The sequence below is a fragment of the Callospermophilus lateralis genome, chromosome 16 (assembly GCF_048772815.1).
Source record: "Callospermophilus lateralis isolate mCalLat2 chromosome 16, mCalLat2.hap1, whole genome shotgun sequence".
Classification (NCBI taxonomy): domain Eukaryota; kingdom Metazoa; phylum Chordata; class Mammalia; order Rodentia; family Sciuridae; genus Callospermophilus; species Callospermophilus lateralis.
The window spans coordinates 80,520,035-80,763,827 of record NC_135320.1 but is presented as its reverse complement, the minus strand read 5'-3'; the positions used below and the strand labels follow the sequence as shown (position 1 = coordinate 80,763,827).

The window sequence follows — 243,793 nt, the reverse complement described above, 5'->3', positions numbered from 1 at the left end:
AGGGACTCCTCTGGAGTTGGAGCCCTGCCTTAAGGGTGGTGACCTTGCGGGCCATCTCTACGCCTAGCGGAGCTGGCGCTTCCTTCTCCAAAAAGGGAGGGCAATGAACCCCCACCCCCAGCGCGCCCCACGCAGCCTCTGGCCGGCCTGCTGTGACTTGCCCAAGGTCACCCAGCTCCGGCCCACGGCGCCCTGGCCAGGGAGGGCACCGACCAGTTGGGCGCTGCAGCCCCGCGGCAGGTTTTGGGGTGGGGGCCGGCGCGGGGCGGTCCCGGGGCGCGGCGCGCGCTGACGCCGGGCCCCCGCGATGCGGCGGGGACGGGGCGCGGGGGGAGGCGCGTCGCGAGCGTCCTCCTTTTGTGCGAGCGCCGGCGGCTCGGCTTCTCGAAGGTAAACAGCGCTTCCTCTTCCTCCTCGCTGCGTCTCTTCCTTTTATAGTTATTTTTCGCCTGGCACTCGCCGGGGCCGCTGCTGCTGCTGCTGCCGCCGCGGCGGGGGCCGCTCGCGAACCTGTGGCGGTGACGTGAGACCCGCCAACCCGGAAACGGCGGCGGCGGCGGCGGCACCGGAGGATCCGAGGCTGCTGCGCTCCCGCGCTCCCCTCTCGCGCCCGCCGGGGCCGCCAGGTACGTGCCGGGGCTCCGCCGGCCGGCGCGCGCCCTTGGAGCCGCCCTGCACCGGGCGAGGGCGCGGGAGCGGGGCGCGCGTGACGGGGGCGGGCAGGGTGGGGTGCGCTTCGGGCCGCGCGGGAGGAGGGCGCGCGCCGCGGCGGAGGGGGCGTCAGGCCGGGCTGGCTGGCGCGCGGGCACGCGGAGGGGGCGCTCGGGTGGGCTGGGGCCGCGGGGGCCGCGCGGGGAGCACGCCGCGGGACCGCCTCCCGGGTCCACCCAGCTGCGGGGAGCGCGCAGCGGCGTCCTGTGCAGCCGAGCCGTCGTGCGCCCCAAGGCTGGGGGCGCCCGGGTCGCGGTGGCAGCCCTCCCCCCGCCCCAGGCGGACCCTCCTGTGAGCCAGGTGAGGGCGCAGAGCTGCCCTCTGGCTAACTTCATTGGGGGCTGAAGGCCAGTCGTTTGGAATTGAGGAACTAGAGGGCTGAACAAAATCTCCATTGGTCTCCAGACTTCCTTCTGGGGTGGTCCCCCGCCTGTGTTTAACGAGCACTTCCTCTTTGCCCTTTATCTTTTCATCTTTTTTTTAAAAATGGAAGTTCAGTGTCAATGGGTGGATGCCCTTGCAGTATGCAGAGCCTTGGGGCTTGTATGCGGTGGGTCTGGAAGGAACCTGTGTGTCCTTTGAACGTATGTCCTGTGTTGGGGTGGGAAGAAAGAGGAACCCAGGAGAGGACTTCCTTTGCCGGAACCCTGGTGGGGTGTTTTTGATACCCACCTTGCAGCAAAAAATGGAGGGTTGGGGAGGAATTGAGTGGGAAGGAGGCACCTCTTGGACTTTGCACCTATGTTTAACTCCTGGCTCTGCCACCTATTAGTTTTGCGACCTTGGGTAAGTCGCTTACCCTGAGTCTTAGGCTCCTGGCTGTTAATGGGCTAGAGAAAATGAGCAAATCTGGCCTGCAGGGGCCGCAGTGATGGGAAGTGTTAGTCACCTTTCATTTCTGCAATCCTAAGGTCTAAGAGGGGGACCTGGAGCACAGGTCAGGCACTCTACAGATAGTTGTGAAATGAATGGGTGGATAGTGAATTTTGAGAAGTGAGCTGGTATGGTTCCTCATTTTGGCTTCCTTGGCCTGCAACATCCATCCCACAGTCCCCCAGAGAGCCATATTTTGCCACCTGGGCTCTGGAATCCATCCTTTCTTTGAGAAGGATTGTCTTGGGGAGATATTGAGTCCTTGTGAAAAAAGAGCTTCAACTCTGACTTTGAGACACTCCTATTCTTGGAAGATTGCATTTGGTGGTAATAAAGAGGAAGCATCGTTTTGATTGCCACTGCCAGATGACTGGCCGAGGTGGCTGCCAGGGCTGCCAGCTGGGATGATTTCCCAGGCCTGGGGCTTTCTGTAACTGTGGAGGAAGCTGGGGAAGAGGTGGGTTTTCTCCTGTGGTTGGGCATGCAGAAGTGGTCATATGGCTTGTGCTTTCTTCTGGGGAGGCACATTGTAATTTGCATTTTCTGGATCCTTGTTGGTCTTTGAGCAAGGGTCAGGCAGAGTCTTTGTGTGTGTGTGTGTGTGAGAGAGAGAGAGGGAGGGGGAAGAGAGCGATATGGAGTGAGAGAGGGATACTTGGAAATGCCTTAAGGCCTAGGATGTGATATGTCTCTGCACTTAGCTTTGGGACATTTTCAAGACATTTTGCTTTCTCTGCAGCCATTCCTTCTTCTTTCTCAGTTTCCAAAGGCTTCTGTTTCCCTCTTAGGATTCTTAGCCATGTCCTCCCTCTGCCTGTCCTCCCTCTGCCCCAGGAGGACAGGAGATGAGTCTGAGTGGTACTGTTATTTTAAGGGGCAAGAGCAGGTGACTCCATGCAGCCACAAGCTGCAGTCTGAGCATGTGCAGACTTGTTCTGAGCTCATGTTGTGGCCAAGGTTACCTGTGTTGGTAGAAGTCTTATCCTCATTTTGCCCAGGCTTGGAGAGAGTATAGGACTTACCCAGGACCCTGGGCCAGTGAGGAGCAGATTCCCTATACCCACTAAGTCTTGAGCTGCAAAGTCAAGGTTCTTTCTTGTAGGCCCTCCTGTGTTCTGAATGTTCTTTGTGTCTCTTGGCACCTTGCTGGTCACCTAGCAAATGCCGGAGACTCCATTCATGCTTTTTTGACAGAATGAATAGAGAGCAATGGTTTCCCCTTTGTTCTTTGTGAGGTACATTCTGTCTGCATTTCAGGGTCAGCATAGTGGCCTGTCGGTGACCTTGAACTTGTTTTCTGGTGGTTCCTCCCAATGTGCCAGTCCCTGACAACTCTTCCATCAGCATCCAGACACTGATGCAAAGGAAGGACTCCTGAGGGACACTGGTGCAGGAGGTTGTGGGCTCATGCTCAGCATTCCTGGTTTCTCTTGATTGACGAGACCACTATTCATGTGGCTTAGGCAGTTTAAGACTTGGATGTCTTTAGCGAAGCCATCTGAGGCAGCGCTGTGCAGGTAAAAACTCAGATTTAAAGACTGGGCTCTTTAGCTACATGCTGGCCATGCAGCCTGAAAACCTTCTTTTTCTACCAGAGTAAGAGAGCAAGATCCAAATTCACTCTTCTTTTCCTCTCACTGATGATGATGATGATGATGATGATGATGATTTGTGTGTGTGTCTGTCTTTCTGCCTAGAGCTCTGGAAATTCAGTTTCCCACTTGTAAAGTGGAGTAGAGGGCATGGGGTTGCTGGCAGTAGCAGAAGCAGAGCACTGAGCACAGCTCTCTCCCATGTCTAGTGAATGGGGTCATGCAGGATTACCACCATCAACCACAACAATAATGGCCGTTCCCTCAATAGGAGCACAGGTGTCTCTAAGGCAGGAGGTCTGTCTTCACTTGAATTGGAGCTTCCTGAGGGAAGTCCCTTGGGGTGGAGATGGGGCCCTTCTCTGGGGACACCTGAGAAAGGCCTGTTGAAGACAGAATCAGCTTGATCTTGTTTTTCATCCTTATCTCGGGGTAGAGGGTCTTTCCCTCTCTCTTTTTGTGTCTGTCTCTTGTACAGTTGGCTCTTTATGCCTGTGATACTTCCTTTTGTATTTTTGGCAACCCTCCTTCCTGCTTTCAGCCCAGACTGGATTTCCCAGGTTCTCACAGGGACAGAGCTCCTGTTGCTTTGGCGGAACTTAGGAATTGAGTCTTTGAAAGTCTTAAAAGAGTCATGGCCTCTGGGGTTGAAAGATAACTTTGTCGCCAAGGATGCAGGAGGCTAGCAATGACTTTTTTTTTTTTTCTCCCACTCTTTTGTAGTTCTGGAGACAGCAAGGGTATGGATTTGGGGCCCAGACTGCTGGGGTTCCCACCCTGGCTCTGCTTCCTATGAGCTCTGTGACCCTGGCCAAGGTCCTTCCTCTTTCTTTAGGCTTCATCTTTCAAATGAGGAGCAGTCAGGGCCACCTGAAGTGTCCTTGGACTCTCAGGTCGCGTGGAAAGCCTCCAAGGAGAGTGCAAGGCATACAGTAGGTGCTCAGCACATGTTTGCTCCTCTCACACCCCTGGCTCTTTCTGTCCCTACCCCAGCCCCATCGTCTTGCGGTTCCCCTTGGGAACGGCGCCCATGGCTGGCAGGTTATTCCTAGATTTAAGTTGGATCCTCCACGCTTTCTGAAGTCCAAGTGTGCTATTTTAAACCGATTGTTGACCGGCTGTTGTATGGCGCTGCCACTGAATGGGAGATGATTGCACCGTGTTTGTCAGGAAGAGTAAATGCGGGAGTCATCAAGTTTACATTCTGTCCCATTGATTTGTTTTTCCTCCTTTTCGAAGACTTACTAGCTGCCATCTGCTCCTTGAACATCATGTTCATAAATATATAAATAATCGAAGTTGACGAGGAGGTTTGCTTAAAGGAGTGTTGCTGAGAGTGAGTTTTATAAATATTTAAGATAATCTGAAACCATTAAAGGAATTTCAGGGCTTATTAAAAAAAAAGACTGAAAATGTGTTTTGGAAAGTTTCCTTTTCTTCCCAATTTGAATAAATGGCAAGAGTGAAAAATGAGAGGAAGGGGATAGGGATGTCACTCAGTGATAGAGTGCTCATCTAGCATGTGTGAGACCCTGGGTTCAGTCCCCAGCACAACCATAAAAACAAAAAGACCAAAAAAAAGAAAAAAGAAAGAAAAGAAAATGGGGCTGGGGGAGCATTTTCTTTTCTTTTTTAAAATTGTTGCTGGACCTTTATTTTATTCATTTATTCATATGCGATGCTGAGAATTGAACCCAGGGCCTCACACATGCTAGGCAAGTGCTCCACCCCTGAGCCACAACCCCAGTCCACGGGGGAGCATTTTCTGAGTACAAATACAGCAGGCAGCTGGTCTCATCATCTCTCCTGTTGGATGATGGCAAGCATGCAAGTCACCCATTTTATTTGTGGGGTGGAGATAGTGAAATCCAGGGGACCAGGACAGGCCTCACTGGTTTCTAGAGCTTCCTGAGCTTCCTTGAGATTCTGAGAGGACCACTGAGTAACATGTGCCTGGCACCCCTCTGGGACCTGCACATTTCAGATCTTGCTGCGATAGTCATGGCCGACTTCTAGAAAGTTCCTCAGATGAATCTCTTTTGGGTAACGATTGACTCTGTTTTAGTGAGTCCTGCTAAGGTCCACAATCTGGGAGGCTTCTAGGTGGTATATCGGGAGGAATGTTGTCCAGACTGGAGTGTTCTCACAGATCACTTGGGGCTTCCCCTGCAGATTCTGAGTCAGAGGTCTGGGACAGGCTGAGATTCCTCATTCGTAACCCTTTCCCAGGGTGTGATGCCTCTGGGTTGTGGGTTGCACTTGGAGATAGCTAGTCTGACCTCTCCTCCTCATTCACTCTAGATCTGGAATATGCAGAGGATGCAGATCCGAGTATGACCCTGGAGGTTCCCAAGGCAGCCCGGAGCTACGTTAGTGGAAGAGACAGACGCAGAAAACATATACAGTAAAAGCACGGAGGCCCAGGATGGACTTCTGTGCAGGCCAGGGTGGGAACACAAGTGCCAGTGGGAAAGAGAGATCTCCTCGTCTGCCAGCAGGCGAAGGAAGGCCCAGGGGCTGTGCACCAAGGAATGGAGATGGTACAGGGAGAGGAGGCAGGAGATAGCTATGGAAGGTTTGAGCAGGATTCTCATGCCCAGAGTTTCGGGCCTTGACTGTGCTCTACTCTCATACACATGATGAGGAAACTGGAACCCACAGGGGGAAGTGTCTTGCTCAAGAGGAAGAGTCAGGGCTGGGACTCAGACCTTCTGGCTCCCCAGCCCAGCTTTTCCCACCACCCTACAGCAACTGCCTGTCTGCGCCTTGAGGATGCCCCTGTGCTGCTGTGCTTTAGTGAGGAGGGCGTGCTGAGGGCTGCCACCCTTCCCAGCTCACAGTGTACCTCTTCCCTTGATGATCTGTGGGCAAGGGTCCAAGCCTCTAAGTCCACAGTGAAAAGGAAGGCCCAGCACGGACGAGCGGTGGCTTGGAAATCAACACATACCACCATAGAAGCGAAGGGCTGGCTCCCAGCGCCAGCATCGTGTGATTGGGAAGGGGAAGGTTTGAGCAGCAAAAGGAAGAAAAGAACCATCTCTGCTCATCTCCTAGGAGTCTTCTGTGATCTGCTCTGTTGGCCCCACCCCTCAGTGCCGTGTGACCTTGGGCAAATCACAAATACCTCTTAGGGATGTTTGGAGGACTAAGTGGGGTGGTGTGCATAAATGCATCTAGCACAACCCTTAGCAGAAGTGCTCCCTAGACACCTCCTCCCCAAAGGACATGGTCCTTAGTGGCCTAGAGCCATGATTTGTCCAGTGGTCATTTCAGGCCCAGGCTATGCTCCCAGCAGAGACAGGGTATGAATTGGATGGAAGGAGATATTTCTTCAAGGTGTTTTTATATTGCCAAGGGAGAAAACCAAAATATGCAAAACAATTCTCTACGGAGGCGGTTGGCACCTTTGAAAGGGGATAGTGGTGGGGTGAGAAGTGTGACCCTTGGAGCCGGGGTCTCAGTTCAGACCTGATTCCTTCACTGTGAAGTCTCGTGCACATTCATGCCCTGCCTGGCATTGCGGTGCTTGCCTTCCAGCTTGCTGTGGCTCTTCAGTCAGAAAATGCCCGCCTGTGCCTGGCGTGGGGTCTGGCATCTGACAAGCGCTCAGTGGTGGGAGTCTCTGGTTCACACAGCCCCAGATCTGGGACTCAGGGAGACAAGCGTAGGCCAGGGGACGTCTTTACTGCCAGTCTCTATGGCAGGCTCAGCTTTGCTCAAAACCAGAGTTGAAAAAGAATGTCAAAGACAATGTGGAAGCGAAACTTGGGCAATCACATCCTCAAATGTCTGATTTGCTCCCCTGAACTCTGGGTTTGGGTACTGCCCTGTGTGCCCGGGGCACCCAAGACCCATGGTGTGCATACAGATCAAACAGGCCTGCTGGAAGGGTGGCAGTGGAGGTTTCTGGGTATTCTGCAGGGTGATATTTCATCATCATCCCTGAACACACCTTCACAGCTCTCAGGTTTTCAGTTCATCATGGAGACGTGAGCTCCGTCCTGCTGTTCAACAATGATAATCAATTGTGTAGCCACTTGTGTGCTCGCCCTGTGATGCACATGTGTGGGGAGTAAATACCATATGTCCCATGGCCAGCCACGCCATGTCCAAGGGGCCTGAGCAGCGCAGAGAAGGACGAAGGGGCCTTAGGACTTGTTTCTTCTGGCTGACCCAAGCTCAGCCCTGCTAGGCCTGTTCCCCACTCAGGGCTGGATGGGCTGGTGGGGAGGGACACCGTGAAGGACAGACCAGCGGCTGACTGAAGGGGAGCAGGAGCCGGGGAGTGCGGTGACACTGCAGAGCCTTTGTGGAGGTACTCATAGCCCAGGAAAAGGCCACTCAAAACAAGGCTGCCATAAACACGTTGTGGGGTTTGTGATTGTGGTTTTGCTTGTTCTTGTCTGTGTTTTGTAGGAGTCAGTTTGCCACGGAGGTGGGATGGTGTGCCGTGCACTTTGTCTCCTCCCTTCCAGTAACTGGGCAGCAGGGCTCTCATCGCATCTCACATGTGAGGACACTAGGAAACGTGGTGGCTAACTGGAGTTCAATGTTTCATGCCACCGTCGATGCCCGCCTGCTGTTTTTACTGTCTCCTTTGGGTGACCTTAAACATAATTCAGAAAGTCCCTCAAATGGAGTCATCTATCAGGAATAGACACTGCTTCTATCTGTGGATCTTGCTAAGGGACGGTGGCATCTCACAGGACAGGCTTCACAGTAGCCATCGACATAATGAACTTGCCATAGTGAACTACCCACTGTGAACTTGCCAGTCCAGGGCTCAGAATTGAAACGAGGCTGTTGCCAGTAGATCGCTGGGCTCATTTGCTCAGTGAGGTTCTGGTAAGTTCAGTGTGAAACCGACTCATACCGATACCGCACATCTTGAGGTGTGTGGCGTTGGGATCATGGTGTTTTGCGTGGCCTGCATTAGCCTGCCCTAAGGCTGTGTGCAGCCCTCAGAAGGAAGATGGGTGACAAAAGGAGGGTCCTGAGCCCTTGTGCTTTGGGAGGTTGAATTTGAGAGGAAAATCTCAGGGTTTGGGCACCGGTCACTGTAGACTGAAGAACGTGGATCCGGGATGGGTATCTCTGCTTTCAATGTTTCCCCCACCTATATTCTGTATGTGAACTTGTCAGGATGTTCTGTGCGTGCGATCCTTCTTCCCCAGTATTTCCTTCATGTCATCATAACTGGAAGTGTTTAAGCTTGTGGGGAGGGTCAAGAATCCATATTTTTAAGGAGCACTCATGTTCATGAGCACTCTTGAGTGATTTCTGAGGTAGTGGTCACCATCACTCAATTAGAGAAACACCTGTTTAGAATAACCTTTGGTCCATGTGATGGCTTTTCCTAACTCTGAGTGTGTGTGTGTGTGTGTGTGTGTGTGTGTGTGTGTGTCACAGGTGGTGGCCAGTTGACAAGAGACAGAACATAGCGAGGTATGTTCTACTCCCCAGCCTTTCCCTGGCCGTGGCCCACATAGGAAGTAGAATTTGTCAGGCATGGGGTGGGGACCAGGCACTGAAAGAGGAAGCAACTTTGCTGGCAGTAACTGACTGGGGGGCCCCGCTGCCCGAGTGCTGAGGCCCACATCTCAGGACAGTGCCACCTCTTCTTAGACTCTCTGGTGGGCTCCCATTCTCCTTCAAGGTGGGCACCTGTTCAGATAGGCAACAGGGCCCAAGAGGCCATGTGAGTGGCCCAGGGTTGTGTAGCAGTTTGAAAACCCTCCTCTCTGCTCCTCATTTAAAGATTGGACGACCAGGCCAGGGAGGTGCCAACCCTGCCAGGACCACACAGCCAGCGCGTGGCCCCAGGGGGAGCGAGACTCTGGGCCAGACGGCCTGTCTTTGGAGGGGGGTTCTAAAGCCACAAGGCCCTGCCTGGTACCTCCCAGCCACTGAGTCCTGGCTTCCTGTTCTGATCTGAGGCGGCCTGTTTTTCTGCTGGTCCCTGAGTTTCAGACACCCCCCACGAGCTGAAAGCACCCGAGTGGAACCCTGAGCAGCCACAGTCACGTCCGTGTCTTCATTGTGACTTGGGAAGCCAGCCCGGCAGGCAGAGTTCATGGTGAGAACGAGTCGTGACAGGCCCTCAGCTGCCTGAAGGGTAGTTTTCCATTCACATGGTTGTGTGTAGGCAACGTCTCGCCAGCGCACAGACGCGTGGCATAAACGGCGGGGACAACGTACGAGAAGGTACAGTGCTCACTATAAAAAAGAAACATGAATATGATGCACAGGGTGAAATGCACATTCATGTTATTTAAAGTTTTTAAATTATAAAATTTTGTTTAAAGCTCACCCTCTGGGCCTAGTTGAATGAGACTCAGAAAGGAGGGCCTGCTGCAAGCCCACCGTAGGCTGTGACACACCGAGGACATCTTCAGAATCTGTGTGCAGTGGGCTGCATGTGTTTTATCCACACCTGTGCAGGTATTCCAGATGTTCTCTGCTCCAGGTGTTACCTTGGAGATATCCTGTGGGCATCTGTCCGTCAGGTATGGGAAACTCCGTGGATGCCTCTCTTGACCTGGCAAGGCCCAAGTTTGTTTTTCTGAATGAAATAGAGCCTCTGGTCAGAGCAGCACCTCGATTTAGGCCTTTTAGGTCTTTGTCTCGTCTGCGTGTCTTGCCTCTGTGTTGATGCCCCAACCTGGGGTTGATCTGAAAGGGCCTCTGCCTCCTGGGTCCAGGGGAACCTCAGCTTTTGGGCCCGAGGCTCTGCCTCCCACTGGACCTGTATCTCCCTCGTGGAGTTTCTCAAAGTTTCAATGGTGAAATGCAGGGGGAGTGAGGGAACATGCCTCCGTGTGCTTCTAGGGTTACCTCAGACCTGCCATTCTCAGAAGTGAAGGAGGAATGCACCAGGTATGACCCTCAAGTATCCCCTCACCCTGCTGGGTGCCGTGGCGCATGCCTGGAATCCCAGTGTCTGGGGAGACCGAGGCAGGAGGATTGTGAGTTCAAAGCCAGCCTCAGCAACTTAGTGAGACCCTGTCTCCAAAAAAAGGGTCGGGGGGGCTGGTGATGTTGTGACTCAGTGGTCGAATGTCCCAGGGTTCAATGCCAGGTATCAAAAAAAAGTCCCCTCCCTGCAGCTGCCGTGATGGTTGTGGTTAGACAAGGCCTCTCTCCAGGCGAACATGACTTCATGGCTTTTGTCTCCAAACCCTGGACACTGTAAAACGGAAAAGCAAGCAGCCTGGTCCCTTGTACTCCCTGAAAGCTTTGGAGGTGAAGGGAAAAGCTGATCTCACCTTCCAGCCTTTTCTGTGCTGTGCATGTCGAGCTCCGAGGCTGTGAGGCAGAGTTGGAGAGAGCCTGAGGTCTCACATGTGGACGTGCAGAGCCCAGAGGGGTCCCTAAGAGCTCCTGCAGAAAGAGACAGAGCCCGGCAGGCCCCGCCTCCACCTGCACTGCCTGGGAAAGGTGTCACCCCTGTGAAGCGCGGGCTTCTTCTTGCTGGTGGCTGACTGGGTCCTTGAGTGACCCCTCTGGGCAACCATGGTAACCCATGTTGAGGGCCAAGAAGATCTTCATGACCTTTGACCTGGCAAACCCACTCTTGGGAGTCTCTGCTCAGGATGCCACTCAAGGTATGGAAGGAATGTTGCCCAGAGACCCTCAGTGGTCACCATAACAGAGTGCAGATGGAAGGAGCCCATGTCTGACAGTAAGTCACTGGAAGTCAGGGCATCGGAGGAGGAAACAGAAGAGCAGTCCGTTTCTCATAGCCCCGAGACTGGAAGGGGTCAGGAGCTGAGTGGCGGGCAGGCGGGGCGGGGGCGAGTCTGGAGGGTCTTCTCTTCCTTTGTCTCTTGTCCTTTCCCTCTTGTGGGTTACCCCTCTCCTCCCCTTTTCCCCCCTTTTCCTTTCCACTCCCCTCCTCTCTCCTCTTTCTTCTCTTCTGTGAAACCTAGCACCTTCCTGTTTCCAGGGAAAGAAAGAAAACCAAATTTAGGTCACTTCATAAGTGAGATTCAACAAGACAGATCAATCCTTACAAAGGCCCAGGCATCCTTGAGATAGAACACCAGTGGGGCTGACAGTGGGAGCTTGAGAGACAGCCGGCAGTTCCTGAACGTCACCACCACTGCGCTGGACTCTCCAGTCCTCTGCAGAAGACCTGATTGTGGCCTGTTTATGAATCAGAGAGGTCGTGTGATTTTTTTCCAGAATCACACCGTTCCTTCCCTGTGAACAGTGGGTGGGATTAAGGGAATCTAGAGACACCCCATGCAGTAACTTTCTTGAAATCATACAAAACTGTTTTCAGGAAAGGGTCACATGAATGACAGCTATTGACAAACAGGAGCAAAGCGTTTTGTTTGGATGTCATTGCCTGTTGGTGTCAAATCAGAGAGGACTTGGGTGGGGTGGAGAGAGCTGCGGTAACCTGTAACCTGCATCACCAAACACCTCTCCCTGCAGCGGCACATCCAGGGGAGGGCGCACCTGACCTCCCAGGGGCAGGAACAGCCTTCCAGAACCCTCTGCCTGTGGTCTGAGGCGGGTGCAGGCAGCAAGGGGAGATGGATGCGTCTGCCATAGAGAAACCCGTAAAGAGCAGGCAGATGAAGACGCCCCAGCGGGTGGCAGAGCTGTAACCGTTTATGGGATTGCGAGTCTCTAGGCAGACTCGCTGGTATTTAAAATGCCATCCTCTCTGGAGTTCCGTGTCTGTTATGCTGCCCACTTGTCATCTCTGCCTGCGTCTCGGAGGTGATCGGATTCAACATTCCTTTTGAAAGGGAGGCACACAAGATTGAGGCTAGGGGGGCACACGCCTGTAATCCCAGCGACTGAGGCTGAGGCTGGGGGATTGTATACTGGAGGCCAGCCTGGGCAACTTAGTGAGACCCTGTCTCAAAATAAAAAAAAGAAAAAGGGCTGGGGATGTAGCTCAGTGTTTGAGCACTGCTAGGTTCAATCCCAGTTCCCCCTGAAATTAAAAAAAAAAAAAAAAAAGGTTCATAGGTATCAGATTTGTTTTGTTTGGTGAATGTGAATATATTCATTAATTTCCTGCTTCAGGTAGACAGTTGAAATTGGCATCTTTAAAAATACGTTATGTCCCGCCCCACAAGTTTCCCCCTTTTTGCGGTGTTGGGGTGGAACCCAGGGCCTCACACATGCAGATCTGCCATCTTATATGTGTACATACGTGTTTCTGAGAGTAGACACCAAGTGGGCATCTTAGCATGTCACATAGACATTGGTTGAGTGTCTAGAAAGTGCCTGGTTTTGCCTTTGTCTCCCGCGTCTGTCCCTGTGCCCGCGATCTTGTGTCCTGGCAGGGGGCTCCCCGCTCCTCAGTGCGGTCGCCTGTCTTGCTGTGGATGGGTGGTGAGGACAGGCACCTCCAGCTGCTTGCTGAGCGGGGCCTGGGCTTGCCTGGCTGAGGGATGCGTGTTTTTCATTCTTCGGGAGGAAAATGCTGACGGCAGAGGCCTCTCCTGGGCTCACAGCGTCTTGGTTGGGGCTGTCAGGTGCGAAGTGGCGCGGGAAAGCTCCCAGCTCATAGCGACTGCAGCGGCTCCAGGTTGCCCTTACCTGAAGGTCCATGTACCTGTCCTGGCTGTGCCTCTGCCTCCCAAAGCTCTGCTGTCTGTTTGCTCCGGGGCTGCACGTGTCCTGCCAACCTAGAGGACAGGGCGGAGTGTGGGGACCCCACAGGAGGCCCTGGTCATCAGCTCCACTGACATGCCTGACAGTGCTGTCACCTCCCCTGCCTGCAGGGCTGTGACTGCTCTCTGTGCCCCAGGTGGGGTCTTCTGTGCCTGCCCTCCCACTCTTCCCCCTCCCGTACTGTTCTCAGGCTGGGGACAGTTCCTGTTAGGGCAGATAATTGAGAGTCCGCTCTAGGGACAGACGTCTATGAATAGAGGTGCTGGGAGGACGCGTTTGGCCAAGTTCGAGCTGAGCCGAGTATTGTCAGCGCTGAATTCAAGATGAGCTTCCTGGCTCTCTCTTCCTCTTAGCGTTGACCAAGCACCAAGGCCTGCGTCTTTAAAAAAAAAGAGGAGAAAAGGAGGAAGAGAAAAAAAGAAAGGGGCTCGTATGATAGAAAATAAAGTGTGCTAACAACACCTGGCCTTGGGGAGCACTTGGCATTTAGTGCTTACACTGCCAACCACAGGGCTGCCCTCTTCTGTATTGGATCTACAGGCCAGGCTCAGAGTGGGCCTTGCTCCAGGAGTGTCTGTAAAGTGAGTGCATGATTGTTTTAGTTTTTTGGAAAATCAAAGGCCAGAGAAGTTGAGTGATTTGACTATAGCTGCACAGCGGGTCAGGGCCAGAGTGCAGACTTATTTTCTTAGCTCTGGCTTGAGTTATCCACTTGCTGGCAGATATGCACTTCAGGTGGAGAATTTAAAGGTCAAAAGACACGATTTGTGAAAGGCGCGTTTACTGAGGCCAAGTCCCCCCTTTATTCTGAAGTCTAGCGGTGCCCTTGTTACTCTCAGAACCCACCTGATCTCGTGGTGGCCGTGCAAACCACCTTCTCCCTCCCCACCCGCCCCTGTCTGTTTAAGCATTTTCTCCTTCGTGTGACACTCACTGGGACTGTATTGTTTAGTGAGTTGAAAGCCAGGGTGGGCCGGAGCTGAAGGAGAGAAGACATCGTCTTTGCTGAGAGGGGCCCTCCTGCTCTGTGCTGTGTGGCCCCCAGTGGGTCTTCTCAGGGGCAGCCAGATGGCCACCCGTCCTTTCCATTTTATCTATGGAGATGGTCACTCATCCATCAGAGTCTTGCAGAGCCCCTGCAGGGTGCTGGGTACCGTGTTGCAGGATCCTCACAGGAAATGCTACCACTTCCCTCCCGCCAACCCTGGTGGTCCCATGCTTGGGATTTGGCACCTTTAGACTCCTAGGATGGTAGGGGGCATTTTGAAGGTACAACACAGGTGGACTCACAACACAGAGAGCCTCTGCACCTCTGTCTCTTGTCCCTTCTCCTTTTGGGTCTTGTGGGTGAAACCTGCCCTTGGGCAGTCTCCTTTTCCCTTGTCACCAAGTTCTCATGCAGCATGAACTGCGTGCCAGGCTGTGGATTAGGTGCCAGGACACAGATGAAGAGGTGACAGATGCTGCACCCCAGAGGGTCCCAGACTGGACAGAGGTCATTGTTGTCATACGCAAAACTTTGAAAAATTAAAAACATGCAAAGCAATGCTGCATGCTGTTTGGGGGCACCATCTCATACAGCAAAGTTTAAAGAAATGCACAGAAATGATAAATGCCAAATTCAGGATAGTGTTTAGCTCTGGGGTTGAGAGAGTTACCATCAGCAGACCTGGAGACTTTGTAAACACTATTTCCTTCATTAAGCTGGGTGGAGGATATAGGAGGTAGTTTTATTATTATTTGTATTTTAAATACTTTAATTCTGTGCAGTAAAAGTTTTAAGATAGAGTTGCAAGCCAGGTGTTATTTGGATATTCTTGCCTGGTCACTTCTGTAGCCAGATATGGATGTTTCTCCTCCACCCTTCTAGCCAGGGGGAGGATTATGTCACTCAGGAACTATTGATCTGAACTCTGCCTAGAGGGAGGGACAGGCTTCTTAGAGAAGGTGACAGTTTGAACTGAGTTTCCAAGGCCAGGGTTGGGAGCAGCATTTTCAGATAGGTGCTAATGCGGGCAGGCAGGGGGCACTCTGGGAGTTTCAGGTGTGAAGGGGCAGGTTGATCCCAGCTTTGGAGTAGACCTCCACCTGCCTGGCTTCCTCCTGACCATTCATGCTCAGAATGGCTTAGATTCCAGGCTGGCTTAGGGCTGACCTGGGATGGACTCAAGTGTGGTGTTAAAACCCAAATAGTTGCCCGATAGCGCTTTAAGGTTTATCGGGCCTCACCATTGTGAAAGACGGGTTCCAGCCCCAGGAGACTGGCTTCATTGTCAGATGCAGAAAGCCACCGGTAAACCCAGGCTCCCATGAAGGGACTTGGACCAGGCCAGTGCAGAAGCTCGCGAGACAGCCTCAGCAACATAGTGAGACCCTGTCTCAAAATAAAAAGGGCTGGGGATGTATCTCAGGGTAAAGTGCCCCTGGGTTCCATCCCTGGTACAAAAAAGAAAGAAAGAAAAAAAACTGGTGAGAAAGAAATGAGCCTCTGAGACTCTCGAGGTTGTCATTGTGTGACATGAAAGACCATCTGGAAAACCGATGCCTTCCCCGGGGTTGGGAGGAGGCCGAGGACCAACTCCCTGCTTAGCAGCTTGGGGAATAATGTATATTCAAGATGGTTTTCTTTGAAAACACTGGAAAGGCGGGGAAGCTCCTGGGGGAGCCAGATGAAAGCACTGATGAGGAGTTTCATCAGCGCTTAATCAAAGACATGGATTGTTTTCTGGGCCCACTGGTTCTCCTATTGTTGTCTTTAATTGTGGAAACTTGTTCATTAGGGTTTCATTAGGGCAGGCCCTGGGAGCACCCCTGCTTGCCCCTTTGATCTCTGAGACACTGTCCACTTCCTTGGGGAGTCCCTAGGCCTCCCCAGCACCTCCACATCTTTGCCACTCATCCAGATTCAGGCTGGACTCTTCACACATATCTCAGAATGGAGGTACTCCTCTGCACCCCGGTTCCTGCACTGAGGGTGTGGGAAGCTGTCTTTGGAAGGGACCTGAGCTGGTACCTAGTACAGTGGCCAGCTGAGGAGACTGAGGCCCTCAGAGATGAGAAGACAGTGAATGTTCTCGAAGGGCATCCTCGGCTTCTGACACGAGCCTCTTCCCATCTGAGCACAGGTCTTCTGAAGGTGGTCCCTGTCCAGATGCAAATCCACGGGATTTTCAAGTGCGGTGTTGACATGTGGAACCCCATTAGCTGAATCGTGAGTCTCTGGCCCGGTCCAGAGGCCCTCAGCACGCGTCTCCTGCCAGGGGAGCAATGACTTCTGTAGGAAGTTATGGTTTACATTTTACCTTGGAAACTCCAGCACTGTGCACAAGTGCCTGGGCCCTCGGAGCATCCTCTTGCAAGTTGTGTTTCATCGCAGTCTTGATTGAAAACCTACAGCGCTTCCCTGCTTCTATTAGCTAGGCCTTATCCACATTTCATCTGCTTTTTTTAAACACTTTTTTTCGGGTCTGTGTTTATCGACCTTGAGTAAATGCAAATCCTTGACTTTAATTAGGAAGCCAGCAGTGTCTAGAAGAGGAGGCTCCTTCTGTTCTGTTGTGCCACGGATATTGGAAGAGGAGGAAACAAGACAAGGGGTCCCCCGGTGGATGATCCAGTAGTTTGGGGTTGCCCCCTACCCCCAGGACCATGTGCTGAACCAGCTTGAACACAGCTTGAATGAATCACTTCACATGTCCCTGTGTGTCAGTCATTCATTGAGCAAAAGGACGGTCTTCCCACCACATTCCATGATTGACCTTAGAGGCCGTGCTTTTTGCCAGTGTTCACTTCTGCATCTGTGTCTACAGTGTCACGGGGCTCAGGGAGCATCTGTGTAATGAATAAGGGGGTACAGGCGTTCCATCGGTAGGAGTTCATATATCTTTTTTAATCACAAGCTTTAGGGTATCTTTCAAAAATAACCCTGGAGGCTGGGTAACAGAATGCATTAGGTCCCCAATGAGTAGTTAGTCACAGGAAGGCAGATGGAACCCTAAAGTCCCCGGGGAGAGGGACTCTAAAAGCTGGCTGTGGTATGGAGTTGGTTTGGAAATCGGTATGGAGTTGGTTTGGAAATCGGTATGGAGTTGGTTTGGAAATCGGTATGGAGTTGGTTTGGAAATCGGTATGGAGTTAGTTGGTTTGGAAATCGGTCTGAAGAAAGAGAAGTTAGAGACCGAGCTGGTTTTACTAGTAGGCAAGTCAGTCAAGCTTTGAGGCAGATCTCTCCCCCTGTAAATGGGGGAGAGAAAGGTAATGCCAGGTTCTTCCCTGAAGAGTCCTCACCCTCCCGTCCCTACTTGGTTTCTGTTTCTCATGGTGCAGCTCTCTTCCCACGGTGTGCCCTGGGGATGGCAAGGCAGAGAAGCCATTTTTCGGTGGTGGTATGGTGACAGTACAGGGTGCTGTGGCGGAGGGAGGCCTGGGTTGCAGTGGGTCCATGGAGGGTGGGCACGAACCTGACCAGAGAAGTCAAGGAGGGCTTCCCAGGGGAAGCGCACCCAAGGGTAAGAGCTGTTTTTTCCTGAACTTGGATTCCTAGCTCTAAGCAAGTGCCTCACATATGAGTGGTCAGTAAGTGACCGATGACAGGTAACTATGTCAAAGTGTCTTATAAACTGGAAAGTGCAGTGCTGTGGTGGCGTGGGTGTTATTTGTGGAGGGTGGAGCTGGGTCACCTAAGACAAGCTGCATCTCCAGCTTCCCGAGCTCTAGCTGCTGCCGAGAGCTGGGATCTGCCCTGAAGCAAGAGAGGGACTCTAAAAGCTGGCTGTGGTATGGAGTCGGTTTGTGGGTGACAGGCCAGCCTCTGCCTCCGTTCCTCCCACTGGGGACACAGAGTTTTTGGTAACGAGCAGCGTTTCCTAAGAGGATCCAGATTTGGATACCTAGCCCTAGTCCTCTGGACCACAGTCTCAGGGCTGGTGACTGCTCAGGAAGTCACTCACTAGGGTGTGTGTGTAGAGACGTGGGGTGACATTCAGTAAAAACTCAAAAGGCCTGGAGCATAGATCACACCACTGACCTCTAACCACCCCCCAATACTGTTGCCATCCCCCAAAAGATGCTTCCTCTTTTATCGTCCTCTCCGTAGCCAGCAGAACTTTGGAGATCAGGGAGGGGGACAAATTTGTCACTGGCTTTGAACCAGGGGTGCTCTACCAAAGAACTACATCTCCCACCCTCTTCATTTAACTTTTTATTTTTTACCTTTATTTATATTGTGTGGTGCTGAGGATCAAACCTTGCCCCACACATTTGAGGCAAGCGCTCTAACCCTGAGCTACAGCCCCAGCCCTCTTCATTTTATTTTTTATTTTATCTTTTCAAATACGTTTTTAGTTATACATGGTCACAATGTCTTTATTTTATTTATTTGTTTTAATGTGGTGCTGAGGATCGAACCCAGGGCCTCACATGTGTGAGGCAAGTGCTCTAGCCCTGAGCTACAGCCCCAGCCCTTCATTTTATTTTGAGACAGGGTCTTGCCATGTTGCCTGAGCTGGCCTTGAGCCCTGGGTGAGGCTGGCTGATCCTGGACCGTGGGATTCGGGGCTCCAGAAGGACAGGACCTGATGACCTTCAGTGCAGCATCTCCAGCATTTCTCCAGAGCCAGGCACATATGAGGTACTCATTAAGTAGCTGGAGAATGGAGTGTGTTCATGACGGCAGAATCCTGGTCACCTGAGTGCTGTGCAGAGGGTTAGGAGGTGTTTCTTGTGCTCTGATAAGTGGGCAAGATGCAGAGGGGATACTTCCCCTCCTCAAGTTGGCTCTTGTGAGACTTTTCAGAAGTGACGGTCAGACCACCCCTCTGCATTAAACCCTCGACAGCTTCCTGTTGTCATTTAAAAACTAAACAAAATGCCAGGCCCTGAGGCTTCAGCCATCTTCCTCGGAGTCCCCTTCTCCTGTGCTCTTCTGAACAGGCTTCATTCTGTTCCCTGGAAAACATGCTGTTCCCTCTGCCCCACATTGTGTTCCTGGGTCTTTGCAAAGTGGCTCCTTCTTCCTCAGTTTGTCTCTCCTCTGACAGCCTTTCTTATAGGTCACACCTTTCTTCCTTCCACGCCCTCTTCCCCATCTGTGTGGTTTGCACGCCTGTTTGTTAGATCTCCCTATCACCCAAGGTAGGGGCCACGTTCCCTGCTCCTTCAGTGTAGCACCCAGAGCCTGGCACGAGGCCTGGCACTTGGTAAATATTTGCTCAGTAGCTGTTTGTTGTGTGAAACTAGGCTGGTGGTTCATCCTTTCGATCAAGAGATATCTATTGAGCACAGACTAAGTGCTAGGTGGTGCTAGGACCTAGGTATATAGTGTAGAACAAAGGGGTCACAACATCTGGAGTTTCCATTTCAACTTCTCAACCTGTTCTGCCTTTAAACTGTGTTGTCTTCTGTACCAATTCATGCATGCATACCTATTTCTATGTATCAGTCTATCTAAATGTTATACAGAACATTAACTGAACACTCACTATGTGCCATGGGTATATAAAGCATGCATTTTTGGAACACCAATTACATGCTTCACATAAGCACTTACATATAAAGCGCGCATATTCAGCACATGCAGTCTATACGACCAGGGTCTGTGAAACACCAGCTTGGTGCCCATACTGTGCTGGCAGTAGGAGAGCACAGTCCGGTGGAAAAGGTGGAGAAGGAAATGCAGTCAGCGTGGTGTGGGCAGTGCACTGAAATCCATTAGGATGAGGCTGAGAGCTGGTCCTTGCCTGCGACAGCATCACCACCTCCAAAAGACCTGGTGTGGGCTGAGAGGAGGCTCAGGCTTTCTGGGGAGAGCGCGTGAGTTCTGGTTGCTTGTTTCCGCTGCCTGGATCGGGAGTCTGGCACGGTGCCCTCCCACCCTGTCCCTGCCGAGGGAGCGAGGCGGGGTGGCTCCTTATGTATTGATTTAGGTGCTTGCCAAAATCAGATTGTCTAGGGACTCACTTAATTTGGGTTCTTTTAAAATAATCAATGAGATGGAAATTTCAGAACACCAGGAGACTTAGATCCGAGTAGACCTAAAATTCTCTTTTTCCTTAGAACTGACAATAGTGTGTGTGTGTGTGTGTGTGTGTGTGTGTGTGTGTGTGTTGGGGGGGTGTCAAGTCAGTGGCAACTGAAGGCATTTCTCCCACTCGGCTCTCCTCCCCTCCCTCACTTACCCCTGGATCTGTTCCCTAGCTCCCCTGCCAGGATTTGTCATTCTGGTCCCATTCTCCCCTTGGCTTATGAGCCAAAATGAGGAGGACCCTTCCAGGTCATTAGGCTGTGAATGGTTCACCAAGAGAGGCCCCAGGGGCTGTCTGAGTGGTGGGGATTCTAGACAAGACCCTGCAGGGCCCTCCGTGTGGGCTGCACCCTACACTGGCTCTTTGCTTTTATAACAGTCTTATGAAGATTGATGGCAGAGGGGATGATGGCCCCCCAAAGATGTCCATGCTCCAATCCCCAGAACCAGTGAATATGGTACACAGCAAAGGGACTTTGTAAAGAGGACTAAGTGTGTGTCTTGAGATGGGCTATCTGATAGGCCCTCTGCAGTCATTCGGTCCCTGGAGGAGGGAGGCGGAAGGGTTGGGACAGAGCAGACTGCGAGACACACAGAAGCTCGGGATGGAGCTGAGGCTGCTGACCTGTTGGCTTTGAATGTGGAGGAAGGAGCCACCAGCCGGGATGCTGGCTGCCACTAGAAGCTGGGCAAGGTAAGGGGTTGGGTGCTGCCTGGGCTCTGTGGCCCGCTGGAGCTTGGTCCTGACGTCATATCTCTGCGGCAGCTCATGAAGCCCATTCTGCTGACCTCTGAATTATAACGTGGACTGTTTTAAGCTGCTAAGTTTGTGATATTTAGCTGCAGAAGCAACATATGAAACTATTGCAAGATACATTTTGCATATCACAAAATCTGCCTGTTTCAAGTGTATAATTCAGTGATTTTTGGTTACCTTTTTTTTTTTTGGTGCCAAGGATTGAACCCAGGGGCGCTTAACCACTGAGTCACATATCCAGCCCTCCCTTTCATTTTTTTTATTTTGAAACAGGGTCTAGCTATAAGTTGCTTAGGGCCTTGCTAAGTTGCGGGGGCTAACTTTGAACTCCCGATGTAGCCTGATAATATATGGTTTTGGAATATTTTCATCACCCCAGTAGGACCCTCTATGTCCATGTATAGTTGATTCCTGTTCCTACCCCTCTCCCCCAGGTAACCACTAGTTGTCTTTTTGCTTCCATAAGTTTTTCCATGGCTTTGCCTTTGGGGCATTTCCTATGAATGGACTCACGATGTGTGCTCTCGGGCCTGGCTTCTTCTAACTCAGCACAGTATTTCTGTGGTTCCTGCGTATTGTACTTTGCTCCTTTTTATTGTTGCATCATGTTCCACTGTGTAGGAGTTCCTGGCTCTCCTGAGCCTTCGATTCCTTATCTTCAAAAATGGTGGTGACACCCTCCACTAGTTGGAGATATCCCCCAGGGCCCAGCTACTCACTGGTGCAGTGATGGCCACCGGCTCGCTGTCTTTCCATTCCTGCCGCGGGGTGAGCGAAGGAGCAGCCCCAAGTCCAAACTCCAAGCTGCTCCCAGAGCCTGCCTTGCAGGAGGCCTTTCCCTGGGTGACTGTGAGATAAAGCAACATGAGCAGGGAACGAGCATCCTCATGCCAACTCGCAGGGTCTGGCAGAGGGTAGACATTTCTCCAAAGACCCGCCACTGCCAGGTCCACCCGGGACGTGGAGACACTTTTCGTTACCCACCCGCTGCTGCTGACTGTGCTGCTGATGTTGGCAGTGCTTACCTCTGGTGCAGAGGGGCAAAGCCACCTGAGGTTAAGGCCTGGAAGGCCCCAGTCATCCTGCCAGTGACTACCCAGACCCCATCTTCAGAGACCCTGCAACACAGAGCCGGGTGGGAAGTGCATAGAGAGCTTGTCCGTGGCTTGCGTTTTTAAGTGAGTGTGTTAGGGTTGTGATTGAAAGGAGTGAAATGAAGACAGAGGTATTTGTAAAGGTTAGCCAGAAAGGCTGAGAACCTGCCAGCTGTCCTGGTCTCTCTGTCCCCAGCTGCAGGAGAGGGATTTCACTTCTTGGAATATCAGTTTCTACCTCTGTAAAATCGGAAGGTTTTACCAGAAGATCTCTGAGGCCTGTTTTTGGAAGTAACTCTCCACACATTGCATGTGTCAAAATATGCTCAGTGTCAAAAGAAGTTTTATTTGTGGACACTGGGTTGAATTTCACTTAAAACAGAATACCCCTCACTTTAATTGACGCAACAAGAGGCCGATTTAGCTCAGAGCCTCTGTCTGTGGGCGGTGGGTGTTGGAAAGGCCCTGAGAATCCTGGAGGGGCAGGAGCTGTTTCAGAGGTCCTTTCCCCCTTCACCCCTGCCGCAGTCCGGCTGCAGCAAATTAGCCGGGGGGGGGGGGGGGGGGGTGGTGACGAACAACTTGTGTAGATTGATACAGCAGGAATGGAAGTCGTTTATTGTAGGACTGGAGGTGTAGATATACATTCCACACAGCTGATCTAATTAACATAAACTAGATACAGCAGTCAGCCAATAAGGAATTTTCATATTTAATGGCTCGCTGGCCTTACTTCATAAATCATTCCCTCTGGCATTTTGCCAGGTGCCATCAAGACTTGTTTATAGACTCTTAACACATCCCGGCAAGGAGGAGCCAAGGAGTGGGGCTTTGACCCGTGTGGACCAGATGTAGAACGTGAGGGGGTCACTCTTGTCTCCAAAGCGCTCTTGGTGCTACCTGGGATGATGAAAACACTGCTCCTCTCTGGTGACGTGCATGTCCCCATGTCAGGAGATGGAAGGACCTCTGTGCTGTCAGGGAATGCTCATAGGTTCCTGCACCTGAACTAGAGGCTTTGTGAGAACACAGGCCCTCAGGGTGATATGTAAGCTGTGTTACAGGAACTTGCATCAGATCTGCAGCCCCTGTGGAGCCACTGGAGGACTTGTGTATTAGAAAAGGTGGCAGGTGGGAGATGGAGTCTGGGGTTCCACAACGGGAGAGGGATTGTTCAGGGCTTAAGGCCTGGACCCACCTCCGCGGTGCCATCTGAAAGGCACAAGCCAGATCTGAAATGTGGCCAGGGCAGGAAATGGGGCCTGGTGGCAACAGCAGCCTACCTGATCCACTGAGCTCTGTATTAGTCAGCTCTCTGAGTGGCAAGTGATGTAGGCAACTAAACTCCAGCCAGCCCAAGTTTAAAGAAATGGTTACTGTGTCAAGTACTTACCCCCAGGTGTGGCTGCTCCAGTTCCATCCTGGCTCAGTTTTGTCTCCCTTTGCCTCCTGGCTCAGCTTCCCCTCACCTGGCTGATCAGGTGGCCTCTCCCTTCCAGAAGGCAAGAGGCTGCTGGTAGCGTTGGCTCAGGCTCCTGTCCTCCCATCTTAGCGACCTTGGGTGTGGAATAAAAAGCACCCCTTTCCCAGGGTCTTCAGCCAGAGCACCAGAGAGAACGTTATTGTCCAGTCAGGGTCACAGGGCTGTTTTGAACTGTCCATTGGTTCTGGAAGATTCCACGCTTTAATTGTCCTCCCGCAGGTAATGTGCCCCTAGAGCACTTGGAGAGGAGGGTTGGGGATGCCTCTTAGGAAAACTGGGAGCGCTCCCAGGAGGGGCCTGGGGTTGAGGCAGTCCAGACGCAGCTGGGCACAGGGGGCACAGCCTTGTGTCTCACTGTGCCTGGCCCTGGAGGCTTCTGCCCTAGTGGTGACCTGCACTTGCTGGAGTGAGTGGCCTCAGGAAGGGAGATATGGCTGGCTCGGTGACTTGTCCTTGGGTCACTGCCACATGAGCCAGTTGTCCTCCACTGCTGTCTCCCTGCCTCTTCCTTCAGCATTTTTTTGGGGTGCTGTTCCACTCTGAACCATTCAGAATCTTGCCCTCTTCCTGCCCTTTACCTTACCCTGCCCAGGGCTGGAGTACTTAACGTTGGACCCAGAATACTTGCGGAAGGTGTCTCTGCTGTCTCTGACATTAGCTCTTTCCTCCCTGGATGCCAGGGTCTGGGAGCACAGGGGAGGGCCCCCAGGGACAGGGTCGCTCTGTCTGCAGCTCTTTCCAGCCTGTCTGGAGGTATTGCAGCATTTGATCGACTGTGCGGCCACGGCCACGCAGTGTGGGTGGCTGCAAGCCAGGAAGTGCTCAGCGGGGCTGGAGGACATGCCTCTCCTCTGCCCCTCCCCACTCCCATGCACCCTCAGAGCACTTCTGTGGGCCTTTTGCAGAGGATACATGCCATTGGCCCTCCTGGAGGTCGATGAGGAAGTGCGGGGTGGCTGCTTCTCTGGGCTCAGAGGTGTTCAGAGGTGTTCCTGAGAGGTGACAGTAGGCCACCTCGGTCACACTCATCTCTTTGCTCCCAAGTACCCCATCCCTTACCTGCTCTCCCGGGAGCAATTCAGGTTTGTGGGTCTTGGAAAGGGTGCAAATATTTGATTTTAATTAAAGAAGTCTGGAATGAGGAATAGAAAAAGGTTACTTCTCCTTCATTATTTACGGACGGTGGTGGGCGGGGATACAGAATGCCTCCAGCCACATGGTCAGCCGGCATTGCCACGAGGATGAGGACCAGGCGCCCAAGAGGAGGGGCCAGGTGAGGGCAGAGGGTCAGCTGGGTAGGGGGCAGGGGATGAGAACGGCAGGTGAGGCTTGCCTGGGCCTGAATCCCGAGTGTGGAGAAGACGGGAGAAGGAGGGCACCTCTCATCCGAATTCGCTCAGTGAAACCACAGATAAGGGATAACTGGAGTCTTGTTTCAGTTACCCTCAGTCAGCCATGGTCCAAATATATATGGAAGTGTGCAGAAATAAGCAATTCAAGTTTTAAATGGCACACAGCTCTGACGAGTGTGTTGGGATCTCTGACGTCCTCCCCTGTCCTGGCCAGGATGGGGACCGTTCCTTGGTCCCGTGTGTCCACACTGTGGGCTCTGCCTGCCCCTGGCAGTTGAGACAGAGAGAGGCACGCAGGCCACAGTCGCATGACTTTTATGACCGTGTATCATTACAAATGTTCTGTGTTATTATTAGTTATCATTGCTCATCTCTCACTGAGCCTGGGAAGGACCGTGTGGGAAAAGTGTAGTACACAGGGCTCGGTTCTGTCCACAGTTTCTGCAGGTGCTGGAGGGCAGGGAGCGTATCCCCTGTGACTGGGGACTCCTGTCATACTTGCCACCTGTGGGTTCTTGCTGCCACTGGCTCTAGTGTCCTTTCCCTTTACTGACCTTAGTCTTCCTCACCAAGCCTTTAGTGCTAAATATTCTAATTCCCATTTTATAGCCAAGCAACCTGAGCCCAGAGAGGTTAAGAAACTTGTTCCAGATCATCCAGCTTCTGCTGGTGAGGCGCCAAATCACTGCTGAAAACTATGGGCCCCGGGGGTGGGGGTGGGGGCTGGGGTTGTGGCTCAGTGCTTGTCGCTTGTGTGAGGCACTGGGTTTGCTTCTCAGCACTGCATATAAAGAAATCAAATAAAGGCTCATTTGAAATTAAAATATATTTTTAAAAAATCGCTCCTTAAGGCTTTGAGGGCCTGTTAGGGCAGCCCGCCCACTATTTGAGGATGACCAGTGGGGTCCTACCCAGGAGAGCCTGAGAATACAAAAAATAAGATTTTTTCCTGATGGGCAGAGACTGTCTTTTGACTGTAAAAGGGTGGAAAAGAGGTGTGGGGGATGGGAAGGTCAGTGGGCCGCATGGGGGCGTGTAAGAGGAAAGAGAATAAACCCAGGAGCCCAGGGTTCCTGTCCCAGTCCTGCCCCCAGCATCATGTGGCTTTGGGTGAGTCATACCATCTCTGGAGCTGCTTCCTTCTCAGTGAAATGAGGGTAGCAACCACAATAATGGCATTTATTGTGGGTTTCCTAAGTGCCAGGTGCACGGAATCGGCTCCTGCCGTGCTTTCTGGGTTTGGTGAGGACGAAGAGGTTGTCCCTGCCAGCTCTGCTCCGGAGACACTGGATGGGAAGATCCTGGGGAACCGGGAGGTGCTTTACCAATAGTGGGGGAGGGGGAAGCCACTTGTGCTCCTCTGGCTCAGAGCCCTGCAAGCCATCTGACTGTTGTCCCTACAGCCAGAGGGAGGGAGAGAATCATTAACCACAGGACTCCTTGCCACAGCCCTAAATAGTGCACCTCTCTGTCGGAGGTCCTGCCTGGCTTGGCTGCCAGCAGAGTCACTTCTGGAGCATTCTGTGGGAAAACAGAGTACCCAGCTGGGCGCACCGTCACCTGGGAGCTGTCTGCAAACCCTGATGCCCAATTCTGGGGCATAGCATTTTTAAAAAGCTCCCTGGGTGGTTCTGATTGGTGGTTGGCTTCTCTTGGGACCCACTGCCCCTTTTGGCCCAGGGATGTATTAATTAGGGCCTAAGGGGTACCATAGAGGATGGGGGTGCACAGCTGCTCTGGCTTGCAGACCCTGCCCCACACCTGGGGCTGGAGGGGCCAGGTGGCCGCCTCTGTACATGCACCGCAGCACCTCTTTGCCAACTGGGTGGAGAGTTGGCCTGAATGCTCTTTCCTCCCTGCCTGGATCCCTGCCCCTGGGGCTTTGTGGGGCCTGCTAAGGGTAACCTGGCACAGGAATTCCACCCAGGGCCCTGTGCTCTGTGGCACCTGCTTTTAAAAATTTATTTTGTTATTTTTGTTTGGCAGGGTATTTTAATGATTTTATTAAGATAAATATAATTGATATACAATCAGAAAAATTACATATACTTAATGTATGCATTTTGGCCAGTTTGGACATACGTATGTTCTTTACCTAGATGGTGGTGACCTGGGTACCTTCTGAAGGGACTTGGTGATAGCTGGCAGCAGGCTTGGGGACAGAAATCAAGGTGTGGCAAGCCTAGTGGGCAGCCATGAAAATTTAGAACTACAATTTAAAATGGACAGGGATTCTGGAGGTCTGTTCAGAAGGATGCTCATGCAGTCACTTATTTTTTTTAGTTCAGAATCAGATTTTTCTAGCGTTGTAACATAAATTTAGCTACTTGTAGGGAAGTCCTATTTCTGGAAGTTCTACTATTGGCCAGCTACTTTCTGAACATTCTTGACAAGTAAATTTCAAGGATTGCTGATGAAGAAATCAGCGTCCCTGAGAAGTCCCATGCCCCATTAGTAAACAACCAGGCCCAGACGTGGACCCAGGTCTGCCTGCCTCCCATGCTCATCCCCAGGGATTGGCCATCCAGGACTGAAATTCCACTCAGTAAACCAGAGCTGAGCAGTCCCACAGAGTAGCCACTAGCTACTTGGAGCATTTAAGTTTAAATTGGTTACAATAAAATAAAATAAAATAAAATATTTGGTTCTTCAGTACCACTAGCCAGACTTCCACTGCTCAGTAGCCACATGTGGGTCGCTGGTGCTGTGGTGATGGACAGTGGAGGTGTGGACCATCTGCATTAAGGCAGAAGGTTCTGTGGGACAGCACTGAGCATGATTGGCCTGTCAGGGCTGACTCTGTTGGTGTCCACCACTGAGGTGACCAGCGTGCTGGTTGGGACTGGCATTGCTATAGCTGGGAAACTCCTGGCAAATGGGGATAAGATGGACACCAACTTCATTACTCACAGTTTCCAAGTTCATGTCACTACTGTTTCTAGTGCCAGGACACAAAGAGGAATGTGTACCTACTGACTCCAAGTCCAACACCGTTGGAAGAATAGGTGATGGCCTCCTTCATGTTTATGTGAGCAATGCTGAGAGTGAGGGTCACTTGTCCTGGACCCCAAGCTCCCAGTTAACAGTCTTTCAATGTTCAAAAGGGTTACAATCTTAGAAAAGATAGCATGCGAATAATAGCAGCTCCACTAAGCTTTATCCTGTCAGCGGTTAGCACAGCTCAATTATTAAACTAACCCTGGTTATTTTTGAAAACATAAGACAGAGAATTTTTATAAACTTGTGATGGACCCTAGAATTAGTCATCCTATCTCAAAAGGATCCCGGAGTGTGCATGGGATTCACACATTGGTGGTGAACGTGCTTTGAAAGCCCAAGGTACCCTGTGTGGTTCTGGCATTGGGACTGTAGAAAGTTGTGTTTTAAAACCTGCACACACCTGCACAGAACCTTCGTATTAAACCCTTCACGCTTTAAGGACATTCTTGGGGATTAACTTTGGCTTTGCAGATATCAAGGACACTCCTCAAGTGTCATGCAGGATTGGGAGCTGCAAAGACAGCTAGCACGAGCTGTGATTGGGAAATGGAACAGTCTGGAGTGTGCCTCAGGGCCCTTTCCTAGCCCCATCCTTGGCAAATGATAGGAGTATACAGTGGGACATGGGATACTTCAGAATACCCCAGCGCAAGGTAGAGTCCCTCCAGACGTGTTTATTCCAGGGCTCATCCTTGGTTCTCTGGTCTCTAGGGGTCCTCTGGAGGTCTGTCACAGTAGGGTTTCAGATGGTGCAGTTTTTCCAACAACAAATCCGAATCAGCCAAGACAAATTAGGATCACTTGTGTGAGGGCTTTTCCATAACCATCTCACACTAGTAATTTAGTGCTTGGCTGACCAGAATATTAAATGAGACATGAGTTAGAAAGAGAAGGTCTAACATTCAGATAATGGAAGTGTCTAGCTATTTAACATTCCTAGAGGATCAAAACTAAAATTAATACCTCTAGAATACCGATACTGTGGGCCCACCTTGAAAGTACTTAGGATCTCATTGGAAGTGTCAAGGCAAAGGTGATAATAAAAAGTGGTCTGTCATTATCAAGCAGGGGAGTTGAGAAGAACCTATTAGGGCTGCCACTTCGATGCTGTCTTTGTGTGCCCTCGTCACCCTGTCTGAACCCAAGTCACCCTGTGTTGCGATAGCCAGTCTGCCTGCTCTCCTGGGTGAGACCCTTGAAGGTGGGGACCGTGTCCTCATCATGGTCTGGAACACAATGGTCAGTCATGGTATTCTTTATCAGGGTGCCAAGCCATTGTCCCATGTATGATGGTTTTTCTCTTATTAGGATGTAACATACAGAGACCTGTGAGCCATGCTTGTTTTGGGATATAAGGTTTTAAGTCCAGTTGGTTTACAACATGGAGTGGCTAGTTTGGAGAGGACTGTAGAAGATCTGCTGACCGTGAGCACCACCACGGGCAGCACATTTTCCCTTGTGCCCACTCCATGCCTGCTCTGCCTGGCACACACCAGGTCAGAGGGTGAGGCAGGAGTCCATTCCCTCGGCAGGGCAGGGAGACACCTGAAAATGTTCTTCAGTGAAACATTCTCATTGTGAATCAGGAATTGTCTTTCTTGTCGTGTCTGGTTTTCCTTCCTTCCTTCCTTCCTTCCTTCCTTCCTTCCTTCCTTCCTTCCTTCCTCCTTCCCTCCTTCCTTCCCTCCTTCCCTCCTTCCTTCCCTCCCTCCCTCCCAGGACTGAGGGGTGTCATGGACGTACATAAGACTGTCTTTCCCATTAAGCTCAGGGGGAAGTGGCAGTGAGAGACCCTTTGTGACTAAGGGCAGAGCTGGTGTTTTCAGGTAACTCTGGAACAGCTGAGTGCTAACCAGTAGCTGTCTCTGCCCCCCTCAAGTGGGCAGGTGAGTTACCTGTGTGTGTGGGGGGGGGGCGGGGGGGAGGGTTACTTGTGCTATTTTCCCATGAAAATGTGAAGAGGAACTGATTTGCATACAAGCCTGTCTCTGTGCCCAGGGGCACCATTCTCCTCATTTTGCATGTTCCTGCTGAGTCGTGTCCTCATAGGGTGAACAGAGTTTCGGTCCAGTTTAGAAAAATGACCATGAATTAAAACAATTCTGAATACTCATTATAAGTAGCTAATGTTTATGGCCTCTTTACTCTTTATTAGCCACTGTTCTGAGGGACAGTTTTATTAAATAAAATGATTCATGGTTGTTGGAAATATTAGAGTACTTGTAATTGAATGGGATTATGGGTGTACATTTGTAATTTTATTAACAGGGACAGAATGAATCACGGTAAAGAAAAAAATAACAAGTAGTAAACAAGCCAATAAAATTACGAGATGAATTCACCGAGGGGAAGGTGTAATTATTTGAATTATATTTTCTTGTTTAATTAACATTTATTGTCTTCTGGGGAACAGGCCCTATTGGGTACTTTCAGATCTGCTATTTTATTTAATTACAAAGAGTTTGCCACTTCCAGATAAGATTTCCCATGGGCTTCCTTTGACTAATGAGTTACCCAAGCCCGTGCTTCTTAGTCCTGGCTGCACAGGAGAATCACCTGGGGAGCTTCGGAGACATCTGCAGCTGGGGTGCATCCTCTGAGAGTCTGTTTGCCTGTGCAGGGTTGGTACCTTGTGAGAGTGTTTTAAAACTCGGCTCAAGCCAGAGATGTCATTTCACTTGCAGAAAAAAATATTGACTTAAACTTTTCAGCAATAGGCAATGGTTGTGAACTTGAATAGTGTTTGCTGTGCCTGGGGGAATAAGCAGGACACCTATTTTCCTTTGCTTGTGTCTTCTTTTTTTTTTAAGTATTTATTTTTTAGTTGTAGTTGGACACAATATATTTTATTTTTATGGGGTGCTCAGGATTCAACCCAGGGCCTCGCGCGTGCTAGGCGAGTGCTCTACCACTGAGCCACAACCCCAGTCCCCTGCCTGTATCTTCTTAAGTGGGAAGTGTCATAAGAATAGTGGAATGAAGCAGGCTACAAAGAGCTGCTCTAAAGGTTTCAAACCCAGAATTTTCAGGTGTGTTTAATTTGTGGCCTGGGTTTTGCTCTATGGTGTTTATCAGAAGCATTATGCTAGTGACTTGCCTCAAAAGAAGGTTATGGGTGTTTATTAGTTTTAAAGAAAAAGGACCTATTTAAGGACCTTCTGTACAAAAGGTGATTCCTTTTAATGGAATACATACATATGGACAGACTACAGGTATGTGAATAAAAAAGCTCAGGAGGATGCAGAATTGTAAGGAATTCTTTTTCTTTTGGTAGTGAGATCATGGGTAGAATGTCTTCTTTCAACTCCATTGTAGGGAAGTTGCTTCATAGTGAACTTGGAAAGAAAAAAACCAAGTAAGTGGTTCGGAAGGCTCAGCTTCTCTTTAAAAATCATCTGGCTTTGGATCACAGAGAATTAACTCTAAGAATGATTTATAATAAGAAATACATTCAGTTCTTTAAAAAAAAACCTCGGTCATCTTCATAAACAGATTTGATTCAGTGGGGACATTTAGTCCTTCCTGGAAAGCCTGAGGCTCGAGGTGTGGTGTGGCTGGGAACTAAAAATGGTGGTCAGTGTTCAGATCTCAAGGCTCAGTGTCCTAGGGAGCGCCAGGAGGTAGAGTGCTGGGCTGGTGATCCAGCCTCCTAGGAGCTGTCCCCATGTGCTCTGGGTGAGCGCTCACTGACAGAAAGGGACCTAGGTGCCGTTCTGCAGGCATTTTGAGGATCTGCTGTGTGTCAGGCATAGCGCAGGCAGAGGGGACAGACACTGGTTCCACCAAAACCCGCAGCAGCCTTCAGGTATCCTGACACAGATTCCAGCCTTCTTCAGCTGAAAGAGGGAGTGGCTGAGAGGCTGATTGTGTGAAGGAGCCCTGGGTGGTTCAAAGAATCAAATGATAATAGAGGATGCGCTCTCCTTTGAATTCCAAGAGGACAAGGAGGAGGAAGGACAAGGGCTGATATGGGATGGTTGGGACCCTCCACTTGGGCCCCAGAGCAGACTCCAGGCTTCAGCATGCCAGTGACGGGGTTCCAGGGGAAGAGGCCCCAGGTTATGGAGGACCACAGAATCGGCTCTGAGGGCTGGGAAGGGCCCTAGGGGGCCACCTGGTTCCCTTGACATGTCCACCCTCCTGCACATCCAGTCTTCTCTGTTTCCACCTCCAGTGCTTGACCAGGTGACAGTGACCTGTGCAGGTACCCCGAATGCTGCTTCGAATCCACTTGCCTCTGGCCAATTCTAATTTGTCTCTTCGTCACTTTCACCATGTCCCTGAGGCCGTCTGTCTTAAGTTCTCCGTCACTGTTCACCCCTGCTGAGCTCATGGGTTACCCCCTTCTGTGGTCACTGTGCACCTGTCCTCACCCTTCTGGTTGTTTTTTACCTTCTGGGTTGTAACTGCTGGTCCACCTGCGGTTGCTCCGGCTGATCTCTGAGAGCTCCTGGGTGGTGGGGAAGGCTCTGTGCCTGAAAGGACTCCAGGGCCACAGCTTGGCACACAGAGGGCACTCAGGAGCTCTGTGTGCGAGTGAACAGGAGTCCTTGCTCTGTAGCGAAGGACACTGGGGCTCAGAGAGGCTAGGGGACTTGCTAGGAGTCCAGCAGCTCTGGAGCCCACGGTAGGTGTCCGCAGAGGAGACAGGAGGTGGTTGCCAGGGCCACATCCAGGTTCTCTCTGCCCCTATTTGTAAGGGAAAGACAGGTGCCCTTGTTTTGAAATGCCCACCCTGCTTCTTCCAGAGCCACACTTTGTGTCATGGGTCTGTTTCCAAGTGGCACAGAAGCCAGCTTTCTCTCGGTGTTCCTAAAAACCAAGCAAGGCAGGAGTTCTGTGATTTGTGTGCTTTTTCTAATTTCTAGCACTTTGCTGAAGGCCCTAAAATTTTTCCCAAGTTAACTATTTGTCCCCATTTCCCATTTTGTCAGTCTAGTCCAAGTAGCAGAGAGAAGGAGAGCTCATCCTTACAGTGACAGGCGTGTGTCTGTAGCAAGAGGAATCAGGAGAACTGTCGTCCTGGGTTGGGGCATGTGTGTGTGTGTGTGTGTATGCGTGTAGCGTGACATACATGTGTGGCGTGTTTGTGGGTGTGCATGTATGTTCATGGTGGTCCATGTATGTGTGTGATGGGGTTTCTGGCATGTGTGGGATGTGTGCTACATATGAATGGCATGTGGTGTGTGACATGTGATGTACGTGTGCGGTATGTCCATGGCGTGTGCACCCATCTGAGGACACGGCTCGTGAGCATGGCAGGTGGCTCTTCTCTGGCCCCTGAGCCCCGGGGTCGGGTCGGGTGGCTGCTGTTTTAAGGGAGTGTTCAACCCCCAGGACAGCAACCGCAGAAGCACTGTGCTGGCAAAGCAGCAGAGGTGGCAGAAACCACCAGCAGACGGTGGCTCCCACGGCAGTGAGACCTGGCCCCCAACCTTTTGTGAATAGAATGCGCTGGTTAAGTGGCTTCCGGTAGCTTCAGCACCCAGTGAAAAGCAAAACGAAACTCCAGGGCCACCACACATTGAATCAGAATAGAGGCCAGGAAAAGGCCTGTGTTTCAGTCCTTCCGGTGACCGGGCTGTCCAGACTGCAGGCTTTGCCCCGCTTTCCTGGCTCAGTGTGGTGCGTGCATCCAGTGGGATGTTGTTTAACTCTGGCTTTTCTGAAAACTCTTCTTTAATTCATAAACGTTTGCTGCTGCAAGAGATTTGGGGGGTGACAAAGCTGGTGTCATGTACAGGTTTGCTCTCCTTTCTCTGCAAAGTAGAAAACTAAAGCAGGAAGTGATTCAGGGGCACAAAGGCTGAGCTTTCTGCTGGGACCAGGACATGCTGCTGCAGTCTCCAGTTCCAGTGTCTTTCCCTCAGAATTTGTAATCTCAAAGGACAGACGGACCCCCCCCCCCCCCCCCCCCCCCCGCCTCTGGGGCAGCACTGTCCTGCAGTGGTAGGAGTTTGGTTTGGGTCTCTGCTCTTGTTGTGCAACCTTTAGCAAGTTGCTTAACTTCTCTGAATCATCATTTCTTTATTTGTAATACCCATGATTGTTTTGAGTATTACATGAAAACTAGTGTGAAAGAACCCCGTTACAGTCTGTAAAATGCTACTTGGACTTGTTATTCCCAATGTATCTGGTTTAGGGAAAAGGAACAGTGACCAGAACTTACTGGGAGCCGTGTGCGTTGTAACTTGTTTAATCCTCTGTAACTCTTTTACAGGAGAAGGCACTGAGGCCCGGAGTTGGAGTCATTCGTTCAAGGTTACCACGTTGGTAAGTGTGTGACCGTGGCCTTGTGGCCTCCAAGCCTGGGCTCTTCATCACTTCACCGAGGAGGAGTTAAAGCCGTGGCTGTGGCCTGGGGGTGGGTGTGAGTTCAGCAGCAGCAAAAGCCTCTGCCTCTTCAAGTCAGAACACACACCTTCTTCCATTTGCTCTGTGGATCTCTCTTGTGATTATCAAATCCGATTTTTATTCTAAATAACTTTAATTTTGGAGGGAAGGTGACATTTCCAGCCTTCCTATTATCCATATTGAGAGTAGTAGGTAATACTTATGCATTTTTTCTGGATGTAGACTCTGTGCTAAGCACTATACAGGAACTGAGCCTAAGAGCAGCCCTACAAAGTTGAGGTTCGAAGAAGGAAAGTCCCTTGCCCAAGGTCAATGTGTTAGGACAGGGTGGAGCCTGTCTTCAACCACTGTGGCCTTGTCACACCATAGGCCCTTGTGGAAGACCACGAGGCTCTGTGAGCCTCTCTTGGAGCCTGGGTGCCCTCTGCCTGACGGGCACTTCTGGCCTGTCTCTTCTCTTCTGGCCTAGTCTCCTCACTGCCCTCCATTTGGCCTGCTGGCCTTGGGTGAGACTTAACCATGGAATGGAGACACTTGACTGAAAGCCTGGTGGCACTCTGCTAGGGCATGCGACTTGGATTTGAGTGGAGCTATACATCCTGTAGAACGCGCGAAACTTAATCACGCAGCTTGAGGAATTTTTAATATGTTGCAGCCCTCTAGCTACCCCTAAGCCAGGGTATTCTGTATGCCCAACCTTCCAGGAAGATCCCCCATGTCCCTTGGCAGTTAGTATTGCCTAAGAGATAACCATGATTCTGACTCTATCATCATAGATTCATGTTTCTAATTTATCAAGATCCAAACATACCTGCTGGACAAAAACGAAACCAAGTACAAGTAAAAACAACGCTTTGACAGTGTGGGTGACCCTGTCATTCTACCTGATGGGTGTCTCTCTTGGAGTGTGTGTGAATAGGGGCCACGGTCTGCTGTGGCCTCTGTTTATCTCTCTTCCCGCGGTTATTTGAGAGTGTGAGCATCTTGTGCCACTGAGTGTTTCTCATATTTATAGATGGTAATTATCCCACAACATGGCCCTAAATCTGAGCCAGCTCTTTCATATGGTGCTCAACCCAAGAAACCAAATTCTGCTGGAGGAAGAACTGGCAGTGGACCTCGTGAGAGATGGTTTGTCCGTCTCCAATGTAAGACCTTATTGTGGGACTTTCAGGAGGATTTTGGACTCTTTAATTTTCATATATAGACCCTAATCCTCGAACTAGATGCAGTTTTAATACAGACAAAACTCAAGTGTGGGTAAGTGTTTATATTGGAATTGGTGACTTAGAACCCTTCTGGGAAATGGGGGACCAAGCTGAGTTACATGAATCTTTCCTGGTACAAATGCAGAGTTGATGAAAATATAAGAATTCTATCCAGGGGAGCTTAAGAAAAAAGAAAATCCACTAGTGTCAAAAATGAAGAGAGAAATGGAAGCCCTGTGGTTGCATGTGGGCCAAAGCTGTGACCATTCCTGGGGCTTTTACATCCAGGTTGAGTCCCACAAGTCTGGAGGCTGAGGTCTTAATACGCAGTGGGTCTAGAAATGAGGTCTGGGCTCAAGGTATAATTAAATGCTCTGGAGCCCTGAAGGGCTGATCTCTTCATGATAAGACTCTAAAAAAATTCCACTGCCTAGAAATTTACCTTGAGTTGAAAAATGTCAGCAATGAGAAGTTAAAAACCTGGCACTGAACCATATGTGGTTGTAGAATATGTGTGGATATTTGTATATGGATGTGTGTGTGTGTGTGTGTGTGTGTGTGTGTGTGTGTATGTGTGTGTATGAACCTAGGAACTTACACTTGTACCTGCAAGGTGAGTACCCTCTGAACTAAATCTTCAGCCCTTTTATTTTATTTTATTTTGAGACAGAGCCTTGATATGTTCTCCAGGCTGACCTTGAACTTATGATTTTTTTGCCTCCTCCCAAGTCACTGAGATTACAGGTGTGCATCACCACACCTGGTGTGGAACCTATATCTTTATTACTTATAAGATATGAGATCCTTCTACCTGAGCAGTTAACCCTAGTAAGTGGTCTAATACTATAGAATCCCCTAAAACCAACACAAAATCACTCCATAGGTATATTTGAATAATCTATACCCAATGGAACTCCCACAGGAAAAACTAACTTTTCTGAAGATGAGTCTACAATTGAAAACTAAAAATTAGGAAACCAAGCATTCCAACTTGGAAATATTAGAACATTCTAAGAGAGACCATAAAGTAGTATATTTAAAATAATTAAGGAAAAACAGTGATCTGGGTGTGGTGGTGCATGCCTGTAATCCCTGCTTCTTGAGAAACGAAGGCAGGAGATCACAGTTTGGGGCCAGCCTTGGCATTTAGCAAGACTCTGTCTCAAAATTTAAAAAATAAAAAGGATTGGGATGTAGTTCAGTGGTAGAGCACTTGCCTTGCATACATGAGACCATGGGTTCGATCCCCAGCAATGCCAAAAAATAAAAAAGGAATAATGATACCAAAGAGATAAAGAGTTGTGAAAAAAAGAATATTAGAAAAGAAACCAAATTGAAGTGAGAAATAATATAATTAAAATCTAACCAAAGAGTTCAATGAAAGACTAGACATAGCTAAAGAGAGAATTAGTAAACTGGAAGGTAATATTAACAGTTAACTTTTATTAAGTATATAGTATGTGCCAGATTCCATTCTGCATACTTTACCCAATCCTCAGTACAAAATTATGAGGAGGCAGTGTCATTATCATCTGTTTTATAGATGAGGAAATTACGGCACTTGCCCAAGATAAGTGATAGAGCTGGACTGTTTAATGTAGCCTTGAGCCTGCGCTTGCAATCACTACACCACAAGAAATCAGCAGGAAATAAGCAGTAAATAATAAAGAGAGGAAAATATGAAAGGATAGAAAAGAAGCATAGATTCTCATAACTGCTTTATATTTTAAAAATTTATCTCAACTCCCCCAGTTGTCAACTCTTAGACTCCAGGTCACATCCATATATCAAAGGAAGAGGATCAGAGATAACAAAGCCAATGCTAAATACCATCTCTACCACAGCAACCCATCAACACACTTGGATGGCCCAAATACCCAGTTGTTTGGGAAAAGTACACCTACAGCCCAGACACAGAAAGAATCATCTATTAAGGACAATGCATAACTGAAATATGAAGGCACAGAAATGTCTGAAGTGAGGCACAGTGTTTTCATGTCTTCTCCATGCTTTCTTTAACTCTGTCCTTTGCCTTCTGTGAAAATCTGCTTTGTCTATACTATAGTCTTTTCCCCCTTTTCAGCTTTTGACCTCTTTATGGATACCAATGTTATTTCTAAGAAACTTGGCTTCTAGTCAGATTTCCTAGAAACACCTTCGTATTATTAATCAAATTGAATACAGTTAATAAGAATTAACAAAAAAAAAAAAAAAGAAAAGAAAAGAAGCATAGAAGATACTACTTAAGTCTATGTACAGAGACTAACGGAGAGGTAGTATAGAAAACATAGGGGTTAGATGGCCTTTGAGATTTCTTCCTGTCATTAGGTTTTAAGAATTTGTAACGAGGTGGGGGGCAGGGGGGGTTACTGGGATGATGACTCATTGATAGAGCACTTGCCTGGCACATGCGAGGCACTGGGTTTGATCTTCAGCACCACATAAAAATAAGTAAATAAAGGTATTGTGTCCATCTACAACTAAAAAATATTTTTTTAAAAAAAGGAATTTATAACCAGGTCAGCATCAAAGGCAGAACACTCAGTGAAGATGGTATAGCCTCATTTCCCCTGTAGTATGCATTGATATGCTGGTAAATATTCAAAGCAGGCTCTCTGGGGAAAAAGTCCTGATCAGTAGCAGTTGCTGATTCCTGTGGTGTCCATACTTCCACAAGAAGATGTTGCTGAACTTGGGGTTGGGAAGAAATGAGCAGGCAGGTCTCTTGAGCCAGTGTGAGCTCACACCACTGGCTCTCACAGCCACTGAATTTTAAGCTCTCATATGTGGTTCTCAGGGACTAAAAGAGACAATGGAACAAGAGAGGAGGAGCAGTGCTCTCCTTTCTTTCCTTGTATTTAAAAACAAAACAAAAAGCTGTCTTTTGAATGTGGGCAGAGCAACTGGCATATTTCTTATGCTATTGGTGAGGGTGAAAATCAGTACAACTTCTTTGAAGAGCAATTTGGCACAATCTGCCAACATGGTAAGTGCATGTACCCTCTGACCCTGCAGTTCTGTATCAAGGATTGTATGACCTTATATCTTATGATTTTTCTTAGTTATCATGTGTGTGAAGGTGTATGTGATGTTTATTCATCATCTGGAAGAGTGAGACTCTGGGAGCAACTTAAATAGACATCAGTAGAGAATTGACTAAATGTATATCATTAAAGTAGAATGCTGTGCTACTGTTCAAAGTACTTAGTGTCCTATATGTGAAGAACGAATGGTTTCCAGGATATGCACTTAAGCTAAAAAAAAAAAAAAAAAGTCAATGTATGGTTAATGTGGTGGCACACTCCTGTATTCCCAGTGACTTGGAAGGCTAAGGCAGGAGGATTGCAAGTGTGATGCCAGCCTCAGCAAATTAGCAAGGCCCTAAGCAACTTAGACTCTGACTCAAAATAAAAAAATAAAATGGGCTGGGAATATGGCTCAGTGGTAAAGTGCCTGTGGGTTCAATTCCCAGTTTAAAAAAAAAAAAAATTCAATGTGTAGAAAAGGATGTCTGGTATGCGGTCATATGTGCAAAAAGAGGGGTATAAGTGCTTTTACACACCTCACCCCACACAGATACAGACATATGGTTGATTATGCCTAGACTATAGATGGAAAGAGACTTCAAAAAGAAAGAAAGGTGTTTGGGGGACCTCATACTTCCTAGGGAAAGGTTAGGAGATTATGGACTGAGGTGGACAGAAGTCTTCTGACTATACATCTTTTTTTGGTGGGGGGAACATTTATTTTCCCAGTACTGGGGCTTGAACCCAAGGCTTGGCACATTTTATTTTGGAAGTTTTTTTTTTTTTTTTTGGTGTGTGTGTGTTTTAAAGCATATAGTAGTTTTTGCATTAAAACTAAATTGGTTAAAATTACTTGGTTGGGGGGTCTTTACCATGAAAACCCTTCTGTCTTTGGAGGGGGTTAGCAGGGCTTCTTGGTGGAGCCTCTAACCCACAATGGGAAACCAGCATTTAGTGAGCTGGGGCCAAGCCCCCGGCACATCCCTGTACTGTCTGGCTTAGTCTTCAGTCGCCCAAAGGGCTGTAGGTCTCTTCGTTGCCTGGCCGATGAGCAATAATGGTGAACTTCATTTTCAAGGAGTTGGGAAGAAAGTAGTTATGCAAGGTACTGGGATGTGAGCAGAGGAAGTGCAGTTCCAGAATGTCCTGGGGGAGTTTCAGAAGCAAAGGTGATGCAGCTGTGTTATAGGGGACGGGCAAGGCACCCAAGACAGCAGGAAACCGTTTTATTTGGCTTCAGCCAGGTTCAGAGGGCACAGCTTTCATTGTAATCAATCAATCCCCTGAACCCCAAGTTCACGTAGTTTCAGAACTTTATACCCAGCATGTAAGGAGAGGTGCTCAGAAGTTCACAGTCTGAAGAAGTTCACACAAAAGCAGCTTTTTCTTTCACTGTTCAGGGTAAGTTAACCCTTCAAGGGCAACACCTGAGAAGGGGGCAGCTGCTTCTCCCCTTTCTTTCCTCCCGGGCCAGCTGTTACCAGGGAGCCCAATTGGTAACTTCTTTTATCTTAAAAATGTAGACATCTCTGTGAAGCCCCAGCTCAAAGACAGAGGCCTTGTTAAAGGTTCTGACTTTTTTTTTTTTTAATCAATTTTTGCATTTGCAAACACACTTCTACAAACGACTATACTGGATAATGTTTGTGAAAATCAAGTGAAGAGGCGTCCAGCACCTGGAGTGCTGATTTCTTCCCAGCCAGTGGCCAAGTAATAGAGCCACAGGGAAAACAGGAAGTTTACCTGCATTGAACTCTTCTATAGAGACTCTTTTGCTGATAGTTCTAAAATCAGTTATGGTGAAGATTTCTGGAGAAGTTTGGTTAAGGTTTTCTGTGGGGGAGGGGGTGCCACTACAGCTGCTGTTAGCAATCTGAGGTATCCAGAAGGCATCTCAAGCCTCCCTACCTCCTGCCACTGGTCTTGGCACCTCCCCTGGAACCACATGCAAGGGATTCCGTCACTATTAATTCTTCCAACTGTAAGATTCTTTGCTCTGGAAAGTTGGAGCTCTTTCTGGAACAAATGAACCTCCAGTGTGTTTAGAAAACAAGAAGCAAGGAGAATCTGTCCTGCAGTGTCCCCCTTTTCTGACTGAGTTTTTATCTTCCCAGTTCTGTTGAGGATGCATCATCAAAGTTCCCAGAGACAATTAACTTCCATTCACTGAAAAAGAGTGACCTTTAGGACTTTTCCAGAGCAAATAGATGTTCCCAGAAGAGTTTGTATTGTTGCTGCTGTTGTCCACGGTAGGCCACATGCCCAGCCACCACCAAGTGTTTTCTAGAACACAGGTCTCCTCCTGCCCTCTCTCCTGTTGTCGTTTGGACATAAACTCAGGAAGTGGGTCATTCATCTTGAAGGGCTGTTTTTATGATGCTGCTCTAGTTTGATCACAATAGTCCAAGTGGGCAGGAAAATGGGAAAGATGAGAATCAGCCTCACACAGAAGCCGACGGGTCCGTTACTTGTGTTGTGTCATCTGTAACAATCCCATGAAGTTCTCCAAAGTGAGGGTCGTTTGATCTTAGCACTTTGCTGGTCTCCAGACAGTTATTCTGTGCTGAAGTTTCATTGCCCGCTCTGCCGCAGGGGATGCCGTGGTTTTAGTTTACTGGAAGGTGAATGTGAATCTGCAGTGGTATCTGACTCCCCCAGATTCTGTCTTCGGTGTCGGAGCAGCGGTGGAGAGTATGCCCTGGGAGGCCTTCCTCATGCCCCTTCCTGTGCTCCTGCTGCACTCTGTGGATTTTAATTAGAGTGATTACTCCACTGGCCTCCCATGCTGGCAGTGGTGTGTGGCTATCTCTATATCAGGCAGCCAGGGCCTGGGAGGCTGGTGGGGCTTATCTGGCCTCATCTGTGGGTAGCCAGCGTGGAGCATGTCACAGCCCTTCAGGTTTCATGAGTCAGGATTCTTTCCATCTCCAAACAGAATCCCAACCCGAACTGGTTTCTGTAGAAGAGGAATTTTGTTGGCTTATTTAATTGAAAAAAATCTAGAGATGGAATTTAAGGCATGGAAAACCCAAGGCTTAAACAGTTATTACTAAGTTTTACACAGTTTTTCACCATCTCTCAGTGCTGCCTAGATTTCATTTTTGGATTGTGGTATAAGATGGCTGTTAGCAATTCCAGCAGTTCCACTTTCCCAGTAGTTCAACCAAAGTCTCAGATTCGAGTGTCGCTGTTTTTGATTAGTCTTTTTTGGGTAACATGCACATCCCTGAACCAATCCCTGTGGTGAGATGGATGCAATTCTCTGACTGGCCTTCTTGGATCAATTGTCTACCCCTTGAAGAAGCTAGGCTGGGGTCTACACGTCCTGGGGCACAAGGACTGAGAAAGGAGAGCCGGGTGTAACCCAAGCCAGTCCAGGAACCATTTGTGAATGGTGGGTAGGCAAAAGAAAGGAGGTCCAATAGAGTAGGTTTTTAATCAGTGTTTACTCGATGAATGAATTAACAGATGAATGAGCAACCGGGAGCTTGCTGCCGATTCTGTGAGCTGGTTACACAATACTCCGAGTGGGGTTTTAACAGATGGAGCCTTTACAGAGAGGAGAGATAGAAGGGAGCCCTGAAATCAAGTCATTAAATTAGTGGAAATATTTAGCAAGAAGCAGGAGACGGATATGTGGTAGCTGATTCCAGATGTCTGAAGGGTATTCATGGAGAAGGAACGTTTGTCATTTTCCTACTTCATGGCAGAGGCGGTGGTTAGAAACTTTAATATTATCACCTCACTTTTATTTTTATATAGACAATCAATTCATGTTGAGTATAGAAAATCCAAAAATGCCCAAGAAAGAGAAAAATGAAAATTTTACCACCTAGGGCTAATTGCTATTAATATTTTGATATGTAGACTTCCAATCTTTCTTCTCTAGAGTTGCATTTTAAAACATTCTTATTTAATTGTGTGTGTGGTGCTGGGGATTGAACGCATGGCCTTGTGTACCAACTGAGCTATATCCCCAACCCTATTACTTCATTTTGATAATTGTGTTTGTCAGAGAAAAAAAACTGTGGCTCAGAGAATTTAGGAATTCGCCTGAGGTCCAAGACCTAGGCACTGATAGGGTTAGCATTCAGTCCCGTCTGCCTGAGGCTCAGAGGCCTTCTCCCTTTCTGGTCTGTGATTTAACTGCTGCACAGCCAGGAGGCTACTCAATATTAGGGTTTCCCTGAGTTCTATTCTGATAATCTTGATTTTATCACTGGTTGTATGTCCACTCACTCATCTTCATTCGTTTACTCAGGACTTTTCACTGGGTGCTTTCTGGGTGCCAGGTGACAGCCTCTTTTGCCTTTTGGTTTTGTTATCAGATGCCCTTCTTTTATGGCTTTATGGCAGCCCTACAGGAAAGAGCTACCATCTCTCCCCAGAGACACTGAGCAATATTTCTGAGCTTTGCTATGATTGGACCATCTCGGGGCATGTGTCTATCCCTCAACCAATGATGGTGAAAGATGGGTTGGCGCTGATTGGTTTAGATCATTCAGGATCTACCTCCAGAACAGGAGGTGAAGTTGTCCTGACTGAGGGATACTGGTTGATGTGGGGAGGGGAGTAGATGTTGACAGAGGCTGGGACAACCTCTCGGTGGTGGTTGGACGTGCTAGGACCAGCATACAAGGTAAGGCGTTTTCTCTTTTCATAGGACACTCATCTTCTTAGTACACGAACGTTACATTCCTGGAATGCTAGGCACTTTCATGTATTTGCACACTTAGTTCTTATAGCATCCCTGTTAAGTAGGTGGCTATTTCCATTTGACAGGGGAGGAAACAAGTTTAGAGAGGTTGGGCTGCTGCTGGCAGCCCCCCTCCTAGGAAGCTGGAGAGAGGTGTCTCTGGGATGGTTGTTGGGAAAATAGATTGTTAATAGAGATCCTGAAAAGATTTGTCTAATGACTTCCATGATAAGCAGGACCTTGGGGAAAGTTACTGCTTTTCATTTTAAGATTTTACTAGGGAAATCCTGCCTGCTCTTTTTCTTTAACCAACTATGGGTGGGAGGAAAACTCCTCTCTCAGGTTTAGGTAGGCAATGGGTAATTGAATGAGCTTCTAAGAAAAGCAGAACCATTGTTAACAAACAATGCTCACAAGAGATGGTTGCATCAGATACTTTTATAAAAATGGCTTCTCTCTCCTTTTGACTTTTCTGCCTGAGGCTGCCATTAGCTTTTAAGGCAGTAGAGTAACTATTATGTAATTATATATAACCTTTCTTTCCCTTGGGCCCAAGTTAGCTTGTGCCTTCGAAAAACAGATTACCTTTTTTTTTCCCCTTGAAAAGAGTTTACATAAAGCTAGTCTGATTCTTAAATTAAAATGCTAAAATGAGGACAAACAAGCTGGGTTTTCTGGTTTTCTCCAGACTCTGCAGAGACATAAAATCCCACAGGGCAGATAGATGATTTGCTGAAAGCTGTGTGCTGGTGGCAGAATGTGTTGCCACTGCGCCTGCATCCAGCACACGTGACCTGCACTTCCTCTGTCAGGTGAAAGGGTGCTCCTCTGTTCGCGGCCTCCTGACCTCACTGGCTTCTATCCCAGAAAACACAATTTCTCCCTGGAAGAAATTAAACAGAGATGGGGAAATCCAAATGATGGCTGGGACCAGTTGACAAATAAACTTTTCAGCTCAGATGCTGTGATTTTTGAGTTCTTCTGTTTTTCTTTTTCTTTTTTTTTTTTTTTTCAGATTATTACTAATGATAACTAATTTACCTATCCAAATTTTATTAAGTTGTCTACTATGCTTTGGGTCTTAGAGAGTTGGGCAAAGTGTAGTTTTCTTCAATAGTAGCCTCTAATTGCCCTCCTCTAACCAAATTTCACCCCTGTTTGTTCACATCAGTATAATTTTGGGGTTCTGATTTACTCTGGGCCTGGAAAACTTGTTCAACTGGACCTAGGAAAGGTATGAAGTAAAAAAGTAAATAGCTGGGCATGGAGGCACAGGCCTGTAATACCAGCTATCTGGGAGTCTGAGACAGGAGGATCACAAGTTGGAGGCCAGCCTCTGCAACTTAGTGAGACTGGGTCTCAACAAATAAAAAGGTCTGAGGGTGTAGCTCAGTGATACAGTATCCCTAATTTCAATCCCCAGTACCCCCTCCCCCCAAATAATACAAGAAAGGCCTGAGGGCTAAAATCTGGTTTTAAATGGCAGTTAAAGACTGGAAAGTTAGGGTTGCTGGGCTCATTGTGACCCTCGAGTATCACCACAGCAAAATCTTGCTTATCCTAACTGATGTAACTACTGCTGCCATAGAGGGAACAAGATTCGAGGAACCTAGGAGAGGACATTGGGTGTGTGTGGGGGGGTGGAGAATATGTTGCTTCATTTTCTATGACAGTAATTCCTAAATTGTCTGCAGATTAGAATCATCTAGTGATATTTAAAAATTCCCAAGACCACACACTAATGCATTAATTCACAAAATTCTGGGAATGGGGTGGAGACAAGCATTAGTTGTCTTTAAGCGTTTCAGCTGATTCACGATTCAGAAACCGCTGTCACATGAGAGACATGATAGTATCATTATTATCTGAAGAGGAGTGGGATAATGGTAGTGAGAGGGGCAGGAGCCACTACAGTGGCTGCTGTCTCTGTGCTATGAAGTGTCATGACTGTTTTACAAATAGTCTCAGTTCTAGTCTTTACTCTGCTTTGTAGGTAGATGGAGAGGAAAGGAAGGGGCTATACCTTTCAAATGTCAGCACGGAGTTGGCTGGCTCAGATTGTCAGGTAAAGACCAGAAAGAGGAGGTTGCTGGGCTTATCGTGTTGACCCTAGAGGGACCACTATGTTTATCCTTAGGCTGAGATTTAGGTGTCTTTGTTACCATAGCATAACCTGTCCCATCCTGATGGCTATAACCATCCATTTAAGAACCACAGCAGATTCAGGAGTCAGCATATTTTGTGAAGTTATAAATTGAGGGTGAGTTTATTTTGCTTTGTGGCTTGGAAAGAGAAAAGAGTGGATATAGTAAACCAGGCTATTAATCTTGGCTTGGTGGATTCAGCCATCAAAACCACTGTGCATGGGTCTCAAAGAATCAGTTTAAATGAGTTAATGAATTATTACCTGTGTTTTTGTAGCACTTTTTTCAATGGATACAGTGCTGTGCAAACCTCACAGCTTGGCTAGTATGGTGGGCACCCCAGGAGGATTGCAGAGGGTAAATGGAACTGCAGCAGTTACCATGAGGTGGAAAGAGAAACTAAGTTACGTTGAAATGCTTATTCAACAGCATAGAGGTCTCTGACCTGTAGCTCCATGTGTAGGTAGGGGCTTGGCAGAAAGCCAGGAGTGCTAGGGAAGGTGTTCCTAGCAGAGCAAACAGCTTGGGCAAAGACACATCAGCAGCAAGTTGTAGTTACAGGAACCCTGTAAGCAGTTAGTATCACTGCAGGTGACACCATTCCCTACTGCTGTGGGTGCCTGGGGGAACCTGGGTAATGTGCATGTCTACTTGTTTGTTTTCCCCTCCTGTAGCACACATAGCTTCTCACAATTTTTTTAGTGATGGGAGAGAGTTGTGTGTAATGAAGACTAAATAAGGGTCCTAATTGAGTTGTCCCCCTTTTACCCTGAAAAATAACACTGGCCATTCTGAATTTTGCACTTGCTTATTCGTAGAGTTTTCACAGGACTCCATTGATACCCCAGTGGCCCAGACTGACCTTTGGAAATGAATTCAGCAATTTTCTGACAGTGTTGTAGATGTGAACTCCTGTGAGCTTCCCTTTGGGCTCAGGGTCCAGGCCTGGGGATTGATTGTGCTCTTGCAAACTCCTCTGGGCTCTTGAAGAGGTTAAGCACTCTCTGGTTTTGTCTGGGTAAAAGATTGGATCGAAGGTGAATTCTGAGATTCCTTCCATTTGTAAAATTAGGTGATTCATTCAGAAATTCTGACACAGGCACTCAGATATACAAATGGCCTTTTGTATAAAAATGTTAAATAAATACTGAAATGGGCACCACAGACCTTCTCTGTAGTCCATGGGTTGAGCAATACAAGACCCTGGGAAAGGTGACCCTTTTCTTAAGCCTGTGCTTTGCCATGAAGTCACTCCAGGACTTTAGGGAGGATGCTACCTAAACCAGTTCAGCTTCTTGACTTGGTACATACTGCGGCGTCTACTGCCTTTTTGTTCAAACCTTATGCAATATCTTTCCTTTTCTTACTTCAAAAAGTCACTGTGAGAATCTAAGGTCTTTACACTTTCAGCTCATGTTGGACTTATCCCCATTGTTCTGTCTGAAGCTCTAAATATCAAATACTAGGTCACAGAACTAGCGACTTTATCATATAGACTACTTTTGAGGGGTTGTGGCTTATCTGATTCTCTGGTTGCAGGGCTGTAGCCTTATTGGAATTCAGAGTTGGGTTAAAACCCTAGGACTGGGCTAACTCAGGAGCAGTGGACAGATGCCATCTCCTTAACTGGCTGCAACTGTGTACTGAGTGCATGCCTCATGTCAGTTACTGTGCTAGGCTCAGTGCTTGCTCTGGGGAATAGAGACAAAACAGCATGGCCTTTGCCCTGGAGGAGCTCCCAGTGTTCAAGGGACTGCACAGATAACCATTAATGACCGTGGTGATCTGTGCTGTAAACAAGAAGCTCTGAGATACTCGTAGCAGGGCATCTGACCTGGTTTGCTCAAAGTGGCAATTGCTGGACATGATAAAGAGTCCAGGCATGCGGGTGGGGGCTGTTAAGAGCAGTATATGATCCCAAGTGCAGAGTGGGGACAGAGGAAAGGGTCAAGATTTAGCCCACAAACAGCATGAGTGTCCCTGTGATGTGGTGAAATGCAGGACAAGGTTTTCCTTGGATATCTTATTACTATCCAGTCTCCTCTTTCCTCCCAAAGTAGGAAGGAACATCCTACTTCCCCATGTGACAAAGGATAGAATGGTTGACTAATTGGGTAATGATGTTGGTGGCACATCAGTTAGCCTTAGTATGTGGCCAAGATGCATTTTTCTAGTATCTAGAGCAATAGAAGACTCTGGGCCCATGGCACATGCCTATAATCCCAGTAACTCTGGAGACTGAGGCTGGAGGATTACAGTTCTAGGCCAACCTCAGCAACTTAGTGAGACCCTCAACAACTTGAGACCCTGTCACACACAAAAAAATGAAAGGACTGGAGATGGAGCTCAGTGGTAAAGCAGCCCTGGGCTCAATCCCCAGGACACACACACACACACACACACACACACACACACACACACAGCTTTGGACTGGTGAGAACAGTAACATGTACCAGCCCGGAATGCCCCTTTGTTCTCAAACTCACCAAAGCTTCTATTGATTGAAGCAGCTAATGGGGAAATTTATATCCACCTGGGAATAGTTTAATAGCTATTAGCTTATAATTCAAAGTTCAAGGTAAACTGGCTTTTCCTTATTGACATGATATTACCTAGTCTTCTTTCTGCCCCTGTGATTCTGTTGACATTAATATAGTAACAGCCACCAGCCACGCTCTTCTTTCTTTGAGTACCTCCTGTCCTTCTTTATGTTCTTCATCTCCTTTGGCTACTTCTGATGCTTTTCTTCTTCTTGCTTTTTTTTTTTTTTTTTTTTTTTTTGGTATCAGGGATTCAACCCAAGGCACAACCCCAGCCTCATTTTTACTTTTTATTTTGAGACAGGGTCTCACTAAGTTGCTCAGGAGCTCGCTAAGGTGCTGAGTCTGGCCTTGAATTTGTGATCTCCCTACCCCAGCCTCCTGAGTTGCTGCATGGAGGTGTGCTTCACCACACCCAGTGCTTCTTGCCCTCTTTTCCTTTTCTCCTGTCTAAACTCTTCCCTTTCCAATCACCATTTTTTTGAACAACAAATTGCTCAAAACATTAGAAAAGAATATATTTCTTTTGTGCTTTCACCCTATTATCATTGAGTTTTAACTTCTCTGATCCTTTCTGCCGTTTCCCCATATGAATATGTATTGTATATGGATGCTACTCTGTTATACAGATGGTTTTTTACTTTGCTCTTTTAATGTAATATTCACACTTTTTCAATTGATAGATGTTAACTGGGCTCCTGCTATGCACCGGGCTTTGTTTTAGGGGTTAGGAACGCATCAGAGAACAAATCAGACTAAATCTCTGCTGTCGTGAACCTAGGTCTGGAGAGAGACGGTGAATAATATACGCTATGTTGAGAGGGGATAATTTATGGAAAAAGTCTTCTTTAGTCCAGAGTAGGATTAATGAAGATTAGTAATGTTAATTTATAAGAAATTACATTTTTTCATCTTTCTACCTTTTCCCTACATACTTACATGTTATCCTTAATGTCAATAATTATAATTTATTTAAAACCTTAGGACTATACCACTTTAAATCTGGAGAGAACTTCTGAGTTACTGAGCAGAAACCCTTCATTTCTGAGACAAGGAAACAGAACAGAGAAAAGAAATGACTTGCTTGGAATCTCATAGCCCCTTGATAGTAAGCAGGGTCTTTAAAATTAAAAATAGTCATGAAACAAAGTTTTTCAGAACACTACTATGCTATTTCCCCACTGTAGGAATTTTAATTTGTTTCTGGTTTCTATTGTAAATAATGCTGTAATGAACAACTTCATAAACACCATCTTAGTGAAAGTAGCAAATTATTTAATAAAAATAATAGAAAAGACTAATATTTATTGAGTACATTCATTTGCCAGGAACTATGCTAAGTGCTTTCCATGAAATAAATAACTTACTTCTGACAGTGAGGACCATTACTTTCATCTCTTTGCAGACCTGACTGAGCCTTCTGACTCAGCCCCTGTGATCTACAGCCTTCCAAGATTGAATATTGTTTTAGTCAGCTTTTTTTGCCACTGTGACCAAAAGACCTGACAAGAACAATGTAGAGGAGGAAAAGTTTATTTTGGCTCATGGTTTCAGAGATGTCAGTCCATACATAGCTCACTTTGTAGTTCTGTGCCCAAAGTAAGGCAGACCATCATGGTGGAAGGGCAGAGTGGAGGAGAGCAGCTCAGGACATTGTAGCAGAAAGCAGAGAGAGAGAGAGAGAGCACTCTGCTTACCAGAGATAAAATATGGACCCCAAGGAGTGACACTGACAAATTAAATTTTTTTAATTTGTAAGCATGTATGAACATGTAACAAAAGATCCCACCATTATGTACAACTATAATGCACTAATAAAAAATGTGGGAAAATATAAACCCCCAAAGGCACACCCCTGTGACCTACCTCCTCCAGCCACACCCTGCCTGCCTATAGTTACCACCCAGTTAATTCATATCAGTGGATTAATCCACTGATTAGGTTACAACTCTCATAATTTCATTTCATTTCACCTTTGAACGTTCTTGCATTGTTTTACCCGTGAGCTTTTGTGGGACACCACTATATAAACCATAAGAAATATTAAAATAGCAAATGTCAAGTCCCATCATAATCAGTAATATATGTTTATTTAAGAGTGTATCAAACATTTAAACTTTGCTGAGTTTTTACATGTTAGTTTTAACTGTATGTAATTGTATGTAATTGCTGTTTTTTTTTTTAATGCCTAATGACATTTTGAACATGGGAAGTTTCATATGTTCCTATTATTTCATTAATTTAATAACTATTATTAAGTGACTACTGTGTCAGTCTTAGAGATGAGTACTATAGCATTTTAAATGGAGCTTGGACACTGATAGGTTTAGTTAATATTTACTGAAAGACAGGAATAAAGAGGGAGGGAAAGCAAGGAAGGTGGAGTGGTTGATGCGGAGCCAGCACCTGCTGGGACCAGGGCTCAGCTCCTGCCTCTGCCTGCTAGAACCTTTGCCACCTTCGTCAAGATACTTGTGCTCTTTCCCACTCACTTTTCTCGTCTGGAAACAAGGGGTAATGATATATCTGTCATAATGTTGTAAGGCTTAAATGTCAATGGGTGGAGATCATTTTGTACAGTGCCAGCTGAAATGTAGCAATTGATAGGGATATTGGTGGCAATAATCTGTCATTATATTTCAACCAAATTCTTTCCTTCTAAGCAGATTTCTGTTGAGTATATAAAAGAATTTTTAGAATGGCATTAAAAAATTGATGACCCTGACTATGATGAGGGGTTCTTTTTCTCTTAGGTAAAGCTTTCATCAAACTCTGATGGTGTGATCTGTAAGGTGGATGGAGCAGCAGAGCTTAACCTCTGTTTGGCTTTGGGGTCACCGAAGGGTGAAGCTCAGAAATGAATGGCCCACTCAGACATTCTTCTTCTTTCTCTTCCTCTGGTGCCATCCCTGAATTTATGGCATCTTGTCCCCACCTTCAGGGGAACCCCCTCCTGGGACTGTTACCCTTGCTGGGGGAGGGGATGTCATTGTCAGAGCTGAAGATGCCAAGTGGGCAGTCTTTTGTGCTGCAGAACCTCCCAGTGGGCTGGAGGAGCTATTTGTGGAGAAGGGCAGCATATCCTGAGTGTGCCCGCTTGGATTTTTTGGCAGCCAGTGAGTCTGTAAAAGGAGCCATGGGCATGTTGTAAGCAAACTGCTTACAACATCAGTAACCTTTGGACCAGCCCCTTCCTCCTGGGAAAAACCTTGCCTTGGGGTTGGGCTTGGGACAGGGAAGTGAAGTCTGTGCAGAAGTCTCTTTTTCTTTTTCCAATTAAAATCTTGGCAAGAAAAAGACCTCGTCATTCTTGTCCCCTGTATCACCAGCAGATTTGAACTTTGAGGCATTGTCCTTGCTTTATCATACTTCAGCTTTTCCGCCTGCACACAATTTTATTTCCCTCATTGACAGGGCTTCTAGTAACTCCAGGTGGTGAATGGGCTGCAGGGGTACAGTTCTGTGGAAGGCGACACTGAAGCAGTACAAACACAGAGGGAAACAGGAGAAGCTCCACAAGGGGAAGTGCTGGAATGAAACATTTTACCTTTATTGGGTTGAAGAAACCTCCTCTTTAGCTTAACTCAGACTTGATTTGAGGGCATGTGTACCCAATGGGGCATTATATAGCCTTTAAAAATTATGTACCTAAAGTACCTTTCCTAAGGAAAAGTGACCAAGATATCCATGAGATGGGACACAGAAGATTACTATTCAGACATGGGAGCCATTTTTATAAAAATATATGGTATCTTTATATAGATACCTAAAAGACGTTTGGAAGGGTATCCACATGGTGTGGGTGGCTAGATCATGACTATTTATATTTTCTCCCTTTTGCTCATATTTCTTTTCAAATTTTGCTGCAGTCAACATGTATTACTCATACTGTCATGGTGAAAATGTACCTGAGGCTGGGACACCCCATTTACTGACACCCTGGGCACAGGCCCTTCTTTTATCACTCAGCATATTTATGTGCCTTCCTAGGAGCTGAGCACGTGGCAGGGACTATGGGGAGCATGATAGCCCAGTCTCTGCCTTCACAGAGCTGACATTTCCGAGCTTAAAAAAAAAATTGGGAAGGAAGGACAAGGTGCTGTGAAGGAGAAAACCAGCGTCATGGTAGGGAATGGGTGAAGGGAGGTGGGAGCACATCTGAGGGAAGGGGGATAGGGAGGAAAGTCCAAAGGCAGCTACCAGAAAGTGTGTTTGAAGTTCTGAGAAGGAACAGTCAATGTGAGGTGGTGGGATTTTGCCCCTTCTTGCCTATCTCTGGAAAGAACAACTTTATGGCTCCTTGGGGGTTGGTTAATGTTTTGGAAATAACAGGAAGGTGTGGGGTTTGATTTGTTGACTTCATTCTTGGGCTCTTTTTGAATAGCAGCTCTGATGTCATCTTTCAGTGAGGAATGAGCTTCTAGCTCTACCCAAGGGATTCCCAGGTCTCCCCTTCCCCCTCTTCTGCATTCATACAATATTCATTGGATCCTCAATCTTAATGCTACACTGAAGTCTTAGCCTTGAGCCCCTAGCTGTGATGGAGATGTTTGGAAGGTGTCTCTTTATTCAAGGATTTCTTGTTCATTCATCTAGAAAAGGAAGTGAGAAGCAGGTGATAGGCCCCCCAATGTTAGATCGAGGAGAAGATTGGATGCAGAGGTAACAAAAACTATTCTGTAGGTGCTGGCACATACTGAATGGTATATTTAGGTTGAGTGCTCTCTAAGGCTATTGGACAATACAAATCAAGAGCCATAAAAATGTTCAAATTCTTTGACCTAGTAATTTCAATTCTGGGAATTTATGCTAAGATCTTTTTTTTTTTAAAGAGGAGAAATGAAACAGATGTTTATTAAAGAAAATAAGTCAAAAATGACTGTTTTGGGGTTTAGAAAGTATTTTCCAATACAGTATTTATAAGAGCTTTATAGCATTCATAGGAAGTGGGTAGATTCTTATGCCCACTGCACAGATAGGAAATTGATGTTTAGAGAGATCAAGTGAGTGGCCCTGGTTCACTGGCAGATTCGGGCTCTGAACCCCGAATGCATGTGTCATTGCCTAGAAGGTTTGGTCAAAAGGTTGAGGTCCAGTGGCAAGAATCAAGAAAGCAGAATGAGAGAACAAAGACTGGAAATAATTATTGAACTTAGCCTATGCCTCGTTCAGTCTGCAGTATTTTGTAAATTTTATCTGGGTTAATACTTAAAATACATTGTGGGGAAAACCAGGCTCTAGAAGGTTAGATAACTTGTGTGAGTTGTAGAGCAGTTTTCAGATCCTGACCGGGTGAATCCAGAACTTACAGGTGGTGTTGGTTTTGCCCTCTTGCCACGTGCTTCACAAGAATGTATTGTGGAATGAGTGAATAAATGGATAAATGAACAATGGACTGGAAAGGGTTTGAAGGGTTAGGATGTGAGAACCAGTTCAATGCATAGTTAGACATCAGGATCCCCACGGATGACAGGTTCTTTCTCAGAGATCTACAGTTTCTACACATAAGACAGTTGCCCAAGCCTCTCCCAGGAGAGTTGCACCCTTATTGTCCCTTATGGCCACACTTTTCAAACACCCTTTTTTGCCTAAAGGCTGTCTTTCCTGGCTCAGCTCATTTCTTGCAAAATGCCCAGAGCTGAGTGAGTTTAGAGTAAGCCAGGCACTAGGGTGTGGACCTTTTGCAACTGAAGGAAACTGAGCCATTTCAACATGATGAGATATTCTGCAGCTATTAAAAAAATGATAAATGCAACTGTGTAGAAATATACAAAAGCATTGGGAAATAGTTGCACATATCTGAAGTTGCAGGCTAATGCAGTGTGCATACCAATGGATGAAGGTTCGAGGAGAACAGGATTGAAAATTGTGTAAAGACATTGGGATTGGATGGTGTCACCATGCATTTAGTCCGTTAAGCGAGGTAGCTTGGGATCATCCTCTGAGCTTCTGTTTCCTCTCACCCCAGATTTGACCAGTCATAGATTCCTATAGATCCTATATTAGTATCTTAATTCTGAGGCCTATTCTTCATCCCCACTATCAGTTTCCTAGACTAGGCTCTCTTTTCTTTCTGCAGAGCTGAGGATCGAACCCAGGGCCTCACATATCCTAGACGAGAGCACTACCACTGAGTTACATCTTCAGGCCATCCTTATCTGGACCCTTCCATAGCCTCACAGCTCCTCTCCATTCTGTCTTACTGTAGTCCATGTTGGACACTGCGGTCCACGTGATCTTATTAGAAAATAAATCTGATTCTGTTTCTCCTTTGCTTAGAGGCTTCTATTTACTTGTTATTGCTTTGAGGAGTTAAGCTGAAATGCCTTCGCATAACAGATGAGGTCCTTTACAGCCTCATCCCCTCAGTCTTTCCCCTAGCATGTCAGACTCTGCTCCCTCTGCCTCTGTACCTATTCTTTTTGTTGCTTCCCCTTTCTCTAAAAGATTAAGCCTTCATAGCTGTCTCGAGGAGAGTTGGTTCTTCTGCCCTAAGTTACCACAAATTATACTGTGCTGTAATTGTGAATTTACAGCCCTTCCTCTCATTTAACTCCAAGCCCCTCAAAGAACAGGACCACATGTCTCACTGTCTTCCACTCAGACCCTCAGCATGGTGCTTAGGACTTAGTAGAGGGGCAAAAACATGTGTTTTTGACAAACTATGGAGTTAACAGATTGGGTTCAGATCATGGGTCTATCACATACTGAGCCTTGGATTCCTCATTTATAAAACGGACATGAAAATAGTATTACATGGGATGACTATGAAAGACAAAGGAGAAAATGCAAGTCAAGGACTTAGAACAGAGCCTGGCACAGGGTGAGGACTCCAGAAATGCTAGCTAGCCCTGACAATTGCGTCACCACTGAGAGGCCAGTGCCTTCATGTGAACATCCTTTCTTGGTGTCCTTCTGCTTGTTTTTGCAGTCTAAAACTTTAAAAGCTTCAGCCTCAGCTGAAATGTGATTACACTGATGAAAGATGATGAGGGATCATGGAAGAATAAATTCAGCACTTCTTGTAGGGTCTTGTTTTCTGAGCCAGCTTCCCGTCAAAGGATAATGGCAGAGTTTACTCATGTATTCTCTCTCAGGCCAGGAATGGGGCTCCAGCTCATGAGGAGAGAGGTACCTCTGAGAGGGGTGCTCCAGACTCCACACAGGATTGTCCTCTTTACTGTTATCATGTATCAGTGAGCTCCTTGTGCTGGTATCATGTCTTTGTTGCTCCCTGGAGATAAAATTAGGACGGATGGATGAATGTTGGTGGGTACCAGATTGCTGCTCAGTGTTTAAAAAAGGTTCTTCACAAAGGAGGCTGTTAATTACAGTACCAAGTTCCCCACAATTGAGATATTCAAGCTAAATTGGAGGTCCAGTATGGGATACCAAGGAAGAGTTCTGCTTTTAGTGGGAGGTTGGTTAGAAGGGGTGTGTGGTTTCTCAGAGCTCTTATCTAAGGGATCAGGCAGATGTATGAACTGTTCTTCTGGTTCACATTAAGGACAGTGTGCACATATGGGGACTAATGGATGTAGATGTATCAGAAAAACAGACCAATGTTCTTGGACTGGATTGTGAGGACAGTTTCATCAGTATCAATATTGCACAAATACCAACTCTCCCATTTTAGTCAAAATGGATGGAAATTATAATAGGTACACTATGGAATCCCCAAGTCCTTAAGTGAGATAGTTAAGGTAAAGTTCTGAAGTCTGGGATTCTTGCTTAATGTGTGTTTTGAAAAAGCCACCTAGCCTCTCCATGGTTTCCTTAAACCTGTCTTTATGTACTGTGGTGCATATTATATACTGTCTGATCTCCATGTAACTCAAGAGGACAGGCGCTAGCTATAAGGTAAAGGCTACTCTTTAGTATTGGGGGCCAAAGAGTAATTCATTGGCCACATACAGTAAGACCAGTAGTTCCTAGAAGGATACCTATTTGACTAGAGAGGGCCTCATGATTAGGGCTTTAGAGATGGGCTTCCTGGGTCTGTAAGTTTTCAGAAATGTATGCATATTTGTGTACATTCATGCATTTTCCTGGGGAGGAAAGTCCATACTTTCATGGGGTTTTCATGTGGGCATTTGACCTTGTGTTCACAACCCTTTAGTTCCATGTTAGTGATCTGCCAGCAAATTTAAAATACTCGTGGGAGAGGTAAGCTTGCTTATCCTTTACACTTTAACAAATCTGGGCGTTTACAGCAGGATTTGGATGAGTTAGTTAGGTAAGATATTCTGTTTTTATGTTTCATTTCATCCAAGAGTGATGGGAAGAAGGGAAGTAATGAAATGGCTGTGCTCTCTGCTACATTCAGGTTCTTGGTCCACTGGACATTTCTGTGCAGTCCACTCCAGACAAGAGTTGGATTTATCTGAAAGTGCTGTGCGTGGCATGCCACGATCTCAAGTGGTGTCTGGTATCTTTTCTCAGACTGATCATTTAACACCTCCCAAGGGCGTCTGCTTGATACCATCGCTGGCGATAACGGTGCATCTCTTGGCTCTGGGGAGCCTGCCAAGCACATCTACTTGTAGGTACCTGGCCAGAGAAGGAAAGGCGTGCCAAGAGCCCAGCCATTCCAGGCGTGGAGTGCCGGAATGTGGCAGCTCCGCTGGGTTCAGCACCGAGCCTGAGTGTGCGAGTCGCGAGCTCCAGTTCTTGTCCTTTCCGAGCTCGCTGACCTGAGGCAGGTCGCCGCCACTTCTGAACCTCAGTCTCCCACTGGTACAAGGAGACTCCAACCCACCTAGAAGCTCTCTCGGCGCGAAGGTGCTGCCCCTTTAAGGAGGGCGGGGGCGCGGAGGGGTGGCCCGCCCCCTCGCTCTCCGCGCGGCGACCGCGCGACCACCTGTCTCCGGCCCTGCCACGCCCCTTTCCGGAGGGGCGGAGGACGAGGGGGCGGAGAAGAAGGGCTGAGGATTTACCTTGAGGGGCGGGCGCCTGGCGCATGCGCACGGCCGGACAGGTCCGCGGCGCCCTCACTTCCTGGCATTCCCCCCTCCCCCTCGTCGCCGTTACCCTGTACATCCGGGTCACTTGCCCTCCCCGCTCGGAGCCGCCGCTGCCGCCGCCGCCGCCGCCGCCTAGTTCGTCGCGGCGCCGCCACAGGGGCAGGTGCGGAGGGGCTCCCGGTCCGGCCGCCGCCGCTCCCCGCTCCGGGCCCGGGGCTCCCCCTAGCGCCGTTGAGGAGCCGCCGCCGCGGCTCGAGGAGGGCGGAGGAGCGGGGCTGAGAGCCTGGAGGCTCGAGGGAGGGTGAGTGAGTGGTTTTTACCATTTTCTCCTCTTCCTCACACCCTGGCTCTTCTGCCCAGCGACCCGGGTTTGGCGGATAGACGGTGCGGCGGGTCCCGCGCGGGGCTGCTCGTGCCCCGGTCGGTGGGCCCTCCCGGGCGCCCGGCCCCGACCCCGGCCTGCCCGGCGCTCATTCATTCGGAGCCTCTTTTCTTCTGCCTGGTGCTTGCACTTGCACCTCTTCGCGCGTGCTCGCCGCCCCCAATCCTGCCGCCGCCCGTGACCTCTGGCTCCCGGCGGCTCCGCGCGCGCCGACCTCGCCCCCGCCGCGGTTCCCCGCTCCCGGTCTCCGCGCAGTGCGGGCGCCCGGCTTCACACCCGGTGCCTGGGACTCCGCCGCGCAGCCCAGCCCAACCCTCCGGCCACTGGCGGGGAAGTTGTTTTTATTGCCCCCCAACACTTGGTCTTCCACCTGGGCGGCCAGACCTGTGCACGTGTTGACCTTTTAATTCCCAGCTTTTAAAGTCCAGATGCTCAGTCCTAGGGTGTGGTGTTAGTGTGTTTCCAAGTCTCTGAATTTCTACTGTAATTACCCAAATCTGTGACTGTCAAACTCTTGTGGAAGTGGCAGTTGCGCTGTGTGTGTGTGTGTGTGTGGGGGGGGGTGTTTCTAACTTCATGGCTATTCTGGGCCATACCGAATACCTTTTCTCTTGCTTCCTCCTCTAGAAGAGCATTTGATGAATTGATTTTTATCTGAGTATAAAATTCGGTTTATTATTATTATTATTATTATTATTATTATTTTATTTTATTCCTACTGGTTCCATGACCGACTTGCAAAGTTACCTGTTAGTATTGTTTTGTCTCATCATCAGCATTTATTGAGTTCCTCCTATATGCAGAAGAATTTGGACCAATACTTCTTAACCACAAAGTGCCATTCTGGATAAGGCCAAGATTTTTGAAATTTGTTTACATTCCCCACTTCCTGAACTTTTTTTAGCTTGGCATCTTTTAACTCTTTAAATACCGTGTCAGAAATGTTTATCAGTACATTTTGTTTTCTTTTTAGTCTTGCAGTTTGGCATGCTGACATTGCATACAAGTGTTCTGTGTAGCTGAAGGAATTTCATTCACACGGGTGTTTGGTGCCTTATTATTGCAAATCATTTTAGGCTAATGTACCTCAAGAGAAACACACTGATCCTTTTAATTCTTTAATTAAGTTTAATAATAGAAATAGAAGCTTTGTGTCTAGAATGACTTGATAATTGAAACCTATTTGATAGCCCATTTGTAAAGTGTTGTAGTTAACTGAAACTGCCTAAACAGTGTTCATAAAATGAAATGACAGCACCCCCCATTTTTGCTGTCCATAATAACAAATGCCAAGGGAGACTTTTAATAATAAAAGTCACCTACCTATATATCAGTATGAGAATGCTATTGCTATCAGTATTAATAGCAGCATTTTCTAACAGGCCTCTTTTTCTTGGGAGTTAGTTTTTAAAAGGGCATTGTTTGTTTGCATTTAGGTTTTGGATAGCTGCTTTAAATGGAAGATTTCTTAACTCAGGATTGCATTCTTTGTGACCAGCACAATGGTGCATACCTGTAATCCCAGCTGCTTAGGAAGCTAGTTGGAGGCAGGCCTGGGCAATTTGGTGGGACCCTGTCCCAAAATAAAGAGTGGGATTGTGCCTTAGTTGGTAGAGTGCTTGCCTAGCATATGTGAAGCCTGGAGTTCAACCCCTAAGATTACTTTCTTAGGTGTTACTTACTTTCTTGTTTTGTAAGGTAATTTTTAAATAAACTTTAAACTTTTCAATAGGTATAGTTGCCTCCAAGGAAACTCTTGCTTTGTAAAATGTTGTTGGATATATAGTATAGATTCTTGATTCTCTGTAACTGGGTAGAGACTAGATTTTTCTTTCCTAAGAAAATGATTGGTTGATCAAAGGAAGATGTGACTAGTGAGTTGATTCTTGTTGTGAAGGCAAAAATAGGATTTCAACTGTTGAGTAAAGCTAAGTGAGGGCAGTTTATTTTTGATAAATTACAGCTGATAATTTCTCTGGACTTTCCAAAAATAAATGGGCTTAAAATGCTACAGATTATGGTACCACTCTTGAGATTATTTGATATTTGACATGGTCATTTATCTTTACCTAGTAAATAGTAATTGGTGGAGTGATATAGAGAAATGCTCATTTTATTCCTATTCTCCTTGGGGGAAAATACTGGCTTACCACTGATGAGGTTACCTGCCTCTTATTAAGTATTGGTGCATTCAACCATAAAAGCTTATAATTTTCACTGTTTAAGGAAAACAAGACTATAATATTTGAAGATATTTAATTATGTTGTTGATGGCATGCCTCCTATTTTTGGTTTCTCCTTTTCTGTTCCTATTTTCAGACTTTAGGACGGTTTCTGTCTGGTGTATAGTGAATACTCTTATTGAACTGTTGAGTGAATGGCAAGGTCCAAGAGTCTTGGACTAGAACAACATTTTGTAATTATGTGGCAAAAGTTAGAAAGATGTTGATTGCTTTGAGCTTCAGTTTTCTCAGGTATCTTGCATATTTTGAAAATTGCCTGTAATGGGCTATTATTTTAGATTATTTTGTGAGTTTTAGGGGAGAAAGTACAATAGACACACCATTTGGTGTTACAATTTAGTTCATAGAATGGATTTGTTTACTTAGAAAGGGTATTCAGTACATGCATCTTGTCAGCATTCGTGAACAGTAGTCAATTCACAGAATTTTTTGTGCATTTAAAGTTTCTAAAAGTCAGCATAAAAGTTCTTGGATGTGTGAGTTCATCCTGTATTTTGATCAGTTCACTAAATTAGGTTTATTTTTCAAAGAATTTTTTTTTTTCATGTAGCAGAAATGGAAGGTATAATTAAAGAATACAATGGTAATTTACTGTTTCAGTGGTGGTGCTGATGATAATGTTAATAATAATTAACACTTGTATGTTGTCCACTACTAGCCAGGCAGTGTTCTAAGATATGGTTTAATCTTTACAACAACCTTGTTAAATAGGCATTAGTATTCCTGTCAGACATCTGAGAAAACAAGTAACAGCTAATAAGTGATAGGGCTGTGTCCTGACTCTTAATTATTGTGATGAAATATTGAACACTTACCTATACCCCAGATTGTTTATATATAGTAGGTAGGTTTCACAATATCCTTGCAAGATATAAGTTAATTTCTATTTATTTTCCAGTTAACTCTGGGAAAGTGCAGGTTAGAGAGCTTAGGTAATTTTTCCAAGTATACTTGGAAAAGTGGAATGTAGAAGGTTGGTATTTGAACCCAGGCCTGTATGACTGATAATCTTTATGAAAGTTTCATTTTGACATACTAATTTTAAGCTGTATATTTTATATTATTTGGAGTGTATACTTAAAACAGCAAATCTCAAAACTTTCAGCTACCACATAGGAGAAATAATGTCCCCTTGTTCTGTACTGTTCCTTTGAACATATACAGGATTATTATTTATTTCCTACTCACTAGCCATAGCTTCACTCCTTTTCCAGTCATGCAAATAAATGGAATGTAAATGAGTGATATTTGTAAAATTTTCAAAACAGGGAAATCATTCTTAGAATTTTGATTCTTTAATTATACACATTGTTGACATGTGTTCAGGTAATCTAGATTATACTGAATACCAGTTTAGGTCAAATATTTTTAGAAAATATTTATTAAAGAAAAAAATTATGACATTTCCCAGATTCTGTTATTCGGGGGTTATTTGTGCCATTTCTCTATTCTCAAAGTAATAGAGAATTGAATGCACTAAAGTTTAAATTAAAACTGAGATTTACTAGGTCTTGAAAGAGACTTTTCTGTGTGTGTGTGTGTGTGTGTTTTCAACCCAGGGCCGTGTACAAGTTAGGAATATATTCTACCACTGAGCTACACCCTTAGAAGACTTATGTAGTTTGTTGACTTATACTTTTAGAGATTCTTCTCATTGTAAAATTTTATTACCATATGTATGGGCAAAATATTGCATTTAATTGATAACATGAAGATCCTCAGATTATAAAGTGGGAATAACATTCTCTCTCTTTCATGTCTTAACATTGTTGTGGAATTTTTGTGTTTATTTTTATGTAACAAAATAGGGAAGGCAGGAAGACATAATTTCCTTGATACCTGGCACACAATATTTGGTATATGGATTTTTATTAATTGCTCAAATAGTTATTGAGAAACATATTATAATGAATAAAACATTCATGGTCCTTCCTTATGGTAGAAGATAGAGAAAAGTAGACACTGCAGTTGCACCGAGAATGTGTTACCAGAATACCCAATTTTAAGGAATCAAGATAAACCCTCTTCCACTTTGTATTAAATGCCACCTAAACTAAGACATGTATAGTAGACTGACCAATCCAGCAAAAGGGAGAATGAGGGGCTGGATTTGTAGCTCAGTGGTAGAGAGCTTTCCTAATATGGGTGAGGCACTGGGTTTGATTCACACAAATAAAATAAAGTTATTGTGTCCATCAATAACAACAACACACACACACACACACACACACTCTCTCTCTCTCTCTCTCTCTCTCTCTCTATATATATATATATATATATATATATATATATATATTGAGAGAGAGAATGAATGGCAGTATGAAGACCAAAAACCTTAAGATGAGAGGTCATGTTAGAAATTGATACTGGCTGTGTTTGACTGTAATGTGGAATGTAAAGTAGGAATGGGAAAGAAGAAATTAAAGAAGTAAACCTTAGGAGTGTATGCAGGAGTCATGTTAACAAACTTCAGTTCATTTTGGACTGAAGGCAGTGGGGAAATCATTCTAGGGTTTAACAGCAGAGAGTAAAATACTATTTTTGAAAGATTTTTCTGCTTTTAGGGAATTAGGTGAAATAAGATTGGATACAGAAAGAAAATTAAGAGGCAGTTTTCAGAGTTAAGGAAAGAATTGATAGTGATTTATACTTTTGATAAAAAGGGAATGGTGTTAAATTGATAAGATTTGATGATTTAATGGGTGTGGATAGTTTCACCCGAAGAGCTGGGAGGCACTTTTTTATGTAAAGTTGAGATGCTGCTGTGTGGGTGGAGGCTAAAATAGATGTTTTCAATTAAGTGTTTTCCCTTAACTTACTACATTGTTAGTCATTGATTATAAGCTGATCCACCCCAAAATAGGAATATCAGGCTGGAGACTCATGAGACCTCCATGAGTCATGTATTCAGTTTCCACAGAGCCCAGATGCAAGCTAATAACTACTTTTCAAAAGTACCTGATACCTGTTCAGGGAGGCAGAGTCTTAAAGTCTAAGGATCACCTCCAGGTTGAGACTCCCTCCATTTGCTATATGCTTCAGTCACTAAAATCCCGAGTCACTGAGACAGGTAGCTTAAAATGGTCATTAGGGTTGTGGGGCCCGAAATTAACACTTTTTTACATATGACCCATCCTGATTGGAAGAACCTTTCTGGCATTATAGACAGGAAGGCATAAGCATATAACATATCCATCAGTTCCTGCTACAAATTAAGATATAGAGATAATTACAGTACTTTAGACTGACCCAAAGAGCCCCACCCATACATCACTTTTGCTTCCTAAACCATTGGAAACCCTACCCAAATCCTACTAATTGAATCTGAATGTCTTCTCTTCCCTAAGATCAGGTAGACTACTGACCTGGATGCCTTATCCAAGAGAGCTGTAACATTTTGAGTCCTTCTTTAAGTTTCCTGGGCAACCTCAGATGGTTGTGGCTGGCTTTCAGTCAGTCCCTCCTATCCCTAATCATGTTTCTTCTTAAAGAGTTTGAGTGTCTGGAAGCAGAAAGAAATCAGAATATGGAGAGAAATCAACTCTGCCAGTAATCAAGGCTTTGCATTCACTTTCAGTCATTCCCTCTCAATTCAACCAAAGAAATTTCTAATGCCTTTGGTCACTAGAAGATATATAATTGGCAGTAAGGATAACATTACTTATACCTTTTATTTTGCTTGAGAGATTTCTTAACTTCGCAGTCCAGTTACCTTTTACCTGGTCCATGAGGCTAGTTTCATTGTGGATTCATCCTTTACTCCTCAAGTCCAAAAGAGAATGAACAGCCAAGCCACCATTTGGGTTGCCAGTTTCAATTTTACTTCTCTTACTGCTCAGTTTCTAAACATTATTACTTCAGATTCTGTAAATGAACAGGTAGATTTATTTATTTATTCCATTCATTTGGGTCAACGTACACGAGAATTGAGAGACTTGGAAATGTAAACTAATCTAGCTCTGGTGGAGCGACTTTTAAATTGCTAGTGGGTAAAAGTAGGTGCCTGGGTATGTACACATAAATAATAACAGATCCCACTGTTGTGTTTTATAATGCTCCAAGAAAAGGGGGGGAAAATGTGCCTGAGAATCAAGAACTGAAGCATTTTGGAAATAGTCTTCATGATAATCAAGACTTCCTATATTAAAATGTGAATGTAGTTAAATTAAAGCTTTTCCTTTTATTTATAGAACAGTTTGTTGAAGTAGTATTCAAAATACGTAGTCTGGGGTTGGCAGACCTTTGAAATGGGTGTGCCAAAGTTCACTGTGGTATGTGTGATGGTGACAACTGGCCAGTATTCTTTGGCATGTGGTGCTGATCCTTCCTAGTATTCTATTAACATGTATAATATTTGTCTTTTAAGAACTTTATTTTAGCTGATCAGTGTTCTTTTTAATCCACTTTTAAAAATAGTGCATGTTGTTTTGTTTTTATAGATTTTTAGTGAAATGAAATTTCTTAAAACCATTTTCAGTTTGCCTTGTTTAGATAGGGAGATAACCTGTGCTTTTAGATAATTTATTTTTATTTTTTGCTACTGGTGATTGAATCCAGAGCCTCACACATACTAGGCAAGTGCCCTGCCTCTGAGCTATATCCCCAGCCCTATTTAAATAACTGTTTTTTTAAAAAGATCCCTAAACACTTCAACATTCTTCCCAATTGAGGATGTTTTCATGAAGTCCTATTACTGTCTCCTGCTCTCAGATCTCTTCTTAGATCTTTGGGTCCTATAAGTAAGAGACAAGCAAATAGGTTTGTATAATTGGTTTCCAGTATTGCAGGAAACTATCCTGAGTCATGAAGAATAATTAAGCAAATTCCCTAAGACAGTTTATTTCATAAGTCTTTCCCCCATCAACGTTCCTTTGCTCATCAAGTCTTGTAGCTAATTTTTATATATGTCCTTTATCCTAATCCTCTTTAAAATGGGAACTATATGTAGATCACTTTTTTAAAAAATTTATGTTTTAGTTGTAGGTGGACACAATATCTTTTTTTCATTATTATGTGGTGCTGAGGATCAAACCCAGGGCCTCACAGGTGCTAGGCAAGTGTTCTACCATTGAGCCACAACCCCAGCCCCTGTACGTCACTTTTTAATGAGTAAATCGAAAATACTGGACTGCTAGGAAGGATTCACTCACTATTTGCCACTAACCTCTTCTCTTAATCTTCTGGATTTCTATCCCGAGAAGGTTCTGGAGTATGTTTGGGTAGTTCTCTTTTTTTAGTCTCTAGTATAGGCGTGCACAAAGGTGTAATACACATATCTGAGTGTATTTTTATTTCTGTATAGTTAAATTCATATTAAGATTATGTGTAGCTGGAGGATATAATGTAAAAGAAACAGGTGATTGTTTTAGTCTTTTTTAGTAAAGATCTGATGCTAGTAGTTAATCAGGTAAAAAAGATGTACTTAAAATTTTTCTGCTAAAATGTAGAAAGTAAAATCATGTGTAGTTTTGATAGTAGAGATAAATGGTATGTGTATGATTTTAGTATGCCATTTAAGTGGACATTTTCATTTAAAATAGTTATATCATTGATTTTTGGCTTTGGCATCTAGAAAAACTCAGTACTTCCTTCAATAAACATAGTTATGAACCAACTTTAAAATTGTCTTTTAAAAAACAGTTTTATTGAGGTATACTTTATATTTGTGCTGTTCATCTTATTGTGTTGTAAGAGTTGGCTCTGAGCTCTTTATCAGATATATTGTTTGCAGATATTTTTCTCTTTCTGTGACCTATCTTTTTATTATCTATCTATTTATTTATTTTGCTAGGCTGAGGATTGAACTCAGGGTCTCAAGCATGCTAGGCAGGCGTTCTCTCTCTGAGCTATATCCCTAGCCCTTTTTATCTTAATGATGTTTTTTGAGGTATGAGGGTTTGAATTTTGGTGCACTCCAATCTATTTATTTTTAAGAATGGTGCTTTCAGTGTCATATCTAAGAAATCTTTGCCTAACCAGAGGTTACTCCTGTGCTTTCTTCTAAAAGTTTTGTTTTTAGTTCTTATATTTAGAGCTATGATCCAGTTTTTTAGTTAGCTTTATAGTATTGAGGTAAGTTCCTAAGTCCAACCTTTTACATTGGATATCCAATTGTATCAGCACCATTTGTTGAAAAGACTGTCCTTTGTTGAATTGCCTTAACATCCTTGTTGACAGTCATTTGATTGCAGATGAATGGGTTTATTTATGGACTTTACTGTTTGTTTTGTCTATCTGTGTCTTTCCTTTTCCTACTATGACATGGCTTGATGATTGTAACTTTGTGGGGCAGGGGTAACAAGGGATTAAACCCAGGGGTGCTTAACTCCTGAGATACATCTCTGTCCCTTTTCATTTTTTATTTTGAGATGGGGGTCTCATTAAGTTGCTTAGGGCCTCACTAAGTTACTCAGGTTGGCTTTGAACTTGTGAACCTCCTGCTTCAGCCTCCCAAGTTGTAGGAATTACAGGAGTGTGCCACCACACCAGACTTGATGATTGTAACTTTTCAATCATATTTTAGTAATCAAAGTAATTTCTTGCAATTTCTTGTAATCAAAGTAATTTCTTGTAAAAGTATACGTTCATTCAAATAAAATAGAAATATTATAGGAAAGCAAAAATCACTGTCTAGGTAGTCACTTGATGACCATCTTTCCAGGCATCTTTACTCATGTATTCATATTATGTGAAAACACACATACACACACACACACACACACTCTTCTCTCTCTCTCTCTCTCTCTCTCTCTCTCTCTCTCCACATTTGAACATAAAGACGCATCAGTATTTGCCCACATTCATTGTTCTTGTGTACTTTTTCAGTGAATACACTTATTGTCAGCTCTAAGAGAGAACTGATTATTTTTCTTTCTTTAGGCACTTTTGTAATTCTCTGCATTTTACTGACATAAACTTCTGAGACAAGCCTCTTTGGACTAAGAACTATGAATGCCTTTTTCTTGGTAGCATGTTTAAATGGAATTTACTTCTCATTTCATCTTTGGAAAGAAGACTTTAAAATATTTTAAAATGTATGCTCTATTAATGAATAGCAAGTCATGTGAAACTTAACAAAATCCCCAAGTCCAGTTTTAAACGTTTAAAGTTTTCATAAATCTGCCCTAGAGTATTTAGATTAACTTTTTGGCAGTTGGTGACTGTGATAGTGAAGCTAGAAAATGTGTATGTGTGGTGATACTGAATGTTATTTGCAATACTGAGAACTAATCCCTGCTGCAAGCTTAGTTTTACCCTGCTAATAAAGGAACAACAACCTTTGCTTTTTTGCACTTTGTGAATTAATCCTGTAACCCTTGATGAAGCCTGAGATCCTTTCAGCAGCCATAGTGCGACGGGGGCTGAATTCTGACTGGATTGCTCATCAACCAGTGTAGGTCAAATCCTGTTATCAGAAACTTCCCTGACATTCACATTTTTCTTGTAGTAGGATTTTATAAAATGAATATGTGGTTTAAAATCACATTTAGAGATGTAATAGCTGTAAGAGACTGCGTAGGTTATGCTTAATGTTAAAAAAAGATTGAAGTTTAACCTCTGGCAGTGGGAAATGATTAAAGGTTGGAGGTTTAGGGAGTGGCAAAATGAGACAGATTTTGAGACAAATTTTAGAAAGACCACCCGCACCTTGATTTGGTAGAAATATGGTGTTTGAAAAAGGCATACTTAAATTATGTGGGAAACTGGATTACTCAATGGAATCATAAATGAAATATTTTTGTGCCAGGTTTTAAAAAGTTGAAATAAGAAATTTTTCAGATGACAGATTTATAAAAGTGAAGTATTAACAGTGGCTAACTCTGGTTGGATTATGGATTTTTATTTTCCTGCTTTTTATGGAAAATTCAGAAATACAAAATGTATAAGAAAATGTGAAAATGGAACTCTTATTCTGGGTTTGGTAAGTCAACAAATGCACATTTCTGAAATGAATTGCAAGACACCATACAGGCCTTGTAAAAGCCAGAAACTAGATCTTGTGACCTTTTTTTTTTTTTTTTTTTTTAAGAGAGAATTTTAATATTTATTTTTTAGTTTTCGGTGGACACAACATCTTTATTTGTATGTATTTGTATGTGGTGCTGAGGATTGAACCCAAGCCGCACGCATGCCAGGCGAGCGCGCTACCGCTTGAGCCACATCCCCAGCCCTGACTTTTTTTTTTTTTTTAATATTTATTTTTTAGTTGTAGTTGAACACAACACCTTTATTTCACTTGTTTTTATATTTGTATGTGGTGCTGAGGATCGAACCCAGGGTCTCGCATGTTCGAGGCAAGCGCTCTACCCCTGAGCCACAACCCCAGCCTGATCTTGTAACCTTTAATATAAACCTACACATCTATTGATATAAAAGCATTAAAAAGTTGGAATTTTAAAATGTTTTTGACCTGAGTTCTTGAAGATTGGCAATGTTTGGACCCAGTTGTGGTGTTCTAGCAGTCCCTCCTTCTTTACCCACCTCTGTGGGAGGGACAGGGAATGAAGAGTGTTCCTCTTTAGTAAAGATAGAAGGGGGTTGATGGTGACAATATGGGGAACTTAATATGGAAATTCTGCAGTTTAAGGAACGCAGTAGATTTTTGTCTAACTCATGTCTGGAAATTTTAAAGGATAAAAGAAAATAAAAATTGTGAGTTTAGAAATAGATCACTTTATATCTTCAAAAAATTCTTTTGTAGCATGAAAGTGAGCTTACTGTGTGGGTGACTGCCATTTCTCCCCCAATTTGGGGAGGACAAGGAGTCTGTGTTTCCAGTGGACCAGATGAGGACCATTTGTGAGAAAAAGCTTGTAAGAATGGGTTGGAAGTGGGGATAGGGTGGTGATGAGGATGGATGCTAGATTCCCAGAGATGCCTTGTTTTGCATGGGAATTGGATGAGATTCCTAGGACTGGGATGAATGAGAACTTCTAAGGAATCACTGAAAAGATTCCTTGATGGAATCAACTATGAACATTTATTTATTTATTCAGTCTTGAGTGCCTGTGGCCTCCAGTGACACTTGATTGCCCCACCAGAACTAGCAGAGTGGAAGGGGATGGGTGAAGGTACAGTCCTCTTAAATTATGTAGAGCTGGCTTGGCACAGGTAGAGCTGTGACCTTGAATGAAATTTTTGATGATATATTAGTGATCTGTCAGTTTCTAAACCCTTGTTATTTTTCCTTGAAAGTGTTCAAAATCATGGGGATTGCCTAAATAAAAGTTCAGGGACAATAACTTGCCACAGAGTAACTTTAAGGGACAGTGGTGGACAAAAAGTGTTTTTTTTTTTTTTTTTTTTTTTTTTTTAAACATACCACAGGCTCTGCTCGTTCATTGTAATGGTTAAATTGTTTTTCTAATAGTAAATATATTTTCTTTTTAGCTTTTGCAATATCTTGATTTTTTTAAGTTATGCATGACAGTAGAATCTATTTTGATATGTTTATATAAGCATGGAATATATTTTATTCTAGCTAGGATCCAGTCTTAGCAACATACACAATGTTGAGATTCACTGTGCTGTATTCATAAATGTACATGAGAAAGTTCTATGTCAGATTCATTCCATTGTCCTTCCTATTTCTATCCTCCCTCCCTTTCCTTCATTCCTCTTTGTCTAATCTACTGGACTTCTGCCTAGTCCCCTCTTCCCAGTGGGTTAACATCAGAGAGAACATTAAGCCCTTCGTTTTGGGGATTGACTTATTTTCACTTAGCACAATAGTCTCCAGATCTGTCCATTTACCAGTGAATATCATAAAGTCATTTTTATTTATGGCTGAGTAGTATTCTATTGTGTATATATGTCACATTTTTTAAATCCATTCATCTGTTAATGGGCATTTAGGTTCCATAGCTTAGCTATTCTGAATTGTGCTGCTATAAACATGAATGTGGCTGTGTCACTGTAGTATGCTGATTTTAACCCCTTTGGCTATATATTGAGGAGTTGAATAAATGGGTCAAATGGTAATTCCATTTCTGGTGTTTTGAGGAACCTTCATATTGCTTTGGAAAGTGATTGCACTAATTTGCAGTCCTTCCAACAATGCACAAGGGTACCCTTTTCCCCACATCCTTGCTAGGATTTATTGTTAACTTATATTCTTGATAATCGCCATTCTACTTGGAGTGAGGTAAAACCTCAGTGTATTTTTTTTAAAAATATATAATTTTTTAGTTGTAGATGAACACAACATTTTCATTTTATTTCATTTATTTTTATGTGGTGCTGAGGATCAAACCCAGTGCCTCGTGAGGGGCACCCAGTGCCCAGCCCCTCGATATAGTTTTAATTTTGCATTTCTTTAATTGCTAGAGACGTTGAACACTTTTTCATATATTTGTTGATCATTCGTATTTCTTTTTTTGAGCAGTATCTGTTTAGTTCCTTTGCCCATTTATTGATTGAGTCCTTTGTTTTTTTGATGTTAAGCTTTTTGTGTTCTTTGCATATCCTGGAAATTAATGCCTTCTAATAAGAAAAATATTAATGAAAATGAATTTTCCTAAGAAGAATGTGCTGATTGAAGCATTTTGTTGTGGATAAAAATGGCATTGATTTTTGAACAGATTGTTCTGGAGTTATATCAGCCTCTTATTAGCACTGATATGGTAAAAGTAAACTAAACTTTGAGAATTCATTTTCAAATTTGCTTTTTAAAAAGGATACCATCACAACACCCAAAAAAACCAAAAAACCAAAAAAAAAAATGACGGTCTATAGCAAAATGTGTGTGCATAGTAGACATTCACATTAGTACCTTCTAAAAACAAATGTTTCCTCTAGTTTTTTTTATTCTACTTACCATATTGTGCTTTCTTGAAATGTATTTATTAAAAATAGTAAATAGAGTTATAAGATTTGATATGAATATGGGACATCCTATCAAGGGTGGAAGACATGTTGGTTTTCAGCGTTGACATAAAGTCTACTTTTGATTTGAAATATAGAAGATTTTTCAGAAAGAATGAAAAGTAGTTTTACTGATGTGCATGAGGAAGCATATGAATTAGGAAATTAAAGGAAAGGTGAGCCCAGATGGAGAATCTTTCATTATTATTCTTGGAGTAATTTGAAATAGATGAAACAAGGAAGCATTTTAATTTTTTTTTCCAGTTGTAGATGGATGGAATACCTTTATTTTATTTATTTATATTCATGTGTTGCTGAGGATTGAACCCAGTGCCTCACACATGCTAGGCAAGCGCTGTACCACTTAGCTACATTCCCAGACCCAAAAGGAAGCATTTTATGCAGAGAGAACACTGTTAAAAAACACTATCATTCTTATATTCTTAAAATGTGCTTCCTTCTTCGTGTACTGGAAAGTTGTTTTAGTTTTCATTTATTTATTTATTTATTTTAATTAAGTGTATATGACAGAATGCATTTTGATTTATTGTACATAATTGCAGTACAGCTTTTCATTTCTCTGGTTATACATGATGTAGCTGGAGCATCACACTTATTTGCAGTCATACATGTACTTAGTATAATGATGTCCATCTCATTCCACCATCTTTCCTGCTCCCATGTCCGTGTTTTAGTTCTTTATTTTTCCATACTTAAAACGTGACCATGGTGTGTTATTTTTTTCTTGAATATTATATTTATTTAATAATCAAACTTTATACTTTGAAACTTCAAGTTTTTTTTTTTTTTTTTTTAATAGTCGAAGTACTTCTTAGATGTCCCAAAAACTGATTTGCACCATCTTTAATATCCGGTATCTTTACTTCTGGGTTACATTTGCAACATAGTTAAACTTTGCTTAATTGTAGAAACGACTTTAAATAGAAAGGAAATTACAATTAACTTTCTAATACAAAGTGTGTGTGTGTGTGTGTGTGTGTGTGTGTGTGTGTGTGTGTTTTGCTGGGAATCAAACCCTAGGTCCTTGGAGAATATTCTTTATAATTCATTAAAGAGTCCTTGGTGCAAGTAACAGAAACTGGTGATTTGGGTGAAATAGGAATTTATGGGATGATTGTAGATAGTTTGCAGGATTGGTGGAGGAACTAGGAATCAAGGTGCACACAATGAGCAGTAACCAAAGAAGGAAGAGCAGCAAGAAAGTACAGATCAGGTTTATGTTGCTGTCATGTCTGTTCAGAGCAGGGTCTGTTGCTGTCATTGTGAATCATTTTCCAGGGATCCCTGCTTTTTGGACTGCTTTGTCAGGATACAAAGATTAAGTATGTCAGGTAATGTTTGTGGTTTGACTTTTCTGAACTCTCTATTTCTGTATCCGTCACCTTCTCAACATCTTCCATTTGATGGCTCGTAGTTCTTTCAAATTTAACATGCAACTGAGCTCCTGTTCCTTTTTTAATCCTCATACCTGCTCCTTCCCATAAAAGCAAGTTGTTTTGTAGGTTATTTCATAATCTGGGGTTGGTTTATAAATGATTCTTCAAAAATAAGACAGATTATACATACTTGGGGAGATTACCACACAGGTTAATGTTGACTGTTTCATATGTGTCTCATTAGGAGGCTTACATGCCTGTTAACATTCTTGGTGATAACTAAGTTTAATAATTCCTCAGTTAAAATATATCTGCCAGGTCTCTCCATTGTAAAAGGTCTCCATGTGGTAACACTTTGACATCATGTGAACATCTAGTTTCCCCCAATTTTTCACCCAGTATCTTAGAATAGAAGATAGTAGGCACTTTAAAAAGGGCTGTATGTAGATATATATTTGAGTAGTAGCTATCAGTTATTATTAAGAGGTTATGACACAAAATGTTAATGTTTTATTTTTTTAAATACAGCTGAGAAAAGTGAATGACCTGTTATCATAGATCTCACATCCTGAAAAACTCATTTAGTCAACATTAGCAGTCATTTTCTAATTTGGGATGCAGAGGTAAAAATTAGTGGCTGTATATTTTTTTTCCTGTATTGGTGTTGGAACCCGGGTCTTGTTCGTGCTAGGTAAGCACTCTACCACTGAGCTGCTCCAGTTTATTGTTTGTTGTGGTGGTTGTTTGAGTATATGACTAATGTCTGAGAAAAAGATACATTAGAAATGAGGTTTCAAGTCCCTGGAAAAAGGAATATTGATGCTGTGTTAACTTCAGTTATCAATACTTTATCCTCGTGCCTCATTTAGCATAGATCATCAACATTTTCTCCCATATTCATAGTTTGAGTACCTGTGATACATTTTTTATTTTTTCTGACATCTTTAAAATATTTTCCCTCTTAATTTGAAGAAGCAAAGTCTCCTTCTCAAGTGGCTGACACTTTTTTCTTGGTTCAAGAAGTCTAATTCTGAATAGAATAAATTCTAGCAGATGCAAATGAAAGTCATAAGCTGTGCAGTGAAATTTATAAAATATAGGCACTTCTACATTTGGTAGAGATCAGATGAAATGGAATGACGAAATGTACAGATATAAAAGTGTCCGAATGAGGGCTGGGGTTGTAGCTCAGTGGCAGAGCGCTTGCCTAGTGTGAGGCATTGAGTTCAATTCTCAGCACCCCACATAAATAAATAAATTAAATAAAGGACCATTGACAACTAAAAAAAAAAGTATCAGTGAATGATCTGAAGAACAAAGGACCAAAACAGCCAGGATGTTAACAAGTTCATGGCTTCAAAATTGAATTTAAAATTATATCTTGCTTATTTATCTTCTTCAGGTTGAAATATGTAAGTAAAAATTGCCAGTGATACAAAAGGCTGTGAAACATAGCAGGGAAAGTATATCTCATTGACACATTCATTCTGTTTGTGGGTGATCATCTGTTAAAAATAATTTAAACTAAGGTCTTAAAATCTAGGAAATAAAGGTAGTACACTCCTAGTTTCTTCCCTCCATTTTTAAATTTTTTTGCATTCTGTTCCTGTGTTTACATTAATGTTTTAGAATAAAGACACTTAATGTGCTGTTTTGAACATGTAGCACATAATATGCCTGCTGACAGTGATTTCAGGAAATGGACTGTCACTTCTTACTACATAAAAGGCAATATGTGTACAGTCACACACCAAGATCTGGAAATACCAAATGTTTTTCACTTGATTATCTCTGCAAAACTTCTGGAAGTTAGAAGGAAAGAATACTCAAATCTTGAGAAATTAAATGAACCAATATGATGTGATACTTTTGTAGTTTGTATGTATTGACATTTTAACTGTTGAACCTTCTAGACATCATGGAGCTACTAGTAATCATATAAAGTAGTTATTAAAAAGAAGAGATAACAGAAAAAGAACAAAACATTTCATTCCAGGACATTCAGTAGATTGGAATGTGTGATTTAAATATAAAACTTTAGCTCATTAAACTCTCTGATCATTAAAGAGTAATTTTTAGAATAGTATGTGCCCAAATTTGAAAGCATCTTCTCATTTGATTTATGAGTTCAGGCTTGAATAGTCAACATTTGGAGTTATCTAAGCTCTCCAATAGAAGTAAGAGAAGGGCAAACATTAAGGCTCAAGCATATACACCAAATTAGATGGTATTTGTTGAAGAAATTAGTGTAGTTTTATATTTTTCAGTGGTACTGAAAATACTTCTCCATTGTTCTGTTGAATTCTTGATGTTGTCTCAGTCTATCAAAGCCTTTTTCTTAGGAAGATATCTTCTTTCTTTTCCAGTTTAATGGATATGCTAATACAAAACTTTATAAAGTTATTTTACTTAATTTGAAGCATATGAAAACTGTATCTTTGGAAGTTGTTAGTACCAGTGGTGTTTTTAAAATACACAAGGCAAACTTAAACATCATCAATTCTCTAGCTTTTTCTTCTACTCTCCTGTAGACATAATTCAGTTATTTCTCATCCGTTTTCCCACAGCAGTCTAACCATAGTACTCTAGTGTAGCATTTTATTTAGTTACACTGTATTGTAATTTGTGTACATGTCATCTCAAAAGACTGGAGGGCTAGAGGGCAGGTCTTGCTTTACTTAGCATTTTGTATTACTCTGCCTTGCATATAACATCAGGCCTTTGCCGATTGAAGGTTGTCCTTTACTGATCTTTGTTGAATTTGAGCACATTTCTTAGATTATGTAATAAAGCCCTTTAAATAGTCTTTTAAAAATCTATTACTTTGATTGCTACCAAGACATGCAGTAATATATTATGACCTATAAGATACACACTATTTCTTCAAAGAGGTAATTTGTGCTTATTGTGGTTGAGTTATTTTGTCAGCTTGAAAAAACCATCATCCTTAGCATATTTTATCGAAGGTCTTTTTATTACATTAATTTTTTTTTCCCTTTACTGAGAATTGAACCCAGGGGCATTTAACCACCGAGCCACATCCTCAGCCCTTTGTAATATTTTATTTAGAGACAGGGTCTCAGTAAGTTGCCGAGACTGGGTTGGAACTTGTGATCCTCCTGCCTCAACCTCCCAAGCTGCTTAGTACATTAATTTTTAATAGGAAAAATTACATGGTTTAAAACTTTTATCAATTTTCTGGTACTTTGTAGCTGTCTTTTCTTAATTTTCTGAACAGATCATTGTGATGGTGTAATAAGTCTTCTGGGGCCTAACAGTAAACAAGTTCCAGCCTTAGATCTTTTGTCATCTTTATTTACTTATTCAGTGCATCGATGTTGGAGACTTTACTGTGTCAGGTATGGTTTTTAGTGCCAGGGAGTACAATACAGTAACTGTGAACAGGCTGGAGAACCACCCTCAGTCATGGGAAAGGGCTGAGCACTATGCTGAGTGGGGTACTATTCTCTGGGGTCCACTGGGGAGATCTTAACCCACACTTGGAATATACTCTCTGTCACATTGTCCTGCTCTCTAAATTTCTATTATAATTGTAGTCTGTAAAACAACCTGTGTTTACAAATTATTGTTATGACTTATTACTTTTTTATATATGAAAGTATTATCTCCACAGGAAGTAATTAACTTCTCTCAGAATGAAGATTTCTTATTTGTGTCTCAAGACCTGCTAGAACTACAATAAGGATCATAATCTTGATTGTTGAATTATTGAACACAAACTTCCTAACATTCTGGTACCACATAAACTCTCCTCATAAGCACAAAGATGGTAATTAGAGGACCTGTTGTCCTAATATGACAGATAAGACCGGGGAAAGAACCAGATAATATAATGTATTCTTCCATTTTTTATTGAGCCTCTCAGTAATCTTATGAGCAGGTATTAACTTCCTTTCTTAGAGTAGCCTGCTTTGTGGGTTTTACTTGATGATTGTGGTTCCTCTTTTCAACCCTTCAAAAATAAAAGAATTGTTCTTATAGTATTTAGCAGAATAAAAACAGGAGTGTGGGGTTAGGGTTGGTCTGCGTTAGGATTTGCAGAGACCCCTGCTTTAGGTAGACACAACAGTGTTGTCATATCTGGAGTTGATATTTCCATAGCATGTTTCTTAATCTGTGATTGGACAATCCTGGCTGTGTATTAGAAATACTGTGTGGCTACTTAAAAAGACATACCTGATGTACCCTTACATGTGAACCAGAATCTGCACAATAGCCACTATACAAAAATGGAAGCAATGCTAGGTGGGGGTAGGTTTTTTTTTTTTTTTTAAGTTAAAGTAGAGCTGAAGTTTTTAAAGAAATCATACATTTCTTGTATAGCTGCTTTAACAATACATTACCAAATATTTAAGAGAAATCTTGTGAATCTTGTTTTTTTTTTAAATTGAGTCAGCCTGAGATCTTTGTTGTATCTTGTGACATTACTGTTACTGAAATATGCTGGAACGATGCTAATTCTTATATGCGGTGTAGATGTGATTGGATTGCTATATTAGAAGGATCAATGTGATAGTACTACAGAGAAGGAATTGGAAAGAGGTTAGCCTTGAAGCAGTGAGGTCCTCTTCAGAGGCTACTGAAGAAGTCTGGCTTGAATTAGTACAGTGGTAGTGGGAGTAAAATAGTGTATGGATAGGAGGATCATTAGGAAATACAGTGGCCAGTCTTTTGGACTTAGAGTGTGGTAGGAATGAGGACCACTGAAACTAAATGGATGAATGGTATTGGTGTATATTCGAAGTTCTTTACGATCATAGTTCACATCTTGTACTTTTGGAAGTTAGCATGGTATCTGCTACATGATAGATGTGTAATCAATATTGCTAAAACAGCCTCAGCATCTCATCAGGGCCGCAAGCAACTTAGCAAGACCCTATCTCAGAATTTAAAAATAAAAAAAGGGCTGGGGATGTGGCTCAGTGATTAAGTGCCTCTAGGTTCAATCCTTGGTACCAAAACAAAACAGCAAAACAGAACACAGACATACACATACTTCTCTCAGAAGTGGACATGCTAATATATGTGTACATTGCTAATAATACTGTGAGTCATTGAATATTTACTTTGTGCATTTTGGTAATTACTAACTTGCATTCTTACTGTTTCTTTTATTGGGGCGGGGGGCGCGGGGTACCAGGGGTTGAATTCAGGAGCATTCGATCACTGAGCCACACACATCCACAACCCTGTTTTCTACTTGAGAGACAGAGTCTCACTGAGTTGCTTACCACCTTGCTAAGTTAAGTTGCTGAGGCTGGCTTTGAACTCAAAGATCCTCCTGCCTTAGCCTCCTGATCCAGTGGGATTACAGGCATGCACTACCATAGCTGGCTTCTTAGTGATTCTTGTTTGATCATTTTAGCAGTGCCATAGGAAAACCATTAGCTTCACTTTATAGATGAAGAAACTTATACTTAACTAGCAGTGTGACCCAGAGTCATTGGTAGCAGTTGTCAGAACTAGGATTCATACGAGGATCTGATTTCGGAGTCTGTAAACTAAACCTTTTATAAATCTATGCTGTGCTGTCTCCTTTTGTTGTAACATACTTAAGTATTGAGCATTAAGTAGGGCACAAAATATTTGAAAAATAAAAAGTTTCACGCCTTCTAATATTTTAGTTTCTTTCAGTAATATGACTAATACACCATAGGAATTGCTTTCTAAATGGAACACATTTCAGGACCACAATGTGCTTAGGCTGTTGGGACTTTGCTTAGACCACTGTAGAAGGATTTGTGTGAGGAGTAGAATTTGAAACCAGAATCTGGTTTCCTAAATGTGCTGATTTGAGAATGTATCCTTACAAGTACTGGAAACTATTAGAAGGTTCCTCCCCTCTATGCTAGGGACCATACCCAGGACCTTGTGTGTGTTATGCAAAGTTTTTAAATAGGGCAGGGAGAAGATATAACTAGTGTCTCATAATGCTTGACTAGTATCAGCTATTCATGTATTTATGTAATAGAAATAGATTGGGGGAAGATTAGAATTAGGTTAAAAGATTTAGAAGATTCTTGTACTTAGGAATGAGAGTGTAAAAACCCTGAACTAGAGAAATAGCACTGAACTTTATCTAGAAGAAATGGAAAGTAGTGGAAAGGAAGCCTTTTTTGAAGAAGAAAGTTGAAGCAGGAGACTTCACATTTCAGAAGAAAGTGGAACAAAGATTTGCATTTTAGTACTGACTGCCTAAATTTAACCTTTCTGGGTTTCATCTTTCTTATTTGTGGAGTGGGATAAAATATGATTTTATAACAAGCTTTTTTTTTTTCTGCTTTAAAATTCTTTGACTAGCTGGATTTTCTTTCACTGAACTACTTCACAGATCACCCATAGACCAGATTTCACAATTAAAATGTAAATATAAATGTAAGAGTCAGGATGTCTAAATTCTAAAGCTCTGGATTTATGAGCTTCAAATAATGCTTATGCTTCAAAAACTTCATTTAGGGCTATGTTTTCATAAGTATTAATAAAATAATAACTTGTCAAACATAAGGACTGGTGTTATAAGAAAAATTTATTAGTTTAAGTTTTGGGTATATATTTATAGATTGGAGAGAGAACTTTCAGAGACTCTAGATATTAGATTCTTTTCAGAGTGAATACTAGTGTGTTTTAAAGTCTCCTGGCTCTTGGAAAATTCAAGTTCTTAAGATCAACCCCCAGAATTTAGTCCATTGTGACAAGCCAGAGAAGCCACATTTTTAGCAGATTCAGGTGCAAGAGATCTATGAATCATTTTTTTAAAACAGTTTTATCAGTGTCTTAATTCATAAACATACACATATGTTTAAAGTATAGAATTTGATAAACTTTAATATAGATAATGACCCATGAAATCATGGCTACAATCATGATAATGTGTGGGGAGCTACTCTGAATGACCCACACCTTCCATCCTGAAGCAAGAGGCTACATTCCACTACATTTTGTGGTGACTTGGGCGTTGTCCCAGCCCAGGAAGTAGAAGGCGTGTTTTCAGGAGCTATACTCACCTATTCCTTTGTAATACTAACCCTTTGCCCTGTTTGGGATAGAATGTTCCATGGATACTTCCTATGTGTGTCCCTCTCTTGCTCTGTCTTTAGGCGTGGCTTTCCTAGATGTCAGGCAAACATCACAAGGCTAGACTCAATCCCCTGAAACCTGATTTGAATGACTTCTCAATAAAAGGGTTCAGCACGTGCTCCCTCACTCTCTCTTTCCATGGACCGTTAAGATTAGAGGAGCCATCACAGGACCCAAAGAAAAAGGTATCTCTGTCTCTTGTAGTTATTTCATGCAGCCCAGTTCACCTGGAGTGACCCTGAGTGTTTTAGTCATTAGGAACGTGAGAATAATGAATACATCCACCAGCCCCCCAAAGTTTCTTCTCCCCTTTGAGATCCTTCCACCCTACTTGCTCCTGTACCCCAGACTACTATCTATTTATTTTCTGTCATTATAAGATTAGTTTGCATTTTATAGAATCTCATATGTGAGAACTCATACAATATGTAGTCTCATACGTCATGGGTATATTGGTCAGTTGTTTTATTGCAGAGTAGTATTCCAGTGTGTGGATATACCACACTTTGTCCATTTATTTATTGATGAACATTTGGGTTGTTTCTAGTTTGGGGCTGTTAGTATAAAAGTCAAGTTGCTATGAGAATTAGCATATGATTTTTTATATGAACATATGCTTTCATTTTTCTTGGGTAAATACCTAAATAGAAGGACAGTCATAAGGCAGGTATATATTTAACTTTTTAAGAAGTTGCCAGAATGTTTTTAAACTGGTTTCATGTTTCCAGATGTATATGGGAATTTTAATTGCTTTGTATACTCACCAGTACTTGTTATGGTCATTAAAAATTTTTTGAGCTGTCTAGTATATTTTTGATTTATATTTCCTCTAATGATTAATAATGTTGAAGATCTTTTTTAGTATTCATGATTCATTAATCTTTGGTGTATTTCTATTAAAATCTTTTGCCTGTATTTAAATTGAATTCTTACTATTCAGTTCTAAGAGCTTGTTATAAGGCAGTCTGCACTTTGTGCATGTTGTTCTGTGGTCTTTAAAATTAGTTTTTGTCAAAATGTAAACTCTCCCTTATTATTACTTATAATGCTCAGGGAAATTGATGAAATAATAAAACTGGTATATACTTAGTATAATTTAAGCATTGAGAATTTAGAGTCTTGCATCTTTATATAAAAGCTTATCACAAATAGTTGGACCAGTGCCTGCTTTCTTCTGCCCTATTGTATAACTTACAGTGTGGAGGGAGCATCATTTCTAGGCATTGGCCAAATTGTTGTTATTCTAAGTTTAGATCCACTTCTAACATTTTATTCATTGCTTTTTTTTTTTTTTTTTGGTACTGGGGATTGAACTCAGGGGCATGACCACTGAGCCACATCCCCTGCCATATTTTGTATTTTATTCAGAGACAGGGTCTCACTGAATTGCTTAGCACCTCGCTGTTACCAAGGCACTATCCTCCTGCCTCAGCCTCCTGAGCTTCTGGGATTACAGGTGTGCACCACTGCACCTGGCTATCTGTTGCACTTTTAATGTCATGAAATACCTCAAGTATATCAGAGTTCTTTTAAAATAAAGATCCCCGCTGCCCTGGCTGGTGTAAGTGCCTCTGGGACGTCTTCATCCTCTTCATATAATCACTTCCCTCTTTTATGTTGATATATTTGCCTTCACAAAGTTCCTCTGGCTGCACATTTGATTTCCCTGATGACAGCAATGTCAACATTCTTGCAGCTTTTCTGTAACCCCATTTATGTTCTTCTAGAATTTCATTTTCAGTGTTACCACTTTTATTTCTTTGCTACACTTTTCATCCTTGCTGGCAGGAAGCCCCCCCCCCCCCCACCCTTTGGTTTTGTATTTTTGTAAAATGCCACATCAGTTTTTTCTTGGGAGACAGCAACTACATCTCCTGTGGTTTGCTGAATAACAGGTATACAGTGACCGGTCATTGATAGGCTCTGAAAGAAGTGATGTTTGGCCACTGATCTATATGTAGAAGATTGGAGAAAATAATAAAATTGTAAAATATTCTGTATTTTCAGTATCTTCATTGCTTATTACATTTTATAAAGAAAGAACTAGGCATTTTAGAAAAACATATATGGGTATGGTATGGTCTATAATAATAATAACATCAACTTATAAAAGTACTTATGTGTCAGGATCTGTTTTAATGCCAAAATACTTGTTTATTTAATCCTTTTAGTAACCCAGTTAGGTAGGTAGATATTGTTGTTATCCCCCATTCCATGATGAGCAAACAAAAGCAGAAGTTAACTTGTCTAAGACTGAGCCTGACAGTTTGGCTCCAGAATCCATGCTTTATTTATACTAGTGTTACTTAAAGTGAACTTTGCGAGCACTACTTCATAAACTGATCATTGGCAGTCTGCAAAGATTCGGAAAGTTTCAGATCATGTTGTATGGAGTTACTCTAGCTCTGACCTGTATTCAAAGTATATTCCTTTGGTCTTCATAAAAGGAATAGTGCATGAATGCACGTACGTGTGTGTGTGTGTGTGTGTGTGATTTGAATGTTTCTGTCAGTAATTTCAATTAATTGAACAACTCCTTGCACTGATTATGATGGAAAAGAGGGCCTCTGCGCTAATAATAGCACCTTGAAGAAAAGGCAAAGTGTTATCTCAAAAACTCAGCTATATTTAAACATCATTTAAAAAGTGGAGCAGATCCCGGAAAGTCATGTCATACTTAGGGTTCATCGTGCTTTGTATGTAGGCTTATAAGTTTAATGGCAGTAGAAACCATACTTGTTTCCTGTCACCATCAACACAATAATCAGATTAGAAATTTACTGAATCATTTTAACTTGAACCACTTGTTAAATGTGCCTCATCAGTTCATCTTGTTGATCACCGTATAGAATTATTTAAAGGGGGGAAAAGGCAAATATTAAGTCTCAGTGTTTTGTTTTCCTTTGAATGCAACCTCTATTCTCAATCCTCAGCCTCAGATTGGGACCCAACCCCTCCTGCTAGCCTTTGAATGCTTTTTAATTTTGTGTTAATTTTTAAAAAATAATTGTAAAATATGTGGGAAAAAAACATGTGCAGGTTATAAGACATTAAGAACTAGGAAGCTATTTTATTCCTTTCCCATACAGTTGTTTCCCCCAGGGAGTGGGGGATGTGTTCTTAAATTTTGTCTTTATCATTCTTTCTCTTTTTGGGCAGGGGCTTGGGGGGAGGGTTGGAGAGATCCAGGGAATGAATCCAGAGACACTTAATCTCTGAGCTACATCCCAATGCTTTTTTATTTTGAGACAGGGTCTTGCTAAGTTGCTGAGGCTGACCTCGAACTTGCAATTCTCCTGCCTCAGCCTCCCAAGTTGCTGGGATTATAGGTGTGTGCCACCAGGTCCAGCTGTTTATCACTCTTACAGCTTAAAAAAAAAATTTATTTCTCTAAATAATGTAAAATTCAGTTTTACTGTTTTTTGAGCTTTATAAAAAAATATGTAGGTAGTCTTCTGAGACTTCATGAATTCATTGTTCCAAATCATAGCTCTTTTCATTGCTCTGAAAAGCCACAATTTGTTCATTGTCAGGGAACATTTTTACCCCTGCCCTAACAAATAAGGCCACAGTAAATAAAGCTACTTAGAACGTGCTTTGATGTTTCTTAGCACATTGATTTATGAGATTCTCTTGGTATGTACTTGAGCATAGAATTGTTAGATTATAGGGTATGAAGTGTTTTCAATTAATAAGAATGCCTAATGTTTTCTACAGTAATTATAGCGATTTATAATATCATACATTGGGTGACGAAGAAAATCATCTTATACATCTTCATAGCAACACTTGATATTGTCAGCTGCATTTTTACTTAACCTAATGGATGTAAAATGATATTTCATGTGGTGTTAGTTAAGCATCAAGGTTGAAGGTGTGTCGTCCCCCCCCCACCATGTGTTTATTTGCCTTTGTGTGTATATGTCTCTGTGTGTTTGAAAATGCCTATTTATAGCTGGGTGCAGTGGCACACCCCTGCAATCCCAATGATTTGAGAGGTTGAGGCAGAAGGATCACAAATTTGAGGCCAGCTTCTTCTGAAGCTTAGTGATACCGTGTCTCAATAAAAAGGCTGGTGTGTCCAAAAAAAAAAAAAAAAAAAAAAAAAACAAGGCCAAATGTTTTCTCTGATAAGTGGATGCTGATCTGATCCATAATGGGGGAGAGGGGTTAGGGGGGTGGGGAGGAACTTTGGATTGAGCCAGAGGAGAAGGTAGGGAACGTGGAGGAGAGTGGGGAGCATGGGAGGGGAAGATGGTAGAATGATATGGACATTATTACCCCTTAGTATTAGAGTATAATTGCTCAAATGGTGTAACTCTACATCATGTACAACCAGAGAAATAAAAAGCTATACTCCATTTGTAAAATAAATAAATAAATACATTTAAAAAAAAAAAAAAGACTGGGGTGTAGCTCATAGTAGAGTGCTGCTGATGACTATGATCCATTTAAAAAAAAATGATTTCATTGTCTTGTTCTACCAAATTTTGCAATTCTTCAGTATTTTAGATACTGATTTTTTTTTTTTTTTTTTTTTTTTTGCGGGGTCGAGGGGGCAGAATCCAGAGATTGAATCCAGGGGTGCTTACCACTGAGCCACATCCCCAGCTTGATACTAATTCTTTCTCTAATATATGTGCTGTGATATCGTCTTATAACCCAGTGGTTTATATGTTTAGTTTCTTTAATGTCTGATAAATATAAGTTCTTGCTGTTATTTTGGTCAAATTTATCCATCTTTTCATTTGTGGCTAATTCTTTAAGTTTTTGCATCCTTTAAGTTGAGCCCTTCTTTTCCCCGAAATCAGAAAGAAGCATTCTGTATTTTCTTCTAGTAGTTTTGAGTTTTTCCATATATATTTAAGTTTTTAATCTCATGGAAACTGAGATTAAACTGAGATTTTAGTCTCATGGAAGTCTTTGTACTTCCCTGTGTACAATGATTTAATCAATGCTCTACCAATGAGCTGCATTTAGCCCCCCCACCTTTTTTTATTGCTTTGTGACAGAGTCTCTCCAAGTTTCCCAGGCTGGCCTCAAATTTAGGATTTTCTTGCTTGAGCTTCTCAAATAGCTAGGATTACATGTGTGTACCACTACACCTAGCCCATGGGAAACTAATTTTTATGCATGATGTAGGATAGGGACTTTTTTCCTTTATGAAGAACAGCTACCCCAGCCCCATTTATGCAACAGTCTCCTCCTTTCCCCCATAGTCTGCAGTGTGATCCCTTAACATTTGCATACTTTTTTTAGTCTGTATATCTTTATTGGACTGTGTATTCTGCTTCTAGACAGTGTGTTCTTTTCATTTGCCAGTGTGTCTTTATCTAAATACTATTATATTGTAATTACTATGGTATTATTTTGAACCTTGATATCCAGTTGGGCAAGTTGTCCTACATGATTCCATAATCATTTTGACTATTCTTGAATTTTTGCTTTTCCATGTAAATTTTAGAATCTGCTTTTATTTCACAAAAGAATCCTTTTTGGGATTTTGATTGGAAATGCATTTATGTGTATTTGGGAGAATTTGGATTTATGAAAATTGTCATTTTTACAGTATGGAGTTTCTAGTTGTGAATGTGACATCTTTGTATTTACTTATGGCTTTCTATTAAGTTTTATAACTTTTCTATGTAGGTATTGTACAACTTTTGTTAGATTTATTTCTTGTTACTATATTGCTTTTCATTACTGCAAATGATAACTGCGAGGACGGGATTATTTTTTTTTTTAGTTTTTACTTTTTACTTGAGATGAAACACAACTGATATCTTTATCAATAATAATCAGATTTATGAATCATACAATTTCGGTGTTTGCTTTGTAAGCAACCATTTTGATAAAAGTAGAGGTTTTATTATTTCCTTACACTTTTTTAAAACATTGTTTTTTAGTTGTAGGTAGACACAATCTAGCCCCCCACCTTTTTTTTTTTTTAATTTATTTTTTTATGTGGTGCTGAGGATTGAACCCAGTGCTAGGCAGGAGCTCTACCGCTGAGCTATAAGCCCAGCCCTCAAAAAATTTAACACCAAAAAAACAAGTAACCCAATCAATAAATGGACAAAGGAACTGAACAAGCAGTTCAGAGAAGAAATAAGAATGGTCAACAAATATATGAAAAAATGTTCAACGTCTTTAGCAATTAGAGAAATGCAAGGTAAAACTACACTGAGATTTCATCTCATTCCAGTTAGAAATGACAATTATCAAGAATACAAGTAACAATAAATGCTGGCAAGGATGTGGGGGGAAAGGGTTTACTCAGTTATTGCTGGCGGGACTGCAAATTGGTGCAACCACTATGGAAAGCAGTATGGAGATTTCGTTAAAATACTTGGAATGGAACCACCATTTGACCCAGTTATCCCACTCCTTGGGTTATACTTAATGGACTTAAAAAATCAGCATATTACAGCAACACAGCCACATCAATGTTTTTAGGAGCTCAATTTACAATAACCAAGCTAGGTGCCCTTCAACAGCTAAAGGAATAAAGAAAATGTTGTACATATACATAATGGAATATTACTCAGTCATAAAGAAGAATGAAATTACGGCATTTGATGGATGGAACTAGAGAATATGATGCTAAGTGAAATAAGCCAGTCCCAAATAATCAAACGCTGAATGTTCTCTTTGGTATGTGGCTGCTAACTCACAACAAGGGAGGGTAGGGACGGGAAGAACGGAATTTCATTGGATTAGACAAAGGGGAATTAAGGGAAGGGAGGAGGGAGGAGAATAGGAAAGACAGTAGAGTTAATTGGACATAACTTTCCTATGTTCATATATGAATACATGACAGGTGTAACTCCACACCATGTACAACAAGAATGGGATCTTAATTAGAATAAGTTATACTCCATGGATATATGTCAAAATATACTTTATTGTCTTGTGTATCTAAAAAGAACAAATACAAAACAATTAAAATTTTTAAGCCTTTAGTTTCTTCCTTTCAATTTTTAACTCTGGCTGGGAACTGCAATTCAGTGTTCAATACAAATAGAGATAGTGGATGACGTTCTTTTCTCACTTCAGATTTTAAAGAAAAAGTTTCTAGATTCCTTCCATTAAGAATCATGTTTATCGGGGCTGGGGATGTGGCTCAAGCGGTAGCGCGCTCGCCTGGCATGCATGCGGCCCGGGTTCGATCCTCAGCACCACATACAAACAAAGATGTTGTGCCTGCACTAAAAAATAAATATTAAAAAATTCTCTCTCTCTCTTTAAAAAAAAAAGAATCATGTTTATCATAAGCTTTTTGGTAAAGGTAGTTAACCTTTTATTATTTCTATTCTTATTTTACAAAGTGTTTTTTATAATCACATGTGAGTATAGCTTTCATGAACATTTTCTGCATCTTTTGAGGGAATCTGGTTGCTTTCTTTTAATCTCTTACTGATGTGAAAACAATTTTTAGATATTCTGAACCAATCTTGCATTTCCAAAATAAGTCAGATTGTATCTTATTTTAAAACAGCTTTTTAATTTGGACAGTAAATTAAAACTTGACATAATTTTGGATATCTGTATTTTTAGCAGGATGTATAAATTCAAAAATGTTTTTATTTGCTCTATTCTAAAATTGACCCTGGGAGAAATGTTGTTTTCATTATATGTAAAATTGTAAAGTTCTCTTTTTCATTTGTCTTTACCTGTCTTTTGTTCCAGTCCTTTAAAATTAAATCATGTATGCAGATTTCAGAAGGAATTGTGAGCATACGGAGTAGATAAATGGACAGTGCCAAAAACACTATTTGTATCTTAATTATTTGAATTTGTAATTTTATAGCATTTGAAATTTGTTTTACAGAACATATCTTAAATTTGTGGAATCTTTAGCTCAAACTGATAGCATACAGCATCTGCTGTCAGAATGCATTTTGCAGTCTTTGCATTTATTGTTGTACATTGCAAAACATACCTAAGTTGAAGTATCAAAAAAAAAAAAAAAATGCCTATTGTAGAATGTTTAGTAGTCAGGGCAAGGTGTTGGCAGCAACCAGGAGATCCAGAGTAAGAAAGTTCTAAGTTATGTTCCCAAGGCCAGATGATCATCTTAAACAAGCCCTTGCCTCGTTTCTCAGTTCTGCTCTCTGTTATTATTATTATTAGTAGTAGTACTGGGGATTGAACCCAAGGGCACTTTACCACTGAGCTACATCCCTAGTTCTTTTTATTTTTTTCATTTTGAGAGAGGGTCTCACCATGTTGCTGAGGCTGGCCTCGAACTTATGATCATCCCGTCTCAGCATCCTGAGTCACTGGAATTGCAGGTGTGTACCACCGTGCCTGGCCATAAGTTATTTTAAAAGGAATCATTTTAAAATTTTAAAATAAAAGTTAGGGAGAAAGTAATATTTGAGTTATAGAATTTACATTTACAGAAAGGAATATTATTATGTATTAAACAGAGTTGTTTCTTGAAAAAAAGAAATCTTTCTCTTCTCTCCTCTGAATTTCTTATTTCCCTTGCCTACTTCCTAATCATGACCTTGGGCAAGATACTTAATCAACCCTTTGAAACCTCTGATTTATATGAGTGAAAAGGGGTTAATAATTTTATCTTACTAGGTTTTTAGGCTTCAAGGAAATAAGTAATGCAGAGTGCTGAGCAGTGTCTCAAACAGTGAGTACTTTTGAAAAGGCAACTAAGTAGAAAGGGATAATTATACTCAGTATTAGAGATTTATATTGAATGTCTGATCTACAAAATTCACACATGACTATGTGAGGCCTTAATAGAAAAATGGGAAAGGACTAGTTTATACAAATATGGGGGGGGGGGGAGTGTCTACCACATTAGTAGTTAAAAGTCAGTGTGAGCTGAATGTGGTTGGCACATGCCTGTAATCCCAGCAACTTCGGAGGCTGAGATAGGAGGTTCAAACCCAGCCTCAGCAAAATTAAGGCACGAAGCAACTCAGTGAGACCCTGTCTCTAAATTTTAAAAAAATATGAAATAGGGCTGGGGATATAACTCAGTGGTTGAGTGCCCCTGAGTTCAATCCCCGGTACCAAAACAAACAACAACAGCAACAAAAAAAAACCAAAACAGTATGAAAGAAGGGACTGTGTGTGTGCACATACCTACAGGCACACTTTCTTAAACAGTGAAGCTCATGTCAAGGATGATGTGAGATTGACCTTTGTCAGGTTCAGATGACATTATAAATTGAATGATCTGTGGATAGCAGTTAAGGATTGGGTATCAAGACACTGATATATTCTAAACATTTTTAAGTTATTTTAACAAAGATTTATGTGGGTCATAGTGAGGATAATTATGCAGAGTGTTCATGTGGTCTTCTGCACAGGGGTGCCACATCTGTATATGTCAAGTACAATGTAGACAAATCACTTCTGAGATTAGGGCTGTGTGTGGAGATTCTTGGCCTTCTGGGCCTGGTTCTAGCAGCTGCCTGGTGCATAAATGCATACTGTACACATGGCTTGTCGGGACTCAGGAGAGCTTTGTGCGTATACTCTGACCACATGGATATATATAGACTTGAGCTCTGGGCACCTCCTGGAGAAAAAATCAGAGACCCGATCAGATCTCTGATTTTTTTTCTCCTCCTCTGACACCCCCAAAACCTACCCTGACACACACCTCTTGCCCTCTATTCTGATAGATTCAATATGGATGTGGTAGTTCCATCTGAGAAAGTTGGGGCAAGATTGCCTGGCACTGACTCAGGTATTTTGGTGCCTAGATGTTGAAGGATGTTTGTAAGTAGATGTGACTCATGGGTACAGGGACACGTATTATATATTGCCTGGGTTATTGCTTATTGATAGGTTCTTTTTTAAAAAATATTTATTTTTAGTTATAGGTGGACACAATATCTTTATTTTATTTTTATGTGGTGCTGAGGATCGAACCCAGAGCCCCACAGGTGCTAGGTGAGCGAGCACTCTACTGCTGAGCCACAACCCTAGCCTCCCTCCCCCCCCCATTTTTTTTTTAGTTGTAATTGTAGTTGGACTCAGTACCTTTTATTTATTTTTATGTGGTGCTGAGGCTCAAATCCAGCACCTTGCACATGCTAGGCAAGCGCTCTACTGCTGAACCACAACCCCAGCCCATGATATTCAGGTCTTTTCATAAGTGCACAGTACTTGCATCAGACCTATATACATCGTCCCATATACTTTAATCTGTAAGTTGCATATGATACCTAAAACAATGTAAATGCTAAGTAAATAGTTGTTATACCATATTGTTGGGGAATAATGACAAAAAAAAAAACCATTCTGCACATATTCAGTACAGATGCATTTTTTTTTTTTTGGTCACCCCTAAATATTTTTGATCCAAGGTTGGTTGACTCCACAGCTGATTAATTCTGTGTATGTGGAACCTTGCAAATATGTGGGGGGCTGACTGCATATTATACATACATTGATATTTGTACCTATATAGAAATTATAGTTTTGGTTATAGCAAGGAGGGGACCTCTTAATGTTAACTTTGTACCTTATTTTGACAAAACCATATGGTGGCAGTAAGCATGGTGTAGAATGACAAAGAAGCCTGAGATTTTTTTCAGACATTTGAACTCTCATATATCTTAGGCATAGTTATTCTGAGAAGTATACCGCTTTAGATATAGTATAGAACTAGAGAAATATGTATATCTTACTATAATTAAAATATTAAGAAGTAGTGACCGTGTTTAATATAACTAACATTTCCCTTAATATTTACACATTCTGGATTATATTTGCTATCTTACAAATAAAGGAAACTGATGCTTAGATAGTTTAAATACGTGAAAGTCTTCATTTTACAAACAATAAACAGATACTTAAGGAACTTAATACTTGAAAAAATAAGTCATGACTCTACCCTGGTCTTCTTCCAAAACCAGTGCTCTAGTTTGCTGCATTGTTTTATATATATATATGTTTACTGTTTTGCCTTCCTAAATTATAATAATCTTTCTTCTTGATTATATACATTCATGTAAACTCTCAAGACATTTGGATAGCCTTTATTTTTAGTTTTTATAAGAGTAACTGTCTTTCCACTTAAAATTTCTCATGCTTCAAATTTTAGTATTTTACTCTTCCAGTGAAAGTAAAATACTGTCTTATATTTTTTAAGATTTAGTTTTGAGAAGTTAAACTCTAATCCATTCCCAAATATAGACCAAGAAGACTCTCAGTTTTCCATGGGTTATTTTAATGACACTTAAGAAATAAATTTTTCATTCTTCATTGCCCTGTGATGATACATTTCTTACCTAGAATACTTTTGAACTTTTTGTCACCTTTTCATTCTTGTTCAAATTTCTATTCATCCTTCAGAGCCCATTTCAGACACCAGCGCTTCAGAAAATCTTTCCTAATACCTACTTTCTATGCTCTACTCTTAACTGGAAATACTCTTTTCTTAATTGCCACAGTAAGTCAGTCTAGGCACTTCTTAAGAACATATTGCTTTTCATCAGGGTATCTCCTGGGTTATCTGTGTTGATATTAGGTATACAGTAAATTTTGATAAACATTTGTTTTCTTTTTATGTACATTTGGACCTTTTCTGGTTTCATATATTAAGAATTGCCTTAGTTAGCATATTTCTATCAAAGATGGCCACAGCCAACCCTATATGCATTTAACTTTGCAACTTTCCCCAAATGATTGTGTATACCAGTTTCACACTTTTTTTTCTTTTTTTGTTAATGAGGACCAGTCCTTCTCATCTATTCTGCTTTTTAGAAAAATTTTGGCCAAATGAATATTGAATACCTTTTTTAAAGTTCTTAAAACACACATATATTTGTTAGAAGTAAATAATGCTCTCTGTATATGTGTGTGACGCTGCTAGGCAAGTACTGTATCACTGAGTTATATCCCCAGGCAATAATGCACGTTTATAATTTTATATAATTTTATTGTTTGATGAGGAAACATGGTCAGTAGGCCTGTTAATTCAAGTGTTATTTTCCATTACTAAGGTGGTTTTTAAGATTGTTTTGTGAGGTTGGTGTGATCTTGAGTTCAAGGCCAGCCCGGTCAACACAGTGAGACCCTGTCCCAAAAAACAAAATAAAAATGATTGTTTTCTGTATGTCAAGGGGACCTTAAACAATTGAATTTCATTCAATTGTATCATATACCCAAATGGAGTACAGCCTAGGTTGCACAAACCAGTTAGTTTTATGTACCATCACTTGCTAGCAATCAGCAGAGGTAATTCAGTGCTCTAAATTTGTAGCTCTATACCTTATCTTTTGCTGGAGGCAAAGAAATTTTAACATGTAAAAAACCTTTACTTTTTATTTTATTTATTTTTTATTTTTTTATTATTAGTTATTCAAAACATTACAAAGCTCTTGACATATCATATTTCACACATTTGATTCAAGCAGATTATGAACTCCCATTTTTACCCCGTATACATATTGCGGATTCACATCGGTTACACATCTGCTTTTTTACATACTGCCATACTAGTGTCTGTTGTATTCTGCTGCCCTTCCTATCCTCTATTATCCCCCCTCTCCTCCCCTTTGCATCCCATCCCATCCCATCCCATCTCTTCCCATCTTCTCTCTCTACCCCATCTATTGTAATTCATTTCTCTCTCCTGTTTTCCCCCCTTTCCCTTCACTTCCTCTTATATGTAATTTTATATAACAATGAGGGTCTCCTTTCTTTACCATGCAATTTCCCTTCTCTCTCTCTTTCCCTCCCCCCTCCCGTCCCTGTTTAATGGTGATCTTCTTCTCATGCTCTTTCTCCCTATTCTGTTCTTAGTTGCTCTCCTATTTGCGGACGACATGATTCTATACCAGAAGACCCAAAAGGGTCTACAAAGAAACTACTAGAGCTAATAAATGAATTCAGCAAAGTGGCAGGATATAAAATCAACATGCATAAATCAAAGGCATTTCTGTATATCAATGACAAAACTTCTGAAATGGAAATGAGGAAAAACACCCCATTCACAATATCCTCAAAAAAAATAAAATACTTGGGAATCAACCTAACAAAAGAGGTGAAAGATTTATACAATGAAAACTACAGAACCCTAAAGAGAGAAATAGAAGATGATCTTAGAAGATGGAAAAATATACCCTGTTCATGGATAGGCAGAACTAACATCATCAAAATGACGATATTACCAAAAGTTCTCTATAGGTTTAATGCAATGCCAATCAAAATCCCAATGGCATTTCTTGTAGAAATAGATAAAGCAATCATGAAATTCATATGGAAAACTAAAAGACCCAGAATACAAAAGCAACTCTAAGCAGGAAGTGTGAATCAGGCAGTATAGCGATACCAGATTTCAAACTATACTACAGAGCAATAGTAACAAAAACAGCATGGTACTGGTACCAAAACAGGCGGGTGGACCAGAATAGAGGACACAGAGACTAATCCACAAAGTTACAACTATCTTATATTTGATAAAGGGGCTAAAAGCATGCAATGGAGGAAGGATAGCATCTTCAACAAATGGTGCTGGGAAAACTGGAAACCCATATGCAACAAAATGAAACTGAATCCCCTTCTCTTGCCATGCACAAAAGTTGACTCAAAATGGATCAAGGAGCTTGATATCAAATCAGAGACTCTGCGCCTGATAGAAGAAAAAGTTGGCTCCGATCAACATATTGTGGGGTCGGGCTCCAAATTCCTTAATAGGACACCCATAGCACAAGAGTTAATAACAAAAATCAACAAATGGGACTTACTTAAACTAAAAAGTTTTTCCTCAGCAAGAGAAACAATAAGAGAGGTAAATAGGGAGCCTACATCCTGGGAACAAATTTTTACTCCTCACACTTCAGATAGAGCTCTAATATCCAGAGTATACAAAGAACTCAAAAAATTAAACAATAAGATAACAAATAACCCAATCAACAAATGGGCCAAGGACCTGAACAGACACTTCTCAGAGGAGGACATACAATCAACAAGTACATGAAAAAATGCTCACCATCTCTAGCAGTCAGAGAAATGCAAATCAAAACCACCCTAAGATACCATCTCACTCCAGTAAGATTGGCAGCCATTAGGAAGTCAAACAACAACAAGTGCTGGCGAGGATGTGGGGGAAAGGGTACACTTGTACATTGCTGGTGGGGCTGCAAATTGGTGTGGCCAATTTGGAAAGCAGTATGGAGATTCTTTAGAAAGCTGGGAATGGAACCACCATTTGATCCAGCTATTCCCCTTCTTGGACTATTCCCTAAAAAGAGCGTACTATAGGGATACTGCTACAACGATGTTCATAGTAGCACAATTCACAATAACTAGACTATGGAACCAACCTAGATGCCCTCAGTAGATGAATGGATTAAAAAAATGTGGCATTTGTACACAATGGAGTATTACTCTGCACTAAAAAATGACAAAATCATGGAATTTGCAGGGAAATGGATGGCACTAGAGCAGATTATGCTAAGTGAAGCTAGCCAATCCCTAAAAAAAAAAGGAGAGCAACTAAAAAACCTTTAGACTTGGCTGGGATTATGGCTTAGCAGTTGAGCACTCGCCTAGCACGGGTCGGGACCTGGGTTCGATCCTCATCACCACATAAAAATAAAAGGCACTGTGTTGTGTCCATCTACACCTAAAAAATAAATATTAAAAAAAAAAAACCCTCTATACTTGTAGTCGGATGGTGCCTGGATTTTCCAATTTAAATGTTAACTTTATATTATATTTTATTTCTAAGGACGAATATAATTAGAAGTCATTTAATAAGTCTTGGTTTATTAAGAATTAGGATAAATTGAATTTCACCATGGCTTTATTCAGATGACACTTCCATTTGTAGAAGTGGCCAGCCAAGCCTTTTTATTTATTTCTGGGTGACTCTAGAGGGTCTTAGGGAAAGAAGTTTTGCTTTGGCAAAAAAAAAAAAAAAAAGATTCATCCAATTTGTAATCACATTGATGGAAGAGAAGCTTTTGAGGAAAGCCACAGCGGTAAGGCTTTGAACATAAATAGTTTCCACTCATACTGTAACTGATAGTCATGAATTAATATATAATAAATTGTAGACAAAATGAAATTTAGAGCAGAAGTTTCAGATGGATGGTTCATTCATAGACTGTTTTATTTAACCTGTTTCTTAAACTTATTTCATTAGTTGGCTATGTCTAAAATTTGAAATGAATGTCTAGCACTGGATTCCCTGCATTTTCGGCATGGGATAATAATAGCAATGACACTGTGCCAATATGTGTGCATGAAACACACAAATATTGATTGCCTTAGTTAGCATTTCTATCAAAGATGGCCCCAGCCAACCCTATATGCATTTAACTTTGCAACTTACATCCTAGAGCCTCTTGAACACAGAAAAAGTGGTAGATCTAACGCTGCTCATCCAGCTGAATCTTCAGCTTTGAGTTAATCAGAGACAATAGGTGGGAGGATTTTAGTGAGAGAGTAGGTGGAATATTGAGTGTACAAAACATAGAGTAGTGGAAGAGGGCACTAAAGTTTTCAACCTAAGCAACGGAAAGGAAAATGTTATCACTTGAGAGAGGGGAGGTCATCTGTAGATCAGATTTTAGGAGGGAAGTTGAGAAATTCAGTCTTGAACATGTTATGTTTGAACATCTCATTAGAGATGCCGAATAGACAGTGGCTGTGTGAGTGTGAAGTAGGGGAGAACTGTCTAGACTTCACATGAAGTGCCTCCTGGCAGAAGCCATTTCCTTCTCCTCCAGAATCAGAATGTTTAATCTAGAGGAGCCTAAATTTTGCCAATTCTACTTCCATCTGTTGTTGTTTCTTAAAAACTATAAGAGCATCACTAACAGCTCAGCTTTTTGTTGTTGTGGTTGTTTGTTTTGTGGTGCTGGGTATTGAACCCAGGGCATTGAACATGCAGGGCAAGCACCCTACCAACTGAGCTATATCCCCCACCCAGCTCAGCTTTTAGAAGACTAATAAGATCATTTACCATCTTAGAAGATAGTGGCCCCTCAAGATGTTACCTAACATATGAAAAATGTGTGTTTTGAGTTATAAAATACACAATTAGGAAAAGGTGGCTAGTTACATTATTTAGATCTTTCTTTCTCTCTCTCTCTCTCTCTCTCTCTCTCTCTCTCTCTATATATATATATATATATATATATATATATATATATATATATAATAGAATAAGCTAGTTTGTTATGGTGGCTAGACTTGCTCTTGGTTGCAAAGGTATTTAAAACAAAAAACCCCTCATTGTAAAGATTTCATTTTGCCTAAAATAATTTTAAGCTTTGAGGTGGTAAAATCAATCCTAGAGAGGAATTTTGGATTTACTTGAAGTTTTGCTAAATATGCCTCTGGTAAAAAAATATAGATGATTTTCATGGAGTAAGGATTTTAGTACCTGTGATAAAACTGGTTTCTAATACATCAACACTAAATGAATTTAACCTGTGCCAAGAATGTATAAACATGACTTTTCTGATAATTTTAGGCCCATTTTCAAGAATAAAAAGGAATTACTAGTTCTTGTATTATCCCTTATTTTATAAATTGAGAATTATGTATTTTTCTTGGTACACCTATTGGTCTTTGGGCATCGTGCAAGGATGGCATGTAGGTTGTCTTGTCATTTGTTTGTGTTTTTCCAAGACTTAACATGGTACCTTTCTCTCTCTCTCTCTCTCTCTCTCTCTCTTTTAAGCACTGGGGGGTCAAACCCAGGGCCTCACACATGCCTGGCCAGTGTTCTACCACTGAGCTGCATTCCCAACCCTTTTAATTTTGCTTTGAGGCAGAGGATCTTGATAAGTTTCCCAGGTTAGCCTTGAACTTGTGATCCTCCTGCCTCAGCCTCCCAAGTAGCTAGGATTATAGGTGGTACCAGAACACATGGGAACATTTTACTCTTAGTAGGTCATCTGTGAACAGTGGCTGAGTTACTCTAAGGAAATAAATATATATGTATAGAACATGCATGTTATAGCATTCATGACCTATATTTCTAACATTTGCTATATAACTCATTTAAAAGTATAATAATGTTTTAGACTTTCTTCCTTTTTTTTTTCTTTCTTTAAACAGAAAGAAGGACAACAACAGAATCACCAGCACTGGCTGAAGGTAAATATGTCTTTGGGTGAAATGATTATCCAGATATAAATGTAAAATTATGACTTAAGTAAAAACCTACATTGATTAGATAAAATTTAAGGAAAATGTATATTCACATACTAAAATTGTCATTAAGAAATACTCTGTTATTTCTGACTTTAAAAAGGAAGTAGTGGGGGAAATTAAATTAATTTGAACTCTTTTCCTTACAGCTCTCTTTCAATAGGAGAGGTATGTGTTTTCTTTGAATTCCCTTGTAAGTCATTTTAGCTATCACCTCAATAGTTCATCAACAAAGGTTAAGCTCTAGTTTTCATACTTTTAAAAATGTGTGTATTTAAATTCCCCAACCCCATTGGAAACTAGAAATGAAGACCTTTTACACATCATTTTAAAGAATTCTATTATTGGTTTTGGTCCTTATAAGTAAAGGTTACTAAACAGTATATGTAGTTACTATTAAAACTTCCTGAGTACCTAAGTACTTACAATCCTGCACTTATTTTTCTGCTCCAATTATTTTTCTTAAAACATGTTAATAGGTATTCAAAAATGTATATATTTTTTAATAGCTATACTTTGTTTTCTTCAGGTAAAAACAATCAGTTTAAAAATGTCTTCCTGTGTTGTTCTAGTCAGAAATGGGATGTATATTTATAGGGATATATATATATTTTATAACCAGCCTGTCGTTTTGTTAGAGCTGATAGGATAGTTAATTATGATGGTCCTTGAAAGTTGTCACTGCTTTACCTACTCTGTGTGCCACAGCACTTAACCAGTTTTGGTGCCAAGGAGCTCTTTGGTGAGGACCTAGTCTGGAGAATCCTGTGAATTCTGTCCAAGAATGATGATTCATGATTATATGAAATAAAATACATAGGATTAAAAAGGAAACCAGTTAGCTTAAAGCACCATTAACACATATTGAAAATATAAATTTGGGGTTGATGATGTATGTTTGTTACATTAGAGTGTAAGCTTTAGGAAGGATTTTGCTACTCACTGTAATTTTAAGTAGTGATGAGCCTGCAATATTTGTAATATAATATGAAAATACCTATAATTTCCATTGAATGACAAGTGCATAGATACTTAAAATATTACTGTGGTTTGTTGACCATAACTTGATTGAAGGAACTGCTAGTTTTCATAGAGGTTAGTAAAAAGCTTTTCATTCAGATTTACATCATTTTATTATTACTGTGACCCCCTGATTAAAAGCCCCAGACTGAGAACCTTTGTTAGTGAAAAGTCCGCTTGACTTTCTCTCTTATACTTGAGTAAGTGTAGTTATTTTTGTCATATAAAACTATCTTAAAGAAGTAGTTACACATCTATTCCTTTAAAATATCCTAATTGGCCAGGCATGATAGTGCACATCTGAAATCCCAGCTACTTGGGAGGCTGAGGTAGGAGGATCACAAGTTTGAGGCCAACCTGGATAACTGACTCAAAAAAATTTGTAAGAGGCCTGGGTGTGTAACTCAGTGATAGAATGTTTGCCCGACATACGCAAGGTTCTAGGTTCAATTCTAGTCCCCTCGCCACCCCCCCCCCCCAATCCTATGGTGTAGTGTAGAAGGTTGTGAAATAGCTCTGGGTGTGCTTTTCAATAATAAGAAAAACAAATATATATATATGAAAAGGGAATGGTAAATAGGGGTTAAGCCTTAGAGAATACCAGCCTTCAAATATTCTGGTACAAGGAACATGAAGTAATAAACAAATTTGTGTATTGTGTGTACACGTATATGCATATGTATATATGTGTGTGTTTATCAATGTGAGATGCTAAAAGTTTTTGACAAGAGAATTGCCATTGGAAGTCTGCAGACAGTAAGTGCTCTGATGCTTCTGGTCTGGAAGCACATAAAAAGGTAACATCTTGCAGAAAGTACCCAGATATTTTGCAGTTCCTTCAGTGGTATGAAACTATTAGAGTAATAATGCATCAGCCTACTCTAGAAAGAGCCTAGGATGGTGTCACTAAATTCCAGTGCTTGTCTAACACCTGGTAGCTGATTGCTGTAAATTTAGGGAATGGCAGGTCTATTGAAATTTTTGGTTGATAGCAAAAACAGCATTCACTTTGGTTTTGGAAAGGACATGATAAGGTATTTAAATCAATGTGATCTGGCTTGATGCCGTATTTTAAAACTGCTCTGCCAGGGTTTTTAAATTAAGCCCCACTATTTCACTCATCATCTGCTTTTGCCTAAGTCACCAGATTTCACTTCAGGAGTTAGGGGTACATGATTTATTTTGTGCTCCTGTTTTCTGGCCTTTCCCATACCTTCACTTCCTTTTCTCTTCCTCTTTCTTCCTCAGCAACTTTGAACAAATGGTAAAAACATTGAGGGTAGTTTAGTGATTTGAGTTGGGCATGGTGGTGCATTCCTATAATCTTAGCTACATGGGGGAGGAGGCAGGAGGATTCCAAATTCAGGGTGGGCCTTGGCAACTTAGCAAGATCCTACCTCAAAATAGAAAATAAAAAGGGCTAAGAATGTAGTTCAGTTATACAGTGTCCCAGGGTTCAACCTCCAGTACTGAGGAGAGAAAATTAGTTCATTGATTTGAACTTGAATGTATATAAATAATTCTTGTTTGAAAAATATATGAAAATGTAAAAGTTATAGTAATTAGATATCATATTTAGTTCAAAAAGTTTATATGACATACACATATTGTTTTTTATCTTCATTATTTGAATTCATTTAAAATTATCCCCAGCACCATAAAACAAGTAGAATAAAGTGATATTAGTGTATTCCATTCTTATTGCTAAGAAAATAACTTTTTGTAGAACAGCTCTTTTGCTTTTTGTTAATTTAAAATGAAGTTTTATTATTTAGTCAATGTTACCAGACCTTGTCATTTGAATAATTATGGAATATTCTTTTTGAATTTACTCAGGAATTTTGTCTCATCTTCAGTTGAAATAAAATAATATTTTTAAAAAGAATATAAAGAAAATTCATACATTCGGCTGTAATTAGTACCTCCTTGGCAAGATGGGAAGGTAATTCAGTGGTAAAGAATATGGTGGGAAAATATTGTTGTCTAGGTACACTTTAATATCTTAGCAATAAACATTTGCCTGGTAACCTTGTTCTTGATTTTCTTAACCTTTGTGGAACTTGAATTATTTCTTAGTAGGTAACACAGTCTGTATCCTTACTCCTTAATTTATAAAGCTGCATTTGTTTCATTTGTTTTAAAGTCACTCCTTTTATAGAATGTTTTTAATTTAGGTATTCTCTTTTTAAAAGAATAAATTTTTTTGCTTGATTTGTTAATTTATTCATTCAGTAAAATCTTCATCAAGCCTGGCTGTGTGACAGAATGTCTGCTAGAGGCCAAAGTTTCAAAGATGAAAAAGATACAGACTTTTAGAGATTTAGAAGAACTTTTCTAGAAAACTTATCAAGGAACTGTTATACTCTACTATTCACAAACTGTTCCAAAGAATATGAAAAGCATATACATATATGCTTTGATAGCAGAACCAGAGGAAAAAATTACAGGTCAGTCTCAGTTGTGAAATAATCCAAAATGAAATATTGGCAATCCAAATCAAGAAATATATATATTTAAAATGACCAAATAGGTCCCAGGATTACAAGGACAGTTCAGTAATCAAAAATGAGTTCATGTAATTTACCATATTAATAGATTAAATGATAGAATGGGTAGTGTTAAAAGATGGCAGTTCTGTCTCAGAACGATATGCACATTTAATGCTAATCAAATAAAAATCCCACCAGGATTTCTTATAGAAGTTGACAGTCACATGGATGATAAAAAGTCAAGAATAGCCAAGGCAGTTTTAAAGAATTAGTACTTTAATAAGCACAGACCACCAAGAAAAGAAGAAGAAATAGACTATATCACATGTAAACAATGACATGAGACTAGGGGAAGGAAGCATTTGCCTTGTGCATAAGCATCAAAAGATATGTAGGAAAGAAAAAGGTGGTAAATCAGTCAGAGTTGAGTTCAGAAAACAGAACCACCCTGGGAATGTCAAAAGAATTTAACATAGAAGATTGGTTACAAAAGTATTTAAAAGACTGGAAGAGTCAAAGGGAGAAGTACTATGCTGGAATCCATAGGTTGTTCTTGACTCTGATTAGGGAATTGGATATTGATATCACCCTATTCACATTGCTTTAGCAACTGCCAGCCTATTCTGACCAGAAACTTGTCAGATTGAGACAGCCTAACAGGAACTCAGCTGGCAAGGATGTCTGGAAAATGTTTATGGATTGAGTCCCAGTTATAGAGTAGCAGCAGTAGTGTACCAGTATAGCACCAGTTCTCAGGCATAGCAATACAGAAAGGTAGACATGGGGTTGAGAGATAGTTGGCAAAGGGAATAAATATGCAATTTACAGATGGCCTGTGTACATATAAGAATGTGCACAGTTTTAAAGGTAATGAAGCAAGTGTAGATTAAAACAGTGAGATATTTCACAGTCTGTGAATTAAAGCTTGAGGCTTTATGCATGGGAAAGAGGAAGTATTTTACCAGTGGAACAATGAATTGATAGAAGTAGTTTGGAGAGCAGTATAGCCCCACCCAGTAAATTTGCAGCTACCTTTTCATTTTATGAAGACTCTTGTATGTGGGGCACAAGTATATGTGGCAGGTGTATGGATGTATTAGACATAATTTGTTAAGAGTAAAAGTGGAAATAACCTCACTATCAGTAGGGAGAATGAACAAATGATTTTTTTTTTGAATAATGGAATTGTAAATAATGGCTAAAATGAACAAACATGATAATTCTCAAAAAAATCATTGAGAAAATCCAGTTTTTAGAAAATTAAATACAGTGTTTCATTTATACGAATTGAAAGCCAGACCAATATGGTGTTATTTTAAAAATACACATAACTTTGTATTAAAAAAATCTTAAAATGTTGGAAGCACACTTTTAAGATACTGATTTCCTTAAGATAGCGAGAAAAGTTAGTTGGGAGATATTAGGAGACTAATTGCACAAAAAAATGGAGAGGTCATTTGAAGCACAGCCAGTTAACTCCCTGTATCCACAGGTTCACTATCTGGATTCAACCAATTATGATAGAAAATATTCAGAAAAAAAAATCACATCAGTACTGAACATGAACTGACTTTTCTTTTTCTTTGTGGTTTAATAAAATTACAGCAATAGCTATTTACATAGTATTTGCATAAATAATCTAGAGGTGATTTAATATAAAAGGTTGCATGTGAATAATGATGTAATTTGAGCATCTATAGATTTCAGGGGATGACTGCATGGCAAAAATGTTATTGCTTTATCTGGATGATAGAGTATATGAATATTACTATTTTTTGTCCCATATTTGATTCTTTTATGTTTGAATTAATGCTTAATTTAAGATATGGTAAATAAGAAAGAATTAAGAATCAGCCACTCTAGGAAACCTTTACTGATCTTAGCAAGGCTGAATTAGGTTATTCCAGAGAAATGTGTTCATAGTGTCCTTTGCTCATTTTACTATGGACAGATGTCACACCATCTTATCTGGTCCTTTCCATTTGTCTCTGAATTCCTCAGTGTCGAATATTCAGCATCTATCACTGTGATTGGCACACAGGTGATAAGTAAAAGTTGTGTGATTTAAAACAACCACTGACACTGCCAGGTGCTGTAAACACTAGATATAAAAATGTTTGAGGTTTTGTATAATGGTAAATTTATGAAAATAGATCATTCAGGGGCTGGGGTTGTGGCTCAGTGGTAGAGCGCTCACCTAGCATGTATGAAGCTCTGGGTTCGATGCTTAGCACCACATAAAAATAAATAAGTAAAATAAAGGTATTGTGTCCAGTTACAACTAAAAAATAAATATTTAAAAAAATAGATCAGGGCTGAGATTGTGGCTCAGCGAGAGTGTGCTCCCTAGCACAGGCACAACCCTGGTTCGATTTTCAGCACCACATAAAAATAAGGCATTGTGTTATGTCCATCTACAAAAAAAGATTCCCCCCCCCCCACGAACACTCTGTTTTTTTCTCTCTCTCTCAAAAAAAAAAAAAAAAAATAGATCATTCATGCTTTGGAGCATGTGTATTGGGAAGAATACAGGATTGAATTCCAATCCAAGCTTTTTGAGTGAACCATTCTCATGTTCTGTTACCCATCAACAACTTCACATTTTAAAATATTTTTAATTATTGTTAAATACAAAAGAATGTATATGCCCTCTGAATTATAAAACCTAAAAATAAGAGAGTTTCTTGAATTTGCCAGTAATTGAGGAATTAGAATATTATTTGTGATTTTGAAAGCTGTGCATTCCTATGGTTATCTTCCCCAGAAATAATGATATCTTTAATGTTATTTAATTTAATGTTATCATAATTTTCTATTTAGTTTCCTTACTCGGCATTATGTTTCTACTGTTTATCTGTTATATAGCTGAAGTTAATTTATTTGTGAATATCGCATGTGAACTTTCATAAGCAATGTCAAGTTCTTATTCCAAAATGGTCATACTAGCAGTATTCTTATTGTTGTTTGTCTCTTTCATTGCTCTATTGAAATATATAATGGAGTGAAACTACTTTAAAATGTTTTATTTCCAGGTTAATCATCTCTAAAACTATTGGCATATATATGTTTTGTAACATGATATTTAAAGAAAGCCATAATTCAAAGCGGAATGCTACTCCAACAAAATAAAAAGGGGTAACAACTTTGATCATTACTTATGGCACTGGATGGGTAGCCAGGCTGTTCTTTTGAATTGTTGACATGAAGTAAAATTTATTATTAGTTTGTATTCATGGATTTAAAATGGTTTTAATTATTAAATTAATAAAGTGAATTCAGAATAATATTTTGATTATATTTTTCAAGACAAAGATTTGTACTAAGTACTTATAAATTCATAATTTTGAGTTTTGTGTTTGTTTTTTATTTTGTTTGCATATCCCCATCACACACTATTCTGAATACTCCTCTATTACTTACCTTGGGACTTTCTTGCTACTTTCTACTCAGACCCTTTGTTTGTACCTGATATAGCGATTGTAGCAGAAAACATTTATGTGCTTTCATGTTCTATATTGGCAGCTCTGATGGTAATTTGTATTAGTGGTTTAAATTTTAAATGACTGAGGCACGAAAGAGTACTGTAATCTTTGAACCAAACCCAGATGCCATGACAGTCTGATATAATACTATTATTGTGGTTCACTTCCATGTATTGATCTCCTCGTTTATTATGTTTAATGTACATGACCTGATATCCTATGGAATTAAATAGTTGAAATAAGAATTTTTCATTTTAAAATACAAAGTGTGAGTGCATCCACTAGATGTCAGCGTAGGAAAGATACAGGATAGCATGTATAATTATAGCCAGAAGCAATATGAGAGATTTAGTCTAACAACTGAACTGACTTGTGTGAAGTCACACAGTTTGTGAGAGTTAGGATGAGAAACCAAGTCTTCCAATTTTTATTTCATTTTTTGTTCATGTCACATTTCTTTAAGTCAAGTCGCATATTAACTGTGTGTACTTTACTAGACTGAAATGAAAATATGTCAGTCTTGATGTTTGTTAAGAAATCATAGTGAAATTTTAATTGTACTATTAAAATCTAGGAATACCTGAATCCTGCTCTCCTTGTCTCTTCCTTTACATTTCATAAAGGAAGGAGAATTGAAGGCTCACTTTATTCATAGCTATACTAGTACCTGAAAATAATGGCTTGAGAAAAATGGTAAAGTTAAGGATTAAGCTGCTCTCTGGAATTTCTCTGGTATCAGTCAGATTCTAACCAAGAAAGCAGAAACCATCTAGGCATTTTAAAACAGGGGCTTGATGTTTGAATTTATTTATAGAAATGTTGGAAGCCTGAGCCAAAGAGGAAGCTAAGGTAACTTAGATACTAATGGAAACTGCAGGAAGCAAGTTATTTCAAGGGCTGGGGGAACAAAAGGAAATAAATGGATTAGGAGAATGTAGGAACTTGGAGGAGGAACCCTGTAGTCCTGGATGCTGAAGCCTCTGAGGGGCAGGGCCTGCTCTGCACAGCTGCTGGCTGTTCCACAGGAAACCAGAGCCTTGACTCCCATCCATCTTGCTGTGGGAAGACTTTAGGAAAATAGTACTTGACAAACAGAAAGAGGGGTGTGTGTGTGTGTCTTTTTTTTTTTTCTTCTCACTTTCTAGTTTCCTTTTCTTGACATTGTCTTTAAATGGTGGTGGTGCAGTTTCATTAAAGCAGTTCAATAAGTAGACTGTGCATGTAGTGTTTGAGGTTAATGGTGTCTGAAGGTTTTCAGAAGCAGAGATTTTTAGAACTTACTACTATTCTGGCATGTACTTGTTGCTTTTAGCAACCACTGAAGAAAAAAATGTTCATCTTTAATTAAACCTTAGATCTAGAAAAGTGTCAACAGAGTGATGTAACTGACTTTTAGGGTAGCAAAGCCATATTGACTACTTACCTTTCAACTTTGGTTGCATCTTCCTAACTTTATAGTGTTTTCTATAGAGTGGTTTGATCAGAAGAATCTTTTTAAAATGTATCATATATTTCTGTAATTACACTTTAAAAGTGTATCAATTTGGTAACTTCAGGTACTCGTTGAAATTCTTGTCACTGGAAGGTCTGTAAAAAGAGCATTTCACAGCAGGAGAAAAGAAGGTACAAAGATTCTCCAAAGAGGGGGGCCATTACAGAAGCTTCAGGAAAAACATTGTGGTTTGATGGAGATGAGGTCAGAGTGAGCCAGAGATAGGTCATATAAGGTTTGGGACTTGATAAGGGTTTGGAAAATAATATGTATTAGACATATCTATCTATAAGTAAATACAAATATAATAAATGATAAATCTATTAATTTGACATAATTTAATTATTATTAATATGATTATAAATTATATTACTATAATACAATTATATAAGTAATGTCATTTGTGTGTGTGTGTGTGTGTGTGTGTGTGTGTGTAGGATTTTTTTGGGTGGCGGTTCTAGGGATTGAACACAGAGGTACTCAACCACTGAACTGCATCCCCAGTCCTTTTTATTTTTTATTTTGAGTCAGGGTCTTGCAAAGTTGCTTAGAGCCTCACTAAGTTGCCAAGATCAACTTTGAACTTGGCATCCTCCTGCCTCAGCCTCACATACCACTGGTATTACGAGTGTGTGCTACCACTGCCAGCTGGTTTATATTTTTAATAAGATTGCTTTGCCTTTTATAATAAGAAACTGTAGGAGGCAGCAAGGGTGACAGCAGGGCCCCTGTTAGGACCCTTGAAGTAATCTGGCAAGAGATCATGGTGGCAGAGATCAGGGAGGGTGGTGTAGCAGTGGAACAGGGAGACATAGTATCCTTTAAGCTAATGACAAAAATGTATTGAGAAAGGAAGGAGTGTTAGTTATGTCAGATGCTTCTGACAGGTGGTATGGTGAGGAGTTGAGAATTGACCACTGGAATTGGCAACATGGAATTAACTTGGTGGCCTTTTCACAGCAATTTTAGTAGTGTGGGGTTGGGGCAAAAGCCAGGCTGGAGCAGGTTTAAAAGAGAATGAAAGCAGAGGGAAAAAAAAAAAACAAAAAAAACAGGGAGTGTGGAAGACTACATTTAAGGGATTTTGCTGTGAAGAGAAGCAAGGGAATAAGACGGGATTTTGCTGTGAAGAGAAGCAAGGGAATAAGACGGAGCTGATAAATTTTAAAATGGGAGAAATAAAGACCTACTGACAAAGGGAAGGGTATTGAAAAAGAAAAGTGATCAAGTAGGAAGGAAACAGGAGAATATATTGTCCCAAGTATCAAATGAGAAAATGTTTTAGGAAGGAATGGGTCAAAAGCTATTGCATTCAGTAAGTTAAATGTGAGAACTGGCCTTGAAATTGAGCTAGATGTACAAATTTTATTGATCAGCAGCTTTGTTGCAATAATGGGTATAAAAGGCAAATTGGAGTGAGGCAGAAGAATGGGATTTGAAAAAGTGGAATTAAATAATTATAGACAGCTGATTTGACAGGTCTCATTAGTTAGAGAAATACAATGTGGTAGTATAGGGGACTTGATGTCCTTGGGCAGATGAAGACAAGCAGGAGAACCAAGACCCAGAGGAAAGGTTGTCCCTCAGGAATGAGGTGCAGAGGGTGAAGCACATGATTAAAGTCATTTCTTTCATGGGAAAAAGGGGGTTGTTAGAGATTTGAAGAGGTTTTTTTTTTTTTTTTTAACCCATGGTGTAATCCCCTGGGGATATGTAGTAGGATTGACAGACAAATCTGAGGATGCACTTCATATTTGTGGTCATTTGTTAAAAGCTGTGGCTGTCAACAAGGGACAGTTTTGCCTCCCAGGAGACATTTGGGCAGTACCTGAAGACATTGTTGGTTGTCCCTAGTAAAAGCCTTGAATACTGTCAAGACATCATACCAGGCACAAGATAGTTTCCTGGGCAAAGAATTGTATAGCCAAAATGTTAGTAGTACTGAGTGTAGGAAACCCTAGTTTAAAGTAATACAGGTCAGTATATGAGCTTACTTTCCTTCTCTCTGCCCACCCACAAGTATTGTTTATAAACTGCACATGAGGAAAGCCAACAGCTTTAATTTAAATATTTTGGGCTGGGAATGTAGCTTAACAGGTAGAATGCTTACCTAGCATTGCACAAGGCTGTGGGCTCACTCCCAGCACCACAAAACAAAAAACAAAGTAGTGTAATTTAGATTGTGATATGCTAATAGGGTATGTTGGGTGGTCAAGTGGAATATAACTGGGGTGGCAGGTGCAACCACTTTCAAGAAGATTGGCAGAGAAAAGCTTCTCAGTGAAGGGCACATCTGAGATGTGGCCCAAAGAATGAAAAGAAGCTAGCCTTTGGTACATCTTGGAATTAATTGTAAGCAGAGGAGACAGCAGTGCTAAGCCCCTCAAGCTGGAAGGAGTAAATAAAGTAACATTGCTTGTGAAGTTTCTAGAAAGTTGGAGGAAGTAACACAGTAACTGAAACTGGAAGTTCTGTTTCTGTTATTCTATAAGAAACTTCTTTTAAAGTGTTTTATGGGGGAAATGGTTTAATGTTAGCTTAAAAATACATTCCGCAGAGTACCTGCCAGGAAGAGCTTGCTCTTTTCCAGATGAGTCGTCCACTTTGGAAATAAACCTGTAACATAAGAGTTCATTCATGGTCACAAAATTCCACCATAAATATTACAAACTCTTGAAATAAACCAAGTCTGGCTTTCTTGTATTAAATTTGTATTGATTTTTTTCTTAGCTTATTTAATAAACATAGTATTTAGTTGAAATTCAAGAATTACAATAAAATATGATCTAAAAGAATTTTCTACTAAATTTAGATAGTAAGATTTATTAAATTATTAAATTTAGTAATTTTCTACTAAATTTAGATATAAGTCAGTCGTACTTAGAGCTTATTATTATTTTCTAAATAATAATATTTATTATTTATTTTAAAACATTCCTCCAAAATATCCCAGCCATAGTTTGGATCTAGTTTTACATAAGCTATTTAAAAAATCCTTTCAGATCAGATTTATCCATTTATCTGAAACTTAGAAATCTCATTAGTGAAAATTCTTCTTAGATACAGTTGGCAGAAATCCAGCTCAACAAGTAAAAGGGCTAGCGATTAAAGGGAGGTAAGGTATCTTTAAACGAGAAGAAAATCAGGCAGTCTGAGAAATTAGTGACTGCGGGACACTTTCTGCAATTCTGTCCTACATGTTGACTTCCTTTTTCTCTGACAGCCTGGCGTCCTCTATGGCAGGAAGCAGGCTGCCACATGTTCCCAGGCCTCACATTCCTCAGGCTTTGCTACTAGAAATGACTCGTAGTTATGTCGCTCCACACTGCAGCAGTAATGGCAGCAAGTAATCTGCCAGGCATGGTACTAAATGTTTTGATTGTGTTTTCCCTTTAATGATTTTAGGGACCCTCTGCATTGAATATCATTATTATTTTTTTATAATTTTTTTATTATAGTTGAACACAATACCTTTATTTTATTTATTTTTATGTGGTGCTGAGGATCGAACCCAGGCCCTTGCACGTGCTAGGCAAGCGCTCTATTGCTGAGCCTCAGCCCCAGTCTTGCAGTTAATTTTAATAATGTATGTTTTACAGATGACAAAGTGGAGGTATGGAGAGGTTAAGAGATTTAACTAAGGTCACTAAGGTTGGAAGTGACAGGGTTTTAAACCCAGGTAATCTTGCATCCCTACTAGAGCTGATAGTTAGGAGCTATAATTCAGTCACATTGAGGTGGGGGTTTTTTTCATATTAAAATAAGGCAAACAGGTATGGTTTAAATTTTTTTGTTTATCTTTGTAAAACACAGGAGAACTAATAATGTTATAATGGAACAATTTTTCAGATTTTTGAAAAATTCCACGAGTTTTTGTTAAAAAAGATATATGGTGTGGTTTCCTACGTAAAAAGTTTGTGTTCTGTATGCTATAGGATAGGAAGAGTTTCTTCATTGGGCAATAGGGGCATTTGACAAAGACATTTTTGGTTATTATAATAACATGCTGGGGAGTTGATTCTGGTTTCTAGTGGGTTGAGGTTCAGGATGCTGCTGAGTATCCTCCATTGTGAAACAAACCCTACGATAAAAGAATTTTCCAGCTCCAAATGTTAATGGTGCAATGAGAAACACTATGCCAGATAAATTGAGTCAATTTTCACGATCAGTGTCTGTATATGGGGAAAAAGAATTCTAAATCATTGAGGACTTTTAGCATCAACTATCAAGTATCATATCAAGTGGTGAGAAACATAGACCACATTAGACTGGGTGCCTGGAAGGGAGAACCAAATAGTGCAATAAGTTGCAGAAGGGCCGCAGGAAAATGGGGCAGACATGTTGGCTAGTTGCAGTATTTTCCCCACGGGTGGATTGTGTGCACATAGGTAAAATGTTAAAGAAACCAAACCTTTCCCCTCTGCCCCAACTCATATATTGATGCTGATCTCCTACAGAGGACTAATTTTGATAGCATTTCAGCAATATTTTTGACCAAAATGGGCTAAAGAGAGTTTTACTCTGATTTAGGAAATTTAAATTATTTGATAAATTGAAGACTTGTGTGTCAAAAGAATTACAACCTTTGTTCATTTTAAGAACTGATATTGGGATTATAGGTATAAAAACAGCCACCATTTTTTAAGTGCTTTCTGTATGCTGGATATTGCAGAGTCAGTGCTTAAATCTTTAAACCTTTGTAATAACCCTTTAAGACTGGTACTATAGTTGTCTTTGTTGTATTAGTAATGAATCCCAGAAGTTAACTACTGTTCTTAAATTCAAACAGGTAGTAAACTAGAGTTAGGATTATGGTTTGATTACTCTTAGCACTGGATAGTCTATTGCCTTTTTTGTGTTGAAAACAATTATGGTTCATTTTCATGACTTGTTTTGCACCTTTGGTTGCAGTTTTGATATACTAGATAGTTTTTGTATCTCTAATATCAGTTCTTGTTAATGAGAGATTCATATATTTGGAAACATAATCCATATATGTTTGAAAAGATAAAGCTTGTGAAAAATATTTTCAAATGGTTCTTTCAAAAACTTATTGAATAAATGTAGTAACTAATTTAAGGTAATTTGGATGTGATGATTTATGAAAAGTGCTTTTCCTTAAATATAAAGGCTTGTATTATTAAACTTTTTTACGTGTAAGATAGTTATTAAGGAAATGTTTTCTCAGTAAATCTATTTCATTTCACCTAATTCATCATGTAAAACATATAAGAACATTGAAATTCTATGTAATAGAAATATTAATGTAAATAAGATAAATTTTGGAGGAATATCATTTGAAAATAGAGATACCATTCAGTATTTATCTTCCTTGCAAATAAATTTGATTCTTATATAACATTTTATGAGAAATGTATGTTTTGTTCACCCGACTTTCACACGTGAATTTATCTCCTCTGGGAAACTGACCATAAGGAACATAACCATTGTTGGGGACTAGGTGGAGGAAGGGGGAACGGAGAGCAGGTGATCATAAATGTTTGTCCTTTTCACACTTCCTACAATGGGTGTGATAAGGTGTCTTCTTTCATTAAGAAAAATATTATGGTTTTTGTTCCATTTACATCTGCCTGCAGCTTAGTTTTTGGAGAAAAAGCTCTGTAGTTGATGGGGGAAGTAGGGTGTGAGTAACTCTGATGTCACAGTTTGCCTTCCCCTTTTTTACTCCAGTTTCCAGGTTTGAACCTGGTTTCCCAAGTGTTCTGACAGTGCTTTCCACCTTCATTCTCACTGAATTATGGCAAATACTTGGACAAGATTTATGCCAGTGCCTTCTTTTTATTTTCTTTTGCTCTGCAAATTTACCAAGTTGTCATAATTGCTCACTCCTTATTTGCTGTATTAGCTTTTGAGTTTTATGTATGGTTGTATATAGTTGAATATTTAATTTAAGACTTAAATAATAGAAGTTGATTAATCTTAGAAGATGTAAGAAATGTTGGAGTTGGTTTGGTGATTTTTAAAAATGGGTCATGTTAAAAAAAGGGTCATTAATTGGTAACTTCCTTCAGTGTAATGTTTAAATGTGGTTAAATACTATCTTCTCTGTTTTCCCGATAAGATTTAATTCAGCAAGAAGAAAAATATTGCACTAATTTAAAAATAATGGTCTCAATGTTTACTTAATTGAAAATTTTAGTTTTGCTGTTAATTTAAATTTAAAATATATACCTCAAAAATTTTAAAGGATCAACATTAACAGATATTAATCAAATGGAAATATTGCAAGTTATATGTAAAAATATAATCTTTTTTTCCCCACTTTGCTTTATGTAACACTTTTGACATGTGGAAAAGGACAGGATCTATAAACTTAGACAAATGTGCTTTTGTTGTTCCAAATTTTCAATGCCAGAAGCATATAACCCTGCACCTGTTGGTAATTATGAACAAGCCAGCCTTTGCCGAATCCCAGGCCTCTGCTTAAAAAATTTTTTTTACTGGAACTAAATGATGTTGCCATTTTTATTTTTAGGTTTGCTGGCATGGGTAATCTCATTAAGGTGCTAACCAGGGACATAGACCACAATGCAGCACATTTTTTCTTGGACTTTGAAAGTAAGTCTCTTTAGCCCTTCACAGCTGGTGCATAATGGTAAAGGTGAACGATTAATTATATTCACACCACAGTGAAGGCCAGCCAGAATATTTGTTAATTAAACATGGGGGATCAAACCAAGTTTGCATGATTTTTTTTCTTAATTGTAGGCAAACATCACCATCATACGTATAATTCTTTAGTTCTTCATTTGCTAAAATCATGTTGAGTCTGTAGCCAGTGCTGTCCTTTCATTAGTCCATGAAGCAAGTAGCCTTATGATGAACATTCTAATAGTATGCTTTAGTGACTATGCCAAACACTCTGTTTGCTTATAATCCTATAATAATTTTCTTTAAAAAATAATAATTGTGCTGCATATTTGGAATCAATGCTTTGAATAACCTTCACAAATTATTAATGATTCAAATTTGATTGAAAATATATGCTGTACTTAATGGCATATAGGAAGTAAGTTTTATATTCTGCTATTTTAGGATGAGAGTCAAAGGTGAGCTTTGAAAGCCAAACCTCTTAATATTTGGCTTTGAAATATATTGTTGTTTCAGTGCTATACTAACAAAATTACATGTGAGTAATTCTTGATCAGAATTTCTTTTTCAGAATACTAGCACTATTGGAATACTTAAAGAATTTTTCATTATAAGGCCAATAATGAAACTTGTCTTGGGAGAATTTTAAGAAGAATTAGAGCAACAGTTGTGTCATTGTGTACAGGAAAAACCACATTTCACCTCTAGGTCTTCCATACCAACACCTTGAGAACCCGGTTTGCTGTCTGCCAGAGCACAGTCTGGGTAACCTGAAGGATGAATTCATGGCCTAATGAACATTTTCCCTGTTACTTTTTTTTTTTTTTTTTTTTAATAAATTTCAGATGTTCTTTTTTATAAAGGGATATTTTCTCTTTTCTCATTCTTGTCTTGACAGGTACCTTAACATGGGGAATCTTCTTAAAGTTTTGACATGCACAGACCTTGAGCAGGGGCCAAATTTTTTCCTTGATTTTGAAAGTGAGAAGATGATTTTATATCTATTTCTCTTTGCCTGCAGTAGACTGCGTTTGTCTTGCACTTAATGAATGTTTCCACTTCGCCATCTTTTTAACTGCTTTGCATGACTGAGCTGTGAATTGTTTGAGTAAAATTTCTGGTGCCTTCTAGAACTGGAAGTTAGATTTTATATAGATTAAATTCTGATGAGAAAAATGTCTTTATTTGAATTTTTATAAGACATTTCATATTTCTTAGTTGGAGATTATTTTATAATTTGAGATATATGCTAATGAAACATTTTTATGAAAAAAAATTTTGGTGGAAAAGAAAAATACTACCTCAAGATTTGTTAATGCAAGCAGTCTTTGGGGGAAAATTGTATTCCAGTTGAAAATTGACTAGGTTTCAATTACTCTGTGTATGTTAAACTATTTTAAATATGAATTCTGTTCATGAAGGCCATTCAGAGCTCAGTATTTGGGCATAATATTAAAAGGTAAGTGTGAACCTAAATTATTTAATCTTTGCAGATAATTTGAAATGTTAAAAACGTAATTTTATGTATTTATTTCAGGAACTCATTTTTCTAACTCTAAATAAAAAGAAAAATAATAGGTTCACAGACCTTTAAGTAATTTGCCTTCTGTTTGTTTTATGTTGCATGACCTATTGTAATATGGTCTAAGAGTGGCAGGTAAGTGTCATTGACCTCTGTGCATGTGTGCAAAGCTTTTGCTTTTTTGGCTGATGGTATCGCTTTAGCTTGTCTGGTTTTCAAATTGAGAAAAATGATATTAAATTGGTCTTTTAGCGTGAATGTTGCTGTTTTAACTGATCATTAGAAAATTGTTAGGAAAGGGTGAAGAGATAGCATTTAGGTTAAATCTCATGATTCCTTACACTTTATCTGAAATTAAAACATTTGAATAGATTCCTAAAATTTAAGACTTTTTCTTTTAAAAATAAAATGAATCCTTAAAATGAACCCAAAGAAAGACATTGTCTTTACTACCAACTTCTGTTTAGTTTTTATATAGTTTATTCTATGTTATGAATCATTTATACTTTTTTCCCTTTGAGCCAGAGCACTTGTTATATGAACACATCAATTTATAGCATATCTCCATTTTATAGAATATTTGTGGTCACTGATATTTTCAACATTTACTACATTCCTATAAATGATCTGTTACACTTTGTGTACTGTGTGCAGGCTAGTAAAGAGAAGTAATGTCAATATCAGGACCATATTAAATTGTTGGGTTTTTTTTTTTTTTTTTTGAAGGGGAAAATGTTTTAGATGTATTAATTTTCTTGACCCTTCTCAACAATTTAACAATGCTATTTTAAGTGCATGTTTAGCATGACTTTTAATCAGCTTGGAGATGTTGAGCAAATTGCTGACTTTTAAGATTATTCTTTCAGAGGAGGCAACTTACATGAAAGCTGTATTTTAGTTTATTTGCATCTGTTTCAAACTTGGTCTTGTCTATTTTTCTGCTCTTCTCTCTCTCCTTTTTCCTCTTTGTCCCCAATTTTTTACATTTGCAGAATCTTGGCTTTGATATAGTCAAGATCTTGTTCAAGACTTGGCACTTGATCTTTTTATAAATCTATCATTATGTGGTGGTACAGTGGGAAGCATGAGGTTAAATGTAGTATTTAAAAGATTATTTGTCTTGACTTTTCCAGTCTTAAGGGGATTGGGTCATTAACATAAAATTTTAAATGGCAAACTTAGTAGCAGGCAAGGGTTAAAATTGCTAAAACAGTAATATCTAATAATGTAGAATTACATCGAAAGTATTAATTTCTTAAAGGCAGATAAATTTAAAAAATGATTCCTGTTGCCCCCCATCTGCCAATGTAGAACTTTTATTTTGACGCTTCCTGGTATACTGTACTATAAGTGAAATCTAGTGAAAACATACTATCATACCAGAACAGAGTTCACTTGTTGTTACTTTATATTTTTAAATATGTTTTCCTTTGATTCTAACATTGGTGTTTTCTTTTTTCTCTCATCTTTTTGTGTGTGTTTCTTCATTTGGAAATACGCATGTGTGAAACATTGCCTTATCTTTAGACTACATAGGAGCCTTGGTCCATCAAAGGGACCTCTCAAATTTTTTTTACCACATTAAAAATTGCCCAAACAGTTAATTTACCTGTTCCTAATTATTACTTAGAATAAAGCCACATTTTTTTATTAAATGGAGTAGTTAATAATACTACATTGCTTATTTCTAGATATGTAGTAATATTCAGGCCACCAGTTCCATCATTCTAATTGGTTAAATCTTGCTCAGTATACCTCCATAGTTAAGCAATATAGAAATAATTCCATGTAGATAAATCTAGCTTTTTATGTACTAATTTACATGCAAATTTTGGTATACAAATTAAGTATTCTAGTGCATTTAAAATATGATTTAATGAAATCTTAAGAGTTTACAAAATGAAGACCATCTTTAAATAAGTCTTTATTAACTGTCCCCTTTCCATACCGTTTTTCTACTTCAGTTTAATATATGCATACTTTCTCCTGTATACCAGCCAGAAGGTGCTGGGGATGCAAAGGTAACTACATTCAGGGAGTTCTCAGTCTGATAGCACAGCATAGACAGAAATGTGAACTCATAGTTTACTTCCATAAGTTACATTCAAGGCATATATCAGAAGGTATTAACTTAGCAAAGTGTAGATTGGACATCACCGTGGAAAACTTATCTTATGGTGGTGTTTTAATTGGATTTTATTTAGAAGGTGAAAAAAGCCATTTTAGTGAAAGACACTGTAGAAAGAAGCAGCAACTTACAAAGACCTTAAGGCATGATAAGTCATTCTGTGTTTATTAAAACATGCTCTTTGGGCAGGGGGAATTTTTTTCCTTAAGACAAATTACATCTATATGATAAAATTTCATTTTTATTTTATTTCATAGTGGCAGTTAAGATATAATCCCAGTATCGCTCCATAAAATTTTATAGCAGTTATGCTGATAAAAGTATGTGAAAAACACTGAATGGGAGCCCATAAAGTCTCTTCTCATTCTTGAAATTTCCTACTATTTTATAACATCATTAATTTATTGCTCATTCTAATGACACATCTTTAGCTTGCATACCTTGGAAGAAGTGGGACACTTACTGTTTTTATGTCCCTTCTTAATCTTAGCAGAGTACTTTGTAAGTAATAGAAGTTTTATATTTGTTAAATTTATATCCAGGTAGATCAGAATAGGAGTAGGAAGTGGTCATTCATAAATGAGAACTAGAGTACCCTTTCTCTGATTCTTTGTTTTAACAGTGCCTTCCCTTTGACTTGTACATTTCCTCCAATGTCTTTTTGTGTTGCCTGTTTCCCCACCATCATTTAAAAATGTAGGTATCCACTCTTTAGGCTAACTTTATTTTTTTTTCCATTTTCTCACATACATTTTCAATTGCTTTGATCCTATACTTGGAAGTTTATTTATTCTAGTGGCATTTAAAATTTTCTTTTTATAAAATTATGTAGGGTTATATGTTCAGAGAAAAAAATGCATAATAGCCTCCTTTAATTCATGTTGGAGGATTATTTATTGACCCTTCTCATTCATTCAAATAATATTATAGGAAATTTAGGTATTGATTTATATACTTTACCAGTGGTATGGAATGTACTTTTTAATTTTTTTTTTTATTTTCTTTTTTAGTTGTAGATGGACACAGTGCCTTTACTTACTCATTTTTTATATGGTGCTGAGGATAGAACCCAGTGCCCCAAGTGCTCTACCACTGAGCCACACAACCCTAGCCTGTATAATGTACTTTTTAAATATACATATAATTTTTTAGTTGTAGATGGACACAAAACCTTCATTTTATTTCTTTATTTGTGTATGGTGCTGAGGATCAAACCCAGTGCTCACACATAAGAGATGAGCACTGTACCACCGAGCTACACTCCAGCCCCTGGAATGTACATTTTGATCCCTGACTTAATGAAGCTTATAGAGATGGATTGAAATATTTATGCGTGAATGAATATAATGTCAGATTAAAGCAGAAAGACTTTATTATAATTTTTATGTTGATTTGCTTTTTATTTTTTTCCTTTCATAGCTATTTTGCCATTCCTTTTAAAATATAATATCTTCAATTTTAGCAAATATGTTAGTGAATCATCTTCTGTTACCCTAAGGAAACAGGTGTGAAATTATTAAAATAATTCATTTTTATCTTTAAACAATCAGTGTGTCTACTCTCAGTAGTAGGTACATTATTTTGCAATCAGATAAGGTTTCTTTAGTTATCAGACTGTACATTTTTCTTGAAATAGTAAAGCCATTCTTTGCTATGAAAAAATCAAAGTGACAAGTCTTGGTTGCATATTATATAAGGCCATTTTTTGAAAAAATGCTTTGTTTTATACAATCTTTTCCCTCCCTAGTATTTCACTCCTTTGCATGACTTGCTTCCAGTAAAGTAGCGCGTACCTGTCTGCTGTTTTCTGTTTGTCTTCATTTCTACAGCAGTCTTCAGCAGCTTTCAAAATTATAAACGTGACTTTCCGTGACAGTCTAACAAATGTTTAACCAGTGTGGTGCTGGGTGTTTTCCCCAGCCTTAGGGGAAACTTGAATCTTCTCCTTTATTTTTAAATTTCTTTGTACTTATTAAACCTTTACTAGTATTAACTACTTACAAGGTCTATTTAATTCTACTTGAAACTGTTTCGTCTGTGTGTCTCAGTGTCATACTTTTGTGTTAACAACTAGTCACCACACCAGAAATACAGTTTAGTGTTTTCAAACTTCACAATTGCTTTAGATGTATAATAAAATATTGTCCTTTGTCATGAATTCCCACTTCATGAATTCAAACTATAATATGTGTTTATTATTGATGTTATGTCTGTAGTTCCACAATTCCATAATGAAAAAGTATAAAATTGTCACTTTTGCATGTAAAAAGTATTTTCCTCTGCTGCCTCTTGTGTAAGTATTAAAGTTATGGGTGTGCCTTCTTTTCAGTTTGTGTCTAATTACGACTTTTGAAAATGATGGTCTGGCTAAATGTTATAAAAATTTACTGCTATAATGACAAATCCTGATTTTTAAAAATCTAGTGATGCCTTTGTAGATTTGGACAGAGTCTTTAGTGTTTTAATTGGCTTCTTCTGTGTAATTAATTACTTTGTCGTAGCATTTTTATTTTTTTACAAAGTTTTGAAAAGAAATTTGAAAAATAAGGGAACAGATATATAAACACAAATTTTATAAATTGGCTTTGCATATTAGTGTTACTTAATTGTTGTAGTACTGTTTTAAATATGTTAAATTTAAAATTTGGTACTGCAATTGTTGATTTTTTTCAAATTATATGTTGTACATTTTTGATTAGTTGGCAGGTTTGATGTTTGGAATTATGACTTGCCCCTAGCACAAAATAAAGTTGTAATTTGAAAGCATCTTTATTCCTAGTTTCATGTGTGAATTAAGTTTCTTTTAAATTTTTTAAGTAAAGGAGTAAATAGATCATTTTGCATGTGTGGGGAGGTGAAGTGGTTATAGACAGTCTAGGTACTGGTTTTATAAGACAAAGAGATTTATTAGAAGTGTTCTTAATTCATCTTATAAATTTGGACTGCCTCCCTTCGCTCCTATTTTAGCATGGAGGAATCCTGCCAGCATAATTTTCCTCTAAAACATTATGGTAATCATAATGTTTATCATTTTAAGTGCTTTATGCCTTACCTTCAATGTCAAGTGTGGTCTAGTTGGAAAGATTTATGAAGAAATGTGTCCTTGTGGAGTCCCCCTTTTTCCTTAAAAAGAAAGGAAGAAAGAAAAAGAAACAAATGTATTAAAAAGGTTTGGCTTTAGAGAAACAGGTGACCAAGTTTTTAAAAATAGGGTTTCTGTTATCTCAAGTCTAGCAGAGAGAAATCCAGATTTCATCACCATTAGCATATGTTTTCTGGCTAACACCACAGGTGGTGAAAATGCCCATATGTTGTCCCTGATTATGTTTTTATAACTGTTTTTTTCCCTCAGTTTTTCTCTCAGTACCAAGTGTGTAGAAACTCCGTATTTGCTGTAGTATTTAAATTTTTCATTGATAGTCTTGTAGTTTCGCTTATAGTATCTTAAAGTATCTTGCTTTCACCAACTCAGGAATTCTGTAACAGTTTTGTAATTTGAACTTCCTCTGTGCAGAAATCTTGGCCTTCTGTTAATCAGCAGTGAAGTTCAATGATATGGCCTTAGTTTATTCTTAAATATGTATACCCTGCCCTATGTGATCTTATTTGTCAAGACAATTCAAAATGGTCCCTAGAAAAGAGTATCTAAAAACTATTTTGAAGTTTTTACTTTTTCTTATCAGAACTCAGTTGTTAAAGTGAACTTTAAAGGAAAATAAAGTAGTGTTAGTCTTAAACTGTAGATTAGCAAGATATTTTAGTAGGCTTTCATTTCTGTTGCATTAAAATAAATAATTATTGATGCATCTACAGTCACTAGTGAGTGACAGTGATCAATGTAGTAGAAAAAGAGATGATAAAGAATATCAGAGTTTACATTTTTAATTTTAATTTTTGAATAATTTACTATACCAAGTCATAATTTGTAACCTAAATAGTAATATTTGGTGCTCTCTTAAATCTCTGTAATTTTTATAAATGTGAGGCTAGTTATTCAAATGTATAACTGTGGAAAAATTATTAATCTTTTCTAAGTGCAAAGTTAATATTGAATAAATGTAACATCTTTGAAAATTTGTGTGAATTGCTTAGAGTTTACGTGTATTAAAAAAATTCATGTCACTGTAAATTTTCTTGTGCTTTCCTGCTATTTAGATGCCCAGCCTACAGAATCTGAGAAGGAAATTTATAATCAGGTGAATGTAGTATTAAAAGATGCAGAAGGCATCTTGGAGGACTTGCAGTCATACAGAGGAGCAGGCCATGAAATACGAGAGGTAAAATGTGTTTATGTGCTTTCTAGGTAAACTAATATTAGCTATGTCTCACCTCTTTTTAATGTTATCTAATTCTTCATTTCATATGAAATAGTACATATAAAGAAAGAACATTGGGCATTATTTTGGAAGTGTTTGCAGTGATACAAGGATGAAAACAGTGTTGACAAATGTGTAGTTTATGTGTTTTTAAGGAAGCTTCATTGTTTTGGTTGCTCTTGCATTTGAAATTTCCATTTCCATGGGGAACTGTGTATGTTTTTCTTTTTCTGGGCAGTGGGGAGAACATGACTTCTCTGTGGCTTCATTCTGCCAGTATTTTTTTGTTACTCCTAAGCTGTTTAGGAGAATATTGAAATCAACCAGGGTGTGGTCTCTTCACCTCCACTTCCCTCCCCACTGCCCTCCTTTCCCATGACTGCACCACAAGAAGGTGTGTGGAGTGCTCTGTTTCAAAAGCTTTCCTGCCCATTCTCTGAACTTAACCAGGCTTCCAGTCCTCTCCTTTTTAATTTCTTCTACTTTTCAGAAATGCTGGTTCCCTACCTCTTTACCTTTATTCTCCATACTTTTCTGGAACTACTTTTCAAATTATTCTTTAATTATTATTATTATTATTATTATTATTCCTCCTCCTCCTCCTCCTCCTCCTCCTCCTCCTCTTCTTCTTCTTCTTCTTCTTCTTCTTCTTCTCTTCTTCTTCTTCTTCTTCTTCTTCTTCTTCTTTCCTTTTCTTTTTCTGACTTTCCCTCAGCATGTACTTACTCAGTTGTCCTAAAGACATAGAGAAATTCTCTAGCCTCTGGACCTGAATCTCATTTTTTTTCATTACCATATTCTAAGGCAGGGCCCACTGTTTGTTTTTCATTTTCCCCACTTTCTGCTTCTGTTATTTTCAGTGACAATGAGTGCAGAGGTCATCAAAGACCATTCTTTTGGTCTTATAGTTCCTATCTTACTTGATTTCTCTTCTGGCACTTGGACTACTGGTGAAGGCAGAGTAAAGTGCAGACTCTAGAAGATGACAGTTCAAGAGATACTGTGGTATTGGATATTTAATGTAAGGGAAGAGGGAGAATTGATTCCATGGCTTTGGTGTGGTTAGCTTCTGGGGACTTACGGAGAGAGTAAATTCCATTTCTTGCCTCTCCTGCACTGGATTGCTTGTGCCCTGCTGTCTTGCACATGCATACTTCCTTGTTTTTGTCTGGGTTGCCCTTCTTTTATTTTCCTGTTGAATTCCTATCCTTCCTTCCAGTCTTCTACTTCCGGTTACCCCTTTGCCTGACACTGCACACATATTTCTTTTTTGATAAACAATATCCTTTGTAAAACCATTGGTACTGGTATTTATTTCTCTACCATTATGCCCCCCAGTTTGAGGAGAGTGAACCTGGTTTCTTGCATATTTGGATATTATCAGCACCTGGCATAATGTTTATTAAAAGCTGTTAACTGCTAAAGAAATAAGTATATAGCCTTAGAATAATCTTAGAAATATTATTAGCTTAAAACCTTAAGATTTCAGTAAACAAAGGCATGTAGCTGCTGCTGTGAACCAAGTTCTCTAAACATTTAAACATTTTGAAAAATCAAACATGTATGGAAAGGAAAGATTTAAATGTTAAGTAAATCATAAACAACTAATTAGTAAAATCGTTCTTTTCCTGTAAGTCTTACCAGTCCACAAGTTGTTCTAACATGATTAATGGTGCTACAAATGTGGCTCAGTGGTAGAGACATGCATGGTGCCTGGGTTCGATTCCTAGCACCATAATATTAATATAATATAAATGCTAGATAGTGTCTTCATGTTGATTCAAGTTTGTTTTATAATTGAATTCTTGTCATGGGGTTATAGTTGTCTCCCATAAACAATAAAGAAAAAAATCTCATTCATAATGGAGACAAAGACCATTTGTTATCTATTTGCTTTTTTTCCCCCAAAGGTAGAATGCTGTTGTTCTTCATTATTGATCATTATTGTTGTTGCTGTAATACTTTCCAGTAGAAGGATTGTTCTGCTATATTTAGAAAGATTCTGTATAATGAAAAATAGTATTTCCTTCAATTTATATATAGAAGTAATTGAATGCATATTAAGATTTAGTTGTAATCTTCTACCAGAGAGTATAATGATAGGAAAGCTTATATATAGGACATTTCAAAGAGGGCTTTAGGGCTATGAAACCAGGAGCTCTTAACTCTGTGACCAAAAGATGAAGTTCCCCTAGGATGCCAGATCCATGCAGTGGTGCTATTTTCCTGAGGAGATACAGTTTAACCACATGTAGTTCACTCATACTATGCCATGATTGGTGATAAGGGAGAAGTACATAAGTGTCCTAAGGGCTTTTTTCCCCCCAAGTTTATACACTTAAAAACACTGAAGAATACCAAAGTATAAGAAAAAAATTAAAAGTAGTGGTAAGAGATTGACCTTTCCCAGCTTTAAGACTTATAAAGTTACCACCAGTTTGGTAAAAGAATTAAGAACAAAGAAATAGGTAAATATAGATATGAAATGGAAGTTACAAAACTAAAAAAAAAAAACTGCATTTAAATCTGTAGATGGGAACAAACGTGTAAACTACTCAGATAGTTGAAATTTTCATTGAAATGTATGGTGGTGTGAATGAAGGTTTAATGATACAAATTAAAAAGGTTTTTGAATAGTAGATAAACAAATTAAGAAAGAAGGCACTAGTGAAACTTCAGTGTATGTCCAATATATAGAGAACTAATAATTATAATGGTCATAGTTGAATATTAAGATTTAATATTGCTGATTAATTAATAAGACTCAATAGAGCATTGAACCATATGACCCATGAAAAAGCTTAGACAATAGGAAGAATGTTAAACCATGCTAATAAGTAGACAGTACTGTCAAGAAGTTTTAATTGTTTCATAAAGAAAAGATAATCTCAGTGCAAGTGATAGTGTCAAATGGTGGTAGTCTTTTTGGAGGTCAGGTTGGCAATGTATAAAATAAGAACTTTAAAATTGTTTGTACTCTTGTGCCAGGGGTATTTTGGGAAAATATATTCCAAGCAACTATAATTCAAAAGGAAATATGAACATAAATCCTTTCTGGTGCCCTTACTCACTATAACAAAAATATAGAAGCAACTCCTTGAGTTGCAAGTAAAAAAATAAATAATTTGTGTAAACAACGTAACACCATGCCTGACACAAACCTAACATAAACTGGGACTTTCCTATTAGTTATACGCTAATGATGTAGAATTATATTTGTTTTAAACAACATTTTTTAAACATGATTTAAAATAAAACAAAATGTGATATAAGTTAGAAACTAATAGTCAAAGCCTTATTTTATGGGATATACTACTCTCAAGGAAAATAAGTACTTTCTACTAATGTTGAGATATGTCCTTAACAGTTTTAACATTTTTGAAAAATACCTGCTGCTACAGGATAACCTTGCCACTGACATATATAAGTGCCCTTTTGTATGCTAAGCTTTCATATGTGTTGACCTGAAACCTTACCTGCCAACAGTGAAACTCATTTGAGTAGAGAAGGACTGGAAGTTGAAGGAGACCCATAAAATGTTGGTCATTGGGCTGGATTGTGGCTCAGCAGTAGAACATTCACCCAATGTGTATGAGGCCCTGGGTTTGATTCTCAGCACCACATAAAAATAAATAAATTAAATAAAAGTATTGTGTCCAACTACAACTAAAATAAATAAATATTTTTTTGAAGAAATGTTTGTCATAAAAGAGCACCCATGTGCTCTTTCAACGAAATTCAGGCCAGGGGCACCACGGGAATTGTGAGCCCTTTTCACTTATGAACATGAATGACATTTGCTGGACATTTTTGGTATTTTGAGAATGAATTTATATTTAGCAAATAACTTGTAGATTCTTGGAAGAAACATTGAATGGGCTTCTTCAGAAAAGGAAATTTTAATTTTCATCTGTTTGATTACTTCCTGAATAATAAACATTTATATTATTTGATATAAAATGTTACTGAGTCGGAGCTTGAGCCTAAAAGGATTTTTTTCCATTTATATCAGTATAATATCAAAAACTTTTTGAAGTGTTCAGATTAATATGTGAAACTAGGATTGTTATATGTTGTGTCAGATTTTCTTTAATATTATGAAATTTCTAGATAAACATATAGAACATGCTCTAGACTGCTGTTGAATTTAAGCAGCATTCAAAAATTTTGTATTGAAAAAAAATCAAGAAAATCTGAAATTACTGACACATTTAAATAACTTAAGCAGTATACAGTCCATTTGATTTGTAGCTAGTTTATTCACAGCATGCTTTAAATTTGAAGTTCTCTGAAGGATGAAGAAAGCATCTGTAGACAAAAGATAAAAGCAAGAAAATATATTTGTGGATAACCCTCAATACTCAGAAAAGATTGTCCAATCGCTTGAAAGGTTGGATATTGAAAGAAACATTTGTTTTTTTATATTAAGGATATATAGATTATGTTATTTTCTCCCTTTTTAGATTTGAAACTAGGTTTTTTGTTGTCTTATTCAGAAGAAACTAAGAAAACTTGAAGTCTAATATAGATTACAGGAATGAGTATGACAACTTTTAAATCACATTTTTGAGGTTGATTTAGGTTCGTAAATACTTGCTAGGTTTCTTAGAGCTGGCTCAGTCCATGGAATTTGAATTATTATTTCGTAGTCTATTCCCAGAGATGGCATCTTCATTTATTGCCTTACTTTTTTGGTTCACAAACACATGTTCAATTTTTTAATTTCATTATATCTGTTTCAAGAAAACGAAAATGTTTTGTAATAGAGTTGAAGTATTGACGGAGATGACAAGGTCCACTCCCGGCGTTAGTGGGTGCATTATTCTAAATTTTATAAATTGTATCAGGGTTTTCTACATTCTCTAAAACCTGTATTTTAATGCAAAAAATGATACTTGTGATTTTTAAAAATCTAACTATTTTTATTCTTTGGATTTTAAAGGCAATCCAACATCCAGCAGATGAGAAGTTGCAAGAGAAGGCATGGGGTGCAGTTGTTCCACTTGTAGGAAAATTAAAGAAATTTTATGAATTTTCTCAGAGGTTAGGTAAGTTGAAAGTTTGTAATTATTACTTCCTTAGTGAAAGACATCTGTAAGGTCAAAATTATTTAAGAGTATTTCATGTTCACAGTACTAAATTTGGCTGGGATCTGCTTATAATCCCTATCAACCCAGGTCTTTGAATTATTTAGATCATTTTCTGAACAAATTATCACAAGAAGAATTTCATAAGAAAATTGCTTTTATTTCTTTATATACTAAAGGGTTTTAGTTTGAGAAAACTATTTGAAAGAGTTTGTCTCCAACTCTATAGTCAGTCCTTCCCTGTATGATTCTTAAGAACACAAAAATTTGAATAACTCATGGGCCTGAGGAAGACTGTTAAATGTAAAGAGAGTGGTTGTTTATATAAATTCTTTTTATTACTCTAAATAAGAATTATGATTTATTGTCCTAAGTATAAAAATTAGTTCTTTTACAGTATTTGCCTTTCAATCAAGTATCTGTATAGTTTAGCAAACCCTTGTACCTCTGTCAGCTTGGGACCTTTCATCTCAGTTATTTTTTCTGTGTATTTAGAGCTTTTCCTGTGCTTAATACATAGGCGCATATGAAGTTTTTAAAGTGCTTTAAGTGATCTTGGCCTCTTAGTATATGTCATTTAAAAAATAATAATAATTGAAGTATAGGCCAAACAAGTTGGACTTCAGTGTTTTCCTATATTTAAACCATAAGAAATAACCAGTCTAGTGGCACTGTTCCATTTCAGCTGAGGAACGTAGTAGCACAAGTAAATGCAAAAAGCTATCCATCTTGCTGTTAACATTTGGAAACCCTGAACCTTCATAATTGTACACAAGGGACTTCTCTAAAGTACTAATTTAGGATCTAATGGTACCCTCATCTTTTGATCAATAAACCTGGTTAATTATATTTTCTAGTTTCCCAGCTGGCAGAAAGCATTTCCTCTCTTGCACACAATAGATATTTAATGTTTGTTAAATGAGTAAGTGATATATTGATAGATAAACACACCTGATGATACAGCACCTATGTATTAGGTATTTAGAAGCAGTCATAATAGTAATTTTAGGCTTTGGAGACATAATGGCCCATGTTGTCACTTATTAGCTGTGTGGTCTGGATCACATCACTGCACTTCACTGAGTTTCAATATTCTCTCTGTACCTCCTGTTTATTCAGTTCTTTCCATTATGTCCCCTAATCCTTTTTCATTTCATCTCTTACTGCACTGTTGAGCCAGAAATGAAGATAAATTCCACAAACAGCACATGGAACACCACATGGATATCAAGTCACACAGAATCTTTCGATCCTATGGAGATGTTTGTGTGAACTGAGTATTATAATCACCAGGGGTTATACTCCAGAAGAGGGATCCTGATCCTTGCTGGTTTATATATTTATATGTAGAGAGGCAGGGCGTATCACCTGACTAATGTGGAAGGTATAGGGGATTTTTTTTTGTTTGTTCATTTTAAGAAGATACTGAATTTTGCTAACAGGTCTGGGGAACTCTGATACTTGCTTGCTTTGGTCTGAGCCTTGGAACCATTCTTTTTGAGACAGCTACCTAGTGAAAGTTCTGTGATCACACAGTAGGCACATCACTTCGTCTTTCCTTGGTCTTCCTTCTGCACAAGGGGCTTATTTTTGGGAGTGCCCCTTGAGTCATAATGAGCAAATCCATCCAGCGTGTTGAGTTTGTGTCACTGGGCTAAATCTATTTAAATCTACATAAAAAGTTCATAGTACCCATAGTAATTGTGGTCGTGTCTGCTTACTGTCTTAAAGTCTCCTTGTCCACATTTGAGTTGTTATGTGAGGATGCAAGGGCTAGTGTTTGTGAATGGATGTATGGCATTTGGTGAGAACAGATAGCTGTTGTCTCTAAAGTAAAACTCTGCAGAGACCTCCTTTTTGTTTTACCATCTCATCTTCCCCCTTCGGGTTCTAGTCTGTGAACTGATTTGTCTTCATTATTTCTCCTAGTTGTCTTTTTCTTCCGACTTGATTTTGTAGCTTTGACTCTCATTCTAAGACAAGCTGTCCTTTATTTCTTTCAGAATTCAGAGCTTAGTAGCTCAGTGATTTCCTTCTGTCATCTGCTTTTCCTAAAATTTCTAACCATATGGTTTTGTTTTAGGAGCTTCATTGGAGTTTAATCCCTGAATCACTTCTTTTTTGACCATCCTTTCTTTCCAATTCAGCTAGAGAGTCTGGGCCACCTTCTGTGGAGTCCTTTGTCCTTTGTTGTTTTTGTTTTGTTTGGCTTTGTGTGTTTTTTTTAGTTGAACACAATATCTTTATTTTTATGTGGTGCTGGGCATCGGGGATCGAACCCAGGGCTTTGCCTGTGCTAGGCGAGCGCTCTACCGCTGAGCCACAATCCTGCCCTGTCTTAGATTTTTAAGGCAGGAAATTGTAGGTCTTATACCAATACAGACTGCAGGGTGAGAATACATCCAGCAGCTTTAAAGGCAGAAAAATAGCCTTACCATCTTAAGTTTCCCTCTTCTGGTAGCTCTACCTATGAGGACTTCGGCCATTCATAGAGATAAAGTTCTGTAGCTATTGGTCACTGGCCGTTGAAACTAAGTCACATGACTTCACTCACCAAAGTAGTAGAACATGTGGAATACTGCTATTAACCCTGAGATTTAGCTGGGCATGGTGGCACACACTTATAATCCCAGCTATTTGAGAGGTTAAGGCAGGAGGATTCCAAGTTTGAGGATAGCCTAGGCAACTTAATAGGAACCCTGTCCCAAACTAAAACATTAAAAGGTATAGAGTTATAGCTTAGTGGCAGAGCACCCTGGTATCAGATCTGTGGTACCAAAAAAAAGAAAGAAAAAAAAAACAGAAAAGCAAACAAATAAACAAAAAACAACCTTGAGACTTGATTAAATATAGGCAAATACAAATTTCTTCTTCTCTTTAGCATCCTATAATAGTTTCTTGTAATATCTTTCTATTCTTATGTTTTTCAAACTTTACTTTGCACTTATATTAACACTGACACATGAAATGAATCTTGGGGAGAAGTAAACAGTTTTTTTCAAAATAAATTTTGTTCTTAATTGGTCTTCTTCACATAAACTCTTAGATCTCTATTAGCTCTGTCAATACCCTACAATCCAGTCTCCACACTGCAGATGAAGTGAGGTTTTAAATACTAATCTGATGATGTTGCTACCATGTTTAAATGGTTTCTCCAGGGACACGGGAATTATAAGGCGAGAGTGCCTGACATGGCGCATGCATGGTATATGTATTGTCTTGGTCTTTGGTTACACTCTTCTTTGCCCTCCCTATTCCACCCTTATTGGTCTTCTTACAGTTCTGTGACTGTCGTGTTCTTCTCAGTTCAGGGTCTGTCTTCCTGCCCTATCTGCAAACTCCTGCTCATTCTTATGTGCACTCCAATCTCAACCCCGATGTCACTTATTCAAGGAAGTCTTTTCCTGCCTTCAGCTAGGTGAGGCCCATTTGTATATTTTTCCACTGTTTCCTGTACCACACACTCTTTTTTAGCTTTTGTCACAACTGGAATCATGTCTATATATAATAAGGCTTTCTGTGGGCATATATCTTCTTCTGTTCTCAGAGCTTGGCATAGAGGAAGCAGTTAAGTTTTCTGACTGACTTAAAAGAGGTTAATAGCTGCTATTTGGAGCTATTGTGTAGATGGAAAATAATGTCTGTGAAATGTCTAGTTCAGTACCTGGCACATAATAGATACATATCTTAAATAAGGTTACTGAAGGCTACCTAGAATGTTGCTTTATTTGGAAGAGAGTTTATTAAGTTGGACTTGGGAGTTAGAAACACCTGGCATTTGCTAGCTATCACCTTGTGCTCTAACCTATTTCAGACTCAGTTTATACGTCTGTAATGCCTAGGTCATAGTTGATGGTGAAAGTTAAATGAGTATCTACTTTAAAAAATGCAGGGCTGGGGATGTGGCTCAAGCGGTAACGCGCTCGCCTGGCATGCGCTGGGTTCAATCCTCAGCATCACATAAAAAAATAAAGATGTTGTGTCCACCGAAAACTGAAAAATAAATATTAAAAAAATTCTTTCTCTCTCTCTCTCTCTCTCTCTCTCTCATAAAAAAAAAAAAAAAAGCAATGTAGGGATCTTTACAAATAGTAGAGCCGGTCCTTTCTTAAGGGTTGATCTGATATAAATCTATTAATTTATCATCAATATTTATTAATCTGACATTTATTTATTTATTTATTAGAGAGAGAGAGAATTTTAATATTTATTTTTTAGTTTTTGGCGGACACAACATCTTTGTTTGTATGTGGTGTTGAGGATCGAACCCGGGCCGCACGCATGCCAGGAGAGCGCGCTACTGCTTGAGCCACATCCCCAGCCCTGACATTCATTTATTAATGTTGTTATATCATCATTTAACTCTAAACTATCTAGTATCGTTTTCTGATTCTGTACCTTATAACTAAGTTTGAGGGTTTTTTTTTAAGTGAAATAATGGTTTTTTCATTTTTAAAAATAGTATTTATTGATCTTGCATTCCAAAGGTGGAATTATTTCAAAGGAGCTAATTTGCTATTTAACAAATTAGAATATTTATATTACAGTCCCAAATGCAACGCCCAAAGATAACCTAGGAAGCTTATTAAACCCCGTATTTTGTTCCTAGTAACTAAAAGAAAGAAGATTGTGTTTATAAATAAGTGGTGTATTCTTCAAGGTATAAGAAGTTGGTAATCAAGTCATAGCCACATAGATTTGATTGTGGACATAGTGCTATTGAACAGGTTATTCAGCTAGAGGTAATAATTACTGTTTCATAAAAGCAAATTTTATACTATGTGGAATGGTGAAAGAATTTAAATTTGCCCTTCATTCCTGATGTTATTCACATTTGCATTCTGTGTTATTTTGAAACCTGGGTTTACATATTGAATAAGTCCCTTTTAAGTTTCATTGTGTTAAAAAGTATTCAATTTGAGTATATACAATATATGACTAATGGCAAAATTTAAAGTTCTTTCATTGTTTTGATTATATGTAGGTCATTTGTGTTTTAGAGACCTTTTTTGGAATTGAAATCAAAACATTTATGAATTGTTCACTTTTTAATAAACAAATATCAGAGAGATACAAAAACCTTAACATTTTTATCTTTCTGTTAGAAGCAGCATTAAGAGGCCTTCTGGGAGCCTTGACCAGTACCCCATATTCTCCCACCCAGCATCTAGAGCGAGAGCAGGCTCTTGCTAAACAGTTTGCAGAAATTCTCCACTTCACACTCCGGTTTGATGAACTCAAGGTAGAATTTTCTGCTTGTCGTGGTCAATACTAAAATCATGTTTTCCAATGAGTATTAGGAGGAAAAGCCTGGAATCCTTGATGAAATGTGTTAAATGATGTCTAACTAGACTTTAGCATGAATGGAAAACTGAATTTGAAAGTATGACAGGTCTTTTGGTATAAAGAGCAAATCATCTAATATTCAGTCTTCATATTTTAAAATCACTGAAATAATAATACTGAATATTCTTTTCTAACGTTTTTTCTTTTCTGCTCGTCCCCAGTTTTTTGCACCATTCTTTTAACATAAAGTTGTTAAAACTTTTGTCCCTCCCCCCACAACTTTTTTCTTTACTCCTTTTCTTGATCTAGCTAATTGTAGTATTTATAACTGTAAATATCCTATTGTTAGAAGGGTTAGTGTAGAGGAATAAGTTCTGGGTTTTATATCAGACCTGACTTCAGTTTAGGCTCTGGCACAGTAATCAGCTATGAGACCTTGGGTTGGTCCTGGGCACCTTGTCTAGAAAACGAAAGAGCTAGATTGTGAACTTAGACATTTACAGTTGTATTATAGACGGTTATAATTATTTTATTAATACTTCTGCACACAAATGATTTGTATGTAAATTTTAGTTTGCTTGAGGATTATTGCCCTGTTGCCTATGTATATATACTTTTATCCAAAACAAGTGCCTCTGTATTCCTTTTTGGTTTTGTTGTTTGGTATTGTTAATTTTTTTAAAATATACTTTTAGGGTAAAAAGAAAGGAAGGTATGCTTACTGCCCATGACTGAAAAACAGTCTGTATGGTTTCTGTATGTTCAGTTAGGACTGAGTACAGTCTTTTAAGACTTACTGGGTGATATCAGATTCGTTATTAAAATGACATTACAAAATAGACAATATTTACATAGCTAGTTAAAACTATATTTAGTAGGGTTTTTTTTCACTTAAATTTTACATAAGTATCTGGTTCATAACAATTTTTTCTTTCATAAATATCTTCTTTAGATGACAAATCCTGCCATACAGAATGATTTCAGCTACTATAGAAGAACATTGAGTCGGATGAGGATTAATAATGTTCCAGTAAGTTAATGCTTTGTATTACGGGGTTGGTAAGAATAATTCTTTTCTCAGTCTTTTAATTTTATTCTTTTTATTCATTCATACAGCAAGTGTTAAAGTTAGTGATTATGGACAACCACAGCTGTGGGAGGAGAGAGCAAATAGTAGCAAACCATGTGGTTTTTGCCTGTTTTTCTTTTTAGTCTTTTGAACTCCCACCACTACTTTAGTAAAATTGCTTTTTGTCTCTATAATATTGATACTATAACTTTCTCTGTGTATTCTCATTTTAACTGTACAGAAACTTTTAACATTAGTGTATGAGATTTTTTGGTCCCCATATTCTTGGAGTGGAAGACTCCTGGAGAGAAATTGACCTGTACTAAGAGAATAACTGATGTTGACAAGAGAGAAGAGTGAGGTCATGGACTGTTAGCACATCTACACCTCATTGTGACTGAAGAAAAACGGCTTCTGGGCCTGTTCCTTGGCTGGTGCAGCTTGTCATCTATTTTTCTTCCTTTTTTTTTTTTCCCCTCCTGTTACAGGGGATTGAACCCAGGGACACGTTACCACTGAGCTACATCCCTAGCTGTTATTATTATTTTGCTCTGAGGCAGTGTTTTGCTGGACTCAAACTTGGGATCCTCCTACCTCAGCCTCCCAAATTGCTGGGATTATAGGCATGGGCCACTGCTCCTGGTTCTGCTGTTTTCTTTAGGCCTGTTAATCTCTTGCCATTCTCCTTTTTAAAGCTGCTTAGTGCTCTTTTTTCTTAAGGAGTTTAATACCATAAGTAAAACATTAGACATGAAGAAAATATTATCTTCTGCTTTCTGTATTTTGAGAATCTACATTGGTATAAAAAATAGAGAAATTTCAAAGAACAACCCTAACCTTGGATAGGTAATTTAGCAGAGAAATGCTATAACTATGTGAGGAGGAAAGAGATTAAAAAAAAAAAAAAAAAAAAAAATGCAATGGAGCCATTAATTTTTTTCATTGGAAAGTACTTATGAAATAACCGCTCTAAGACAGGCCCTGCTTTGCTGCTTTGGAGGTAATGATTTCTCTTCTATGAAGTATCTGGATTTTTGCATCAGTTTGGTTTATATATAGACCAGTTCCTAATGTGAAGTTGACTTTTTTAATAAAATTAAAACACCCAATCTTACTATAGTCATCCTTGCCATGACTAGAGGACAAAGGACATTACAGACATCTTTGTACTGTTTCTCACTCAGTTGTTATAGGTAAAGCCAATAGTTTCCAAATGAGATATCTTTCAGATTTCTTCCCCATCCTCCTTTTCATCTCCTGCCACTTTTATCCCAATTGAGCTCCCACTTCCCAATCTTATATGGTCATTCTATAGCAGCATAACTTATTTCTGACCTGCAGTCTTCTTACTTGTGATACAGTTCACCTACTGTCATGAGTTAAATTTCATTAAAGAATTAACTTGCTGTTCTTCCAACACTCTATGTGGTTCCCCATTCTATTTGGAAGGATAATAGGAGCTTAAGTTAGCATTTATGGCACTCTACAATCCAACCCCAGTTTAAATCTTTTGCTACTTGCTGTCCTGCTGTTACACTGATTTTGCTAAAATTTATTCCACCAGGGCATTTGAAAGCATGCTTTTCTCTTTGCTGGTTAGGAATACCTTGCTCATCTATCATCATTATAAAAGTCTAACTCTTTTATGAGGCCTTCTTAGTTTCTTCTAATCTAACTCAGTATTTTTCTTACTTCCTTTTTCTGCTATTGCCTTTTAGCCAGGTGGACAGGATATACTTTCATAATTATCTCTCTATCCTCCATAGCGTTTAGAACAGTTACTTGTATGTAGTAGAAAGTCCAACAAGGTTGTATTTAATTTTTTAATATCATTTAAGATATTTTAGAGGTTAATCTTCTAAAGAAACTGCTTACTATCATTTGTAACTTTTTTATTTTTTTAAACAATACATAAGTACTTTGCATATGTGAGGGTTTGAAATATAATTTTTAGAGGTATTTATTAGTTTAATAAATGTTAATGAGGTAGGCACTCTGTCTTAGTCCTTTTAAAATATTTTCATATTTAATAATTAATAAACTAATATCAGGCACTCTTTACTTTTTTATTCAGGCAGAAGGAGAAAATGAAGTAAATAATGAATTGGCAAATCGAATGTCTTTGTTTTATGCTGAGGCAACCCCCATGCTGAAAACCTTAAGTGATGCTACAACAAAATTTGTATCAGAGGTAAGTATTGCCTAGGAAAGTATTCTTTGCACTGACACTCTTCCACCTATTGCAGACATGATGATCGCGGCAAGTCTCATGACTTTAAATACCTTCTCCACACAAATGTGTACATTGAATCCTAACCTTTCCCTGAGACCCACACACACAGGTCTGCCCACCTGTGGGCAGTCTCTCATTGAGGTAGAGTAGATACCACAGTGATTACATGGCCTAATTGTACTATTGGTTGTCTTTTTCAACCCTGTCCTTTTCCATTCTTGCCTTTCTCAATTAATAGTACTACTGTGCAAACAAAACTTTTGGGGTTATCATTTTAAATTCCTTTCTTTACCTCAGTCCCCACATCTATCTTATCAACCAGTCATTTTGACTTGTCCTCAAAAGTATATTGTGAATCTGAAAATCTAATCCATGTTATTGCTACCTACTCAGATCAAACCACCACCCTGTCACCTGGATCACTGCATCCAAGCTGCAGTTGCTCTTCAGTTTTTCACTTATAGCCCCACTGTAGTCCTTTCCCTGTATAGCAGCAGATAATCTTGAAACATAAACTATTCCATTCTTAGCTTAAAATGTGACTTACTAATACCCTTAGGATAAAATTCAAATACCATTTGAGCCTCCAGCCCGTATCTGCATGGCCACTCTTTTTCTCCCTCAGCTAGCATGTAAGCACTTTTGGGGACAGCTGTATTTCAAGTTTGGTAGAACAGTGCCAGTGCTTAGAATCTAGGGCATTATTTAGAAAGTTAGGAGTAGGAGCTAAATAATAAAGTTGCTAATTTTTCATATTATGCTAAGTTTTAAGTTATTGTTAAATAACTTTGTCAATTTTCTTGTTCTCACACTTACAGAATAAAAATTTACCAATAGAAAATACCACAGACTGTTTAAGCACCATGGCTAGTGTATGTAGAGTCATGCTGGAAACTCCGTGAGTATTTTAGCTGACCTTTTCACTCCGACAATACTGTTGAAATGATTAGTATTTCAGAACATACTTAAATATGTACGGTTGCCAGATACCCCACACTAGGAAGACTAATTAACTGGTCTCTTAGGAGCAGGAATTGTGTGGTGGACTTTTGGTCAGGGGAGGGAGTAAGGGAAAAGCTCTAGTTACACCTGTTATAAAAACTGTTTATTTCTGTTTAGAAAGAACCTTGCCTTTTTGCCAGAGAGCTTTTTATCCCTTTCTCTCCTATTAGTTCTTTACACTTGAACCTGAATTCTTTTCTGAGAATTTTTTCCTGTCAACAAGCAGAAAGAATCCCTCTTGGATTTTTGAATAATATGTTTTTTATTAGGTAACTTTTTTTTGTTTTGGTGGTACTTTTTTAAAAATATTATTCTCTGCCTCATTGGAAAAACCACATGAAGCAGGAAGACAACTTTCCTCTTCCTCCTCCTCCTCCTCACATTAGGAAACAAGGTCCTGGGAAATGAAGGACTTCATGCATGATGGCTAACCCACACATGTCTGGCTATCCCTGGGCTGGACCTGGATGCTCTCTTGCTATGCCATACTGCCTACCATTTTTTTTTTTTTTTCATTTTTTTTTTTCCCAAATGAGAGGAGAATATTGTTAAATTTTAGTAAAGTTCAAACCCAGTGTTATGATAATACATTTAGATCAAGCTGGGTTCTAAAATAGCAAACCAACTTGCTTTGTTAAGCTGGTGACTTTTCATCATATTATTGGCAGTAGTTATTGTGTAATATCTATCCCCAAACTGTTACTCAGAGGCTACTTTTGATTACTCTAAAATTATCACTGCCTGTCAAGCAGAAGGGTTAATATACTAAGGTAGGTGCATATGGAAACTAGAAAATGTGACTATTCCACCACTTTCTTCTCTCTGGGGACCTCATTGTGGAGAAAAGGGCTTAATGTTAACAACCCTGTTAGAGAATAAAGGGAGAAGTCAGTATCAACTGAAAGTGAAGTCAGCTAAGAGTTTTGTGATGTGCCTCATCTCTTCTGTCCTCCAGGGAGTATAGAAGCAGATTTACAAATGAAGAGACAGTGTCATTCTGCTTGCGGGTAATGGTGGGTGTCATAATACTCTATGACCATGTACATCCAGTGGGAGCATTTGCCAAAACTTCCAAAATTGATGTAAGTTACACATTGTTTTATACAATTCCAGACAATTTCTTACATGAAAACCTCAGGCTTTTATTTAAAAAGCTGGCAATGGACTCTCATAGAACCTAATTATAGTCTGTGATAATGATGGGTTTTCTGCTTTTGCCACATTTCTGGTAGCTTATTTACAAGTGGAATTTAGTGATTGAAGGAGAATGTATTGTCTGTAGAATGTCTCCATAGGGTCCTTGTACATATTTGGCAATATAAATAATCAAATAAGCAAAATTTTCAAATTATGTCCTTTAGTTCCTTTGGCCAAAGACCACTTCAAAGAAAATGTTTCTTTTCAAAGTATATACTAGAAGTCAGCAGTGTTGACTCCAAGAAAAAAGTGAAAGAGTTTACTTATTTTCTCTCCCCTTTCCATTCATAATAATTTGTGATTATAGCCAGAATTCTACTTTCATTGTCTTTGTAAAAGTTTATATTAGAAAAAAAAGTCTTTTTCTGGTTTCTCTATTTTATTAGAGAAAACAATTACTTATTATTTATAAGTAATTATATAAAATTTATTTTGTCACCCTCTCACATTTCATTTGTCAAAATCTGACTAGTATAAGTTCACACTTACTGTGTGTTACCATGTCCCAGGAATTTTGCATTTGTTTTCCTGTGTCACTGACAATCCCTTTAGGATATAGGTGTTATCTCCTCTTCACTACTAGTGCAACTAAAGATAAGGAAATGAAGTAATAGAATTGTTAATGAATGGTAGAGTGAGGTGTTTAAACCTGCATTCTCTGGTTTCCCAAGTTCTTTTTCACATTAACCAGGCTAATCTTAAGGGCCACCTTCTTTGAGCTATTCCCCTTTTTAACAGTTATAGTGAGTCCCTGTGCCTGGCCTGACCATCTGCATGGTCTCTATGACTCCCTTCTCAGTCCTGCAAGACCTGCAAAATTCCTGGCTGCCATCTGCATGCTGTGAGGCCTCAAAAGTGCCTCTTTTCCTTGCTAGCATAACAATTCTGTCCTTTAAGTTGCTACTTAACATCTTTTCCAGGAAGTCTTCCCTTAGCAAACAGTTCACTTTTCCTTAGCGTGGGTGGTACTTGTAGTTTGACTGATTTGGTTCTCAAAAAGTTAAGTCTTACTGACAAACTGAAAATAACACTTAGGTATAGGGATGTGTGTGTATGTGTGTGTGTGTGTGTTTGTTTCTTCTTCTAAGAATGAAGATTTTCGGGCTAGGGTTGTGGCTCAGCGGTAGAGCGCTTGCCTAGCATGTGCAGGCCCTGGGTTCGATCCTCAGTGCTCATAAAAATAAATAAATATATTGTGTCCAACTAAAAAATAAACGTTAAATAAAAAGAATGAATAATTTGCTGTTTCTAGAATGTAATCTCTCAAGTTCTAAATTATTTGTGGTCCTGATTTATTTTGTTTTATTGCTTTGAAAATAAATGTTAGATAAAAAAAAACGTATTTTGGTTTTTCTGTTTGTTTTTTTTTTTTCCTTAGATGAAAGGCTGTATCAAAGTTCTTAAGGACCAACCTCCTAATAGTGTAGAAGGTCTTCTAAATGCTCTCAGGTGTGTATGTACACAAACATATGTATAGAAGAAATAGGTTAGAAAAAATGTTTCAAATGTGAATAGTATGGATTCTGCCATTTCAGCTGAGTAGAAGCTTTGACTGCTTTTATTAAGATGATGGGAAGTGCTGTAGAAGCAAAGACTGCCTGAATAAAGAAGATCTATTCTAAATGAACATAAGAAGGATTAGGAGCTTAGTTTTAAACTTTTTATAATGTAAAGCTATTTTAACCATAAGCCTCGTGTTTTGAATTTTCTCTTGAGGTTTTTATAGCACATACTTCATTGGTTTTTACCAATCCAGTGTTTTCTTTTCGTTCTTGGTTCTTTTCTGGATACCCCTGTTGTCTCATCCTGGTTCCCCCATGTTCTTTTTTTTCTGATGGGTCTGACTCTGAAGCAGCAAGAGAAGGAAGTCTTCTGTTAAAACAGGAAATTGAGATCTAGGAGGTTTGGTTATTTTGTCACCTTGAAGGAAGTATGCTTCAAATATTAGGTTAGAAACCTAGAATCTAGTATTATTTAGATTTTTAAGGGTAATTTGGTACCATTTTCCTTAGAGTTAGGACAAAGGAGAGCAGTGTTGGTAAGGGAAGGATGGAGTGAAGGAGGAGGGGAGGAGGAGGAGTTAGCCTCCTTGGAGGCAGAAGGCACCTATTAGCTTTGTTAAGCTTTCTTTCCAAATGGAAATTAGAAAACAGAATTTTGTGATAAAGAAAATTCTTGAACTCTTTGGTTCTTAGTGTATTCTGTATGTTCTTTCTTTTTCACCTGGGAAGTTATGTAAGCTTAGTCATTATACTTGGACGCTTTGTAGTAGTGGTTATGGTTAGTACCATTTCATAGCACCATAAATTGATAGTGAAATTTCATATATATGTATAAGAGTATTTTTTGCAGCTCACTTAGATAGGGGTGGGTATCAATATTGACAGTATCTCCATTATATGAGCTCAAAATTATCTTGAGTTCTGAAGAACCAGAGATTATACAGTTAGTAAATATTGGAACCTGTTTTCAAATTCAGGATTTCATTCTTGATATTCCAAATACTTTATGCTGTCCCATTAAGTCTCGGGTTTATCATGTGTTGAACTTTAGTATGATCACTTGGACAGTTGTGAAAAATGCAGATTCCCAAGTCACCACCTTCAGAAATCTCTTTCATTAGGTCTGAATTGGACTCAGGCACTTCATTTTAAACAAACACCCTGGCCGATATTTTGAGAAACATTGCTTAAACTAACTTGACCCAGCCTACAATATGCTACACTCAGCAAATGAGATAATGTTAAGGAAGTATTTTAGAACCCCAAAAATATATTATGCAAGTGTTATTTAGAACCTTATAAACTAGAATTTTCCTTTAAAGAATTAATGACCAGAAGATTTTAAATGGAAGTATAATTGCATCTGTGTCCATGTGTATATTTTGAGTACTGTTCTGCTGTAATTATACAGTATCTACAGCTTGCCATATTCCTATTTAGAGAAAGTAACAGGTCATGTGTACATTTTACCTGTGGAGAAATGGAAGCAAATATCTTAGTCATGAGAGGTTGAGTAGTAGATGAGTGGCTTATTAAATTTAAGAATAAAAGTAAATAATAGTTGTTTCTTCAGAAGAAAAGTCATACACACTTGGAAAAGGACTTTGTTTTTATGCACAAAGGGAAAGAACAACAGACTCTTCATAATGTTATTTTCACATACATTTGTTATTATTGGCTTTTTCTTAATAAAATAGTGATGTAGACTAACTCTGTCCAGGGACAGCTGAGAATGGCTAGAAGCCAGGGTCACATCTACAGAAGAGAGATTTGTGTTATGGTAGATAGAGGAAAACACTCGAGTTCTTTAAGTGTCACAACATGGGGTTGGGGTTGTAGCTCAGTGGTAGAGCCCTTGCCTAGCATGTGTGAGGCCCTGGGTTCACCCCTTGGCACCACATAAAAATTAAATTAAGTTATTGTGTCCATCTACAACCAAAAAAAAAAAATTTTTTTTTAAAGTCACAACATATTGCATAGAAATATTTCTAATGCTTCTGCAATACATTTATTGTGTACATTGCTTGTTTTTTTCCAACATAGAAGAAATAGAAAAAAAAAAAAAACAGAAGGGAAGAGTTGAATATCAGAACTTTGTTTACTGACATCAGGAGGATCATGTGTAGCTTTATATACTTTATCTGCATACATGGAATAGAAGGGCTAAGTCTTTGCCATATATGAAATTATGAAATTACTACCCATTTAATATAAATATTCCTCTATAGGTTTTTCTTGCTAGCTTGGCAACCTACCTTTTCTTTCTACCACAAATATTGATAGAACCTCTGTTATGTACCAGTTACTCTGGTGTTTATTCTGTAATAAAAGAACAGGTTAGGAGTCATTTCTCAGTGACATCATAAAGAAAACTTAATGTTAGGTATTTTTTAAGCATGTGTCTGTCTCTTTGCCTCTCCAAAGATCTCTGTGAGTAAAGTATTCAAAAATTAATACTTTAATTTTTTAATTTATTTGAAATAAACCTCACAGTTGACTTTAAATTCCTGTAACAGAGAAGGATCATCTCTGTGAACTTGCTTAAAATGATCTAATCCTTAAAAAGATTATATATGAAATTCTTTTAAACCAAATTAATTTTTATGAATTATCTCCAAAATATAACTCATATTGCATATCTGTCTTCATTGTTACTAATCCAATCAAGCCTTGGGCATCTGTCTTGATCCTAAGTAGCAGGAATCCTTAGGATTCCTGTGGTGAATCTTCATTCACCATTTAGTTGGGGGATTCTTAGTTTGGATTTGCATGCTCAAGTGGAATGTATCTGCCTGGAAATAAGGTACTTAAAGAGAATTGAGACATTTTTTAGGGATGTGAGCTATAGTCTTTGAGCTATTTTAGTACAGAATAGAACAGAGTTGTAAGGGACCAGAGAGGAGGTAAGTAGTTCAGGCTTTCTGGGCCACATGGTTTCTGTCACAGCTATTCAGCTCTGCCATGTGGCAATAAAGTAACCATAGATAATAACATAAATTAATCAACTCAGTATATTCCAATATAATTTTTTTATGTTAACACTGAAATTTTAATTTCATATAATTTCCATGTTAACATCAAATATTACTATTCTTTTGATCTGTTTCTCCACCCCTAGCCATCCAGAGTATAAAAAAATATAAATATGCTTGGCTCACAGGTCATTCACAAATAGGTAGTGGATTAGACTTGGGCCCTAATTTACCAGCCATTGTAATAGAACCATTAACTTTCCTCTGAGAGAAAGGTTGCCAGTTGTGTACTTGTGAGTTGAACCAATCATTTCAGCAAGGTAGTTGTAATTCAGTGAAACAGCGATTGGCTGTTCTGTTAGGTGGTGAACAACCAAAACTGGGTAGTGCAATGAGAATGCCTAAATAATCTTGTGAGAGATGTACCTGACCAATTGCTCATTTTGTTGTAATCATAGAACTGGATGTGGATTTTGTTTAGTTCCCTAATTGATCAAGGTTTTCTTTTAGGTACACAACAAAACATTTGAATGATGAGACTACCTCCAAGCAAATTAAATCCATGCTGCAATAACTGTTCTGGAGTAAGCACCTGCTGTAGACAGAAGACAGTATTCTGCAATGACTGAGAATGCAGTTTTTTAGTGATTGCAATTACTATCTCATTTATTCTTGCTTTTATTTCTTTCCTCGGTTCCTCTTCCCTCTTTTTTAATCATGTTCTTGTTCTTAAGACTTCTTTTCTGTGCCAAAATCAGTAAAGTTATACTCTGAGGGGACGTTGTCCTTTCAAACAGGCCATCTAAGGCAGCTAATTATGCATTGCATTGGGTTCTCTACTGAGAAAAATTCTGTGACTTGAACTAAATATTTTTAAATGTGGATTTTTTTTTTGAAAACTAATATTTAATATTGCTTCTCCTGCATGGCAAAACTGCCTACTCTGCTATTTAAAAAACTTCAATGACTTTATTTTCTACTGCCGCTTTTTTCATGTGCAGCCAAAATGAAAATGTTTAAATTAACTGTGTTGTACAAATGGTACCCAACACAAAACTTTTTTTAAATTAGTTAAGACTTTTGTTTAAAGTTTTAAGTTTGCATTTTGACTTTTTTTAAAGGATGTATGTTGTGTGTTTAACCTTTATTAACTAACGTTAAAAACTGTGATGTGTGCGTAGATATTACGTATGCATGTTCATGTTTAAAGGATGGCTGTTGATGATAAAATAAAAATCAGCTTTCATTTTTCTAAGTGTGGTTTGGTTTACTGATGTTTTGTTTTTAGGCTGGTGAAGTTTTCCCCATGTATAGTTTTATGGAATGCATATATACATTGCATAATTTTTCCTTCTGTTAGGGTATAGACAATTGGGTCTCTAGTATTGTCTATGTACATCATTTTAATCGCTTTTAAAACTGCTGTGTATATAAGCCCAGGATCTTGTCATTAACTTGCCTTCTCTTCTTGATTTATTCTTCATGGACATAGTGATAGAAGGAAATGCACGCTTGCTTGATTCTCGGTTTCAGGAGTGCAAGGGCAGCATCATGAAGCATGGGGTGTGGAAGGAGGAGTGGCCCTTAACACTGGGAGAAGAGTGAATAGAAGAGGGACTTCCCAGGAGGCAATTAAAGGCCATGATCTCAGTGGTGGTAGAACACTAACATGTTTTTTAGTTTAAGGGTCATAAAACCTAAATCATGCAATCTGAATCTCTTGGTTGGGAGAAGCTGCTTGAAGGTTGTCTAATCTAATGTGGCAGTAGTGTAATGAAGAGTATCTGAGGTATGTAATACAGTTAAAATAGGTAACCATGGAAGAACATCACTGCAGTTCCCACAAAACCTTCTGGATTCATCCACCAGGTCATGGCACAGACAGCCCTTCCTGACCAAATTCCTGCTGACTTATCTGGCCACCTGCCCGATACTCTCCCATTTCACACCCAGTTCTGCAGCCGCGCTCAACTCCTTGCTGTTCACAGATCACTCCACATACGTCCATAATTCTGATCTGTCTGGAACCTGAACCTGGTTTCCTCTTTCTCCTCCTTTTGTATCTGACCAATACCAACTCTCTTTCAAGGATCAGTGTATGTTACCTCCTTCATGAAACTTTTTGGATAATATTGGCATCTTTCTAGGCATCTTCTAAGAATATTGTAATGGGTTGAATAGTAACACCCCCCAATACATCTCTCTGGAATCTATAAATATTACTCCATTTGGAAAAAGGGTATTTTCAAATGAAAATAAGAACTTGGAGATGACATCATCTTGGATTAAGATTGGCCCCAAATCCAATGACAAGTTCTTAGAAGAGAAAAGAACGAGAAACACACACAAAGCAGAAGCTAGCCATGGAAGGATGGAGGCAGAGGTGAGCAGTGTATCTACAAACCAAGGAACTCAAGAATTGCTGGAGCCACAGAAACTAGGAGAGTCGTGAACAGGGTCTCCCTGAAAGCCTCCAGAAGTTTCCGACCTTGCTGATGTTTTGATTTCAGACTTCTATTCTCTAAGACTGTGAAGCCACCCAGTATATGGTAATTTGTTACTATTGCCTAAGAACTTAATACAAGTATCTCATAGAACACCTCTGAAATATAACTGCACTTTGGGGTGTCTTTTCTGATACTAGGAGAAGCATAATGTCTGGAGAGAAGAGCCACGTCTTAATTGTCCTTCAGTGACCCAAAGGAGGAACTTGCACAGTACCCAAATTTGAATAGGTGCCAAGAGAATGCTTGAATAGCGTGAATGGATACAAATAAATAATGATTGAAATAGAGGTAGTGATACTGCTGTGGTCTATTTGGTAATATAGTTCACAATCTGCATGTGGAAGAGTAAGTGGGAAAAATCCCTTAACTCTAGCCCTGGGGTCAGCAAAAACTGGTCTGTGGGCCTGTTCACCCAACATCCATTTTTGTATAGCCTGTGAACTGAGAATGGCTTTAAAGAAAGGTTGGAAAAGAGAATAATAAATGGTTTTTTAAAAGGTTGAAAAAATATTTTGTAGCATGATAAAAGTATATGAAATTCAAATTCCAGTGTTCAAAATAAAATTTTATTGAAACATTGCCTCACTTTTTGTTTATATATTATTTTTGGCTACTTTAGCATTATAGCAGTAGAATTGAATTGTTGTGGTCCTCAGACAAAAACATTTACTGTTCCTCTACAGAATTTGCTCATCCCTCCCCTAGTTACCAAGCAGGTTATTTGAAGACCTCAAGTACTAGGAGCATGGTGCTGCTGTGGGATAAAAGGAGTCATCCCTGCTGCCAGATGGTTTCAGCTTCGGGTCTAATATTGCTGTTCAGATAGCCTAAAGATAGCAAGTAGGAATCTTCTTACCTGCCACATCTCATCTCTAGCATCTGCCATTTGAATGGATAATCATGGGGCTGGGCACAGACTCATTAGGAAAGAGGGCCAGGATTAGTTGGCAGGGTCTGCCCTGCCTTTTGGGGAGAGCCGTGGCCCCATTCTGATGTAGGTAAATTTTATCACTCTTTAGCTGGCTGCCTCTTACCTCATAGGCAAGCCCTCATGCCTCTCTCCTCACCATAGTGAGGTAAGGCATTGCATCATTTACCAACTATACTTACGATTAATCATTGTCCCATTTCTGCATCCCTCAATGTGAATCAGTGACATGTAACTGGTCATTTTCCCACTTTAAAAGATGTGGATTAAAAAGTGTTCTTGGCTAGCCAGGTATGTGTTGTATACCTGTAACCCCAGTGATTTGAGAGGCAGGGGGATCCCAAGTTCAAGGGCATTCTGGGTGACTTAAACAAGATCCCATCTCAAAAGTGGGGATGGGGGATATAGTTCAGTAGTAGAGTTCCCTGAGTTCAATCTGCAATACTGAATTTAAAAAATAAGATATTTGGGGCTAATAAAAGATTGTTTTACATATTATACTTGTCCTAAGAACAATTGGCATTTGTGCTCAAATTTAGGTCTTTTGAATTAGTATGCCATTCCAGCTCTGTTTGAGGTTGCAGTAATGGCAATTCCAGAAATTCTTATAAAGTAATCCCTTACAGAACATACTTTAAAATCTTTATGGGAAGGTCTGTGTTGAATCGGGAGACCCCAGTCCTGTCACTTCTTAGGAGCTCTGTTTTCCTCACCAATAAAATGAGAACTGAAACATATGATCTCTAATATTGATTTCCATGTCACACACAACACCTGTCTTTTCTTTGCTATCTGAAAAGGTGAAAGTACTTTAGCCAGTGTTTGGCCTCCCTGGCTTGGATTAAATCTCATGTCCTTATTGATAAAATGAAATAATCCTAACATCTTCCTCTCACATCAGGTATGGTGGTGCACACCTGTAATCCCAGTAACTCTGCTGAGGCAGGCAGGAGTGCAAATTCAAGGCCAGCCTTAGTAATTTATTACCCAGGCCCTAGACAACTTAGTAAGACCTTATCAAAAAAAAATGGATTAGGGATGTGGCTCAGTGTTAAGTGCTCTTGGGTTCAATCTCAGTACCAAAACCAAAACAAAACCTTCCTCTCTAGGGTGACCACAAGGATTATGTTAGTTTATGTCCATTACATCTTGTGCATGTAATAAATGCTCGGTGTTAGTACTTACTGTGGTCAATTTCAGATATCGTGTTCATGAATATGCATTGTTCTTCATTTATCCACAGTATCCAACATACTAGTTCTAACTATTTAGTTAATGCTAGGTAATTCTGCACATTTTTCTTCAAGTACTGAGGATTGAACCCATAGTCTCATACTAGGCAAGCTGTCTACCATTGAGCTACATCCCCAGTCCATTTTAAGACAGTCTTCCTACATTGCCCAAGCCAGCCTCAAACTTGTGATCCTTCTGCCTCAGCATTCCAAATAGCTGGAATTGCATGAGTGCATCACCAATCCTAGCAATGCTGTGCAATTTAATCCTTTAGAAAGATACTGTAACTACTAACAAAAATTTACTGTGTGATAACAAGTTTTCTAAATGGGCAGGAGATTACCTGCATATTTGCAATTTGTTTCTTGTAGTGTTGGGGATGAACTCAAGGCCTTGTGCTTGCTAGGCAAGCACTCTACCATTGAACTATATATCTACAGCCTGTACAACTATTGTAAACATCAAGCTCTAATATATGATATGTTGCCTTAGCACATTCACAAGCAGTTTTTCTGTTGATAAGTATTTAGTAAATAAGAGGCACACATAATTTGTATCCTAGGACAATAATGATGGGTAAGAAGCACCAATTTTCGGGTACACAGAGAGGACACTTGGGATCAAGGAAGCCATATGTTCTCTAGTATCCAATCTGAATATTAACACAAAATACCAGGATCTTTTCCCCTCTCGTTTTGAAGGGAGGTAAGGTAGGTAGGTAGGCAGTTGTTGAACAAAATAGCAGGATCTATCCATATTCCTTTCTCTCTCTCTCTCTCTCTCTCTCTCTCTCTCTCTCTCTCTCTCGTTTTGAAAAACTCTCAAAGACTAATCTGTGGTATAATGGAGATAAGTTAGATAGGCCTGGGTCATCCAACTAAATTCTATGGCCTTGGCGGCTCCTTAAAGTTGCTGAAGTCTCAACTTCCTCTCCTGTAAAACAGAAAATAGTGGTTGTGAGGTGGTTGTGAGGAATACATGAGATTTGGCACTGCTGTGGAACTTTTGGTTTCACCATTTTCTGAAGCTGACACATCAGGTTTTCACAACTGAAAGTTAACACTACCTGTAAGCATGCAGGTGAGTCCACTTTTATATTTTAAGGTGCATAAAGCAGTTTGTCCATATCTTATGTTAACCCTCCCTGGGAAGATCTTGAGACCTTTGGGTATAATGCTTCCATCTATTCTTCCTGGTGCCCCCATGCCCTCCCTGGGGGGAGTAATGCTATATGATCAATTTGCTTGGTGAAGTGGAATCCTAGGGCACATTCAGTCTGAGAATGTTCTGTCTTCCTGGCAGTCTCCTTTACTATGTGCCTTACACTTGGAATTAGCGGAGTGATGGTGTGATTTTTGTTTAATGCCTGCCCCCTCTCCCACTTCAGATGTCAGCTCTGTAAGAATAGGACCTGTTCCCTGCACAGCTGTGTTCCCAGTACCTTGACATCATAAATCACTAGATTATATGGTGGAAGACACTAAGTGCTATTGAAAATTCTAGGTAGGCTAGGAGTGCTGGGCAGGACAGAGTTTGCAATTTCCCAGGGTGGATGAGGGAGGGTAGGTCTCATTAAGGAGCATTACTCAGGCTTAAAGAAGAATGACTTTAGGACATTGGCCAGGAAATGGAAGAATCTGAAGACTATCATCCTAAGTGAAATGAGCCAGTCCCAAGAAGTCAAACGTCAAATGTTTTAATATGTGGAAGCTAACCCACAATAAGGGGGGAAGAGGGGAAGAATAGTTTTCAGTTGATGAGACAAAGGGGAATGAAGGGAAGGAAGCAGGGATAGGAAAAGGAAAACAGTGGGATGAATCCATAATAATTTTCCTATATACATATATTAATACACCATAGTGAATCCCACTATCATGTCCATCCACAAGAATGGGGTCCTAATTAGAATAAGTTATATTCCAAGTTTGTATAATTACATCAGAATTAATTCTATCATATATAACTAAAGAGAACCAATTTAAAAAAAAAGAAAAAAAAAAAGCATGCAAGCCAAGCTAGGAAGGAAGGCAGGCAATTGTTAGAATCTGGAAGGTGTCCCACAGCCCAGAGCAGGTGCAGAGGCCTTGGCACAGGAGGGGCTGGAGCAGATCCCAAAGGAAGGATGATGCAGGCAGGGGTCATGGGTCAGATCATGGGAAGCCTATGGCCCCTGGGAAGTTTGGGCTGTTCTTGAGACATTGGAGAGCTCAGAGACAAGGAGTGACATGATCTGATGTAATTAAAACCCTTCATTCCAACTGCCCTGCCAAGAACAGACAGGCTCAGGGAGACCAGTTAAACAATTGCTATGATGGAGGCTAGGAATTTTGGCAGGTGGTTGCAATAATGTGGCAAGTTGATGATTCTATCTTCAAAATACATCCTGAAGTGCCCACAGGATGTAATTTGAAGACAGAACCATTGACTTCTCTAGCAGACAGGATGTAAGAGAGCGGGGTCCGGAGTGGAGATGGGACATTGGGGTGGAGCAGACTGTGGGGTGGGGGGCTACTTCTAGGCTCCATAATAGTGTCCTTTTCTGGGGGCTGAGGGTTTTGCCCACAGAGGCTCTGGCTGGTATGGTCTGGGAACAGGGACATTTCTCTAGGGGCTTTGAGGAGCTGGGAAGAGTGAGAGGTGTGAAGGACGGACAATGACACAGCCAAATATAGAGGGACACACCTCTGCACCCCTTTCTGCCCTTAACTGACTCTGTGACTTCCCTGAACCCCATCTTCTCTATCCATAAAAAAAATTAAAACCCTACAGTCCCAACTCCTACCTACCTTTGCTGAGGTGACACCATTTTCTCTTTGGGGAGGTCCAGGAAGCTGTTCAGGAGTGGCATCTACGCACTGAGCAGTGAATTCTATATTGAAGCCTCAGTGGCTGGCTGCCAAGCAGCCCCTCTATGTCACCTCCTCAGAAAGCCCCAAGCTAGTACCTCTTGGAGAGAGCAGGCCTTCCTGCTGAAAGGTAACCTCCTCTGAGCACAGTTGAGGTGGGCTCTCCGGGAGGCCCTACCGAGATGAGGGGACACATCTTTACTGAAGAGCTGCTTGTTCTGTAACATGCTCTTCAAGTGGCACAAACATGAAGAAGCAAACTCAGAGAAGTAAGAAACCTCAGATCACCTGCTACTGATGATAAGGCCAAGTTCATCTCATATCCATTGGCTTCAGAACCTTGCATGATTTTTCTCCAACTTAGATGAAAGGAAACTTACTTTCCATAATGAACTTGACTTTATAAATCCATTGTTGGTTCACATGAAGATCACTTGTAATTTCAGGCAAAGGTTACTTTTGAAAAAAGTCAAACTTTCTTCAAATATCATGTGCACTGGGATGACCTTTATCAGTATTTCACCACAGTGAAGAGACTTTCATTGCTACTGTTCATTCTCTCCCGTGCAAAAGGACAGATTCTTGTTGGGAAAGAAGACAGGTCAGTCTGAATGGTGAAGGTCAAAGGGCAGGTTGAATGACAAAGTGGGGTGAGGGGCTGGCCAGAGGTCGTGTTGAGGAGTGACCAGTGGAACTGGAGGACTGCTGGAAGTGAGGAGGTGACGGGGATTGGGACTTTAGTTTAGATCACATGCAGGAGTTCTAGTGTCTTTGAGACATGTGAGTAGACATTGAATTTCTTTTCAATTACTTGTGGCTGCCTCACTATACTTCTTAATTAGAACAAAGGGGACTTCTGATCCCATAAGAGCAATATGCAAAGAGAGACTTGGGTTGGTTTGATGGGTTGAACCACGTGAACAATGTGAGTGAAGAATATCCATACTCTTGCTTCCCCACAGAGAGGAGCCCAAGCTAGCACTATTTAGGCTGAGGAGACTCTGAAGGTACAAAGTGTGACACGGTGCCTCTTTTCTCTCTCCAGGACTTGTTACAAGGTCTGCAAGGATTTCCTTGCCTGAAGCTCAGTTTTCATGTTACCAGGCATAATTCACTAGCATGTACACATTATGTCACATTTTTAGCAAGTTTACATACATCTATCTTCAAATTTTTATGCAGGTAGTTCATATATATGCATAGGACTGAAAAGATAAACACCCAAATGTTGATACCAATTTTATCTGGGGTATGGGACTAGGGCTAGTAGTATGGCTCAGCGGTAGAGCTCTTGCCTAGTATGCCCAAGCCCCGGTTTGATCCCCAGCACTACATAAAATAGAGAAAAGAACTTCAAATGTTTACATGTTTTCTTTTTTTCCTTTCATTTCTTTTTTTTTTTTCTTTTTTACAATGAGCATTGTTTTAATCCTAAGTTTTATCATTAGAAGAGAACATGTAAGATGATATTGCTCAGTGTGAGCCACACCAGGTGATCTCTCTGTCTCATGAACTCTGTCTTAATGAGTTCTACTTTTGTCTGGTATGCTCTGCTTGGAAGAGGATAAGAGCAGGATGTTGGGATTAAACCCTGGTCTGGTGGCCTGCCATGCCTTTGGGCTCTTCCTGCTCAGTGTCCATGCCCCCAACATACACATAAACACACAGCCTTGTTGGGGAAACCCCCTGTGAGAAGAAACCCTGTCCTAAGGAGAAGCTGGGAGTGACCCAGCAAGCCCAGGCAGAAGGAAGACAACAGAAAAAGCCCTGGTCTCTGGGGGCAAGACCCAGCCTCTGGTCCTATGCTGAGGACTCCTCTCTCAGCTCAGCACTCCCCCCACCACCCTGCACTCTATAGAATCCCTGAAGGGTACAGTTGGGTGAGACCTGAGTTCAGTCCATCTCTCTCATCTTACAGATGGGGAAATAGGCCAAAAGAATGCTTCAGGAAGGTGAAGTTAAGGGTAGCTTGTCTAAGTCTCTGGTTACCCTAGAGAGCAACTTCCCTCAGAAAGAGTGATGTTGTTGTGAATATCAACATCACACAACAGCCAGCAGCCAGGAGCTCTTCCAAGCTTTTACGTATAATTTAAAATATCCTCTCTACATGATTTGCTAGTGATGGGTACCATCCTCATTTCACAGAGGGTCACTTTATAGAAGGTTGGAGCATAGAGGGGGCAGAAGCGGCCCAAAGCTGCACAGCTGTCAGTGGCAATGGAGCAGGACATCAAACCTCCATTACCTCAGGAAGAATCCTGATCCAAAGCGGGACCCTCGCCTAACAGTTCACAGCCAGGCCTGACAGCACCCATGGCCATTGGAAGGTCAGCAACATCCTGTCTTGCATGGAGACTGGGACTGGAGATGCCTGGTGTTGGGATGGCTATGACCCTCCCTGCCCAGACACTGGCCTAGAAAGTTCTGAAAGGCAGAAATCATGTCACCTTGGCACTGTTGCATGGTCTTGGGGAAGCTGCCTGTCTTCTACACTCTGCCCCCTCAGTTTCCCCAAAACACTCATCCAGGGTGGAGGTGGCTTCACTTCACACGGGACTTTCACATGCACTGTGCCCTGTTGTCATGGCCTTGAGAGGTGGTTAATAATGAGAATTTGGTGAGTCTTGCTGAGGCTGTTCATGCCGTTAATACAGAGCCAGGCCAGAGCCAGGTGGGCCTGAGGCAAGCATGCTGCAACCTCGAGCCACAGTGTCCTGCCTGCTGGGTGACCTGGGCAGTCCTGGGCATCTCTGCACTCAATCTCCTTTTCACCAATGGATGTTGAGCTGATGCCACACCTGGGGCTCAGCCTCACCTTCCTCCACGCGCACACAGCTCCTTCCTGCCTCCTCTTCCTCTCCTCCCTGGGCTTCAGGTGGAAGGCTCAGAGCCAGACTGAAGGTCCCTCACCAGAGCTACTCTGCCAGGCTGAGCCTTAGACTCCTGGCTGAGGTCTAAGTGCTAAGGCTCTGCTCCTTCCCTGCTCTTTGGCCCTGCCAGACCCAAGCTCCATTTTGCAGGGGTGGGGAGGGATGGGGTGAGCATGGCAGAGCACCAGATGCTCCTGTGTCGTGGCTTGAACCTGGAATGTCCTCCAAAGGCTCATGTATAGAAGACTTGGTCCCCGATGCAGCCATCCTTGGTCCCCAGGCACCATCAAAGGTGAGGCTTAGGGAAGTGGTTGGATGTTGAGGACTCTGATATCAGCAGAGGATTAATTAACTAATTTATGGATTCAGTGAATGAATGAGTGAACTACTGAGAGGTGGTAGAAACTGTAGGAAATGGGACTTGGTTGAAGAGGGTTGGTTCTTTGGGCTGTGGCCCTTGAGGACCATACCTTATCCCTATCTACCCCCAGCCCCCATGCTTCCCTGCTGCCATGAGTTGAGCAGTTTTGCTCCGCCACATCCTCTCCACGGTTATATTCTGCCCAGAAATATACACAGGCCCAGAAATGTGACGCTAGCCCACCATGGACTGAACCCTCTGAAACTATGAGCCAGAATAAATCTTTCCTCCTTTAAGTTGTTTTTCTCAGGCATCTTGTCACAGTCATGGAAGGCTGGCTAACACACTCTGCCTTCCTGCTGGAGTCTGGCTAATCATAGAATTTTACCCCAGCTGTCCTCCTCTGCCACCAGCTGCAGCACCTGTGGGCCAGGACACCTCCCTGAGGGTGGTCGCTGCTTCTCTTTGGCCACGTGGCTCTGTCCCTGGCTCATGAGGGAGGCACAGAGAGCAGGGCATCTCATCCTCAGGCGTCCAGGGCTGGTAGGGGTGGGTCTTGGAGGCAGACAGGAGGACAGCAAAGGCCCTCTTTGTTGTTGTAGATGTTGAGCCCGGGACCTGGCAAATGCTAAACAAGGACCCTTCCACTGAGCCACACTCCCAGCCTACAAGAGTCCCTCTTTATGAAGAGATTCACTGTTCAGGACAAGAGCATGAGAGGTTGGAGCAAAGGTATAGGTCCAAGGTGGGACAGAGGAACCCCCAAGTGCAGCAAGAATGCCATTCTGCAAAATGTGCTGCACACCAGCTATCTCAAGGCACCTGGCGTTAGGCCAAGGCACATTGGCATAGCAAAAACTCTATAGAGTCCCACAGTAAAGGAGTGGGACTTCTTTTGCCTTGTTAAATTTTCCAGAGCTTGGTGTATCCACTGTGGGAACTGCTGGCTGGAGTCACGGGGTCCTGCCGCTGGACAAACTCCAAGTGGTCTCTGAGTCCCTCCCTTGCATTTTACTCAGGGAAGCTGTGGAAGGAGGGAGTCAGCCCTGGAAGCCGGAAGTCTCACTGGCCTGGTGGTGTTACCATTCCCACTCTCCTCCCGCCGGGGAAGTGCAACTTAAAAGCAAAAGTAATAGAACTCCTGCTTCTTTACCTGGCACACATCCTGCATAGAGACCAAAACTCCCAGCAAGATTTGGCCGCATAACCTGTAGTGGCACCTCCTCCTTCACAGAGCATCTTAATTAAGCTTATCAGCAAGAATTTCTGCAAAGAAGTTCAAATGTAGTTAAGCTTCCTATTTCTTGTTGCTCTATCTTGCAATAACTAAATTTGGTCGTGGGCCTGGAGATCAGCACTCCAGATGCTGAACCCCCCTTTATTACTTTTCACAACGTCTATGGGCTATCTAGTGTCATAAATTTTCTGTCTTAAACTCTATATGATTATGTGTAAGAGTTGTCAGGCGGGAAGTGTGTTTACAAAAGCAGAATGTGATAAGGGAGACTTAGGCCTGAAGCCTTCAAAGGGCGTTTACACTTCAAAAGAAAGTAGTTAGATCCTAGGGAAAGTCTTTTACAATCCAAAGGGTAAAAGTGAATGTTGCTAATTAGGTTTCTTGGAAATCAGCTGGCCAGGGAGAAATCTCCCTTTCCTAAGAAATAATTTTCCGGGTTTATTCGGGTCTGGGTTAATTACCTGCTACAAAAAAAAAAAAAAAAAAAAAAAAAAAAAAAAATCTTTTATGTAGATTTCTGCAAACTGTGAGCCTCTGAGCTCCTTTCCTCCTACTCATAATTGTTCTTGAACTATCAGCGCTATCAGTAAGAAATTGTAAAGATTTCTGGTCTTGGGGTTCAGAGGGACAAATGGATTTAGGCAAAAGCCCACACCTCTGGACCTGGCTGCAGCTAATAAACCTGCTTCCTGCTAATTCCTCAGAGTCCAGCCTTGTCTGTCCTACTTCACACTGAGAAAAAAAAATTTTTTTTTTAAATAAAAATAAGTTTAACAAAACAATACATTGCACAGAACTATGTTAATATGATTTTCTTTTTCTTTCTTCTTCTTTTTTAAGTTCTGGAGATTAAACCCAAGACCTTGTACACACTAGGCCATATGTGCTACTGCTGAGCTAACCCCTGGCCCAGTGAGATTTTAACTCACAAGAGTTAAAAGAAAGGAGGTATCCCCTTGTACATTGACTGGCGGGACTGCAGATTGGTGCAGCCAACATGGAAAGCAGTATGCAGATTCCTTGGAAATCTGGGAATGAACCACCATTTGACCTAGCTACCTCTCTCCTCGGACTATACCCAGAGGACTTAAAAACAGCATCCTATAGGGACACAGCCACATCAATGTTTTATAGCAGCAAAATTCACAATAGCTAAACTCTGGAGCCAAACTAGATGCCCATCAGTAGATGAATGGATTTAAAAATGTGGCATTTATACACAATGGAATTTTACTTGGCAATAAAAAAGAATAAAAGCCAATGGGAAACATACAGAAGTGGTGGGTACAAGTTTCAGGCGGTGCCCTTCTCTTTACTCTCTCTTGCTCTCTGGCATATGGACATGATAACTGGACTTAGTGCAGCTTTCTTGGTTCATGAGGTAGAAACCATAAACTGAGGATGGCAGGGTGACAAAATAGCAAGAGACTCGATTCCTGAGAACTGTGATCTGCCACTGCAACCCTTTGGCTCCTGTCTGGACTTTAACATAAGAAAGAAATACTTGTTTTTAGTCACTATTATTTTGGGTGTTAATCACTCACTACCAGGGTGACTAAATGTCCCGGTGCTCCTGGAACTCTTCTGGTTTTAGCATTAAAGGTTCTGTGCCCTGGGAAAGCCCTAGTCTTAGGCAAACTAGAAAGGCTGATCACTCCACAGAAACCCAATCCTACAACACTCAGTCTCTACATATTAGAAGATCAACAGTAATGTGCAATACCAAGATGTTTCCCTGCTTCCCAGCTGACCCTGCCCAGATGCATGGTGCCACTTTCCTGCAACACACAGGGGCAGGTCTGCATGTTGCAACACCTGCTGCAAAACACCCAATTAGAAGGCCAGTCATCTATACATGCAGAGACCACACTGCAGTTTAGCTGGTTTGGCTGAATATGTAGTTTGGAATGAACAGACTCAGGTTTGGACATGGCTCTGTGTCTCCCTGGCTGTGGACTCCCCAGCAAGGAACTTGACTCTTTGGGCTGCAGTGTCCTCAGCTAAGGAAACAGTCATAACAGTGCATATCTCCTGGAATCCTCTAGAGGAATGGTTGAGATAAAATCTGTAGACAGTATTTACTCTACCCTGGTAGCCAGGCTCACCCAGAGGTGGGTGTTTCATAGGCATCTGCATTCTCGAGGATGGTGGGGGTGGGGACAGCTATGATGCTGTCACTGCAGACAGCAACTCCCAGAATTCCTGTGTGACAGTGAGGGGGACCTGAGTTCCACAAGGCTAACTGACCTAAGAATAGCACCGAAGAGATGCAGGTCAGGGCCCAGGAGCCAGGCAGAAAGAAAACAGAGTGTCGTCAAATCCACCCGGGCCACACACCTTCCTCACATCACTGCTTGGTCCTTGCAGTGACTCTCCAGCCTGACAAGAGAAGCCAAACTGAGGGTCAAGCACCTTGCTCAAGGTCACACCCCCAGCCAGAGGCAGAGGCAGAGGCAGAGGCAGAGTTTGTAGGACAGTCGGGGACTATTGTGGTGGAACAAGGGCTGAGACAATGAAATAAGTCCCTGGGGTCAATAAACCACTGTTCTCTACTGCTCTTTGTAGCATGGCATGTGCCTCCCGTCATGCTTTTTCTTTCTTTCTTTCTTTTTTTTTTTTTTTCAAAATTGCTGGGATTATAGGCATGTACCACTGTTCTTGGCCCTCTTGCCCTTTTCAACGGATCTGTTGTGATACCCTGATAAAACCACAGAAGCAAGACATTTGTACAAGTTGAAATAGTTACTGGGGGACAACTTAAATAAACTTTCTAGCTTCACTTATTCTTTCTTTTTTATTTTTTGGGGTAGTGGGATTTGAACCACTGATCCACATCCCCAGCCCTACTTTGTATTTTATTTAGAGACAGGGTCTCACTGAATTGCTTAGTGCCTTGCTGAGGCAAAGGCTGGCTTTGAACTTGGGATCCTCCCGTCTCAGCCTCCCATGCTGCTGGGATTACAGGCGTGCACCATGACTTTACTTAATCAACTTGAAAATCACTGATTTTAGAGGTCACAGAGCTGGGCAATACATGATTAGTTTCCCACTAGTTCTAACGTGGATAACACCTCTGACACGTGGTGATGACGATAACACTTGCCTAAGTTACTTTTCAGGGACTTGAAGTTCACTTTTGCTGAAAACATTGACTCTTCACTTGGGCCTGCAGCTGCCCACCGGTGACTGGAATGGGATCTCTGTTTCCACATGTCGTCTGCCCCCTTTGCTGCCTTAATCTTTGGGTCAGATTCTACTCAGCTCTGCATGTAGACATGCTGTCCGTTGGATCTGGTGTGTTTTCTCCTGCCCCATTCTTGGGCTTTCTCAGCAGCCACAGCAGCCAAGCACTCAGTATGCTCCAGACCTGTCCTAAGGCCAGTTTGAACCCCAAGGCCAGGATGTCTGCACAGGAGGATGGTGCCAGCTGCAACAGTACACCTTGATCAGAACTGCCTGGGGACCTGAGTCCTATGCAAGAAGGCACCGCTGGCCAGAGGAATCTACCAGAGCCTGGCCCCCCCTCAGCAAGGCAGTAAGATTATGCATCTCCCTGTGCTCAGGGAGCAGCCTGGTTCCCCAATCAGGCTGTCTCCCTTCAGGTGAGCCCCTCCGCCCACTTTGGCTAAAGCTGAAGTTAATACCCTACCTGGAAATTCACATTCACATGATTCAATTTTGTTTTTACCTTCCCCAAGTCAAAAGCTCCTGTCTCTGGTAGCAATATCCTAACGATGGGATATTTTCTTAAATTATTTTGTTGATGATCCTCTCTCCGTTTTTAAAATAAAAGCTTGTGTCCTCTAGTTTGCCAACACATTTTGTCTAAATGTTAATGTTCTTGAACTGCTCTTCTGAAAGTTTTCTAGTTTCTTTCCTATTTTTCATCTTTTGGCTTTTGGATTTGTTTTGGGGGAAAGTCCTCAACTTCATCTTCTTTCTGTTAAGTTTTTCATTTCTGCCATCGTTTCTTTAATTCCTAAGAGTTCCAATATATTCTCTCAATGTTCCTTTTAAAATACTATTCTGTTACTGTAAAATTATTTCTCCTATTTCTTTGAGGCTATTCATAATTCTTTTTTATATATTTATTTTTTAGTTGAAGTTGGACACAATTTATTTGTTTATTTATTTATTTTTATGTGGTCCTGAGGATCGAACCCAGGGTGTCGCACATGCTAGGCAAGCACTCTACCGCTGAGCCACAAGCCTGGCCCCATTAATGCTTCTTTTAAATATGATATGTGATTTCTTTGCTCAGGGTGGTCTGAGTCCTTTGAGCAGCTTTTGGTTTGTTTGTGACTCTGCTTCTCAGGTGTCTGATGATCCCGATCCGCTCCGTTTTGGAGAGAGACTAAAACAACAGACTGGAGTTTGAGCAGGTGGGTGGTGTTTATTAATAGCTGGCTTCCGTAGGGGTCAGTGGTGCTCAGTGCTGGCTTTGGTTGCATATTCGAATCATCTGGAGCTTTTGACTCTGGATCCCTCACTATGGAACATCGCTGGACAATTAAGTCAGAGCTGGGGGTGGGGCCCAGGCATTCTGTTTTTATGAAGCTCCTGGTGGACTCCTGTGTGCTCTCTGGGCCAAGAGCCTCCACCAAGACTGTCAGCCCTGCTGTTTTCTTGGGAAATCAGACCCAATGGCTGGCTGCTGGCATTCAGGGTGCCCCAGGGTTCCAGCTGGATGTAGGTGGCCTTCAGTGTGTAAGTGATCACATTGCTTTGTTTTCAGTTTCATACCCTCGCTCACCTTTGTGTCTGGTGGGTTTGCACAATCAAATTGGAATGATTTCAGACACATTGCTCAGATCTTCAGGACCTTGAGATAGGAGGATTGCAAATTTGCAGCCAATTTGGGCAATTTAGCAATACCATGTCTCAAAGTGAGATTTTTTTTTTTTTTTTTTAAAGGGCCGGATTTAGCTCAGTAGTAGAGTACCCTGGGTTCAATCCCCAGTACCAAACACACCACCTCAAGTATGCCTGTTTCCCCGTCTTCTGCGGGACCGAGGTGGAGCACAGGAGGGCGTCTGAAGATCAGATCTATTGCTTAAAGAGATGTTTTCAAAGATCATTAAGGCCCTTGCCCCCTCCCACACCCTCCCGGCCCTTCCAGGGAGGGCCTGCCCTGTGTGCCGAGTTCTATCCGATGGAACTCCCAGGGAGACCTGGCGCACCTCTCCTGCCCTCCGGTTTTATTGGGGTCCTAGGGAAGTTTCCTCGCTGACTCTTTATGCCTACCTTCTTAGTTCTTTCCTGCATTCGTTTTGTCACTGTTGTCCCTTCTCTTGTTCTCTTGACCCTGTGCCTTTGAAAAAGCTCCCCTAGTTGCTTTATGGGTCTTTTAGTGAGTTAAATCTGCCATCTTTAATTAAATACCTACATTATTAATGTCAATAGAACCAAAGAGCTCTTTTGATATTAAAGTAATGCATATGCTTTATTAAAGTATATTTCTTAAATTTATTAAAAATCCAGAGCATGGAAGCATGTATAGGGTAGGGTCGCCCCTTCCCAGCCCCAACCCTGCTCCCCAGATCCACCCTCTCGTAACCCTCAGGTTGGGGTCTGGGTTAGCTTCCCAGGGCTGTGGTCACAGAGCACCACACACTAGGTGGCTGAAAACTATAGCAATTTATTGTCCCCTAGTTCTGGTGCCAACCAGTCTGAAACAGCGGGGCCTGGGAGAGGAGACCTCCTGCCTCTTCCTGGCTCCTGGAGGCTGCCTGCAGTCCTCGGGGCACTTAGGCTGTGAGCACATCAGTCTCTGCCTCTGTCTGCATATGGCCACCTCGCTGGGTGTCTTGGTGACTCTGTCTTCTCCTATAAAGACACCAGTCATTGTGTCAGAGGACTGGGCCTATTGGGAAACTGAGGCAGCATGAAGACCCCCTTCAATCCCCAATTCTTGCAATCAAATCAGAACGATTTCAGACATGTTGCTCAGAGTAACAGGAATGAGCTTACTGAAGGGACAGGAAAAGGGAAAGGGGACACTCTCAAGGGAAAGAGGGGCCCTCTCTGAGGAGAGAGGGACAACATGCCTCTCCTGCTTTGCAGCTTTACTGGGGATTCCAGAGAAGTTTCCAGAGAGTCCTGCTCAGGCCCACCTCTTGAGTTTTGACTGACAGCAAGGTGACATCAGACTCCCAGGTTCTTACTGCCACGACAATTCTAGGTTACCTTGGCCCATACTGACAGGTTCTAACTGAACTCTTCCCCACACGTTCTTATAGATTTTATTGTTAGGAGGAATTATCCCAATGTCTCTGAGTTCAGGATCTGGTCACAAAGGTCTCCTGGGGTCCTCCCATAGACATTATCTTGGGCCTGCATTTCCCCTGCAGATAACAGGTAGTTTGCTGAGGAATGTGATATATAGCCTGACCCCTTAGCCTAGGCAGGGCTGCAGGTAAATTGCTTCTTGGAAAAGAAAGCAGGTGAGGGTCAGCACTGTGGGCCCATTGCATAGAATTATTCCCTTCACCTTATGTTCCCCCACTCACATCTGTCTGTCCCCTAACAATTGAACACCTTGTTCAGTGTGACCTGTTAAAAAAAACCCCAAAACTATCCCAGACCCTTGGTATAGGAGGGTAAGGCAGACTTTCTTCAGGCCTGTTGCGTGAGGGGTGTGCAGTGGAGTTTTGGAAGAAGAAGAGACATTGGGCTCAAGTCCAACTACAAGAAAAACTGGGAATTTATAGTCAAGGAGCCGAGTAGGACATGGCTAGATGGGAAATTGCCGAGGAAGCACTGGAGGCGCTGCAGGGCGCTGGCCTGCTGCACAACTGAGGCACCACAGAAACTCCCGCTTCAAACCCTGATTCTGTGGCCACACCAGAAAGATTTTGGACTTGCTGCCCAGAGGAAGGGCAGGACTTTATTAGAAGGGATAGGAAGGAGAAAATGGGGCACTCCCAAGGGAAACATGGGTCTATCCTTTTGGGGATCATGATGGTACACTCCTCCTGCTCTCCAGTTTTATTGGGGGTCCCAGGGAAGTTTCCAGGGATTCCCATGAAAGTCCACCTCTGAACTTTTAACTGACAGCAGGATTGCATCAGACTTTCAATTCCCCTCTTCACAATGCAATTCTAGGTTACTTTGGCCCATGATAACTCGTTTTTTACAGATTTTATGATTAGGAGGAATTATCCTTATCTCCCTGAGTTCTGGGATTGAGGCTGTGTAAAGATTGCAAAAGTTTTCCCCTTCAGGGTGATTTGTGTTGTTGTTGTTGTTCTTCTTCTGCTTTTTTTATTTTAGTTGCAGACGAACACAATACTTTTAGTTTTAATTTTTTATTTTTATTTGGTGCTGAAGGTCGAACTCTTTACCTCGTATGTGCTAGCCACGTGCTCTACCCCTGAGCGACAACCTCAGCTCTCACTTGAGTTCTTTTTTATGGGCATTTCAGGCCTTCATTTCCCTGCAGATGAGAGGTTGTTTGCTGAGAAATGTAGTATATCCTGTTGACTCAAGCCAGGCAGAAACTGCAGCTAAATTGATTTGTAAAAAAAGAAAGTATGTGGTGGTCAGCACAGTGGACGAGTTTATAGCATTATTTCCTTAACTTCATGTTTCCACTCTCACATTTATCTGTTCCCTACCAGGAGGGATCCAGACTAACCCTGTTTGAGGGACTCTGATGAAGGCAGGCCTGTCATGAGATAGGGACTAACAGGTTCCCCCAGGACAGAAGGGAATCTCAACTCATCCTGTTATGGTTTAGATGTGAGGTGTCCCCCAAAAGCTCATGTCTGACACAATGCAAGAAAGTTTAGAGGAGAAATGATTGGGTTCTGAGAGTCTTAACCCAATCGGTGAATCAGTCCCCTGATGGGATTAACTGAGTGGTAACTGAAGGCAGGTGGGGTGTGGCTGGAGGAGGTGGGTCATGGCTTTGGGGTATATATTTTGTATGTGGCAAGTGGAGTCTCTCTCTCTCTCTCTCTCTCTCTCTCTCTCTCTCTCTCTCTCTCCTTTCTGATCATCATATGAGCTGATTCCTTCCACCACACTCTTCTGCCATGATGTTCTGCTCATCTGGAGCACTGGGAAATGGAGCCTGCTGTCTGTGAACTGAGACCTCTGAAACCCTGAGCCCCAAATAAACTTTTCCTCCTCTAACATTGTTCTTGTTAGGTTTTTTAGTCACAGCATTGAAAAAGCTGACTAAAACACAGCCCTTGAAGAGTCCTAACATATATTGTGGACAATTTTAGGACACGTCAGAAAAATGTACAAGCAGAGATACATTGAGAAAAGCAAGGAATACACACTTGAAGGGACAGAAGTGAGAAGCACTTTTTCAGTATTGGGCTCTTGTTTTAAAAGAAACTTTGTAAATGGTGAACATGAGAAAATAGGGGATGGTGTCTACCTGGTGTGTTTGGTTTTTTTAAAGCATGGGCAGATCATGGTGGTCTGGTTCTTTGCAGGATCTGTAGGCTGGTGCTATCTAGTTAATAGAAAGCATTTGGAATGTACCTACACCAAAGGTCTCTAACTACATTTTCTCTTGGTTTTATTTAGTCTAAGGAAAATATGTTGTGTAAGTTAGCAATGTATGTAAGCATTAATTAACTGGACTAGCCATTCTCTAATATTCACCAGAAAATTTTAGAACTAATAATAACTAATAAATGAATTCAGCAAAGTAGCAGGATATAATATCAATACCCATAAATCAAATGCATTTCTATGCATGGGTGATGAATCCACTGAAAGAGAAATTAGGAAAACTACCCCATTAAAAATAGCCTCAAGAAATATAAACTACTTAGGAATCAATTTAACAAAAGAAGTGAAAGACCTCTACAATGGAAACTATAGAACACTAAAGAAGGAAATTGAGGAAGACCTTAAATATGGAAAGATCTCCCATGCTCTTGGATAGGCAGAGTTAATATTGTCAAAATGGCCATCTACCAAAACTCTTATACAGACAATGTAATTCCCATTAAAATCCCAATGACATTCTTCATAGAACTATAAAAGGCAATCATGAAATTCACTTGGAAAAACAAGAGACCCAGAATAGCCAAAGCAATCCTTAGCAAAAAAAAAAAGCAGGAGGCATCACAATACCAGACCTTAAACTGTACTAGAAAGCAGTAGTAACAAAACAGGATGGTATTGGCATCAATATAGACATGTAGATAAATGGTACCGAATAGAAGACAGAGACCAACCCACATGAATACAGTTATCTCATACTAGACAAAGACGCCCAAAACAGACATTGGAGAAAAGATAGCCTCTTCATCAAACTGTGGTGAAAACTGGAAATCCATATGTAGCAAAACAAAATTAAACCTCTGCCGCAGTCTGGCTGGGCACAAGATCACGAGCCACTCAAACAGGAACAAACTTTATTTGAAAAAACCGCCAATACCACGTCCGTGCCCGGGAAGCTTCCCGATCCACCCACGTGGCGTTCCGCCAGTGCCTTCCCGGAACTCCAGCGCAAGCGCCTCCCCCGGAATTCCCTCCTACTGCACTTTCCCAACCAATGGGAACTCTCCAGGAGTCCCGCAGCAGGAGTCCGGTATCCATATGAATGTAATTTTTAACATAATCATATCATCTCAATGGCTAGCTGGCATCACCTTTCAATCAAAAATGCCATGCATCATATTAATTGGCTGTGGCTCCCAGCAAACCTCTATCTCTTATCATGTGCAAAACTTACTCAAACTGGATGGAGGAAATCAGAATTAGACAAGAGACCCTGTGCCTAATAAAAGAAAAAGTTGGCCCAAATCTTCATCATATTGGATTAGGCCACAACTTCCTTAACAAGACTCCTAAAGTGCAAGAAATAAAATCAAGAATTAATAAATGGGATGGATTCAAACTAAAAAGCTTCTTTCCAGCAAAAGAAACAATCATTGAGGTGAAGAGAGGGCCCACAGTTTGGGAACAAATTTTTACCACACACACATCAGATAGAGCACTAATCTTCAGGATATATAAAGAACTCAAGGGCTGGGGATGTGGCTCAAGCGGTAGCGCGCTCGCCTGGAATGCGTGTGGCCCGGGTTCGATCCTCAGCACCACATACAAAGATGTTGTGCCCGCTGATAACTAAAAATAAATATTAAAATTCTCTCTCTCTCTCTCTCTCTCTCTCTCTCTCTCTCTCTCTCTCTCTCTCTCCTCTCTCTCTCTCTTAAAAAAAAAAAAAACAACTCAAGACTTAACCCTCCCCAAAACAACCCAATCAATAAATGGGCGAAGGAATTGAATGGATACTTCTGAGAAGAAGATATATAAGTGATCAACAAATATATAAAAAAGTGTTCAACATCTTTAGAAATTAGAGAAATGGAAATAAAAACTACTCTAAGATTTATCTCACCCCAGTCAGAATGGCAGTTATCAAGAATACAAGTAAGAGGATACAGGGGAAAAAGGCACACTCATACATTGCTGGTGGAACTGCAAATTGGTGCAACCACTTTGGAAAGCAGTGTGGAGATTCCTCAGAAAACTTAGAATGGAACCACCATTTGACCCAGCTATCCCACTCCTTGGTCCATATCCAAAGTATTTAAAGTCAGCATACTATAGTGACATAGCCACACCAATGTTTATAGCAGCTGAGTTCACAATAGCTAAACTGTGGAACCAACCTAGATACCCATCAATAAATGAATGGCTAAAGAAACTGTGGTATATATACACAATGGAATATTACTCAGCATTAAAAGAGAATAAAATTATGGCATTTGCAGGTAAATGGATGGAGTTGGAGAATATTATGCTAAGCAAAGTAAGCTAATTCCAAAAAACTAAAGGCCAAATGTTTTCTCTGATTAGTGGATTCTCATGTATGATGGGGGGGCACATGGGAAGAATGAAGGAACTTTCGATTGAGCAAAGGGGAGGGTGGAGAGGGATTATGGGGATAGGAAATACGGTGGAATGAAATGGACATCATTCCGCCCTAGGTACATGTATGATTGCACAATTGGTGCGTCTCTGTACTGTGTACACCAGAGAATTGAAATGTTGTGCTCCATTTGTGTATGATGAATTGAAATGCATTCTGCTTTCATGTCCAACTAAGTAAAACAAATAAAAATAATAATAATAACCCTGGAGGCCTTGGAGTAAAGTTGAGGGTGTTCATGAAGCATCTTGGATTTCAAGTTTCTTTTCCCTTCTATTAGTCTTCTTTCTACCTATTCATGTTTCTTCTATCCTACCTCAGGCCCAAATAGGGGATGCTGGGTGATGAAGATTCTGGCTAGATTTTGAGTCAAGAGTGCTCAGATATTGAGGATGGGGATTTGGGCTAAACTGACTCAGCAGGATTCTTGCTTGACTTGGGTGGTGCTAGGCAGTCATGGAAGTCACAGGTTGAGGCTTGGTTGGAGAAGGACTCAGAGGAGCCTAGCTGAAGTGTGGCTAAGGAGAGAGTCTTCAGCCAGATCTCATTTTAATCTAACTATATCTTCAAAGTCTCTATTTCTGAATAAGTCACATTCTGAGATTCCTAATGGATGCATATCTTTTAGAGAACATGATTCAATTTAGTACAACATCCTTACACATATTTTTCTTAAACAGGAGACATTTCCTGCTTTTCTCATCCCACAGCCCCATTCCAGCAAAAAGTCGACTCTTAGTGGGAGGAGGAAGCAGGGAAAAGTCTAGGAAGATTTCAAGATTTTATGCCTAAAGGTTTAAAACCCAGAAAAGGAAGGGGATTTGTGGGCCTCCATAAGACATCTTCATCACAGTCTCATTGCCAAGGCTTGGAATATCTTCATGCACCTAATGTGCCTGTCATTATTCCCACTGGGAAGAAGGAGGCAAGGAGAGAATGTTCCAGAATAATACCATTAATTGGTGGGTGAGGAAGGGAAGTAAACCCATGGTCCATTACTGATATTAAACCCATTTGAACCACACCTTATACTTTGCCTTGATTTTCACATCCATAGTTACATTAAAATTCCCAGACCACACTCTCCTGCTGAGTCAAGTGAATGAAGCAGCATTATAAAGATGATCTCTATTTTATAAAGGGACAGAGTTGTTGAGAGATACAACTAAAGTCACATGGCAGTGCTAAAGTGTGCACTTTTTGTTTTCTTTAATTCCCTTTTGAAAAAAAATTCAATACTGGGGATTAAACCCAAGGATACTATATCCCTGAGCTACACCTTCATCCTTTAAAACAATTTAAAAAAAATTGGGGCAGAGTCTTACTAAGTTGCTGAGGCTGACCTGGCACTTGTGATGCTCTTGCCTCGGCCTCCCTAGTCGCTGGGATTACAGGCGTGTTCCATCGTGCCAAGCTGTTTTCTTTTACTCTAAAAGAATTCTACCCAATAAAAATATGTAATTTAAAATTCTCTAGTAGCTATATTAAAAAAGTAAAAGGAAACAGAAGAACTTATGCAACATATGTATGTAATAAATATATCTTAACTACACCTAATATATTACAATATTGTTTTAACACTTTATTGACATAAAAATACATAATGCCCTTTATATTTTTTGTATAAAATCTTCAAAGCCAAGTATGCATTTTAGTCTCACAGCTCTTCTCAGTTGGAACTAGCTCCATTTCAGGTGGTCAGTTCCATAGGTGGTTAGTTGCTACGCATCTGGAGACACAGGTGTCAATCACGTACTATCTGAATTGCATTATCCTGCTTGCCCCTGAAGAACGACGGGAAGCGAACAACATGAAGCCCTGGACAGACAGGAGGCCTGGTATGCACTGATTGCTCCAGATGGACATGACTCTGACGTCTCTCTGAGTCTCTAATGGAGCCCTTGGCTTCCTGCCTTCTGTAAGAGTTATTTGTCCTTTTGTGCATTCCTGAAATGGCTTTCCCAATTTTCCCCTGGGCGTTTCTGATTTGAGCTTCTGTCCTGAACTCTCCAGGAACCTTTGAAAAATCCAGAAATTCCAATGTTTTGGCACCTGCTCTCTCTCCCCACCCTTTTTCTGACCTTTGTGTATCAAGAATCTGGATATTTGTGTTGCTGAAAATTATGGGCCATATGAAGAAAACTGGGCTATTTCCCATCCCAAATTGATACAGAAATGCAAACATACAGAGAGAACACTGAGTCTTGCAAGGAAGAATACCTCTGTTAAACTATAGAATGACAGTTGGGAATTCATGAACCAAAGGAGCCTAAAGGACAGAGAAGGGCCAGAGTGTAAGGGCATACCAAATATATTTAATAACTTTCCAGTTCAGTTTTTCTGGAATGTAGCAAAGGAGGGTAGGGGCCAACATTGGAGGAACCATCCATACCGTCTGGTCTGATCGCCTGATCAACCTCCCAGTCTCACTGAACTGCCAGACACGTTGATGTAGGTGGAAACCTGAAAGCCAAACCAGAACCCCCACTGGGAAAAACGACCTTGGTGTCAATCAGTGTTGGACACTTACCTCCCTCACGTCAGCTCAGGAGAGAAGTCTCATTTTACTGACTGAGTAAAGACCAATTAAAAATAAGATTAACTCTCCCACTTGAACACAAGGGAAGGGAGTCCCCCAGCCTCCTTTTTCTTATAGCACAAATTTATAGAGAATCTCTCCTCTTTGAAATGTACATAAATTCTCGAGAAACCTATATAGGCCACTTAACAGCTGGAGGGCCCAGGAATGACTTTCTCGAGGACCTGGGAGCCATCTCTTTGAAATGCAAACATTATAGGAGTTAGCAGCCCAATCTCTCAGTTTCTGGAAGAGGGAGGCTAACTGGGTGGGCACCTTGCTCACTGCAAAATTACCTTCTGTCTGAAAGATAAGACAGTTTGTTTCCTCTGGAAAAGCCAATTAGCCAACCGGAGATCATCCCAATTACCAGATGGATCTAGGATAAACTCTGCCTGAAAAATGGACCTGTCAAGTCCTCTGACTTGAGGACTAATATTTCTTATCTTCAAAATATGCATGGAATCTTTGGGTCTGCTGGTGTAAAAAGGTTAGGTTTGTCTCTTAGCTGCTTGCCTGTGATGTGTATTACGTTCTGTTTTTAAACATATCTAATAATAAGTTTTTTCTTTGACCTTTGTAGACAGGTTTTTTTTTTTTTTTTTTTTGGTTTTAGAAAATATTTTACTTTTAATTACCGTATCTTTCCAAGAGCTGAACTTCAGAGGGACCCTAATTTCTCCAGTTACACAGCAAGTTATATGGCGATCTTGCACATGAATTTCTTTTCTGAATTGTTATGAGAGTTAAGTTCGTCTGTGTGAATCCAGCGTTTTTCAGCCTGGGTACACTTCGCAGGTTGGATTCTTTACCTGGGTCCTAAGTCATGTAAAGAGTGATGCCCTTCTCGCCCCCTGGTGGTCAGGACGTGACATGCAGGCACGGCTGGGAGATGAGCCTTCCCTAGAACTTCACTCAGCTCATGTTTTTCAACTCTTATAATAAAATATGATATTTTTGAAAATAGGGCTCCATTTTTACCTTCTCCAAATTGAGAGCATTGTGTCATTCACCATGATCTTCAGTAGCATCGCCATCTCCTGGTGTCTGCAGTGGTTTTGTTAGCTTTCCATTGCTGGGACAAAATACCTCAGAAAAACAACTTAAAGGAGGAAAAATTTATTTTTGCTCAGTGGTTTCAGAAATTTCACTCCATGGTCTGCTGCCTCCATTGTTTCTGGGACTGTAATGAGGCAGGAAATCATGGTGGAAAGATGTGGTAGAGGAAAGCTGTTTCCCCACTGGTGGAGGCCAGAAGCAGAGAGCTAGGAAGGGGTTGAAGACAAAACATACCCTTCCAGGACTGGGCCCCAGCTAGATACATGCCCACCACTAGGTCCCATCTCCTAGGGCTTTCATCCAGTAGTCTGTCCAGCTATGAATACACCAGTGGGTTTATCCACGATCCAATCACTTTCCAAGATCTCCACCTCCAAACACTGCTGCATTGGGGATCAAGCCTTCAACCCATGAACCTGTTGGGAATATTCTAGATCCAAACCATTGAATCTAGAATAGCAAGCATCTCTGACCTCTCTCCTAACTCTGAATCCTATTCTCCCCATCACACCTCAGTAGAGAGCTGGTTGGGTGTGGATGGTCTTTCTCCAGAAGCCAGGGTCCACCTGCTACACAGGAGTAGAAGTCCCGCCGCCTTCTGTTGCACCCACAGGAGGTCCTGACACCAGGATCCTCCCTTGGCCAGGATCATCAGTGAGGACACTGCAGGAGAATACGGGAGTGTGCTCCTGTCCTGCAGCTCAGCCCCAGCTGAGTCGACTGCCCGCTAGCTGGGACTCCACATCAGAAGGATGGTTGGTCCTGTCCCCAGCACTTACATCATGCCCAGGTATTTGACTGATCTGACCATCTGCCATGTAACATCCAGCCCCAAGGTATGTGTTGGGGACTGTGTGTTGGGGGATGGTAGAAGAGGGAGAGATGTAGATCTCTCTACATCTGCAGGGGCTGTCAGGGCCTTGGGTCTGTCCTTGTTTGTGATCGTGCCTTCATTATCTTTGGGGGTTTTGATGTGGGTTCATGGGTAACCTGAAGGGCTCTGGGGCTCCCTCTGCTGAGCAGCTGAGAGAGGCAGGACCTTGCATGATGAGATGGTTGATATTGCAGCCTGGCTTTGCCCGTGCTCACTTTGCCCTCCAAGTGGACACTCTAAGTTGGTCCCTTCACATGAAACCTAGTAATATTTCAGCAGGCCATGCCTGGAGGTGGCTGTGCGTGGGGGACATGTGTGTGCCCCAGACAGTGACAAATGTTGCTTATCCTTCCCCTGGACAGGGAAAGCAGCAGAGGTGGCATGTTAGTGGTCTCCCTTCCCCACACTCCCCTTTGCTCTATATAGAGTCCATCTAATCCTCTCATGCTACCCCAAACCCCATTATGAATCAGCATCCTTATATCAGAGAAAACATTGGGCATTTGGTTTTTTGGGATTGGCTAACTTCACTTAGCAGTATATTCTCCAATTCCATCCATTTGCCTGAAAATGCCATGTTTTTATTCTCTTTTAATGCTGAATAGTATTCCATTGTGAATATATACCATATTTTCATTATCCGTTCATCTACTGAAGGGCATCTAGGTTGGTGAATTCACCTCTAGTGTGAATTCAGCTGCTATAAACATTGATGTGGGTGTATCCCTATAGTATGCTGTTTTTAATTTCTTTGGGTATAGACCGAGGAGTGGGATAGCTGGGTCAAATGGTGGTTCCATTCCCAGGAATCTCCATACTGCTTTCCATATGGCTGCACCAATTTGCACTCCCAACAGCAACGTATGAGTGTGCCTTTTCCCCCACATCCTTGCCAACACTTATTGTTGTTTGTATTCTTAATAGCTGCCATTCTGACTGGAGTGAGATGAAATCTTAGAGTAGTTTTGATTTGCATTTCTCTAATTGCTAAAGATGTTGAACATTTTTTCATATATTTGTTGATCGATTGTATGTCACCTTCTGAGAAGTGTCTGTTCATTTGGCCCATTTATTGATTGGGTTATTTGCTTTTTTTGGTGTTAAGATTTTTGAGTTCTTCATATATCCTAGAGATTAGTGCTCTATCTAATGTGCGCATGGTAAAAATTTGCTCCAAAAATGTAGGCTCTCTCTTCACCTCACTGATTGTTTCTTTTGCTGAGAAGAAGCTTTTTAGTTTAAATCCATCCTGTTTATTGATTCTTTTTTTTATTTTTAGTTGTAGTTGGACACAATACCTTTATTTTGCTTATTTATTTTTATGTGGTGCTGAGGATTGAACCCAGGGTCTTGCATGTGTGAGGTGAGTGCTCTACCGCTGAGCCACAACCCCAGCCCCCTGTTTATTGATTCTTGATTTTAATTTTTGTGCTACAAGAATCTTATTAAGGAAGTTAGGGCCTAATGCAGCATGAAGGACATTTGGGCCTACTTTTTCTTCTATTAGGTACAGTGTTTCTGGTTTAATTCCTCGGTCCTTGATCCACTTTGAGTTGAGTTTTTTTGCATTGTGAGAGATAGGGGTTTAATTTCATTTTGTTGCATATAGATTTCCAGTTTTCCCATCACCATTTTGAAGAGGCTATCTTTTCTTCAATGTATGTTTTTGGCGCTTTTGTCTAATATAACTGTATTCATGTGGGTTTGTTTCTGTGTCCTCTATTCGGTACCATTGGTCTGCAAGTCAATTTTGGTGCCAATTACCATGCTGTTTTTGTTACTAGTGCTCTGTAGTATAGTTTAAGGTCTGGCATACTGATGCCACCTGCTTCACTCTTCTTGCTAAGGATTGCTTTATGTTTCCGGATGAATTTCATGATTGCTTTTTCTATTTTTATGAGGAATGTCATTGGGATTTTGATCAGAATTGCATTAAATCTGTATAGTGGTCTTGTAGCATGGTCATTTTGACAATATTAAATCTGTTCAAGAACAAGTGAGATCTTTCCGTATTCTAAGGTCTTCTTTAATTCTTTTCTTTAGCATTCTTTCACCTCTTTCATTAGGTTGATTCCCAAGTATTTTATTTTTTTTTTAATGCTATTGTAAATGGGGTAGTTTTCCTCTTTTCCCTTTCAGAGGATTTGTCACTGATGTACAGAAATGCCTTTGATTTATGGGTGTTGATTTTATATCCTGCTACTTTGCTAAATTCATTTATTAGTTCTAGGAGTTTTCTAGTGGAATTTTTTGGGTCTCCTAGGTATAGAATTATATCATCAGCAAATAGTGCTAATTTGAGTTCTTCTTTTCTTATCTGTATCCCTTTAATTTCTTTCATCGGTCTACATGCTCTGGCCAGTGTTTCAAGAAACTATGTTAATTAGAAGTGGTGAAAGAGGGCATCTTGATCCAGTTTTTTGAGGGAATGCTTTCAATTTTTCTCCATTGATTTTGTAAATCAATGGATTTTTGTAAATGTCTACTGAATTTGCTATGTCCAGCAGTCTTTTTGTGAGCTTTTTAAGCTCTTCTAATTATAGATTCATACCATCTGCAAACAGTAATTGTTGGGAGTCGCCCGGCTCCAAAGACTAACTTCCCCGTCCCCCAAGAAGAGCTGTCCAATGGTGAGCCCTGCTGGCTCACATGATCCTGCCATCCAATGGTGAGCCCTGCTGGCTCACATGATCCTTACCCACCAATCAGACTAATCCTGCTGGCTCACCTGATCTTTTTTTTTTTTTTTTTTAAGTAGTTTTTTCCTATTTCTACTATTTAAAATTACATTTATGATTTTTTTTTAAGAGAGAGAGAATTTTATTATTTATTTCTTAGTTCTCGGCGGACACAACATCTTTGTTTGTATGTGGTGCTGAGGATCAAACCCCAGCCGCATGCATGCCAGGCGAGCGCGCTACCGCTTGAGCCACATCCCCAGCCCCGGCTCACCTGATCTTTACCCACCAATCAGAGTAGCCCTGCTGCTCACCTGATCCTTACCCACCAATAAAACAGCACCCCATGCCAACTGTCAAACCACCCCCAGCTCTATAAATATGAAGACTGTTCCTCAATAAACGGGCATTTGCACCAACGAGGAGCCTTGTTCGTTCTTTTAGTAATCATTTGACTTCTTCTTTTTCTATTTTTGTCTTTTTTATTTCCTTCTTTTGCCTAGTTGCTCTGGCTAGAATTTCTAGTACTAAATTGAATAGAAGTGTGAGAGCAGTCATCTTTGTTCTGAATTTTAAAGAAAATGCTTTCAGTTTTTCTCATTCCTATGTTGGCTTTGGGCTTATCATATAGCCTTTATAATATTGAGGTAAATTCCTTCTATTCCTAGTTTCTTCAGTGATTTTATCATGAATGGGTGCTGAATTTTGTCAAAGTATTTCTCTGCATCCATTGAGATCATTGTGATTTTTGTCCTTAATTCTATTTATGTGGTGAATTAAAATTATTGTTTTGCATATATTAAACAATTCTTGTCACCCTGGAATAAAACCAATTTTGTCATGAAGTATAATATTACTAATATGTTGTTGAATCTGAGTTACTGATATTTTCTTAAGTTTTGAATCTAAGTTCAACAGGGATATTTGTTTGTAGTTTTCATTCTTTGATGTATCCTTATTTGATTTTGAATGAATGTAATACTGGTTTTGTAGAATGAATTTATAAGTGTTCCTTCCTTTTATATTTCATGGAATAATTTGAGGAGCATTGACATTAATTCTTATTCAAAAGGTCTTGTACAAGATAGCTAAAAATCCATCTGGTCCTGGGCTTTTCTTTGTTGGAAGGCTTTTTATTACTGCTTCTGTCTTATTGCTAGTTATTGGTTGACTTAAGTTTTCTGTTTCCTTGTTTCAATTTTGGCAGGTCAATATGTCTAGAAATGTATCCCTTTCTTCCAGATTTTCCAATTTTTTGGAGTATAAGTTTTCAGAATATTTTCAAATAATTTTTTTGGATTTCAATAATATCTATGATTTCTCCTTTTTCATTGCCAATTTTACTAACTTGGATCTCCTCTCTTTTTCTTTTTGGCTAGTCTAGCTAAGTGTTTATCAATCTTTTTTATCTTTTCAAAGAACCAACTCTTCATATCATTGATCCTTTGTGTTATTGTATATTCAGCATGTGGTTGTCCTTGCCTGTATGTTGAGTCTCTTGCAAACAATACATAGTTGGGTTTTGCTTTTTAACTCATTCTGCCAGTCTATTTCTCTAAATTGGATAGTTGAAGCAATTTACATTTAATGTCACTATAGAAAGATATTTATTGATTTCTGACATTTTGTTTTATTTCTAATGTTTAATTTGGTCTAATGTTTAATTTGTTTCTCATTCCTTAGCTACTCTTCCAATGAGATTTGTCCATTTGTGAGCCCTGGGGCTTGGTTTTGGTTCTTCCATTTCTAGTATTTCCTTAAGTATTTTCTGTAGTGCCAACATAGTAGTCATGAATTCTTTTCACTTCTACTTATCTTGGATTTTTTTTTTAATATCTTCTTAAATTCTGAAAGTTAGCTTTGCTAGAAATAGCACTCTTGATTGACAGTTATTTTCTTTCAGAACTTGAAACCTTTCATTTCCAGCTGTCATGGAAGTTAGAGTTTGTGCTGAGAAATCAGAAGTATTCTGATTGAGTTGCCTCTAATGGGACCTGACATTTTTCTTTTGAGACTTTAAAAATTCTATCTTTGTTTTGCATGTTAGATATTTTAGTCATAATATGTCATGGAGAGATTCTTTTTTTAAATATCTTCTTTATATGGAGTTCTGAATACTTCCTGTATCTGAATGTCCAGCTCATTCTCAATGTTTGGAAAATTTTCTGTTATTATCTCCTTGAAGAGGTTATTCATCCCATTAGTTGAATTTCACAGACCCCTTTCAATTCTAATGATTCTTAAATTTGGCCTCTTTATGTTGCCCTAGTGATCTTATATATTATGGTCATGGTTACTTTTTTTCTTTAATACTGTCTGAGTGTTCAAGGCTGACCATTTTGTCTTGTAGTTCTGAGATTAATTCTTGAGCATGGTCTACTTTATTAGAGAGGCTTTCAATTGAATATTTTATTTGATTTATTATGCCTTTCATTTCCAAACTTTCTGTTTGGTTCTTTTTCAGTATCTCTGTCTCCTTATTGAAATTCTCATTCATATCCTGTACTGACTTCCTTAATTCATTTAATTATTTTTCTGTGTTATCTTGAAATTAATTTATCACTTTTGTAATCACTCTTTTGAATTATTTATCTGGCATTTCATCGGTGTCTATATCTTTGGAATCAGTTGCTGGTAAATTATGGACTTCAGGAGACATAATGTCACCTAGTTTTTTTGTATTCTTGTATTGCCATATTGTGTTTTATGCATTTGTTGAAATGGAATTCTCTTCCACTCTTCATTATAGTGGCACACCTTCTCAACAGAAAATCTTAATTAGGCTTCTCCAGAAACCCTCACCATAATTGTTCTTAGACTATCAGCAAGAATCTCTGCAAAAGAATTCAGTGTATTTAAGCTTCCTATTTTCTATTTCTCTGTCACACAATAACTAAAATTGGCCGTGGGACTGAAGAGAGTTAGCACTCTAGATGCTGAGCACCCCTTTACTAATTTTTCACAACATTTATGGGCTATCTAGTGTTGCAAATTTTCTAGTCTAAAATGATATATAGATTGTGAAAGTTCTCAGGTGGGAAGTTTGTTTACAAAAGCAGAATGTGATAAGGGAACACAAGCTCCTTTAATGAGGCTTTGGGTGGGGAGCCTTCTCAGGGTTGTTTACATTTCAAAGAAAAGTAGTTAGATCCTAGGGAAAGTCCTTTACAACCCAAAGATAAGAGGAAATTGTGCAAATTAGGTTCCTAGGAAACCAGCTGGGGTAGGGGTGGGGGCGGGGAACTCCCCCTTTCCCAGGTATTGATTTTTGCAGATAATGTCCTTGGTTTATTTTTGTATCTAGACCTGGGTTGTATCCAGATTGCCCAGTGCAATAGAATAAACCTACTTTTAGGTGAACTTCTGCAGATTGTAAACCTCTGAGGCCCTTCCCCTACATACTGCGTGTAAAATTCTAAAACTTTCTGGATCTGGTGTTCATAGGAAGAATTCTTCGGTGAGAGCCTCCTCTGAACCCTGCAGTCAACAAACCTGCTTCCTGCTAGTCCTTGGTTTCTAGCCTCATCTGTCCTACTTCAACATGTGGGTATTTTTAGGGCAAAGCCTTATCTTGCATGAAGATATTAGGTTTTTGAGCTGGGGTTGTAGCTCAGTGTTAGAGCACTTGTCTTGCATGCGTGAGGCACTGGGTTCGATCCTTGGCGCCACATAAAAATAAATAAATAAATAAAATAAAGATACTGTGTCCATCTACAAAAAAATATATTAAAAAAAAGGATATTATGTTCTTGTAAATCTTTCCATATACTTCCAAGTGGGCTTTGTGGTATATTTTCCTTGATAGTTCTTTGATGATGATTAATGATGTGTTTTGATATGGTATTTTTTGTTTGTGAGTGTGTGAAGCTTACTAGGTGTTTCTGGTGGGAGCTTAGAAGAACAGAATGCCAATAGAACTGTGCACAGTGTGTGTGTGTGTGTGTGTGTGTGTGAGAGAGAGAGAGAGAGAGAGAGAGAGAGAGAGAGAGGAGAGATCTTGAGGATTCTGCTTTTCCTATAGGTTTCAAATGAATGGGGTTCTTCTTGCATATCAGGTGATTGTGTTATATACAGCAGGTTCTGTGGGGTATATCCTCTGTGATTGCTCCTCTTCACTTAAAGGTGTATATGAGTGATTTAAATTGAGAACCCCCCATAGGTGTGGTGTAGTCTTCATGTTAATTTTTTCTGTTTTTATGGCTGGAATGGATGTTGTAATTGCTAATCTGAATTGACAACTTGATTGGATATAGAGGCCTAAGGTTAAGAGGCTTCTGGCTGTGTCAATGAGGGTGTTTCTAGGAATGATTGGCATATGTGATAGCAAATGGAAGAGGAGGCCCACCTTAAGAATTGGCAGCACTGTCCAATAGGTCAAAATTTTGAATGTAATAGAAATTGGAAGAACAAGGAAGCAGTAGCAGATGCAAGCTTGATTCTTCTTCAATAGACACTTGATTGATGCTGTGATCACCTGAGAACAGGTGATCTCCAGAGTTTCCAAGCCTTTGGACCCAGATTGGGGTGGCATCATTGATCCTTCTTGTTCTGAGGCTCCAGCATCAGCTCCCCAGCCTACAGACAGCCATTGTGGGACTATCCAGCTTCTGATTTTGTAAGCCAATCTAATAAATCCCTTTTTATGATCATATATATATATGTATATATGTACACACACACACACACACACACACACACACTCACATCTCCTGTTGGTTCTATTCCTCTAGAGAACCCTGACTAATGAGAAATTTATATCAAGAAGTGAGGTTACGGGGCTGGGGATGTGGCTCAAGCGGTAGCGCGCTCGCCTGGCACGCCTGCGGCCCAGGTTCAATCCTCAGCACCACATACAAAAAAAACCCAAAGATGTTGTGTCCGCCGAAAACTAAAAAATAAAAAGAATTAGTTAGTCTAGAGTAGATCTGTCTCAATCTGCCAGAAAAAAAATTATTAAAAAAAAAAAAAAAAAGAAGTGAGGTTGTTGCTGTGACTAACCTGACCATGTGGTTCAGAAGCTTTTGGAGCTTTTTTGGAATTTGTTGGAGGATTTGGGAAAAGTTAATGATGCAAGCTGGAAAAGCTTTAGTTTTAAGTGAAGCTTAATAGGTGTTTCTGGTGGGAGCGTAGAAGAACAGAATCCAATAGAACTGTGCACAGTAAAAACAGGGATCAAGCGGTTCACAGGAAGAGGACTCTATTGGTAATTGGACTGGAGGCCATCCATGTTGTCTTCTGGCTGAGAAGTTGTCTAATTTTGCCAGTGTCCTGAGACTTTCTGAATCAAAAATTGATATCAATTTTTTATCTGGTGGAAGAAATTTCTAGGCAGCATAGTATTTAGGCAGTGGCATAGATATTGCTGGTGGCTTTTAGCCAAGTTTATTGTGATATTCAGGAGCAGAAAGCAGAGCAGAAATATTTGAAAAGCTTGGACTTGAAAGACAGGAGTAAAGCTGGGGCTAAGGAAGTTGTAGTTGTTAAAGACTTAATTACCACCACTAAAGAAATGCTAAGGATGTTGCCCATAAACAATGAGAAAGATGGCTTGAGTTGAGGTCATTTTAGGAATTGGCAAGACCACACACCTCTCAGATTCAAGGAAGTAAAAGTAAAAATTCTCTTGAGAAGAGACCAGTGGGGCAATCTTAATTTTAAAAAGAAGTTTAGGAAGTTTTTTCAACATGCTCAGCTACCCAGGCACTCAGGGGCTGCTTCAGCCAGGGTCCCTGGAGGCTTGGCTACTACTCAAGATGGCAGCAGACCTTGACATCAACCACGTGGTTCTGGTTCTGCAGGATTTCAGGATGCTGGAGTGAGGGGCTCATGGAGGCTTCCACTAAGATTTCAAAGGAAGGTTTTGGAGGCCAGGGAAGGTGCAGCAGGGTTAGAGTCCCTGGGGTCACCCGCTGAGAGGGCAGTATGGGAGGAGATGGGAGGAGGAAGCTGAAGGTGCAATGGAGACCCACAAGCTTAAGAAATGCCAATAATGTGGCACATTATCCTAGGACAGTGGCAGGAATTGAGCAGAGTCAAGCCAACAGAAAGGCCACTTAGGCTGCAAACAACATGGCCATAGGGGCGGAGCCACACAAGCTTTTTGGAGAGAACATCACAATGCCATGTGCCCCAGATCCCATGGAGCTATGGGACTTGTTTGCCCAACAGAATTTCAGTCTTGCTTTGGTCTCATCCCTTCTTTCTATGCCCATAATATTATGAATGAAGATGTTTACTCTGTACCCATATATATTGGATACTTTTAAATTTCTTTTAATTTTACAGGAGCTCACAATGCGGGATTGCCTTGGCTTGTTCTTTTTATGGTCCCTTTATTTCCTCCCTCCCTGTCCATGCTCTCCTCACTACTGGTCATTGGTGTCCCCTATGTCCACATGTCTATCTTGGTTTTTCTATTGGATTCCGGGTTTAGGGGCACAAGTATGAAAGTATCTCTCTGATTGGGGGTCCCCCCTTGTGTCAATGAGGATTTTTGTTACCTGGGAAGTTGACCTCATTGGAAGACCCTCTCCATGCTCCTTTGGTCTGGTCCTGCCCCTGGAAATCTTGCCCTGGCTGCCTTCGCCCTCCTACATCTCCCTCAAGACGGGGAACCATGAGTCATGGCAAGTAAAGGGGGGTTGGTCTGGAAAACTTTGGAGGATAAATCATACATGTGCCACTCTGGGTGCATTCAGTGTACTGGTGAGGACAAGCTGGGTTTTCTTAAAGGGCTCATTTGGCTCTTAAACAGGTGAATAAATGGGTCTTACTATGTCATGCAGAAAATATTTACATGGTGATTTGAATCTTCCCAGAGAGATCTAGTTGTATGTCAGATGTGCACAAGGAAGAAGCAGGCAGACACAAGTGCCTGGTACTGGCTGGGAGGGGTCCTACATTTTGCTTAAGCAACTCTCTAGCGGAATGGTCACTAGGGAACAGAGATGGGGTACCTGGGCTGTGAGTTCTTGCCAGGGTCAAGGTGGACTGCTGAACACCTGGCTACGCTATGAAGGGGACAGGAAGAAGACTTCCCTTCCACAGGCCTGACATGGCCTTTCTCGAGCCACCATAGTGAAGACCAAGCCAGGCAAATTGTCAGACTTCACTCACCAGCTGGAGGGCTGCTGTGTACGGGTGTGAACTGCTTGTGTTCAGTGCTGCCAAACTGGAGCCTTCAGGATTCCATACAAACCTGCTGGAACAGAGTAACACATGGTATGTTCTTCATGAAGATGGGCAGGGGATAGTTAAATAGGACAACCTGGGAGCCTGTACCATGGTTCCAAGTGGACAGTGGTTCTTTAGAAACGTCACTGTGGGTCAGAAAGAAGTGTGCAAATGAGCTTCAGGAGTCTGGAGGTGTTCAAGGGCCAGGGCTCTGGGAAGTGCACCTGGACATTTCCCTGCAGGGCTTTGCACAACAGATAGTAACGTTTTAAACACCAACTCTGTGTCAAGTACCATGCACAGGTTATATCATCCAGCCTTGCAGCAGTCTTTATTTTAAAGGACACTTGTAGAAAGAAGGAAAAGAACTGCCCCATGTCCATGCCTTTTCCAATTACTCCCTGTGACCTTAAGGAGTTAGTGGAGTGCTTATTGGGACAAACAGCTGTGCGGCAGGTTTTCTGAAATGTCCCCTGATGTGCAATTGACACTGCTTCACTTTTTTTTTTTTTTTTTTTGCCTCCTTACTTGTTCCTGATACTGACAGGACTCAGCTTGTCCAGCTGCCCCTTCTCTGCTCGTCTTCTTATTCTCTGAGGATCAGCCGCATGGCCCTCCTTTTGCCCACAGCAGGTCAGGCTTATTCCCACCTGAGACCTTTCACACTTGCTTCACTTGCTTCTTCTTCCCTTGGGTGCTCCTGGCCAGTCCTGTCCTGCTCCGGTGTCTGCTCCTGCAAGGACCACCCAACCCAAATAACCTCACCTCTACCTATTGTGTCACCCTCCCATCCCCCGTGTCTCTCTCTCTCTCTCTCTCACTCATTCCTATCTATTTTTCAAACTATCTCATTTGTTCTTTTAAACACATCTGTCACCTGGTCCAACTCCAGGGCAAATCCGTTGGGTGTGGAATTCTGGCTCATTGACCTCTCCATCTAGATGAGTTTCTTGCCTTGACCAAACTCTAGTCAGGTTCCACTGAACCTGCTTCTCAATTGGGCCGCTACCTCTGTGTGTTTGCCATGGTATTTTCCAGTTGGAGAAACACTCCTGTCAAGTGAAATTAGCCAGAATCCCCACTCTGAATATTAGGTCACCTTCAATATCCATCAAATCCCTCATTCCCCCCTCCATCACCCAGGGCATATTGATTACCTAGGTTGCCTTCAGCAAGTGTACTGTCTGGTCATTTTAGGAAAATCTACCCCTCTTAGTAGCTTTCCATTCATTGACCACCCCCAGCCATAAATTGCTACTTTTCCTCCTCACATTTGGAATGGAACCAAGTTCTATACTCAGGTCATTTCCCTCTTTTCAATGGCTCCTGAATAAAATCTGTCTCTGCTGCCTCTTTTCTGTCCAACTCTGGTTTTCTTAGACACTTCCCAGTACTGGAATCTAGATAATGTGTACAAAAGTAAACCTAGAACCTCGAAACCTTAGCCTGGAGTTGATTTGCATTTGCTGACTCACTCAGTTGGGAGCAAATTTCAAGAAGGGTGAACTACATTGCATAAGTGTCACTGGAGGGAGTCCAGGGAGTTTCCAAGAGGGGACCTCAATCCAGGATGAGTGAGGCTCTTGCAAACCTTGTAGAAATGAATTTAAATGGAGGCACTTTCTAGGGAGAATGTGGGCTATCTCAAGGGTGAGAAACAACCCCCGGGTCTGGGGTACTAATATGTATAGAGGGACAGTAGCTAGAGGCTACTGAGGGTGGAGTTGTGCAATTTGGCACCAGTTTTCCTTGTGCTTGTGCAATGCCTTTACTCCATGCCACTTTCTGTGTGCAAGGTCAAGGGTGCAAGGAGGTGGGCTGGGCTGCACTTGAGTTGCTTATTTTGTATTCCAGCAGCCCACAGGCGCTTGCTTCTCTTTTAAAACTCAGTTCTTAAAAATTTCTGTATCCCCAGATGCATATCTCAAGGAAGGGGACAATGTGGGCAAGATAGACAGCAGGAAGCAAAGGGGCAGAAACTTAAATGACCTGGTGGGGAGAGGAAGATTAGGAAAGAAGGTGCCAGAGAAGTAAGTGGAGGGGGAGGGGCCTCAGAGAATGGAGGTTTGCATGAAAATCTGCATAAAGACTAACTCGAAAGTGCAACTGATGCAAAATTGGCAAGGAAATAGCATACGCCGTACAAAGACCGCAGCTACCCCTCCCAAGTAGATCTTCGTCACTCACTCTTGGTTCTTAAAGCATGAGGTGAAGAGCTTACATATAAATGTACAATGTGCAGATTCCTGCTTTGAGGTCAGCCAGGAGGGAAGCAGAGACTGGGCAGAGAGGAGCAACACAGGGGCTGCTCACAGGCTTACACAGCTTCCTTCTAGAAGGAGTTTGAGTTTTTTTTTAAATTCCTCTCTTGCTTTCCAGGACTGCACCTTCCCCAACAAGGTACTGTTCTCAGGGCTGGGGCTGTGGCTCAGTGATAGAGCACTTGTCTAGCATGTGCAAGGCACTGAGTTCGATTCTCAGCACCACATATAAATAAATGAGTAAAATAAAGATCCATCAACATCTAAAAAAAAAAAAAAATACTGTTCTCAGTACAGGAGGTTCCAGGATTTTCAGTTGCTATCATTGTTACCGGAAGGAAATGTCTGGTCTGGGCTGCCTGCCTAATATTGAAGAGCACCGATATTGGGGATTTGCATGTTAGCAGGGAGGAATCAGGTTTATTCAAAGCTGGCTGTAAAGAAATTAGAAGGACTAGCTCCTGCAAGCTCTATCTTGCTGGTCCCAGGGGTGTGAAGGGCTTTGTGGGGAGGGAAAGGAGTCAGTGGAGATGCAGGCTGGTGGTCCTTCCTCGGCTGGGAGTGTGTCTTCCCCAGGACATGGCAACAGGCTCCTGCCTCCTGCATTTTAGACAGACACAATACTCTTCTGTGAGTTAATTTACACTCTTGTGTTAGTTGATGATACAATTAGTGCTATTTATCATGGAGCCATCTAGGTGGGGACACTCTTTAACCAAAGCATTAGGGAGAGGTGGAATGGCGAGGGAGGGCAGACAAAGGACAATTTAGGAGGAGCTCCTCTTATTCTATGTGTCTGACACAGCTCTGATCAGGCTCCCACAGGGTGCACCTGGGATTCCCAAAGTGGAAACAGCTAGACTTTTCTGAATGTTGAAAGGAAACAAAGGTAGAATAAATGCATTGTGAAAGTCTGTGTCTTCCTCTTTGTGCCCACGATGGGAAAGGTGAAGGTAAGGCTTCTGGCTCTACCTTCCGTATTCTAACGAACTCGATCCTCCTCAGTTTTGAGGCTCATCAAGAAGATCTCAGTGTCCACTGGACTCACATAAATTCCCCCAAAGCAGAGTCATTTTGCTCTGATTTCTAGAATGCCCTGTAGCAGGATAGGGCACTCAAAATGTTGGAGAATTGAATAGTCGTTCTGCTGCCCCCGACCAGTGCGGGCAGCCAGACTAAGGGTTGCTTGAGTGAATTTCTTAGGATGCCAAATAAAACACAGACACACAATTTACCTTTAATTCAAGCCCCAGGACAGTTCCTCTGCCCTCAGCCTCAAGCCCCCCAAATGGGACAGCGAGGAATGTCACGAGAGGCTGGCGAGAGAGAGCTAGCACGCTGGGGAGTGGGCCTTTATTGGGTGGGGGGACTCTTATTCTTTAGAAAATTCCATCCAAAAAAAGTCAAGAGGGACAGGGTTACAAGGACAGGTAGGGTAATTCGACCCTGGGGCAGTAGGAAGGCACGCCTGTGCATGAAGACACACTCCGCGACTTCCAGAATCAGAGCAGCCGTCTAGGGCCACTTGGATGTGACCAGATCACTCGAAGTGACAGACAGAGCCTCAACCGACCAGGGAAGGAAAATGCTGGTCACTCAATGTGACGGCCCTCGACACTGTGCATGTCACTAAACATTTACACCTCAAGTCTATGGATTTTACAATGTAATGAGAGAAAGCAAGAGTCCCTTTTGGTAAATCTTGCTTGGTGGTGACAGGCAGAGGACACAGCTCTGACGCAGGCTCCCACAGGGTGCACCTCGGATTCCCAAAGTGGAAACCGCTAGACTTTTCTGAATGTTGAAAGGAAGCAAAGGTAGAATAAATGCATTGTGAAATAATAATTACCCCACCCTAATCCTGCACTGCCTGATAACCCAGCTGAATTTCTACCACACCCTCATCTCCCCTATTTTTGAGGGACCAGAAAGAACCATGAAAGAATTACAAGGAGGAGGTGCCCAAGTTCCTGGAATATGTCTGCCCATTGTCAGGAAATACAGGACTCTTCTTCCCTCTTACTAGCCAATCTGTCCCCCTCATCTCTTTTTTCCTGTATCTATAATCTCCTGACCCCCAACAAGTTGAGAAGATTTGTGAGTCTCAGCCCCTCAAAGACAAGGCTAAGGATGCAGGTCCTCCCACCTTCCCCATGTGGCTACATTGGTTAAAGCTCCCTTTCTGCTTTTCTCCATTGCGTTTTTCTATTTGGTGTTTGGGGCTAGTGACTGGATCTGATTTGTTGGATCCCCAGAATGAGGCCTCCAGCCTAGGACTTTGGAAACAATTTCTCTTTAAAATAAAGACTATTGCAAGGTTGGACTACATAATTATATGCTGGACCTGACACAGAGAAGGTGTTAAGAAAATTCCTGGTGTCCCCAACTCTATCTATGGGCAGTTCCAAGACTCTCCCCAGGGCCCTGCAGGGGTCCCCACCTTTCCCAAGGAGGGACCTTTCTTGCTGTCCCCCGGTCTTATGTCACAGTCAGCAATCTGAGAGTGGGATATGAGCCAAATGAGTTGATTCAGCCTGAGTCCTAGGGAATCTATAAGTCAAGGACTTGTTCAACTGGTTTTTGTATAAAGAAAGGGGCACACCTCTGTCTACCCTGAGCTAGAAAAGCCTCACCATTTTGTAATCAAATGCTACCTGATTCTGTTCCAAAGAGGAGTTCTGGCTGGGGAGGACTTGAGAGCCGAGATTCTATAATTCTTGGACTCAGTTCCAGACCTGGTGTCCTGGAAAAGAGGAGGGTCCTTCCTTTGCTCACCTTTTGCCAGAATCCTTTCCTGGAAATTGAATCAGAGACACGTGGGTTGGAAACAAGCACAGAGAGGAGAATCACATTGGTCTGGTCTCTGGGACTGCTGACTGACTGGCTTGACATCCAAAGGTCTGAAGGCTCAACTGACCTCACTCTATTGAGTTTTTTCTCTACAGAACAATACAATTCACAATCTGGTAAGTGCTCACAGGGAACAGGGAATGAGTAAGAAGAGGAGACGACAGGAATGTCCAGATGGGCTTATGAAATGGGTTGAGAATTTTTCCTACATGTTTTGACCCGCAGGGAAGGTAGCACTTCTTCCTTAAGCGCTCCTTAAGAGAATTAATGGAGAATTCCTGGGAGTGTAGGAGGCCATGGGATGTATCTGTGATACGTCTTTGTCCAGGTCTGGTTTTGGAGACTTTGCTTTTGTTCTTGGAATTCTCTGTTGTCATTGACCTTTTCCACCGCCCAACCCAGACTGAACTGAACCAATCACGTCAGGGTTGTTACATAAATCATTGAAAGTTCTGCCTCTTTAGTATTGAACATATTCAGCATGTTCAAAAACCCAATTCTTTATAGCCAGAAATCCTGTGCTTATTTACTCAGAAGGAAGCAATTGAAGCAGAACCCTTTCATTCAGTGAGGTCTACACAAAGCTGTCACACTTTGCCCTACCTGACTATGAAACATTTGTGTTTGTGACTTCAACTACTCTCAAGATCTCCACTCCCACCTGTATGCCCAACCATTTTTCTTTCCAGGGTAGTTTTCTACTGTGAGTGCCAATCTGTGTAACTGTCTGTTTTACTCTTCTCTTGGATCCTCAAAATCAATGTGACTAAATAGGATTCATCTTCCTCCTCTATAATCATGTCTCCTAACAGAGTTCTTTTCTATTACTTAAGAAAATGGCACACCACCCTTCCTATTACCCATGCCAGAAATTCAGAAACCCCCTTTGTGCCCCTCCCTCTTCCTCACCACCCACGTCAAAGCCATCATGGATTCCTTTTGATTTTATGGAACTTCTCTGTCATCATCCAAGGCTAAGGTGCCAATAGCTTTCTCTTGAACATGGCTAGAAGTAGCCTGAGAATTAATTTATGTTTGTCCACTGTTGACCATTCCATAATGAATGAGTTTTCTGAATCACAAATCCATTTAGGTTTCTTTCTTCTTTAGTTATGTACTCGTTTACTCTTTTGGTGGTATGGTCAGCCCTCCATAGCCATAGATCGGGCATCTGTGGATTTAACCAACCACAGGCTGAAAATATTTAGAAAAAAAATTACTTCTGTATGTGTACAGATTTTTTAATTGTCGGTATTCCCTAGACTCTGCAGCAAACAACTATTCACATAGCATTCAAATGTAAAGTATATGGGAGAATATATGTAGGTTATATGCAAATACTGTGGCATTTAATATCCGGGACTTAAGCATCTTCAGGTTTTGGTATCTGCAGGGGGTTCCTGGAACCAACTCCCCAGGGGTACTGAGGGACAACTATGTTCAGGAACACAATTTCTAACTAAAAGAGCTGCCAATTTTATTTTTGCATTTCACAATACAAATGGAAACTTCACTTTTTGTGTCCATCTTCTCCCCTCCAAAAATAATTCTTGGATAGGAAGTGGGGAGCTAGTCTTCATTGTGATGCTTTTAGGAAGCACCCAGAGTTACAGCACCATCATCTCCTGGTGAAGTAGAAAAAGTAATGTGACTCTGATATAAAGAGGCCTCCCCTCTACCCTTACTGTCTGTCTGAGTCATTCCCGGCTATATGGGAACTGTCACGGGACAAGAAGTTCTCATCGTTGGAGGTCCTTGTCTCGTTTTGACGTGTGGCCTCCCACAGGGACCTCGTTCCAGAGGCTGGTCCCACTGGCATCATCCCAGGAGAAGGAGGCCCATCACTGTCCTCTTAGGAGGGCCTCCCTATGGGGTGCTGGCATCATATCAGATGAGGAGGAAGTTGGATCATTGCCCCTGTTGGAGGAGATACCGAGGCTAGAGTAGGAGGTGTCCTTCTCTGTTGAATGCAGCTATTGTTTTGTCTACCAGTCATCTCTTCCATCAGTTTCTGATAGGAGACTTCCAACATTCCCTTTGTGTTTCCTTCTCCAGTAGTGTGTCTTTCTCACAGATGACGAGACATGGATAGGTCTGCATCTCGATAGTTACAATAAAACTTGGGCATGTTGTGCTCTGGACAGTTGGCCACTTGGTTCCATGTTGTCTACATATGACTCACATTTAATTTTTAAAAATTATCGCGTCAAGCAACTTAGTAGTAAAGCCTGTGCTTAGCATGTGTGGGACCCTGGTTTGAACTCTAGCACTGCACACACACAAAGTCATATAATTGTAAGAACATTTAACATGAGATCTACCCTCAAAAAATTTTAATTGTACAATAAAATATTGTTATTTTATTGTTCTCTAGGTGCAAAGCCATGCAGAGAGAATTTATTCATATTGCTTAACTGAGACTTACGCCCATTGCTCGGCATCTCCCCATTCCCTCCTCTTCCCAGCTCCTAGAAGCCATCATACCACTCTCTGATGGTGTGACTTTGACAATTTTAGATGCCTCTTATAAGTGGGATCATGGTGTTCGTCCTCTGTGACTGACTTACTTAGCTGATGTCCTCAAGGCTCATCCTTCTTGCTGCCTTAACTCTTTATCTGGTGCATGGTTTGCAGATATTGCTGCCGTTCCATGGGCTGCTGTTTCATTTTGTTGACGGTTCCCTTTGCTGTGCAAGTCTTTGACACAGTCAGTCCCACTTGTCTATGTTTGCTTTTGTTGTCATACCCATGGAATGGTCACTAACAGCAATGCGAGGGAGATTTCCCCTTAGGTTTTCTTTGAGGAGTTTTGTAGTTCTATGTCTTAAGTATAAAAATTCAATCCATTTTACATTGATTTTTGGGTATTGTCTAAGATAAAAGTCCAGTTTCAGTGTTTTACATGTGAGTAACTAGTTTGTCCCAACACTATTTACTGAAGTCATTATTTCCCCCATTGTGTATTCCCTTTTTTTAACATTTTTAAAGTTATAAATACATACAATATCTTTATTTTTGTTTATTTATTTTTATGTGGTGCTGAGGATCGATCCCAGTACCTTACATGGGCCAGGCAAGTGCTCTGCCACTGAGCTAAGCCCCAGCCCCACATTGTGTATTCCTGACATCATTTTTCTCTTTCTTTCACACATTCTTTTCATTTATTTTATTCTCCCTTCTTTCATTTCTTTCTTCCTCCCTTCCTCCTCTCCTCCTCCTCTTCTTCTTCTCCTCCTCCGCCCCTCCTCCTCCTCCCCCCTCCTCCTCCCCCCTCCTCCTCCTCCTCCTCCTCCTCCTCCTCCTCCTCCTCTTCTTCTTCTTCTTCTTCTCCTCCTCCTCCTCCTCTTCCTCCCCCTTCTCCTCCTCCTCCTCCTCCTCCCCCTCTGCCACCACCTCCTCCTCCTCCTCCTCCTCCTTCCTCTTTCTCCTCTGTCGCCTCCTCTTCCTCCTTTTCTTTTTCTCCTCCTTCTCCTCCCCTTTCTCTTCCTCTTCTTGTCCTCCCCTCCCCTTCTCCTCCTGTACTGGGGACTGAACCCAGAGACATACTTTATGGTTCTTTTTCCTAACTACTTGCTGGAATGCTTAATTCATTCATTTTCAGTCATTTCTTGTTTCTAATAAAAATATTTAAACTTCCAGCACATCTCTAAGAACCCCATTAGCTATATTTCACAAATTTTTATTCATTAACACTCCCCTTGTCATTTCTTTTTTGACTTTCTAGTTATTTGGATACTTGATTTTTTTTAGCTTTCACACATCTTGGGAATTAAATTATATTTTTTATTATTAACTTAGAATTTAATGGAGCTGGTTGCAGTGGTACCTGCTTATAATCCCAGCTACTCAGGAGGTTGAGGCAGGAGGATCCCAAGTTTGAAGTCAGCCTCAGCAACCGAGAGCCTGTATCAAAAAATAAGAAGGACTGGGGATGTAGCTCAGTGGAGTACACTCCTAGGCTCAATCCCTAGTCTGTCCCCTCAAAATTTTATGGAATTGTTATAAATATATAATATGAGTAATACTGATTATTGATATTTGTGGAGGTTTGTTTTATGACATTTTTCTGTTTTGTGAAGATTTTTCCATGCGTGAATACAGTGAGCAGTCTCCTCATCAGGGTATGCAGTTCTTTATAAGCCCATTAAACTGTGATATCTATACTGTTCATATTTTCTGTATCTTTGTATACTTAATGAACTAATTATTATATTCTGTCTAATAATATTCGTTCTTAAGTTTTTTGAGATTAGATTATGAGATTCACCCATGCTTTGAGTTGTTACGTTCTTGTTAATATAAAGTTATTGGGTCCCTTTCATTCATGGTGTCAATCATGATTTATAACTACTTTGGCATTTATCAGTAAGGTCATTTGGTAAATATCTGTCTTTTATCAGTGTACTGTGCCCAAGAGACCAGAGACCATAGGAACATGTTCTCAAGGCAGGGCCCTAGCATCTAAGATACTTGTTAAAACTTCACTGACTAAATGAGAAAATAAATGAATGAGCAAATCAATTAACATATCAGTTTTCTTTAGGAATACAGGCTAAGCACTACTTCTTGGTTTAATGGCTGGTGGAGATCCTGGGTTTGTTGAAATTGCAAGAATTGGAAAGCAGCATAAGAGCGTGGCCCTGTTTTGTTTTGTTTTCTTTCTTTTCTTTTTGGAAAGCGCGGGGCGGTACTGGGGATTGAACCCAGGGTGCTTTACCACTGAGTTACATCCCTAGTCCTTTTTATGTTTTATTTTGAGACAGGGTCTTGCTAAATTGGTGAGGCTGGCCTTGAACTTGTGATCCTCCTACCTCAGCCTCTGAGTCACTGAGATTACAGGCATGTGCCACCTGTGCCTGGCAGAACAGGCCCTGTTTGATGGCTACATGTACAAGGGATTGTGACACTTTGTAAAAGTGATTGACTTTATGGTATTTATAGAGAAACCTCATCCACTAGGAACAACAGTACAAGCTTCCAGGTTCTACTGTTTTAAGCATCCCCTGCCTATCTTCATGTGCCCATACTGTGTGCTGTTTCTCTTCCAGCAGGTTTGTATAAAATCTTGACAGGCTCCAGTTTGGCAGCACTGAACACAGGCAGTTCACACCCATACACAGCAGCCCTCCAGCTGGTGAGTGAAGTCGGACAATTTGCCTGGCTTGGTGTTCACTAGGGTGGCTTAAGAAAGGCCATAGGTTAGCCTTTTGGAAGGGAAATCTTCTTCCTGTGCCTCTCACACAGCAGCCAGGTGCTCAGCAGTCCCCCTTTACCCGGGCAAGAACTCCTCTCTGCTAGAGAGTTGCTTAAACAAAATTGGGACCTTCCTAGCCAGTATCAGGCACTTGTGTGTGTGCCTATTCTTCATTGTGCACATCTGACAGACACCTAAATCTCTCTGTGAAGATTTCAAATCACCATGTAAAACTTTTCTGTATGGCATATTAAGACTCATTTATTCCCCTGTTCAAGATCCAAAGGAGCCCCTTAAGAAAACCCGGCTCGTCCTCACCAGTACACTAAATGCACCCAGAGTGGCACATGTATGATTTACCCTCCAGAGTTTTCCGACCAGCCCCCCTTTACTTGCCCTGACTCATGGTTCCTTATCTCACCTTCCCTGCTTCTTCAACACCCGCCACCCCTTGCTCCCCTTGACTCAACGTCACTTTCTTCAAACAACCCGTGTCAGAAATGCTCTCCTGATGTACACACAGCACTTTCCTGAGCCATTCTGGGGGTGAGAGCTATGAGGGTTCTTGGAGGCCACCTTGCCAACCCACCCCTTTTGTAGATGCCATCTCTACCTGTGGCACAGACTGGGATCTGATCCCTTCTCATTGTTGGGATGCTATGACTTGGTCCAGTCCACTGCCAACTCTCACCTGGGTTATTGCAAAACCATCCCAACTAGACCCCCCCCTTCTGCCCCTCCTGTCTCACTGCAGTTATTATCAGCCCAGCAACCACAAGCACCTTGTCGAAATGCCCCCGAGGTGTGAGCTCAAAGCCCTCTGCTGGCTCCTGATCTTGTTACAAGTGAAAGACAGAGATGACACTGACCGACCAGGGCCTGAGCCAGCTTGCAGCAGTGTCTGCTGCCTCACCTTTCTTTTGGCACCCCACTTATTCAGGCATGGGTTGCTTCAGAGTCTTTGCACTTGCCGATTTCTCTACCTGGAATATTTTTTTTTCACGCATGTTCATTGTTAATACCCACCTCTTCTAAATTTCTGTCCAAATGTCACTTGTCAATGAGGCTTTCTCTGCACAATCTGTAAAATGACCAAGGCCATCTCCGCTCTTCCAGTACCCATGTCTACTTAACCTAAGCCCAACCACCCCTCGGCGCTGTCATTTGAAGATAAAATTGAGCCCTTCTTCTTCCTGTCCTTTGGGATCCTGGGTTACAGATGGAGGTGGACCAGGATTTCCTACCACAGCTAGGGGGGGAGCCAACTTCTCAGGAGTGCTTCTGTCAGAAGCCTGGCCTGTCTTCAGAGCAGTGAGGTGGAGGGAGCTCTGAGCTAGTTACCCCAGGAAGTGAAGACCTGATGGTGTCATGTGCAGGTTCTCTCCTTTACGAAAAGCAGTCGGGGGTCAGGGAGAGGTAACTGCCCTCTTCTCTCTGCTCCCAGCAACATGCCCTCCATATTTGAGCGTGTCAGCAAGAAGATGGTCAAAAACTTTGGAGGCAAAGACCTGAGGCCTGTCAGATCCCTGTTGGATGCCACCCATTTCCGTCAGTTTAGTATTTTACGGAAGAACCCTCAGTCCCAGTTTTGGGAACAGCCTGACATTCCAGCTGAGTACTCCCTCATGGACATCCTGGCATCGGGTTCCTCAGTCCCAGGTATGTTGGCCAGGGGCCAAGGCTTCAGGGGTGAGGAACAAACGTTCTTAAACAGAAGTAGCGCAACATCCAAGAATCCGGGAGATGCCTCACCAGGTCCGTCTCAGCTCCCTCTCACCTTAAGAAAAGGGCAAGGAACATTACTTGAGAATCAATTAATTATCTGGAACCAGGCATTCATCAGGTCATCGAATGCTCAGAAGGGCCTCTTGAGGTGGAGATACCATCCCCATGTTGTGTAAGAGTTTGAAGTTTATAAAATAATTCATTTAAAGTTACATAGCTGGGCCCTGGAAGAAGTAGATCCAAACCGGTCGTTCCATCCCCAAATCCTAAACATTTTCTAAATTTGCTGGGAAAGGAGGTTCTCAGGGTCTTCTGAACACTGAACAAGTGATGCTGCCATTTCTTAGGGTTAAGACTGTCCCTGTTGTGCAACGCTGCCGTCAAACATCTGCCCTCCACAGTAGTCGACACTTCAACATTAATTGACGGGTTAGATTCTTGATTGAGAGGTTTTAATGAGTGGAGGTGTTGGGGCAGAATTGGCCTCAGTTTTCCCTTCCCACACCCAGCTCTTCCATAGTGAATTCTTGGCTAAGCCTCTGGTCATTTTGCTCTTTCCAGAAGTGGAAGTGACAAGACCACTCTTCTTCAGTGACACTGTGATCCAGAAATGGAAGGCAGGTGTGAGTGTCAGTGCTGGGGTAGATGGGAGTGCATCGGGGGAGTTCACTCAGTCCCGTGGATCCACCCTTGAGTTCCAGAAGGTTACCGTCCCATCCCGAAACCTGGAAAGACTTCAAAACAGGTGAGGCACCTGGAGAGGCAGGGGTGGGACATTACTATCCCAGCAGTGTTCTTCTTGCAAGCAAGAGGCGTTTACCGGGCCTTGAAGAGGGGACAACTCAGACTGCTCCATTCCTCTTGGGTACCCATTCCTTCCTTCCTTCAGCCAGGAGCTATCCTTCACCAGTCAGTACTCAGTGGAGCAGTGTTTACCATGTGCTTTACCCAGGACTGTAGGCTGGGACAGAGAACAGGACAGACCCACGTCCCTGTCCTGGGGCAGCTTGTGCTTAGTGGAGACAGGGATGGGCAGGTAATGGGGAAAGAAGCAAAACAAATAAAGGAATGAAGTATAATTAAAATGAGACAGACTCTGGAACTCTTTAAATAATATCTCAGGGTTTTGGGATTTATTTTATTATTTTTTTCTAATTCTCTTGTGGTATAATTGAGAACTGGAATTGTGTAAATTAAAAATATATATTTTTTGTAGTTGTGTATGGACAGAATGCATTTATTTTATTTATTTTTATGTGATGCTGAGGATTGAACCTAATGCCTCACACATGCTGGGCAAGCACTCTGCCCCTGAGCTATAGCCCCAGCCTGGAATTATATAAATTTTTTAAAATTTTAGTTGTTATTTTTAGTTATACATGACAGTGGAGTGTATTTTGACATTTTATATATACATGGAGTATAACTTCTCATTCTTGCAGTTATACATGATGTAGAGTCACACTGACTGTGTACTCATATAAGAACACAGGAAAGTTATGTCCAATTCATTCTGCTGTCTTTCCTATTCCCATTCTCCCTCCCTTCCCTTCTTTCTCCTTTGTCTAATCCAATGAAGTTCTATTCTTTCCTCCCCCCTTATTATGTGTTTGCATTCACATATCAGAGAGAGTACTTGACCTTTTGTTTTTGGGGATTGACTTATTTCGATTAGCATGATAGTCTCCAGTTCTATCCATTTACTGGCAAATGCCATGATTTCATTCTTCTTTATGGCTGAGTAGTATTTCATTACACACACACACACAAACACACACATTGCATTTTCTTTATCTATTCATCTGTTGAAGGGCACCTAGGTTGAGTTGAGCCACTCTGAACATTGATGTGGTCATATCACTGTAGTATCTTATTTTAAGTCCTTTGTGTATATGCCAAGGAGTGGGACAACTGGGTTGAATGGTGGTTCCATTCCAAGTTTTCTGAGGAATCTCCCTACTGCTTTCCAGAGTGGTTGCACTAATTTTCAGTACCTTTTCCCCACATCTTTGCCTCCCTGCCAACATATATTGTTACTTGTATTTTTGATCATTGCCATTCTGATTGGAGTGAAATGACATCTCAGTGTAGTGGTTTATTTATTTATTTATTTTTGGTACTGGGGATTAAATCCAGGTGTGCTTAAGCACTGGGCCACATTCCCAGCCTTTTTTTTTTTTTTTTAAATTTAGAGACAGGGACTCACTGAGTTGCTTAGGGCCTTGGTAAGTTCCTGAGTCAGGCTTTGAACTTGTGATCCTCCTGCCTTAGCCTTCTAACCCCATCATAGGCATGAGCTCCTCCACCTGGCTCTCAGTGTAGTTTTAATTTGAATTTCTCTAATTGCTAGAGATGTTGAACATTTTTTCATATATTTGTTGACCAATCATATTTCTTCTTCTGTGAAGTGTCTGATCAAGTTCCTTTGCCCATTTATTGATTAGGTTGTTTGGTTTTTTTGGTGTTAAGTTTTTTGAGTTATTTATATACCTGGAGATTAATGCTCAATTAATGCAGGTGGCAAAGATTTTCTCCCATTCTGTAGGCTCCCTCTTCATGTTATTGATTGTCTCCTTTGCTGTGAAGAAGCTTTTTAGTTTAATACCATCTCATTTATTGATTCTTGATTTCACTTCTTGTGCTTTATCTACCTGCTCCATATCTCACCCTGATTTTGTCTCTGGACATTTCAGAGTGAATACTTAACTTTGAAAATAGGATCTTCTAAGGACTGGTCTCGACCATCTGGACCTTATCTACTTCTAGCTTTCTGAGAGACCCTTGGGCTGGAAATTGATAAATGGCCCCTTATTAGGATCAGTGTAATTTTGTATGATGCAGATGCTCTTCACAGTGTATACCACCATTAGAAAATGGAGTGGCCTTTATCCTGCACATCAGAAAAGGTGTTCTGTGCCCTGGGCACCTTAACCTCATGGTCCAGCATCTTCCTGCCACTGAGAACTCACCTGTCTAAGTTCAAAGGCATGTACCCCTCTGGGTTTTGAGGAGAAGGGTAACCCAGAGTGCCCTGAGAGGCATCGCTTCCTCACTCTGACCACTTACCTCACTTATATCCCCAGCAAACTGTTGGATCCAGAACCATCCTTTTTGAAGCATTGCCGGGAGAGAGGGGACAACCTGTACGTGGTGACAGAGGTTATCGAACTGACCAACAGTACTACACTGCATGACAAGAGTAGTGTGAATACTTTGGGAAAATTGTCTGGCTCTTGGAATATTTTGATTAAGGTACGGCATGGGGACACCAAGAGTATGCCATCTGGCCACTCCATCCTCATCTCCCAGGGTCTCTGGGGGGACCACGATTTTCTTCATCTTATATGCCAAGGTATCCTGAGACTATATTATAACTTCTTTTTTTTTTTTTTTAAATTTATTTCATTACAAAGATTTCAGAATCACATCGGTTACACATCCACATTTTTACATAATACCATAATAGTAACTGTTGTATTCTGCTACCTTTCCTATCCTCTACTATCCCCCCTCCCCTCCCCTCCCATCTTCTCTCTCTACCCCATCTACTGTAATTCATTTCTCTTCTTATTTTTTTCCCATTCCCCTCACAAACTCTTATATGTAATTTTGCATAACAATGAGGGTCTCCTTTCATTTCCAAGCAATTTCCCTTTTCTCTCCCTTTCCCTCCCACTTCATGACTCTGCTTAATGTTAATCTTTTCCTCCTGCTCTTCCTCCCTGCTCTGTTCTTGGTTGCTCTCATTATATCAAAGAAGACATTTGGCATTTGTTTTTTAGGGATTGGCTAGCTTCACTTAGCATAATCTGCTCTAGTGCCATCCATTTCCCTGCAAATTCCATGATTTTGTCATTTCTTAGTGCTGCGTAGTACTCCATTGTGTATAAATGCCACATTTTTTTTATCCATTCATCTATTGAGGGGCATCGGGGTTGGTTCCACAGTCTAGCTATTGTGAATTGTGCTGCTATGAACATCGATGTGGCAGTATCCCTGTAGTACGCTCTTTTGAGGTCTTCAGGGAATAGTCCGAGAAGGGCAATAGCTGGGTCAAATGGTGGTTCCATTCCCAGCTTTCCCAGGAATCTCCATACTGCTTTCCATATTGGCCTCACCATTTTGCAGTCCCACCAGCAATGTACAAGAGTACCCTTTTCCCCACATCCTCGCCAGCACTTGTTATTGTTCGACTTCATAATGGCTGCCAATCTTACTGGAGTGAGATGGTATCTTAGGGTGGTTTTGATTTGCATTTCTCTGACTGCTAGAGATGGTGAGCATTTTTTCATGTACTTGTTGATTGATTGTATGTCCTCCTCTGAGAAGTGTCTGTTCAGGTCTTTGGCCCATTTGTTGATTGGGTTATTTGTTTTCTTATTGTTTAATTTTTTGAGTTCTTTGTATACTCTGGATATTAGGGCTCTATCTGAAGTGTGAGGAGTAAAAATTTGTTCCCATGATGTAGGCTCCCTATTTACCTCTCTTATTGTTTCTCTTGCTGAGAAAAAACTTTTTAGTTTAAGTAAGTCCCATTTGTTGATTCTTGTTTTTAACTCTTGTGCTATGGGTGTCCTATTAAGGAATTTGGAGCCCGACCCCACAATATGTAGATCGGAGCCAACCTTTTCATCTATCAGACGCATAGTCTCTGATTTGATATCAAGGTCCTTGATCCATTTTGTGTTAACTTTTGTGCATGGCGAGAGGAGGGGATTCAGTTTCATTTTATTGCATATGGATTTCCAGTTTTCCCAGCACCATTTGTTGAAGATGCTATCCTTCCTCCATTGCATGCTTTTAGCCCCTTTATCGAATATAAGATAGTTGTAGTTTTGTGGATTGGTTTCTGTGTCCTCTATTCTGTACCATTGGTCCACCCGCCTGTTTTGGTACCAGTACCATGCTATTTTTGTTACTATTGCTCTGTAGTACAGTTTGAAATCTGGTATCGCTACACCTCCTGATTCACACTTCCTGCTTAGAATTGCTTTTGCTATTCTGGGTCTTTTATTTTTCCATATGAATTTCATGATTGCTTTATCTATTTCTACAAGAAATGCCATTGGGATTTTGATTGGCATTGCATTGAACCTATAGAGAACTTTTGGTAATATTGCCATTTTGATGATGTTAGTTCTGCCTATCCATGAACAGGGTATGTTTTTCCATCTTCTGAGATCTTCTTCTATTTCTCTCTTTAGGGTTCTGTAGTTTTCATTGTATAAATCTTTCACCTCTTTTGTTAGGTTGATTCCCAAGTATTTTATTTTTTTTGAGGATATTGTGAATGGGGTAGATGTCCTCATTTCCAGTTCGGAAGATTTGTCGCTGATATACAGGAATGCCTTTGATTTATGCGTGTTGATTTTATATCCAGCCACTTTGCTGAATTCATTTATTAGCTCTAGTAGTTTCTTTGTAGACCCTTTTGTGTCTTCTAGGTATAGGATCATATCATCCGCAAACAGTGATAATTTAAGTTCTTCTTTTCCTATTTTTATGCCTTTAATTTCTTTCGTCTGTCTAATTGCTCTGGCCAGTGTTTCGAGAACTATATTGAATAGAAGTGGTGAGAGAGGGCATCCCTGTCTTGTTCCAGATTTTAGAGGGAATGCCTTCAGTTTTTTTCCATCTAGAATGATGCTAGCCTGAGGCTTAGCATATATAGCTTTTATAATTTTGAGGTAAGTTCCTGTTATCCCTAGTTTTTCTAATGTTTTGAACATAAAGGGATGCTGTACTTTGTCGAATGCTTTTTCTGCGTCCACTGAGATGACCATATGGTTCTTATCTTTAAGTCTATTGATGTGGTGAATAACGTTTATTGATTTCCGTATATTGAACCAGCCTTGCATCCCAGATGAATCCTACTTGATCATGGTGCACAATCTTTTTTATATGTTTTTGTATACGATTTGCGAGAATTTTATTGAGGATTTTTGCATCTAAATTCATTAGGGATATTGGTCTGTAGTTTTCTTTCTTTGAGGTGTCCTTCTCTGGTTTGGGAATCAGGGTGATATTGGCCTCATAGAATGAATTTGGGAGTTCTCCCTCTTTTTCTATCTCCTGAAATAGATTATGGAGTATTGGTATTAGTTTCTCTTTAAATGTTTTGTAAAACTCTGCTGTATATCCATCCGGTCCTGGGCTTTTCTTGGTTGGTAGTCTTTTGATGGCTTCTTCTATTTCCTCCCTTGATATTGATCTGTTTAGGTTGTTTATATCTTCCTGATTCAATCTGGGTAGTTCATATGTCTCAAGGAATTTATCTATGCCTTCACTATCTTCTATTTTATTAGAGTATAGGGTTTCAAAATAATTTCTAATTATCGTCTGTATTTCTGAATTGTCTGTTGTGATGTTGCCTTTTTCATCCCGTAAGCTAGTAATTTGGGTTCTCTCTCTTCTTCTCTTTGTTAGTGTGGCTAGTGGTCTATCAATCTTATTTAATTTTTCAAAGAACCAACTTTTAGTTTTGTCAATTTTTTCGATTGTTTCTTTTGTTTCGATTTCATTGATTTCTGCTCTAATTTTAATTATTTCTTGCCTTCTACTGTATTTGCTGCTGATTTGTTCTTTTTCTAAGGCTTTGAGGTGTAGTATGAGGTCATTTATTTGTTGGCTTTTACTTCTTTTAAGGAATGAACTCCATGAAATGAATTTTCCTCTTAGTACTGCTTTCATAGTGTCCCAAAGATTTCGATATGTTGTTTCTGAGTTTTCGTTTACCTCTAAGAATTTTTTAATTTCCTCTTTGATGTCTTCTGTAACCCTTTGTTCATTCAGTAGCATATTGTTTAATCTCCATGTGATGTAGGGTTTTTCCTTTCTCATTTTATTATTGATTTCCAATTTCATTCCATTATGATCAGATAAAATGCATGGTAGTATCTCAACTCCTTTGTAATTGCTAAGCTTTGCCCTGTGACATAATATATGGTCTATTTTTGAGAAGGATCCATGTGCTGCTGAGAAGAAAGTGTATCCGCTTGATGTTGGGTGGTATATTCTGTATATATCAATTAAGTCTAAGTTATTTATTGTATTATTGAGCTCTATGGTTTCTTTATTCAATTTTTGTTTGGAAGATCTGTCCATTGGTGAGAGAGGTGTATTAAAATCTCCCATGATTATTGTGTTGTGGTCTATTAGACTCTTGAACTTGAGAAGAGTTTGTTTGATGAACGTAGCTGCACCATTGTTTGGGGCATATATATTAATGATCGTCAAGTCTTGTTGGTGTATGGTTCCCTTGAGCAGTATGTATTGTCCTTGTTTATCCCTTTTGATTAACTTTGGCTTGAAGTCTATTTTATTTGATACAAGTATGGACACCCCTGCTTGCTTCCGGGGTCCGTATGAGTGATATGATTTTTCCCAACCTTTCACCTTCAGTCTGTGTATGTCTTTTCCTATCAGATGAGTCTCCTGTAGGCAGCATATTGTTGGATCTTTTTTTTTTAATCCATTCTACTAGCCTATGTCTTTTGATTGGTGCATTTAAGCCATTAACATTTAGGGTTACTATTGAGATATAGTTTGTATTTCCAGCCATATTTGGTTATGTATGATACTTAACATGATTAGTTTTTCCTCTATGCTTAGTTTTTCCTTTATTGTACTACCTCCCGTTGTTGGTTTTCATTGTTATTTTTCATTTCCTCTTCCTGTAATGTTTTGCCAAGGATGTTTTGAAGAGCTGGTTTACTAGCTGCAAATTCTTTTAACTTTTCTTATCGTGGAAGATTTTTATTTCATCATCAATCCTGAAGCTTAATTTCGCTGGATACATGATTCTTGGTTGGAACCCCTTTTCTTTCAGCGTTTGAAATATGTTGTTCCAGGATCTTCTAGCTTTCAGAGTCTGTGTTGAAAGATCAGCAGTTATCCTGATTGGTTTACCCTTAAATGTAATCTGCTTCCTCTCTCTTGTGGCTTTTAAGATTCTCTCCTTATTCTGTATGTTGGGCATCTTCATTATTATATGTCTTGGTGTGGATCTCTTATGATTTTGTATATTCGGTGTCCTGTAGGCTTCTAGTATTTGGATTTCTTTTTCATTCTTTAAGTCTGGGAAGTTTTCTAGTATTATTTCATTGAATAGATTACTCATTCCCTTGGTTTGGACCTCTGTACCCTCTTGTATCCCAATAACTCTTAGGTTTGGTTTCTTGATGTTATCCCATAATTCTTGGATGTTCTGCTCATGATTTCTTAACATTCTCGCTGAGCTGTCTATGTTCTTTTCAAGTTGAAAAACTTTGTCTTCGTTGTCTGATGTTCTATCTTCCAAGTGTTCTACTCTGCTGGTAATACTCTCATTTGAGTTTTTAATTTGGTTTATTGTTTCCTGCATTTCCAGGATTTCTGTTTGTTTTTTTTTTTTATATCCTCTATCTCCCTATAGAGTTGATCTTTTGCTTCTTGGATTTGTTTATGTAATTCATTGTCCAAGTGATTTTTCATTGTCTGAATTTGATGAATAATGTCTTCCTTGAGACTCCAGATCATCTGAAGCATGTATATCCTGAACTCTCTGTCTGACATTCCATCAGCTGCAGATATTACCTCATCTAATGTTGAATTGACCTGTATTGTTTGTGGTCCTTTCTTTCCTTGTCTTTTCATACTGCTCATGATTCTTTCTAGCTTTGTGAAACTGTTGAGTTAATGTTTTTCCCCTTATATATTTGTATTGTTCTTGAATAGCTCCAATATCCCTCTTTTTCGGAGAAAGACAATGTTAACAGATCCCAATATCAACAGTACATTATCTAAGGACAAGTTTTCATTATTAATACATTTATAGTTAGATTCTAAGACTATAGATGTTGGATTTAATTATTACTTAAGAATATATTCCTTAGTTTCATAAAAGGCGTACCATATCTGGTGGCATATAGAAAACTTAATTTCAGACGAAGGATGTTATACTTAAAGAGAAAGGAGTGAGGGAATGAGGTTAAACTAACTTAGCACCTTTGGAGAACTCTAACCACTCGACTGGTAATTTATGGAAGAATGTATAGACTCAACCTCCTATTTAGATAGTTACCCTATGTATAGATAGCAAAAGTTAGGAGATTGAAAGTGGTATAGAGAGAATATGAATTAAAAAAAAAAGAAAAGAAAAGAAATAACAAGGAAGAAAAGAGAAATAAGAGAAGGGAAAGGGAAGTAAGATAGAAATACAGAAAAAAAAATGGGGGGAGGTGGGGTATATGCAATTCCTCTATATTATATTACTTTGGTAATTCAGTTGTTCATGCTCAGTTCTTGGTTTCACATATGCTGAAGTTGTGGAAGAGAGAGAAGAAAAGAGAAAGAGAGGAAAAAAAAAAAAAAGTCTCTCAGAACACTGTTTTCCTTGCTTCCAGTAGGTGGCGTTGTCTATTCCTAGTTTGAGCCTCTGTATTCAGGGTGGTGGGTATAGCCAGTGTGAAGGGAAATGAGCTTCCACCTGTATCTTCCCTACTCTAGTCTCTGAGGTAGAAACCAGGTGCCTCTAGAGTTGTTGTTTTGTGTTGATAGCTACAATCCCCAAAAGCTTGTGGGAAATATTTTGAGTTATCGCAGCTAAGGGTGGGGGAGTTGGAAACTGGGTACCTGGATCAGCCGCAACTGTGCTGGTAGCCACACCCACTTTGATGGGTTTTAAGGGTTGATGGGCTTCCTGGAGACTGGCTGAGCGGCTGGCACCTTCCTGCTCCGGTCTGGCTGGCGGCTGGCGCCTTCCTGCTCCGGTCTGGCTGGGCGGCTGTCGCGGCTTCCTGCTCCGGTCTCTATAACTTCTTAATTTATAATGCTTTACATTAGGGGATTATATGTTATTGATGAGATTAGAAATGGATGTAATTATTGTTACTATGTTGTGTCTTGGGTAAATAGTGAATTTTGCTGAATCAAATGTGAGCCTTGTGTACAGATCCAGTTTTATGACTGGAGGAAACAGGAACATTAAAAGCAAACCTCAGCTGTTAAAGTAACCTAAGTTCCATGGTGACCTGTTTGTCATCTTTTTGTCACTATGAGTGAAATACCTGAGAAGAACTAGTTGGAGGAGGAAAGATTCATTTTTGGCTCATGGTTTCGGAGGTCTCAGTCCATGGTCTATCGACTTCATTGTAGAAACATTATGGCAGAAGGGCATGGTGGTGCTCAGCCCATGGCGGCTGGGAAGAGAGGAGGGGTGGGAGAGAGAGGGAGAGAAAGAAGAAAGAGGAGGAGAGAAGAGAGAAGAGAGAAAAGAAAAGAGAGGGAAGATGAACTCTTCTGATGACTTACTCCCTCCAGCTGGTCCCTCCTCCCACAGTCCATCCAGCTACCAGTGGGTTTTGGATTAATCCATCAGAGCCATCATGATCCATCATTGCCCATCAGACCTCCCGTCCTTGCTGCACTGGGGACCATACTTCTAACACACACTGGTTTATCAGCTTTCTTGCTGCTGTGATAAAAAGACCAACCATAGTAACTGTAAAGGAGGAAACATTTGGTTGAGGGCTCATGGTTTCAGAGGTCTCAATCCATAGACAGCAGGCTCCATTCCTCAGGGCTCAAGGTGAGGCAGAACATGATGGAGGAAGAGTGTGGTGGAGGGAAATGGCTCACATAAAGACCAGAAGCAGAGAATGACTCCACTCACCAGATATAAAATGTGTACCCTAAAGCCATGCCCCCAATGCCCATTTCCTCCAGCCATACCCCACACACCTTCAGTTACCACTTAGTTAATACCTATTAAGGGATTAATTTATTGATTGGGTTAAGGCTCTCACAATCCCAACATTTCTCGTCTGAACCTTCTTGCATTGTCTCACACAGGAGCTTTTGGGAGACACCTCACGTTCAAACCATAAGACATTACAAATCTAAACCATGACAACCAATAAGAAATATTTTAAGGAGTAAGATGCAAATGTCTTTAAGCAATGTGATTTACATAATTCACTCACAATATCCAAAAAAATTTTTAAATTAATTTAAGTAAATTGATTTGTAACTTATTCAGATCAAGTATGGACATGTAAAATTTGTGTCTCATCACGTGCTTTTATATACAATATATTTCTGTGTAGTTAGTCTTCACTTAAGAACTTCATAAACTAAAGGAAAAAAACTGAGATATGCATAAACTTTCCCAAGGCCAGTGAATTATTCCTGGAGGAGACTCAGGCTCCGTCCAAGTCCCTTGGGTCAGCATAGATCCACATCACAAAATACAAGCGTAGATTTTCAGGGTGCTTACCTCAAAAAGAAAATTGTACATGTTTCTAAAAAGGAAAAAAAAAGTCTTATTTCAAGGAATTTCTGCCTAGAATTCTATGTCCAGTCAAATATCCCTCAAATGTGAGAGTTAAAATAAAGAGGTCTTTAGGTGTGCAAAGTCTTAAAGCATGTATCCCCGTCTTCCCTGGAGAGATGGAGAAATGAGGCGGAGAAGACACAGGGGCATCACGTTAAGTGATAAAAATAAAATCTGAAATGAGAAGCCGTGTCCCTGTGGTCTGTGGTCTTCTACAGTGTTGGGATTCATATACCTAATTTGGAAAAACTATAATATTGCAACATGACAACTGGAAAATGTGTAGGTGAAGCTGGACAGAAGGAGGAGAAGCTAATGGGAATGGTAAATAGGACCTGGAGGAATGAGAGAGTGGGGCCTGCTGTTTTTCTCATGAGCTTCCTGGATGTATTTGACTTTAAAACTACAAGCATGCACTGCTGGGATGAAAAGGAAACAGGATTTTTAACTGTGTTGTGAGGCAGGGAGATGTAAGCTTCTATCTAGGTATGTTTTCTCTCTCCAGGGTGAAGTCCAGGGACAGATTGTCAAGGATGGAGCGATGACACTGACGATCCCCCAGGGCACAGTGATGGCCTATAAGAAGAAGCAGCTGGTCATCAAAGGGAATGGCGTCGGTGAGTAGAAACCCGGGAGGCACCTGGGGTGGGGTCGGGTGGCCCTGCTCCTCCTGAGGAGAGAAACAGAAGAGAGGCCACTAACATGCCACCTCTGCTGCTTTCCCTGTCCAGGGGAAGGATGAGCCACATTCGTCACTGTCTGGGCACACACACGTCCCCCCACCCACAGCCACCTCCAGGCATGGCCTGCTGAAACTTTGCTAGGGGTAGATGCTGAGACGTCCCCTTCATGTGAAGGGACCAACTTGGAGTGTCCACTTGGAGGTGCCCTGAGCACGGGCAAAGCCAGGCTGCAATCCCAACCATCTCATCATGCGAGGTCCTGCCTCTCTCGCAGCTCCGCAGAGGGAGCCCCAGAGCCCTTCAGGTTACCCATGAACCCACATCAAAACCCCCAAAGATAATGAAGGCAAAACACAAACAAGGACAGACCCAAGGCCCTGACAGCCCCATGCAGGATATTACCTACATCTTTTCCTCTGTCACCATCCTCCACACACACAGTCCCCAACACACACCTTGGGGCTGGATGCCATGTGCGCAGATGGTCAGGGTCAGTTAAGAACCTGGGCATGATGTACGTGCTGGGGACAGGACCAACCGTCCTTCTGATGTGGAGTCCCAGCTAGCGGGCAGTCGACTCAGCTGGGGCTGGGCTGCAGGACAGGAGGGGATGTCCTCACCATGCGCACAGGGTCCTCACTGCTGATCCTGGCCAAGGGAGGGTCCTGGTGCCAGGGTGGGCACAACAGAGGGCTGCTGGACTTTTCATCCTGTGTGGACCCTGGCTTCTGGAGAAAGACCAACTACCTCTCTACTGAGGTGTAGAGATGCCCACTAAGAGCACCAGGAGATGGCAGTGCTATTATGAAACATCACAGTGATTAACAAAGTGCTTTTAATTTAGGGAAGGAAAGAAAAAGAGCACTATTTTAAAAAAATATTAACAACAAACAAAACAAAAATACGTAGTCTGAATATAGGAGACCCCATCGGGCATGGGGTTGTAGTATCCAGAGAGAACCAGGTCCATGTTCACTGGTGGCTGAAGTCTGGGGAATTCTGGTGGATAAACTGCGCGACCGAGGAGTGACTGCGAGGGAGACGGTGCAGACACAGCACAGATGACCCCTTAGGGAAGCTTTCTGTAGGGGAAAGTGGGTGACAGGAAGCCACAAAGACGGAGCATGGTCATGTGGATCCTGAGATGGCTTGGGCTTGTTGTCAGGCCAGGGAAGAGGCTGGTGAACTCAAGAGGTGGAAGACGATTGGTGTCAGTCACGTTGCTGGATGAGGAGGTCCTGATTCCATTTTACAGTTGAGATGAGAAGACTAGCACTCAGGAGAATTCTAATTTTCTCTGAAGTTACTAACCTGTGGTGGGGCAAAGTACTACACTCTTCTGCACATGATATTCCTGTTTGTTATGTAAATTTATTTATCTTGTAAATCAAACCCTGCCTGCCAGTTCCCTTCAATTGGGCCTGCGTTGTCAGTGGATGTCCCCCGTTGCCCTCTAGTGGTCAGGGTGTGACTGGCAGGCACTGCGGAGCTCAGCCGTGTCTGATTCCACGGATCACATTCTCCAGCACCTGGGAGACTGTTCCTCATAAGCTGTTCTCCTAGTTTGGTGTTAGGCAAGTTTCAGACCTCAGTACATTTCTCTATGTGAAACATGAAACCACCCAAAATTGCAAGGTTGGGAACTGATACGTCAGGTCAGCACTGTGAGGAAAGATTGACGAAGAGACAGTCCCTTGGGCAGGCAGGAGAAAGCCAGTCCCCTTGACCTGGAGAAGAGAGTTCTTTGTTGGAGGCATAAGGATCCCTGAAGGTTTCATCCAGGGATCTGATTCATAAGACCCAGAGGCTTGGTTGACAAACATCCCAGGTGGTGTATCCATGGGTCCCCAAGCTCCAGGTACAAGGTGTGGGACACAGCTCTCCTGACTGGATGCTTTTCCGTTCAGCCTTTCTTCTCATCTCCACGGATGCTAAGCAGAAAACCTTTCAAGATGGTGAGTCCAGAGCCTGGCAGATTCTCTGCCTAGAACTTGGGCCCTGGTGAGTCCTGACCCCCTTTGGATATTGCATGAGCCCACTCCACCCCTCACTGGGGCCAGTCATTAAGAAACCTTCCCCCCTCACCATCCACTTTCCCTGTCTTGGACCTGGCCAAGACCTGGGGCCAGGGAGACCAGCTTTTCTCCTCTGAACACTGGGATAGGTGTGAGTGTGATGGGGGTGGGGTCTGCCTGGGGATCCATTTCTCTGGAGGAACTTCTCAATTGAAGTAGTGGTAGGAGGTGAGAAAAAGAGAAAGGAGGGAGGAGTTGGAGAGGTGAGAGGTGGAGCAAAAGAGGGGAGTGGGGGTACTGGCTCTTGGTGAGTGAACACTTTCTCTCTTTTCCAGAGTTACTTAAATTACAGGGTTGTTCAAGAACACATTTCAAATCAGGTACGTGACCCTGATGCCTCTCTGGGCCACTCTGCACAACAGAAACCCAACTACCCGATTGCCTTTGCTGCCAATCCCCCCGGCGTGGGCATCTGGCCCTGTGGGCAGGGGGCGGAGCAGTGAAGAAGAGGGAGTGAGGGGAAGTAGAGGCAGGATTTGGAGAAACCAAGTCTTTGGGACTAACTCTTGGGTTACATTCTCTTTCTAGGCCAGCCTGTACTTTCCAGCCTTTCTATAGGTGAGTGTAGGTGAGGGTGTGTGCTGGAGGCGAAGGTGGGAATCCCAGTCTGCAGGTAGCAGGCCTGAGGGCAGATTGCCCCTGACTTGGTTGTCACTATTTTCTGCCCTTCCCGGGTCCTGTGGATGAGAAGGGTCCAGGAGGGCCAACATGGTGAAGGGAAGGACCAGGATGGGGTCACCAAGAGGTTCACCAGGACAGGGGAGACAGCGGGTGGGCGACCCTCCAGTGAGCCTCAAGCAAATTTGAGGGTGAAGAAAAATGATCACTTGTGATTCACTTCCTAGGAAGAATAGAGGAACCTTTTTGGCAAGGTGAGTGTTTATTAAGGGGAATCTGGGGTTTCTGGGTGGGAGATTAAAGGCCAAGGTAAAGAAGCCAGTCCTAAATTAGAGTTTCCTTGCACCTGAGAAAACAAATTACTCCCAAATGACCGCTTTGGTTAGCTCCACTCATTCATTCATGCATGCGGTGGTCACCATTTGTTGAGGACTTATTGCCCAGCAGGCTTTACAGAATGCCCAGCTCTTTGGAGATTCCACTGAGGAGATCTCTCACTCTCAGTAAGTCACCTTGAAGCTCCCTGAAGCCCCCTGGGGAAATTGGCCCCCGATATCTACCACCTGATCAATTCTTTATGCATGTTGAAGGCGCTGGCACAACTGCATAATAAGGGTAGACCCTGTGTGCCAAGTGCTTTAGAAACACAAACTCATTTAATCCTTGCCATATCCCCATTTAACAGATATGGAAACTGACCTCAGAATACCCGAGATTTTTCTCTCTAGAGCCCAACACTGGATTTCACAGTATCCCTGAACTGTGCCAGAAATAGCCACTTGGTCTTTTCCTCCAACTTGCAATGACTGTTTTGAGAATGTCTGCATCTGCTCTCAATATGCTGTCCTTTCAGAGCCTGGGATTGGTCATCGTTCTAGCCTCATTACAGTCCCGTCCCTGGAGCCCAAGCAAGCCAGTAGCAGAGGCGCTTTTGGTCAGTAGCTGACAAGGTGCTTAGCTGATTTTGGTGGGAAGGGCCATCATCCCTGGGAGGTTCTAACTAAAGATTGTTCCCACTTTTTGGTTGGTGTTGATGGCTGAGGGCAGATTTCAAGCATCTACAAGAGGAGGTTTTCCGGAAAACTGAGGCACTGGCCCAGCTCTCAAAGGACGTTCAGCTCTCAAAGGACGTGTTCTACAATATCCTGCCCATGCTCGGGGACAGAGGAGCTCTGCAGGACCTGATGGATGTGGTGAGGATGTCCCGCAGCTTCCTGGGGCTGTCAGAGCTGTCGGGGGAACATGTAGGACACACGGGCACTGATACACCTGAGGGAGGAGGCCTGAGCAAGAGGCCAGGGAGTGGGGAGGATGTCAGAGTGGGGGTTCTGGCCTAGGCACAGTGACCAGGGCCACAGAGTGCAGCCTCCTCCATCTCTAGAGGCCCTTGGAATCTGCTGGTGGAGATGGAGAGCCATCAGCCCACTCCTTGGTCATCACTGATGGACACAGGAGACAGTGGCAGATCATACCGTGCTGATGTTATTACTGTTGTCATTAACAAGCCACCTGTCTCCTGTAGCTGGACTTGGACAGCTGGGATCATCTGAAAGGCCCTGGCAGCATAATCCTAAATAAACTGCGACAGGGCTCAAGACCTCCATGGGTTAAGCCACAGGACAGCATTCTTTACCTTCTTCAAGCCATGATGGGTAAGAGTGATTTGTAGGCAGAGTGGGAGAGGCACAGTTGGCTCCAGACCCTCTGAATGAATGCTTTAGATGCCACTGCTCCAGAGTACTTCAGTTATCATGATCCTTTTCATATACCCTCTCTCCAAGTTTAGGAGGGCCCAGTGTGACACCCACCAAGCCCAAGGACTAGAAAGTGACTGACTGTTGATCATATAACTGATCCTTGAGGCAGAAGATCCCAACCTCCACCCTAAAACCCACACCCTGGATTATTCTGTTCAGTATCTTGGAGACATTCAAGAGTAGAAGGAGAGCTGAGCACGGTGGTGCACGCCTGTAATCCCAGCAATTTGGGAGACTGAGGCAGGAGGGTTTCAAGCTCAAAGCCCACCTCAACAACTTAGTGAGGCCCTAAGCAACTTAGTGAGACCCCACATCAAAATAAAAATGTTAAAAAAAAGTAAAAAAGAAAAAAAGAAAAAGGGCTGGGGACATAGCTCAGTGGTAAAGCACCCTGGGTTAAATCCCTAGAGCAAAAAAAAAAAAAAAAAAAAGGTAGAAGGAAGAACTTCAGCCGAGCAGGGTTTATTCTTCTACCTCAGCATTCCCCTCTCACTGGTCTCCTAGTCCATGGTGAGAGAGTATCTGAACTCTGTCACTCTTCCTCCACATCTCTCCCTCCCCTAGTGCTGAGTGACACCCAACTTGAACTCCTGGCCCTGTCCATGGAGAAGAGGATTCTGCTCTGGCAACGAGAGTTGGTGAGAAATCCCCAGGGGCCAGAAGTCCAGGGAGGAGGGTGAAGAAGGAGGGTAAGAATGATTCTGAGGATTCTAAGAAAAGAGAGAGGGTTCATGTTTCCTCTGGAGGGGAGATGGGCACTTGGAAATCCTTGGCTGCATTCTCCTTCTGGGAGCAGGCCTCTTGGGTGTGAGGTTATGTCAAGAGCTACTCTGTTTTCATGCCAGACCCACAAGTGGGCCCCAACAGGCCCAAAATATCCATATAGGAACTAGGTGGCTTTATAATAAGGGGACGTGAGTAATCCACACCTTGATTTCACTACAAAGGCACCATTTCAAGCTGCTCTTTACCTATACTGTATACAAGCACTGATTCATATTGCATGCACATATGTATGTACACCCATGCACATACATCTACAAATATGTGTGTGCAGACATACACATATGTACCCATGCATCCGGACAGCCAAACACCACTGTTCTGCAGGTAAGCTCTAGCAGTACCATTTCAAAGCAGAGGAAGCAATGCACAATGCTTTTCAACCACTGATCATGCCCTGGCTTGGCCCCAAAGCTCCTGCTTCCATTGTTCTGCATGGTCCCTGATGTTGGGATAGATGATTTCTCCCCGCCATCTCCAAGTTTCCACTTTACAATCGGATAACTCTTCTTCTAGGTAAGGATCATCCTAGAGCCGAACTTCAAGTACCCTTGGAGCATCCCCTTCACCCTTCCCCCAGAGCTCCTCGCCCCACTCCAGGGTGAGGGCTTGGCCATCACCTATGGTTTGCTGGAGGAGTGTGGCCTGAAGATGGAGCTGAATAGCCCCAGGTCAACCTGGGATCTGGAGGCCAAGATGCCCCTGTCTGCCCTCTATGGGACTCTGTCATTGCTGCAGCAGCTGGCAGAGGCCTAAGCCCTCCCTGTGCCCATCCTTGATGGGCTTGGGAGACAGTGCTGTGTCTCTTTGCTTTTCCAGGTGGGGTAGAGACAGGGGTCTGCAGAGACTCAAGGGAATGTTCTCGGGTGATGAGACTATGCTCTCCTTTGGCATGGGCTCATGTAACTGTCAAAGCTCCTCAGTAAAGCAAAGCTCTGAGGTGACACTTTGGGAAGTAATTGGATGATGTGGGCTCTGGCCTCTCCAGCGGATTAATTCATCCAGCAGACCACAGGGAGATGGCTGAACCTGTAGGCAGGTGGGGCATGGCTGGAGGAAGTAGTCACTGCAGGCCTGCTCTTGGGGACCATATCTTGTCTTGGGCCCCTTCCTCTCTGTCTGCTTCTTGGGTGCCATGAGCTGAGCTCTCCTCTACCATACCCTTACCTCAGGCCTAGAGCAATGGGACCAGCTGACTATGGATTCAAACCACTGAAACTGGAGCCAAAATAAATCTTTTCTCCTCAAAGTTGTTCTTGTCAGTTTTTTTGGTCACAGAGGCAAAAAGCCGACTAGGGCACTCTCTCCTCCTCGTCCCAGCCTCTGGTAACTGCTAGACTACTATCAACTTCTGTGACATCAGTCTCTGCCCAATCTCACAGGAACTTCTTCCTTGTGGGTCTCTGTCTCTTTGTTTTTATGGGGATACCAGTCACATGGGTCACTCTAATGCAGGGTGACCTCTTTTCAACTTAAAGCACTCGTAGAGATTCTTTTTCTGAATGAGGTTACATCCTGAGGTTCTGGCTGGATGTAAATTTCTAGGTGAATGTACTGACTGCGGGGTCTTGGTGAATAAATGGTGTGGGTGGTAGAAACCTGAGGACACAGGGTGTCCCCATAGAAAGCCACTGAGAACCCTGTTGAGACACATGCACAGAGTTGGAACTGCTGCACTTTGGGCTTGCTAGCCACCAGTTAGGAGTCCCTCAGGGACCAGAGCAACCTGTTTAGATTTGCTCCAAGTGAAAGCCAAAGCCACTGGTGACTCTGGCTGCTGATTGAGCAATGGGTTGGAAGGGAGCAAGCAATGGATGGGTAGAACAGGGAGGAAGGTTTTCTAATTGTTCAGCTTCTACATGCTATATTTTAAAAGTTTGGAGTTTGAAAGGTGAATGCTATGAAATCTATTTTAGATGGATTCTGATCTCTATTTAATCACCTCTATGGAGGTAATTTGTTGGTGCTTAAGTTCACAGCGATGTGGTTTGTATAAATGGCTGGCACTATTTTGTAATGAGTTTCTAACTTTGCCAGCAGATGGCAGCATTGTCCAACAGTAAGACTCAAGGGTGGTGCCTGGCACTCTCCTTTAACTGAATGAAGGCATCTCTCTCCCACCCTCTGCTCCCCTGCCTCCCTCCTCCTCCTCCTCCCTTCCTCCCCTCTCAGCTTCCTTCCTGCTGGGTTAATGTGGAGTGGGCTGGGAGACATGGGGCAACAACGGAGGGGTTCACATGGGTCTCTTCATATCCTCAGAATGGAATCGTCTCTTTAACACTACATTGATTGTATTAAATGGCTTCTTAAAAAAAAAAATCTCTGGAAGGCAAAACCTGAATTATGGGGAATTTGGAGCTATTTTTAATATTTCAGAAAAGCTATGACTTGGTAAAATGTCAACCACTTACGCTGGGATTATTATGGATTCTGAGATAAACTGGGTTGTCTCATGCTGAGCAAAGACCTGGGCTGGGAGTTTGAAATGTCTTTCAGTAAGCATGGAATTATTGTTCCTCAATAAGTTCAGAGACAATTAAACTCTTTCAAAATATTGGAGCCTTGGTTGACACATAAGAAAGAGGGTGGTGGAAACCTGTGTCTTCAGATCTGGGTGGGAATGTAGGATTACCTTTGAATATTAAATAGTTCTGATGGGAGAAGTGGGGACAGCGGGAGGAGCCTGGGTTTGGAGTTGGTTGATTGTTAGCTTTGTGACTGCTTTTAAATAACTCAAATTTTCATTCTGTTGGGTAGCTATTGGGCTAAGTTAAGTGGTGTGGATAAAGAACCTAGCAGAGTACCTTGGGCATTCAGGCTTGGGAAGCTTCCCATGAATGAACTGCACTAGCAGCAATTCTAGCTAATTCTAGCTAACTAGCAACCATGAGTTCCACGTGTACCTTGCTTGCTGTGTGCCTGATATGGTGGCCACAGAGCAGGGGGTGCACAAAAGCAATGAGTAGAAAGAAGAGAAGGATGTGATTTCTGGTCTGGGACATTTAAATCATTGCTTTTAACTTTGAGATATTTTTGGGCAATTGAACACATTTAAAAATGTGTGCCTTCTTTGGGAGGGGTGGTAAGTGAGTGAGCTGTCAGGCTAGCTTCTACTTTTCCTACAGATCTCACAGCATGGAGCAGGGTACAGAATTCCAACTCTGGAAACTGAGTTGTTAAGAGAAAGGAAATCTGGGCTGGGGATGTGGCTCAAGCAGTAGCGTACTCGCCTGGCATGCGTGCGGCCCGGGTTTGATCCTCAGCACCACATTACAAATAAAGATGTTGTGTCCGCCGAAAACTAAAAAATAAATATTAAAAATTCTCTCTTTCTATCTCTCTCGCTCTCTCTTTAAAAAAAATAATAAAAGAAAGGAAGGCATGAGTGGGGTCTGCAGTTGACCACAGGTGCCCTCCACTGCCCGAAGTTGCCTGGAGGGCAGGCCTTGCCATTTGCTAGTATTCCAGGGGCTGCATCCAGCTCGTCCTAGAACAGTCTCCTTAGATACTCAATACAGAGAGGGAGCATGTGGGCAGGATGTGGAAAACGCTGGTACTGTGTCCACCTTTAGCTTTTTGATCTGCAGAAGGCAGGAGGGTACACCTGCCACCTGCCTCCAGGTGCGTGGCCAAGAGGCAGGAGGGATGTTCTGCAACCACAGTCAGAAAGGATGGAAAGGCTCTCTGGTCCAACCAGCCTTCACGCACTTGTGCTCTTGCTGTGACATTGCCTCAGGAGAACTTCTAGGTGATACCCTAGTGGGGACCACGGGCCCCCTCTGCCACTGTGAAGTGCCTTTTCCTTCTCTGAGAAGTGCAAACTGCTCCAGATGTGCCCTTCGTTCCTTGTGCCTGAGTATATGTCAAGCCCTTGCTGCTTCTGGCTGAATCTCCCTCCCACCCAGCAAGGAGGAGGAGGGTTTGCAAGTTCCAGTGGACTTTCCCCATAATTTCTAATAGCTCCTTTGATAATTATGCTGCCTGGTGGCTCTTTGTTGAAAAGTGTCTTTTTAATAAAAGAATCATACTCTTGTTTCTGTGGGTGAAAAATATGTATGTATATAGGATTCTATAAAGTTGGGGAACGAGCTCGTCATTAAGTGAGTTCCTCCTATTGCTAATTGAGTGCACATAGGATACTGGATTCCGGGATGAAGGAGCCAGTAAGACCCAAACCTCTCCTTCAGAGAGTTTCTATCTGGATGAGCTCTTGTGTTATCCATTGCTGTGTAATGGAGCACCCCCAAACATAGTGGTTTAAAATAACAAATATTTGACTTGTACCTCCTTATTTCTGTGGTCAGGAATTTGGCAGAGGCCTTGCTGGCTGGTTCTGGCTTGGCGCCTTCCCTGTGTTTTTTGCAGTCAGATGTTGGCAGAGGCTCCTGTACTCGTCTGAAGGCCGCCTGAGCCTGGAGAATCAGTGTTGAAGAGAGTGCCCTCACCTGGCTGTTGCAGGAGGCCTCAGTTCCTTGCCAATTGGGCCTCTCTGGAGACAGCTGAGCACCCTCACAACATGGTGGCTGGCTTCCTCCAGGATGAATGATGGTAGGGTGGAGGAGGGGAAAGTTGAGATGCCTTTGTGACCTAGCCTAACACTGGCATCTTCTATTCAAGACACTAAGCTCCATGCCATGCAAGCTTCATTGTTCAAAGGGAGGTAACTAAGAATTTGTGGACTTATTTTAAAACCATCAAACAGATGCATAACTATACTTTTATACTATACTTTTATACATCTCCAGAAGCTGTGAAAATGCACACCGTTGTGACCACATATTTATTACTTATTGAGCACCCATCATTTTCTAGGAGTCCCAACATTGAAACATACCTCTTTCTGTGTTCACAGGAACTGTGAAAGAGAAAACAAAACCAAACCAAACCAACCAACCAAACAAACAAAACACCAAAACACCAACACCCTGCTCCCACCCCCAGTTTGGTGAAAAATTGAAGGACCCAGATAGTAATATTTTCTAGAGTAAGAAACAGACCATCTAACCAAGGTAAAGGTGCCATCCACCAGTTGCTGATTAACAGTGCAATTGCACTTAATTCCAGTGTGTTCTGGGTCTCTTTGGGTCTCTTTTTATTTTGGAAATCCTTCTGCTTTTGTAATGGTTACCTAGCAACTAGAGCTTTGCTCAGTTCACACCAGGAGTGTTTGAGCAGAGTGGCTCAATAGCATTAAAATTCCCTGGGTTTCCCAAGCAGCAGAAAAACTGCTCGGATGTGGAGTCCTGCTGCCCACCTAGCTTTGCTGTGGGTGGATCATGGTGGAAAGACCTCAGGGGGAGTAGAATTGGCTAAGGTGTGGGGATCGATGTGTACGCCCGTGAGTGTTTCTCCCTGTGGGAGCTAAGAAGGCTTGATTCTCATCTGAGAAAGGATAACATTTGTTTTAAAACCTCCTTGATGCTTATGTCAGCAGGGCTTACATGAAATGGGAGTATCACAGAGGGAGAATGCGGGTAGCAGATCCCTCCCGTTTGTGAACAGTCCACAGTTCCATGATTAGAAACTGTACATTTTAGGATGCGGCATGTAGGTAGATCACTCGGCTTCCTAAAATTTGCACTGGCTCAAAACAAGAAAATGAGATTAGAATCCTTTTTAAAATTGTATTTGAAATCAGTTAAATCTGATAAGCATCTATTGAACCTGTGCTTTTATGCAAGACTCTGGATTAAATGCTACAGAAGTGAAAAGATGGTGTTTGGCTTCTACCATTCAATCTATCAATAAATATTAAGAGCATAATACATTAAAAGTACATACTCGGTTATGTTTTGGGAACTTAGAAATATATAGGCAGACTCCCCATCTTCAGAGTGTACCATTCTAAAGGCGCTTTTGATATAACTGGGAAGGGAGAAGAACTGTGTAACTGTTCTAGGGAAGAAGGGAGAAAGACGTCTGTGGGTGAAATGAGGATTTTGACAGCTACACGGAAAACCAACAGCCACCAAAAGCATCTTTCTGGATGAATTTGCTATGAATCCCTTCCATCACCCCATCCACAATGGGTGGGCAGCTACGGAACAGACATATTTATAAACTACCAGGGTTCATTTGGGCTTCCAGAAGTAAAACCGTAACTTCTTCCCCTCCCGTACTGACAGTTATTAAAATGTCACCTCTTTTTAAGTCCCTCCCTCTCAGAGAAGGAGGGCTCTGAACTGTTCCAGTGTGCTGACAAATGGCCACTGCCTGAGCATTGCAGGGGCTGGCTCCAGGGAGAAGTCACTGGAGGCTCATTGATAGTGGGGAGGAATGAGCTTAGAGAAGCATCTTTAAGATTAGTTCACTGACAAGGCCAAAAATGAACTGAAGGGTGTGGAACTGGAATTTAGAAATACACTGGAGAGACGCGCTGCACAGACAGTTGACCTCTTCTGTTGCTTTGCTTTGGCTGATTAGTTTCCTTCCCCACTTGGGGTGGCAGATCCTCGGATGCTTTGGGGGCCATCCTCTGCACTCTCAGGCATTGTGATTTGGTGGTGGGGGGGTTTGACCCTCACCTGGGAGTAGCGTGAATGGACTTGGTCTGACCAGTGCGAGAACCTACAGTGTATTGTTATCAGGCCACGGTAATCCTAGGACGGGAACGCTTAACATAGGTGAGCCACAGCAGACGGTGACAGACGGTGTTTAAGCATTTGAAATTAGGGATGGCTTTGACAGAGCTGGAAAAGAATGTGATAGACCAAGGAGACGGATGTGGCAGTGGGACTGAGCAGCCTGAGCCAAGTGATCTGGGGGATGCTGGTGTCCTCAACAGAACAAAAAGAAGTCAGGAAAATGAAATGGGGCAGAAGGGAGAGCGTGAAGCCCCCCGAGGACAGGTGCACTGCCAGCACCGCTGGGCATGCAGCCCGAAGATGGGGCCAAAGCAAAGGAGGGAGGCCTTTTCTAAAATGGGAGGCAATAAGGAAACAACGACATAGAGAGTGAAATCATGAAGGGAGAATACGATGGGTACAAAAGAGCGGCCCTCGGTTGACCCCAGGAGATGACCAGGCTCAGGAGTGGAGGGGCTCAGCAGTGCAGCCAGCAGGAGCAGTGTCTTGCTGCTCGCCAGCTCCCCTAGGGCCACTGCTCTGTCCCTCACTTCTGTGGGCAGTTCAGGCAGCCTTCCTGGCCTGCCCCTTACCTGCCTCAGTTTTCCTATGTCAGTTTCCCATTGCGTTTACTGCATTTGATTTTCATTATGTCTGTGAGTCGTCTGCTTCTGCAAAGGACTTGGCTAGGATATGAAACCAAATCTTCCCAAATCTAGAATAGACACCTTTCCCACCATGCTTTGCTTTGCTAGCCTATCTCCACTGTGGGGAAATTGAGATCCTTGCAGGAGCTGATGTATGTGACATTACAACTTAACATATGTATGTAAGCAATATTACTATTATAAGTCTGTTATTGACTGCAAGTGTTAGTGTGTGTTTACAGTGACATTATAGCAAATGCATATCATATTTGTGCATATGCACATTAATATGTAATAAAGCCTATATATAACAGCATTAACATTTTATGTGTGTGGAATTATTCTTATAAGGGTATTTATGCATGATCTAGTTATATGGGTGTGAACGTGTATTTATTTCAGTACTCAGAGACAAGTTATTGACTTTTAAAATATCAGCGAAACAAGAATTTAGGCTCATGTGGCATGTCCTGGTAATAGAACACTATAAATGCTTCCATTCACAATCTTGGATGTTGATAATAATCATGATTATTCTTTGCTTGTGAGTTGGTGGTTGTTAGCCTGCAGAGCATGATCACACGCTCTATTCTCTGTGTGTTCTCACGTGGAGGATCTGATTGGTGTACTTGGAAAAGTCCAGGCTTTGATGTTGTGTAGTCTTAGGATGCTATTCTGGCCCCTGCCCATTTATTGGCGTGTCTATCTGGAGTATGTTACAATAGGGACATTATCGAGTGCCTTTTATGTTCATTCATTTACATATTGTTGCTAAGCATAGGAGGTCTCTACAGGGGAGATATTGCTTCCTCTTGCAGATGAGAGAGCTGATTCATGGGGTTTAGAAAGAATGTGTACGGTGATAGCTGGGGTTGTGTTCCAAAATATCAATTAGGTCAAGTTAGTTGATAATACCTAAGTCTTCTCAATCCATGCTGAGTTTCTGTCAATTTGTTCTATCAATTATATAGTTATGGATATTAAAAGCTCAGGCCTAGAGCTAATTTTTTAGCTAATTGCTAATTTTTCTAACTTCTCTTTTTGGCTTAATCATCCTTTGTTTCACATATTTTGAAACTCTTTTTAGGTCTGCAAATCTTTGGTACTGTTATGTTCTCTTGATGAATTGACCTCTTATTATTATGAAATGGCCTTTGTTTATCTCTGGTAATATTTCTTTTCTTTCTTTTTTTGTTGTGGTGCTGGGGATCAAACCCAAAGTCTTCAAGCATGCAAGGCAAGCATTGAAGTACTGAGGTATGGCCCCAGTTCCCCCAGTAATATTCTTTGCTCTGAAATCTATTTTGTTGGAATTTAATATACTACTCCATGGGGCTGGGATTGTGGCTCAGTGGTAGAGCGCTTGCCTAGCATGGGCAGGACCCGGGTTCGATCCTCAGCACCACATAAAAATAAAGGCATTGTGTTGTGTCCATCTACACCTAAAAAATAAATATTTAAAAAAACATACTACTCCAGCTTTAGTTTTGATCAGCATCAGTATGTTAATTACCCCATCCTTTTAAAAAAATATATTTATGTCTTTTATTTAAAGAGCATTTCTTGTAAGCAACATATGGTTGGAGCTTACTTTTTTGTAGTCTGAAATTCTCTGCCTTTTAATAGGGATGTTTACAACATTTATATTTAATGGGATTATTGACATGGTATACTGAAGTCTATCATCTTGCTACTGATCATTTGGCACATGTGTTGTTTTTTCTCCCTTTTCTTGAATTCTTTTGGAATGAGTATTTTTATAATTCCTTTTTATGTCTGTTGATGCCTTATTTTACATTTCTTGAAGAATGGCTTTGCTTTCATACCTCTGTAAAAGTTTTTATTTTAAAGATTATACTTGGCAGGGAATAGAATTCTTAGTTGGTAGATTTTCTTTTAGTACTTGTACTTGGGGTATCAGGATTCATGACTGTGGACTTACGTTGCTTGTCAAATTAGGGCATTTTAGACTGCTGTTTTTTCAAGTACTTTTATGTCTCCTATCATTTTCCTTAAAGGATTCTGATTATTATTTTTTTGGTTCTGGAGATTTTTTTTGTTTGTTTGTTTCTGCATTCAGGAGCTGTGTTCTGGGATGCAGCTAAATAACTTGGAGACAGATTCTTTGCGTGTTTCCTTTGAGAATTTTTAGCCTGGACCAGAACAATGCTCAGTCTGGAACTAACAATTCCTAATAACTGAGGTTAAAAAAAGCCTGGTAAGAGTTCTATCGACTGTCCAGAAAGTCACAAGTCTGTCCTGTTGGGGACTCTGCTCTGTTTCTGACCCTGGGTGAAGACTGGGTGCTGTTCCTTTGTAAACCTCTTATTGGCGATCGCCCGCCTGCCTGTCCCTGGACCCACAGTCTTGGGTGGTTTCCTTACACACGAGGGCTAGACAGTGGAGTCCTGATGAAGATCTTCCACAGGTCTCCACTGGTTTCTCTTTGTTCAGTTTTTCTCTCTCTGACAGTTGTTTGTTCTGCAGGTTTAATCACCTCTGTGTCCGCAGGCTCTCAGCTGAGAGTTTTCTTTTATTCATTGGTTTATTGGCTACATCCCTTTGGACTGTTGGTTCATTGCTATCACCTGAACCTTTTCCTTCTCCTCTTCTTCCTCGTCTCCTTCCATTCCCCTTCCCTTTCTTCCTCCTTCTCTTTCTTCTTCCTCCCCTTCTTTTTCCTCTTCCTCCTTGTCATTATCATTATTATTACAGTATTGGGAATTCAACCCAGGGAGGCTTTTCTACTGAGCCACATCTCCAGCCCTTTTATTTATTTTTTAAAATTTGAGACAGGTCTACTAAATTTCTGAGATTGGCTTCAAACTTGCAATTCTCTGGCCTCACCTTCTGAGTTGCTGGGATTATAGGCATTGCCACCATGCCTGGCCTTTTTGGTGGCCAATATATACAATATATATGTATATATTGTTTTATGTGTGTGTGTATGTTAATATGTATGTATATATACACATACATTTACAATAATATTTAGGCTTAATATTTTATCCCTTCAAGTAAAGCATAGAAGCCTATGGTCACTAGGTAACATCACCCTCTTACCTTCTGTCACAATTGACATATGAATTATGTGCAGTATGTTGGAAGCTACATTTTTTTTGCTTTCAACAGTCATAATGCTACATTTTTTTTGCTTTCAACAGTCATAAATATTTGAAGAAATTAGGAGAAAAAATAGTTTATTATATTCACCAAGTATTTACATTTATGCAATTCTTTCAAATCTGAAGTTTTGTTACCTCTGCTCCTATTTCCCTTCAGCCTTAAGAACTTCTAGCAAATCTTTTAAGAGTTGATCTATCAGTGACAAGGCCCCTTAGCATTCCTTCATCTGGGAATGTCTTTACTTAACAAGATAATTTTTGTGAGATGTAGCATTCTGGTTGTCAGTTCTTTTGGCCCAATAAAAATGCGATTCCACTGTTGTCTTATTCCACTTTGTATCGCTATAATAAAATATCTGAGACTTGATACTTTATCAAGAAAATAGGTTTATTGAGCTTACAGTTTTGGAAGCTGAAAGTCTAAAAAAGCATGGTACTATCCAGTAAGAGCCCCCTGGCTTCTTCACGATATGGTAGAGAAATGGAAAGTGAAACAGCCATGAACAGAAAGGGGGGGCACATGTGTCAATGAGGAAGCTAGACAGAATCCATTCCTGTAGGACCTAACCCACTCTGTGAGCCCAGTATTCATCCCTTCCAAGGGTGGTGCTCCTATGACCTAATCAACTTCAACTAGGTCCACCTTCTACAGACCCCCCAACTTCTGTATACTGTTATGTGGGGATCCCATTTCCGTCACATGAACCTTTGAAGGGTCTGGCTCCACGGTTTCTGTAAAAGTGTAATGATCCAAGCTATTTTTCCCTAAATGGAATGTGCCATTTTTCTCTGGCTGTTTTCAAGATTAAAACAAATAACTTTTTTTTTGTAGTTTGATTAAGATATGTCTGGGAATAGTTTTTTTTTTTTTTTCAGTTTACCCTGTCTGGATTTCACTAAACTTCATTGTTTCATTATGTATGAATGTCTCTATACTTTTGAACTTGTGTCTTTCTTATCTTTCTGGAACTCCAATAATGCACTGTAAGATTTTTTTTTTTTTTGGTGGTACAGGAGATTGAACTCAGGGCTCTCTATTACTGAGAGACATCCTCTCAGTCCTTTTTTTTTTTTTTTTTCCTTACAGATAAGACCTTGCTAAGATGCTGAGGCTGACTTCAAATTTGCAATTCCCCTGCCATGGCCTCTCAAATTACTGGGATTATAGGCACATCAGGCATGTGCCACCACACCTAGCCTGGTCAGAGTTAGACTTTTGATGTTATTCATCATGTCTCTGATACTTGTTCTTTTTTTCTTTTTAAATCACTCTTCTTCTTCATATTGTATAATTTCAATTGATCTGTCTTTGTTTACTGAATCTTATCTATTGTTATTTCTATTTTGTTATTGACACCATTCAGTGATATTTTTATTTTATTTTGTACTCATCAGTTCTAAAATTTCTATTTGATTGTTTTAAAAAATAGATTTATTGCTTTGCTGAGAACTGCTATCTACTCATTTACTTCAAGAGTGTTGACTCTTATTTTGTGGAACATGGTTTACATGGCTGCTTTAAAGTCTTTGTCCCATAGTTCTAATCTCTGGATGATTAGGTGTTGGTACCTATTGATTTTGTTTTGAGTGTTGGATAGAGATTTCTTGCCCTTGTGAGTAGTTTTGGTTTCTATGCTGGGCCTTCCTTTACGAATTCTGTTTTGTCAAACTCTGGGTCTAGTGACAATATTCTAATTAGAGATTTCTTTTTTTCTACAGGCAATCCATTTAGTTGGTTTCAGAGTACAAGTTTTTCCCATCTACTGTGGACCAATGTTCTCATGTCAATTTAGATTTTAAAGGCTTTGCTGTGCTTCTTTGAGTTTGTAATACTATGGACAGTTTGATGGTGGACCTGGAACTCATATTGGCTCATATTCCACAGCTCTCTCCCTTCTGAGATTGCTCCTGTACATTCAGGCCCCTGTAGGCTCCTTTTCCTGTTTCTCTGGGTGAAAGATGGAGCTGTATCAGAGCCATTCGGTCCCAAGCCACTGAATTGCCCCTGGATCAAAGGTAGCGATACATAGAGAGACAGCAGAACAGGGATTCCCCTGGCATTCTTTGCATGACAAGGGCTTCCTTTCCCAGTTTTCCCTGGAGAGATGATTCTTCTCTTGGGATTTTTGGTGCTCCTGCCTCCTCCATCATGGCAGTGCAGCCTGGGGCTGAGTGGACCTGGTAGGACCTGGAACATAAGAGAGGAAGAAAAGAAAGAAGAAAGGTTTTTTTTTTTTTTTTTTTTTTTTATTGGTTGTTCAAAATATTACAAAGCTCTTGACATCTCATATTACATATATTAGATTCAAGTGGATTATGAACTCCCATTTTTACCCCCAATACAGATTGCAGAATCACATCGGTTACACATCCACATTTTTACATATTGCCCTATTAGTAACTGTTGTATTCTGCTACCTTTCCTATCCTCTACTATCCTCCCTCCCCTCCCCTCCCCTCTCCTCTCATCTTCTCTCTCTACCCCATCTACTGTAATTCATTTCCCTCCTTGTTTATTTTCCCCTTCCCCTCACAACTTCTTATATGTAATTTTGTATAACATTGAGGGTCTCCCTCCATTTCCATGCAATTTCCCTTTTCTCTCCCTTTCCCTCCCACCTCATGTCTCTGATTAATGTTAATCTTTTCTTCCTGCTAGAAGAAAGGGTTTCCACGTCATTTTCCAACACGTGGGAGTGCTCTTTTCCTTTTCCAGGTTCTTTGGTGGGAGGGTGATGGTTCGTCCTGGAGTTTTGCTGTGCCCACCAACTGCACGATTCTTCAAGGTTTGAATTCTCGTTGGGTCAAATCTGAGTGGCAACAGAGGAAAAGTTTCTCATGAAATTCCCACATTGTTATCAGTTATCGCTCAGGTTTTGGCCTCAGCCCCCAATCTACCTGTCGCGGTTGCCTTTCCAGAGTCCTCCGTGGTTGTCTTTTGTTCTTTCCAGAGTTTTCACTGCAATCAGTGGAAGAGGCTGTGCTCTTCTGGCAGGCACCTCGAGTTCTTCTGTGCTTTTTCCTTACTAGACAGGAAGTTCCATGAGGCAGGGCTGTACGTCAGACATCTCAGTGTCCATTTCATGAGGTGAACTGTGCAGCTGTTTAAGGACATGAAGGGTAAAGAGCCTGACCTGCTCTGATGAGCTCGTTTTCTAACCAGAGGGTAATAAACACAGATTGCCACGTGAGGACGAAGGAACACTTTGTGTGGTTGACATGACACATATAAATTGACTGATAGGAATGAATAAACTTAAAGACAGATTGCACACATTATCAGCCATTTGTTTTAGGGAGAAATTTTGAAGTTTCACTTATAGAATTCATTGAAACAGATAATATCAGGCATTTATTTAGGACAAAAATGATTTGGTACTATACAGATCATAAAATTAAAAAATGACTTTACAGGAAGAGATTTTTCCCCCCTACCAAATCCCACTCTTGTGGGTGCCTGAGGACCTGCGTCGCAGACCAGGGAATCCCGGGTGAAGTTGGCCTCTTAGAACAGCCCTTCATGCTTGTGGGCTGGTGGCAGGTCCCAGCCAGTTCTCAACACACACTTTGGAATCAGTTGACAGGGTGTGTCTGAGCCTGAGATGCACACACGAAGTGACTCTCAGTCTGCTGGCAATGCTGTGGCAAAGCACTGTGGATAGAATGGCTTAAACAACAGACAATCATCTTTTCACAGTTCAGGAGATTGGAAGTCCAACATCAAGGTCCTGCCGGGTTGGTTTCTCCTGAGTCCTCTCTCCTGGGCTTGCTGATGGCCGTCTTCTGTGTCCTCACATGGTGTTTCCTTTTTATATGCACATCACTGGTGTCTCTGTGCACAAATTTCTAGTCGAATTGGATAGGACCATGGCTTCATTTTTAACCTTACCCTTTTAAATTATTTTTTGTGCTTAACTTTACCTTTTAAAGTTTCCATCTCCAAGTACAGTCTCTCCGAATTACTGGAGATTAAGGTTTCAATTATGAGATTTTTTTTGGGGGGGGGCAGGGACACATTTCAATCCATCATATTGACTAAGCATTAATTAATATTAGATTATATTCATGACAAATAATATAAGTGAACAGAAGAAGAGAAAAATCCTATTAAGTATATAAAGAGGAATTTCAGGAAAAAATGTAGTTTACCTGTGGAAGCCTTTGCCTTGGCCCTAGTTACTAACCCTAGAACTACAGTCAACAAATCTTTGTTGAATGTGATATTTTCAATGTTTAGTCTTTACTTAACCAACTTAAAGATTGTTGCCATATTCTTATAAAACCTGTAGTATCACTTACTATTTTTTAGATCCACTTCTTTGTTTTTATGGGAAGAAATTTGAAGAAAAAGAAAAATTTCTATCATGGGTTACACTTGCTGTATGTAGATGACAACTAAAATAATATACACAATGAAAATGGGACATTATGGCCTGGGGATGTGGCTCAAGCGGTAGCACGCTCGCCTGGCATGCGTGTGGCCCGGGTTCGATCCTCGGCACCACATAGAAACAAAGATGTTGTGTCTGCCAAAAACTAAAAAATAAATAATAAAAAAATTCTCTCTCTCTTTCTTTAGAAAAAAAAAAAAAAAAAGAAAATGGGACATTATTAAATTCTCTCTTGCTGGCCAGGTGCTGAGCATGAGGTCTGCCTTGTCTCTGTGACACGTTCCCTTTGGGAAACATGGGTTGGATGGGTAGATGGATGGAGTCATTGAACACAGGTTAATGGAGCCTCCATTCACAGAGATCATGGGACCTCAGGCTACGCCGCTGGGGCACTGTCATCTAGCTGTGCCATGGGAAGGAGTGGAACCCACACTCGACTGACAGCAGGTGTTGATGGAGCAGAACTGGGGCATGAGGGGTGTGGGGCAGTGAGAGGTCATCTTGGAAAGACATAGAAGGTCGGGGAGCCACCCGGATGGGGACTGCCTCAGGCTGCTGCTCCCGTGCACAGCCACCCGGCTCTCCCTCCCTAGGCTGTGGTGCACAGTGTGCTGCCTGCGATGTTTGGAATGGTCTCTTGGTGGTGTCACTGTGCCAGACATCCTTGTTCAGTGAGAGCCCGGCTTCCCCTGCAGGGCAGGCCGCTAGCAGCACCAGCAGGCGGAGTGCGCTCTTGGTTAGAATAAATCCCCCGGAGTCAGGGGCAATAGATCATGGGCCCCTTCATTTATGGCCTATAAATTAAAGGGTGGCTAGGAAACCTGGCCTTGGTGCCTGGCTGCTCGCTGCTAAGATACACAGGGTCACTCTTTTACCGGGAGTGGCGGGGGCGGTTGTTTGGTCTCTTTCGGAACCCCCTGAAAGACAGTATTTACAGGCTATGGAAATACCTTTGCCACATGTTTATTTCTTTGAGACAGTCTGCCCCGAGCTCATTGGCTCCTTGTTCTTGTCTCTGTCCTGAGCTGTCTGGGCATTTAATGGCCTTGGGTGGTGCGCTCTCCACATTTCCAAGGCTCCTCAGTGGCAGCAGAATATGCTTTTAAAAACGCCACCACACCCAGAGTGTTTGGGGTTTCATAATGGCAAAGAGTGGCTGTCTTTGGCACTCCGGAGGTTGCATTCCTGAGACAGGGTGTTCCTCTCTTTCCACTGAGGCCACAAGGCTCCATTGATAGCTGGGACTGTCCCATCCCTGCTCCTCGACAGGCTGGGCACCACTCTTGGGGCTACTGCCTCATGCAGCCTGTCACATTACCTTTGAGAACAGAGGCAGGAATGTGGAATCGTAGATTTCAGGATAGACCTTGTCACGATAGGGAGATTATTCTCAGAGACATCTCTGCAGGGTTCAGATTCTGGAGGATTGTGCTGTCTCCACTTTTGGAACTTGAATGTTATCATGTGTGCAGTCCCTGGATGCCTAACATGACCCCTCCAGGGTCAAGCCTGTTGCAATCGTGGGATTGCAGAGGCAGAGGTAAATTGAAGGTTCTCTGATCCAACTCTTTACCAGATCATGGAGCCTCAACAGGACATCCCTGACCAGGGCTGGTCAGCTTTAGCCTGCTTCCACTCCTGGATCCCAGCCTTGGCAGCTCCTCTCTGCCAGCTGGAACCTCAGCCCCATCCATGCCAGCCTCCATGCCAAGCTCCCAGGAGCTGTGCTGTCCCCAGGCAGAGAGTTTTAAGAAACTCTAGATAAGGCAAGCAAAACTCAACTTCAGGTCCCACTGGGGATGGTTGTCTAATTGCCACCTTTTGTCCAGTTGTCTGGTAACTGTGATGAACTTGACCCTGATGACAGCCACCCTTACTAATTCTCTGTGCCCAAGCCCTCATTTTCATAATGCATCTTCCCAGTGCTGCCTTGACCTAGTAAGATCTTCCTCTCCAAGGTAGCCTTGACCTTGGGCCACAGCCCAATGAGTCAAGCTAAGTTACTTAGCCTCTTCGTGTTTCAGTTTTCTCATCCATGAAACAGGGCTACTAAAGCTTACTGGAGTGGTTGTTAAGAGGACTAAATCAGCCGATGCATTTAAAGCATTCAGAACACTGCTTAGCTGGGCCTGGGGACGTTAAGCATCATGGCAGCAGCACACAGGCGACGGTGAAGCCGGGCTTGCCGCGAGGACCCTGGGGTCTAAGGCCATCCCTCCTCGGCACTGCAGGGTGCTCCTTCCAGGCTTGAAGCCTGGGAAGTAGCCTGGCCACCTCTTAGGAGACAAGTCTTGGCAACCGGTGAATGCCTTGCTTTCCCTAATTTTGAACTCACCAACCTTCATCTGTAAAAACCATGTAATCAGTCTGTGTGCCAAGAAAAAGTGTCTAGTGTCATGGTTGAGGGAACGAAACTGGCTTTCAGCACACCAGGATCGGGGATCAGGCTCTGCCACTTGCCAGCTGGTGATCTTGGGTGAGTCAGAAAATCTCTCCTACCCTCCATACAAGAAAGAATAAAAGGTCTCTTCCCTGGTGGCAGTTAGAAGGCAGGGGCAGGAGGAAGAGTGCCAAAGGCTCTTGTTAACGTCCAGCTTCTCATTTGTTAAGTGGGTGATTATATTAAACCTTCCCGTAGGTATTAAGTGAGAAAATCCACATAGAGAGCTCAGCGCAGTGCCTGGCACAGAGTAATGCTGGATAAACACTAGCCATCGTCACCGTGGTCACGATCATCAAGACATCCCATGCAGATGTATTCAGTCGTTTCCTCTGATGAGGGGTTCGGTGATGGCATCCACTCGCCTCTTGTGCACAAAGGCGTGAATCTGCAAGATGGTTGCCCCGAGTTGGGGCCTGGAGGAGGGCTGTGAAGCAGATTTTCCCTTTGCCTGCAGATAACTAGCCTCCAGGGGGCCTCGAAACTGTGACCCTGTCTTCATTAGCCATGTGAACTTGCTGGCCTGGTCTGCCCTTGGTAATAATTCCTGCCAGGTCACAAAGAATATCTTACCCCATGAGCCTTGGGTTAATACCAACCTTTGACCCTATTCACTTAAAAGGTAATAAGCAACAGAAGCATTCATTCATTTATCCAGCAAACATTTATCAAGGGACATTCTTGAGCTTCTTAGTTCATCATGCCTCGGTGAGCCTGCTGCTGACTCTTTCAGGCTGCCGCATCCTCCCCGAGATAAGAACAAAGTCAGGTATCTGAGTTTCCGTGAATTTGGGCCATTCATCACCTTTTCTTTTCTCTCCACACCCAATCGAGTCAGGAACTCCCATTAAAAGGGCTTTGAGCTGATGACTCTGAGTAATCCCAGGGCCCTGACTCCCTTTCCTTTATGATCCCATTAGCGGGCTGATGGGTGAAAGCCATGTGGGGGCCTGAACGCAGGAAAGCATCATTGACAAACGCAGAACACATGTTTGCTGTCGCGGGGACACCGCACTTCCTTCACCCTGCAGGTTTACTTAACTCGGCGCGGCCCAGCAGGGTTTGGATGCGTGCCCGTTTGCTCACTCATTCAATGATTCATTCACCAAACATTTTTTGAGTGTTGTGTACAAGCACTGTACCATACTGCAAACTAGACGGGGAGCAGAAGAAATCCATAAAGCCAACCCTGTCTGCCTTCTAACGGGAGATGCTGTTTGTGTTGGCAAAATATCCAGCAAAGAAGTACGTGGGTAGAAGAGAAGAAAACATTATTTAGCTCATGTATCACTCACTCATTCATTCATTCAGTTTATTAATTACCAACGGACTGTCGTGTACAATACCAGCTGCTGGTCCAGAGATGGGCAGCAAAGGTAGCTCCTCTTATCCTGGGAACTTGGGAGACAGCCTTAGATGAGTGATCAAAGAACTCCACAATTAAACTGAGCTCTCCAGGGTGACAACGAACTGGCTTGGCCAAAAGTGGGGAAAGGGAACTCAGGAGAGGGAAGAGCACAGGCAAAGCCCTTTTGTGGGGGAAAGGATAACATTTTTGAGGGGATCTTTTGAAAACAGGCTATGGAGATGATGGAGGGGAGAAGGACAGGGATGAGATTGGAGAGACAGAAGGGGCCAGGTGAGGCTGAGTGCCTCTGCGGGTCACGGCTGGAGTTAGCGGACTGTACACATGGAGGGCAAATGGGAACTGTTGAAGGTTTGAAGCTGGACACTGTCATAATGCAATTTACCACGTGCCTCTGATATGTCGGGGTTTGGGCTGAGGACTCAAATAATGAAAGGAATGCTACCGAATTTATGTGTCCAAGGCTATTTACCCGCTTGGCACAGAAGCATTCAGCAAGCTGAACATCACTAATTGCTTCCATGTGTCGGGTAGAAGGTTTTTCTTGAACATCAGGAGAGAGAACTCAATTCAGTGGGTGAGACTTGTGTGGGACCTTCTTGGATTCAGAGTTTGGTGAATGAACAAATGACACAATAAACACAAAAGTGTCACGTTAACTGGAAGACACTATGGTAATAGGGTTACCACAGTGCTTCAGAGACCATAGCTCTCCACCGCTCCGCAGAGCAGAGCAACAAGACAGACTCTGCTCCCCATAAATTTTCTTGTTCCCTTTCTTTGTGGGGCTGGAGATTGCCCTGCCACTAAGCTGAGCTGCATCCCCAACCCTTTTTATTTAATTTTGAGACAGGGTCTTGATAAATTGCTCAGATTGGCCTTGAACTTGTGATCTTCCTGCCTTAGTCTCCCTAGCCACTGGGATTACAGGCCTGTGCCACTGTGCCCAGCTTCCCTGTGAATTTTCGCTCCCCCCTCTCCAGGCACATTGTGGGAAGTTGTGTCGTACCTGGCTTCTTTGTGCAGATGGGGCTTCTACCTTGAGGGTCAGAGATGCCACCTGATATCAGATGACTGTGAGCGGCTCAGTGTCCCTCACATAGACATGTGCTGAGGACTGACCTTGGGCCTCGCTCCAGTTTGGGACTGTGAACTACAAATATCCAGACAGAGAAGATGGACCTTGAAATCATTGAGACTGGGCTGTTCCCTGGGCTATTCATTGATGGTTCTGCGGGCTTGCAGGAGAGTGAGGAAAGTGAGCAGAGGTTTTATGAATTCAGAGAATCCCCTTCATTCTGAAATCACGTCCTTCCTTCTCTTCTGTTAAAATGTAATGTTTTAATTTTGGGGTTTATTTGTGTTTTTACAGAGCGACTAAAATAGTAGATGGTAATGGAATCTATTTTAAAGATCTATTGTTGGAAAAAAGATGGCAACCCTCTGTCATCTCCATTGTGTGTGTGTATGTAGAAAATTTTTATTGGTTCAGGAAACATGAAATCTGTAAAGAATCGGTGTCATTCGATTAAATTCCTCTGTGTGCCTTGACCAGCAGCATAGGCATTCTGAACAGGACACTATTAGTAATCCTTCTAAGGAAACTCCTTGCTTCTTTGTAAAAATTAATTTTATTTTATTTTATTTTATTTTTTAAAAATAGTTTTATTGAGCTATAAATTACATATTATAAATTTCACCATGTAAAAATTAATTTTAAAATATCTCCTTTTTTTGCTGGGTGTGGTGGCACGTACCTGTAAACCCAGTGGCTCTGGAGGCTGAGGCAGGAGGATCGTGAGGTCAAAGCCAGCCACGGCAATTTAGCAAGGGACCAAGTACCTCAGTGAGACCCTGTCTCTAGATGAAATATAAAAAATAAGGGTTGGGGATGTGGCTCAGTGATCAAGCAACCCTGGGTTCATTCCCTGGAATCACAACCAAAAACAAAATAACAAATAAAAATCTTTTTTTTTTTCCCTTCAGTACTGGGATGAAACCCAGACCTCATGCATGCTGGACAAGTGCTCTACCACTGAGATACAGCCACAGCCCCCATTTTCTTCATGTTAATTACTATCTTATCACTTACAATGTCGAATATCAGCTCTCTGTTCATCTGTAAGGATGCATTCGCTAAGGTTTATTAAGCATGGTGTAAGTGCCAACCGGGACCTGGGTCACAAAGACGCAGGTGACCAAAGACCCTTCTTCTATTTGAGGACAACTCCTGTCTCCCCTCCTTGGCTCCACCCCTTCCCTCCTCCAAGTTTCTCTGTTTCAGATTAGCCTGTCAGTCTCCTTTTACACAGGAGAACACTAAGTTTTTAGACCACTTGGATCTATCTTCTCAAAATGCTCTTCAGTTTCTCTAACTTTTTTTTAGGCTATTTCTCTGGAAATTGTGGTATTCCAATGCAGTCTGACCCGTGGAGATTTTCAGAATGTCTCTCACCTCTACTATTATGATATTCTGATTAGCTGATATGTTTTTTTCAGTGCTGGGGTGGAATCCAGGGCTTCCAAAATGCTAGGCAAGTGCTCTACCATGGAGCCACCTCTGGGCTTACTTATATCTATAAAACTGAGCTTTTTTTTTTTTTTTTTTGTACTGGGGATTGAACCCAGGGGTGCTTAACCACTGAGCCACACCTTCACCTCTTTTGATATTTTGTTTAGAAACAAGGTCTTGCTGAGTTGTTTAGGCCCTCATTGAATTGCTGAGGCTGGCTTTGAACTCAAGGCCCTCCTGCCTCAGCCTCCAGAGCTGCTGGGATTACAGGTGTGTGCCACTGAGCCAGGCTTGAGCTTCTATTCTTGTTAATACACTTTAAAGAACCATTAATTTTTTTGGTGCTGCAGCCTGCTACTAATAATAATAGCAATTGCTTATGCAGGGTTTTCCACATGGCAGCCAGTGCCCAAAATACATCACATGTATGAACTCATTTAATCCTCTCCTAAGCCTATGAATAGGGGCTGTCATTTTATAGAAGAGAAAACTCAGGCAGAGAGAGGTAAATGGCTTAGGCCCGCGACTCACAATGCAGCAGACAGCCGTCCAACCTGGAGAGCCTGAGGATGGGGACATCTTTGCCTGCTCACTGCCTGAGACCCCCAACCTTGAAGTGACTCTATGAGGGGAATGTTCCAGATGATTGTGGGAATGGCAGCTCACATCAGGATTTAATATATAAATGGTTTAGAGTGCTGTATTTGTGTGACACAAAAAGAAAGGAGGGAAGAAGAGAAGGGAGGCCAGGCAGAGGGAAAGGAATGCACACCCCGCGTGCCCCACCGGCCTCCCCTTTATTCTGGCTCCCAGCTTCCCTCAAGGTGAGTGGCGGCCTCAGCTGCTTTATTGCACCAGTGAGTGAGAACAGGGCTGTCTGCAGATGGGCCTGGTGAGCAAGACGGCCATTAGCTGCAGTGATTTATTGCAGGTCAAAGAGCTGCACTTTCATGCCTATCACAGAAGCCCTTGAAGCTGCATGATGAATTAGAAGCCAGGTACTGTAAGGGGAGACGCTCGGGGCTGGGGCAGCATGACCAGCGGGCAGAGCACCAGCCTGGGGCAGGGGCGGAAGTTGCCCTCATCTTGGCTTTAGACTAACAGCCGGGCTAATGTCTTTGGGCAGCCTCCTTCTCTTGCAATCAACTCGGATTTCCAGTCTGTAAAGTCAGGGGCTGAGCAAGACGATTTTCTCTGTGTGTGGGGGTGTCAGTTCTTTCCTCCACTAACACCGTTCTGTGCATATTATCATCAGTGAATAACAATATCTTGATATTCTACTGTGTCTGCATTGTCTTTGCAGGGCCAGGGCAGCAGGTCATGTCTGTGTCACCTTGTTTGCTTTGCTTAACTTCCTCTCCCTTTGATGATGGGGCCACTGAACACTGGCTCTTTGCATGAGGGGGGCCCTTGCCTTCCTCTGCCCTATGACCAAATTCATCTCACCTCCTTCTTCTTGGGCATCCCCGAAAAATGGGTCAGGTAATTCCCATACCATCTCAGGGCATTAAAACTTAACCTCTAAAGTTGAGGCATACAAGAGACCAAGAGGGATTTCCTCATTTTTTCCCTTTAGTCATAGGTCACTTCAAACATTCATGTTGTATTTAAGCTGACACAGAGTCTTTGATGGAGTGGATGCACGATCCACATAAAACTTTAAGACTGGAAATTTCAAAGAAGTGCCCTCCTTCCAAGGAACTAATTTGGGCTTCCACGGTTCCCTATTTATTTCCTCCTGCCATTTGTTCTCCCTCCTTTGTAAACCCTGGGAAGCACTTCTTTGCCCCATTTCTCTTTCTGGCTACATATTTGTGACACCTGGGAACTTCTGAAGCCCTGACGCACTCTCTCCACTGCGTGGGACATTAGTGGGCAAGAGGCCTGCTCACATGGCAAAGTTCTTTGGGGCCAAGGGTGGGTCAGGGGGGTGTGGGGTGGATCGAGAGAAGGCTCCAGGACTGGAGAAGACAAGTGAAGCAAGGGATGAGAGGGAAAACGGGGTGCAGAAATCCAAAAGAGGAATCCACTTGGGCCAGACAGATTTATAAAAATAAAGGTCCTCCTGCTGGCCAGCTTGCATGCACACAGTTTGGCTGGAGGAACACAAACAAGATGGATTTCTCAGTCAGGTGCTCTCAGGTACAAAACCTGGATTACGGTACCTGGTGGCCATGCTGTTGGGCTGTTGAAATGCAGGTTCTGGAAGCCGGCCTAAATGCTAGGGCAGAAGCCAAGAGTCCTGAGAGTGGGGGGCTTAGGAAGATGAGCTACTGTTGATGTGAAAAAGGAGACTTTGAGGCAATATCTTCCTCGAAGAAGCAATGCTTTCCTAAGGGGTCAGGGGACCAACTTACCTGGAAAGGTCTCCTGGGGATACCTGTTCCACATGCGGGTTCCCAGCTGCCCAATCCCCAGCTAGACCCAGGGAGCCAGGGACTCCTCTGCCAACTTCAGGGTTAAACCCTGGGAAGAGCAGGACAGAGGTGTGGTGGGGCCACCTGAAGGGAGGGGCACAGGAGAGAGCTGTACTCTGAAGCCCTGCTGTATTGGAGGGAGTTTCAGGCTTGCAGGCTGGGACTGAAGGGGATTTTGACCCCGAAGAGCCCTCTGACTCCCTTGATGTCATCTGTGAAAGCACGTGCCTGGTGCCTGCAGCTCGTAGTTGGTGCTCTGGGGACATCTGTCCGTTTCCCTCCATTCTCACCCCGTGTGAGTGCAGGAAGGATCCTGGATCCTTGCCCACTGGCCTCCTTGCCAGTTGACCCAGAGCCCCAGGGCCTTCTGCAGTCCACAGGTTCAGCGTAGCCCTCAGCCACCAGGGATCGAGCCTCCTGCCCCACGCTTATGCAGAGCAGCAGGGCCCACTCCCATCCTGGCCCCTCCTGGCCCACTCCTCAGACCCTGGGACGGATGAGGAGCCTCCTCTGGAGGGTGTGGAGAGGTGATTTCATCCTGCTCCTCAGCTGGGCCCGGCTGTGTCCAGCTTGGGAAGGACCCTTTGCTTCCGGTTCTTCATTTGTTCCAGGATAAAACTCAGTATTTCTAGACCTCCCAGGGCTTCGGGCCTTATTGGACGAGGCGCGGGAAATGTTCTTGGCTCTGGCCGCCACGTTTTTGGGAGGGGAAGCCAGGTGCAGCAGCCGTGGTGGGCTTTGGGCTGGGCTGCCCCACTGGCTTGGATCCTGGCTCTGACCAGTGGGTCTTTCTGGACACCTTGATCCTTGGGGACCAACGCCTCTTCTACATGGTGGGAATGACTGACCATCTCAACAGGCTCGTGGGAGGGTTACGTGAAATGAGGCGCAGGCAGGATCTCAGGTCTGTCTGTAACCTTAGCAAAGATGGGCAGCTGCAGTCCCACGGCCAGGAGGGAAACCGCACTGTTGAACCAACATGCATGGGGCCAGAGTCCAGAGGAAGGCAAGAGGCGGCCTTCCCTCCCACTGCGACGGGACGTCCACGAGTCCCTCCTCCCTGACCCTGTCCTTCACTCTGGTTCCGTGGTGCTCCCGGGTGCCCTCCTGTGCCTTCGCTTCTCTTCCCACCACGTTCATGCTCCGGTCCCTCTCGTTATCCCTTAACACTTGGGGTGGAATGCGAGCCCCCCGCTCAGGTCAGTTCCTAGACTAGAGTGGGGGGCAGAGGTGGAGCGGCAGGCCTGGGGGCGCGCGGAGACCTTCTCTTGTCTAGGAGGGAAACCTCCCCAAGACCATCGTCTTCATTCCTAAATAGCTAAGGGATCATCTTTTACGGCACAGCTCCCTTGTGTCAACCCTGGGAAATGCCCCCTCAGAAAAAGAGTGGGAGGCCGAGAAGACCCCACCCTCTCACACAGCCTGCAGGGTGGTGCCCGCAAAGTGCACCCTTCCCCAGTGTCATTGTTGGTGGCCATCGTAATGGCAGCAGGATTTCAGGGACAGGCAAAGGCTGGTGGCTCTGGTGTTCCTAAGTAGAGTGACGTGGTGGTGAACTGGCATGCTCATCTCAAGGTGGCCCAGAGCTGGGGACAGATGGCAGTCAGCAGTCTCCCAATCACGAGTAGGGCCCTGGGGAGCCTGGCCAGGAGGAGCTGAGGTCGCAGCAGGCCTGGCCACAGGCACTAAAATATCACCTCTTGGGAAGCACCAGGGATCTAGGTTTTCAGTGCGAACCTCCAACAGCCACGAAAAGTCAGACACCAGGAATGATTGGTGGCTGTGCCCAAGTGGACGGCAGTCGCCAAAGCTCCAAAGAGCTGCACCTTGAACTAATCAGCTCTTCAGGGAAGGGGCAAAGGGCACCATGTATTTTTAACGGGAAGAGTGATACAACTTTTAAGAGTCTTCTTTGTGCTGTTGAAGCCATTGCTTAAAACGGATGTTTATCTTCATTTTAGATGTGGAACAATGAGGCCCAGAGAGGCTAAGTAACTTGTCCCATGACACAGAGTAACTTCTGGAGACAGATTTCAAAAGCCAGAACTGGTCTTCTCTCCATCGATCATGCTGCCTCTCAGAAGACACAGTCAAAAGAAGCAAGCCTTAGTTGTTATTAACATCTGGATCAGTTTCCTGTCGCTGCTGTGACAAATTGCCACAAAGGTTGTGGCATGTAAGGATATAAATGTGTCGTCTCCTAGTTCTGGAGGCCAGAAGTCTGAACTGAAGGCTAGCATCAAGGCATCTGCCGGGCACGGGCTGCCTGGAGCCCTCCCTGCCATTTCCAGCTTCCAGGCTGCTCCTGTGACTTGGCTCGTGAATCCGCGTCGCGTGGCCTTCCTCCCTCTGCTTCCTGTCGCAGCGCCTCTGACTTGGACTCTGATCCCCTGCCTGCCTCTTATAAGGATCCTTGTGATTACATTGGAGCCCCCTTCTCAAGACCCTTCACCACACCTGCAATGTGCTTTTGTCACATAAAGTCACAGATTCCAGGGGCGGGGATGTGGACATCTTTAAGTGGGCACTGTCCAGCCCACCACAGTACCAAGTGGTGTTTTGAGCCAGTGCAGTCTTGGGAGATCTCCCCGCCTCCGTCACTTCTGTATTCTGCACCATCCAGAGTTGCTGCTCTAGAAGGAGGACCCTCAGGACTGGCACCGTGATGACCACTGCTCACCTTTCTTAAGGGCTGGCCCGGCTCTGAGTTTTCAGTCGCAGCCTCACTTGGTCCTTGCCACACCTCACGCGGTCAGAACTCAGTGTCTGTAATTCTCTGGCGAGGGAGTGTGGCACTGCAAGGCGAGCCACCTGCCCGGGTCACTTAGGCAGGAAGCAGCAGATGGGAACCCTGGCCTTTGCCACCAAGCCACCCCCGTGGCTGTGAGCTCCAGGAGGAGAGTCCGAGTCTGTTGTGCCGACTGTCCTCGCTGTGTGTCTCTCTGGGGCCCGGCGAGCTGCGCGCTGGGCAGCATGCTATGCTAACGAAGGCACAGGGCACCCAAGAGCAACGGCTTCTTAGTTTTCCTGGTGAAATCATTAGTGAGAGAAAAGCCGTTGGGTATGCTGGAGAGAATGTGCGCGAGTCCCAAGAATTCAACTAACTGCATTTTCATTTATTAACCTTTTCCTCTTTTACAGAAATGTCTATTTTCTAAGCATTTTGGCCAACCATGTGTCTTGGTGCAACTCCTTGAGAGTGAGGTCACAGCCGTGACTCGGGGTGGGCACTGAGGGCTGGGACTGGCCCTTTAAGTCAGCGGGTAGTGTGGGGTCCTGGCCTCTCCTTCTTGTCCTTGCCTTTGTGAACCTCTTGCTTAGCAGTGCCCCTTCGTCCCTGGCTCCTCTTTTGCTAGAGGCAGCTGTTAGGCCCGCATGTTTTTTTGGCTGCACTTTGGCCCCAAGAACCATGTTAGCCCCAGTGCCAACCCCAGGAGTTGAGCTCTCACTCATTTTCTGACCAAATCACGGCTAGCCCCCCTCGCATTCAATGGGGGCTCGTGCCTCTATGTTCCCTGGAAATGTTTGATATTTAATTCTGTGGCTACTGAAAGGGTAGAGTGTCCAGTGGGGCATGGGAAGGGAGAAGGTTCTTCACCTCCTACCTGCTACATGGGCCTGGGCTGAGCCTGTTGGGGTTGTGGGTTTGCCAACCTGAGCCACCTCCTGCACTCGGTGGTGATACCACTCATGTCCAGCAGATGGAGCTCTTACCACACCAAGGGGAGTATTGGATGGGAACTTGGATCATCAAAAAAAAAAAAAAAAGAGTTTTTTTTTTTTTTTTTTAACCTCCCCCTTTCTTCTTTGAAAACCAAGGAACAGCTTTGTATACTTCTAAGCTTTAGGTAAGGCTTAAAGTGAATTTGAAAAAAAACATGCCCTTCTCAGGCTCAGACTCTCAGCCCTCTGCCTGTTCAGCAAGATTCATGGCTCCCTCCCTTCCTCTCTCCCTCCCTCCTTCCTTCCCTCTTTCTTTCCTCCTGTGTTGGCACCACTTTATTTATTTAACACATGGAGTTTTAAAATAATGTAATATAAGTTAGGAAAGAGGGTGTTCGTACTTGTTAATGGCGCATCTGACCCCGTTTCATACATAGGAAAGTAAAAGCTGGGGCGGCAGCATGCTGGAGTGCTAGAAGTGGTTTCCTCGGTGGGTAGGTAGACCATAAGGGACTTTTTCCTTTTGTATTTTGTTAATTTTATTTAAAAAATTATCGTGCAGCAGAATTGACTTATTTTAGCACATGGTTCTGTGATTCTAGCTTCTGTGCCGGTATATGCCACCACACATGGCCGCCCTCTGGCCTCTTCTCACCCTCACCGGCTCGTTCTCCATCTCTCTGCTGTTTGTTTTACTGCTCTCCTTGCCATCTTTTCTTTCTTTAAATGCTGGTGGTTTAGCTTTGATTTTTATTTATTTATGGGGTACGGGCTCTAGCCTAGCGGCGATCTCATTCACATTGAATTCATTAATCACCTTCATGCCTAATGGTCCCCAAACTATGTCTCCGAAGCCAATGTCCTGGATCCACCGCGGGTCTATCTGCTGCGTACTTTTGGTCATCCCTGGATATCCCATGGATAACTGGAACACTGCACGTGACCCACTAAACCCGCTGTCTCTTTCCAACAAGGCTGTGTTGTTCCTGCATTCCGAACCTCCTCCCAACCTCCTCCATGTTGACCCAGGAAGCCTGTCTCCCCCCCCCCCCCCATTCCAGAGGTGTTTTTGTGTTCTTTCTATCTCCTTCTGCCCAAATCAACTGCCAGGTCCTGTGTGTCGTGTCCTAGGTGTGTCTCAAGGGTATCTCTTGGTCCATCCCTCCCTCCTAATCCTTATTGTCTTTTGCCCTGATTGGGGCCCTTATCAACTCTTGCTGGTTCAGCTTCAGGACCTCCTGACCAGTGCCGTGGTGTCTCGTTGTGCTTCTCTCCCATGCATCCTCCCCATTATCAGAGAGGGACTGAGATTCACCACACATAGACGCGACTCACCCTCAGCCCCGGGAGGGCATTCTGGGAAGTTACCTGGAGATTTCACAATGAGACTTTATCCACCTTCTCTTCCTCTATTGCCCTGGCCCAGCCCCCTGCTTCAGCTCTGCCACACTGACAGGCAGCCCAGACCCTCCATGCCCTCTCTGCAGGCCCATGCACATTCTTCCACCTGGAAACCTCCTCTGTCAAAAGTTAGTTCAAAATCTCCTTGTCTATGCACTGTCCTTGACTCTCACAGGAGAATCTAATCGAGCTTTCTTGCAGACTCTCCTGGGTGCTGACCACTGGGAGATGGCAGTCACTCCCCAGATGGTCAGAATCTAAAAAACCTTGGTAATGTGGGAAATGACCAGAAAATGACAGTGAGATAAAGATCAAGAAGGGGCAGTATAGGAAATAGGAGAGGGAAATTAAAAATCCAGAGGTTGGTGGTGGGAGTCATCACAGAGCAAGTACTTCAAAAGTGCCAGAGATGGTGGTGATTTTTATCACTTGGTCTTCACAATCATCATCATCATCATCATTTTTCAGATTAGGAAGGTAATTTTCAAAGAATTTTGAGAAACTTGTCTAAAATAACACAGTTTTCTGGGAGTCCGAAGCTGGTGCTTTGCAGAGTGGGAAACTGGCTTGCAGGCACTCTTCAGCTCAGCTCTGGAGGAGCCGTTTGGAAGCCAGAGGTCCCCTCCCTGGGGGCATTGACATGGCCACGGGAGCAGCCTGTGGTGGCTTGCTAGTGGAATGCATTCTCCCTTGGCATGGTTTCTGGTGTTCAAAAGAAGCCTCTGTAGCACAAACTCTCTCAAATCCCTTGAGCCAGGAAAGAGGTGAAGGCAGCTCCGTGGGGCTGGAGTGGTGGCCTGCAGCTGTGGCATAGGCTTCCCTCTCAGATGAGCCGATGTCCCGCTTGGTGGGGAGCAGGGTGTCAGGCTCCAGAGGCACCTCTGTCCCTGCCAGGGGCACTCCTGGAAAGTAATGTGGATTTCTAGACTCCTGCACCTATCTGCTTTCAAATATAAGAATTAAAAAAATTAGATCAAGCAGAAAAGGGGCGGAGGAGAGCTAGCAGGAAATGGTGGTGCTAGGACTCAGGAGACTTGGATTCCAGTTCTGCCCACCACCAGGAGGCTATGGGACCGGTGGGGGCCGTCACCACACAGGCACATGTGCCCTAGTGAGGCCACACAGAGGCCCAACGGGGGCCAGAACAGGGATAGTGATGAATAGCTCAGGAGGAGCAGTGTTTGGTTGGCTTAGACGGGTGGGGAAGGCATTTCTAGGTGGGGACACAAATGTGAGACTCGAAAGATGAATAATGGACGGCCAAAGAGTGGGGTCAGGGGCTGGAAGTGGCAGAGAATGAAAGGGCGGGGAGAGGAGGGATGCAGATAGAAGCTTTCCATGCAAAGTCCATCCTAAGGGTAGGGTTTTGATTTCACATAAGGGAGATCTGTCCTGGAACTGCCCTTTAACAGAGAACTTTGTAAAATGTGCTCCAGCAGGAACTGCAGACTGGGTCCAGGCCACGGACAAGCTGCGGGAGAGGTTTTAAGTCACCATGCAAGGACAGCAGCATCTCTACAACTGATGTTGTGGTCCCCATGGGCTCCCGGGAGAGGGAGGACTCCGTCCAGGGTCTTGGGCCATGTGTAGGAGCTGCCCATGACAAAGAGACTCCTGTTCTCCCAGGCCTGTCCTCTGCGCTGGGCCAGAGGCACCGCCATACACTCGACCCTCCCTGGGCTGCGTCTGTAGAAAGACCCCCACTCCAAACTGCTTCAATGGCAGGAGGCGGCTGGGAACAGCTGGGAACTGTTGTTAGCTTCTGACAACGTCCTGGAATTTCTTCCTGTGGTTCCTGTGCCCTGAGCGGCTGGGGGCCCCTGTCTTGACCTGCAGTTGAACCTAGCTCAAGGGTCCAGGCTAGTAGCTGCCTCCTTGTCAGCCCTGATAGCAGCATGAAATTGCACAATTGTTCCAAGAAAGCCGAGGCTGCCTTTCTAGCCATCCCTGGGACGGAAGACTATCAGAGGCAAATCCATTCATGTTTTCCAAGGGCAGGATGGTGCAAGAGAGAGTAACCAGATAAGACGCTTGCTTTTGTTCACACACACCCTGAGGAGGTCTCACAGGAGATAGCAGAGCTCCTGGTGGGTCAGGCGAAGGCTGGCTTCAGATAAGCCTGGAGGAGGAGGATTGCTGATTTCAAGGGAGAGGTCTCAGATACCGTTAATACGGTTTGTCCAAGGGCATCTTTTCATTCACAGAATTGGAGGCCAGGGAGGTGAGCAATTGTCCTCTAACCCTTTCTTTTGAAAGACAAGTAAAAAGAGGCCAAGAGCAGGGCAGAGAGTTTACTGAGATCGTGCTGAAAGTCAGGCGTGAAGTCCTGGGTTAGAATTTGGAGGTTCTGACGAGGAGTCCCCTGCTCATCACCCCTGGGTCCCCTCCTGTCTGTGCATTTATTCATTCATTGACTACCCCGGCCATCCATTCACACATTCCTTTACGGGTTGGCTCACCAGCATTTATTCAGAGTGCAGAGATGACTGACAGCTCTTCAGGGAAAGGGGAATGTGACGAAGGAGAAGCAGGAGTGTGCCAGCCGGTGGCGTGGAGGGCCCAGGAGGCACGGTCGTGATTGCCTGGGAGACCCGGTGGGGGCGATGGCACTTGAGCTGTGCTTTAAAGGAGGAGGAGGACTGAACTTGCCAAAGAGGCTTTAGCACTGGGCCTCCAGGGGCCAGGGAGGGAAGGACTGGAGAAGGGAAATACTGTCGCCCGAGAGCTGAGGCCTGCCAGGCGAGGTGCCCAGCAGGCCAGCGGGACGTGTGCATGTCTTCAGAGGCCATCCTTGGTGTGGGGTGCTGTGGGGACATCAGGCTGGAAAGACAGGCCATCCTCTGAGGGAAAACCAAGGGCACTCCAATCGCGTCATAGAAGGCCACACTGGCGCTGAACTGCAGAGCTGAGCTCTGGCAGGACCTGCCCGGTGTTGGGGGCCTTGGTTATTCCTGGGCAGCGGTGAAGCCAGACCTGTCCCCTGTGCAGAGAACAGCAAGGGGTGTCTGACCTCGGGTCCACCCTTCCTGGTCGTGTGCCCACGAGGAGCCTTCTCCACACCCGGGCTCCAGTCCCCATCGTCAGTGTGGGGGCCAAAAGCCACGTTCCAGGGAGTTCAGGGATGATCCCCAGGGACTGAGGGGGACACAGGAACGCTCCCTGGGACAGGTCACTCAAAGAAATGCTCTTTGCCCCACTGTCCCACGGCTCTGGCTTTTTTTTGGAAAGGCTGGATGGATCAAGCCAGGTGACACACGTGGCATCTCCTTGTGGTGGGAAATGCCTGTGCGAGTGCCAGGGAGCCCTCATGCAGAGGTGGACACTGGAGAGACCGGAAATTCAAGGGCAGCCTGCGAGCACATGTCCCCCCCGCCATGGTCCCCTGGGTTGGGAGGCACACAGAGGTGACAGAAACAGCTGGACCTTCTGCCCATCCTCTAGACTAGGCTGGTCCTTTGGTCAAGAAAAAGCTTCCTGTGGATTAAACTCCCACAAGTGGCGACAGTGACTTTTCTCAAGTCACCTACCTGCTTCTCTGCGGTTCCTTCCAGCCTTCCTGCACTGAAACCCTCTCTGCTAGTTCACTTTTATAAGGACACTTATTTTATTACCATCCCTGCTTTTTTTCTGCAGAAAGATTGAGTGCAAACTCCTGGCATTCAAGGCCGTGTCCACCCTCAGCTTACTTCCAGCTTGTCCACGGCACACCTATTTAGGTATAGGGTGATGACAGGGAGTATGGATTTTCAGCCCAGACTGTTCAAATCCTCTTTCTGCCACTTACCGACTGTGTGATCTTAGACAAGTTACTTAATCTTTCTGGGCCCCATTATTCATTTTGATCTTTCGGAAATGATACCCTACCCCACAGAATCACGGTGAGGGTGTAATGAGAGCATACATGTGAAGTTCTCAGAACTCTGCCTGGCATAGGAAGCCCTTGATTGACATTACCCATTCCAGAAGCCTCCAAGCTAGTTAAATGCGTCTCTGTCAGTGGTCCCAGGACTGCTTTTGACTTTCCTGCCTCTGTGATTTAAGATTTTCCTTCAGTCTGTCTACAGGGACCCTTCTTCCTTCTGCTTTTATCCCAGCCCTCCTTGCACTCAGGAAATGGCCCAGGCCCTGGGGTCAGGCAAAGCCTGGCTTCCCACTGTGTTGGGAGCAGAATTCCTGTGGGAGAGGTCACTTGGCCTCTCCATGTTTCAGGCAACTCTTCGTGAAGTGGAGCTACTTATGCAGACCTTGTGGAATTTTGGAAAGAGCAACTCCTGAATTCTAGCTATTATTAAGCCCATAACATCAATAAATGAAAGCTGTTAAGCCCGGCTTCGCTGGCTAGTCCTTTCTGCCTGAACGTGCCCCTTTGAACTCTTCTGGTGATCATTGACTCCACCATTTTTGGTTACTCATTGACAGTGGAGTACTTTGTACCCTCTGCCTCTGTCTCTCCCAGGGTTGGAGTGATTCTTGGGCTCTCATGACCACCTCCTTTTCAAACAGTATCCTCCTGACAGTGACAAGGGCCGTCAGGGATCCCTGATGGGAGGATGGGCCAGGGGACAGTCCCTTCACGCTAAGGGCTCAGGGAGGTGCTTGGAGTGTCATGGGCTCCTCCCTGTGGCACAGTGGCCTGGGGCAGCCTGGGCTCTGAGCAGGCAGCTCTCTCTGGGCGCTCGTGGTCTTGCAGGCTTGCCTTTGGGTGGTGGATTCTCCTGGCTTCCGAGGACTTCACCCACCAATTCACTGACCAGCTGCGAGGTCGACATCAGTCCTTGGGTCCAGAGCAGGGTCAGAGCAGATAAGGGCTCCTTCTCAGAACCAGCCTGGTGGTTGCTGTGCGCCTCCCCCTCCTCCTTTCTCCTCTCTGAGAACATGCGCCTCACCACGGTGTTCTGAGAACTATCTCAACGGTCCTACGACCTGGACATTTCCTCAGCCGAGATAAAACCGGGTGTTGGCTCCAAGGAAGGGGAAGGCTCCCGTGGAGAGGAAGATCTGATCAGCAGGAATATTTCCAGGCAACCGCCACCCTGGCAGCAGTGGCCTGGAAACTGGGCTGCCTCGGTGCGGACTGTGAGCGAGTCCATTCCAGAGGAGAGGCTGCTGGTGCTGTGTGGGTGTCCCATCCCGGGTCAGCCATGGATCTCCTGAGAGGTGTCACACCTGGAGGGAGGCACTGGAGTCCGTGCCGCAGGCCCTGCAGTGGGGCTGGGTGGCTGAGGCTGGGTGGCTGGTGGGGTGACGAGCCTTGGATAAAATTTGGGAGTCTGAGATTCTGGTCTTGGATGTCCCTCACTCTGTGATCCTGGGTGTGTCACTCAATCTCTCTGACCTCAGTTTCCTGCCTAGGAAATAAGTATATCAGTGGCTTTAAGATTTGTTTTGAAAGAATCAGAATCTTTTAATCTCCCCCAAAGAGTCATCTGCAGAGTCCCAGTTTATAAAACACATAGAAGGAGCAGCTCTGTGTAAGGGGTTTGGAAGTGGATGGGTCATTCTCACTGGCTTACGCCGCATTGGCCTGCGTTAGAGGCTGTCCCCATGTCAGGGGTGGTGGAAGGGCAGCCCTGGGGTACAGGAGCCAGCGGGAAGATATTTCCCATCCCATCCCATCACAGAGAGTCAGAGCGACACCCGTCAGTGTGCACTGCCTGAATATTAGTCCAGTTTTGTATCAGAATCAACTGGGAAAAGCTCTCAAAATACACTCATAGGTTCCATCCGGCTTCACTTGAATCAAAATCTGGGGCTATACTTTGAAAAAATCCCCCTAGGACATAGGTACCTGCCTGCTTTCCCTCCAACAAATAGACAAGCGATGGGCAGGGGTTGTGGCTCAGTGGTAGGGCGCTCGCCTTGCCTGCCTGAGGCACTGGGTTCAATCCTCAGCACCATGTACAAAAAATAGATAAAATAAAGATATTTTAAAAAATTAGACAAGCAACCCCAAATCAAAACGCTACAACTTGGTTCCTGAGTTTTGGGTTGGGGGCTGTCTCCTGGAGGAATGGGTAGGATTCGGAGGGGCTCACGTTTGGTTTGAGCACAAGAAGGGCAAGAATAGCACCAATGAGATGATGGAGTCCTTCCTCTGGGATGCTCCATGCTGACCAGCAGGCAGCAGGTGTGTGTTCCGTCCTAGGACTGTTTTAACCAATGACCACCAACTCAGTGGCTTAAAAACAAAAACAAAAACAACTCCCAGAAATGCATCCTCTTATAGTTCTGGGGACCAGGATCTGCAGTCAGGGTGTCTGCAGGGCCATTTCCACTCTGGAGTCTCGGGGGAGAATGCGTCTTTGCCTCTTTGAGCCTGTGAGGCTCCAGGCGTTCACTGGCCTGAGGTCGTACCACTCCAGCTCTGCTTCTGTCTGCACATCTTCTTCCTGGTGTCACTTGTCCCTGGGTCTAGGGGTTCCTCTGGATAATACAGGATGATCTCATCCCAAGATCCTTGGCCTAAGATCCTTGGCCAAGATCCTTACACCTGCAAGGACCCCTCTATTCAAGTAACTTCTCTTTCATAGGTTCTGAGGGCTGGGATGTAGATACATTTTTAAGATGGTCATCGTTCAGCCCACTCCAAGGTGGTATTAACCCCAGTGTAGAGATGAGGAATCCTGGTCCTATCCATGTGGGTAATCCGCCAGGGGCCACACAGTTGGAGGTGTCAGGGCTGGGCTGGGAGCCACTCTGCGGCCTGCTTCACGCTGAGTCTACTGCAGAGCCTGTGGACCAGGCAGAGGAGAAACAGTCGTTGGGGAGCCAGCTTGTAAGACTTGCCTTGCCAACAGAGGGCGCTCCATGTCTGTCCTTAATTTCCAGGTCCTGACCTGCTCTTCTGGGGAATGGTGAATTAACACACAGTCCTTGATATTCTGGGACAGTGTAAAAAATGTCAGAAAAGTGGCATTGAAGGTCTGTAAGACCACAGTGTTCTCACATGTCCATGGACCTGTCTAGTGTCCACAGCTTATGGTCAGTATTACTGCATAGATTCTCTGGGAAAAGGCTATCTGGAAAGTCAGAACTCCCTCTGAGAGACCCAGGTTCCTGCCTGCCTTCTTCCCTAGCCACTGTCTACTTGAGGGACCTCAGCTCATCACCCTGCCTTGATTTCCTCATAAACAGAAAGCTTTTGGCTGATAATACTCTCCCTGTGACTCTCCAGGCGATTTGTATGCTTTGGTGATTTATAGGAGTCCTATCTGGAGGAAAGAGTAAGTTAAATATAGAATTTCCAGGCCCCTCCAAGCCCCAGAGCTTTAGGAAAAAATTTAATCCCATTTCACACCCCTGGGTGAAGCTCACACCGTGACCACAGGGCAGCATGACACGGAGGACAATCATCCTCTCATGGTTGGGTCAGAGCAAGAAGCGCTTCCCTTAAACTTCAAGCAGAAGGACAGAAGTTGGACAAGGGTCCCTTTGTGATGTGAGGGGATGTCTTTCATGGGAACAGGAGTCTGAGACAGACTTCTCTGAGGAGAGTTCGGGAAATGAGAGGATTGTGGGGCACGGAAGGCAGAAATGAAGACTGATGAAACATCTGGACGCGAGGAGGACTTTTCACAGCATTGCAGCCCCAATAACCTTGCCATCGGGGTGACTAGGTAACACAGAAGTCTCCCTTTATCCGTGGTTTCAGTTACCTGTGGTCAACTCTGGTTTGAAAATATTAAATGGAAAATTCCAGAAATAAACCCTTCCTAAGTTTGAAGTTGCATTCCATTTGAGTAGCATGATGATATCTTGCACTGTGCCACCTTGGACTTGAATCATCCCTTGGTCCAGGGTATCTGTGCTCAATGTGCCATCAGCCTATTGTCACTTAGTAGCCATCCTGGTCATCAGATCGATGATCATGGTATCGCAGTGCTAGTATATAGGGTGCGGTACCTCTGCTGGGGGTCTTGGAATATGTCTGCCATAGATAAGGGGATCAACCAAACGAAGGCTGGGATCCTTAACTCTTTCCATTATTTGAAGGCCCCCCTGCCTCCTCTTTATTCCACATGTTTAGAACCTGGGTTTGGAGTCAGACAGACCTAGGTTAAGTTCCCCCATTGCCATTTGCCAGCTATTGGCCTTGTTCAAATTCTTCAGCTGAGCTGAGTTCTTGTCTGTCATGGTGACCATAGTGGCTCCCTCCTGAGGCAGCATACAGGGACCAGCCCTGGTAACACCCTGGCATAGGTAAGTGCCTATAATAAACAGGCTTTCAGAAGCTCTGACGTATCTCCAAAAACCCTGCCGTCCTCCTCTGTGCCGTGGGAACCGTCTGGAAAGCTGAGGGTCGAGGCAGAGGGTCTCTGTGCTGCTAAACATCTCAGCGTTTCAAAATGAGGGCGACTTGAAACTTGATGTTTCTGCTCAGACAACACAAAGTCGCGGCAGTGCCTCGAGTTCTCCTTTCTGTGATGTGGGTCTGGGTGGGAGTTGGAATGCCCCCGCTTCTGACTTCCTTCTGTTGCTCTGGTGACTGCCCACAGTCATCTGAAATGCCACTCAGAAGGCAGGAATTCGCAGTGCGTTCCAGGCTGGAAGTGACTTCCATGTGACAAGCCTCATGGCTCGGTGACTCTGTAACTAATTTTCTCTGCCCAGGCAGCTCTCCAAATTCCTGGGATGTGATCAATTGACCAGACCCCTTCAGGTCAGAGGCAGGAGATGGCTGTGAGAACTCCCAGTCTGTGTGAAATCCACGCTTCGGGTTGATGGTTTTTCTTCTGCTCCTTCCAGGGGGCTCTTGTTCTTGTAAGGGACATACAAAGAAATCCCTGAAGTTGAAAGAAGTTAAGTTTAAGACAAAAATCAGAGCTGGAATTTGATGACTGAGGAGGTCATTGTAGGTAGTAAACTTTCTAGCTTATCTTTATTGAACTGAAATAAACAGAACGAACTGAATTGTCCTCAGTCTTTTTCTGTGGACATGTTGGGACATTTATCACTCTAAAGGTGGTCTTCTAACAGGAATATTGTGTGAAATCAGACATTGGCCTCACTGTGAAACTTTGAGCAAGTCTCAAACTTCTCAGGAAGTCGGTTTCTCTGTTTCTAAAATTTGCTGGGTTCAGTATTTCCTTCCCTATTTTTAATTCTTTGATGTAGTTGAGAGTGTTAGAGTTCACCATTGATGGACCTATAATATAATTCACAAAGACCTCTTAAATGTGTGTCTCCCTTCATTATTTGATTTACTCTTTAGATGCCGTTGAGCCTGGGAGGGCAGGTTGTATTATCACAGCATATAGATGAGAACATTGAAGCCCAGATAAAATGGTGAGGTGGCCATGACTCTTTGGCTGGGGAATGGAATTGGTGAGAATACAACCCAGATCTCCTGACTTCGAGGGCAGAGTTCTTTTCAACCTTGACACATGAGAGTGTTGACAGAGGAAGAAACTGTATTCCCATCTGACACGGCTGGCGGAATAGTCATCAGTACAGCCATTATTGATAAACAGTGAGGAAGGTCCCCACAAAACTGAAAGCAGAACCACCATGTGATCCAGCTACCCAACTGCTGGGTATGTCCCCCTACTCCACCATGAAAACGAAGTTACACTGGAGATATGTGCACACTCACCCACACTGCAGCACTTTTCACAGAAGCTAAGGTGTGGAATCACCTAGGTGTGCTTCAGGAGATGAATGGATAAAGAAAAAACGTGGTACACAAACACAGCAGAATATTCTTCAGCCATAAAGAAAAACAAAATCCTGTCATTTGTAGCAAAATGCATGGAACTGGAGAACATTATGTTAAGT

General features: G+C 42.2%; 2 protein-coding genes and 1 non-coding gene across 15 annotated transcripts; all 3 read left to right on the top strand.

Moving 5' to 3' along the window:
- The first annotated feature begins 287 nt into the window (after window positions 1-287).
- On the top strand, window positions 288-142,035 carry Cyrib (CYFIP related Rac1 interactor B). Of its 12 annotated transcripts, XM_076835748.2 has the most exons (14): window positions 480-626; window positions 33,740-33,792; window positions 95,489-95,527; window positions 95,731-95,749; window positions 111,575-111,657; window positions 118,482-118,603; window positions 123,585-123,690; window positions 128,835-128,971; window positions 129,968-130,045; window positions 132,159-132,275; window positions 133,136-133,215; window positions 134,275-134,401; window positions 135,895-135,965; window positions 139,501-140,240. In XM_076835748.2, the coding sequence occupies exons 5-14, from the start codon at window positions 111,585-111,587 to the stop codon at window positions 139,562-139,564; spliced, it is 975 nt and encodes a 324-aa protein (XP_076691863.1). In that variant the 5' UTR covers window positions 480-626; window positions 33,740-33,792; window positions 95,489-95,527; window positions 95,731-95,749; window positions 111,575-111,584; the 3' UTR covers window positions 139,565-140,240. The 12 variants fall into 12 exon arrangements, with proteins under 12 accessions (XP_076691871.1, XP_076691860.1, XP_076691863.1 ...); XM_076835745.2 differs by lacking the exons at window positions 480-626; window positions 95,731-95,749 and adding an exon at window positions 304-390; XM_076835744.2 differs by lacking the exon at window positions 95,731-95,749 and having other exon boundaries at window positions 482-626.
- On the top strand, window positions 120,760-120,884 carry LOC143382405 (small nucleolar RNA SNORA25). Its single transcript, XR_013088967.1, has one exon. It is a non-coding gene; the product is annotated as a small nucleolar RNA SNORA25 (small nucleolar RNA).
- A 44,376-nt stretch (window positions 142,036-186,411) lies between the features above and the next one.
- Window positions 186,412-206,621, top strand: Gsdmc (gasdermin C). 2 transcript variants are annotated; one of them, XM_076836123.2, is made up of 14 exons: window positions 186,412-186,482; window positions 187,987-188,201; window positions 188,829-189,012; window positions 191,351-191,519; window positions 200,084-200,195; window positions 202,169-202,216; window positions 202,612-202,656; window positions 202,865-202,894; window positions 203,182-203,208; window positions 203,808-203,888; window positions 204,002-204,147; window positions 204,477-204,606; window positions 205,276-205,349; window positions 206,011-206,621. In XM_076836123.2, exons 2-14 carry the CDS (start codon window positions 187,991-187,993, stop codon window positions 206,248-206,250), a joined length of 1,497 nt encoding a protein of 498 aa, XP_076692238.2. In that variant the 5' UTR covers window positions 186,412-186,482; window positions 187,987-187,990; the 3' UTR covers window positions 206,251-206,621. The 2 variants fall into 2 exon arrangements, with proteins under 2 accessions (XP_076692238.2, XP_076692240.2); XM_076836125.2 differs by lacking the exon at window positions 203,182-203,208.
- Window positions 206,622-243,793: the final 37,172 nt, after the last annotated feature.

What these genes read in the sequence shown, in the direction of transcription:
- Cyrib (XM_076835749.2), top strand. Translation starts at nt 111,585, where the DNA reads ATGGGGAATCTTCTTAAAGTTTTGACATGCACAGACCTTGAGCAGGGG. An exon ending in CAGGCCATGAAATACGAGAG is followed by an intron (nt 118,604 to 123,584) that starts GTAAAATGTGTT and finishes TGGATTTTAAAG; the next exon opens with GCAATCCAACATCCAGCAGA. An exon ending in CCAAAACTTCCAAAATTGAT is followed by an intron (nt 134,402 to 135,894) that starts GTAAGTTACACA and finishes TTTTTTCCTTAG; the next exon opens with ATGAAAGGCTGTATCAAAGT.
- Gsdmc (XM_076836123.2), top strand. Translation starts at nt 187,991, where the DNA reads ATGCCCTCCATATTTGAGCGTGTCAGCAAGAAGATGGTCAAAAACTTT. An exon ending in ACTTTCCAGCCTTTCTATAG is followed by an intron (nt 202,895 to 203,181) that starts GTGAGTGTAGGT and finishes TTCACTTCCTAG; the next exon opens with GAAGAATAGAGGAACCTTTT. An exon ending in TGCTCTGGCAACGAGAGTTG is followed by an intron (nt 205,350 to 206,010) that starts GTGAGAAATCCC and finishes CTCTTCTTCTAG; the next exon opens with GTAAGGATCATCCTAGAGCC.